This window comes from Cibotium barometz, chromosome 55 (assembly GCF_041138505.1).
Source record: "Cibotium barometz isolate CiBa-2024 chromosome 55, ASM4113850v1, whole genome shotgun sequence".
In the NCBI taxonomy this organism is placed as follows: Eukaryota; Viridiplantae; Streptophyta; class Polypodiopsida; order Cyatheales; family Cibotiaceae; genus Cibotium; species Cibotium barometz.
This window is the reverse complement of record NC_141100.1, coordinates 15,328,088-15,545,690: the sequence shown is the minus strand read 5'-3', so window position 1 is coordinate 15,545,690 and position 217,603 is coordinate 15,328,088. Positions and strand designations below refer to the sequence as shown.

Below are 217,603 nucleotides of genomic sequence, written 5' to 3'. Positions count from 1 at the left end.
CAGTGGATATGCCATTTCTCAAGACTATGTGACCTTGAATTACCCTATGTGATATCATCAGTGGGATATGCCATTTCTCAAGAGTGTGTGACCTTGAATTACCCTATGTGATATCATCAGTGGGATATGCCATTTCTCAAGACTATGTGACCTAGAATTACCCTATTTCTTGAGACTATGTGACCCATAATTACCAAATGTTTAACCATAAATTAGCACTTTTTTGGGTTTAATTTAATTTGGTAAAGCCGATATTGTTGGAAGACCTTTTGCAAATAGATCATTTGTTTCTTCCATAGAGGTGACAATCAAGTCACCCATAAAGATTTCTAAGAATTCCATCAGATAGTCCTTAAAATCTGTGCACATTAACCTTTGAAAGGTAATTAGAGCATTACCAAAAGGCTTAACTCTATAAGCATAAGTACACCACTGGGTTGTGGTCAGTAGAGGATCACTTTGGACTTGATTATAATCAACATGTTTGGGACTTGATTATAATCAACATGTTTGCGAGTTAAATAGGTAGTTGACCTAGACTACCTAGAAAGATTCCCTTCCCAAATATTAAAAATATACATGTTTTTTGAGTATTGGTAAGAAATTTACAATTTGATTATCATAAAAGACTAAAAATTTACTTAAATTTTAAAAGCACTATCATAAAAGATTTAAAGTAAATCAAAGCACTATCTTCAAAATATATCAAAATTTTTGTACTTGAATCATCTTTAAAATAATCATGTTTATACAATGCTTTATTTTTTGTTTATTACATAAATAGCAGCTTCTAAAGAAATAAAATTTTGTAAGATTAAAAATACTTGAACATACAAGGCAAGCTAGAAAAATAATTTATTAGTTTATTTGAAAAAAAATTCAAGTGATCTAATTAGACAATTTTAAGCTAATAAAATTATACGATAAAGCTTAATCTTTTGAGAAATAGCGTCAGAAAATTGTAACGTTTGTGCAATGTTGCAATCATTAGGATTTCTTATTAATGATATATCAAAATCTATAATTGAATACACAAATTACAACGCATTATCATTTGAAGATAATAAATAGTGCTCTAACACTTTTCAACAACAATAATTTCAAATCACAAGTAAACTAGAACTAATTAAATTTAAAAAAAAAGAATGTAATGCTAAAAAGATTACTAAAAAACATATTAAGTAAAGTCTAATTGACATACAAAGTGTCTAGTTCACTAAGGCGAAACCTAGCACGACTAAAAGCTATCAAAATCATAGTACAACATAGCATATGCACCTTGTTCAATTACAAAGTATCAATTCTCAAATATAAAGTCCTACTAATCCTACTAGCTATGTAGAAGCACTTTATTTTAGTACCAAAAACTTAACTAAGGATCAAGTATTTATTTCAGGGTTGGGGATCTTTCTGGCCTATCATTATTATTTTGATCTCCCTCCACTATTGCTTCTTCTGTGTTTGGAAGCATTAAGACATCACCTTCGCTCTCCATCTCAGCTAAGGAAAGAGGATGCATGACATCACCTTACAGATGCCTAATGGATTTTTGACATGATATCAGAGTGGGATGTAGCAGCTCTCGGCTTGGTGTAAGCGACGTAGCTCTCGGCTTGGTGTAGGCAGCGTAGCTCTCTTGGTGTAGGTGGCAACATAGCTCTCGGCTTGGTGTAGGCGACGTAGGCAACGATAACTTTGCTTGGTATAGGTGGTGTAGGCAGTGTAGGCGAGATGTAGCAGTAGATGGCAGCTCCTGCCTTGGTGTAGGTAGCGTAGGCAACGGGAGCACACATCGTAGACCCAAGCAGACAACAATTCACTACGATGATGTAGTTGCCATCAGCGAACTAGGATGGTGTAGGAATATACCCGGGCAACGACAACTACGATGGTGTAGGCATAGACCTGAGCATCGACACAACGGTAACAAAAGAAAACAGTAGTACGACGATGGAGCTAAGGCACAAGACAACAATTTGGATGTTCAACATCCACATTGCCACAAAACTCAACCTAGAAGCTACAAGGAGCTCCCCCTGCTTTGAATTCATCTCCCTAGCCATCTTCGCTTGCTTAATCATCTTAGATTTCCTCTCCCTTGCCCTCATTAATCCATCTTACCTGCTAAGCCATGTCTAACCCGAGCTAATCCCTTCCTTGCCCCTCGACATAGCCTTTGATTTCCTCCAACGTGTTTCCCTCCAACAAGTCTACCACTCAAACCCCACCTTCTATCAAACCAGACAAAGGTTAGGCTACACAGATTGTTATGGTTGTATAATACAATCTATGCCTCGGTCCCTCTGCCGACCCCTGTGTATGGTGCTAGCATCTATGATGAGAAGCAGAGAGCTTGGGATAGATTGGCTGCCTAGGGGCTTGCTTTGTGGATGTGGACCATAGCAACTGCGGTGATGACGAGCATTCTCCTCTCCTTATATGAGAGTTGTACATGTACATGGTGCCAAAAGCTGTTTCCAGACATGCAGTGAAGACATTGCCATCATGGATGCTTCACCTGCAGAGTGTGTGGCCTGGTTGCCATGGCTAACTACACGTGGAAGAAAAGAAGGCCATCGCCCCCACTCCCTTATTTTGCTGATGGACTTCCTCTGTATTGCCAATGTGTTGCTATTGGAAGTAGTGTTGTTTTGCTTGGGGGATGGGATCTTGTTTCGTTGGCAGTTCTCAAGTGTGTCTGTGTGTTTAATATCTCAAGTGGGCAGTGGAAAAGAGGCTCAGACATGCTCACCTTTTGGTCAATTTTTGCCTGTGGGAGCATATATGGAAAAGTCATCATAGCTGGTGGCCATGATGATTGCAACAATGCCCTCTGCAGTGCAGAGATGTATGATGTATGGGAGCCATTACCTGATATGGCCAAGAAAGAGATCAATGCAAAGCGTCTATGATTAGTGGTAAATTTATTGTGATTAGCAAGATATCAGCAGATTTATAAGGCCAGATGCCACAAACTGAAAAGGGAGACTCTTGCAGATAAGCCATTTCCTACCCTGCCTACTTCCAATATTGCAGATGACCACCAATATTATGGGTTGCTGATACTTGATTCCGGAGCTCGGCACCCTCCGATGCCCTCCACTTGTGAGGATGATGCTGAACAGTTTCAACAAAATGATCATCCCAGATCCTTGCATACTCTGATGCCCTCCATGTGCGAGGATGATAATAGGTTGATGAAAAAGATAGATCCTTCTAGAGATATGATTTCTTTAATTCTCGCATGTATGGTGGATGGCAATCGCTTTAATAGCCAAGCCATGATCAGTACATGTAGCCCAATCATAGGTCGAAGACGGAATGCCATCATTTTGCTCGGTCTCTACTTTATGCAGGTTGCTTTATGGATGATTGGTATGGTTCTCCCTCATGCTTATTTGCTCGTTCACATTGCCATGGATCTTCCCTTTCGCTTGAAGGGGGAAAGTATGGACAATCAAGCTCAAGTGAAGATGGCAGATATTATGCAGATTCATAAGGTAGAAATGAACTCAACCTCGATGTATGCATCATCAACTTCCTTAGGGGATGAGATTGCCACTAGTGATAGTGGTGGAGGACTCAGTAGTAGTAGTGAAGAATAAGTAGTGTGGGACCTGCACTGAGCAGAGTATGGCTTTTATTCGAGAAGTTGTCTACTTTTCAAGTAACATTTTGTCAAAAAAACTCAAATTTTTGAGTTTATTTGTCATTTTGTATATGTCAAATTTGTACACAGTGACCAAAATTTTGTCATTTTTTTGGACATACTTTTCTCATGAGTACAATGTTAAATAAAAACCCCTTAAAAAAGGTCTTTTTTTGGAAGGAATCTTTGAAAGATGCCAAATGTTTCTTTTTTGAGAAAATATTTACTCGCAAACATGTTAATCGTAAAACCCATCTACGAAGCTATAAGGTTCTTTTCATGCACCCTTTCCAAGACATGCTTAGTGAATGGCAAAGGCTAATGATCTTTCATAGTTGGAGCACTTATATGCTTGAGATCAATACATACTCTGAGTTTACCATTCCAATAATAGGTGTAAATCATGTGCAATTTTGTTAATAAACTCAGCATCAATCAACTTATCAACTTTGTTTGGCTTGAGTTTTGCATAATTAGGGTTCATGGGTCATGATTGCTATTTTATTGGTCTAGCATCAAATCATGACGAGAATATTATGCTTGCAAACCTCTGGGGACACTCTCTTCATGTTTGCATATTTCCAAGCAAATGTGTCCTTGAACTCCTTTAAGAGATCAATAAGATTATTCTCTTCTTATGCATCTCTTCTTGTGTAGTTAAGCCTATATTACATTTTTAGCTTTTAAGAATCACTTTCATCAGATTTTTCTTTGCCAGGTATGTCTACACAAGAGGCAACATGCAGAGGGAAATTTCTTCACCCTTAGAATTTATATATATCGGTGTTGGAACACATGGAGCCACATTCAATGTAGCCTCCAAAGCTTCTATTGCTCCCCAAGGTCCATTGCAAACTCCATTGATCAAAGAAGAACAAAAAAAAAAAAAGAGAACCAACATCAAACAAACAAACTCTTTTTAAGATCAATGTGTAGGCCTTCAACCTCAGTAATGCCAACAAACCCTTTCCCATAAAGAACAAACATCAAACAAACAAACTCTTTTTAAGATCAATGTCTAGGCCTTCAACCTCAGTAATGCCCTTTCCCAGAGTATGGTACCATGAGGAATTCACTTTCTGGTTCGTCCTCCTCTGCAATGCCAATAAATCATCCTTCCCCAGAGTGTGGCACCATAAAATAAACAAAATTTAATTGCTTCTTTCATAAATACATGTCTTGCTTTAGGAATAGAGAACTAAAGGAATAAACAATATTTAATTGCTTCTTTCATAAATACATGTTTTCCTTTAGGAATAGAGAAATAAAGGAAGATATGGTCCTCATCTTTTCCAATTCCCAAGCACAAAACAAAATAAGGGGGGATCTATTTCTTTTGCCTACCTTGAACTACAAGGAGGCCACATCAATGTTTTTTTGAATTTTAAATTTCCAAGTGGTTGATCCTCTTTTTGAAAGTGTACCTAACCTTAACTTCCTATGACACCCCACCCCTTTCTGCGTAAGTACCTCTTACACACAAAGACCCCATCAATCATTCTCTTAACACTTTTGGGGTCTTAAGGCTTAAATAATTGGCTTACCACTAAGTTAGGGGTTTCCCTCAAACTTGGATATTTCTCTAGATTTAGGAAAAAATCAAGCAACCTTGATCATTCTTCTTGGATCCCACCCTAAGGAAGTAGATAAGTCTCCCTAGTGTGAGCAGAGGGATGAAAAAAGTGATAAATGTGTTCTCCTTCATGAGTTTACAAACAAATTTTGTGCCATAAACTCAGGCAAACAAAACTTTATCATTATACTAAATAGGTTGCCCAATCCCCACATTTGGATCAGTAATTACAGTGAATTGGAAAACTTTCGATTGAGGAATGGTAGGCTGCTTCCCAAGGGCCCCCGTCTTTGGTCATGTGTTGGTTGTACCTCTCATGGATTTGAATGAGGGCTTTGGTTGCCTCGGGCAGCGTCACACTCCTTTGTAAATTGGTTAGCCACATGTACTACTTGGGCTTTGGATTTAGCTTGCTTGAGCTCATCTATTAGTTCATCTCTTTAGGCTTTATGTGCTTGGGCTGCCGCAATCTTGGCGGTCTCTAATGCTTTATGTTAAAGTTAGAGGGCATTCATGTCCTGCTTGTGAGTGTGGGCTAGCACTTCCTAGGTGGCTTCGGCCACGAGCTCATTTTGAAACTGATGGATTTCACGTTTTGCTCTCTTGAGATTGGCTTCACTCTTGGCATTCTTGTCATGTGTGGCATGAAGCAATTGTTAGGAGTGGTCAAGCTTTCAATGCTCTTCATGGATATGTTCATCTTGACACTTGAGCTCTTGTTATTTCTAGATGATGTGGTGCTTGGAAGTCTCGGCCACATGGCCGATAAGCTTGACCCACATGTGAGTTTCAATTTTTGCAGTGCTTGGGGGAGCTGAAAAGTCATGCGTCAGGTTCTTTGGAATGAGATGGTCCGTGAGAGACCAATCTAGGGCATCATTGAGTGTTTTGGGGACGTGGGTATGGGATGGTCCCAAGGAAAAAGGCCAATCAAAGTGGATGTAGTAGAGGTTAGGATGATGTAGGAGTGTGTGATAGATTTGGGGAGGGTAGGGGGGGAGGTTTCTCACAGGTGACTCTCTCGATGGTCACCTTTGGTTTGGACTCCATGCACCTCACCTGGATGTAGGTTGGTTGTGAAGAAGTCCTATTAGGGCTCAAACATATCACTTGTGGAGCCAAGATGAGATTCAAATTGAGTGGATTGAGGTTGGGCATGAATAAGGGTTTCTCGGACTTGTGGTACATACGTCGAGATCTAGGGAGCATGAATCATCCTTGATGGTGAATGAGATTTTGGTGAATGGATCTAGAAGATCAAGGCCGCTATTTAGGCTCCCTATATAGTGATAATGATATGGACATGCCTCCATCAGCCATGGTGTTTTTGTGTGAATGCTCCTTGTGCAATGGATTAAATCCTTAGTTTGAGCAAGTGCATGCTGAGAAGTGTTGAGTTGGTGTAGGGTTGGTGTGAAATGGATTTGGTGAGATGGTTAGGTTCGAAATAGGGTTTGGACTTGCCACATGGAAGGTCTTAGACTTTTTGGATGTGCTATTGGACTTTCTGGGAGGGTTCCTACAAGCAAACTTAGCTATACTATATCGACCTTTTGACCCTTCATGGGGAGCACTCTACCCACTCAGTGTTGGGGAGCCATAATAACCACCAATAAAAGAAGGGTTGAGAAACGTTTTAACCTCACTTACCAGTTGTCATTACCAACTATTGAGAAGAAGGGATGCTGAGTAGCAGCACTTATTGCCAAAATATTGGTGGTTTCTAGATGCTTTGTTTCTTCTTCTCGGTTGCTGTACTTGCCAATGGTGGCAGGTGTGCTTTCTTTGCCAGCTTCCCTGGGTGGCTTACTGTGTTTTCAAGTGTTGCATTGTTTTGTGCTTGCCAGCAAACGGATTGATGATGAGGCGTTTGTCAGCTTCTTGTTGCCTAACTTCATATTGGCATCTTGGGGTGGGTCCGATTTTCAAGGGGCTCAGGTGCAGGGCTAGACAAAAATGGCATTTCAATGTATTTTTACCGGCTAGAATTTGGAAAAACTGGCTAACCTAGAAAACTAGTTAGTTTTTAAGCATGTCCTTATTTTGATCGGTTTAAAGAAATACTCTACTGAGCCCTGATCGCCAATCGGGTGTTCTTGGCCCCAATATTGTGTGGTGGTTTGCCGAGTTCCTAGTCATGGCTTTGCGTAGTCTTGCCTATGTTCTCTTCTTTGTGGGGAAGGGTGAATGGTCCTTTCGTGTTAACGTGCGTCCAGGTGGGTGGGGAGTTTTGGTTTTGAATCTCAGTGTTCCCAACAATTCAAAAAACCTTCTACCTCAAATTTTTGTAGGTTTTTTCCTAAAATTTAAAGGTTTTTTTAGCAAATCACTTAAAATTTGTAGGTTTTTGTTATTTTGAAATTTGAAGGCTATTTTTCAAAATTTTCCATTCACTTGACACTAAAACTCGGCTGGTTTTGATGGCTTTCAATGCTTTTAGCTAGCTTGTCAATTATTATTAGTCAGTGTGCATGTCGCCGGTTTGCTGACTCGTCAGTTTTATCATTCAGTGTGCATGTCGTGGTTTGTTGGCTTAGGGGGTTTATGCGATCTCTCTCTCTCTCTCTCTCTCTCTCTCTCTCTCTCTCTCTCTCTCTGTGCGGATAGAGATCTGACATTGAACCTTGGGAAAACCAAGGTTATGGTGTTTAACACCACACAGGCATGGGTGACGAGATCAGAGCCTCAGTTCACTTTTTGAGGGGAGCCGGTAGAGTACGTCAGGTCATATGTCTACTTGGGAGTTACTTTCATAGGACCGCGTTTCTCCCTGAAGGAGGTGGCAGCCAGCAGCTAGATTAGCTCGAGGTCATGCAGCCTTTGGAGCACTTGAGAGGCAGTGTGCACACATACAGTTTCAGGAGCCATGCACCAAATTGTGGCTATTTGATATGCTTGTCACACCGACCCTCCTGTACGGAGCTCCAATTTGGGGGCCCAGTATACATCGCAGATCTCAGAGAGGGACATATGAGGGATGGAGGCAAATGGATATTATGATGATTGCCCGCATGATTCGGAGCAAATCATCAGTGCCACATGAGATTGTTCGAGCTGAGTTGGGTGCCCCACCAGTAGTAACCGAGGCCCTATTCTAGGCAGTTACCTTTTTATAGCGGCTATGGGATCTCCCTCAGAGGTACTCCCGATTGGCATTGACCTCATCCATACAGTTGGCAGAGGATGGAGATACTCATTGTTAGTACGCTCATATGAGATCATGGTTTGACCTACATGGTTTGCGGATAGAGGCACTACCACCCTTTCAGTATAGTCTGGATTGTCCATTTTTGGATCTCACCCGCAAGTACAAGAGAATTAGGTAGCAATGGTATATCTTCGCAGTCAATATGCACTAATCATTGGTGGTAGCTTAGCACAATGACACCTGGAATAACACCTGATGGGGTTTGGGCTATGGCACAAGAGCTACAGGTCGCCATGAAAGCTCAATCAAGAGGAGCTTCAACAATGAGAATAAAGAAGAAAGTTATGGTAACTATGGCGTCATGAGGAAGACGACTTGAAGAAGAGAGAGACTTTAGAGGAAGAAACGATTATAGCCTCAGCACCTGAGCATGAGCGTAGGTGAAATTGCAAGTCTATGAGTAACCCAAGGTTGCCATGGAAACTCAGTAGGAGAATAAGACGAAGACCTTCACAATCATGGGTCCCATATGGCATACAGGATGCAAGTTTACTCCATGCATTTACTATAGCTCTAACAACTCAAGATGGCAGCCTGGCCTTCTACAAGATTTGGCGCCTAGCAAAACATTTGGTGCATATCTTACAAAATAAGATTAATGGACGTGAATTAAAATGAATTTATGGGTAATGTTTTCTTTAACCCTTAGTGTTGTCAAGGGTTCATTCACACATAACCGAATTTTTAGAATTTTTAAGAAGATGTTCACACACACATGAGGGTCCGCTACCCGACTTTGGCCAAAAGGCTTTGTAATTTTTGTTTTCACCCACAACGTATGAGGGTAACCGTACCCGAGTAGTTAAAAGCTCAAAACAAGAATTTGTGTTCACCCAGTGCATGAGGAATCTCCTACCCAAGAAGGTCTCAAAAAGGAATGTATAGTGCTAAAAATGGAACTAGGTTCCCAGCCTCAGCAAAAAAAGGTGCTCAAAGTGGAGGGTGTAGTTCTACTCGAGTTGAGACTCAAAACTGGATAGTGTGCATGTTCTTGCCATAGCACAATGTGATGTATCACTCCGATAGCATTGAGGGGGAGTGTAGAAAGGTGTAATGCCTATTATCGTGTGGTTGATGGGTGAGTGGGAACACCTCGCTTAAGAGGGGGTGTTGAAATATGTAAGCTTGGTTTATGTATGTGTGGCATCAGGAATTTTTTGAGGTCGTTTTTGGGCCTTGTAAGGAAGTTTGACTGGAATATTCCCTCCAAAAAGGGGCATCGGATAAAATTTTTGCAAACGAACTCCAAATTTGTCGGACCTCACATATTTAGATTTTACTCTTCAAAATCTATCCATTGATATATAACACGATAGGGCTCGGAGAAGGGACAAGATAGATACCTAGAAGATTCCTTTTTGCCTATCTAAATATAGGTCCGACAAATTTGGAGTTTGTTTGCAAAAATTTTATCCGGTGCCCCTTTTTGGAGGGAATATTCTGGTCAAACTTCCTTACAAGGCCCAAAAATGACCTCAAAAAATTCCTAATGGAAAGCACCCCCCTAGAGGTGCAAGATATTGTGGTAAGATAAGAATGCCACATATGATATTGTATGGTGTGTGAATGTTGAGAGCCACATAAAAGAATGTGGAAAAGGGAGTGCCACATGGCATGATGATGTGTAAAGTGGGATAAGGCTAGAAGGCCTATATCATTGTATGGTTTACACATATGCAATAGATCTTGTGTGCAATCTCTCTCTCTCTCTCTCTCTCTCTCTCTCTCTCTCTAGTCATGGCATTTCTTGTGGTTTAACCCACCTTAATTCTTATGCTTAATCTTGTTTCTATCACCATGATCAATCCCATATTAGGATTGTTAACAGGGGTGCTATCTTGTAATCTGTATCCCCACTCTGTTTTCATATCGAAGAGATTCATAACCTTAATTCTTATGCTTAATCTTGTTTCTATCACCATGATCAATCCCATATTAGGATTGTTAACAGGGGTGCTATCTTGTAATCTGTATCCCCACTCTGTTTTCATATCGAAGAGATTCATAACCATGGGTGTAAAGGAAGAGCGTGATCTACCTTGATGGAGGTGAGAATACGGTTTCCTACACTATAGGCCAATCTCGCAAGAGGTGAAATAAGAAGGGAAGCTCATGCAAGATAGATCCTACAACCAACCCTATCCATGCATGCATCCATCAAGCTATGTAAATATTAAAAAGAACACAAGCAAGGGAATAGGGAGAAGAGGGAAGAGAGCTCAAGTAAGAGAGTAGGGAGAAGAGGGATGAGAGCTCACAAGTATTCTATTGTATTGCAAGGGGAAAGATTATGTATTGCTTAATGTCAAAATTGCCTTACATACAAATGGCTAGTGCTCACACTTGGCCGGATATAACTTAAAAATAATCCATGGCCACTACATCTAGCCTTAAGCAAGTATATGCACGAAGGCATAGGCTTTCCCATTTGGTGTTAAGCATGCATTCTTGTACCCTCTTCCGCGTGATGAAAAATTAAGATGGCGAAGCACCTTAGAGTAGGAGTCACGGAGGAGACCATGTTGTTCGGAGTGGTTGAAAATGAAAGAGTAGTAAATGATGCCTTATATACAAAGTAAATTGCTAGTGATCACACTTAGTTGGCCATATCTTAAAACTAATCTATAGCCACTATATCTAGCCTTAAGCAAGTATATAAACGAAGGCATAGACTTGAAACCATTTGGTGTTAAGCACAAAGTAAGGCCGCATCATATATTCTAGCACCGTCTTACAAAATATAAGCTTCCCCTATAAAAAAATTAAGATGACAAAGCACCTTATAGTAGTAAGTGGACATTATGCCATAGAAACCACATCATGTAAGATACCACAAGTAGGCTTATGGTGGGAACAACACTATTTGGAAAAGCCAATTAGTGTTGGTCCCAAGAATATAAACACATATAGTAAGTGGACATTATGCCATAGGATCCACAACATGAAAGACACCGCAAGCAGGCTTATGATGGGGCCAACACTATTTGGCAAAGCCATTAATTAAATTTGTAAAGGGTTGTGATGATAATACCTCAACAAAAAGAAAGGATGCCATTTAGACTTATTATGGTTCAATAGCCATTTCAGAAGTGGGAAATTAATTTTATAGGCCCCCTTTGCCTTGCTACTACAAGAATTTCACAAGCTTACTATATCATTGCAAATCATTTCACTTAATGGGCAAAAGATAAGGTCACATACAAAACTGATGAATAAAACAATTGCTGTTATGTTTTTGTATGAAAAATATCATCTCAACAAGCTTACTATATCATTGCAATGATAAATCATTTCACTAAATGAGCAAAAGCTAAGGTAACACACAAAACTAAATGATAAATCAACTGCTGACTTTTTATTAAAAAATAAAATCTAAACATGTGGTTTTCCAAGTACCAAAGGATCACATTTTAGTACTTGGAAAAGTTATCACCATACTAATGGATAACATGAAAGCACCATTAAAAGAAACCTTGACCACCCACAACATAATGAAAGAAAGTAAATCAAGTTGGGACCACCAATCCATGAATGGCCTTGGGGGGAGAAATGGATGGGTTGCAAGGTGTCTCCCGTTTGTACCTCTTTAGGGCAGCTTGGGGCTTGGGGTTGTCTGGTATGACATTTGAAGTGCAAAGTGCAATTTAAAGTACAAAGGACTGGGACCTTTCTCTTGGAAACCAAGAGTTTCCACACTGCCCATGATGTGTCATGGTGCACACACACCAAGTTTAATTACAACATCATGTCAACATTTGTGCCCAACATGCTTTCTAGAGTCACTAGCAACCATGCAAGCACACACATCCGCATGGGCCTGCGGGGGTACACACATCCGCTAGCACTCATGGAGTCATAGAGTTGACACCACAAGGTTTAGTAAAAATTGGAACCTTGGATGCTCTGGAATTGCAAGGGCATTTCAATGACACCACAAGGTTTAGTAAAAATATAAACCTTGGATGGAGTGGAAATGTAAGAGCATTTCAATGAAAGTAAGCTTAAAAAGTATTATGGACCTTTAACAAGTGACATACTTAATCAGATACATTGTAAGAAATTAGCTAAAGAGCAAGAGGCTAAAAATGTTAACAAGAAGATAAGGCTCATCACACAACAAACCAAAATTAGTACAATGAGTGGTTGTATTCAAGCTAATGTTTTTTTGGTTGCTCTAATAGACATTGATCATGATGAAGCTATTGAATTGCTAGATTTTGGGCAGGATTACCTACTCATAATGAATCAATTCATTGTTGTGATTTGATTGATAAGGGAGGTGGTCACAAAATATACTTGCACATGAAATATAGGAGTTAGCGGAGTGAACCAAAGTTGATTAATTCCAATGCATTAGTTAAAGGCATAAATGGACAAACAATGTATGTTAATGGATGCATAAATCTTGATATTCATGTTGGAAATGATTACTTGGTTAGAAAGTTTTTAGAAGCCCCATCAGGTATACTTGAGGAATGGGTAATACTAGGACACAAATAGATCTCAAGGAGACCCAATGCACCATCAACTAAAATGAACAAAGTGCTAAATTAAAGTTGATTAAGGGATGAACTACAACTTTTGTGTGTGAAGAAAATCATGATTCATTGAATCCAACATCTACTACTAGTCGACCCAAGGATGAGGAGATGTGTGAAGCCATTGCACTAAGGATATGGCTAGACTTCCCAATTGCTTTAAATGGAAGTTTATCACGATGAAAGAGCATTACACCTAATGATGTCCAACATATTACGACATCTATGGGAGATTTCACTACCACTTTTGAGTGCCTCTTTTGAGAAGCCTTTGATCCATTGTCCAAGATCACTGATTTTCTCAAGCATTGCTTGGAACTTTACGTGATGGATTTTAATAAATACAGGGACTCCAACAGAGCCTAGATCTTGGGACACCTCCAACTAATCACCATCATGATGGTAGTACTAACCGATGACCCATCACCCATCACGGTACTTGAACTAGCATATCTACATATAGGACTAGTTGTCCCATCACATTGACTAAAAACCCTCACTTCGACCTCCTAAAGTCACCCTAGACGACACTCACCCTTGATGTCATGAGTCCTAAAGTCATGCGTGTACACGTATATATCTAATAATATATATAAGTCATGGGTGTGTTCACCTTATGTAGTTCAATGTGTGGATCCTTAGTCCACATAATTCAAAAAAAGCTTATATTAACAAGAGGAATTAAAATTTTAATTTAGTGGCTAAAAAGAACATTCTCATTTTAAAAAACATCCATAATAACATCCATTTTAGTTACCATACATGAGATGAAAACATCCATAATATGCAAACTTTTCAAATTTTTCGATCCAAGTTGAGGATCCAATGGTGACAAGAGGATCTCATTCCTAACTTGATGGTTTGGATTCAGAACGAAGTGCTCTTAACTAGCAGTGTCGATGCCCTTATTAGATGTTTGTGATGGAAACCTTTTCTAGCTTAGAATTAGAATTTAAAAATCTTTGAAATGCATCTAAGGTTTTTGCTTATTATCTTTGCATATTCTACTATAAATTAATTAAAGGACAAGTAAAAGTGGATTTCTATGCCCTATTTGGAAATGCTCTAAATGGTAATATGTGAGCTATAATCAGTTTAAAGAAAGAAAGAAGCAAGCCAAAAAGTGCTTAAATTTGTGACCGCTTCCAATGAGGTGATAGCTCAAGTGGTAAAGGTTTATATCCCAACAAGGTGCTTCCTTGGCGGCCGCACCTGCGTGCGGGCGTCTATCTATGCCTATGGGCAGTGAAAAATGATAACTATAGGAGCAAGGCCATTTGGAGAAAAACAATTGTCACTCTCAATCAACAATATCCTATAATCACATAAGAATCTAAAATACTACCACATATAATCAAGGTGCTTCCTCGATAGTAGCACCTACGGGCAATGAAAAACGATAACTACAGGAGCAAGGCCATTAGGAGAAAAAAATAAAAAATAAAAAATTATGACTCTTAATTAACAATACCCTATAATCACATAGGAATCTAATTCCACCCCATGTAATCAAGCTTGCCAAGCTCAAGAAAGAAGGGATAGGCAAACGTAAACAAACCTTGGAAAAAAGGATAGTGGGAGAAAGTAATTTTGTGGTCTTAAACATTAGCCCACTGTGCACACAGAATTGCTCCAAACTAGCCAAAAGTTGTGGAGCATCTAAACAAGTGTGTTATGTGTGAGACCTACATTATCTGCATACAAGAGGATGAGGATAAGTACTACCCCAACAAATGGCTCTACTATAGTCATAGTTCTTAGGAGGTCTTAGCCTTGTGTCGAGTAGTTTCTCTGTAGTAGTGAACTTGTATTGATTCTGGAAGTAATACATTAAACAAGAGAAATGTTGCCATTCACTTTATTTTTGTGTACACTTTGTTATGTGTGGATTAAGAGTGTTGTATCTCTGTTTTAATAAACATGTTGTGCAAGTGAAAGAGAGTGAGTGAGTCACGTAGCAGTGTGAAGACGGAATGAGAGTGCATGTGGTTCTAAAGTTGAGCGGTGTTCTGAGAGTCCCCATGACCACTCTAGAGCTGGTGTTTGAAGCTAGAAGATTTGGAGGAGCCACATGTCTCCCATGGCATTGCATGACTGGTCTGATATCCTAGAATGCTATCTTGCCATTCCGTTGAGAGGAAAATCGGCATCATGAAACACCAAGTATGGTATGACATAATGTAAGCTTATTTCAATGTCATTGGAGCAGAATACAAAGCTTTTCGCAGAAACAAGTGAGTTTTTGGAGGACCCCACTACGTACAGGCACAGAGTGGGTAGCTTAATCTACATGACCATTACTAGGCCAAACTTGAGCTATGTTGTCAGACTTATGAGTCAGTTTATGTGCCGGCCCCTAAGAAGCCACACTTGGATGCGGCTAGACAGATTCTCAAGTACATAAAGTCCACAATTGATTATGGACTTTTCTACGTGGATACAGCTACATGGCTACGCAAATGTTATTTGGGTTGGTAGTGTTGCCAGATAGGAGATCTACTAGTGGTTTTATGTATTCATTTGGTAATGTTGTTTTGTGAGTTGGAGTAGTAAAAAGTAGCTAACAATTACCTTGTACACATAAGAGTATAGGGGTGCTAGTATGGAAGCTTGTGAGGTAACTTGGTTTCAGAAGCTACTTGGTGACATGTGTGAGCTCGTGGATAGGGCAGTTGTCAATTATTGTGACAATATGAGTAGCATACAGTTGGCCAGTAACCTATAGTATACCATGTCTGAACAAAGCACATTGAGGTACATTATCACTTTGTGAGGGAGAAGGTTTTAGCATGTGATATAGATTTGGTATATGTCAGAATAGAGGATAAGGTGGCTAACATCTTCACGAAGGCATTGGGTACAAAGAAGCTCTACATGTTTAGGAGCTTACTTGGAGTGCAGTGTGTGGATTCGAGCTTAAGGGGGAGTGTTGAGATTTTGATCTCAACTAGTACTACGACAGGCATTAATGACCCACCTGGGTGGTAGCTTCTACACTTATGCCATTGGCATGGTTGGTGAGATTATGCTTGATATGCCGCTAGTGGATGACAAGCTGTGTGATAGCCACTTTGGAGTACTAGAGTTATGGCATAGTTATATTGCTAGTTCATATGGTCGGATTGACACTATAGACCGACCATTGTATGATATTGTAGGAGAATACTTTCCCTCTATGTATGCACTCTTATCTTTTACTTATATGGTTGTAGAGAAGAGAAGAAGATAGAAGAAAACTAAGCCATCCATCTCTCTCTTGTTTCTTGCACTTTCTCTCTCCTGTTTCTTGCACTCTCTTTTGTGTGTGTGTTTTCTTGCAAGGAACTCAAGCTCTCCCTCTCCCCCGCATTCTCTTTAAGAACCTTGGCGAGTGTAGGGAGGAAGGGGATGAGTATGAAAAGACATTGGTGGGGCATGAAAAAACCATAGTGGGAGATGTAGTTATGAAAAGAGGGCTTTGAGAATCTAAATGGGGTATGAAGAAACCATGGGGAGGGATACATGTATGAAAAAACCACGGTGGGGGATACGGTTATGAATTGGCTTTGAGTTGGGCAGCATCTACTCGAATGGGCTCTTTATTTTTATTCTTATTGTCTACCTTGGGAACCTCTAAATGAGTAAGGATGACTAGAGACTGGGCTTGTTTTGAGATTGAAGAGATTTAAGGAGAGGCTCCAGGGCTATACACCTTGATCCTTGAGACATTCACTAGTAGAAGGCCTTCTAATGTGTGGAGTTTCACATCACCTTGAAGAGATTTAAGGAGAGGCTCCAAGGCTATACACCTTGATCCTTGAGCCATTCAACAAGTGAAGTAAAAGACCTTCAAATGTGTGGAGTTGCACATCCCCTTGAGGAAGAATTCGGTGGACCAAAAATGGTCCTTCCCAAGCTAAAACCATCTTCTTTGTTCATTTTAGATAACAAGCTTGGTACACCAATACCAGTTGACCTTCCCAGAACCAAGATTTCCAGAGATGGCACAATCATGCCATGCCGTCCGTCCATTTTGTTTGATCTCCACCACTGCTTGGATGGCCAATGCTCAAGTTTCATCTAGGATAGTTATCCGGGGGCATAGTGGCATGGTGTGAAACATCATCATGGCACAGCCACACCCTACCCTATGTAACCCATTGTTAAATTCAACGGGCAAGGCTGCTTCCAGGCCCATGAACCAATTAAAAGGAGCTATGACTTCTAGTAGATTTTAATATGGTGCACCACATGGTACCTAGAAGTGTCTTTGACTAGTGATGGGTGTTGATGGTACATTTTCTGTATAGTAAGTGGCAAAGCACTTGTTAATGCCTTCAGCTTATCCATTTCTGCATGAGGGTAATAGGCACAAGAGTTTTGATGGAAGATCTTGTATCATTGAGTAAGGTGATGATGACTTTCTTTTAATGAAGTGGGAGCCCCTGTCATGGGTGATTTCCAAGGGGTAGCCCCTGTCATTATTGGTGCTTTTCAAGGGGCAAGCCTATGTCACTAGTGATTTCCAAGGGGCAGCCCCCTATTATTGGTGTTTCCAAGGGGGAGCCAAAGCGGATAAATATGTGCTCAAATAAGAACTGGGCCACGGTGTTGGCCATGCAATCTTTGTGATTCGTCCCACTTGGAGGTGTAGTCAGTGGGTGAGTGACAAGGATGTAGTTGCACCTATTGGGGTGGGTCAAGGGGATCAATATGTGAGAATTACTCTATGTTATTCCAACCTTTGTGAGAATTACTCTATTCTTTTCCAACCTTTGTTGTGTAATGCCCTAATGTCACAGTGGTTTTCTTTATATATGAGCCATGTGATAACCTCCAAATCTTTTTGTAAGTTATCAATTATGTGTGTTCAACCCTTTGTGACCAAATCAAGCTCCATTTTAGTCGTCATTTATAAAGGACATTCCTATGTGTATGTGAACACTTTATGTGAGTGATGGCCAACATAGATGATGAGTTAAAGTGTATCCAACCCATGGGTGAGATGGGAAAATGCACTTCCTTTTGTTCATCACCTTCAAAATGATCTTCATTGATATCTTGGTGGGGATGTATGTCATGTGAGTGATAACCAACATGGTGAGTTAAAGTATATCCAACCCATGTAATATCTTGGTGGGGATTTGAGTGATGGCCAACATACATGGTGAGTTGAAGTGTATCCAATCCATGTGTGATATGGGCACTTCCTTGGTGGATATCCTAGTGGGGATGTAAGGGATGTCCAACATACATGGTGAGTTAAAGTGGATTCAACCCATGTGTAATATGGGTGAATGTAGTTCCTTTTTCATCATTATCTTCATCAATATCTTGGTGGGGAGTATGTAATGCTTACTTTCTTCTTGGTGATGTTTATCTTTGTGAGTTTTATGGTGACTGTATGCATTCCATGTGTGAGGATAGAAATAATTTTATCATCAACAACTCTTTGGGAAGACATTTTATGAATCCTTTCATGGTCCCTATGTAACATACATCCTTGGTGAACCTTATTGGCATGAGTAAATACATGACATTTGAAGCTTATGGATTTGTGAGCTGACACACATTTCCATTTCATTTGATGGCACCTTGGTGGGTTCTACTTAAACTCAATTGCATCTTTGGTAGTTCTTCCTCAACATCATATGGGTGGTTTTGTGTGAGTTTCTTCATCAACTTAGTATATATGATCTACTGCAAGAAACCGTGCTTCTAGGAGAAGTGTTGACTTAAATTGTAGCGTGATAGTATCTTTTGGTGAACTTTGTGATAAGCTCATGGTAATGGTTGCATATTTTGTGTTGTACTCCCTACCTTCACAACCCTACTATATGTGAAGGAAGAGTTATGGTGTTGTCCATATACAACATTTTTATAAGGTAAATCATTTATAGCTAGTAGGCAAGCACACATTTCATAGTGGTAAGAATTCTTAATCAAGAGAGAGTGTTGAAAAATATGGCATCCATATATCCTTAGTGTAAGTCTAAGTGAAGGTTTCACATGTCGAATGTTATTAGATCCTAGGTTTACTAGAGTGAGCTCACTAAAACTCTAGGTGGAATCCCTTTGATCCTATGCACCTCCGGTTGATTTAGGAAGGTGGAGTAAATGTAGGAGAATTGGAGAGGATTGTGGATCTAGGTTCCTATCTCCGAGAGGCCTATATTATGATGTCCACACACTCATTTGGGGTGTGTGAGAGCCTATGTTATGTGTAACCTCTTAGTGATTAATATATGCTTTATGTTGCTTTATGAATCTTGCTCTTGCACATGGTTTTCTCTTATTATGTTAGTTCTCATTTAATTATGCTTATCATTTAGCTTAATCTAAGTGTCTTATGATTTCTTTATTAACTCTAAATTTTCTTAGTTAACATACATTGAGTGTACTCCATTCTAAGTGAGGATTATTAATTGAAACACATAGAGTTGGACCAACCTATGTCTTGATTTATGATGATAACCCTATTCCTCTATTTTTTATTAGAGTACACAACTATGGGAAAGGGATATCAGAACATAGTAACATAGCACCTATTGCAATGTTATCACTATCTAGGCTTACACAAAGTGGCTAAGTTCCCCACTAAGTGCATGCTCACTATTCCAAACCCAAATCCCTCAACACTATCATGTAATATTTGGAATACTATAGTTCACCTCTATGAGGGTTCTCCATCAAGAGAAACCACAAGATTATTAGCTAAGATCTCATCATTGATGATAAGCTTAACTTGTTGAGTGTACAACATGGATATATCACTACCATTCTTTTGAATATGATCACAAGACTGTAACAAACAAAGAGCTATAAATAAGAAACATCACTATCAAAGTTTTTCTTCTACCATTAGACTCATGAGATGAAAGGAAATCCACATGATTTGAAGTTTGAGGAGTTTGTTTATGTGCTCTTGCAAGAACAGAAATCCAAGTAAAATAGATATGTCATGCATACAGGAGATCAAGCTTTTACTGCCAGCCATAACAAAGAGGCAAAGCTAAATCCTTTCCTTAGGGTAGTTATAGATATGTCATGCATACAGGAGATCAAGCTTTTACTGCCAGCCATAACAAAGAGGCAAAGCTAAATCCTTTCCTTAGGGTAGTTATAAGCCAAAAATGAGAGTAGTTATAAGCTAAATCCTTTCCTTAGGGTAGTTATAAGCTAAATCCTTTCCTTAGGGTAGTTATAAGCCAAAATGAGAGTCATTGGACATGCCTACAAACAAGGAAGGCGACAAGCCAAAGAAAAAGGAAAAATGCAATTGTTGTTGCAGTAAACCTAGTCACTACATTAATGAGTGCAACAAGAAGCTGGAGAATGAGAAAAAGAAAGACTCGGGTATGGCTTAGCAGATGCATCACGATCTAATGCAGAAAAAAACGAATCTAGAAACTATGCACATGATGATTAGGCTTTCATTGTGCAATGTAGTTTTGACCCTTTACATAAGGATGTATGCATGGTTGTTACAAATGTACATGTCTAGTATTTTGACAGTGGTGCTAGTAAGCACATTATTTCTCATCTCGCAGGTTCGTTCTCATCACTTGAATGTGCTCCATAGAGAAATATTGTTACATGTGAAAAAACTCCTTATGTCATGTAAAAGGAGTTAGTAAATATTTCTCACTGTTTTGTAAATGATGGTGAAACAATCATGCTTTTAGATGTATTATATATACCAGGGATCAAGAAGAACTTGTTATCTATCTCTGCCATTACTAAGGCTACCTTAATGGTTCAGTTTGTGGATAATAGATGTATTGTTCATGATCGCAGTGATGGAAATATAATTGTTACTTTTGGTACTTTGTCTCATGGCCTTTTATAGGCTAGATGCATATGAAAAGCATGCCATATGTATAGTTTCTGCCACCACAAAGGTAATGAGTGATGCAAGTTGTGGCATGTACGCTTTGGTCACTTGAACTTTGGAAGTTTGCTATGTTTGCATAAGCATGACATGGTGTCTGAGTTGCCACACCTTGAAGCCCCTATCAAACATGTTTGCGAGGGCTGTATTCTTGGAAAAATGCAGCAAGCACAAAGATGGTTCAACTAGAGCTATCCAAAAATTGCATCTTATACACAATGATGCATGTGGTCCTATGAGGACACCACCTATTGGGGGCTACCTCTATTTTGGCACATACATTGTTGATGATTATTGTAGACATACTGGGTATATCCATTGAGAGGTCTATGTATCTCAGCCTCATGGTTTTGTTCAAAAAGGTCAGAAATCAAAAATGTCTTTATAGAGGTCTGTGAGCAGCATATCATCAACGTATAGAGGTCTTTTGAAATGTCAGATCTTTCCCGTTGGACCATTATTTGGGCATTGAGTTTCGATAGCATAATGATGGAATTATCATGCTACAAACACAATACATCGAGGCATTGTTGAAGATGTTCGATCTTGGAGACTTTAAACTTGTTGCTACACGTATGGAACCTGGTTTGTAACTTAGTCTTAAAGATGCAGGTGACCCTTTTGATGCTGGTCTGTATATCAAGAAGCTGTTGGATGCCCTAGCTTCTTATGTAACACCACTTCTACATTTAGTTTTGGGTCTCAGTATTAAGAAGATATATGCATATCCCAAGCACAAAGCATTGGCAATCTGTCAAACGGGTGTTCTGTTATCTAAAGGGCACCAAGCACTTTGGGTTGTTTTATCCCAAGGGGGGTAAATCACAGCTACATGCATCAAACTGGGTTGGATGTTATGACACATGAGTGTCCACGAGTGATTTTTGCTTTCACCTTGGTGATTCATGTATATCATGGCTCAATAAGAAGCAACCCACTGTGGCCACTTCTAGCTATGAAACTAAGTACAGGGCAACATTTATAGCTATAGTTGAGTGTGTTTGGCTCAAACACCTGTTGATTTGGGTATTGGTGAGTCCTTAGCCACTACCATCTTTATTGACAGTTAAAGCACTATGGTAGTTGTGAGGAATCTAGTATTCGATGCTTGCACAAAGCACATTGAGGTGCATTATCATCATAATGTTAGGAGGGAGATACTCTGTAGAGGGGAAATCAGTTTGGCTTATGTGCTAACATAGAACAACATGGCAAATTTATTCATGAAGTCTCTATCACGAGAGAAGTTTGAAGCTTTTTGCAAAGCTTTGAACTTACTTCCCTTTGGGGATTAGAATGGGCTCCCTCTCATAGTCCAAAGAGCTTGGCACATCTCTGTACTTTTAGTACCACATCACCCCTTTGTTCACATCATTACTCTTAGGGGAGATTTGTAGCCATATTTAGTAGTGATGTGTGTGAACACACTAGGACCAATCGGGACACTTTTTCCCTCTTTAGGAGGTTTTTTCCTCATGCTAGTATACACCTATCTTGGGGTATATTGATCATCTTTTGTACACCACACATTCATTATCTATCTATCATCTCATTGTGTGCTCCCTTGAGCTTCTCCACTGTGTGTGTGTGTGTGTGTATGTGCACATTCTTGTAACCCCGTTTTTAACATTTGTTATGTACCTTGAGATTATTAGTTTTATTATGTACCTTTAGATTATCTAGTTTTGTTGTGTACCCTTTATATTATCTAGTTTTGTTGTGTACCTTTAGATTATCTAGTTTTGAAAGGATAACTTATAAATATAATGGATTCCTCGTGTTATATGATAGAGTGAGGTTTAATGGAGAAAGAAAGTAAGGTCTAGTGAGAAACCTTGGAAACTAAACCTTGAAGAAAAGGTTTTATGAGAACCTTAGTGGTGTTTCAACCACCTGAGAGATAAAGGTTTTTTTTAAAGACCTAGATGATTACGGTTGAGAGAATCTTTTAAAAAAAAAAATTAAACCTGGATGATTCAGGTTGAGAGAATGCAATCATTGTGTACCTTGGGCTTATAGATATATCCAACTTCTTGTAAAATGAGTGTATGGGTGGATGCATGGTAAGGTGGACTCGAAACCTATGTCGTGGACATGGCTTTTAAACTGGTTTTTACACATTTGAAAAAGTCATTTTCCCTCATTTTCTCCCACATTTTATACATTTGAGAAGCCTAAAAACAAAAAAAATTACAAGTAGCTCGTGGTGCACTCATTTTGCCACCTCTCCCATGTCTCTCTCTCTCTCTCTCTCTCTCTCTCTCTCTCTCTCTCTCTCTCTCTCTCTACCTATTGTAGGCCCCTTACTGTTGTTTCACCGACACACACACATACGCATGGACCTTTCACCCATCATGGATTCCCAAGAATTTAGAGGTAAATGTAGAAGTTTAGCATGTGTAGAGGGTTGCGAGTCATGCGTAAAGTTTTCTGCCAATGCAATCAAGGATTATCATACGCAGAGGAAGCAAGAACAACGTGCAAGGATGAAGTCTAAGATACAAGAAGAACAAGAGCACAATGTAAGTCATGGTGCAAACGAGAAGAAGCATCAAAAAATATGCAATGACGTTGTTCAGTACTTTAATCAGTGGACCAAGGGTCTAGATGAGAAGACCTCGTTTAATATATTAGCTTAGGTTCTCTAACACCTCTCCATGAAGGAGATTTCCAGCAATTTTCCACTATGGAAAAAGACAAGTCTAATAGATGGCATACGAAATACACTTGAAGCAGTCAAAGTACCTAGAAACTCTGAGGAGCTATTTCTAAAAAGATCTATTCCAATGATTCTTTTGAATGGCGCTGGGACAAATACATCCTCTCTTAACATTGCAGATGTTTCAAGGTAGTTGAACATACACATACGTAATTTCTATGCAGCTAGAGAGCGTTTTCAAACCTCTGCTGATGGTATTTTGCCATTATCTTCATGCCATCGGCAAGCCCGTGCAGTAGGCAGTGAGATGAGGTGAAGGAGCTTGTTTTAAAATTTTGGTTAAGCCATACTCGTGTTTTGCCCAACAAAAAGGATGTATGTTCGCAAGCGCCTTGGCATAAAATCTTAGGCTAAGCATCTCACACACCTTCTTGATCAATCTTAGGTAACAGCACAACAACCCATGCTACCAACACCTGTGCTAATTTGGTGTGCTTTTATACATTGCATATTCCGTCAGTATAAATTCAGATACTAGATTAGATGTTTTCAACTGGTATACAAACAAATGCCAAATTCTCTACTCTTCTATGATTCTATGATTCCAACTGGTATACAAACAAATGCCAAATTCTCTACTCTTCTATGATTCTATCATCCTTGTATGTGCATTGTTTCCTTCTTTTATCATGTATCTATGTGTATTATGTTTGACTATCAAATTTCCAGTCAGTCAGCCTATAGATCTTGGACTACTTGGAAAAGTTAAGTACTAGAAAATTTAGAAAATAAAAAGAAACCATCCTCCCTCACAAGGCAGGGCATTGTTCAAAATGGTTTTCAACTTGGAGCAGCAATAAACAAAACCAAGAAAACCAGTAATAAGAGATTGGTGTTAAACTAGTAAGATACCCGATCAAAAACAACCTTTATATAAAAAACAAGCATTCCTGAGGCTTTTCACCAATATCACACCGCTCCCAAACCAATATGATACCAGTTGTGGAATGATAGCTGTATACAACTAACTTTACTGATAGGGAAAGACTAGCTGCCTGCCAGCTAAACACTGCTATCATACTGGCTTAAGAGCATGGTATCCTCTAATGTACTCTGTATATAGCAAATTTTCTAATCGGTATTATACCGGTTGAACACTGGTATGATACCAGGAAAAGACCAGAAGGAGAACTTGGGGTGGCCATATGATACCAGTGTTTTGTACTGGTATGATACCGTTTGGAACATTAGCTCTATGCAACATGCATAAGATATAAGGTAAAGATCAGCTTTGCTTTTTTAGACAACACCAGTTTTGAAACAATATGATACCGGTGTTAAACCAATAAGATACTGGTTGGTGAACCAGCTGCATACACCTAGGAACCTATAACTACAAACTAGTTTCAAAAACCAAATGTTTAGCTTACTACCATGGTTTTGTATTGCAAGTTGAACTATATTTGTTGTGTAAGGAGATGCATCCATAGGCACCAGTTCATCAATGAGCTTTTGAGAAAATAAAGCCATACTTTGTGCGCAAGCTTAACGATCGATACACTTGTTGCTGCATAACACATGTTCACATGTCATTCTTAAAAGATGCATTGAACCAGATTAGAGGATCGACTTTTGGGTTGCATGGCAAAGCATGTCAATGTAATTGTGTCATTTGTAATGTGGGTTCTCAGCCAGGTGGGTGCAAGGTTGCAGAGAAGTCCTACAAGAGTATCACAAGCACATGGGAGCCCATCCTATGTCCCAAAGTTGAAGGTACTATTTTCCATTCTTTGAAGTGTTTGATGGGGAGTTACATTGTCTATGGTCCTCGAAACATAGCAGTTTGTCCACCAGCTGAATCTGCATATGTTGGTCGACTTGTCACCGTGAAGATCTTTCAGGACATAGACTGTGGAACCACTCATGATGGCAAGACAAAGAAGAGGAAAGAGTTAATACACAAGGAAATGTCATGCAAGGCACTGAATCAAATGTTCAAGGACCAGCTCAGAAAGTTTATCAAACATAACCTTGTGTACAGGTGGCAAGCTGAGCAATATAAAGAATGCATGTCCAATTTTCCCAAAGATGTGGTAATATTTGTTGTAGACTTTGTTGAGAATTACTCTTTTAAGGAGAAAAATGAGAGACAATCAATGCACTGGTATTCAAGCCAAGTGTCCATATTTGTGCATATTACATACTTTCGCATTGCACGTGACATCCACAAAACGATTCACTTTTATATCCTTGATGATAAGAAGCATGATACCCATTTTGTGCAACATTGTTTCATGCTACATTATAATTGGGTATTACCCTATGGTATTCCCCTACAACGTCATTAGGTTTGGTCTGATGGTACTTCGTCTCTCAATTCAAAGCAAAAAGGCCTTTCTACTTTGTTTCTAGGTACACTGCCATCACAGGTTTGCAAATGATTTGGAATTTATTTGGCTCTAGTCATGGAAAGGGAGAGCACGATGGTGTAGGGGTTGAGGTGAAGAGAGCACTAACTCATGAACAACTCAAGCCTAATGGTGCTAAGCTCTAATGTGCAGCTGATGTTGTAAAGTTTTTGCAACAAGAAACGATCACCACTGGAGCCGAGTCCACATATGAATCACAAGCTCGGTACATTAGTAGAGTCTTTTGGGTGATAAAGTTGGGTGACAGAGATAGAGATGAGGTATGGAATGTCAAGGCTGTAATAAACACAAGATCCCTACATTCAGTCTCTGCATACTCTCAGCACGATCCAACACCATTGAGAGTGCGTTGGTTATCATGTTATTGTAGTAATTGTATGGAACACTTATGGCATAGGTGCATCAATCAGTCTCATATTCATAGTTGGGACTACATTGCCTTTGACCCATTGGTAGATGGCACTGAAGAAGGCAATGTTGACATTGATGTTAACATCGCAAACACTAAGGAGGCCACCTACAAAGGGCACCATGATACCCTTAGTGATGTCCTACAAAAGAAAACAAAGACGAGAGCTATGAGTTGGGAATATCAAATCTGATCCATATGATACAAAATGGGACCATCATCATCATACAACCTATGGAGCTAACCCCCCGGTAGGAGGAGGGAGCCATCAAGGATATCAAGCATGGGGATACCGTGTAGTAGGCTCTGAAGATCCGTTGGGACATGGAAAGGTGGCTTTGTGCCTCTCCAAGATCTCAAGCTGGGGCTCATGTCTGTGTTGCTGGTGAGGTCCACGGAGTTTGGGACGTCAAGCTCGTTGTAGTGCCATGACCCAATCTAGAGTCACACCAGAGTGGGGTCTGGCAGGAGGTCAGACACTCCAGAATATGTGGCTCCGTGAGGCTATGGGTATGTCATCCATGGCTGGTATGCCACCTTCTCGTGGTTGGAAGAACTCAGTGATGATCGCCTAGGACAGGGGTGGGTGTCTCCCACGGGGTCTCGACTCCCTAATCAGTGGCGATCAAGCTCTAGGCACCGCTGATCTAGGTAATCCATGGTCTTGGATAGGGGTCCAAACCCCTCTCTCAAGAGACAGTGGAACCTCCCTCGAATGTCACAATATACGGTGCACCTACATATGACGTGCTCCTCTCACACTCTCTCTTTCTGGCATATTGTGCATATCGTCTCCTCAGTCACGAGCTATTTGCATGGCTCTCCCTGTCTCTATCCTTATGCGGTGTGATGACACGCAATTTGCCCACTGCAAATCTACATGGCATGTGACATGTATATTGCAAGATATCTGGCCCTCAGCATGAAACCATCCTCTATAAGCCTCATGAAGGTTTCCATGTAGTACTGCCGTTTGTGTGAGAGTGGCTCATGTGTTGTGATCCAGGTATCTTGTATGTATAGTCCCAATAAATAATATCTAATTACCCGGTTCCTGACATCCTGAGATAGCTTGATGGATGGGGAGTCCATGTCTTACTGGAGTAGCAGGAGACGATCCATCCTAAGTCCCTGCCTCTTGAACTAGGTGCATACTTGGCTATACCATGACTCATGCCCATCTGTTGCTAGCTGCTGTATGGCGAGCCGAGAGAGAGAGAGAGAGAGAGAGATATTAAGCGTCTACTAAAGACCCAATGGGCCTATGAGACTAAAGTGATACAATAATGTCTATGGCATCTCTCATCATGGAATGGAAAACAAAATAAAAACAAAACAAAGCTATCTAACTGTGGTGATACAAAACTAAGAGATTATTTTGCCTCCTTGTATGTTTAAGAAGTAATCATATTGCCCCGTTGGGTTTGATGGCAACCTAACCTTGGGCTTGTTCAGCCTTACCTTCTCCATGATGTGAGGCTACCGACACATACTGAAAAACGAGAGAGAAATCCTCCATAAAAAAAGATTGCCAATGAAATCATGAAGAATTTTTGTTTTTTAAAAAACCTTGTCAAAGCTTTACGAAAGATGACAAATTACAAGGGGGCTCTGATTACCAAGGTAAAGACGAGATCACATTGGTCTAGCCAGTCTGTCCCATATGCCAAAGATGATGAAAGGAAAGGTTGAAAGCCTTACATTCTTCTACTCATACAAGATCACATCATATTACAAACGCAATTTGATCAGGTGACTACAATTGCTTGATAGATGCATATGCAGCCAAGTACTCCTCTACGCATTCCCCATCCCATGAGAAATCCTTAGACATGCCATTCCTCATGATGTCCTTCCATCTTTCAGGATCATTGACCTGCATTGCAACACCATGACTCAAAGAAAACAAAGGATAAAACAAACCTGCTTTCCGGTGGGCTATATCCAGGTCAGCCATGGTTGACCCAACAGACTATATCACCAACCCTCACACAAGCAAACCTACTCAAGTTTCACAAGCACTTACTTTGCAGTCGATAGCCCTTCTCAAAGCTACCATCAGTTCATGTGCCGTGGCAGATCGAAAGATGAATGCATTTGCTCTCTTCCGATGAGAATTATCATCCGCATCCATTACACTGATGCCAGACCAAGCATATGTAAAAGTGATCCTTGTGGAGCCAGAGAGCAAAGTCAAGAGCAGTTCGTGAAAAACACTTGCCTTTGATCAGATCCCTCTTGTTGTTTTGTGATAGGAATACTCCCATACTGCATCGCAATCAGCTGAAATAGAGCATCCCAGTTTTGAGCACGTGAGTTGACTACAGGACTTGTTGATATTTAACAATTTACAAGATATTTTACTTTGAAGGCTCTTACAGGCATTTCTGCTGTAGGTTCATTCACCGACACGCAAACCAGAATGTCTGATGCTGCTAGAACTAGATGAGCTGTTGAGTGATCATATTTTGTAAGCACTCTGCCGCCTTTCGCCTTTGTTTTCAATAATCCAGGGTTATTGGACAGAAGGTAGTATCCATCCAAATTTTTTTAATAAAGAACAAGTTTCATTCACTTCTCTTGTAATGTCATAAGACTGCCAAATGCCCTAGTTTCTCTCTCTCTCTCTCTCTCTCTCTCTCTCTCTCTCTCTCTCTCTCACACACACACACACACACACACACACACACACACACACACACAACTATCCGTGTTCTTGTGGAGAAAGCCGTCTTAACGGCGGCAAGGGGCTCCTTTTGTTGTCTGGTAGATTTTAAAAAAGGCATTCTATACTATGCTCGATAAGAGCTTATGAAAGAGGACGGCGAAGAGTTGGGTGCCACATTTATGCATATGGTGGCCCATCTATCTGAAAAAAGGCGATGTAAGCTCAAGACAGAAGAGTGAATGTCACACACCTTTTTAAGTAGTATGGGGCTCAAACAAGACTGCCCTTTCTTAAAAAAAATAAAATAAAAAGGAGATTTATCCATTAGTTACCAAAATGCAGCCGAAACGGCTAAGTACATGACCCAATCTCAATCACGGGAAACAAGAAGGAAAAAAAAAACAGAGGCATAGAGGGGCTCTTCCTCGCTGGCTGGCTGCTCTCAGAAGAAGGCTGGCCGCTCTCCGAGGAAGGCTATCTCATACAATGGGGTGTGGTAGTATCAATTCCCCTACTACTTTGGTACTGACCCCATGATCCGTAGGCTTCATGTTTGCCTCCATGTCTAACCTTTTGTATACAAGGGGTCAGTACCAAGCGGTAGGGAACTCGCAGGCATCGTGTAAGCCCCTAATTGCTTGATATTGACCCTCTTTTGTTTTTTTTCTTTTGGGATCTTCCATTTTGTTATCTGGGTCAGTACGAAGCGGTAAGGGGCTTGCGAACATCGCGCAATCCCCCTATCGCTTTTGGTACTAACCCCATGATCCATATGGCCTCGTGTTTACCCCCATGTCTATCCTTTTATATATAGAAGGGGTCAGTACCAAGTGGTAGGGAACTCGCAGGCATCGTGTAAGGCCCCCATGTCTATCCTTTTATATAGAAGGGATCAGTACCAAGTTCTAGGGAGCTCGCAGGCATCGTAGTAGCCCCTAATCGCTTGATACTAACCCCTTTTGTATCCTTTTGATTTATGGTTAGTACAAGCGACAAGGTGCTCGCATGCATCGCCTAAGCCTCTTATCGCTTGGTATTGACCCCTTGTATATTAAGCATGCTCTTCCTAATTGACTGAAATGTTTCTTTAGGCATGTTGGCTCCTGAGTTGGACATTCTCTTGGAATCTGGTGATGAGGCGGAAGATTCTTGTGCAAAAAGTTGTATATATTCGTATACAATGTACATGCCCACCACCGTGATCGTGAATTGTCTTTAATGTTCAATGCATAATTTCCTTTTTTTGAGAACATTATCAAGATTTTTAGGATTATTCTCAGTGATCGGAGAGCAGGAGTATGAATAGATAGTTTCGGGCAACATTGTGAACGGCTTATGGTGAACGATATGTTCATCCATCTAATTTTGCAACAGATAAAGTCATGAAAAGAAGGCTCAACTGCTGTCTTGAAAAGATCCCCAGCTTGCGCCAGTAGAGTAGAGGAGAAATGCCCCTTACACTCAAAGAAGTGTCACCTTCTCCAATACAGTTATGGATTTCTTTGTTTTCTGCATACTAAAGACTTTGAGCCCCAGACAACAGATTTACCAAGCAGTCAAGTGCCAATCAAGATGATGTAGTTGAAGAAGAGGTGGCTATTGATCCAGTAGAGGAGAGGGCAGAGGCTGAAAAGGAAATGTTTCCCACTAGTACATTCCTTGTCAGTGTCGATGCAGTAGCACCCATGAGCATAATCCCATTGGAAGCCAGTCCGCCTAATGAGAACGAACAGGGGGACTTGTCACTTCCTTCTTTGCCTAGCTTTACTATGGCAGACCAGTGTGATTATGTATTATTCATAGACATTATGCATCATTTTAATATTCGTGAAGACTATTGCTTGGCTGCTTTAGTAAATTATAGTGAAGCAGACATGGGGTGGGTCGAGCAAGGAGTTGACAAACACCTCCTGGTTGATTCTGTAGTTTAGGACTCCAAGTATCTGCCCAGCAAGGATATATTAAGGGACATGTTCAATGAAGCTAGGATATATGAAAGCCAATTGCATTCCGAGGAGGAGGCTACAGTAATTGTTGCGGACCGTCTTGGTTTGGCAGATATGGGCAAATAAATAGCAGCTACCATACATGAAGATAGTAAATCTACGATCCCTTTGTGGACTAGCAAAATGCTTGAAGGTGATGAAAATCAACATGTAACAGCACCGAAACCTTCTTAAGATATTAGTATTCATTTTACGTGTATTTTGTCAATTAAGTGTATTACATTGCTTGCAGGTTTTTGTATATGATGATGATTTGCTGAATGAAGAGAGCAGGAGGCTCAAGATCATCTGATGCTCGTAGTTCAAAATCAACAGGTCATCGAAAGGATGATGGTCTCGTTGAATATATAAGATATTTGAATCATCAAAAGGTACATACATTTTATGACACTTGCTTATAATTGATATAATAAGTTGACTTGAATCATGATGCTTACAACTTTGATGCACAGATCATTACATTTCATAAAGAATTCTCAAAAGACAATGCAAAATTTCCTTTATTCGCATTGAAAGTACTCTCCAGGTTTTGTGGTGGATGTGATGTGCCATTCAATGATGCTAAGAAAGTGGTGCTGGTGGAGAAAAAGTTTGCTTTGCAAGTGTTTAGTTAGAGGCATGGGTGTCAAGCGCTAAGATGCCCCTACTATACCTGTCATACACAGCCCAGGCTCTTGTAGCAGGAATAAATGAACCAGAATCATTGCCTCCTTATGGCAAAAGATATCTAATGAGGACAAGAAAGAGTCGGTGTGTTCCTCCAGAACTATTGCCTCTAGAGGTGCAATTGCAAAGAATAGATCTCCCAGCAGATGACGTTCAAGAAGAAGATGAAGGAGAAGGAAGACCACCGAAGAAGATGAAGCCCGCCTCCTCATCAAGCCCACTTCCTCCCAACACATATCATTTATAAAGTATGGTGTATGATTACACAATATAAGTTGCAATCATAAACAGAATAAAACCGGATGTATGTATAAATTAGACTCGAAGTATTGAGATTATTTTAAGTTTTCTTCTTCTTTGTGCGTCATTTCTACTACTGTTATTAACTACTTGAGTGTCTCCATGTGTCGATGTTGTATTAATTGGAATCCCCAATTTAGGATTAATTTTCTCATTTGCAAAGCAAGTGTTCTCTACATTTTTTTAACAATATCAAGTTGAAAAGAGAATTAGCAATCAGTGAGGATGTTTTTTTTAAACAAATCCCCACGGACGCGAAATTCTTTCTGGCAGATCGATCAGTAAAGCTTCTATACATAACTAACTCAAATCATCAAAATCTTCATTCTGACAAGATTTACGTGCATCCAATCAAATATTCACGAGAATTGAATCATCGAAGTTACATAATACATAGTCCTGGAGCACTAAATTTCATGAGCATAGATAGAAACATGTCAAGTATGCACACAATTGGATGGCATACTGTTTTACACAGCTTTGTATCTAACAAGTATGCTAAAAATTGAATGGCATACTATTGTACACAGCTTCATGTACCTCAAGGGATAAGACAAACAGATTTTTGTTAGTTGGGTGTGGGTCCATTGGAAATTTGATTGCTCGTACAAGATGCATCGCTATCAAGGCCTGTGGACTTGTAATTCTACAACTCGTAGGTTTTCTTGTCTTTAGGTGCATAGAAGAACCCTTTCATAGTAAAACAACCTTATGTAATGGCATTCCCCCATCCTTCTTTTGTAGGTCTCTTACAAAGCTCTTTCTCCTTTGTGCATTTTAGAATGTAGAAGTCCGCATTCTCTGGATTTCCTTTTTCAGTTGTCACCGGCGAAATTGTTCGCGAGCCCCTTACCGCTTCGTATTGACCCAGATAACAAAATGGAAGATCCCAAAAGAAAAAAAACAAAAGAGGGTCAGTATTAAGAGTTAGGGGCTTACGCGATGCCTACTGCGAGTTCCATACCGCTTGGTACTGACCCCTTCTGTACAAAAGGATATACATGAGGGAGAACACGAGGCCATATGGATCATGGGGTCAATACCAAGCGGTACGCGATGTCCACGAGCCCCCGCTTCATAATAATGGCCCCCCAGATAACAAAATTAAAGTAAAGGGGGTCAGTAAGAACAAGCTATAAGGCACTACAAGGATACCTACTCTGGTGATGGCGATGGCGATGAAATGATGGCAGAGCAGGGGAGCTCGACACCACGGCAATGGCAAGGCACATGTTAGATGATGGCGATGGTGATGTAGAGGGACGACACAAAGGGCAAAGAGCTCGACACCAAGGATTTTAGGATGGGCAGAAAGCTCGATGTCCCCAAGGAGATTCAGGCTGTTTTAGAACCACGTGGTTGTCTTAACACCATGTCCTATTCATAAGTGGCATTATAAGGTCTCACGCATTTATAAGCCATTTTACCCAAGGCCACCGAAAAATTTAAGGGTGAATTTTTCAATATCCCCTTGTAATGCCTAGGAAAGAACGGCATAATAGAATTAACCCTTCAAATTAAAGTTTCATCCCATGCCTTCAAAAATGAGCATGCATCACAGTTTAGCAGGCTATGGTTCATTAAAACATCATAACACTTTTTGTTTATGTAAGGTTGTTGGAGATGGAGAAGAGTTTTTTTCTTTCTGTATGTTGTGTGTGTGTGTGTGTGTGTGTGTGTGTGTGTGTGTGTGTGTGTGTGTGTGTGTGTGTTCAGAATGAATATGGTGAGCGTTTAATTAGAGAGAGAGATAGAGAGAAAAGCATGCCTGTAGATTTGATTAAAAGCCTTAGTTTGCTTGTGGAGATAGAAGAAGAAGAAGGGCCGATGGCGATGCAGAGGGGCAATGCAAAGGGCGATTGTTGCAGCAGGGAACTCAATGCGAATGAATGAATCTCACGAGGGAGATACGAGCCGTTAAAGACCAACGTGGTCTCATACCACGTGGTCTTAGCACCACTCCCGTGGTGTGTACTAATGATCATAAGTGGCATTTATAAGGTATGACACATGAATGACACGTCAATATGCTAGGTACTCTCACTCCTCTCCTCTCTTGCATGTGTTTAATTTCTTTTTGTAAACATTATCGTGGTGCCTTATTGCCTTTGCCTCGTGACTGCATCTACCTCCTCATCAACCCCCCCAAAATCAGACAATGCCATTGCCTCTACATCCATCGCTTCTACAGGTATTTTGTGATTTTTTTACTGCTTCAATAAGTGTTCATTTTTAGGTCAGTACCGTGCGATAAGGGGCTCACAGGCACTCCGTGAGCTCTTTATTGCCTGGTAATGACCTTTTCTTAACGAATAATAACTGTTAGGGTAATGTTGCGTTAAGGTTATGCACCAAGCGATAGGAGGCTCATTGGCATCCTACTGGCCCATATCACTTGGTACCGAACCCCCTTAAGGTCATGTTGCTCACGGGGTCAATACCAAGCGGCACGAGTGTCGTTGTTGGCATCCTTAATAATGATCTCTATTGAGATTATTTTCCTCAAGGGGAGTCAGTACAAGTGATAGGAGGCTAGAGGGCATCGTGATGGCCCCATATCGCTTGGTATTGATTCCCCTTGAGATCGTTGCTCACACGGGGTCAATACCAAGCGACACGAGCCTCGTTGGCATCCTGCATGCCCCATATTGCTTGGTACTTTGACGATCAATTTTCTCAAGGGTTAGTACCAAGCGGCTAGAGTCTCGTTTGCACCGTTTGCATGCACCATTTCACTTGGTACTACTCCCCTAGTGGTAACATGGGTTACGAGGTCAATACCAAGCGATAGGTGGCTCATGGGGGTACTGACTTCTCTTGGGACACGTTGCTCTCATGGGGTCAAAACCAAGAGACAAGTCTCATTGGCATCCTTCAGGTCCCATTTTTCTTGGTATAATGCAATCATTTTGCTCACGGGGTTAGTACCAATAGATATGAGGTTTGTTGGCATGCTGTTGGTCCCATGTCGTGAGGCAATGACAACCTTTTTCGGTTTTTTTTCTCATGGGGTTAGTACCAAGCGATATATGGCTTGTGACATCTTGTAGGCCCCATTTTGTTTGGTACTAACCCCTTGTGTCATTTTGCTCACGAGGTCAGTACCAAGTGACATGCGGCTCGTTGGCATCCTGCTGGCCTCATTCAGCTTGGTACTGACTCCCCTTTGGGTCATGTTTCTCACGGACTGTACTATAAGATCTTGTAAGTGTGGGTCAGTACCAAGCGATTAGTTGCAAGAAGCGGGCATCCTGCTTCTCCGTCTTCGCTTGGTACTGACTCCCAACAACTTTTTGGTTGTGATATTATTGAGTTAATTTATCAGATGGTGCGTACCAAGCAAACTACTCGAAGGGTAGATACAAGCGAAAGGCTTATGGAGTCACTTTAGGTGCAAGGTAGGAGGAGAAGATATCAAGCCCACACAGTAGTTCTGTGAGAGCTTCGAAGATTGAACGACATATGCAACCTGCATTAGCCAGGCTACCATTTCAGAGGCTTGTGCATGAAATATGGGAACACTGGAGTATTGGCATGCGATGGCAAGCAGCTGCAATTTTGTCTCCAAGAAATTACTGAAGACTGGCTCATATTTGAAGATTCATATTTCCTCGCTGCCCATGCCCATAGGCTTACAATAATGCCTAGGGATTTTGATACACTCCGTAGATTGAGGAACAAATATGACATACTATTAGCACCTGTCTCTGTTAGCGATCGTTGCATGCTGAAGATCCTAACGGTCTCACCCCTCCATCCTCATGCAAGGCTAGTTAAGGACACCCATGCTATTCACGATAGGGACACCTGCTCTCAGACTTGGAGAAGAGCAGAAGCACAAGACTAGCCACTAGCAAGATGCCGCACAACCAAAACCTCACGCATAACTAGAACCGAAGGCATAACCACAATTGGAGGCACAATCACAAGCACAACCGAATGCTACTGCCGCACAGTCACAACCATCCAGTTTTGCCAGTGATGGGGGTGATATTTTTCCTGATGATCAGCAGATGATGATGCATGGCAAGAAGCCAACAGGATTCGTATAGAAATCAACGTCATTGAAGCAGAAAATACTAGACAATTAAGGGAGTTGAAGAATATTGCTCCCATGAATATGGCAATTACAGTTCGGGGAAGCAGGCTTGTCACAAGCTTAGATGCAGTTGACTTACGTGTTTTGCAATGTGGCGAGATACTGGAAGTCAGACACAATCATGCATGTATCACTATGGTATGTCGTGCATGTATCACTATGGTATGTTGGCATGATTGTGCTGTATTCTATTTTTTGTCGCAAATCCTATTTCTATTTTCTCACAAATCTTAATTATATTTTCTATTCATTGTTGCCTGCAGGTATTGTCTCTCTCTTCTACCAAAAGAGGTACAAAATATTACATATGTTATAGACCCTCTTATATCAGGGCAATTGCAAAATGAGGGGACATCATTTTTGGACCTAATGGCCTGGTTTCAGGGTGCCAACCTTGATCTGGTGCGAATTATTGTCATGGCTTATAAACGAAGAGTGGGTCTCGTGTTAAGTTATAAACTGAAAACATATATTAGGTAATTTATATGTGTGTTTTTATAACACCTATGTCCTGTTTGTTTTTTCAACGCACATTGGAGTTTGCTTCTTTACGACATTGAACAAAATACATCTTACTTCGCAAACTCTGTGTTCAGATATCATGGTTATGTTAGAAAGTCCCTATAGACATTTTCCTCTTCCACAATCATTTAGATAGATTTATTGAAGTAGGATAAACTAATGCTTGTTTTGTCATCCTTTCAAATGTGCTCGAAAGTTCACATCAGTTGTGGAACACTTGTTATTGGAGCCTAATTTTATTCAGACCATGAAATATCGAAGGATAAAGGTGCCAGTCCAACTAGGCGATAATAGCTGTAATGGAGGACATGCCTTAACACATTTCTCTTACTAGAAAAGATTTTTAATATTCATGATATAAGTGATGTTTATAATCAACATCTCCCATCAACTAACATACAGCTCTATGAGGTTTCTAACAAAACATTTTCCTTTGTGTGCAGGAACTTAACCTGCACAAATATACTCAATTGCATGTTAAACAATTCAGGATAAAGGCTGTACAAAGAATTATTTTGGCGGTGCATGACCGTGCAAAAGAAGAGATAAGATGGGCACGAGATTTCGCAAGGGAAGACGAAGAGTGTAGGTGTCACTAAGAAGAACAATACCAAAGGGAAGTGTAAGCCCACCAAGCTCCTATCCCGATGAATTTGCGAGGTGCATAGCTAAGGTGGATGAATGGGTGGAATCCAAGAGACAGGTTGAGCTAGAGGCCCGGAGCCAAGAACAAGAGGCCAGCAAGCAAGCAGAGGAAAGACTGTGGGAAGAAATGTCAAGAGCATAAGAGAGCATTCGTACAAGGCCAACCCAATCACAGACACATTCACGTCCTCGTTCACATTCATCACACACCTCGCCGCCGTCACCCCTGAAATAAGCCCATGTATATGTATATTTTCTAGAATATATGAATATTGTTGTCTCTTTTATAATGTTGTCTCTTCTATAATGTTGTCTCTTAGATAATTTTATCTGTGTGTTGTTTCCTTCTTGTATCCACGTCTATGTTAAAACTTGAAAGAGGACTATAGAGGGATAATAGCAAAATGAAACTTGAAGTATATTAATCGTGGGAGATCATCGGAGTATAAAAGAGGAGTGTTCTGTTATAGATGGCTACAAGCATAACTTGCACCCTTTAGATTTTGAGGTTCAACCAACTAAATTGTTGGCTTCTTTTAGCCCAATAGTAACTTCGTTCTCCTTCTCACATGATGTTTGCTCATCTGTAACTTTGAATTTTGTGTTCTCACCCTCTACAAACCCAGATGCTACAGTTGTTGTGCTGATTTCTTGAGCAGCAAAACATCTTCTTTCGAGTGCACACCCCTTGAGGGCAGCAGAACATCAGCCTTTCTCTTCTTCTTCTTCCTCTTTGCTAGTTGGTGCAAGGTCACATCTGGTGAAGATTCTTCAACTACAAGAACAAGAAAATATAAGTGACCAGCACTAGGAACAGTGGTTAGGTCTTTTCAGATGACTCATAAATAATGCTCACCTTGATCATCAGAACTCTTCCTTTCTGGTGTCCTAGAACGTGTCACACGGTTAGTACAAGCTTGCTCATTTGGAGATCTTCCTTCTTGCCTCACGGGTGACAGTTGATCATTTAGCACACCTTGATCATCAAAACCCTTCTTCTTTGGCATCCTAGAACGAGTCACGCGATTAGTACATGCTTGTCCCAGTTCTGCGCTTGCAATGTGATTATGCCCACTTGAAGAGCTTCTTCCATCATGCCTCACGGGTGACAACTCTCCCGTACTCAACTTAGTTCTTGGAGTGTTGCTCTTTGGTTCCTTGTTGACATCGCCCTCCCCTTCTTCCAAGCCAACAACGATAACACTTATTGAATCAATAGTGTGGTCTCATCATGTAAAAGCATGATGATGGAGATCGAAAAACAATCACCAGGCGTTCTTCCCACACGAGACATTTGCTATGGGGTTTCCTCTACTGCAGGAAGGAGAAGCCTATGCTCCACAACCTCACTCAGATCAACATATTCATGTCTTACTTCTTCCCCTCCTTGCCTACTAAAAGATAGTGCTGAAGTGTAGCCTACACATTTTAAAATTCATTGATAGCAGCACATCTTTCAAATGATTATAAGAAGACATACACAAATTGCTTTAACACATGGTAATGAATTTTGAGGTTGGGAGCAAAGCATGTGATTTGCAACCAGTTTGATGGTTTGTCCAATCAGTGGATTCCGAGTTTATAAGTTGAGTCACCCCTAAAGGGTTTTTTACCCCACAGGTTTCCAACCGGTTGATAACCATATAATAGGTTGTGAGGGTCTACAACCCAATGGTTAAAACCAGTTTATAAGTTGACAACCAATTATATAAACATCGGTAGTTAACTTAAAAACTGGTTTAAAACTAGATTATAAATTAGCCTACAATGGGTTTTAGGCCTTGTTTTCCAACTCCTTTGAAACCAGTTTATGGATTGGAAGGGTTTATAAACACCACTGGTTGACAACCAGTTTATAAATTGAGAGTATGACAAATGGCAACTGGCTACCAACTTGTTGACAAACGGTTTATAGATTGAGAGTATGAAAAATAGCAATTGGTTGAAGACGAGTTTATAAGAGAAGGGGCACTTGAAAGGTTTTTTGACTATTGGTTTGAGTCCACTGAACAACCAATTTATATGTTTGGAGCACAACAATAGGTTTTCAACAATCACTAGATTGACACCCACTATAATAGCTTGGCAGCACTGCAAATGGGTTTCAAACGAGCTAGCATATAGTAAGTGCTTCAAGGTGGTATTAACAAATGCCCAATAGTGCTAATCAAATAAAACTAGTTAAAGAGTATAGGTTGCTACCTTTGTTTTCAAGCATGGCATGACCAAGTGGTATCCTTACCCACCATTTTTTTGGCTTCTTCGAGTATGACCTGGCTACAACTAACTGCAATGCACTTTGACACATACATAAGAGTAGCAAAATGGATGGTACACATGCTTGCAAGGTAATATAAACAAACCAACAACAAACTGATCCGCGCTCCAAACCCGAGGCCACACCCTGGGCAACTTTCCTTCACAATTAGCATACTATCCTCATGTAGAAGAATCTTTGGCGGTTTTGGAATGATCATTGTGCTAGAATTCTCTAACTTCACACCCATCATGAAAGTTGTACTATTACCTGCTTTCTCCACAGCCTCATTCTTGTGGTCTAAATCGGCCTATAAACACAGACAAAGAGGCAATGAACATGGCATAAACTTTCTTCATATACAGAAAACAAATATACATACCTTTGCTTTTTCTAGAGCTTCTCTAGTGACGTAAAGTTTATCTTGAAGCTACCGCTCTGCTTGTTCTTGTGCATGAGGGGGCATGTTATTTGATGGGCGTATCATGGTGTGGTATTCAATTGTACCTTCAATGTGATGCAAACTGCACTTTGCCTCCTCTACCCTCGTTGTCGTTATACGAAGAGCCAGCAATGCAGCTTCTTTGCTGCACTCGGTATTCAGTAAAATATCATCCACCAATGTCTACACCTAACCTGAGACCTCCACCTTTGCCTCATTTAGGCTACCCTATGCCAACAGAGTGCATACGTCCTGAGATAGTGTTACACCATAGCTCATTGTTATGGGCTACCACACCTCCAAGAGGGAACTTAATACATTCGCCTAAAAGATTAGCAATAGATCACAACCATCCTAGGGCACTTACCAATGCTTAGAACTTGAGTTCCTTGAGGCCTCCAAGCTCACTAGTTAAGCTCTAAACCTCCAAGCTCTACCTCCATGCTATCATCGTAGAGTCGCTCACACCGTCACATAAGGCAACGACTCTCTTTCACTCTCCTACACAAGCATAAATCATATAAACATAGAAGAGGCACAATGCTAGAATGCTCTCTCTCTCAATCTCTCAATCTCTCTCAAGACACAAAGAAGAGCTCTCTCTAACACAAAAGGGGATTATGTCTTTTATGAGAAAATGCCTTATATACATTTGGCCCTTATTCACACTTGGGTGCCCAAAACTTACTTAACTAGGCATTGGGTGGCCAATATCTCATAATGTACAACTTTTATAGTGTCGTTTCATGACACTTATTAATGTCCTCAATTGGAGGAGCATGCTTGTTAATCCAAAATGGGATTAACATCCCCCCTTCCTGATGTAGGTTCTGTCCTCAGAACCTACATCCCCCCTTCCTGATGTAGGTTCTGTCCTCAGAACCTGTTAACCGAGGTCTAAAGACCTAGTCATTGAACTCATGTTGGTAGAAATTCCTTCGTGATTGAAGCTTCCTAAGTGTACGTCATCTAAATGCTAAGTGGGAGCGCCAGAACCCTGTGTCCACCATGTCCTCGAACGTGACATGCATGTAAGCTGGAAGACACCTTAGGCAATGGTAATACAGCATCATGCACCGATCAGATGGGCCTTGATTCATGTCAAACTGTAGGTGCTCAGCGTCATGGCCATCATAGGGCTCTTTAGGTTGGTCAATCAGGACCACCAGTAATTTCAAAAATCTAACACTTGCCACGATCGTTGGATCTGAGATACAGCGCCATGCTTGTATCCAAGTAAGCATTTGCTTCCTTGCTCCCGTATGTCTAGAAAGGTTGCTGGCATGAAGATCAAAAAGTTGTAGCAGACATGGGAGTCGTGTCGCTTGGCCTCCTGAAACTCCAATGGAGTCCATCTTCTCTTAAGGGGCATGTACAATGGATCAACCTGTTGTGTTGGTGGCGCGCACATATAAACTTGGTTGTACTCTGGAATTGTTAAGTACTCTTTCCACCAGTGTGGCTGTATTCCAAAATCTTCTAGTTTGGGTTGCGCCTCATCTGTGATAATTGTGGCATAGCCGCCTCTTGTGTGTATGGGGTGAGCCTTTCTCCACCTCTGGAAGCAATAGCTAATCATGAAGGTGACAATCCTAATTTCTAAGCAGGTCAACCAATTGGGGATTGGCCAATTTTTTGTGCCACGCCACATTTACCCATAATGTGCCTTCTCCATCCTTCTCCATCCAAGGGAAGTAATTCTTCTAAATCAGGGTGAGGTTTTCGTAGAGGGTATGGCACATAATGCTGCTTTGTTGGTGTGACCTTAGAGTAGGCTTCTGGCATAATCCGTTGAGTTGGTTCAAATGGAGTTACTAGCATGAGCACCTTGAACATCAACTTGGGCTTTAATAGAGGATTGCCAGTGCAAATGAAACCCTCGTATTTTGCACCAGACAATGATTCCAAAATTGTGTCATCTCAGTAGAGGCTTCAATATTGTCATGGGAAATATGATAGTGTATGTCTTGAGGTTGTCGGGTGAGGTGCCAGTATCTCCTCGAGGACGAGAGGATTAGTGGAAAAATCTATCCGCTTCTGCTGTGAGGAGTGAAAGTAGAGAATATGCAGGTCGACCTGAGATGTGTTAGTAGGTGGGGTATTAGGATAGGGATTAAGGAGTTTACTAGAGCTACATTAGAATAAACAGGGTAAGTGGACATTGAAGATGAAGATGAGGTTTCTTCCTGACCATGACCTGTGCTAGGGGGTGGGTGGGTAGGCTTGTGAGATTTCATAAACTCTTGTAAGTCGGGGATATTTGCAGGATTTATGGTAGGATATTCAATAGGGGTGGCATCAAAATTGTACTTTACATTGGTTAACATGGATTCTAAGTGTTTATAGATATTAGAGTATAGCTTTAGAATTCTAAAAGGATGATACAAGGTAGACTCACATAAGTTAAGATGTTGGTGAGTATTATAAACTTTGAGCCACCCATGGCTTATAATCCACTAATAGCTATGTGCTACCACCTCATAGTTGGCCGGTGTCTTGGGAATGTCATCTGGAACAAACAAGTCTAATTTCTCAACACTATTGTCCAAATTTTTAGAATTTTGGAGTACCCGGCACCAACTACAAAGGTTTAACACAATAGGATGTAATGGGTAAAAGAAGATATCTTGTGGATTAGTTAAGACTATGTCCCCCCGCAAAATTTCCATTATTATTGTAGGGCCAGCATCACGTTCAGTATTCTACTTAATAAGGGTTAGTTCACCTAGGCCTAGGTCTTCAGATAGATTTATATCATATTGAAGTAAAGAGAGGGTTAGTGTAGACAAAAACAGAGTGAGTTTAAGGAGGGGCCCAAGGAGTTACTGGGAAACTGACCCAACTCCGAGGCACGCTCAAGGAGTAAGTGTAGGTCATCTGTAGGCTCTGGCCCGCTGACTTCGGTCCTATATCGCCAACTGGCATTCCAACTCTTGTAGACGAGAGTCATTGTTGTTGAGGAGGTTTGATATGGTAGTTTCACGAACCATCCTTGTAGCATCCAGTTCCTCGAATCTCCGGGTTGCTTCCTCTTGGACATACCTGGCTGTTGCTTCACTTTCTTGAGCTTCTGTGATTCTTTGGAGCCTTTTGGCAGCCAACCCCTCTGACTATCTTATAGAGTTACTGCGTAATTTGTGCCATTGCTTCTTGGTGGGCCAATTCCATCCTTTGCATTTCGACTTGACCGGCACTGATGGTGTCATTAAGTGTTCTTATTTTCTCTACATGTGCCTTGTTCGATTGTTCTCTCTCTTGTTGTAAGTGAGTGGCTTTTTCCTCTTCTGCTTTCAGATTGGAGGATAGCTCCTCTTCTTGGCCTTGGAATTGTGCTGGAGTTCTTGTACTTGTTGGGCATGAAGGGCTATGATCTCATGGGTGTGGGTGACCTCTTTCTAGAGTTTCTCTTTAGCTTGTTCTAACTTTGCCTTGAGGTCTGTATTTTCTTTGATCCTTTGTACAATGGTTTGGCTAAGGACCACATTATTGCCCTCCACTTTGTATCTGGTCTCTTACTCCTCCGTGACCTTCAACCTTTTCATTATGACATCTTGATGTGTGGCCTCTACTGCCGCCAAGTGGTCCTTTAAGGTTCGCACTTCCATGTTTGACTCATTAAAGGGCAGCGTTACGATCATGGAGTATCTGTGTTGTGAGGAGGTGGCAACGCCAGACTTTCTACTCCTGCTCCCATGGTGCACTTGTGCTTGCACTATCTTCTAGTCTCGCATGTGGCAGGTTTAACAATTCATCCAAACCCTCCATTGTTTCTTGTATGAATTGTTGATAGTCGATGTTTTATAGGGAGGCTAGTTGGGGTATTCTTTCCTTATCTTCCAAACGTCTTCTTTTGCTTGGGCTTGATGGCTCTGCACTTCGTGGTCTTTTGCTAGTATTAGTATGGGCTGCTGGTTCATGCTCTTGAGCCATTGCTGCCTCAATGCCTTGTGTTTCCTCAGCCTGTACTGGAATTAATGCTGCTTGTTCGGGCTCCATCTCTGCTCGTGTGTCTATCAAAGGAAGCTGAATCCTTCAGTGGGGACATGTTGGTGAAAATCAGCTGTGTTCGGGCTCATCAGGGGAATAACTTGCTGCTATTGCTCTTTGAGTGGTCTGGGTGATTGTGGCTTCTTGCTCTGTCAATACTTCTTGGTACTTTCTAATTTCCAGTGCCACCTTAGCCTCTAGTCATTGAGATTTTGCAACTATGTCTGGGATGATGCCCCGTATTTTCTTCTCTGTCTTCTTCTTTCTCCCTTTCCTTATTTCCTTCATAACGGCCTGGGTCTCTACTAGGAAAGCTTGGCCCTCTTGCATTTCTTTAGCTATTAGTGGTGGTTGCTTTGGCAGCAGTGCCAGTTGCAGTTGCTTTGCTGGTTCGAGCTCTGGGAGAGGCCTTTTTGCCACATGATTAAGGACTTGGGTTAGCAGGTATGGGTTGCATATTTTGGACTAGTGGGACTTCAAATAGTTCTCCATCTCTCTATGAATATAATCGGCCCAATCCTCCTTCTTCTCTTCATGTACCTTAGCGATCATGTTCAACGGGACCGTGTTGTATCTATCCACTGGCTTGACCTGAATTATTAGTGACATGGCCTAGTAGGCTTCTCTATAGCCTCATCCTGGATATTCTCATTCTCTGTCCCATTGGAGTTATAAGAACGCTTCTTTAACATTGTGTCCAGAGGCATTTTGTTGAATGCGCAGGCGTGGACTTTAACTACTAGTGGAGCTACAGAGCATCACGTATGAGTTCTTCTGTAATCAGGAGCTGCTCTGTAGTGCCATCAGCTTTTGTGATAGTGCCACGTTTGGTGCCTTTGTCATAGGTCTTGATATACTCAGTGGTGCAAAGCTCCATGTCGATGCTCCTTGGAAGTATTTGCACCATTCTCCCCAAGCCCACTTTCTCTAGCTTCTCCTTAACCTTTGCCTCTTCCAGAATTTGGAGGCACTCTGGACTGTGGTAATGCAGTGCGACCTTTCCATGGGCCGTAAGGGCTTCTTTGATGATGGCCTCATGGAAGGCTTGGGCATATGGGCCCAAAAATTTATTTTGGGTACCCGCAGTGGTTTCTTCTTCTGACTTGATAAGGAGCCTGTAGTGCTAGCTTGAGTGGCTGTTGGGGTCTCTACAGCTTTTGTTTCTGAGGCCAACATATGTATATAAAAAGTACATTAGTCTCCAGACTGGTGGGGTAGGTACCATTTTTTATTTTTCTTTTATTTTTCTTTTTTCTTTTTTCTTTTTCTTTTTCTTTATTCTTTATCCTTTTTTCTCTTTCTTTTTTTTCTTTCTTTTTTTTTAAAAATGGTTGATGGTTAACCGATTAGTTGAAATGAGAAGTGTGTTAGTGTAGGAGTAATCACAAGGTGCGTTAATTGACAGGTGAATACTGTGCTATGAAGGTGCAGAGTCTTAGTAGTTTAGTGAACCTGCAGGTTGTGAGAAGTTCTTGAAAAGTGGTTTCGTAAAAATTGGTTACATGAAATGTGGTTTCATGAGATGTGGTTACGTGAAAGGGAGTTCCGTGAATTCCGTGAAACAGAATCCCGTGAGATGTGGTTTTGTGAACTCAGGTTCCGTGAGACTATAGTGGTTTCGTGAAAAGTGGTTACGTGAAATGTGGTTACATGAACTAAGGTTCCGTGAGACTACAGTGGTTTCATGAAAAGTGGTTACGTGAACTGAAGTCCCGTGAAAGGTAGTTTCGTGAACTCAGGTTCCGTGAGTTTACAATGTTTTCATGAAAAGTGGTTACGTGAACTCAAGTCCCGTGAAAGGTGGTTTTGTGAAAAGTGGTTACGTGAACTGAAGTCCCATGAAAGGTGGTTTGGTGAACTCAGGTTCCGTGAGACTACAGTGGTTTCGTGAAAGTGCAGGTATGGTAGTCCCGTGAGACTTCAATGAAGCGTGAGGTGTAGATTTTTGTTATTGTATCGTTTTTCATTTTTTTGTTATTAAAGAATGTGATGCATGCAAGTGATGATACCGCAAGGAATTGGTTACAATAACCAATTCCTTGCGGTATTGTATCGTTTTTCATTTTTTTTGTTATTAAAGAATGTGATGCATGCAAGTGATGATACCACAAGGAATTGGTTAGAATAACCATCAAATCGGGTGATACTTATTTACAAGATTGTTATCGAGAAGATATTGATTGAACATAAACATCAAAATCAAAATAAAAAGGAAAAAGAATACAAAAAGGAAATGAGAAATGGACCAAGCTCCCATCTATTAATATAGCTGGAAAATCTGGGGAGGGACGACGATGCACGATGATTGGAAGCGGGAGCTCAAGAAGCGAGTAGCAATGGACACACAATGCGAAATGACGAGAAAGGAAAGAAATTTTAATTTTATAATGCAGTCGTCGGACAGGGCGACTACCTTAATGAAGAAAGCTAGTGGCGTCTTTCGATTGGCCCGTGTGAGAAATGACCGTTTCACGGCGTGAACCTTTTTGAACTAGTTCATGGCGTGAACTTTTTAGGGTGGTTGGCTCACGGCGTGAATCGGTTCACGACGTGAACATTTTTGGATTAGTTCACAGCGTGAACTTTTTTAGATTATAAATGTGCAAGATTGATACCTTCTATTTTTTCCTTCATGCTCAGTCATTCAAACATGCACAAAATGAGTGAATGATACCCAATTTACCTTGTACCCATTGTGCAACAAATGGATACCTTCATTTTTATTGCCCTGAAAACCAAGGTAACACCTTGGCACTTCTGGGTAAGTGTTGCTACGCAGGTGTTTTAGCTCCGTGTGGGAGTTTTTTATTCTTCCTTCCACCCAACTGAACAATGTTATTACTGGGTCCAGTGGTTGGGGGCTTTTATCCGTGTCCCTTTGCTGAACTTATTTGTTTCTACCTTTAGGGTCCCTGTTCATTTCTATGACTGAAGTGGTTACTGACATTGCTTTGGCAATTCCCAACCCATTTTGTTAAGTTGCCTTCTTCCTCCACACCAATGTTGGCGTAGTTCTAGCATTGGTTGGGAGTTGATGCTATATACTTTTACTACTCTTTCCTTTCTTACCAGAACTGCTTGTGATGGTGGCCACACTAAGTGGGGTTTGGGTACCCATATTGTCATATTGCCTTTGTAGTATCCTTGTGCTCATAGTAAGTCTTTTCGGACCCATTTCTTATGAAAGCCTTGTGGGCTATTGGTATGCCTGGAGTCCTGCCAATCTGTTTGTGTAAGCCAAGTCTGACTTTTGATTCCTTTGTGGATTTTTCTTACTATCCCCATATTATTCTTCTTCTCCTTCTTGTGGGGTTGGTTTTTAAGTTGAACCTTGGGCACCCACTTCTGTGTACCCTACAACTTTGGGTATTGTTTGTGTAGGCTTTGTGGGACTGATGCTTGTTCTGTTTTATGAGTGATGTTACTGTATTCGGTGTTATTTTTTGTCAATCATGATTTTTTCCCCTCTATTTGTCAGGCTCCATAAGGGTATGGACATGACCTTGTCGCCCTCGTTCAACAGCGCTGTCCTCTTCTCCCATTGGATATTGCATTTGCTGGCGTAGATCTAGGATCATCCTAGAATCATTTCCTCTTCCATGGGACCTGCACAGGCGTGACAACACTTTCCCAACCGAGGAATTATTTCTGATGGAAATGTTAACACTTAAAAACCTCTCAGCTTTCGTTAGTTATCAAGTGTACACTGCGTACTTGTGCATTAGTGGGTTCAAGGTGTGGTCTATCTAAGGCTTCCCATGTCTCATATGAGATCAAATTATGACTTGATCTCGTATCTATTAGTGCAATGCTTGTTGCATGGCCATAAAGAGTTCCACCCTTAGTCGTGCTAGCTCAATGTTCAGTTCCTCTTCGTCCGAGAGAGTCAAGGAAGCCATGTTGACGTGTAACATCCTCTTCTGGAGTAATTGTTTAACTCTGGCCTCCCTTGCCTTAGCCTCTTCTTGAGCTTGTTGGATTTTTTCCTTTGCAAAGCTGTTTTTGTTGTTTTAAGAGATGTTCTTGTTGCAAAGAGCATCTCTTGGGTTAGTGGTCCATAATATTTTTTAAGTTTACTTCCATTGACGTAACCTTCCATCTGTACGTCGCGTCAATTGTCTCAATTCTAACCGACCCCTAAGGTGTGATCTTAGACACCCGGAAGGGTCTTAGGCCTCTATATTTGAGTTTCTTTTTCCTAGTGCTTCCTACACCATACATGAGGACAAGGTCCCTCATTTCCAGTTCTTTTTGTGTCGAACCAATGCTTCCTGCATAGTTTCTCAACCATGAGTCCATGCGATGCTATTAGCCTGGTCTCATTAAGCTTCTCCAAGTCAATTAGCCTTTCGGCTAATGCATTCTCTGTTAGTCGCTCTTGCACTATAATCCTTAGGCTCGAAACTAGGTATTCCATAGGCATTACTACCTCAACACCATAAGCTAGACGAAAGGGAGTATATCCCGTTGCTACCTTATAAGATGTTCGATATGCCCATAGGATTGCTGTCAGCTTATGTTCCCAGTCCGTCCGACTTGCTTCCAAGGTTTTTGTCATGATAGTACATAAAATTTTGTTTGTACTCTCTGCTTGACCATTAGCTTGTGGATAATAAGGTGATGATTTCCGATGGACCACTAAGAATCCCGGAAGTAAATGATTGATCACCTCATTACTAAAATGTGAGCCACGATCACTAACTAATTCTAATGGGTAGCTGAACCTTGAAATTATCTAATCATATAAGAATTTTGTTGTTGTTCGTGCGTTAGCTCGCTTCGAGGCTTTGGCTTCTACCCATTTGGTGAAATAGTCCATGGCCACGATCACATATCGGGCTTGTGATGGGTGTGCCGCAGGACTAATAGGTCCAACAAAATCTACTCCCCATTTTTTGAAGGGTTATCTTACTATAATAGGGGTGAGCGGCATCTATATGGAGCTACTTTTATAGTGTATGATGTGTATTTCTATAAAGTACTTTAGTGATTCCTTAAATTTAAAAGGATTAAAACTCATTGGTCATAGCTTATGCAAGAATTTGACTTTGAGATACATTACATGACTTGAGCAAAATTAGACATGTGAATCAATTAATCGAGATGCAGTCTAAGACTTTTAAAGAAAAGGATCTATCAAATGACTTGAGTAGGATTAGACATGTGATTTAAAAAAAATTAAATTGAGATTCAGTCTAAGACTTAGAATTCCCTTAAGGCCAAGGGAATAATTTCTTGGTAGAATTTGTGACACGGATCCATTTCTAAGAAAATAGAGAAAATAGGAACTTGTAAGAAAATAGTTTTTTCAACCCAATTAACTCATCAAAGACCACAAATTCAACATATTCAAGAATTGAATAAATAACAAATAAAATACTTAGCTCAAGATAACGACTTAACAATGGGTGCAATCATCCCCCCTCATGTGTGTGGCCTCTCCCCACACATGAGTATTTACGTAATTCTTTCATTCCAAAATAGGCCATAGCCTCCAAAATTACAAAAAAGGTGCTTTTACTTGTACAACAATCTCTTATACTTAAAATGGAGTGTCCATAAATTGAGGCTAGTGTAAAATCATATCACGCTTTACAAAAGTATTAAAGTTTAAGTCTAAGCTTGATAAATCAAAGCTTTCCAAAATAAATCAAAATGTACACAAGCTAGCACATGTATATACAAAGCTTGCTTACAAAAATGTGTGCCAATAAATAATATTGTGCGTATTCTCCTCAATCTTCTTAATCCTCTTCACCTATAAAATAACCAACAACAAATTGGTAAACAAATATTTCATAAGTATATAAACCATCACCACACACATGTTTCCCAAGCGTAAGTAGCCCAGGAATCACCCTTCTATACAAACTAACTATAACAAACATTGGAGGTCCCAACTATATGTCAATGTATACCAAACGTATTAATATTTATAATGGCATCACCCATGCTATTAACATGATTTAGCATGACACAAAGATAATCCAAGCATCCCCAAATTACCTAAGGGGGTGGAATAATATTTTTAAGAGAGATTAAAATATATTCTTATAACACTCCCTCTTGCTTGAGTTTGTAATTGCTCTCAATTGCAAGTTTATTGAAAATAACAGAGGATCTCAAGGAAAACATGAAAGTATTTCTTAGGCACCCATTTTGTATCTTCACGAGACAACGAGGATGATTTTGGAAAGTTGCCAAATATTTGATATATTGATTTCCAGGACGAGTTGATGTAATCTGATGATCAATGATACTATTTGGAGTCAAAACTTCTTCCTCACCCTCAATAAGAGGTGGTTCCTCATGCACACAATGAGTGGGAAGTGATCCCGTGAAAGGTTTTAACAAACTCATATAAAATGAGTTATGAATCTGAAAAGGTAATTCAAGTCTGTAAGCAATATCATTAATTTTGTGAGTCAATTTAAAAGGTCCATAAAATCTTGGGGCAAGCTTAATAACTAGGATTTTTTCAGCACTCTTAAGTTTGTGATTCTCAATTCTCAAAAGTACATAATCTCCTATTTTAAAATATATAACTATATGTTTACAGTTTGCTTTCTTAACATATTGTTCTTGAGCATGTGCAATAAAATGTTTTACATCATTCAAAATGCTATTAAAATCAATAGTGAATTGATCAACAGCTTCGATTTTGTGGGAAAATCAAATAGTCCAAATAGGCAAAGATTTTCTATACATAATTTCGAAAGGTGATTGACCAGTAGGTAGAATGAGAAGTATTGTTGTAAGCAAACTAAAGAAGATGAATGTACTTATCCCATGAATTAGGTTGCTGGGAAACATAGGCTCTGAGTAGATCCAAGGTATTAGTAACCTCAGTCTTTCCATTCATTTCCGGATGGAAATTGGTGGAAATATCTAGCTTAGTGTCTAGGTTGGAGAAAAGAGTGATCCAAAAGTTACTGAAGAATCTAGAGTCTCTCTCAGAAATAATAACTTTTGGTAATCCACGATATACAAAGATTTGCTTGATAAACATAATCGTGGCTTACTGAGAAGTCAATGTTTTCTTACAAGGTAAGAAATAAGCTTGCTTACTTAAATGGTTAACTATAGTCTAAATCATGTCATTATGATCAAATAAGAATTCCTTGGGTCTTACCTTTGTAGCTTTTAACTTTATGACAAATAGAACATTCAGCCCTAAATTTTGCTACATCTTGTTTAAGATGAGGCTAAAAGAATTCTCCAGAGACTAATTATAACGTAGTTGAAACACCTCAATGACCCATGTATGGTGGTTGATGGATTTCATCCAATATGAATTGTCTGAAAGGTTATGTAATACATAATCTCTTCTCTGGAAGAAAAGGTAATCGTCATGGCATGAGTAATCACCAATAGGGTTCCAATTATTATTTCTAAGCTTAGTCCAAACCTCAAAAAAATTTGGGCCAGTGTCATAGGATTCAAAGGTTCACTTTCAATGGTAAAAATTTGGGCCAGTGTCATAGGATTCAAAGGTTCACTTTCAATGGTAAAAATTGTGAACACTAGGACATCTACTTAAAGCATCTGCCACAACGTTTTCTTTGCCCGGTTGACATTGAATCATGGATTGGAAGCTCTAGATAAATGAAGCCCATTTGATATGTCAATCAAAAATCAATGGCTGGGTCAATAAATGATGAATGCTCTCTAGGTCTGTCTTGATAAAAAATTCAGATCCCATTAAGTAATGTTTCCAAAGTCTTAAAGCAGATACAACAACAACTAATTCCTTGTCATATGTACTTTCTGCTGGTTTGAGCTTAAGACTTTCATAAGCAATGGGATGTCCATCTTGCATGAGAACATCACCAAAACCATGTCCACTTCTATCAGTGTGACTACAACAAAGAATGGTCTCAATGAAAATCTGGTAGTATAAGAATAGTGCATGAGTCAATGCTTTCTTAAGCTCAGAGAAGGAATGGTTTTGTCTACTAGTCCAATCAAAATTTCTAGCTTTCTTTAGGAGTTTGGTTAAAGGATGTGTAATATATGCAAAATTTCTAATGAACTTCCTCTAGTAGCTACAAAAATCCAAGAAAAGATAAGAGTTCATGGATATCATGTAGTCTGGACCAGTTATTAGCAATGCTTTCGATCTTTTTAGGGTCTACTCGAATACCATCAATAGAAACAATATGCCCTAAGTATTCAATTTTCTCTTGAAAGAATTTGCTCTTTTGATAATTGATATAGAGTTTATTCTCTCACTACAACAAATTTTTGATGTTTCAAGAATATTCTATATATCATTTTGTTGAAAGTAGCTAGAGCATTAGTCAAACTAAATGGCATAAATGGCCGGTTAGGGTTCTAAAAGAAGTCTTCAAAATATCTCCTTCATCCATTTGAATTTGATGGTAACCGACGAACTTGAGGTTAATCTTGCTAAAAACTTGTGCTCCCTTGAGCTTATCTAGCAAGTCATCCACTCATGGTATCGGATATCAGTTCTTGATAGTAATCTTGTTTAAAGCACGATAATTGATACACATTCGATATGTCCCATTCTTCTTTTTAACGAGAAGAACTAGAGCACCAAATGGAGAACTGATGGGTCTAATCAATTCTTTCTCTAACAGCTCTTGAACTTGTCTTTGAATCTCTTTTTACTCAAGCATGTTAACTCAAGCATGTTAACTCGATATGGAGCTTTACATGGCGGAGAGCTACTAGGGATTATTTCAATTTTAAGGTCTTCTAGAGGAGATTTGGGTAAGCTAGGAGGTAGGGCATCTATAAATTAGTTAGAGAACTTAGAAATGAAAGAATCACGAGACACATTTGGTTTAGAGTCAACCAGAGCACTAAGCTGGTTGATAAGAATGTCTTCTTCTTTTTCCTTTTTACAGCTCTTTTTTCTTGGGTATGAGTTAAAAGTGGACCTAAGTCTCCCTTGGTCTAACATTGGAGATAAATTTCTTTGTCACCTTTCATTAACCACATTGTATGGGTTTCATAATCAATCTGGGGATTATGTTCATGTCTCCATGGCATTCCTAAGATAACATCAACACCTTGCCAAAAGGAGAAACTAGGAATGTTGTCTTTCCTTTTAGGTGAATCCATTTCCAATTCTAGATTCTTAACCTCTTTAGTGCAATCATACCCGATTCCTTGAAATGTATTTTTCACTTTATAACTAGAGTACCATGCATCTAGGTTAAGTGCTTTCAATGCCTTTTCAGAAATGAAGTCATGTGAGCTACCATCACTATGCAATATAGAAATTGGTTTGTCTTTTATTTTCCCTTGAATTCTTAATAAAGCATGAATTGAAAACTCACCTTCATCCGAATAATCATGACTGGAATCACTCTGTTGCTTAAAAGAATTATCGTCATCCTCTTCAATAATGTTGAGTCGAGCCACAAGTGTAGAATTCTTTTTCTTCTCTGGACAATGTGGTGCAAGGTGTCCTTCCTGGTGATATCTGAAACACTTTACGATACCATTAGAAGGTTTGTTGTTATTTTCTTTCCAAGCATCTCCTTTGGCTACATCTTTACCCTTGTGCATCCTAGATTTATCAAAAGTACTTGAAGAAAAAGATGGTTTCGAAGTGAAGACTTCGTAAAAGACTTTTCATACATTTTGGAATCTCTAAAAATAGATGTTTTGCGTTCAAAATTTAAATCAAGATCCATAGCAAAACTAAGACTATGAGGATGAGACATATTGACATTAACCCTAATAGCAGGCTTGAGACTGGCAATGGATTTTCTTCGTTTCTCTCTTTCTTGGACTTTCTCGATCACTTGCACATGTAATAGAATATCCTAGAATTTGTTGATATAGGCTTGGACATTCTCTTTCTCGACCTGGCATAGGGTATCCCATTGTTGAGACGAGCTTTAGCCTTGTATTGAGAAGGTAGAAAGTGCTTCTTTAAAAGTTTTTGGAACTCTTTCCATGTTGTAGGTCGATGTTTACCCTTCTTGATCACATTTTACCATAAAGTAGCACTTTCAATTAAGTAATTACAAGCACACTTAATTTTGTCCTTTTTCAAGATTTTTTTACCTTAAAAAATAGTCATCCAATTGACTGATCCATGCAATAAGTACTCGTGCATCTTTCTCGCCATCATAGTTCTAGAAAGTGAACATCTTTTTGCTAATCTGTGAATCTTTTTGGGAACTTTGAGCACGTAAAGTAGCTTTTACAGTGCACCTAACATGATCACTTTCCTCCTTGTCAAATTCGGAAGAGTCACGCTTGCACTTAGAATGCTTCACATGTTGCTCTAGCTTGCGTTGGAATTCACACACTTGTAATTTGCTCTTGAAGTGCAAAAATTTGCTCTTGCATAGAGGGTTGTGCAGGTAGATTGGCCATTCCAAATAAATAAATAAAGAAAGTGTAATTTTATGATGTGAATAAGTATATAAAAATGATAAACTTAGCTCTTGAACCATGTTGAATTCGGGTTTGAAGTTTGTCAAAAGGTTGATCTTAGCACCGTCCTTTTACTCTGATTCCAAATGAATCCTGAGCGTGGTCAAGAAGCTTGAGTTTCAGTTGACTTTGGAAATATTTTTAAAGCCACTTCAAATTTGTTGAGTATCCAAAAATCCCGTCGAAGCTTGATGTGTTGAAGAAAACAGAATCAAAGATAACACCTCAAAAACTTTCGATTTTTGATCCCTTTGATGATGTCTAAAATTTTAGTTGAAATAGGCCTTCCAATTTTTTGAAAGAGAGATAAAAGGTTTTCTCTAATTTCTTGCAAATTCAACAAACCTCAAATTTCCTTTTATTAAGCTCCCTTTCTTCTTCTTCTTCTTTTTATATAAGGGGTTTTGAGGCTTTATCTCATAAGCTTTGAAAGATTTTATTTTTGAGAGTTATAAGCTTTTATGAAAGCTTATATTTAAAACTAGGTTAAAATCCTTTAAGTCTTAAAACCTAAGCTTTAATAAACAAGAAATAAAGGTGCCTTCTTCTTGACATCATCGTGCAGTGCAACTGTGAGAGAAATCCAATTCAGCTCGTTTTTCGTCCCGTCGCCGCTTGTGAATGAGAAAAAAGGAAACGGAAATTTAATTGCTTTAATTTCCCAATTAACAAACTTGGATTTCTCCACTTTGATTAAACTTCTTTAATCCAAACATATTTCCATTGTTAACTTCAAGTTAGCCCTTCTTCACAAATTTGATTTGTAGGTGATTCTCCACCATCCATTATGGACTTCCATCCGAAGTAGAGGTTTAGCAAACTAATAATTGGGCTTAAGCCTCCTTCAATTTTTGAATTCATCCATACAGTCGGATCATGAAGAGGCTAAGAGTTAGGAAAAACCACTTTTCAAGAAAAAGGGTGGTTTGGTGGTTTTTATAGAGTGGTTTACCACCTCCTTTATCTTTTGGTCATTGCCATTTGGATAAAAGCCTGCAACTCTTGAAAACCTTTGATTTAAGCTTTCAAGCTTTTAAATCTTTCTTCTATCTTCCTAGACCCATGGCTCTGGTACCATTCACACGGATCCATTTCTAGGAAAATAGAGAAAATAGGAACTTGCAAGAAAATAGATTATTTAACCCAATTAACTCATCAAAGACCATAAACTCAACATATTCAAGAATTGAATGAATAAAATAACAAATAAAATACTTAGCTCAAGATAACGACTCAACAATGAGTGCAATCATCCCCCCTCATGTGTGTGGCCTCTCCCCACACATGAGTATTTATAAAATTTTAATTCCAAAATAGGCCATAGCCTTCAAAAATACAAAAAAGTGCTTTTACTTGCACGGCACTCTCTTATGCTCAAAATAGAGCGTCCATAAATTGAGGCTAGGGTTAAATCATATCATGCTTTACAAAAGTATTAAAGTTTAAGTCTAAGCTTGATAAATAAAAGCTTTCCAAAATAAATCAAAATGTGCACAAGCTAGCACATGTATATACAAAGCTTGTTTACAAAAATGTGTGCCAACAAATAATATTGTGCGTATTCTCCTCAATCTTCTGAATCCTCTTCACCTATAAAAGAACCAACAACAGATTGGTAAACAAATATTTCATAGGTATACAAACCATCACCACACACATGTTTTCTAGGATAAGTAACCCATGAATCACCCTTCTATACAAACCAACTATAACAAACATTGGAGGCCCAAATCATATGTCAATGTATACCAAACGTATTAATATTTATAATGGCATCACCCATGATATTAACATGATTTGGAATGACACAAAGATAATCCAAGCGTTCCCGAATTACCTAAGAGGGTAGAATAATATTTTTAAGAGGGCTTAAAATATATTCTCATAACAATTTTGGATATAGTCAAGGCTAGGATGATCCCTACTAATGTTGGTTTGAGAAATGATTTTATTTTGAATGGATTACTCTTCCAAAAAAATTGTACTTGATGTGGATGGTACTAGGAGTTGTATCTTGTTTGAGTGTCATGTCATGCCCTCTACTCACATGTTGGGGTATTGAGGATTGAGCATTTGGTAAAAAAAGGAGTTATTTTCACAAAGCTAAAAATTGATAAATGTTCAAATTATTAGCAATTTCAAGTTAACACAGTTAAGAACTTAGGATCTTATGGCTTGTTATATCCTTTGGGAATACTTGAAAGAAACTGGTAGAATGGTAGAATACTTGTATCCTTTAGGAGTGGAAATGTAGAATACTTGTATCCTTTAGGAGTGGAATACTTGTATCCTTTAGGAGTGGAAATGTAGAATACTTGTATCCTTTAGGAGTAGAATGGTAGAATACTTGTATCCTTTAGGAGTAGAATGGTAGAATACTATATCCTTTAGAGAAAATGGTAAAATATTTTTATAGATTTTGTGGTTGCATTACCTTGGTTTTTTCAGTAAGTAATAATGCTATTTGTATAACCATTGTGAAACAACTCACTAAGTTGGTGAGATTTTATTCCTACTAAAATAAAATTTTTAGCTCTATAACTTGGTCATTTATTTACTAAGAAGTTGTTTTAGCCCTGATGATTTGTTAGTTAAAATGGTCTCAATGATAGAGATCCCAAGTTTACAAGATATTTTTGGCATGAGATGTTTAAGAAATTGGACACACTAAGTTGAGCATGAGCTTGGTTGATTATCCTAATTCTAATGGATACAAAGAGCATGTGAACTAGGAAATGGAGGGCATGTTACATGCATGTTGTAGTCTAATTAGAAAGAGTATCTTTTATTATAGAGTTTTCTTATAATATTCCTAAGAATTCACCTACTAAGATCAAGACTTTTTATGATGATGTATGGATTTTAGCTAGAGCTTACTGGATGATTCACAAAAGAGAGCTTATGGACTGACTACATGTAAAGCACAATTAGAGTCCTGAAAAAAAGCCGTATGGGTTTTCTTAAATATTCCCAACAAACAAGGATTGAAAAAGTATATGTGTTATCTCCAAGTTATTATGGACCTTATTTGATCTTGAAAAATATTAATTGCATCTCTCAGATGAGTTCACTTGCATTTTGTCTTTTGTGTCAGTGGATTGATAGAGGTGTTTGGTGTAGGAGATAGCTTGGTGTGTAACTTTGAACTTTCCAGACTTAAGTATCTACTCGTTTGTTCTCCCCCCATGAGTTACAATTGTTGAACATAGGGAACAAACACTTAAAAAACAAGATGGTTTTGGAATGGCTAACTTAAATGGAGAGATCATGTATTTTAAAACCCTAAACCCATGATGATTAATATGTAGTCTTGCAATAACCCAAAGGAGTGTTGATGTAAAACCACAAGTCTTCACCAAGGTAATAGAAATAAGCCTTGCTAGAGCACACAAAGATCCAAAAATTAGTATATATTACAAAGGATCTTAAGCTTAAGGAAAAAAGAAATCTAATAAATTTATTGCACAAATTCCAAGGCTATTTCACCTAGAAGTTTAATGCATGATTGTTCCAAAAGTCGTAAAACATGAGGGAACACCTGAGGATTCCAAAAGTGATAAAAGATGCAATTTTTATCATTAATGGATCGTGGAGTAGCAAAGCAATGACCCAACCCAATGAACCCCAACAAATACATGGTTAAAGAAGAGCTTTAAAAATCTCATTGATGCAGGTTAAAGAAGAGCTATAAGCTTATTGATGCAAGATTTATATATAAAATAAAACACACAAAGTGGGTTTCATCCAAAGTGATCGTCCCAAAAAAGAACATAAAAGTTTGAGTTTGTGTGGACCTTACTCGAGAGCTCGAAATTTACATCATCCAAAGTTTATTCTTGTGAGTGAAGAATCAATGGAATGAGATCTTGCATTAGGGTTTATTGTTATATATCGACCTTTTCTTGATTAAGTTTAGTTATTTTGCATTTACAGCCATGGAATTAACATTCTAATTTGGTCCTAGCGACGGTAAGGTGTCAAAGTCCCATGCAGGAGGTGCTCAAAACCTGCTGGCTGTTGACAACGGCATGAAAGCACGTGGCATGAAAACACACACGCACACGAGCACAAAAGATTAAAAAAAAAACATTCTAATTTGATCCTCCTTGGTTCCATTATTGTGATTAGTTACTTAATAACAATCCTTTGAATGTGCATATGACACTTTGGGCGTCATTTATGCATTTCACGTACGTGTGAAGTACTCTTCAGAACCAATTTGCCACGTGCGTGCATGCGAACTAAAAGGCAGTGGCAAGCTTCACGACAAGAAACCCATCATCGCTTTCATGAGCGAGGAAAATTAGGGTTTTCTGAGCAGTTCTGTGAGCTTTCTTTTCATTCAAGGTGACGATGGCTGATTCAAGCTACAAAACACAGAGGAAATAACTCCAGCTTACCGGTAAGAAATTCTGTGCTCATAGTCTCCAGTTTCTTTCTCGAGGTTTTGAAATGGCAGGATCATGAGGAGAGAGTAGGTTTGAGGGGGCTTTTAGTGCTCTCTCTCTCTCTCTCTCTCTCTCACACACACACACACACACACACACGCATTCCCCCCCCCCCTTCCCCGAATTAGAGGTGTAATTTACTGCACACACACACACACACACACACACACACCCGCCCTTCCTGTAAGTTACTGAAAGACCTCATCATAGTCTAGGCATAATGCCCGCATGTGTACGCCATTTCTAGGGTTAAGGGCCAGCCTCCTCGTATAGTTTAGCTATAATGTGCTTCAGATCATATATGCATGTGTTGGCTATGCTTATTTCCAATGCCTCTCTTAATCTATTTTTTATTACTGGACATCCACCTTTAGGTTGTGGCAGGTGCTTCTGTCTTTTCAAGGTAAAGCCTAACTTGTCAGGTGTAAATGTTTGAAAAACTGATATAATTTGTGTATACTGTAATCAATGGAGCACTAGTTGTTTTCCGAGACCCATCTTTTTTAAGTCAAGGAAAGGAGGCTGATACGGTGGTACTCCCAAGTTCCAACAGATAGAATCTTGTCCAATCCTGTGCCTCATTGGCGTCTGTTACAGGGAAAAATGTTGAGGAGGCTGACGCGGCTGTCTTCCTACACATTAATCACCCATTGGGCTCGGCTCGGGACAAAGACACACGTGACCACCAAGGGAATTCGGTGACCCCTTCCTTCCCAAAGGGACCTGTGGCTACAATTGCAAAGGGGGGCCACTTAAAGAGCCTCTGAACTATTGAGCAGCTCCCAACATACATATGGTGTAGCAGCTCACCACCCGAGCACCCCTGTGCTAGAGGCTAGACCAACACCGCAACCATGCTTGTCGCTCAAACCCTTGTGACCCATACCACTAAAGCCCACTATCTAAGTGTATGGCTAGAGCCATGGCCAAGGCCTCTCTTGGAAGTTGATTTCTAGGGAATCCTCATTGTAAGAAATGTGCACTTATGTTATGTACCAGAAGCTAATCATAGGGTTAGTTGATCTAATCTTGGGTTAGAGGGCCAAAAGATTAGAAAAGCAGGCTAATTATAGTGGCCTAAGGTTATAAACAGTTATAAGTTAATAATCCATAAAAAGTGATTTCTTTATGCTTTAATGGGGGAGATTACTATATAAGCAGGATGAGTGGATCTATTATGTATGTTTTTGTCTTGAGAACAAGGATGGTCTGTACCTAGACCAAGGGATTGATCCACTTGTGGATCTGTCCATCCAAGATGTCGATAGCTTGCTGAGCACCTTGGCTAGGCGAACCTTGGTGGTACGGGACACCATGGTTGATAGGCATGGATCTGTAATGGACGGAAGCCTTAGCCCCATGCTCAAGGGTGATCCTATTGGCAAGATCTACGGATGTGAGCATGAGCCTGCAAACCTGAATTTGGACTACTAACTTGTGTGTCGTGTGTTTAAGAGATCTTGGGAGGATTTGTCTCATGAGAAACTCGGTTTCATCATGTGAATCCCGTACAGTTGGTATCAGAGCACCCAGGAGGTACAAAGTTGAAGCATGAAGCAAGATTTATGTAAGGTTTTTCATCGCTTTTATTAGGGTTTGTGTGAAAAGTAGGTATTCCTGTGAATCACCTTTGTTAATGCTCTAGATGAGACTAGAGAGTTGATGTCGTGGTTGCATGAATGTAGGAAAAGTCCCAAGGGAGGAGGAAAAGGGAGATGATTTGTGTGCAAAGCTTTGAGTCTACGTTGCTTGCTTTGTGTGCATGGTTGATGCATTTTGAGTGTGCATGTTCATACACACACGAGTGTGTGTATGGGCATGATTGTACACATGGGACTATAAGGGCTGAGTGTACAGCAGCCATATTAAGGTTTTTGCAGCATGTACAATGCTGTCAGCCCCGTTTCGGGGCTGTAAAACAATTCAAACAGCCAACCAACATGCTGCAGGCGATAAGGGGATTCAGGGGACCTGTCCGTCCAGGTCCATACAAAATCCAGTCTGTACGGACGATGACCTAGCTTTTCAAAAAGCTGCTTTTGAACCTTTCTCTCTATTTATAGAGTCCTAGGCCTTCTGTTTTCCTCATAGAATCTTGGAAGCTTGTGGAGAACACGATTGGAGATGTGTGGGAGAGCTTGGACCAGCTCATTACATTCTTGGCTTGCGACCATTGACCTTGGTTTTCCCGCTTCCGTGCCAGAGCACCCTATTTTGTTCTCTTTCCTCTTCGATGGCCACTCTCTTGTTTGCTCATTACCGCAATTGTTGATGACCAACAGGAGAATTTCCAAGAGTATGTGTAATGGGGCGGAGCGTATCCCGGGATTAATCAACTGTAAACAAGAATAAAATCACTAATGACAATGCAGCACATGCACTCAAACAATAAACAAATATGTGCATAGTACACCACACTAGGGGTCAAAGATGGGCTGACCACCCTCCCTTTAGGTTATATTACCAAAAGGAGAACCTGACTTTGCACTGGGATACAAGATCTCGGGTGCGCGGGGGTTCACCACTGGTATGCACCTGACTATCCCAAGTACCAACAATGAAGAAAATCAAACAAGATGTGGCTTCTGGATCCTTCTGCCCTGCTTAAGGATTTCAAGAACTCTTATGTGCCCTACGTGGGAGTTCCCAAAATTTCGCTATCCATACTGAAGGTGGAGTCTTTACAAGCCTTCTCAAGGAGCTCTTCACTCACACCTGTGCTGGTGAAATTGTAAGCCTAGCGGGGCATACCATGACAGACTCAACCATGTGTCCAAGAGATAGAGATATATAGAGAGAGAGGGGAGAGAGGAGGGAATAGGGATCTTGCATAGTACACCACATTGAGCGGGAAACAGGCCCCGCCCCCTTTCAAGAATTTATTCAGGAAACAATCCACGGGCACGTTGGCCAGGATCAATATAATCAATGAATACAAAACAAACAAATATGCCGATGTAGGATATCCAAGTCGATGTCGATGTTGACGCACAAGATCTCTGATGTTGGGCACACCACGGGGATGACCCACAGGTATCTCTCACCGGGCTAGTACCAGATCCAATATCCAAATCCAATGGATCCCAAGTCCAATGAATCCAAATCCAAGTCCAAGTCCAAGTCCAAATCCCAGTCCAAAATCCAAGCTCCATGTCTAAGCTTTGTGTTCCATGTTCATGTCCAAGCTTCATGCCCAAGCTCTATGTCCAAGTTCTTCATGTCTATGCTCAAGTTCAAGCTTCCATGTCCAAGCTCTATGCCCAAGTTCCATGTCCAAGCTCTAAATCCACTCGCTCATCCCATGAATAATCTCCACAATTCTTATAGCCTTGTCGATGATGAAAACCCTAGAGAAGCTCTTTTTGGCAAGAAAACTGATATAAAACCTATTTTAATAGTTTTTGGGCGATAAAAACTTCTGTGTTCCATGTTCGTGTCCAAGCTTCATGCCTAAGCTCCATGTCCAAGTTCTTCATGTCTATGCTCAAGTCCAAATCCTAGTCCAAAATCCAAGCTCCATGTCTAAGCTCTGTGTTCCATGTTCATGTCCAAGCTTCATGCCCAAGCTCTATGTCCAAGTTCTTCATGTCTATGCTCAAGTTCAAGCTTCCATGTCCAAGCTTCATGTTCCATGTCCAAGCTCTATTCCCAAGTTCTATGTCCAAGCTCTAAATCCACTCGCTCATCCCATGAATAATCTCCACAATTCTTATAGCCTTGTCGATGATGAAAACCCTAGAGAATCTCTTTCTGGCAAGAAAATTGATATAAAACCTGTTTTAATGGTATTCGGGTGATAAAAACCTCCAAAAAGTAGTTTTTAGGGTTTTTTTGAGCAGTTTTAGGGTTTCTGAAATTTTAAGGGTTTTTGAAATTTTCTGTCCGCAGTCGCTTGGAAAGATGGTGACGTGGCACTGTAGGTGCTGGAGGCGCTCTGAAATCAGCGGGTAGCGATGAAAAACTCCATGATTTGGTTCATAGATGATGATGAAGAAGATAATCTCCACGCTTGAACGAAGATGACAACGCGATTAAGAGGTTCTTCTTCAACTTGATGCTCAAGAGAGGCTCATGCTTCTTTTATACTTGGGGAAGCTTTTGCTTTTGCTTTGCTTTTGTCTTTTTATTAAATATTATTAATAATAGCCAAAGTTCTTGATTTGTGCTTTTACAACTTCAGGGCCTTGCTTTTTGGCCCTAGAGCTGCTTTTTGAGAAAGCCGCTTTTAGCTTTTTAGTCCAGTTTAGTCTCCTCTTTCCAATGGTGCCCTTGGCTCGTGGTCAACCTTGTTTGACTTTTTGCTTTTTCTTGCTTTTTGACCAAGAATGGTGCTTTTTCTTAATCAATCCTTATGGATCCTGTCCCCATGTCTTCTTCCACCTGTTTGGTGTCCGGGCATGGATTTCATTATGTGAAATAGAGCTAGGAGGGCCAAATAGTTACATTCCCTCCCTCTTACATCACAGTTGTCCTCAACTGTGGATTGCAAGTGTTCCAAGCACATCCATATGTTCCATGTATATCCGTGTGTTCCAAGTACATGAAGTACTTTCATATGTTTGAAGGTACTAGCCCCATCTGGTGAGTTTGTGCATCTGGTCTTTCCCCATATCTGTGGTGTCATCTGCTCATCTGGCAATATCTCAATGCCTTTTCTTTGACCGATATCCTTGTTCTTGATTGTACATCTTCATGGCCTGTCACATGTGTCAGATAAAATAAATGCATACTTACCTCCTGCAAAAACTAGACACAAGCTAGTCAACAAACAAGTATGCATCATTCGCATATACTGGGTATTCCAGGTATTGGCCAGGTAGTCTAGAGCCCAGTGGACTATCACATGCCATAAATCCAAGCATTGTCCATACATTAAAAAGAGCACACAAAGTCAAAGAAATTCAAACATACATTAGTATGCAATGCACAAGTAATGATCCTCCTGTTCATGGATTGCCCTGTTTGGTTTCATCGAAACCGTGCTGAGCCATCTACTCACTAGAATCGCTTGGACTTTTCCTCAAGGCCATCTTGTCACTGGGACCGCCCGAGAGTTCATTAATAGTCATCTGGGCCGTCTGGTCACATTGACCGCCCGACTGCGAAATCCAATACAGTCATCTGGGCCATTTGGTCGCAATGACCACTCGACTGCGAAATCCAATATAGGCATCTGGGCCATCTGGTCGCAGTGACCGCCCGACTGCAAAATCCAATACAGTAATCCGGGCCATCTGGTCGTAATGACCACCTGACTGTGAAGTGTAATATATCTGGCATCGTTGCCGTCCATATACAAATCTTGCTCCTTGGGCTTTTTGGCATCGTTGCCACCCAAACTAGAGTATGTCCAAATAACCATTATAAGCAGAATAATGATCAATTCTAGTCCAATATATATACAGTGAAGAGGGCTAGAGGTATGATCCCTCCCTCTTGAATCTGTCTTGATTGCAAGACATCCATATTTGGATTTCAAATACATCTCGACCAACCACTTCCTCAATGCTTATCAGCTCGAAGTATATCTGGATAGTCCTAGAAGTACTCCTTTGGCATCCATTGCACGTCCAACAGCGAATAACTCTTGAATTCCAAGAGGAACTTTCTGACCACTGTCTTTCCTCCTTTTCTCACAGAATGAAACACAATCTGTTCTGGCTCTTCCACCCCTGGTGGATTCTTCAAAACAAGTTCCTCTAGGGATAACCTGTACATGGTTTCAATAAACTGTCACGGAAAACATTATATATCTTCCAATGATCTGAAAGGTCCAACTGATGACATACATAATTGATCTTCTTGGTATCTTGAAAGGGCCATATACCATCATTCCCTGACTTTGGCAATCCAAAGATAAATTCCATAGCAATATTCTTCCATAGATCATTCAATGGGTGCAATAATCCTACTGGTGTTTGTCAATCAAACTTGACCTTATGACAAAGCAAACATTCTCGAATCATAAAGCTCAATGTTTCTCATACTAGGCCAATAAAAATAGCTCTCCAAAGCTTGAAGTGTAGTCAAGGTGTCTCTATGCCCCATGTATGGAGAAGCATGGCACTCTTCCATTACTTTGGCCTCAATTCCTTGTGTTACACATGACCTGGGTTTGTATCATAAGAAAACCCTTCTTGATGACATAAAAAGTCACCAAATTTCTATTTTGCAATCTGTTCCAAAACATCTTTGAAATCCTCTTTGGTAGCATAAGGATCCTTCATCAAAGTGAAATCCATATGGTAATCCATAGAAACCGCATGGCTCACGGGTCTCCGAGATAATGCATCTACTTCCTTGTTGGCTTTGACATTCATCGGCCACAACATGGCCTTCTTAGTTCAAGATTGCTCCAATGCAATCTCATCATGTTCAACCACCAAAAAAGGTCTAGAATATCCAACACTAGTCCTTTGCTAGCATAAAGTCTCAATGCTTCAAAAGGATTCTGTTTCAGCTTTGGTCCACAAAGATCCCATGGCTTTATTTGTTGAAACATGCAATAGGCTAAGCACCACTGCAAACCATTTGTCGAACTTCCTGGCATGATGTCAATCTGATGATCTTTCGATCTCTCTGGCTTCTTTGCCTTCCTTTCCCTTACCTATCTTGAAGAAACTGCAGATAAAAGAGTAGGCCTAGGAGTAGCTTTCTTGTCTCCTCCATGATAAATAGAGCGGGTAGCTCTAGATTCTTCTGCATAGTCACAAGGGACAGGGGACGGTGACGGGGACGGGACGGGGGGCGGCCATAAGTAGGAAACGGGGACGGGGGAGGGAACGGCACTCAAAAATACTTTTTTTTTAAAAAATTTCTACTCTACACTTATTCTACTTTGGAAGTACATCAAAATGAGCACAAATTTACAGTAAAATGGTAAGCTTTTGAGTCATATTAACAAAATTAGCCAATCAAAGAGTGAAGGCGTTCACGGCGGTTGATTGTATTAATAATTAAGTACATAAGCTTGTCAAGAAGTTCCCGTCTCTTCTCGGGCGTGACATTCGTGCAAAACCTCACTTCATGCCCACTCTCATGCACGAGGTGGGCTCGCACTTTGTCGGCGCCACCCGTTCGCCGGTATGGGCAAAGCTTGCATACCCATGGCCGAGAACCGCCTCCATGAGCGGATGGGGTGTAGTTAACCTCCTCCCACCATGTCCATCCCGTTGTCCTTCTACGGGAAGCCCCGGCACGTGAGGAGAATGCCGTGGTTGAAGATGGCTTGACTCTGAGCCTTGAGGAATGAGAAAGAAAGAAAGAAAGAAAGCTGTATTAACATCTACTAGAGGCCGAACTCGACCTATGAGACAAATCAATGTACAACTGTCAATGTCTTTTGGATGTCCAGAAAAAAAAAAAGGACAAAATGAACATGAAGTAAACTATGAAAGTACTGAGCTAGTGGGGGGGTGTGATGGATGGAGCACTATTGCTAGAGGCTCAGTATGCAACCTATATGCGCAGGGTATGCAAGAATGCAATGCAGATCTGTCTAGCTCCAACCAGTACCATAATGGGGGTGTAATATGTGATACATAGGCGATGGCGAGGCAAAAATACCTCGGAGCATGATCTCGGGGTGCGAGTGTAAGTGAGCTAGCCGCTCCTGGATATGGTGCTAATGTCGAGCCCGTATCTCTGTGATCTCCCTCTGATGTAGTCTGGGAGTCTGGTAGCCTGGTGCTCTCGGTCTCCGTTTGGCTCGGAGGTCTGCAGCACACTGAAGAGAGAGAGAGAGAGATAGAGAGAGAGAGAGAGAGAGAGGCCTAGAGCCTAGAGGCTTGCAAGTTGGAAGACTCAAGAGGCTTGAGGGAGAGGTGAGAGAGAGAGTCTAGATAGTAGGGCGGCGGCCCGCGGGCCTTGTGTGAGAGGCTTGGAACTTGGAAGTTGGAAGCTAGAAGAAGCTTGAAAGTTGTGCGTGCTTGTAGCCTTGTAGAGACTTGTTCTTATATAGATAGGCAAGAGAGAGAGGCAAGCCTCAAGGGCAAGAGAGAGAGAGAGGGCCAAGCCTCAAGGCTCAAGGGCCAAGGCCAAGCCATAAACGGCCAAGCCAACAGCCATAAACGGCTAGAAACGGCGAACGCAACAGCTAGAAACATGTAGAAAAACGGGCAGAAAATCGCGCAACGGCTCCCTGCCGTTGTGAGGATTATGTTGATAATCCCTCATATTGTGTACTAATTACTACTTAAGTACTTAACTTAGAGAACAAAAGACTTCAGGAGAACACTTGAGAGAAGATTGAATTGAATTGATTAAACTGAGTACAATAGGTCTCTTATATAGGAGATGAAGAGACACATTTGAAGAGGCATGTCCTTTGACGAAAGGACATGACCATAGACGAAAGGATACAACTTTAGGCTAAGGGATGTGTCTATTCGATGTAGAGGCACAACCATTCATCAAGGGATACAACCATTCGTCGAAGGAATGTGGCTATTTGATGAAGAGGTACATCCTTTGGCGAAGAGTCGCAACCAGTCGAGGGTAGGGGTTCCCTTGGCTGGTTACTCTTTGCATCTGCAACAGGAATCAGCAATGAAGAGAGGATCTGATACATACATACGTCACAATCGTGACATTCCCTCCCATTTAAAATAAAACCCATGTGTCAAATGATAGACATCTGTTTGTCAAAGAATTCCTGAAGAAGATTAGGGTACTGCTACATTTCTTCATCTGTTTGCCAAGTGGAATCAGACTCATCCAAATCCATCCACTTCACAAGAAATTCTGTAGTTAACTTTCTTCTTGTTTCCTTTTGTCGCACGTCAAGAATTACTTCTGGAACAAGGATAATATGGTCATCTTCAATTTCTGGTACATATGAAGATAAGTCTGGAAGAGGCGAATCTCCTTGAACATACTGTTTGAGCCAAGAAATGTGAAAAGTTGGATGAACCTTCCCCCATGAAGGTGGAAGTTCCAACTTGTAACTAAGAATCTTGAAAGGCCCATAGAAGCGAGGTCGCAACTTTGGAAAAACTGACTTCACTGTTTTGTAGCGGTGAGGTGCCACATACAACAAGACCAAATCTCCTCCTTGAAAATCTGCATGTCGACGATGCTTGTTGGCTTGTTTTTTATATTTTTGTTGCACATGAACCAATTTATCTCGAACTTGCACAAGCACATCTTGCATCTCCTGAACCAACTGATTTGCCAACGCCACTTTGTGTTGTAAAACAAAGTTTGTAGGCACAAGAGGAGTATGCCCATATGCTGCTTGAAATGGAGTTAATCCAATTGCTGAATGATGGGAATTATTATAAGCAAATTCCACGAGTGGCAAATAATCTTCCCATGATGCCAAACGGGATTGAATGTAATGTCGAATCATTTCTTCCAAAATCTGATTGACTCTTTCAGTCTGTCCATTTGTTTGAGGATGATAGGCTGAACTGAACAACAAATTCGTGCCAAGAGATTTGAACAAAGACGTCCAAAAATGTCCAGTGAACTTTGGATCTCTGTCAGAGATGATGGTCTTCGGCAAACCATTCTTCTCGAGCTCTTGCATCAGCCAGGTACAGAGGCTGATCAGGAACTTTCTTTGGTCTGAGCGGGATGGTCAGCCAGCCCGGGCTAAGGTTGCTTGGGCAGTTATTACTCTTCCGTTGGCCCAGGGGGGCTTGGCATTATAGATCCAGTTGATCAGAGTAGAGCCTTATTGGGGAAGCTTATTGTTCGGGGGCTGCTTCCAAGCGCTGAGCCTTGGAAAGAGCTTCTTTTTCAGCGATTGCATGCTAGGGCTCCCCCAGCAGGGGGCACTTGGGCACCAGAGATACGATGGATCTTCATAGAGATGAGGAGGACAAGCCTCAGTAGAGGATGGGAGGACAGATTTGCCTTGAGCATCCTGCGAGCTTGGGAGTTGCTGAGACCGGGGCTTTCTCGGAGACCTACTTGTGATGAGGAGCGGGCCAGACAACCGCTCATTTGGAGCCGAGCGGTACGCACAGAGCAGGGTCATATGCTGGGTTCTCGGCCTCGTCTAGCCTGGGGACCATTGGCGGCAGGCCCAGCACGTAGTTTTGGAGACTGGCAGGCCTTCTGCAGTCTCCCAAAGGAGATTCAGGTGGAGAGGCTGAGTCACTTCAGAGGGGGGCTAATTATGAGGGATGACATTCAGGAGGCACTCACGAAGGAGTGGTTCACGTCTCTCGAGCCAGCGGCCCCACTGTGGATGGGAGCCTTTACACAGTTGGAGATCTTGATTGCTGTCAGAGCTTGCACTGAGGATGGTAGATGCCTCTACTATGAGATCCAGGATGAGGGCAGACTTCAGAGAGTGGAGACGGAGTCGCCTTTGGTTGCAGAGTGCATCTTTCAGAGGATACGGGTAGTGGCCGCCGCTTCCCGGAAGTGGCATATTGATCCAGACCCTGCAGATGTGGACTCTGATTGGCGCATATGCTGCACGCCCCTTGGCCCGGCTCCAGTGGGACCCTGGCGAGTACGAGTGGCATGATCCTTGTGCATCCCCCGAGGCCACAGAGATCACCTTTTTCCAGTACACTGTTCGGTTGGGGATACATATTTTGACTACGAGGAGGATGGTCTCTCCAACTGCATCAGAGCATTGGCGGCTACAGGGACTCTCACAGGAGTTCCTGGAGGATTTTTGGACCAGGCTCTGGGCTAGTCGACAGGCACGCAGGATCTTGACTTTCCAGTGGCTGGTCGCCCACAGGGGCTCTGCAGTTGGCACCTGGCTTGTCTACAGTGGTCTTCCGGCGGCCTGTGTCCGATGCGGCCACCCTTTGGAGACACAGAGACACTGCCTATGGGACTGTCCTCAGGCGTAGCAGATTTGGCTGCGGATGCTGCGCATTCTGCCCCCCCTCTCTCGAGAGGGCATGTATACGTGGGGCGCCGCTGCTTGGTTGACTTCGTCAGGGCCTGCTCTGGGATATGAGACGGAGCAGGACAGCCAGGCCATCAGATTCATTAGGGGCCAGCCTCGCCTTGTTCCTTCACCGGATTTCTCGTCCGCCGGCTGGACACAGGAGAGGGATCTACGATGGGAGCTCCTCAGCAGCCTCACCATCTGGTTCACCTAGAGAGCCCGATGTTTCAGGGCCTTTGAGGGGAGACTGTCACCATTTGGCCATCCGAATGGTTCACTCTTGCTTTCACACTATGTACATATTGGATTGGTGTCCATGGCTTATGGAATGTGCCTATGCATGTGATTGACACGTGTCATGCTGTATAGTTGGATATGATATTCCGCTGGGACTTGATGTTATCATGCCCGGAATATCTAGAGGACTTGGCTTTCCGCTGGGACTTGTGCCTTTGTGTACATGCCCGGAAACGCCTGGAGGACTTGGCTTTCCGCTGGGACTTGTACCTTTGTGTACATGCCCGGAAACGCCTGGAGGATTGGCTTTCCATTGGGTCTGGTATCGCATATACTTGCCTGGAAACGCTTGGTCTTATATGGTTTCATGAACGGAAATTGCTCATGCCAATGCGGCATTGCATAGCATCTTTATGTGCTTGCTTGCAATTGAAATTGCGTGCTGTTTTCATGCTTGCTTGACCAATGTGTAGTTCCGGGTAAGGGGACGCCCGCCCGTGAACCGTGCGTGTGAAACTGTCTGCTGACATGGTTGTGTGGCATGTGAACAGGTGGTAAGTATTTCCCGATCTAGGCTCAAATAGCCCTTAGGACTTAGCCAATATTTATAAGTGAGTGCGTTCCCATTTCATTAAAGTTTGGGCGCCCAAAAGTCACTTATAAATTATGACCTCTTCCAAGTTCACACTCACTGAAGTCCCGAGGCGGACAAGACTCAATGTCCAGGACCTGATCCTCCCCTTTTACTCATAAATGGGCATCTCCCCATGTCCCTTCACCTGATTGGACCCCAATTCACTTACTTATTAAGAGAAATTCGTGTTTTCTCTTCATGAGGATTTTTGGAGACTGAAAACTCTGTTTTTCCACCATTTCTCTCCATTTCCAAGCTCTCCATAGCCATAAACCAACTTGCTAGGGTGTTTTCCAAGCTTCCAAGAGTGTTTCCAAGTGCTAATCACTCTCCTACTCACTCCCAATGACTGAAATTCGGCAAAACAGCTCTCATTTTTGCTGTAATTTCTGGTCTTTTTGCTGAAAACCCTAATTTCAGCCTTCCTTTCTCAAGTTGAACCATAGGGGAAGCTTTCCCAAGGTTCCCTTCATCCTCTTGAAGACTTTTGTCGCGAAGGATTGCGGCAAATCGAAGATATCAACACTTCTAAAGCTTCCAACGCGAAGGCTTCCGCTTGCAACAACTTCTATGAAGACTGGTAAGCTAATTGGACAATGTGTTGTCATTACTTACTCAGTAGAAGGGCAGGACTCCTTGTTTAGCCGCCCTGTGTAGTATTTCTCTTGTCCTATGTGCTCTTGAAGATGTTGCTACCTTGCTTGGTAGAACATAGAGCCAATGGTAGAGAATATGGGCACTGAAGTCGGGCCGGGCATCAAGGCAGCTCCTTGGTGATCTACATCGACATACCATTGTTTTCTAAATGCTGAATTTCATATGCATTGGCATGGAGGATTTGGTAATGGATGCCCGTGAAGCTATGTATTGAATTTCTCCAATAGTAATACAATTACTCAAGGGAGGGGTCGGCCGTTCCGGCTCATTGTGTGCCTCTTGTCAATTCAGCAATTTACTTCTTGTATTTGAGCAAGTGTCCTTCAAATCTTAGTGTATTTAAGTGTATTGATTAGCATTGTGTTCAACCAAGTTACATGAGATTCATCCTCTTAGACATAACTTCTTGTTCGGGCACTTGTGGGGATTCCAAGACATGTGGGATGGTTGCCTTTTCTGCATAGGCATCCTCGGTACGAGCCAAGTATGCACGTGCTGCATCCCTTGGTTGCATGTGCAACTCTTGAGCAATCATTGCCATTGCATGATCCATATAAGATTCAGCTTTCTTGGTCTTCAAACGGTCATGTACCAATGGATCCTCGCGGTGATAGAGATTCAATTCTTCTTGTTGTGCTTGGAGAAGAGCCTGCATACGAGTAAGTTCAGCCCTCAAGACTATCGACTCTTCTTCTTGCATCTTCTCTTTGCCACGAGACGGCTGTCCCACATATTCATGTTCCCTATTGTGCACCACATGAGTTTGCTCATCCTGTCAAGCATTGGAGGCATGCATTTCATTGTCCCTGCCTCTTGTATTAGCATCTCCAACATTCATTGTATGGCTGTCCATAATGTTCTAAGTGTAGAGATAGCTAGTGTTCACGGTGATCGTCTCTCACGATAGAAGTGAAAGAGAACCGTATGCTCTGATACCAATGTAACTTGGTTGAACACAATGCTAATCAATACACTTAAATACACTAAGATTTGAAGGACACTTGCTCAAATACAAGAAGTAAATTGCTGAATTGACAAGAGGCACACAATGAGCCGGAACGGCCGACCCCTCCCTTGAGTAAATTGTATTACTATTGGAGAAATTCAATACATAGCTTCACGGGCATCCATTGCCAAATCCTCCATGCCAATGCATATGAAATTCAGCATTTAGAAAACAATGGTATGTCGATGTAGATCACCAAGGAGCTGCCTTGATGCCCGGCCCGACTTCAGTGCCCATATTCTCTACCATTGGCTGTATGTTCTACCAAGCAAGGTAGCAACATCTTCAAGAGCACATAGGACAAGAGAAATACTACACAGGGCGGCTAAACAAGGAGTCTTGCCCTTCTACTGAGTAAGTAATGACAACACATTGTCCAATTAGCTTACCAGTCTTCATAGAAGTTGTTGCAAGCGGAAGCCTTCGCGTTGGAAGCTTTAGAAGTGTTGATATCTTCGATTTGCCGCAATCCTTCGCGACAAAAGTCTTCAAGAGGATGAAGGGAACCTTGGGAAAGCTTCCCCTATGGTTCAACTTGAGAAAGGAAGGCTGAAATTAGGGTTTTCAGCAAAAAGACCAGAAATTACAGCAAAAATGAGAGCTGTTTTGCTGAATTTCAGTCATTGGGAGTGAGTAGGAGAGTGATTAGCACTTGGAAACACTCTTGGAAGCTTGGAAAACACCCTAGCAAGTTGGGTATGGCTATGGAGAGCTTGGAAATGGAGAGAAATGGTGGAAAAACAGAGTTTTCAGCCTCCAAAAATCCTCATGAAGAGAAAACACGAATTTCTCTTAATAAGTAAGTAAATTGGGGTCCAATCAGGTGAAGGGACATGGGGAGATGCCCATTTATGAGTAAAAGGGGAGGATGCTTTCACATGGGGTCCCCATGTTGAATATGTCCCTCTAGTGTAGGATTGTTTGGCTGGTTCATAGTTGCCAGGCATTTCAGAAATGGCAGGTATGAAACGGGTTTCATACGTTTTGAAACGTTTCATAAAAGGTAAGAAACGGGTACAAAAAGGTTTCATACAAAATAGAAAAAACATGTATATTTTTAACTTGAAATATAGAAAAGAAAAAACTGTTGACATAACTTATAAGAGACCACATTGAATTCATTTCAATAAAAACAAAATACATGTAAGATATGATGATATCACAAATCACGTGGGTGATCACTGATGACTAAGCAGAAATCAAAAGGATCACCACGTGGGTGATGGATGAGTCATGACTCAAAATCCAAGATCAAAATAAATAGCATGTCCAAAGTTCAAACTAAATAACATGTCCAAATAAAATGATACTGGCAGCAGCTGCTAGCTACTATCTGCATCCTCATCTGCATCCTCATGCTCATCCTCATCTGCATCTTTTGCCTTTGCAGCCTCACTCTCAAGGTCACTGCTGGTAGCCGAGTCCTCAAATGCCTCATCCTCTAGAGGTGCAGGTGCACCACTAGTACTAGCCTCTCGAGAAGATCGTGTAGTGCGAGCCGGAGCCATGATCTCCTCATAGAGCATAGAATAGATGTCTCTCTCCTCCTGAGGAATGTCGGGAATCTCCTTGCACTTCATGATATCAATCTTATCTGGATTCACTTGGCGAGGCTCAATGGGATGACCCTTTTGTTCTAGCAATCAGAGATTGCAATGACAAAAGACAAGCCTCTCCAATTGTGCTGAGGAGAGTCTATTTCTCTTTTTCGTGTGAAAAAGAGCCCATGTACTCCAGTTTCTCTCACAAGGACCTGAACTGCAATCCTGGGAGAGAACTCTCAATGCAATCCGTCTCTACATTGTAAACAAAAAAAAAAATAAAAAATAAAAAAAAATAAAAGAATAAAAAAATAAAAAAAAATAAAAAAATTGGATGATGAAAAAAACGCGTTTCATACAGGACAAAACGTTTCGTACGTTTCGAACCTGTATGAAACGCGTTTCTATGCAACTGTGGGCCGCCGCTGGTTGCCCACTGCTGGAGGGGCATTGGCGGCGGCAAGACCATGCAATTTGTCCCATCTGGCAACAAACGAAACACAGGCCAGGTAGTATAGAGAACTCTAACCTCTGAAGGAAGTGAGAGCCATCTAGGCTGGGAATTGAGAGATGTTGAGGGAGGTCCTGTGGTGAGAGGAGGATGACCAGCCAGATGGATGGGAGGCCTACAGCCTGGCTGCGATCGAACCCAGGGGATTTATTTCCCACTAGCAGGTAACCCAATTTGTTTAAGTGAATGTGATTTGTGCTCAGGTACAAGCTGTTCTAACTCTTATTTTACATTACTCAACTTGTTATATGAGAGCTCTCTTTATTTTTGCCTTTTTGGTGACTAGAGAAGCGGTTCGTACAATATCTCTAAGCCAGGTCCCTCACTTTACTTTTAGAACACATGGTGATGGACTCAGTATTACTGGCTGGCAGATTTGGTAAGTGAGAAACATTAAGGCTATTTTGTCTATCGTTTGCCTTGATATCACTCGTACCTTGCTGCAACAAGATTCGTGGCACACCGAGGACTGGTAAGTTGAGACGAGCTGCTTTCATAAGAGTATGGGGCCACAACCCCTTCATGTTTTAGTCATTAATAGGTTTTATATGTTTGTATATCATAGATATGCTATTGAGTCCCCCCCCACCCCACACACACACACACACACACACACACACACACACAAAGTTCATTCTCACAAGTCAATGCCCTTTGTTATGGGGTTAATGATGGCAGTTAGTATGCCATTTGATTTCCACTCCCGTAATTATAAACTGGTAACCACATATGATGTGAGAGTTGGGGCGCGTTGTTATGGCAACGTGGCTTTCATCGTAACGCTCTCCTCCGCCATCTCATCTGAGTCATGTGTAGCCTCTGATCAGTTCCACAACTGCGTTGTGGTGCATGGTTGGCCCACTAACTTCAGCAGATACCGCTATGAATGATAGGTGGCCCTTAATGTTGCTGAATGTGATGCAGAACAAGACCCTGTACAGTTCCTAGAGGAGACTTTCCTGTCTTTGGTTGGTCACTTAACATTCAAGAGAAGAAGACTTTTTTGGTCACTTCTGTTATACAACCACGTGCATGTTCATACGGGTGTCTACCACTTGGTCCTGTCCCTCGCGCACTTTGCCAGGGGCCAGTGGAGGGAAGAGTGTGGCATTGACGCTGGAGCTTGGACAACGCGGGGCTGGCCTTGGTGGTGGATATGGAGTCTGTATCAACACACACACCCTGTTTGGTACCTATTTTCATTTCATTTGTATTGGAAATCTGGCACAAGGTTCCTGTGAAGCTTGTACACTCAAATACTCCTTAATAATCAAAGATTATTGCGGGTGAGGTCGGCCCATTCCGGCCACAGTGCAGGCGTCATTGATTTTAGTTGTGTTATTTTTTCTTTATGATGTGCCGTATGCTATCTTGTTTAATGGTATTAATGGTTTAAGTGTAACGAGATTGTGTTCAACCCTTCCCAAGGGAATTACATCATTCGTATTCAGGTCGTTCTATTTTTTGTTTGATTTGTGAGTAATATTATTCTTGTCATTCTGAGTGGATCAGGTCTCTTACTCACTGCCCAACGTGGAAGATGCATTTCACTTATGATATTTGCCTGTATATGTCAAGTGATCCTCAGTCTTGTGTGCTGGCTTTTCATTCTGTGTATACTGGGGTCTCGCCTTGTTATGTCCAATAAGGACATTTGTCCAACAAGGACTCCCTTTTCTAGTGTTGACTTTTGTGTTAAGCCCTGCAGTTTTGTAGCATGGGACTCACGCACGGACAACGATTATAGGCAAGTTTTTTATGGATACTATGAACTCCTTAAACTAGGGTTGATGAGATGCCAAAATTATGCATTGATACAATCCATAAAGCGTGGTTTGGCTTTAAGTGTTGAACAGCTAGTTGGGATAAATGCCCATAGTTTTTGGCCTTTGCTGCTTAACTGTCTTGCCTTGTATGTATGGTGTGGATGCTCTCACATTATGTGGAATGGTTGGGATCTCACAAATTGTGTATATGGATCAGCCTGTCCAACCATACTTTCACACCTTGTATGATGCCCAGTAAGAAGTGGAGTACACCTTGGGTATTTGAATGTCTATAAAGTTGTGACCTCAATTACAATGGGGGGAGGATGTTGACACCTGCCTTCCCCTCTAACCAATGTAAGTTCTTTTCTTTTTGTCTCTACAAAGACCATAGCTCTAATGGGAGCTCATTTCAATTAATCAGGTTTCATATTGTGGGGTTGATCAAGCGCTAGAGACAAAAGCTGGAAGGAAGGTGCCAACTTCAGTGGTGGGTCAAATGCATGTGAAAGTGCTCTCGACCACGACTTCAATGGACCCAAGCGCAATTGCTTGAAGTGTGCAAAAGCTACACAGCAGTAGATCAGCTGGAGTGTCAACTGCCTTTGAAAGCCTTTCTTTCCTCTGACATTCTCATGAAAAATGGGGGTGGTGGTGCTGCAGCTTGGCCAAGGGGGTAACCAGTTTGGGTTCACCTTCTTGGAGGCTCTCTCTAGCCTCAGTAGCCCGAGCACCCCTCCACATGACTTCTTTAGAGAACCCTTTCAACCCGGTGATCCTGCAGTTGCACGAGCGTTGCTGATTGACACAGAGCCCAAGGTTTGCCTGCTCTTTAAATCCACATTTCCTTGCACTATGCAGAGACAAAGTTTGGATCAGCTGAACAGCAGATTTCTGGTGCTGCATGAGCAGGTGGTTGCTGCTGTGAAGAGACGTACAAATGATAAGGGCTCATGGAGATATGGGCCACAAAGCTCTTTCACACAAGACAGTGGATCAGGAAACAACTGGGCTAGGGGATTCTGCAAGCATGGTCCCAAATGTCAAGAAGCTGTTATGGACCTGGTACGGCGTGAGGTATAGATTCAAAACAATCCAGCACTCAAATGCATAGATTAATGTTCGTTATGTGTGTGTGTGAGTGTGTGCGTGCACATTTGTGTGTGTGTGTGTGTACGTGATCTTGATGAGATACTGAGCACTCTGGATTATCTGGAAAGCTAGGAACCATATTATGTTTCGACAGCCTTCTCTAGATGCTTATGCTTTCTTTCGTGTCAATCTTTGCCAGTCCCTACATGACTGTTGACAGCTGGAGGCTATTGATACCCTACAGTTTGAAGTCTTTTCCTACTGTTTCTAGCTTTCTTCCTTGGATGACTTCTCTCTAAAGTACATCCTCCCCATGTATATTGCTCCTTGGTAATAGAGCATTGGTTTTTATTTTTATTTTTTTTAAGTGTGTGTGTGTGTGTGTGTGTGTTTGTGTTTGTTTTTAGATGTACTTTAATGAGAGCCTCTCACTTTTGAGGGCTCTCGAATATAAAATAAAATAGTGGTTTCAAAAAAAAAAAGTGTATATGTGTATGTACATGTGTGCGTGTGCGCACGCACATGCGCATGAAAGGAAAATCAGCTTGCACCTTGACATTTTATGTGACTTCTTCCAGGTTGAGATGTGTGATATCTTTGGTGGTTTTGTAAGCCTGCAAAGCATAGCAGGAGGCACTGGTGCTGGCCTCGGTTAGTCGAATGCTTTGAGCTTGTTCTAAAATGTTGGAATACTTGATATTGTGTGAGTCTCCAAAAGACCCATTTTCAGAGATGTATTGAAAAATTCCCATATATGAGCAGGTGCCTACCTTATGGAGGTCCTTAGAGATGAGTATCCATCTTGTTGCACTTTGAGCCATTGTATCTGGCCCTTAGAGGGAGAGGTGAGTGTGCAGTGCTACAATGCACTCCTCTCGATCGCCCACCTGCAAGATTTGGCAGATGGACTGCTCTTGGTGAGGAATGAGGCTTTGATGTCCACTTGCAGAAAGGTGCTGGGCATCCAAAGACCTTCATTTGATGACATGAATGAAGTGGGAGCTCGTGCGCTAGCTTCGGTACTGTTGCCAGCATATCATCATACATGGTCAAGATCAAGAGATCCCAAGCAGGGTTTGGTAAAAGGTAGGTCGGCTCATTTGGCCCAAATCCATCTTTATTGGAAAGCATATGTTGAAAAAAGGCGCAAGAATAGCATAAATATACCATAAAGAGCTTATGGGAGGAGGCTTTTGTATAATCCTGATTTCTGATACCAAACAAACTTTTATCACTCCAGCAGCCAACCGTAGGACCAAAAGCATTGATGACCAGTGCCACCCAGCAGCTGCTCGGTGTTTTCGGCCTCTTTCTAATCTGGTGTCTGTTCTCTGTGCCCATCCCAAATATCGCATGTTGGCTCTACGTGCCACACCACAGGTAAGTCACTTTTCTTTTTCCAATCCTTGAAAGAAAGCTAATTCTTGCATGCCCATAGGCCTGCGTACCTTGATTACTTTACTTATATCCATGGTGATGGTGCATGCATGCACATTGCAGATACCTGCAAGCCTCATGAATTTCACCACATACTCCTGGAAATCACATCTGAAGCAGCTTAAACGGATGGTCTACACAGAACCAAGCAGGGACATTGGAGCAGAGCCCTCAGCATATGATAACAGGAGTAAACCAAATCATGCGGGGCACCGCATGATTGATCGCTGCCTTGCCAATTTACTTGTTTTGAGGGGCAGGGGCAGTACAGAGGCTGATGTAACATTGTTTGATGACATGGCATTGTATCCGATATGGTCTGTAGATCCATTGACTGTTGCTACAAATTCAGCCCCCTTGGGGAAGTATGATATGTTTGCTGGGCTGCTAAGCAACTGCCATTCGGCCATAGCTCCAGCATCACATGCCCTTTCAAGAGCGTATGCTATGTATTCTTCCAAGGCCTACCTGTATCAATATTTTGATCATGGACTAGATCAAGATGTTTTTGATGCATCCTTTGCAACAGTCCAGGATGTCTTAGCTCATTACCTGACCCTTTAAGAAGATAGGACGCCTATTAAGCCCCCATACATTTCCCCTCTCGTAAGGAGAGTAGGGATGTGTTATGCATGCGATTACATGTAGGCATTAATGTAGTGAACTACCATTCCTCAGTGAGTTGGGCCATTTTATTTATGCAAGCCTAACATACTAGATAGCATACATTAAAGTTTACAAATCAGCCCGGGTCAGAGGGGGCTTTGAAGATATAAAGAACATTGACTTTGAAATTGTATTGATTTGAGGGCTTCATCCAGTCTCCTTCTTCACTTTGCCTTGAGCACAAACATCTTGGACAACTCCATGAGCACTAATACTTCTAGTGGATGAGGTTTTGTTTGCACCTTCATACATTCATATGACTTGTCTACACCAATTGGGTGTACTGACCCTTGGCATTTCGGCGGGGCCTTTGGCACCGACTTACCTCATGCAAGCTCATTTCAAGTTGCAGGCTTCATTGGGAGCAACGCTAGTGGTGGTAGCTTCTTCAACATGGGATCATCAATGGGATGGACATTGGCATACAATTCCTCATTACGATCTTCCTTTGCAAAAATGTATGCTGTGACCTTTGTAAGTGGCCAAGATGTGCAAGAAGATATGAACCAATTACGTGTTTGTGTTGATAGTGTGAATGTGCTCTCGGGATCCACCATGCTAGAATGAGTGATGTGAAGTGCCTTTGCCTTGGTTTAACATTGCCTGTAGCCCCCACTACATGTGGTTGAATGGGTAGCCTAATCCAGCAAAGGTTTGGATGGCACTTGCGGTCCCAGTTTACACCATCTTGACCGAGTGTGTCTGAGGTGTAGGGTCTTGGAGATAATGGATTTTAGGAATGCATCCCCAAGGAGAGGTGTTAGAAATTGTGGGTCTGAGGGGAGGCAAGTTGTCCTTCCACATTTGATGATTTAGGAGAAGCAAGGGTTCTCCCAAATATGTGCATTTGTATGGTTGTCTTTATCAAAGGTTAGTTTGGGAATGGTGAATTAAGAGGATAAAGTGCAAATGCGAATCCAAAGATGTAAGCAATGATAAAGGTGCCACATGGGAGTTACAGCGTTTATCTTGAAGATGGAGTTTTTCTTGTAAGTTTTCTCAGAGGAGGAAGTTGAAGGGTCACTTATAGGTGAATGGGCTGGGTTTACAATAATAGATGGTCTTGGAAATGGACCGTTGCATGAGCATGAAAGTTGAGTTCTCCAGTATGCATGTGCATGCATCGTGTAGGTGTAAATACATTACTACATCTCTCTCTCTCTCTCTCTCTCTCTCTCTCTCTTACACACACACACACACACACACACACAATGGCCAAGATCTATGGAGCAGTACTAGAGGACACAATGAGCTATATGGCAGAGAGGATGGGAAACAAAGCATCAGGCCAGGCCGGCTTCAGGAGAAACTTCTCCACGCTGGACCATATCTTTACTTTACGGGCTATCATAGAGGAGGTGAGGTCCTCAAAGAGACATGTGTATTGCTGCTTTGTGGATTCTCGCAAAACCTTTGACTTCGTCCATTGATCCCGTCTGATAGGATGCTTGCAGGAGCTCCAGTTCTCACATGAGATGATATGGAGTGTGATGGCACTATATGAGGCAGTACTCGGCCGAGTATGTGCACCCGGTGGGACCTCGGGAGATATATGTAGCACTATTGGGGTTAAGCAGGGCTGCCCACTCTCACCTACACTCTTTGGCCTATACATTGATGAGATCGCAATATTTGTGGATAGTTTCAGAGGTAGAGGTTCACCATTGGCTCAGACAGTAATGCCCATATTGCTATATGCTGACAACATTGTCTTGATCTCAGATTCAACCGAGGGTTTACAAAAACACTTAAATGCATTGGATAGTTTTGCACAAAACAGAGACCTTACGGTCAATTTGGGCAAAACGAAGGTTATGGTCTTCAACACATCTTATGCAATTGCCTCACGATTTTCTTTCATATATAGAGATGCCCGAGTGGAGATTGTGCAAAAGTATGTGTATCTAGGAGTCGCTTTTACAGGCCCTTTTTTGCATGACCATAGCTGGCACTGATTGACTTGCCCCTAGCCCGTATGGAGAGACAGTGTTTCCAGGCACATTTCCAAGAACCTCGCACTAAGTGGTGGCTCTTTGATACTCTAGTACGACCAGCGGCTATGTGCGGTGCAACCTTTTGGGGGCCAGGCCTAGGGAAGGATCACTAGAGGAGCATAGAGAGGCTATAGGGGATGATGTTTTCACGCATGATCAGGAGTAAGCCATCTGTACCACATTACATTCTACATGCAGAGTTTGGGGTGGCCCCACTGGTTACAGAAGTGGGGTTACAGATGCCCTTTTTCAGACTATCACTTATATTCAGCATGTATACACGCTTGACAGAGATGGCCTCCCACGACTAGCACTAGAGTCATCTATGCAATTATACTACGAGAGGGAGAGGGAGCGATTGAGACGAGCTGGACTGCCCTCCTCCTCAGCGGCACAGCCACCACCATTACCAACACATGCATGGTACTTTGAGGTAGTGGAGTGGAGTGGTTTCATGCACATGGCATAAGGATGAACTGTCTCCCCCGTTTTAGTATAGCTTGGATTCCCCCTACCTTGATCTCTCACGACAGGAGATCAATCGGATTATCCGGTTGGATCTACTCGGGCTACACATACACCAGACATGGGTGTCTCCATCAAAGATTGGTAAGAAGTGTGAGTTCTATAGAGATCTTTTCTTGAGACTCTCGGAGGATGGATTCTTTGAGATCTTGGGATACATATAGATACACATGTCACATGCTATGCGTATCATGATTGGCCAGCTCAAGGTATCCTCCCATCGCCTCAGAGTAGAGATTGGCAGAGCTGAGGATATCCCACATGAGGAGAGAACATGCATAGTATGCACCACAGGAGCAGTAGAGGATGACACCCATTATGTGTCAGTTGCCCGGCTTACTATGAGATACGGGGGGGTGTGCGTAGTACCGCCACAAGAAAATACAGAACACACAAAATATAGGGGAAAGAACACAAAAAATAGAATGATGACTCTCCTCCCCTGATGCGTGACAACAGGAGAAACAAGATGTATGGCAACATAAAGAATCTAATTCAGAGGCTTGATACACACATGTAACATGACTACTGTGCGAAAGCGTGCTAATCACGTACTAGTGACATAGAGAAGTAGAGAGTAGGAGAAGAGAGACTCTTTACCTAACCTACTACTATTTATTACTGAATGAATGAGTAATTACAATGATTGTTATACATCCAATGTAGATCTAGACTATGAATGCTATGAATGAACTTATGCTTACTCTCCTTCACTATGCGTTAATGGAAAATGCTGATTTGGAGATGTACTTGGCTGATCCAAACTGTTAGATTGCATGTCCTTGGTCTTGGCTCTACAATCTCTATCTTTGAATGATTATGAATGACCCATGACTTGCCTTTATATAGTAAAGTGATAGCAAGTTGTAATCAGGTCAGTTTTCACTTTTCAAGCCATAAAAAGGTCATTAAAAAATGTCATAAAATATGTTCATATTGTGTCCATAATATGTCCCAACCATTGGTGCATAGGGCCATCAAATTGGCTCCAAATTGCCCATACACCACTTCTAACTTTGCCCTTAAGGTGGCTGTAAGGAATAATCATGTCTACGTGGCACCGGATTAAGGTGTGCACGTGACATTTCCTCCTGCTAAACTTGGAGTTGGGGTGCACATGATGCGCCTTGCTCCATGCTGTCGATTCAACTACGGATTGGATCTCCCATAGGGTGTCTCCACCACTATCTCCTCGGGAACTGTGGGCAATAGAAGTTGCTCCTTTGCCTTTGGAAGCTCTATTGGCATGGTAGACTCCATGAACACCTCAGAAACTGAAGTACTTATCTTCTCCTCCTCGTCAATGGATTCGGAGATAATTGTGGAAACCTCGCAAAATGTCACCTCCTTGATGGCTATGATAATCTCGGGGACTCGCATGGAATTTGGAATTGTTTGTGGCTCTGCTGCATGCTCGAACGATTGAACCTCTTGGTTGACCTCGACCTGCGGATCCAACACAGTTTCTAGTATGTCATGACGTTAGTGGGAATGTCGTAGTATCTAGTCCATACTATGCATGATGGAGTTGATGGTTTATTGTCTTGTGGATGACTACCATGAGGTTATAGATTGCACTTTCTTATAAGGTGAATTTAGGCATGTTCCTGGATTCATCTAGGTATATCTTTATGCTGTATTAGTGGACAAGCAAATTTCACATTGTGAAGTTTTCGTCCAAGTTACAGCCAGTTGATATTGTGTCAATTCTTTCTATCTTTAGTGGTGCATATGTCCTATCAACTACCTTTTTGTTGTAATAATTCTTTCTATTTGTTATAATCCTTAGTGATAAGCTTCATTATGGTTGAGTCTGCCCTGTATCTCTGGAGCTTTGATAAAAACTTAGTACACAGACCTTTGTATGGATATATGCTCTTGTGTGTGTGTGTGTGTGTGTGTGTGTGTGTGTGTGGTGTGTGTGTGTGTGTGTGGGAGCATATATTGATATACCAAGTTCTACACCCACTATTGGGCACTGATGACGTTAGTGGAGATGTCGTAGTATCTAGTCCATACTATGCATGATGGAGTTGATGGTTTATTGTCTTGTGGATTACTACCATAAGGTTATAAGTTGCACTTTCTTATAAGGTGAATTAGGCATGTTCTTGGATTCATATAGGTATATATATATATATATATACCTCTTTGGTATCCCTTTGTCCTTGGTCTTCTCTGTGGTACTCTTGTCCTTTTCCTTTGTCCTTTTCCTTTGTCTTCACCACACTTGCTTCCATTGAAGTACCTTGACTCATCATGGCGAAAAGCTTCTTTATTTCTTTCCAATACTCTTCTTCACGTCTTTCATTGTCTTTTCTTCTTTGCCTTGATTCTTCTTTATGTTGTTCCCTTCTTTGCCTTGCTTCTTCTTCACGTTGTTTCCTTTGGCAATCTTGGCCTTCACATGCTTGTGGGTAAAGCTTTTCCCTTTCCCGGGATTGCCGTTTGAACATTGCCCAACTAGCTTCACTTTTCCTTTTTATCAAAGTGAAAATATGCTCTATGGTTGCTATGAAGAAACACTTTGCTGTTTTTTTTTGCTATAATCAGCCCCAAAACCCTAAACCTAGGCTTCTACATGCATCCTAGACACCCTAGAACCATGCTAGATTGAAATCTAGACTTTCTAGTACTATACTATGCTGACAATGAGCAAAAAGGTTGATTTGATACAAAAACACAAACCCTAATTTTGCTTCCAAAGTTCAAACCCTAAAATGCAAACCCTAATTTGTTGATTTACATGCAAACCTTAACATTGATGAAAACCGTTTCCTAGTAACAACCTAGACATGCTTTGATACCAATGTAACAAGACTACTGTGCAGAAGCGTGCTTAATGATGATTAACACAAAGCAATAAATCTTAATGCTAAACACATACTCATGACATAGAGAATTAGAGAGAAGGAAAAGAGAGAGACTCTTTACCTAACCTACTCCTACTATATATTACTAAATGAATGAGTAATTACAATAATTATCATAGATTCAATATAGATCTAGACTATGAATGAACTTATGCTTACTATCCTCCACTATGCGCTAATGGAAAACGTTGATTTGGAGATGTACTTGGTTGATCCAAACTGTTAGACTACATGTCCTTGGTCTTGGCTCTGTAATCTCTGTCTTTGAATGATTATGAATGACCCATGACCTGCCTTTATATAGTAAAGTGATAACAAGTCGTAATCAGGTCGGTTTTCACTTTTCAGGCCATAAAAAGCCATAAAAAAATGTCATGAAATGTATTCATATTGTGCCCATAATATGTCCCAACCATTGGTGCATGTCTTGGGCACCTATAGGGCCACCAAATTGGCTCCAGAATACCCATATACAATTGCTAACTTTGCCCTTAAGGCGGCTGTGAGGAATAATCATGTCTACGTGGCACCGGATTGAGTTGTGCACGTGACAACATAGTAGAGAATCTTAGCCTAGTGGTGCATAAGGGATTATAGACGATTAGAGATATCTTCTTGCAACAACAAAAGAAGAAGTAAATGGCCTCAAACAAGAACTTCATAAAAAGGTGGAAGAAAATGCACCATCATCTAAAGCATTTTGGATATTTGAAGTAGGGAAACTCCAGGTTGAGTTTGTGGTTTGTTTTTCAAAAAAGAGACTTCTATTAAGTAAAATAAAAGCATACAAAGGGAGATCTCAACCGATCAGGGGTGCGCCATAGAAGCTTTGTAGGAGTGGAGGAGAAGAAAATACCATGGTTCCAGTCTCTCATAAATCTTCTGCATTTTGTTTGCACAGCTCTAGAAGATCCCTGTATATGCGGCCCCAAGTGGCCAAAAGATTGTGAACGATGTCATTCCATATACTACAAATACATTAGGTGTCATAAACGTAAGGCCTTTGAATATATGGTCTACCAGACATGCCACACTATGATACTAACAATAATCTCACGAGTGGTGTCAATACTCTCAACGGAGGTGGCGTATATCGTAGCTGGGGGATATCCTGAAGAAAATATCTCTGAGCTATGCCCCTATGGACAAATATAATAGGATTTGTTTCCCTGTCTTCTCAGAAAGAAACTATGGGTGAGATTGAGTCAACCATGCAATACCACCCCAAGTAATATAGATAGGATCACTCCTCAATCATCCCAAGAGTTGGCCTATAGATACCTAGATCCTATGTGCTCCTCTGCACTCCCATAAGTAATGATACATTGTCTTAGATGGAGTTGGCTAGGACAAGAGGGGTCCACGCCAAAAATAGATCTCCATTGGTTGGTGGGCAACCCACCATGTAGAAACAACCAAAAGAAGTGTCCTCCTCCTGTATGAGTGCCAGAATCTCCTCTAAATGGGGGGTGTAATGGCATTCGTCTCCTAGTGAGACCTAAGAGTGGGAACTCTTTGGGTCTTTCCAAGCATGAGCAACTTGGCGTTGTGCATAGTGTAGTTGAAGAAGGGTATGCTCCTCATGGGGTTAGTCACATCAATCCATTCCCATTCCATTCCCACTCACAAGGGTCCAATGTATATCTCTGATAAGGCATATAGCCACAAGCACCATGAAGCATGGGTAACCATCACTAGGGAAGGGTGAGTATACCAACGCTTCCCAGAGCGACACACTACTCTCATTGGACGGATCACAGAGCCATGTGTGATCACGTGTACATCACATCTCTCCATCCGCCATCAAGACTGAATGGAATAGAAGGCAAAAACCTCTTCCTCCTCTGGCTTCGAGAATCTCAACACCTAAAGGAGCACACCTGTCCCAGGAAAAACCCGCAGCCACAAGTGGTGTTACTTATCTAAAAATGTACCAATGATCCATTGGTTAGGCATAGTCAATTTGTGCAATTTGTGGTTACTCCCTCTAAGATGCTGGGTAGATGCCCCTCTCTAATCATCAAGAAGACTCTTAAAATTCTTCCGGTCAAGTACTATCGTTTGTGCATCTCTCCCACAACGTGGCCACTGCATTTGCTCTACTGCACCTAGGGGTTTGCCAAGATCATCTCTGATAGGCTATCTGTCAACCTCATCTATTGAGCTTCAGGGCCTATGACGTAAAAATATATGCATACTACTCTAAGCCCGATGATGGAAGAACCAGTGGGGAGGACGAGGGGCGGTAATCTGCCTCAGAGAAAATAAAATGTGTTGTGCCTCCAGTCACCACTGCTCTCAGGAACACATCTAAGAATATGGTACATGAAGAAATCCTTCTAGGACTGAGTACGAGGAAGGAATGCTCTAACCACCAACTTGCAAAGTAGATCTTTTTCATTGGATCTCTCAATCAATGATGTTCAATCTCCTTTCATGCTTGGGAAGGATAATAGTTTCCCAAGCTCTGATCCAATCTTGCAAAAATCCCATGCATGTGACAATACCCTCTAAGAAGTCCCAATCCATCCACTTTGTCATAGGTTTTCTCAACATCAAATAGCAAGATTGCCAAGGACTGATTACTTGCCTTGGCCCACACTACTGCCTCCTAGAAGGAAAAGATACTATCAAAGATGCTTCTATTTGCTGCAATCGCATGCTCACTGCCTAACAAAAATTTTGTATGCAGTCCCAATGTGATAGGCCTTCACTGGGAAATGTTGGTCTTATCACCACCCTTAGGGATGAGGTGGATAAAACCCTTAGTAAGAAAAGGAGGCATAGAGGATGTATTCCGCATATCTTGTAATGCCACAGTGATCTCATCCCAAAAACTCATGAAAACCGTAGGAGAGAGGCCATCATCCCCAGGACATTTACTATGTGGTAATGCTTGGATCGCATGTCTAAGCTCATTTGCTGAAAAAGAGGCATCAAGTAATACACACATGTCATCTGAAATTAGCCTAGGTAGGGATTCCCAAACCTTATGATGTGCCCTATCCCTTTGAGGGAAGTGAACATCTGCAAGTAACAAGCGGCAATAAAAATCAAAGGCAATCCTCTTGACCATGTCAAGCTCTGAGTGGAGCAGTCTTTGCGTGTTGTGTGTAGTTGTCTAGCTATCTAACGCATTCCCTGTCATGGGAGAGGCCATGGGCAACAAAGAAATGCATGTTACATCTACCTCCCATCTAAACCCAAAATGACTCCTGTGTATGATAACGAAACTCAGCACGTTGCTCAAAAGAGTCCTACAACTCAGCCCTAATGCATAATGCATCTGAGATCCACTGGGCATCATGGTGTTTCTCAAGTTCCCTCTGCAAAGCACACAATCTACGCCTGATGGCTTTCTCTTATTTGGGCATCATCTGAGATCCATTGGGCATCATGGTGTTTCTCAAGTTCCCTCTGCAAAGCACACAATCTACGCCTGATGGCTTTCTCTTATTTGGCTAGGGCCACACTGTGATAAAGATCACTAACACTTTCTAAGGCAAGATCAACTCTTTGCCTAGAGTCAGGAGCATCACAAGCTCTCCAAACATCCATCATTTGTCATGATGATAACTATACATTTGAGTAAAGAGACTCTGGTATGCGTACTCGGGGAGGAGAGTTCTGGCTCCCCTGGATCTCTCATGCACAAAACTATAGGACAATGATCTAACTTTGAGGTGCCTGGGGCAATGAAGATAGTGCCACCTATGTCAAGTGCCCAATCATCAACACAATAACAATCCAAGCAGGCATAAATGCAACGTGCACCACTCCTGCAATTACTCCAAGAAAAGAGGAGTGAATCTGGCTTCTTATGGAAGTCATCCTCTAACCAACAGTCCCTGTCATGAAAGGAAAAGATAAATCTCTCCCAGGATGCCCTCTCAAGCGGATGAACGATGCCTTCATGTGCCCCCTTCTTATCTTCGGATTGCTAGCATGTGGGGGTGGAGGATGATTGGCTTGGGTGGAAGCCATAATGCCAATCAAAGGGTGAGCGGGCGGCCGACATGGACACAGTAAAAACTTTTCCATATGTTCACACAGGCAAAGAAGTGGGAGAGGCAAGAAGTTTTATTCAAACCACTTCAAACAAAAACTGCATTAGGGTTTCTCGTGGCATGAACTAGAAGCTCTAACGTCATTTAGGCTTTTCGCTGCCACATCAGGGTTTCGTCAAGCTGCTCACTGTGAATCCAGCTCCTAGCTCCGTTCTGCAGATGTTTAATTGATGCCCATACTCGCTCCTCTGCCAGGGCTTTCCATTCTGTTCTTGCTGAGAGAGGGTATACTAGGGGGTAGTGAAAAGTGGGCAAAGCTGTCAACTCTGAGCACAAGGGATTGACAGTGTGAATTTCCTCATGGGAGAAAATCCAGTAAATGGCTACCTGTAGGGGTTACCGTGTGTTTGTTTATGACTGCCCCGTGTATCCGGTTGAGGGAGAAGTTTCCCCCAAAACAGAGAAACAATCTGTGCATCCATTTGCTTACATTAACCTTCTCCGGCCTCTTTGGGGGATACTCCCTTGAGAAGACCTGTCGCCTGTACATGTAAGCCCTTGTTTGCCTCCTCTTTTTCTCTTCCAAGGTCATAATGGTGTTATAGTCTGGTTTCTGCATTTTAGTGACTCACTTTGAAGTCTCATCAATGTCCTCCTTTTTTCCAACTTCAACGCACTTAGAGCTTGCATCAATGTGTTTGTTTGGAGATCCCATGGATACAGGAATGTAGAGGGTATCATAAGACATACAGGAATGTAGAGGGTATCATAAGACATACAACATGGGAGCTACCCATGGCCTCATCATATATAACAGGATGGCCAGATGGCCTTCCACTAGCAGCCTCACTTGTTTCCCATATGCCCGAGGATCTAGCACAGTGGATTACTTGATGGGATCCTCGGTTTTGGCAAAAATCCATGACTTCACCATCCCACCCGCCCACTTGGTGGTGCTGATCACACTTACTCTCGCCCGAATGGCACTCACATCCCCGGGGACTTGGTACACATAAGGCCTCCACACAATAGCTCTACCTCGGGATTCTTCAACGGCATAGAGAGACCTTCCCAGTAAGTAGCAGTGGACATAGTTAGTCTCTCCACAATCATGGACTCCCCTATGTTGGACATTCTAGATGGCTGAGGATGGCATCACACCCACATGAGCTCTTTTGTATTGTATTGATATGGAGATATACCTTTCACAACCCACAATATGATGATGTATCTATGTCACTTCTCTTTCGTGTTGATGATCATGTCATGTCATGGAACTATTGTAATACTTTTTGGTCTCATAGACCCTTTGGGTGATTTGTAGATGCTCAATATAACTTTCTTTCTCTCTTGTATTTGGTAACTATTCAAGTCAAAAAATGTGGATCAAACATAAAAGGCTTGTATTTGCTTCTTCTTTTCTTTGGACTTTGGTCCTACATATGGTTTGTGGATTAGATGCTGAAATTAGGAGCTTGTTAATTGCAGCTCTACTAGATTATATTGTAAAGTCTTTAGCAAATGCGGATGGATGTGGGAATTCAAAGATCATTAGGAGCAACCTTGTGGTTAAACAGGGGTGTTCTCTATCTGCTATCCTATGCACATCCGATCTTCTATTCAATTTGCAATCTTGAGGCTGTGATGCTTGAATATGCACACCAAAGTGTACAAAGTTTCACATCACTAGTTGTCCACCAGCTGTGAGCTAACTGTAGCATACAACTTCTGCAACCTTTAGCTAGTACTCTCGCTACTTGCCTTGCACCATCCTTTTAAGCTCAGTCTTCTTGATCTTGATTATGACTACTTTGGCTTGCAGGCTACTATTGTTGTTGCTATTGTTGTTATGGTTGCTGCTATGGTTGCTGCTCCTTGTCTGCATCATCATCTTCATCTAGGTCATGAATGACCTTTTGAGCTTTACAAGCCATTTGTTCCCATATTTCAAATAGGGCTTCCAAGGCTTGGTCCCACACCTTGTTGAGTTTGGCCTTTGCTGTTTTTATAATTGTTGTTTTAGCATCAAGCGAAAGGCACAATATCTCTTCTTCCTCCTGGTTCTTCAGGGCTTGGACGTCTGTCCGGGTGACTACCAATGCTGTAGTGCTCTCCAGCACATCTTCTTTCAACCCTTGGATGGTGTCGTCCCCAGACCCTTGTTGGCTTTTGAGCTTTTGCTAATTCCACCCTAAGTCTTTCCACATGAGCTTGGAGCATGTTTTTCTCACTAGTGAGGGTTCTAATCTTTCCTTCACTCAGCTCTTTTTACTGGACCAAGGTCTTTTTCGCCATGGCAAGCTTGTTCTGCATCTCCACATTATGCTGAGCCATAATCTGTACTTTTCTCTCTAAATCCCTAGCTTTGGCTACAACTTTTGTGAGCAGCCCGTGTTGTTGCTGATTCAGGGTGCACATCTAGTGCTCCGGGTTCTGGACTCATATTCCTCCACTGAAGTGAGGGCCTAAGAAAGAATGTTATGGGCCACACTCATCAGCCCTTTGTTCATGCTCAGCTGTTCAGTGGGGAGTTTCCCCCATCCTCGGGGTTCTGCAGATCCTCGCCCACTCTTGGTGTTCCTTCTTCCTCATGTTAGAGACCATCATCGGCATGCAGAGGCTTTTCTTTGGCATTTTGTCTAGCCTTAGATTCTTACTGATCTTTGGCATGGCTCTGTCTTGAGAGAGAGAGAGAGTTATGAATTAGTGAAAAAGCTGTGAGCAAGAAGGCGGGTTGAGAGTGTGCGCATTTTGGCTCCTTGTGCTCTTTTTTAAGATGCTTTTTCCTCTTTCCTTCCTTTCTTGGGACGTTGTCATTTTTCGGCTTTCCACTTTTTGATGTGACTTGACCCTTGATTCGTATCATTCCCGTCGTCTTGGCTTAAAGGCATTAAACTTTGCTAGTTGCCTCCCCATCCGAACCGTTGCATGTGGAGTTTTAATGATGTTGTGACAACTATCCTCCATGCAGTTACTTATGTTGACATCATGGCCATTTGTATTGCTGACATGGATCTGGGCGGCGTACACTTGGTTGCTTGCTTCTTTGCTGACCTAGCCTTATTGGTTATGGAATTGTGATCTTTTGCAGACTGGCCACCCTTGTGGAACTCCTTTGCGACTTTGTTGCTTCTTGGATTTTCTGCATTAATCTCCGCTAGTGAGATCATGCCACAACAGATGCTCCGGACCGGCTCCTTATCCTCCGCTTGTTCTTCTTTTGGTGTGACTACCACTGGTTGACCCATGTACTTTCTCATCGTCGTGAAGCCGTTCACTGTTTTGGAAAAAGGTATACCATCCAAGCTTTCTAATGTAAAGACATTTTGACTAACCGGGTTTTTTAAACCATGAATGGCCCTATCCAGCAGGCGGATCTTGAATTTTCCGGGGTGTGATTCCAACTTGGAGTTGTAGACCAATACTAGGTCTCCTTGCTTGAAAATTTTATGCTTGAGATGCATGTCAATCATCTAGGCTTTCCTTCTCCGCCTATAGAGAGTTGAGTTGTCTTTCTTCCTCTAAAGTTAGGAGCTCCTGTAATCTGTGCTTCTGGGATTCCTCCATTGGTAGCTTCTCTTGGATGGTCACTCTCAGACTGGGCACCACAAATTCCATGGGCATTAGTGCCTCCAGTGCCCATAAACCAGTTTGAATGGTGTTTGTCCTATTGAGACTTTGTAAGGTGTGCGGAATGCCCATAGGGCAACATCTAGCTTCTAGTCCCAATCATTTTTGTTGGCATTTATGTTCTTCTTTAAAATTTTGATCAGAACCTTGTTGGGAGATTCTGCTTGGCCATTGCACTGTGGGTAATAGGTTGAGGACTTCTTGTGATTGATAAAGTGCCTTTCCATTGACCCTTTCATCATCTTGTTCATGAAATGTGTGTCTTGGTCACACTGACTATTTCCACCGGCAATCCATGTCTAGCAATAATATCCTCAAAGAGAAACTTCACCACCTCTTCTACATAATTGCGCTTCACAGCTTTAGCTTCTGGCCATTTAGTGAAATAATTAGTTACCAAAATGATGTATTCACACCTGTTGCCTTTCATGGGCGGCTTGATTGGTCCAACAAAATCCAATCCCCACTTCATGAATGAAAACAACGGCAGTATGGGCAAGATGGGCAATCTATTAGAATCACCAAGTTGACCCATCCGCTGACATATATCACATTGCTTTGCTTCACTGTTGGCATCTCTCATGATCATTGGCCACCATAGGCCTTCTTGCAAAATTTTTCGGGCTGTGATTCCTCTGCCCATGTGTCCTCTAATAATGCCACAATGTGCTTCTCTTAATACCGCTTGTTGCTCATGGTCTGGGACACACCTTCGTAGGATCCGGTCTATGCCTCTTTTGTAGAGTTGCTCGGTAATCATTGTGAAGTTTCTACTCCTTAAGGCAATCCTTTTCTTTCTGTCAGCAGTGTAACCTTCTGGGAATGTTCCATCCTCTAGAAACTGCATCATATCATAATGCCAATTCTCTCCCGCTTCTAGTTGCTACTATGAATAGGTTGGTATCCGAGAGTTGGTCATCCACTCCATCTAGAGCAGGTTCTCAAGTATCTAGTGTGGACAGAAAGTTTGCCACCACATTCTCTTTTCCGGGCGTGTGTTGGATGGTGAACTCAAACTCTTGCAGAAGCATCCACCTTGCCATTTTTCCCACTAGAAAAGCTTTGTTCACCAAATAAATGAGGGCTTGATGGTCTATGTGGAAAATAAATGTGTTTCCCACCAAGAGGTAGTGTCGGAACTTGTTCACAACATAAATCACTGAGAGAGCTTCTCGCTCTATTGCTTTGTAGTTCCTTTCCGCCTTTGTGAGGGCTTTACTAGCATAATGAATGGGTTGCATATACCCCTCTTGCTTCTCTACATCAGTGCACTGCCCATTGCTTTGTCTGAAGCATCCGCATAAACATGGAACATTTCATTCCAGTCTGGGGTGGTTACCACTGGTGTAATTAACACCATTCTCTTTAGCCATTGGAATGCTTTTTGACACTCCATATTCCATTTATACTTTGCATCTTTCTTAGTAAGTGCATACAATGGGTTAGCCACATGTGCTAAATATTTCAAAAATCTAGCATGCCACTTAATCTTACCACAAGGAACATCTCTAGTTGCTTGATGTTCTCTGGAGTAAAAATTTTGGATATGGCCTCTGCTTTAGCAAGATCTATGGCCAATCCTTGGACTGACACTATGTGTCTTAACAGTGTTCTTGATCTTACTGCAAATGCACACTTGGTTGAATTTAGCTTAAGCCTTGTATCTTTGTATCTCTGCAGACACAGCCTCAGATGATAGATGCACTTTGCCTTATCACTAGACACACTGAAGTCATCTACAAATGCTTTCATGAAGTCTGTTTGGTAATCATAGAAAATCTCTTGCACCATTCTTTGAAAAGTAGCCGATACATTTTTTAGGCCGAACATCATGACAGCCACGATACCCCATTTAGTGATAGAGGCTGCTTTCTCCCTGTCTTTTGGCACCATTTTTACCTCGTTGTACCCATTGAATCCATCCAGAAATGAGTACATTTCCTTTCCAGCTACCTCATCTAGCAAAGATTCTGTAAAAACGGAAGTGGAAAGGGGTTTGAGATAGTTGTGGCATTCATCTTACAGTAATCCACACATATTCTGATCTTCATGTTCTTTTTGGGCACTACCACAATTGGGGATATCTAAATAGCTTTCTCTACTAGCACAATGAAACCTACTCTTAGCATTATGTCAATTTCTTCTTTGAATTGTTTGGTGTAGTTAGGGTTCATTCTATACCTCTGCTGTCTGACTAGTATGGCTACTTCTCTTAAATTGATGCTATGCTGGAAGAATTTAGGGTTAATGTCCTCCAAGTCCTCAAACGACCAAGCAAAGACATCTTGGCATTCTTTCAGTAAGGACACCAACTCTTGCTTGAATTCTTCTTCCAATTCCATACTAATCTTCACTGGCTTTTCTTCTTTTTTATTTTTTTCAAGATTCGCCTCTTGTAGTCTGTCTGGGCTTACTTTTGTGCCATTTCCCTTCTGGTTCTCTTTTTGATTCGGCACCCAATCACGGATCTCTTGCTTTAGATTACGGGCCCATTTAACCTCTTCCAAGGCTTTCTCTTGCATGGTTTTGCTCAGTTTTGTTCTCCTTGAGCCCTCTGGTTTTGTGGAATTTGTTTTTTTTTAAATTTCTTTGGCTGCTTTTTTCGCTTTTCCATTTTTTTCTTCCACATAGTGCCCCATCACTTCATCTACATGTAACATGTACAAGGGCACCAGGTTAGGATGTTCGCGAAGTATTATGTCCTCTTCATCATCATCAAAGCCTTCTAGCATATTGAATGTTTCCACATGAGCTCGCCTTTGAGCAGGTGTTACCGATCCCCTTACATCACAGATCTTCTTTCCACTCCTTCCATGTTGTTCACCATGGGAGCTCTATTTTTCATGTTGTACCTGTAGTTCCATGTATTATAATTGTACATGTTACAAATGGTACACGGTGGTGGCACTGTGCATTTCTCCTTAAGGTGGCCTTCAGCTCCCTTCCTGTGTGACTTTTCATACTCATCCCCCTCCTTGATCTCCTTTATACTCGCCCCATCAACCCAGACTCCTCCCACCACTGAAAACCACAATCTTCATGCTTGCCCCCCCATCTAGGTCCTCTTTGATACTCCCCCCACTGGGACACTTTTTGTACTTGCCTCCCATGTCACACTCGATAGCTTCAACTCACCCCTACATCATACATGGTACATTCATACTCACCCCCATATTACTTATCATACTCAGCTTCTTAGATTTTTTTGGGAAACTTCCCCACACTTTCCATCTAGGTGTTGAGTCACCCTCGCCCTCTTCAATTTTAATTTTGCAAACTTTCATGCTGGCCTCTCTTTTTGAGGCCAAACTTTCATGCTGGCCTCTCTTTTTGAGGCCAAATCTTCCTAGATCTCTCCCTCTCCTACTTGTCTCTCTTGCTTTTCCTACTCGTGCCTCCTCCTTCCCTCCTTCATGTGCTTTCCTTTTCATACTTGTTGCCTCCTACCTGACTACCTCTCCTACTCGGCCCACTTCCCCTTCTCCTCCTCGTCCCTCACCTCCACCTCTCCCTCTCTCCTACTTACCTTGCAACTACCATCTCCTTCTCAACCCCCTCTCTTTCTTGTCTCCCACCTAATCCTCCTCCTTGTTATTCGTGTATAGAGACACAGATGGCAAGTAGCACTTTTTTTATAAAAAATCTATCTAGAAAAAAAAAACATTTTTTCCAACTACTTTTCTCCTCATCCATTTTTTCCCCTTTAGGCAACTTCTCTTTTTGTCTAATTGACCACCATCTTGGGCCCTTCTTTCTCCTAATGTTTCATTCCCTTCATTGTCTTTGCCGCCATAATCCAGCCATGGTAGATGACATCCCCACTACTCCGGTCCCATACAAACATTCCGCCACCCCGCCACCCCGCCAACCTCACCATTCATACCGTGGCATCCCACATATGACTTTGGGTGCAAAAGAATCTCCCTGTAGACATTGTGTTCAATGGGCTACCGGTTGGAAGTGGGTTGCCACGTGTATAGGCACCCTAAGATTTAACCAAAATCCCTTCTGTATAGATCAAGGTGATAGCACCAAGTTGATTGAGCTTCTAGACTCTCTATTTTTTTACTATGCTCTAGTGGTGGGTGACCTGTTAGTGGGAAACTCCTAAATTTGGTAGATGCCTGTTGGAGTGAGAGTGTGGTGCCTTCAATGATAGTGTGTGCACCTTAGTGTTTACAACATGTCAAATGATGAGAATCATAATAATATAAGTAAAGATGCTCATTATTACAAAGTGTGTAAATAGTGTCAATGTGAGGAACCGTGTTGACCAAAAGTGGTGTTAGTAGGACGCTATATATTTTTGAATGGTACGCATACATGTTTTAATGGTATGTCAAGAATAACTTAAATGACTCACTATATAAGTATATTGGTATGCATATTTTTGCATTTGTCTACATCTTGTCTATCAAATATGTTGATCGTCAACGGTACATATGAATAAGTTTATTTGCACATGTATGATTACATTCATACATCCAAACAAAACACATGCATTTTTCAACTTATACAACTATATTGATTCATACACTAAACAGCTTTGATCAGATAACTGTCTATCAAATATGTTGATCGTCAACGGTACATATGAATAAGTTTATTTGCACATGTATGATTACATTCATACATCCAAACAAAACACATGCATTTTTCAACTTATACAACTATATTGATTCATACACTAAACAGCTTTGATCAGATAACTTCATCGTATATGCGTATATATATATAACTACAGGATGCTATCATATACTTAATTCTTGACTTTTTGAGCTTTGGTGTTTATGCATACACATATGATTATAGGAAACTATTAGATACTTATTTTTTAAGTTTTTGAGCTTTAGCGTTTATGGATACACATGCTTATAGGAAACTATTAGATACTTAATTTTTTACTTTTTGAGATTTAGAGTGCCTTCTTCCACGTTCCAAAGGTTGATTTTCTTGTGAAAAGAAAAAGTACAATCTTGAACCAAATCATTTCATGCACTTTAGATCAAGAATAATAATTAGGTGTGATGTCCATGTGGACAATAGGGCATCTATAATTTGTGACCCTCATATCAACTTTGTGTCACACGAAAGAGGGTGTTAGAATACTTTGAAAAACTTCTAGTGAGGAATTTTAGTGAAGGGACTTATTGGATCAAAGGGGAAAAAGTGTTGATTTTCATTATGGGTATGCATGATAACTATAAATCCAATAATAACACCCTCCCGACTAAAAAATCTAATAGCCTAATTAGGGAGAGGATTGAGCTACTTCAAGATGAATCCTATTACAAAATATCTAGATGATGAAGAGTTAAGGCAAGATTCAATCTCAAGGGACCTTGAAATTAGCTTAGATCCAAGACCAAGGATCTTTAGGATCTTCAACTTATAACTTTACCAATGACTAGAGACCTAAACAGTTTCATGAAACAAGAGCCTCAGGAGTATAAATAGTAGTTGATGAAGTATATACATCAAAATCCAAGAAGAGCTAGAAGAAGGAGAAACATTGCACCTTAGTCGTTTACATCCTTAGTTGATTACAACAAGAGCTAGAAGAAGGAGCAACATTGCACCTTCGTCGATTACAGCCTAGCCCAAATGTAATACTAGAAAATTATTTAAAGGTACTACAATAGTACCAATGCCTAATCCCTAGAGACCGAGATAATAAAACTATAAACTGAAACCCTTCAAAAAAGCGTTTGGCTATAAGAATATCAATTAAATAAACATCAACACCCATGATAAGGGGAAAAACTCAAAATTGAAGCTTTGGCTACACCAAACTTATTGGAAATATTTGATGATATTGGTGCAATAATGCTTTATAAAATGGGTGAACTACTGCTTAAAGAACCACCTTTGAAACCTATTGTAAAAAGAACTACATAAACTCCAAATGTGAGACAAGTAGTCATAACATGAGTAAAAGAGTGTGAGTGTGTGTGTGTGTGCCCATGTTGAGAGCTTAATGCTTGCGTGATTCTTATCTTCTGATTAGCTAGTTTTCAAGAGAGAGATTGAGAGAGAGAGAGAGAGAGAGAGAGAGAGAGAGAGAGAGAGGGAGGGAGGGAGGGAGGGAGGGAGGGAGGGAGGGAGAGATATTGTAACTGGAGAGAAAGCTTTCTAGTTTCCCTTTATTGTGCGGCGGGAGATTGGATTGCAAAGGGTCTAACCAATTGGATTGGTAGATCTTGAAGGTTTGACACTCTTTAGCCAAGGTGTACATAAAATGCCAGGGAATCCTTGGATGGAACTTGAAGAGGCAAGGTTCACAATTTAACAGTGGGAGATTTCTTTTTTGCTGCTTTCTTTGACATTTACTTGCCATCCCTTTTCTTAGGGAGTCAAGATCATTAGAGTGTTCAACATGTTAGGGGGTTTGCGGATGGTGGTGTCCACAACTTCAAGGGAGGTTGGTGGCCTTTGGGGCTCAATGGACTCAACATTATCCAGTGTGGGTTGGAGGTAGGGTGGCTTGAATGGGTGGGATGGTCACAGATGAGGCACAGAAGGGTCCAGTTGATTGTAGGAAGGTCCTAGCGATGGCTCGTAGCATGGGCTAGGCTTGTGTCTACCATGGTTCCCTCATTTAGAAATGTACCTGGACGATTGTCGCAGATGAGGCTCTAATGCAGGTTCATGATTGAGCAATGCCTTTGTGTTTATTATATGCTGAGCCCGTGGATATTGCAGGTGACGTGTTTGGAGAGTGGGCAAAAGGTGGGCTCTTGTAGAAGCTTAAAACTCTTACACTCTACTTTCTTTTATAATTTTTAATCTACTTTTTTTTATCTCTTATACATGGTTTCAGATAGAAAGTTGGTACTTGATGTATAACGAGGCCAGCTGATAAGGCGGGTGTGTGACTAAGGTTGGGTTGTTCATGAGAATGGAAGAGTTTTAAGACACCTAGGTGGGTGCAAACCTTGATAAGCCGTGAAGTATGCACGTTTTTTTGAACATGGCCAAATGAATTTGGGGCTTTTCCTTGAAGTGTTGGTGGCTATTCGGTCCACTCGCTTGAAGCAGGTGATGTTGACAAGAAAAATGGAAGTATTACAGAGCTATCCGCGTGGCATGGGGTGAAATGTTGGAACGTCGGTGGTGTAGCTTTGTTGATGGATTTTTGGGCATCTCTACCTCGTAGAGCAAATACAGGTAAGGTTTTTGCCTTGGAGGGAGATGCAGAGCACGCTTGATGGAGTCTCTAGTTTGCATGGATATTGTTGTTTGTGTGCATGGATCCGACGGCTCCATAGATTGTGCGATTGGGATGCCCATATGATTGAGCAAGATAGAGGCTACTTCGGTGGCATGTTGACAAAGTCCTAGCATGTCAAGCGTGAATAGAAAGCTAGGAGCACTTGTGAGTATGCACACACTAGAATTGTGAGTCATGGATGAGAAGATGGTTGGACTAAGCAAGAACTTGACTCAATGAATGAAGACAAGACAAGGCAACATGACCAAAGGCAACCATGCAAAGTGTTCGCATGGGGCATGGAAGTTGTGCGCAAGAAAGGGGTTCGGTGTGTCGAAGTGCCTTGATAAGGTGCGATGTAGGATGCAATCAGCAAAAGGCATGAGGTCGAGGTTGCTAAGTGCCGCTGGTGAATGGATACGAGTGAAGAGGGTTGATTGCACACCAAAAACTTGTTAGGGTTTGGTTGTAAGTGGAAATTGATTTGGGTTTGTTGGTAGTGGGATTTTCATTGGGGTTTGTGGGTGGTTTGGCAATCAGGCTATCCAAAGATGTACCTGCAAACAATCTCGACTGTACCATCTCTACCCTCCGTGTGGAGCGCTCTACCCACTCAAAGTAAGGAGTAAAAGGAGGGCTATACTTACTAGGTTGTCGGGAAGATACGAACATCGGAGTAAAAGGAGGGCTATACTTACCGATCTCTTATCTTGAATTCGTCGTTCTCACCGATGTCTTATCTTGAATTCGTCGATCTCTCTGATCTCTTATCTTGAATTTGTCGAACCTTGGATCATTAGTGATCTGACTGTCGGACAATCCCACCTATCAGACGATTCTACTTTTTTGATAGCCAATTCTTGGATCGTGGTGATCCAACTCCCTGATGATCCCACTTTTTGAATCGTTGATCCTAGTTCTTGAATCACAATCCAACTTTATAGATCATCACTCCTTGAATCGACGTAATCCAACCCATGTTGATTGGACTTTAGGAAAATAATTGGGCAATCAAACTTTTGAGATCACCGCTTCGCCTCTATATGTATTTTTAGGTTTTTGGGTTTTCACAATCATTCCTGGTGATGGTAGTGACTTTACACTTGAGCGAGAAGGGTTACATTATGTATATGTGAGTTAGGACTTGATACTTTTATTGTGCATGCACTCAGTAGGAGAGGGGGAAGTGGCGCTCGCCATCCACGACAAAAGGTTAGACACCACTACGGTTGGCTTTTTGAGTTTTCACAATCATTCTTGGTGACAGTATTGACTGTCCACTTGAGCGAGAATGGTTATGTTACTTATGTATATGTGAGTTAGGGTTCGATGCTTTTATTGTGCATGCACTTAGTAGGAGAGGGGGGGGGGAGTGGTGCTCGCCCATCCACGATGAAAGCTTAGACACTATGGTTGGGTTGGTTGGTGCGCTTACCTAAACTTTGGCCTTCGAGCTGGTGAGTTGATGTTGTAGTGTGGCACACATAGCTGTTATGGGGTTGTGGTGATATTTTTGAGCCTTGGGCTTACTCGATAGTGTCACAGAAGCATGTGCATGGTTCTATTTGGGGTATGACACCATGGGTGGCTCTTCTTCAAAGGAAACAAGGATGAGAAGGGCCATTATACAATGTGGACAAGGCTTTGCCTCTTGGTGCTTGGGGTTGATAGGCTTTCTAACTTTGAAAGGTGGTGTCGGCACACGAGTCGAAGTGGAAGCTGCCATTCTCCTTTCTTGCTTAAGCTTCAGAGTTGGCATCAAAGGCATGGCTTTGGTCTTTAACATTTGATGGTGCGTTTGCAAGCAAACCGGGGCATGGGTTTCTTTAATCTCGGCACCCAAATGTGGGGGTTTCCTTCGTAGAATCCTTTTACTTCTAGTAGTTTGGTGGGAATCCAAGGAGACGTCGATCTTTGAGGTGTTACTAGGGATACTAAGGCCACCATCGCTTGTATATTTTTGGTTTTTGGGTTTGTAAGGATGGCAAGGTTTTTGGAATCGAGAGAGGGATGGTTCCCTTATTAGAATTCTTGGGAATCTAGTAGCTTGATGATAAGTTAAGGCTTGTCAAAGTGGTTGTTGATGCTTTGATCTTGAAAGCATGTTTGAATCCACACTTGTCACATGTGCCTCTATATGGAATGACATTAGGGTCTATGAAGGCACTTAGCAACACGGTGCCGACCCTTGTAATGGAAACATTGAAGAGGTGGCCTGCATGCCATATTGTTGAGGTCCCTTGCTCTTTGTTGCACCATGGCTTCGAACAAAGAGGTATAGTTAATGGTTGGGGGTTGCTCCGGATATCCATATGAATCATATGACTCATAGCTCTTGTGTTTTGCGCTCTCGGAGTTTGCTGGTAAAAAGTCATCAAGTACTATTGTACTGGTGCAATTCTGAGAGGAATCGATTGGGGCGGTAATACCAGAGGTGGATGACATCGATGGTGGTCTAGAATATGCATCGATTGAGAAGCATTGGTATGGGCAATAGGGCTAGTGGTTTCTTTGTTGGCAGTGGGAGCATAGGTTGTGGTGCTAGGTTTCTCCTCGTACTAACAATGGGCTATGTCATGGTTCTCGTGGTGCTGTGGCAATGAGTACAATACGTTGCTATCTATGCATTGGACATCTTTACTTGTATGATTTCGATGGTAAATTATGCACCAAACCATATCTTGTCATGGGAATAGATGTGGGTGTCCTACTTGAGGTGGTTTCTTTGGCAGTGGGAGCATAGGTTGTGGTGCCAGGTTTCTCCTCGTACTAACAATGGGCTATGTCATGGTTCTCGTGGTGCTGGCAATGAGTACAATACATTGCTATCTATGCATTGGAAATATTTACTTGTATGATTTCGATGGTAAATTATGCACCAAACCATATCTCTTCATGGGAATAGATGTGGGTGTCCTACTTGAGGTGTTGTCTCGGGTTCTCCTTGAGGTTATCCTTGGGCTTGGCCCTACCACTTTGGCCTAAATGGTTGAGCAGATTTTTTTACCAATTCATCCATGCTTATGTCTATCTCAAGAAAAAAAATTTGTTTTACTTTTTATGCATACCTTTACATGTGTATGTATCTACTCAAAATCGGAGTACCTTTTAACTAAATAAATCTTTGCAACCTTTGGAATAAAATCAAATGTCCATAAGAGAACTTTAATATGTCTAAATAAATAAACCTTTGCAATAAAATCAAATGTCCATAAGAGAACTTTCATATGTCTAAAAAGCATCCACCAATAAGAAATATAATCTTAAGATGGATCTCGCCCAAAAATGGAATAAATGCGACGAGTGTCCAATAAAATGAAATAACGCCCAAAGTCAAGCATATCAAAATATCCTTGGTTATCACTAGCTCACTTGTATTATCCTATCTAAGAATCTGTACTTACATTAACTATGCCAATAAATTAATTAAAATAAAATTTTAATATAAATAATCATATAAAACCCAACTAAGTTTACTTTTTGTCCGTCTTTACTTTACACGTGTGTATCTACTCAAAATTGGAGTGTAACCAAATAACCTTTGCAAATCAGATGTCCATAGGATAACTTTCATATTTCTAAATAAATAAACCTTAAAATCAAATGTTCATAAGAGAACTTTCATATCTCTAAGTAAGTATTCGTTTTGCCAATAAATATGGACCTCGCCTAAAAATGGAAAGCGTTCGATAAAATGACATAACGCCCAAAGTCAAGTATCTCAAAATCTCCTTGACTACCTCCAGTTGGTCCCCAAGAATTTACACTTACATCAACTATGCCAATAAATAAATAAAGAAATAAAATTTTAAAAATTAATAAACATATAAATCTCAACTAATGGAGATGATGCAACTAATAACATCACGTACGGAGTCACCCGCCGCATACTTTCAAAGTAGGTACCATTGCCAATCTAAACTCATCTACAAGAATTCATAATTAATGAGAAACATGGGAATATGAATTCCATGACTTGTCCTCATAAATGCTCCAAAGGAGGTGAGAAACATATGTCCTCAATTTTGTCACAAAAGAATCTAAAATGATCATGGGCAAGTGTGGGTGTAACATATAGGCAACGAGGGCATGGTCGGGGAGCCATTGAGACTCTTCTATGCATTGGCCTTTATACTTCACCAAATATCTATGATAAATATTATCCCTTCTTGTGGTTGTCTACTCATGGTCTAAAAGGAATTTAGGTTCTACGATCTTAGACGCTTCTTCTAGTAAAGAAGGATCATCAGACTAATGTGAAAGGAGTTATGAATATGTCAATACAATGGAATATCAAAGCATTTCCATTAATCTTATCGAGGATCTTAAATGGTCCATAAAATCTCATAGCTAGTTTATTTGTAGGGTTTTTCTCTACATTCCTAAGTCATACATAATCTCCTTTTTTGGAATTTCATAAGATTATATTTCTTATTGGCTTAAGTCATGTATTGGGCTTGAGGCTTAGAGATGGATTTATGTACTTCACAAAGAATTATATGGGTATGGTCTCTAGTGGGATCATCTACTACGAGACTATTATGAGAGTCAAGAAGTAGGTGTTAGTTATCTCTTACCATACATGACTTGAAAGGGAGCTTTTCCATTAGCGGAGTGTGGCATGTTATTATACACCGATTGGAGCACATGAAGGTGTTGGTCTCAAGTGCCTGGTCTAGAAATAGTGTAAGGCCTCAACAAATCTAGAATAGTGCTATTGGTCTCTTATGTTGCCCTGTTACTCTTAGGATGAAAAGAAGAGCTGAAATAAATTCTAGATTCTAGATTAGAAAATAAAGAAATCCAAAAATGATTATAGAATATCGAATTATGATAAAAAAAAGGATAACTTTTGGCAATCCATGGTGTGTAAAAACATGCTTACTAAACATATGTGTAGCTTATATCTTTTTACCTGTATTGAAATATACTTGCGTACTAAATCTATTAATGATAGCCCATAGAACGTCATTGTTTATAGATGTAACATGAAAACTAGTAATGAAATCCATTGATATTTCTTCCTTAGGGGCATTAGGAATAGGTAATAGCATGAGCAAGTCATGCTATTTTCCATGATGCTGCTTTAACTCATTGATAAATTATACATTCAGAGATAAAATCAACAACATCATTATTTACATTAGGCCAATAAAAATAATCTTCTATTGTTTTCAAAGTAGTGAGTATTCCTCTATGACCCATGTAAGGTGGATTATGTGATTCTTCTAAAAGCAATTGTCTAAATGGAACAGTGATGCATAAATGCTTTTCAAATAAAAGAAATCCATCATTGTATATCAACAAGTAATGATTAGATTCTACTTTCAACCATGCATGAGAAATTAGGATCATGCTCATATGTATCATGCATAGCATTAAAATAATGAATATCAAGAACAAAACTACTAGCGATGGAAGGACATCTACTCAATGCATGAGCTATAATATTTTTTTAATGTGGTTGATATTAATGAGACGATAAAAACTTTAAATAAATGATGCCCATCTAATATAACGCTTATGAATCAAAGGTTGACTAAGTAGATGCCTTATACTATGTTGATCAGTTTGAATCATAAAGTCCCACATACAAAGTGTATGACAATAAGAAGTTCTTTGTCATAAGTGCTATACTTGGCCTCAGAAGGTTTCAACTTTTTGCTCTCATATGCAAGAAGATGTCTATCTTGCATAATGACCGCACTGATGCCTAGCCCACTAGCTACAAGAAAGAAGGGTCGGGCAATTATAGCAGCACAAAAGCATGCATCAATATATGCTTAAGCATGTCAAAGTATTTTTGTTGGTGCTCTCACCACATTGAAAAAGATTCTATTTTTTAAGGAGCATAGTCAAAGGTAACACAAATTGTGGATAAATTTTCTATAGTAATGCATAGACCCAAAAAAGAGAAAACCTCATTTACATTCTTAGGAGTCGGTCAAGTTTTTATGGTTTGAACCTTTTTGGGGTCTACTCTAGTACCTTTGACAGAGATAATATGACCTAGATATTCAATTAATTTCTAAAAGAAGAAACTTTTCTCAAGATTGGCATAAGATTGGTTTGATTTAAGAGTCTCCAAACAAACACTGAATGTCACATTTGTGTTGTTCTTCATTTTGGTTGAATACAAGAAAATCATCAAAGAAAATAACGACAAAATGTTGGTATTTCAAGAATATGTGATTCATCATTCTATTAAATGTAGCATGTGCATTTGTGAGACCAAAAGACATTATAAGAAATTGATAATTTCCTATTTGTGAGTGGAAAGAAATTTAATATACATCAACAATATGCACACAAACTTGATGATATCTAGATTTTACTACACACACACATGCATGACAAATCATCCACACGATGAATAGGATACCTATTTTCATAGTAATCTTATTCAACATCCCCTTTGGGCTATACAAAAACCCAATGGAATCGGCACCAATATCTTCAGGGAGTATATTCTTAGTTTCCTCTATAGTTTTATTGATGATTTTTCTAACTTCATCACAGGCTCCTACACAACACCTTACCCAGTTCGCTTTAGTTTTTGCCATCAAGTGTCGCTCTTTGTAGTAACATCTCAATCCCTTTTAAGTGTCACTTCTTGGTGATCATCTCTTCTCAAGGCTTGGCACCCAACCTTGATACAACCATTCACCATCCTTTGGTTACCTTCCCCCATCAGCCCCAAAGGAGTCGCAGTCTTTGTTAGTCACACCGGATATCATCGCCTGCTTTCTACTAGAAATATATGTAGTATATTAATCTAGCTCTTCCTTGGTCAAAACTTTCACCATATTCTAGTGGTACAAACATGACGTCCCATGCCTTTCACCTACCTTAAAAAGCACCTCACCAAAGCACCCATCCTCATCCCATCATACTGGTTGATCATATTTCACGTCCCCATAGATGCAAGTCCACTATTGTTGGTGCAATCCCCTCACCCACCATAACTGAGTCTGGAGTACAAAATGGACCGGCCTATCTCTGAGCCAGCTTCCTCACCACTTCATCTAAACATAACTATAACACCATAGAGTGGGAAGGTTTGGCCATTATCTATGCCTACCACAAAATTTCCATCAATATCTTTTGGGTAGCCACTTCATCGTCATCTTGGATCACCATGCCTTCAAATACCTTCTCAACAAACCTCATGTGGCTACTCATGTGTAGAGGTGGTTGCTTCTATTCCAAGAAGTTGATTCTATTACGGCTTGGCAAATATCATGTAATGGTGGATCATCTCTCCCGCATCGACACTGGCAAAACCACAACATGTATTGATGATGACCTCCCTCATAGTGTCTCAGCCATGTAGATTTGTCTAAATGCACTTTGTCAAAAATTGACACTAGCTTGGATATATGTGAGGCTCTTATCCTTAGATGACCATGATCGTATTTGTCTCTCATTCCTCTCTCAATTACATTAGGGAGCTTAGTCCTTACCTACTCTATTTGAGCTTCAGTAGCTTTTCTTGCAATCTCTTGGGTCTTTCTATCTCAATAGCCATGACTATAGGTCTAACCTTCTTAATGTCTCTTGTTAGGATATACATCATACCGGTCGTCGGCATCCAAATAGAACTCTTGGTTCTCCACTGGCCCGATAATACCACTTGTGGGTTATTTGAGAGGTCTGGCTCAATGCCACACAATGATAGCATTGGCCTGTTTCTCCAAGAATATCCCGTTTATATCAATAAAGATTGGGACTTGGTTAATTATGTGGAAGTCGTAGTGTTGTAAAACATACGCTTCACTCATCCTTGTGTTACTAGTCTAGCCTCTAACATGTTTGCTCACGGCCCTTTTCTCAACCATTGGTCTTTTGTTTTGGGGCCTTTTGGATCCTTCTAATGACGCTCCTATAAATACTCCATGGTCTTGTTCGGCCATTTTTGTGTTTGGATGCTAAATCAGGCTAATGTACATAATCTTGATCAGGTATATTCTTTGTTGTGAAGGATTCTTGGTATGCTTTTTTGAACTAGAATCTAGATCTACTAGAGTGGTTAAATTGACTCTTGGTCCTATTCCATGCCCTAATGTTGACTCTTGGTCCTATTCCATGCCCTAATGTTGGCATGTATAATAACATTTTGTATTCAAATGTTGGGTTTGCACATGAATTCGCAATGATTCAACCGAAACATAAATGCATAAGCACTTGGTCCAATGTTAAAATCACTTATAAAGGTTCTCATTATGATGTTTCTTAGTTTTCTGATGTTTTTTTGTATTCTATAAATTTTCTAATTTTATGGCTTTTTTGGGTAATTTTTGGGTTTTAAGAGTTTTCCTTGATTTTTAATTTTTCCAATAGTATTTAGACCATGGGAAAGGCATCGAGCACTCTTCTCATTTCATCTAAGGAATACGAGCTCATGCTCTCGATTCTATAGGCTTAATTGTTGGTTTTGGGGCCATCGAGGGTAAGTATTTGGGTTCACCTCTAGGAGATACTGGTGCATAGGATGGTCCCAACTACCCATGGGTTGGTACTCCAACTTATGTTTTTTGGAAGTACGTTTACCATATGCATCATTAGGTATCCAACTAGTTGCTGGTGCTAGTTGGCTTATAGCTCTTTATTTGTGACTATACAATCTTTCAATTTTCTATACTCCTTGAGCTTGTACTCTGGGTTCTAAGGGAGTGGCTACCCTTGCCCTTTCAAGAGGTATTGCCCCCTTTCGGACAACATTATTGTCCCTCGTCCTTTCTTCCTTTATTGGGCCCAATGATGAGGAGGGAATCTGAAAGTTGGCATCTTGTCTCTACCGGTGGCCATAGAATGAGAATTCTTGCTCATCTGGTGGACTACATCTTCTTGAAGTGATTTCCTCTTGAAAGGTTCTTCTTTCTATAATCCTTTCTCTAGTAGCTATGGTAGGTGTGACAACATATGCATTGTTTGATCCACAACTTGCTCATAACACTTTCTCACTAGGGGTGCAAGGAATCGAATTAATATGCATGTCCCTAGAAATATCCATGATTGTGTAGAGGTTAACACCAACCCTCTACGTACATCTCTAGATAGAGAGACCATGGCGAGTGCAAGCTTGGCCCATGGTACGACCCATCGCTCGGAGAACTCTCGACCTTGCAAGTACCTCCCTTGAGCTTCCATGCCTATATCCTCTACTTTGACCCAAGTTAACCACCAACAAAACCTCTCTCCAACCAACATATTCATGAAGTAAACCTCAAAGCATGAGATTTGGGCATAATACTCCATCGCACCAAGACGTCTCAAAGCTCCACCTACCTATGCTCATCATTCCATGGGATCGTGGGACTTGTTCTCCCATTTACCTCATGTTACAAGGTCCACACCACTTCCACAACCAACGAAGACTTGGCATGAAGCATCTCTACATCACCTATCACTTCCAATGTTGCCTCCACAAGCTTCCTGCCATCTGGGCTACCCAAAGCTTCACATCACTTTGCCTTGCATTTAGTTGTGGATTGTTTTCAAAGGAATTACATAAGCTCAAGCACACACTCAATGGCATATCCATCTGCTTCCTGACAACAACTTCACCATTGACTCAAGTGATACGAGGACGTGGTTACTACTAAGCAAGAGGATAACTCCAATAGTTAACATTGTTTCGCCCGCCCAACCTATCGTAAGACGCTTTGCCATCTTACTTCCAAAGAAAATGGACAATTACCTTTGTAAAACGATGTTGACATATATAAAGTGACCTTAGCACTTAAAAACAAAATAAGAAAAGTCTACAAACATGGTATATATAGTTGCCTAAGATTATCTTACCTATGTGCACAAAAACTACACCCTTGTAAGATGGTGCTGGAACATATAAAGCAACCTTACCCTACACTCAATGTCAAAAGAGAAACTCTACAGCTTGGTGTATATAGTTACTTAAGACTCGTAATAGAAACCGGACTATTTTTAAATTTGGACGACCAAGTGTGAAAACTAGTCACTTGTGTATAAATCACTTTTGACAATAAGCATTACACAATCATTCCCTTGCAATAGTTTTCTTGTGCGCCCTTCTTCTTCCCTCTTCTTGCTTGTTTGTATGCTTTTGAATTCATGCTTGCTTGATAGATGCTTTACTTGAGTAGTTTGGTTGTAAGCTTGTCTCTTCGATTAGATTCTTCATCGCTTGTTTTTGTGAGACACGACCATTGGGAAGAACCATCTCTTCTCCATGTAGACATTGAGAGCTCTTCCTTCACCATTTTGGCAAGACGCATTCTGGTGTGACGACGGAGTAAGGATGCAAGGATCGAGCCAACACACCCACTTGGGAAGTTCCAATTGTAGCTCAAAGACAAGACCCAACGAGAGATGCTTGAGTAAGGCTAAGACTCATCAAAAACACATGTTGAAAACTAAAATGTCATTTAGCTATTACACTTTGCAATTTTAAATCATACCCTGAATTCTTACTAACATTAACCATCATGGAAAATTGTACCCTTGTGTACCTTCACCTCAATGTTCTTCTCCCCCCACACCACTCAAATGTCATTTAGCTATTGATTCTCTGTAATGCACTTTGCAATTTTAAATCTTACTCTAGATTCTTACTGAGTTTAACCATCATGGAAAATTGTAAGCTTGTATACCTTCCCCTTCAGGTTCTTCTCCCCCTTTGCACATGCTTTTGAAGTAAGCTATAGTACCCTTTGGTTATGGTGCAGCTTCTCTCCCATCTAAACTGTGTGGAAGCTCATAAAGGCCCCTTGACACAAGGACTTATACCTCATAAATGACTTAAAAATAGCGCATAAAAGCACCTAAGCATCCTGGCAAGAGGGTGGAGCATTAATATATATAACGCTTAAAACACATCAATCTCAATAACTTGGTTTATTTTTTAAAATTTTCAGGAGGGAATGGCAAAATCTCCTTCTGCAATTACATTAACCTTATGATGTACATTTGTGACTATATCTACTCCCCAACCCACATACAATCTCATACTACCAATTATCTCTTACTCTTTCCCACCTATGTGCAAAAAGCATCTCTTCACAAAGCCTTCTCAAGACACATGCTTAAAATGTAGTGTTACATGATTTTTACAACCTTACGTGATCATTGCTTGGTTTATGAAACCATGAGAATCTATTGATTAGTAGGGAGCGCTCCTAAGTCATCAAGATACCTGCCTGCCATCACTTAAGACTATATTATTGCTTCAGTTATCCCACTAGGCACTTACCTTTCAAATGCATAAGCTAAGCTGGAGCACCTACAGGTGTTCAGGTTCTTGACTGGAAAAAGGTGCCCCATAAAAATTTTGCAACCTACCAGAAAGCCCCAAAAAAAAAAATCACTCAGAAAGGAGTGAGGATTTCTGTACACCTATTGAAAAGCAAACAGAACAGAGCAGAAAACTCACCTGTAAACTTGATCAACATACCTACCGACTTCGATATCCTAAATTTATCCGCGTGGCATATTTTATGCCTCTATTTGAACCTAAATTTTTTATTTTTTTCAAAGCAGCTTAGTGATCATTCTACTCCTATGCTTTCACACACATGCATTGCCATTTCAACTCTCTAAGCCTGCAGTTGCCTTTGCTGCCCTTCCCATCTCCTGTTCAGAATATCCATCACTTGCTTGAGGCGGGGATCCCCTTCTGGAATTTGCCGCCGCTGGCATCAAACAGAAAACGGAAATTCAAGATGGTATTGGCAAGTGTAGCAGGCTCTTTAAAAGCTTTGTACTTGTATTGAAACTCCAGAAGGAGAAAAGATTCTTTACCCTTAAGCCTCTGAAGTAGATATCAATGATCCTTCTTGGTAGAGACAGTTTGCGCTTCTGCATCAGATCGAATAACAGGTTGGCCATTGAGAAATCTCCTCCCTGTACTCATGAAATCAACAGACGGTATTAGCTAAATCTGTCAATGACCCATATAGCAATCATGCGGATCCTAGGAAGACCCCATGCAGCATTCCCCGCATGCAGCATTCCAAGGGTCTTTACAGGCAGACCATCAGTCGGGTGAGGGTAGGCCGGAGATCCCGTGATGCGGGATAGGTGGGTAAGAGACCTCCCCTTTTCAGACGTGAAGGTTATTTCTGTAAAAACCCTCAGAATCTCATTTCACACTATAAATAGAGCATAATTCCACTTGAAAGCACTTACTGGATCTTGAGCTGCCAGTTCCAGCAGCTCACCGTGCATCTTAGTAATCAGAGGCAACCCTCTATTTAGCATGTCTTGCTGCAAAACAAGTAACGATTGCTGTTTTAGCCACAGTAGTCAAACGTATGCCAACATAACGAAAACAGACACCCCCAAAATTTGGCAACGGATCTTCTAAAGCAAAAATGTGAATGGATTGGGGCCTTGCCAATGCCAAGTGTTGAGAAGAATTCTTACCAGGACCTGCTTTGCGGTCTCCATTCCTTCTCGTGAAAATCCCTTCATGGCTTCCAGAATGAAGACCTTCAAAAATACAGAAGAACGTATCAGAAGAGACAGTGGCATGTTATTAAATGACAAGAAACTCTTGCTTCAATGCTTATTAAGCTAGAGCATTCTCTGCCTTTTGAGCCTTGTATAGACCTCTGTTTTCTGTTTACGACCCACCAACCCTTGGTGGGCATAACATGAAGTGTAAGGCCAAAAGCAATGTGAGAAGCACAGAAGTCTAAACAGACACAAAGAAATGTCTCAAATAAAGGGATACATACAACAAATAACTCGGATCGTGCAGGTCTCCCAGAGTTTAGATAGCCATTGAGAGCTCTTAAAGCAATACCATACTCTCGACAAGCCACGTGGCACCTGCTCCAAATTGCCAGAAACACTGAGCAGAGAGATACCCTCAAAAAGGAATAACAAGACAGTCAGAACCTCTAGCTACTAGTTTGCATGTCAGTGTTGCCAAGTATTTCAAAGCCCCAGACAGGAGAAAGTCAAACCCAGGAATCGGATCTGACAAAAGAAGATTTAAAGTCAAATCGGATGAGATCATCCTCTTAAGAATACCCAGAGATTGTGATGATAATTTACAGGTCTCTTCACACACCATGGATCTAGAACAGCATCTGATGCCACCCACCATCTCAAGCCACCTGGTCAGTAGCTATTCCCACAACGAGCTTGTGGGGGTTCAGATTTGACATTTTGATTATTTGAAAGCATAAGCTGGGTTGCATGGGTCACACTGCCCTCCGACAAAAGGGCCAGTAGAGAGGGAATGCTTGCCCCTCAGAGAGAGCTCCTAGACCCAGCGATTACTGTCATTCAGTAGCAAAGGCAATGTATCAGGAGAGGATTATTACACATAAGTTGGCGCCTTACAAAAAGGAGGATAAACACATCTAGTGACCCTTGGATTTAGTAAGACGCTTACTCAAACAAGAGAGCGTACGAATCACTTGCTTGAGTGTTAGTACAATTAGCCAGGTACTCACATCACAGGAAAGTTCAACACTCACTCTTTCTCTATTCTTGACCCTCCACATGGGAGGGAGATGGTGACATCTTAAAGTTTCTGATGGTGTGACAGAATAAGGTCCCTCTACCATGAGACAGATTGGATAATTATGGTTGGATTAAAAATCCTGGAGGGCACCCTCAGTCATTTTGGATTTTAAAAATCATGTTATGGCTCTCAGGTGTGTCTTTCTTATACACAACCAATCACAGTAGGGTTCTCATCCAGGTGCAAGAGGACAGAGCATTCATTAGTGCATCAGGGTGACCCTCATGACACTCCTTTTCTTTACCTTTTTGTAGCAAAGGCCATGGGCTACTTTACAAGACCAACTTGTTCAGGCATCTCTGTGGCATGGTTTTGCCCAACAAGATGGAACATATTAGAAATTATGCACAGAAAAGGCCTTTCACTTCTCATGCAACCAGAACTAGAGATCCTAGCTAACCCTAGTACCCTACAGCAGCTACCTCTATGACAAGCTACCCACAACACACTTGGTTGGTACCTACATGAAAAGCATTCACTTGCACAAGCCTAGAGCTTGCAATCATTATCCGACTAGTCCTTGCATGGAATACACAGCATAACCTCACCAGATACCCTAGTTATGGGTCAGGGTAGTCTACATCGTGTAGAAAGTGTGCAACCCTCACTTGTATAGCCTCAACCAATAGCTACAAATGCAGTTACTACATAAAGCTGTCCATGTCCCCATGAGTGCAGGGTTGCATCATAGACGTCACTTAGATAGCTCTCAACCCTGATTAGCCTTCTTCTAAGATTAATACCATTTTATGGCATGACTTTCCATATGGTCAAGTACCTAGAGCCATGCATAATGCAAGTCACCAAGCTCCTGTTCCTAAAATATGCACACACCACAATGTATCATACACCATGCACACTTATCGACATGTCATGACCTCGCAGACACAACTAGGCACCTATAAAGACAATTGTTATAGTCAAATAAATATTTTTTGAGTCTTTATAAACACGATGCTTTCCATGCAGCACCACTAACAAAGTCATGAGAGGAGGACCATGTACCTTAGAATTTGTGCCACACAAAACAGATCCGGATGAAAGCCATCTTGTCTCAGCATTTCTACAACATTCCTCAGGGCCTGCATACACATCAATTCAACAACATGGTCAGCTTCAAATTTGTGAATCGAGCTTCCAGTTTCCACGAGTGATGCAGCTTCCGTAGGGCCTTAGTTGTTTTAGCCTTGTAAGTCCCAGTATGGTCCTCCACATGCTTTCTCATGACAGAACAACTTATTTATCCTGTTAGTAGAGCTGATTATGGGTTTCAATGCATATCCAATTGCAGGATTCCACGTAAGTATTGCGGATAACCTGAATTGCAGAAAGCATTTCCTTGTTGCAACACTGAAAAAAGGGACTAAGGGGCCTCTTTTCACAGGTGTTAAAAAGAAGAGGAGTATACAACTACTAAACTTGAATAGCCATGCTAATGAGACCTAGCATAATGGAAGCTTGTCTCAAGCATAGTTGGCTAGACTTTAATGGGCTACTTAATCCCCAAGATTAACACAAGCTTGAGAATCATAAACAACATTCACTATAAGCAATGCAAGCGCCAATCTTCCATAAAGGATCACTAAGCATGTATTAATACAAAGAGGTACAACCAGCCCAATGGCTTTCTAATGCAATGTGTGTTACTCACAAAGAGCTAGATGGTTGTTATATAGGAAGAGGAGAAGCCAGCGACTAGATGATGCTCCAACAAGCTCCACCACAAGTTCTCTTATCACCTCATACATACAAAGAGAGTATTTCCATGGCCTTCATTGTAGGTTTGCCATGGTTCAACAGAGGGCATGATGCTATCTAAGTGAGAGTGAAGACAAGTGAACTAGCACAACAGATTGTTGAGCAGCTTTTCAAGTTGTATGGACTGCCTTTAGATATAGTTAATAATAGAGACTCAAAGTTTTCTACACATTTCTGGCAGCTAGTTTTCCAAAGATTGGAAAACCTGATTCACCTTCTCTATTTGCCCATCAGTCACCCTCTCTATTTGCCCATCAGACTGGGGATGATCAAAGGAACTCATACTCAGCATGGTCTCCGAACTCATACTCAGCATGGTCTCCAATCTTTGGAAAACTAGCTGCCAGAGATGTCTAGAAAACTTTGAGTCTCTATCGGATAATGATTGCAAGCTCTAGGCTTGTGTAAGTGAATGCTTTTCATGTAGGTACCACCCAAGTGTTACATGGGTAGCTTGTCATAGAGGTAGCTGCTGTAGGGTACGAAGTAGCTAGGATCTCTAGTTCTCTAGTTGCATGATAAGTGAAAGGCCTTTTCTAGTCCTTGCATGGAATTCACAGCATAACCTCACCAGATACCCTAGTTATGGGTCAGGGTAGTCTACATCATGTAGAAAGTTTGCAACCCTCGCTTGTATAGCCTCAGCCAATAGCTACAAATGCAGTTACTACATGAAGCTGTCCATGTCCCCATGAGTGCAAGGTTGCATCATAGACGTCACTTAGATAGCTCTCAATCCTGATTAGCTTTCTTCTAAGATAAATACCATTTTATGGCATAACTTTCCATAAAATGATAGAGACTCAAAGTTTTCTAGACTTTCTCGCAGCTAGTTTTCCAAAGATTGGAGACCATGCTGAGTATGAGTTCCTTTGATCATCCCGAGTCTGATGGGCAAATAGAGAGGGTGAATCAAGTTTTGGAGAATATGCTTGTTCATACGTCTCCAGGAGAATCAAACTGGGAGAAGTGCATCCCAATGGTCGAGTTTGCCTATAACAGTGCTAAGCATGCAGCTATTGGTTACAGTTCATTTATGTTGATCTACCATACCAACTTAGATCTCTAGTAACAGTTGGACTAAAGGATAATCATATTGCTGTGGCTAGAGATTTCTTAGCAAATATGCAGGAAGTGCTCGTCAGTGCACGAGAAGATGTTAGAAGTGCACACGATCGTGCCCATTTTTATGTCGATAGGACAGCGCTCACCGAGAGAGTTTACTGACGAGGAAGTGCTAGTTTATTTGAGAGTGCCCAAGAGTTCGGAGATTTTACGTACAGGGAAGGTTAGGAAGTTATCCCCTAGGTAGTGTGGACCTTACAAGACCTTCAAACGATTGGTGAGGTTGCTTATAGACTAGAGTTGTCTCCGAATGTGAAAGCTCATCTAGTCTTTCATGTCAATCTTGAATCGACTGAAAGAGATGTTGGAAGCTGAGAATAACCTTGTTACTTCTCAAGAACTTGTCAAACCCAAGAGGGTGATAGATTTCAAGGAAAGGCAACTTAGCAACAAGTTGATAGATTTCAAGGAAAGACAACTTAGGAACAAGTTTTTTTTTCCCGGAAACAAGATCCTTCTATTAGTTACCAAAAAACAGCCTCAAAAGGCTAGAAACAAACTCTCCTCCATGTACAGAGCGAGGACCAAAGAACAAAAAAGGGGGGAAGGATGCACTTCTCCTCCAACTGGCTGCTCTATGAGGAGAAGGCTATCTCATACAAGGGGTGGGGAAGGGAATAACCATACAAGTGGTTTGTAGTGCCAAGTGGGCTCACCACCACTATCTGTGAGAAAAGGACCAAGTCGGCAACACGAACCAAGAGTCCAATAAATGGGGCTGGGACTATACCGTCGAAATACGAAGTGAGAGACCTGAAGGACTAGCCCCCCACCTTCCACCTTCCTCCTCATAAGCCATGACAACCTCGGCCTCACCGGCCCAAGCGACACTGCCCCATGTAATTGTACGGGAAGAGGCCTTGTCTAGAGTGAAGATGCTGAGAATCCGTTGCCAGACTTGCTAAGCCTTTGGGCGATCCCAAAGACAATATCACTAAGACTCCTGGGGATGGCCACATCTTAGACATGCTGCTCGTCTACCGCCACATGCCAACCGCCAGCAACCACAAAAAGAGGGTGATCTTTCGAGGTCGAAAACTATCCTAGAGCCTCTTCCAAAAATCTAAGAGAAATCTTTCTTAGGCTCAATTGTCACTTTCTCAACTAAATGAGATGAATCCCTTCCTACCTCCTGTTGGTTTAATTGTGAACCTTCTCTAGTACGACAGTTTCACCCAAATTTCAGGTTTCATCACCCCCCCCTCCCCCCTTCCCACCACCGATTTTTCTGTGGTTTTTTGTTTTTGTTTTTCTTCCATATCCTCCGCATCACCTTCCTTCCCTCTTCTTCTCCTACCTCCCTCCTTCCCTTTTCAATCTTCTGCTACTTCTTTCACCTCGACTATATGTTGGCAATCATCTCCTGTCTATACCATATTACACTGTACGGAGTGAGGGCCAATGATGTGGGTGTGCCCTCCCATATGAGGACTCCTTGATCATGTTCCTAATTTTTCCATTTTTTCCAGTAGAGTCGCGGGGGGGGGGGGGGGGGGGCTGTTTTTTTCCTGTCATGCTAGACAGCCACCTTGAAAGCAAGTGCAGCCTCTTCTTCAAATTTTTTTCCCGCCCACCCTCCCTTCACAAGACCACATGCACCCCCCCAAGATGGCAAATTTGCTCAGATGGCAGAGAAACATGTGAAGATCTCCACCCTCCCGACGTTCCTGGTGGACCGACAATGGAAGGGAACAACTATGTCATCTAGAAGATGATGATGGAGTCTATTTTGGAGTCTTATGATTTAGATGATTTCATCATGGTTGGAGTTCCAAGGCCACACTTCGGAGAAGGAGGAACTTTCACTGTCACAACTAAGAAAGAGCAAGAGGCCCAGGCACAGTTGTGGGATCGAGTCAATGCCCGTGTGCATTCTTTCATCTTCCTCAATTGCACACCCCAAGTCATCAATCATTTCAAACACATGATCCTGGCTCCAGGGATTTGGCAGCACTTGGCCTCTTTGTACAATCAGGTATTACCCATGAAGAGAATTTCCTTGGAAGTGCAAATGCAAGTGATGAATCCTGCAAAGTCTTCGACGATGCGAGAGCACATCAACAAACTCTAGGCTCTTCAGCAAGAGGTTCTTCAGGCTGGAAAGGAGATATCAGCAGAGAAAATGACCATCACCCTGCTTTCTCATCTATCCCCTCAGTACTCAGCTTTCTAGAGCGTAGGTCAAGAACCAAATTTTATTTGCAGAATTTGCATCATTCTAATAAAGCAAATACACCATTTGTGGTGGGGACCCCGAGCTCGCCTTTTACACCGTCTACATGAGATCGGAGTCCCATCTGACATGGTTTGGAGCATCATCGCCCTCTATGAGTCCGTCACCGGATGAGTGAGAGCCCCATGAGGTACATCACAAAAGATTTCCAGCACCATTGGGGTGAAACAGGGCTGCCCTCTATCACCCACTCTTTTCGGCCTCTACATTGATGAGATCTCGAGCTTCATTGATGGATTAGGCAGGGCTGGTCCCACACTGGCAGGCATATTGATCCCCATACTACTTTATGCAGATGACATCGTCCTCCTCTCAAACTCAGCCGAAGGGCTTCAAAGACAGTTGGATGCCTTACATGACTTTTGCACTCAGTCAGACCTCTCTATTAACCTTGGTAAAACCAAAGTCATTAATAGTCTTCAATACCTCTCGCCCCGTCACATCCAGATTGAGCTTCACATATAGAGGGGATCCTGTGGAGATTGTCTCATCCTATGTCTACCTTGGTGTCACTTTCAGGGGCCCACGCTTTACCATGCTTCCCGCAGCACATGCCAGAGTGACGCGGAGATATGCAGCCTTGAGCTTACTTGAGCGGCAGTGCTTCACGAGCTGCTCTGGACCTACCCCGCCCAAGAGGAGTTACCTCGAACCGAGCCTCTGCACTCCAACGTGCCCGACGCCCTCGACCCCCCCGTCGGCCACGATCACCTCATCAGCCCCAAATCCAGGACATTCTCCACCGCCATCGACCTACCTTTCCACGTGACATAGCTCAGGGAGACCTCTCGGCCATACTCGTCAACCCCCATGCTTGACATTTTGCAGAGTGGTATACCATCTACTCGGAGCTGATGTTGCTCCCATGTTTTATGTTTTTAGTATTCCATGACGAGTTTCCATGGATAGTTTTGTATCACCCCACTGAGATAGCTATATTTTTGTTTTCATTCTGTATTATTTTCCATTCCATGATGAGATATGCCATGGACATTATTGTACCACTTTGGTCTCATAGGCCCATTGGGTCTTTAGTAGACACTTAATATATCTTTCTTTCTTCCTCATAGTTGTTTCAGTTTCAGTTAGTTGTTTAGTTGTTTTTGGCTTTTCTTACACAGACATTGTATCGGATCCACCAATTGTTGTAATCTTTTTGGTCTCATAGGTCATTTTGGCCTTCTGAAGACGTTAATATATCATTTCATTTTCATTTCTCCTGGAGATCCGCAGGCTCAGAGAGTCCATTATCAGGAGCATACGCCTGACTGGCAGGGAGTCCACACAGAGACAGATTACTGACTTCTTTAGAGGGACTACCCGGGAGGACACACAACCGACAGCTCAGCAAAACAGGCACCCCGTGGGACTCTAGTTGAGAGAGCTATCCAATTGGGCATATCCAGACGACCGAGGGTTCGCGGATCTTCACATCGGAGACAGTGCCTACAGCGGAGGATTCAGAGCATCATTGCGAGACATCAGGCTCGTCCGACCAGGCATCTCACTATGGCAAATATCCAAGCCATCCGGCAGAGACCCATGATAGAGCTCCTAGGATGATTACCATTCCAGCCATATACTGTTGTACTCACTGTCACTTTTGTACTCCCCCATATTCATGTATTCATGTATCCATGCACTCATGTACCCAATTTTGACTAGTAGCATTAGCTTCCCACTCTCCCTAGTTGCTGCTTCCGGATGCTCCCTGCCGATGTATTGTAGGGCTAGATACTTACCTTCAGTTCTTTCTTTTCTTTTCCAGACAGTGTATCAAATGTCACATGGTTGTAACTTTGGTCTCATAGGTCACTTTGGCCTTTTGAAGACGTTAATATAACATTTCATTTCATTTCTCTCTCTCTCTCTCTCCATGATACTCAGGACATGGGACTTGTTGTATACAAATTTGTCTCATAGGCCAACTTGGCCTTCCGTAGACGTTAATATATATTTTCTTTTTTTCTTTTTCTATTTCTCTCATGGTAGGGACAAGCTAGCCCCTTTATTGGTTCACATGTTTAACAAGGCTCTATGTGAGGGCTTCCCCGGACCCCGCCACTTGGTCATTGAATACTATTGTACCTAATACCTATCTTGACAGCAGGTGACCCCAAGGACCCTAGCAACTACAAGACTATCATGCTTTGTGGATTTCTGCAAAGCTTTTGATACCGTCCCATGGGCCAAACTAATGAGGAGATTGCAGGATATGGGAGTGCCAACAGAGATGCTTTGGGGGATCATTACACTCTATGAGTCAGTCACAAGAAGAGTACGGGCTCCAGGAGGTGACTCAGAGATCATACACAGCACTAAAGGGGTGAAGCAGGGCTGCCCCTTGTCTCCTACTCTATTTGGTCTATACATTGACGAGATCTCAGATTACATAGACAGACAGGGAGGACCAGGAGCACATTTAGCAGGAGTCCTGATACCAATCCTCTTGTATTTAGATGATATTGTTCTTATTTCTGATTCACCAGAGGGGTTGCACAGGCATTTGGATGCATTACGGGCCTTTTGCGAGGACTGGGACCTCACTGTGAACCTTGGAAAGACCAAGGTCATGATTTTTAACACCTCCCCACAGCGGATAGGCAGATCTGCAGTACAGTTTACATACAGTGGAGAGCCTGTGGAGTATGTTACCTCATATGTATACCCTGCGATCACTTTTGCTGGACCTCAGTTCTCAATGCGGAAGGCGGCCGAAGCTAGATTGATGAGGGATATGCAGCCCTTGGCTCGCTAGAGAGGCAATGCTCACAGATACAGTTTCAGGAGCTGGGACAAAGCTTTGGCTATTTGATACTCTAGTTACACCTGTATATGGTGCCCCCATCTGGGTCCCAGCTTATACCACAGGAACAGACATAGGAGAGAGCCGGCCGAGACAGATATAGAGGAGGTATATGATGGGTGGAAGCCGATGGAGAGGCCCCTACTAGCGAGGGTCTCCCACATGATTAGGAGTAAGCCATCAGTGCCACATGAGATTGTGCGGGCGGAGCTGCACCGATAGTGACAGAGGCGCTATTCCAGACAGTGACATACTAGCACACGCTATGGGAGCTTCCACTAGATAGATACCCCCAGCTAGCCCTGGAGTCCTCGAGACAACTGACACTCGAGGGAGATACAGAGTGTTGGTATGCACAGGTAGGCACTTGGTTTGGCATGCACGGTATGCAAATGGAGGCACTCCGCCCGTTCCAGTACAGCATAGAGACCCTGTCATTTGCTCTTAGCCGCACAGAGCGGAACAAGGTTATCAGGAAGGACATTGTCAGACTGGATCCTCAAAGGACATGGAGTTCACCTAGTCGTCCACTAGGGACGAAGATGGCCTTCTACAGAGATCACCTCCTATGCTTGACAGAGGATGGTTTCATCATCCGCCCACACTACATGGACACACACCTATCTTTTGCGGTGAGATGTGCAATCGGCCAGATCCGCACCTCGTCCCACCAACTGGGAGTGGAGACTCCCAGATATGGGCCCAGGGTGGCCGCACCAGAGGACAAGATATGCCAACTCTGTCACACCAAGCCCAAGACAGAGGATCATTACATATGCCGATGCCATGTATACTATGAGATTCGGGAAAGGTTCCACTGCCTCTTCCGAGCTGGGTTCGGATCACTTTCCAGGATCATGGACTTCTCGAATCATAGATGCCTGGGACTTTTTCTTCTAGAGCTCCGCAGACACAAGGAGTCCTTAGTGAGATCCAAAATAGCTGTACTTGCTTGAGGACCAGCACAGAGAGCTCTCACCAACTTCTTCCATATCAGCACTCCGAGGGCCAATCCACCCACCATACCCGGACCACAAGCTAGTGCAGGAGCTCGGCTGAGACGTGTGACACTCGACAGAGCCACTGAGTTATGCAGAGCTCGACACCCCAAACCCCATGGCCCTCGGAGTGCTCACAGGTACAATCCAGATTGTATGCATGCCAGAGACAGCCCATCAGCAAGAAAACACAGCAAGCAAGGGTCAAGATAGGCTGTAGTCAGCAGGCATCTTTTGTATGCCCGAGCATGAACCGGATCTAAGTCTTGATCCAAGAACCATTGTAAAATGAGCATGTTTTGGCAATAAACATAAGATTAGCATCTACTCTCTTGTCTTATGTGTGTTTGCTAGAACAGTAAGTTTATCGTTAATCTAATTCGCCTAGCGTTAATCAAGGTAATGCTTCCACATGCATGTAACATCATGAGAGCTTTTTAGCATGGGAAAAATGATTTTTCAGTCCAAGCTACCAAATTTTCAGCTGTTTTCTTTAGAGTTAAACGTTGTAGGCCAAGGACCCCCATGTTTCTTCAGCAAAGAAGCTTTAGCTCCAAATGCTTATGCTTCCGGTTCAAAGCGCAAATTGATCGTGAGTTCATTCCAACATGGATGCAGAAGGTAGATGCACTTCTCTCTTCCCAACCAGAGGATGATTATAGAGGAGGTACACATACATGTATCTTGGCTCTCCCTAATTATGGGCCTGGTTGCCAAATCTGATTTCTGAAGGAAAGAGCCTTCAGCAACACCACCAGTATCTTTTGGCATCATTCCTGGTCTCTTCAGCAGCTGAGATACTTAAGGACCATTCAAAAGCTGAGTCTTCACCAGAGCCAGGAGAGAATTGAATTGTAAAGCTTTTTTTCAATGTGAGAGTGGATATTGAACTTAGGTGCCACCAGGGTAGATTCAAACCTCCTCCTTGAAAAATGGACACTATTGTTGGGCTATTTTCCAGAATGCAAGTTGCAAAGCCTTTTGAGGCAATAGCTGCATTTTTTGCTCACGGGTATGGCAATGGAGTTTATTGTCTAGGGTATGTTTCATAGATGCGGCAACACAGCTTGTCCACCCAAGCACACGCCCCATAGGTGTACGTCCCTAGGGAGGAGCAACCTTCTGAGCCTGACACGGAATTGGTATATGTTGGTGGTTTGAGCATGCAAAAAAAGGTAGTACATATAGATACAATTTTCAATTGGAGATTTCGCGGAGCAGCATCTAGAATCATTATTGCTTTTAGTTTTCCATCACATTGGGTTGCCCCGATGGATGGGTATTACTTCGTCAACTTCTTGATTAAAGCCTAACAGGGGAAATCTCAAGAAGATCATGCCAGTAGAGTTCTCGCAAGAGACTCAAAACTTCAATGGAGATCGCTTAGCATCCAGGGCCCTTGGCCACAGAAGTAGCAGCATGCCTATCCTGAAATGGCAAGATTTGAGTTTGTTAGTTCCTTCTCTTAAGATGTAACACACCTGCCACTCAATTGAAGTCACACCCCCCCGACTCTCCTGGTTCCCAGAGAACCCCTGTTTTGGGAATGCCATCTCCCTTGCAAATCCAGAGACCAAACCAGAATATACAGCAGGTATAGCTAACATTCCAGCATAAATAAAACCACACCAACATCCACACAGAACCTTATGTTTGGAAAGAAATCTTGTAAATCAACAAATATGTGCGTGCATTTCCAATAGACTTACCCCCGTATTTTTTAAGTCCGCACATGCACAAAGGGCAGCGTGGTACACTGTTAACCGACGATCGACCACATTTGCTCGTCCTCGCACAAAACCAACAGTAGGCAGACAGTAGACATACTCATCAATCTCGTCAATCATGTCCCCCCCTTCCCGCCCACCACCAAACACCTCCAGACTTGACCAGCTCCTTGCCTGCCCCAGAATCTCAATAATCTGTATGTCCATCAAGCATTTATGTTGATTAGGTATAACCATGTAAGCATATCCTATAGTCCAACAAAATTTGAAGGGGAAATTTTTACTCGGGTTACTAGCAGAGTCACCTTTTCAAAAACATCGTTTTTCATCACCGGTTGGTTTTTCTCTGCTGCTATGAGTGCAGCATAGCAGTACTTGTTCAGTGCAAGCCCCGATTCAGTTATCCTCTGCACAACCACAGCCCTGCAAGCATGTACAACAACCATTAATGGCAGCAAGCAGCCTAATCACATATTTAGCTTTTGAATACCATCTAATTGACACATTGAAACAGGATGTATTTACGCTTCTTTAGGCGACCCTGCCGCCCCGCATGTTCCCAGAAGTGCTGTCAGCGTCTTCAACTTCGGGCGTAGGCTGAAGTGCATCATCTCCTCCACAACCTTGCTCCAGGATTTTGATAGAAAGGATAATTTACAAAGATCCAAAAAATATCACCAAACATATGCAATCAGGAAATTGGCCAGCTTGCTCCACATACAGATACTAAAGAATTCCAGCCAACATTAATGAGCTCTACTATTGCAGAATTTTCAGAACGGATATCCTCAATAACTTTCTTTGCAAGGGTGCAATTATAGACACCTCCATTTACTTGTCACATATAAAAGTCCAAAATTACTCTCTTTGTACTCCTGTCTCATCTTCTTGCAAGTCCCTTTGCCCTATTTATGGCTTCTTGAAGCTGTGTGGATGGTTGAGAAGTGAAAAACGAGTGGATAAGGGGAGGATCTTGGGCCTAAGGCTAGTTGCCATGCGGAGTCTGACTCTCAGGAGCCTAGCACATGATCGCCTGCCAGTTCCAGGGTTTCTGCGCTAAATCTTTGGCGTAAAATAGGGATGAAAAGCAATTTTATCCACATAAGAGAATTACGATAGGGACGATTGGTTCCATTACTGATTGGGAACAAAGCGGTGGTTGAACCTCGACCTTGACTGTGAGGTCATATTCGCGCTAATCGCTAAAGATTAGAGCGGGTTACTCCAAACCAAATGATCTACACCGTTAAAGATGGTTAAGCCACCACCTGCAACACTAGAACTTGGCAAATGGGGAGGGAGGGGGGCATGCAAACATAGAAACGTCAATTCTACTTGGGCCCTGAGTTAAAGCTACCTCTGACGGATGAAAAAGGTCGTATTGTCTCCACCACTAAAAGAATTATGGGCAAATATTGCATAACAAGACATTTTGTAGAATACTTCATCAAATGGAAAGGACTTCCAAAAAAATAGAATAGATGGGACCCTGAAAGCATCACTCAAGAGCATCCACACCTGCTTTGCAAATTGAGTTATGCATTGCTAATGCTATAACTTTGAGGACAAAATCCTTATTGAGACAAGGATAGATGTAATATTGAGAGGAATGAGTTTAAAGTAGGTGTGAATGCACCTAATACTGTGTGTATCTTGGGGGGTATAAAAGTAGGAGAAATCACTTGGCATTTCTTTGTTACATTTAGGGTTATCAAGGCAATTGGACCTGAGGTGGATAGTAGATACTCATAGAAAAAAAAGAGAGAGAATGCTCAAACACACAAAGTATTTGCACCAATGAATCTGATTTGATTGATGTGATGTTGTTATGTAATCTTCATCAAGTACAATGCATTTATAGCTTGAGAGGCTCTAATTAATGACATCACTGCTTATGTCAAACCCAAATAAAATCTAGATATTTAACCACTCCAAGAGTGGGTTCACAGACACTCAAAGGGAATGTTCACACACATACATAATAGCTCCGAAATACCCAACAAACCCCCCTTCGAAGCGAAGGTGGAGATGCTAGAGAAACCTTCAATAGCCAATGCAATTTCGGCTCTAAACTGCGACACGTGATACAAAACATCACAGTGTGCCAACACCTGAAACTCTCATGTCAGACCTGATATAAGAGCTTAACCACACATGGTTGTGCCTACATCAGTTTCCCAAAGCAATCCCCTCTGAACCTAAGTAGGGATATGTTGTAAACAAGTAGCCTTTTAAGAAAGCCTTACAAAACAAACACACACACACACACACAAGATTATTTATCATATTTCGGACGATATCCCGGGCAGAGAACCGTTTGACTCATACAAGAATACTTTAGAAAGCCCAATCTTAATCTTCCTCATCAAGAGAAAGACTATTCATCACTACCTTGCCTCATGTCGTAGATGTCTCTTATACATCTTCATCTACGTGTCTTCGGCTACCAAAGTTGCATGATCTTCAGCTTGCTCCTTGGCCATTTGCTTCAAGCATCTATCTCCAGAGTCTTAGAGATACAATCCACACTTCTAGAGAGAACCAACTCACGTAGTGAGACTGGGTTTGAATCTTGACAAGTTGAGGTTTCTACAAATTGGATAACCAGAGATCACCTAGCACCTTAAGGTTTTGGGGTCTGGATGGCTAGGCCGATTTGTGGAACACCTCAGTTAAGAGCACTTGCGCAGGAACACAACTGGGATGGGTAACCTCCCAAGAAGTGGGAGGATCCATGTTTTCAACATGGTATCAGAGCCGAGGTTGTGATGTTGGAAGCTAAGACCTCAACCAAAGTGTGGCTTGAGGGGGGTTGTTGGAGATGCAATCCACACTTCTAGAGAGAACCAACTCACATGGTGAGACTGGGTTTGCATCTTGGCAAGTTGAGGTTTCTACAAATTGGATAACCGGAGGTCACCTATCACCTTAAGGTTTTGGGGTCTGGATGGCTAGAACAATTTTTGGAACACCCGGAAGTGGGAGGATCCATGTTTCCAACATGGTATCAGAGCCCAGGTTGTGATGTTGGTGTGTGGGAGAATGAGAATTAGGGTTAGGTCATGTGGGAGACATACACAGAGAAGCAAGGGAGAGAGAGAGAGAGAGAGAGTTGTGGGGATAAGTCAACTCATGAGGCATGAGTGTGTGACTCCCCTATCACACATGTATATTGCACTAGTACACATAGTGCACTTGGTACATTAAAAGTACTAAGTGTACTATGTACTATAACTTATGGGCTTGTACACACTATAAGGGTGGGCATTATGCCTTTACCCCAACAACCTCCCACTTAAAGGCAAAGTGCCCTTAAGTAAAGGAAAAGAAAAATTAGCATGTACATGACAATATACAAGGCCATATCAAGGCTGAAAATGGCCTCATCCAATGCCCATCAAGTGTCTGCAATGAGCAAACCGCTCCGGAGGCAAACTCTTTGTCAACAGATCAGCCGGGTTGTCATCCGTATGAATCTTAACAAGCTGAATTTGCTTGTTCTCTATCACCTCTCTGATGAAGTGATACTTGACATCCACATGCTTCGTCTTTGCATGAAAGACAGGGTTCTTTGCCAACTGGATGGCACTCTGACTGTCACAATGCAACAATGGAATATCCCCTGTATAACCCAAATCAACCACTAACCGAGATAGCCATAATGCCTCCTTGCAAGCCTCTGTGGCTGCAATATACTCGGCCTCTGTAGTAGATAAGGCTGTGCACTTCTACATCCTGGATATCCATGACACAGCACCTCCTGTGAATGTAAACACATAACCGGTAGTAGACTTCCGGTTATCTGGATGACCGGCATAATCCGAATCCGTGTAACCATGCACTAATGCATCCTGTTTGCCAAAGCAAATGCACAAATCCTGTGTGCCCTTCAGGTATCTCATGACACCTTTCACTGCTTCCCAATGCTTCTTGCCAGGGTTGGCCATGTATCTAGAAACCACTCCCACTGCAAATGCAATGTCCGGCCTAGTAGCAACCATGGCATACATGAGACTGCCACAAGCTGAAGCATACGGAATCTTGGCCATATCAGCCCTGTCTCTATCTGACTGTGGGCTGTCCATAGCACTGAGTTTCACATATGGAGGCAAAGGAGTACTAGTCTTCTTCCCCCCGTCCATATTGAACCTCTGCAAGACTTTGCCAATGTATTCCTTCTGAGACAAATACAACACATGCTGATTTCTGTCCCGAAGTATCCGCATACCCAAGATGTGATTAGCATCATCCAAATCCTTCATATCAAAGGTTTGATGCAGCCTCTGCTTCAAGGTATCCATCTCCTTACGAGATTTCCCGGCAATCAACATATCATCAACATACAAGATGAGGATCAATAGACTGCCATCCAAAGCTTTCTTGGTGTACAAGCAGTGATCTATGTCACTTCTCCTGAATTTCTGAGATTTCATGAATGTATCAAATTTATGATACCATTCTCTTGGTGCCTGTTTGAGCCCATAAAGACTCTTTTTCAGCTTGCATACAAGCTTCTCCTTTCCACTTACTGCATAACCCTCTGGCTGTTGCATATATATCTCCTCATGGAGATCACCGTGAAGAAAAGCAGTCTTCACATCCATCTGAATCAAGTCCAGATCATCATGCGCAACCAAAGCCAACACAGCTCTAAGTGTGGTCATTTTGACCACTGGAGAGAAGATCTCATCAAAGTCCACACCATATTCCTGCTTGAAGCCCTTAGCCACTAACCTGGCTTTGTATCTTGGCTTTGCATCTGGTGCAACTTTGAGCCTGTATACCCACTTGCATGGCAAAACCTTCTTGTTGTTGGAGGCTCTTGTGCAGCAGAAGGGCAACAACACGCATACCTGGCTGCCTTCGCCTATTCACAAGCAACTCGAAAAGCGCTGGGCGTCTATTTGTTGGCTACGCGGCCAGTTGACGGGCGCCGGGAGTTGTGCGCGCTGGCCTAGTAGCCTTCGCTTCGCGTGTTTTCGCTCGGTGACCAGCGCGGTCGACTAAAGCCTTCGCTTACTTGTCTAACGCTTCTTCGCTCCACGCTGTTCGCCAACGCCTCTTCGCTCCACGCTCAGCTGCCTACTAGTTGTGTGTCGCCTGTGATTGCTGCGAGCAAGCTTCACTGTTCTATGCTGGCCGAAGGAGGTGTGAAACGAAAGCTATTTGTAAGCACCTGTTCCACAGCCTGAGATGCTATCAAGAGGGAGGGGAGAGAATGAAGAGGCTCTGATACCAGTTGTGTGTCGCCTGTGTATCCACTCGCTGCTCACGCTGAAGGGCCAGCGCTGCCTTCGCCGTGTAGAGCTACCACACTCGCCTATCAATGGCCAGCGTTTTTGCACGCCTTGTCTGCCTGCGATTGCTGCGAGCAAGCTTCACTGTTCTATGCTGGCCGAAGGAGATGTGAAACGAAAGCTATTTGTAAGCACCTGTTCCACAGCCTGAGATGCTATCAAGAGGGAGGGGAGAGAATGAAGAGGCTCTGATACCAGTTGTGTGGGAGAATGAGAATTAGGGTTAGGTCATGTGGGAGACATACACAGAGAAGCAAGGGAGAGAGAGAGAGAGAGAGAGAGAGAGTTGTGGGGATAAGTCAACTCATGAGGCATGAGTGTGTGACTCCCCTATCACACATGTATATTGCACTCGTACACATAGTGCACTTAGTACATTAAAAGTACTAAGTGTACTATGTACTATAACTTATGGGCTTGTACACACTATAAGGGTGGGCATTATGCCTTTACCCCAACAGTTGGAAGCTAAGACCTCAACCAAAGTGTGGCTTTAGGAGGGGTGTTGGAGATGCAATCCACACTTCTAGAGAGAACTAGCTCATGTGGTGAGACTAGGTTTGAATCTTGGCAAGTTGAGGTTTATACAAACTAGATAACCAGAGGTTTTGGGGTCTTGATGGCTAGACCAATTTGTGAAACGCTTCAGTTAAGCGCGCTTGCGCAAGAACACAACTGGGATAGGTGACCTCCCAGGACGTGGGAGGATCCATGTTTCCAACAACACGGAGTATCAACACTGTTTGCACTAAGTGCATTTTCTGGTTCTGCTTGGTTTTTCCTTGCCTTTCATCTCTGACATGAAGACCTTGTCTGCTTCAATTACGGCGTCCACCACAAGCTCTTGAGACAATAATCCTCATCAATGAGGATGCCGACCGTATCCGGATATGACATCTCACAGGCCACCCTGAGAACACTGAGAGTCTCAACATATTTTGGAACCTCTTCTATACTGGATAGAAGGATTGCTTTCATGTCGTCCTCATCCACTTGCACCTTAAGGGCAACAAGTTGCTAAATATCTGAGGATAGGTTGCTCAGATGTTCTTGTAGAGTTTGAACTTTTCATTCTCATGGTAAAAAAACTTCTACTTGAGAAAAACTTTGAAATTATTAATCTGGTTACCAAAGAGGTTCTCAAGTATTTCCCATACCTCTTTTACCGGCTTTCCAAGTCAAGATGATGGATGAGGTTGTCAGCTAGTCCCAAGCCAATGTGTGCGAGCGGCTTGTCATTCTTATCTTGCCAAGCTTGTGTTGCTAGGGATCCCTCTTCTTCTTTTGGCTTATCTTCTGAGCCTTTGACCACATTCCAAACCGCGTCACGCAACAGCAATAGTCTGATCTTGGTTTTCCATGTAGGGAAGCTGGGTCTGGATAACTTCTCAAGAATGGTACTGCTTTTGATCATATCCATGTTGTTTGCAGGCAATGTTTTGGGCTTTTAATTTGATGTTTCTTTCCCAGATTTGGAAAGCTCCCAATTCTTCGGGCTGTTGTAGACTTCAATTTTGTTGTAGAAGACTAAAATTGAAAAAACTTCAAAAAAAAAATTTGTATGTAAAGGCTTCCATTTTAGGGATTTTACCTGTTTTTTTGAAAATCCCCAAATTTGTGTTGAATCTGCATTATTATGGGCTGAGCTCACATGTGGCAAATCTAGACTGCACTAAGTAGAGGCGCACAGAGGCTCACATGTCCTGCTGTCTGCAAGGGTAACAGAGGAGCGGTGCAGGGGCAAGCGACGGTGATCCCATGGCCTCTAGGGCTGTCGGGTGAAGGTGACAACCCAGACACTAGCGCTACGAGTAGGCGACGGTTCTAGTGAATATGCAAATGAGCAGGTGCAGCTGTCGGCGAAAAAAGGCACTTTGACAGGAAGGCCAGCAAAGTGCAAAAAAAGGCACCTTGACAGAATGCCAGCACAGGCGAAATCGTCACCAGCCAGGAAGGGCAGCAGAAACAGGTGGCTCAGCCACGGTCCTTGCCCCCCTGCTCTGCTCAACCAGCTAGCAACCAGGTCAACTCAGCCCGGCCGGCCAGGCTATCATGAGCTCCACCACCCTTGGCAAGGAGACAATGGTGCTATTATGGTGCAGGCGGAACTGAACGAGCAGCGCCACGATGTCACGTTGGTGGATGGCACAAAATGGCTCTGATACATACTGTTACATTTAGGATTAGCACAGCAATGAAACCTAAGATGGATAGTAGATACTCATAGAAAAGAAGAGAGAATGCTTAGACACACAAAGTATTTGCACGACTCAATGAATATGATTTGATTGATGTGATGTCGTTATGTAATCTTCATCAAGTACAATGCATTTATAGCCTTAGAGGCTACACTGAATGACATCACTACTTATGTCAAACCCAAATAAAATCTTGATATTTAACCACTCTAAGAGTCGGTTCACAAACACTCATAGGAAGCGTCACACACATAGATAAGAGCTCCGAAATACCCCACATTCTTTTGGATAGTAAATCATTGGCTTCATGACCCCAAAACCTTATTCCACCACTTCTACCTGGCTCTCCTCTTCCTTCCCTCAACCCCTCTCTAACTTTCTCTCCTAATGAGTTCATGCCTTCTCTTATCCTCTCCAACCTACCCGTGTCTCTCCCCAACTGCCTTTGACTACAATTGTCAGGTGGTAGTGGCAACAAAGAAGCAGTAAGTATTGCAGCAAGAAAGGACCCTTAGATGGAGGTTGACTGCTCTCCAAATTGTTACACCACCAATATCTATAGGATTCTTCCAAGGACAGGTTCCTGATAGTGAGTCTCAAGGACTATAGGTGGCCAATCATAGGAGAAATGTCCTGGGGCGAGTTTTTGGCCTTCACCTTTAGACACACGATTGAATGCATAGGGCCTCCCCCTAGGACATTTCTTGTCTAACTGGCCACCTCACCTACTGGGATAGCCTTCTAGACTCCCAATCACACACCTGACCTTAGGGGAATCCCGTAAATACAAATGACGTAGAACAGTGGGAGGATGATTGTAGCCCGCCAGACTACCCTACAAAGTGTCCAACTAATGGGTGTTCGGCTAACAAGTGTCCAACTAACAGGTGTTCGGCTGACAAGTGTCCATTTGACAGGGGTTCAACTGACAAGGGTCCAGCTCACATGTGTTCGGCTGACAAGTGTCTAGATGACACGTGTTCAACTGACTAGTGTTCAGCTGACAAGGGTCAACTGATAAGTGTTGAGCTAGCAAAGTGACATCCACTTGCCATATCCATCGTTGATTGTCTCTCTCTCATGTCACTGTCTAGTTTTGGGTGCACAATAAGCACAATCTCTTTTCAGAGTTGTGTGAGTGAATGTAGAGCGGGGCAGTGTAGCCCCACCTCTCCCTAGTCAATTAGCAACTCACAGAGACACGCTGCCATAGAGTGAACCCGTGACATAGACTAGTGTCACAAATCCTAGTGTGCCAAGCAACAAGGCCTGCTATAGGTACACTAACATTTTCCATGCTCAAGCATGTGGTGGCTCTTCCAACCTCTACAACGGGTGGCCTCTCCTTTCTCCTCTAACAACTCTTCTCAGTTGCATTCACCGCAATGCTGAATCGTTTAGTGGTGGGCAACCTGTAGCCCACCAAACTGCTCTGACAAATGTCCAGCTCACAGGTGTTCAGCTGACAAGTGTCGAGCTGACATGTGTACCGCTGACAAGTGTCCAGCTGACAGGTGTTGAGCTGACAGGGGTCCAATTGTTGACAAGTGTTGAGCTCACAAAGTGACATCCAGTTGCCATCTCCATCGGCTACCCACTACACTTTTACTAGATCGCCTGCACATTCCAACAACTTGCGTGGATGGTGCCACCAAATCCGCAATTAGCGGCTACCACACAGTAACCACGCCTTGTTCAGTGCCAACGGTGTACCTACCGTGGGATGACCACTTGTATAAACATGTAACTCTCGGATTTCCAAGGGGACATTTGGATGAATCAAAGTGTTAGTGTTTCGCTTTCTATACTATCTATATACTTAGATGAATCCAAGAACATGCCCAAATTCACTTTTTAAGAACGTACATGTTATATACTCATGGTAATCAACCCACAAGACTATATAACTATCAACTCCATTATGCATAGTATCCCCACTAACGTCATCAGTGCCCAATAGCAGGTGTAGAACTCTGTATCAAGATATGCTCTCACACACGCACTCCACACACACACACACACACACATAAGAGCATATATTCACACAAAGCCCTTCGTACTGAGTTTCTGTCAAACCTTCGGAGATGCAGGGCAGACTCAATCATAATGAAGCCTAGCACTAAGGGAAGTAGCAAATAGAAAGAATTAGTACAACAAATAAGTAGTTGATAGTGCAAATGCACCACTAAAGATAGAAAGAATAAGCACAATATCAACTGGCCGCAACTCGGACGAAAACTTCACAGTGTGAAATCTGCATGTCTGCTAATACAGCTAAATTATATACCTAGACGAATCCAAGAACATGCCCAAATTCACCTTTTAAGAACGTGCATGTAGTCAATAAAAAGACTATATAACTATCAACTCCATTATGCATTGTATGGACTAGATACTCCCTAGTCAAGTAGCAACTCTTGGAGGCATATTGCCATAGAGTGAAACCTGTGACACAAACCGGTGTCACAAACCTTAGTGTGTTGGGCAACAAGGTATGCACTACAATGAATAACATCCTAGTGATCCGTGGATTTATAAGTGGCTCAAGCGGGCCATAGAAGAACAGACATAAAGGAGGCTTGCATACATATATATTGGTTACAATTCCATTCAACCATTTTTTTATAAGACCACCTCAAGCAAAATTAATCACTACAAATGAACAATTTTACTTCGCAAATTAGCAATAAATAGGTTTTCTAATGATGATTGGAGCAGAGCCAACAATTTGATTAAAATGTGTCCACAATACAAAAGAATTTGAAAAATCAAAACCTGAAATGCACGGCGTTGCTTGCGGCATCTACCACAAGTTGCAATTAGGCAATTAAAGATCACGTCCTGCCATTCAAAATAAAACCTTGATCATGCCCTAAATCAATTGCATCAACCGACTCCTTTTTTAAAAATGACAAGTGCAAAATAAAAAGAAAAAATTACATGGGAAACAAACTAACACACATGCAACCGCAATAGACCAACCAACCCTACAGCCGACCGCTGGCACATCATATGCCTATTTAAGGGCAAATGGAATCATAGTCAGTATCTTGTGAGTAGAGTCCGTAGTACCACTTCCCTAGGCAGCACACACGGTTTCTATGGTCATTAGTGCATCTTTCATGAGCATTAGTCCTTGCTCAAGTGAAGGACAGCACTTGAACAAATAGGTTATGCATTGTAAAAGGTCTTGCACAGCATACAAACAAGAGTCTGTGTGCCAATTCTTCAAGCAACACACACAGCTTCCAACGTCATCGATGCATCTTCCATGAGCATTAGTCCTTGCTCAAGTGGAGGACAGCAGTTCAGAAGATAGGTTATGCATTGTAGGACGTCTTGCATAGCATATGTAGAAAACTTGTGTTGGACATGTCATCTCCAACATTTAATCTCCATTTTATATCCCCTTTTTGCCTAGATATTTTTAGGGATTTTTCCCATATTTCTTAGGCTATTTTAGGCATTTTTATCAGTCATGGACATTTGTCCTCCAGTGTTGCAGGCCGACTGGCTCTATAGATATGTATATAAGCATGGATATTGTTCATTCATAATTCATTCAATACAATTCAGTTTGTGGATCAAGTGTTGGATCCCTCTTGGCTGTCTACTCTCGCTTGCATGATCTCTATTTGCTTCCGCTTCATATTCACATATTCTCACATTGTATCAAAAATCTTGTGCTTCCACAGATCAGCAAGAAGAGTTTTCAACCTGTATTTTTTCCTCCTCTGTTCCCTTGGTGGCTGCGTTTTGTAGATCTACTTCAAGCACAAATCAGCATTTTTCTGGCACAGATTGTTTTTTGGCCTCCTGGACACTTTTTTGCTGCGTTTCTCCTACAGCAGTACCTTGCTATGTTTTTTCCTAGCCTCCCTCCTTCCCTCTCCTCCCCTAATTTTGTATTATGTTCCCACCCCGGAGTAGTGGCAGCACCACGCACTTGCTTCATTAGCCTCCCCCTCCCTTACTTCATCGCGCATCGGGTCGGCTCCCGTATTCAGTCGTGTGCCTTGATTGCCGGTAGGAGTGTTCTTCTACATCTTTCTTTCACCTCACCTAGCATCTAGGGAGGAGTGACCAACCCCCGAGTACCTAGTTACAGCCTTTCCACTATAAATTCAAGAGGAGGATTCCATGGCTTCTACACCAACTGTCATCTCTTCATCCATTCTTTAACTTGGAGACCTCTTCAGTTGGTAATGCGCGACCTAACTCTTCCATGGGCCATCCTTCTACCATTTGGGATGTGCTTCATGTTCCCAAGCTCTCCAGCAATCTCCTCACAGTTTTTCGAAATGCGGAGAAAGGATATGGTGTCTACTTTGACAATTTCGTCCTTGAGATCATCGACACCAACACCTTGAAAATTGTTTCCACCGGTATCCGGGAAGGCGGCCTTTATCGGTTGAAGGACTTTGGCGGCTCTTTGAATGAGTCCCAATCTGATCTCTTGAACTTCTTCACAGCTATCATGCCTTGGTAGCACATGTGGATACAGATTTGTGGCATGCTTGCTACCGGCATCTGAATTATACTTCTCTTCAGTTGTTGTCTTCTCAACAAATGGTCAAGGGCCTTGCACTAGTGAAACCCTCCCACTCTACTTGTATGGCTTGTCTTCATGGCAAGCAACAACAAGATGCCTTTCCTCACAAGGCTACTCATCGGGCTACTCACAATATTCCTAGCCAACCAATAGTAATGTTGTGGGCCACCTGTAGCCGATTGCCACATCATCAAAGCCACACAACTCTCGCCACATCATCACTACCACCTGGAAGTGCCACATATCACCGCATTGTCCGACTTTGCCTATCAGCTGCTATCTAATTTTCGGCTATGCCTTGCATACTCATAGGTGTGTCACATTCGCCCCTACTTGCATCGCAACTATCTCAGTTGCATGGCCTCTTGATAAGCTCTCAACAATGAGCAAAACTCGTCCATGAATTGATCCTCATCAAACCAAACTGCCTGTTGGACTGGGTAGCCCTTGAACTTCAAGAGATATTGGAGCTGCTTTCGACGAGAACCCCACTTGTACTCGTGCAAAACAACCAGCTCCAGTACTAAGACCTCCTATAATCCTCCGTCATCCACCAACCCGGGTTCATCGCCATCCTTCGAAATGACATGTCCCAAAAAAGAAATTTTGGCCATGAAAAACTCCGTCTTTCGGGATGAAGCCGCAAATAATGGGCTTCAATCAGCTACAAGGCCACCACAAGGCCGTAAAGACCAAGATATCATCCAAGAAGACAATGATTAATATCCCAAGGAAAGGCTAGAAGATCCAAGACATAATCCTGCTGAAGGTAGCTGCCGCGTTCGTTAACCCAAATGGCATCACAAGAAACTCGAACAAACCGAACGATGTCCGAAAACTATCTTCTGAATATCATCGGATGTATGCGAACCTAATGGTGTTCGGATTTCACATCTAGTTTGCTAAACAACTTCGCCCCTGCAAGCTAATCCAACAAATCATCAATGTGGGGCAACGGGAACTTGTTTTTTACAATGAGCTTGTTGGGCGTCCCGTAGTCCACACACAAACGCATAATCCCAGACTGAAGCTCCAAATGGCGAGGAGCTCGGACGGACCAAGCCTTTGGCCAACATTTCCTACAACTGCTAGCTGCTACTTAAGCTCTATCATCTCACGATGACTCATCCAGTATGGGGCGCGAGGAGGAGGCTCTCCCCACCAGGAATGAGATCAATGTGGTGGTCCTTGGGCGAGGTAACTCCTCAGGCCCAGTAGCACTAAACAAGTGTGAACAAAACCACCAAGCTGAGAAACATATACCTCGTGCAAATCATTCAAGAAGGTAGTTTTAATGTCCAACTAATGCACATTCCAACCATGATGTGCTGCCATAGCAATGATGCACCTGATGGTGGTCATACGAGACGTGGATGCAAAGGTTTTATCGTAATCTCTTGTGCATAGCCTTTTGCTACAAGTCTAGCTTTGTAGCGACCATTGCTACCATCAAGCTTTCTCTTGACCTTATAGGCCCACTTCGAAGGAATAGCTTTCTTGCCGAAAGGCAAGTCAACTAAATCCCAAGTGTCATTCATCATGTTCTTGCTGTATGGCATGCATCCAATTCTGATCTTCTTGTGCTTCATCAAAAGAGAATGGATCCTCTTCATCACACACACAAGTTGCTTATAAGAGCATGATCCACATAATGCACAGCATGGTGAGAAATAGCACAAGTTCTACCTGCCAAAAGAGCCGCTACATTGCTGTCCCCGCAAGTTTTGCAATAGCCAACAATGCACCGATTTAGCTTGCTGAATTGTTGTCCTTTCTTCTTCCACAATATCTGCCTGACCAATGGGCTTGACACTTAGCATTTTTGGTTGCTGATTTCCAGCATCTGTGGGCTGCTTTCCAGCGATAGGCTGTGTCCACTTTCCCAACAACTGGTAAGTGTGTCCCATATAAGGGCAGGAGAGTATCAAAGAGATCCTGTGACCTAACAGTTGGCTGTTTTCTGCATTAAGTAAGGGCTGAGATGAATTCTCCACAAAAACGTCATCTTGGCTAACCATAATCTACTGAGAAGCAAGATAGTAGAGACGATACCCTTTACTCTCCGAACTACAACCCACAAAGATACATTTCATTGCCTTGTCATCAAGCTTTGTGCCGTGTTGCTCAAGCACAAAAGCATAAGCCAAGCAACCAAAGACATGCATATGAGCCACTGATGGCGTCATGCCAAGCTTCATAAGGAGTGATAGTCTGCAAGGCTTTTGTTGGACACATGTTAAGCACATATAACAGCTTCCATCCAAAGCCTGCGAGGCAAATTATGGCCTTTGACTATGAATCGTGCCATCTCCATAAGAGACCTATTCTTCCTTTCCGATACACCATTTTGTTGAGGTATGTATGGTACGGCACATTGGTGCTAAATGCCCCTCTCAGACAAGTATGCATTAAATTCTTTGGACATGTACTCCCCTCTTCTATCTATACGGAGAGTCTGCACTTTGTACTTTGACATGTTTTCAACATGTGCTGAAACACATAAATACCTATGACTTTCGCTTAATAGCATAGACCCAGCTGAATCTGGAAACGTCATCAATACTTCCCTTGGGTGCATCTCCCAATGAAGTAAATAAGTTGCGCTGTGATGTAATTGGCTTGCTAGCTCCATGTCAAAATACCACACATGTGTATCTACCATTGACATGCATGCATCATGAAGAAAAGGATCATAGCTACACTTAACCTAGAATGCCCAATCTTCCTAAGCATAGTTAGCACATTCTTCTTTCCAACACTAGGTGCTAATGCATCGGCCACAGACATACTCAAGTCTTTCTGATCTTTCTCTTTTGCAAGCCTCTTCATGCATTCATTGATGTAATGACCTGGTTTGCGACAGTAATTACATTTTCCCTTCTTCTTGGGCTTCTAATTGTCACCTTTACCTACATCTTTGCCAAAAGAGGTGGCTAATCCACCTTTTGGCTTATTGCTAGTGGCACTAGATGCTTTGCCATAGGCAGCAAAAGCTTGATCCCCAATCCTCATGCTAGACCTGTTCACCCTGAATTGCTCCTCTTGCAAGAGTAAGGACACTCATCAAACGAAAATGTGTTGGGATTGCACTTCATCATTAACCGAAGTGTCTTGGCAAAGCCCTCATATGATTCAAGTAATGTAATGAGAATCGAAGTGACAAGAGAGCTGTCCTGAATGATCTCGTCAATGTTGGCAAGCTACTGTAGAAAGTCTTTCACCTTCGTCAATTACTCATCCATAGAGTCGCCCTCATCCATATGCAACATATCCAACTGCTTCTTCAAATACGTAACTCGTGCCTCATTGCACACTTGGTAGAGTGTTGCATCCCAAGCCAACTTAGCAGTGACACAAGAATGGATATGAGGAATGATGCTCCTCTCCACTGAAAGGGCAATCAACGCATGTGCCTATGCATCCCTCACTGCTCATTGATCCGCAGGAGGGGGTGTGGGTGCCTAAGTGAAAGACGATCCCATAGTGCCAGATGTAGCTGTGCTTTGCCACCTCTGGGAGTAGGAGCAACTAGCTGCTGCAAAACTCGCAAGGGAGGTCAAGCCTCCTCATCTGAAACCATAGCCCATAGGCCCTTGGCAACCAACAGGTGCCTCATCAAGTATGCCCACAATAAGTAGTTAGTCCCATCCTTTGTCGTTAGCTGTAACTTGTAAGCATGCCGACGAATACATCATTGCCAGCCATAATAACCTGAACAAAATATCAACCCAAACACTACAAGTGTCCAAACACCCTACAAATGTCCACTGAATGCAACCTCTATGGCTACGGAGTGGTCCACTACTAGCGTATAACTAAAAATGTAGAAATTACTAATCAGTTGTCGATTTCACAACCGTCGATGCCAATTTTGTAAAAAAAAGCCCCAAAAACATTGATAGCAATGGTGGTCCAATTTGTGGATTTTGGACATTTTAAAAAAAAATTAACCCAAATTACAGACACTACGAGAGGTCCAATTTTGCTACAAGATCCCAACCCCAAAATTTCCCTCCTCCGCAAAATTGTTCTGACTACAGCACAAATGACAAGTGTACAGCTACTGACGTGGACCTGTACAGCTACTCACATAGAGCTGTTGCAGAGTTACGCAAGGTGTGCTAGATAGCAAGCGGCGCACAAAGCAACAGGCAGGCAAGTTTGCGCACATGTACGGCTGCTCTGCAGGTGTACGAATGGTACGCACAGTGTGTACACAACAAGTATGGCTTCGCACGTGTAAGATTGAGTACACGCTGACACATGTGGACAAATAGACGAAAACAAAAATTTACAAACAGCATTGGGTAGAGTCATGTAGTTGATCCCCATCTCACTATGTATGGCCCATGCCTTCTTTGCGAGGTGGCAACACAGCTTCGACCCTTTGGCTCACCTCTCACGCCTTCCCATCATAGTCTGCTTTCCTTACCTCCAGAAGGAACGTCCAGTCCTCCCGATGATAGGTGCTATTATCGGGACAATGATGGAATCCCCACTGCTGCCTCGGTTCTAGCTCAAACGAATCCCTCTTCACATCTGCTAGAGACAATTCCAAATGCCATATCGCTTCCACGCCTCCAAGGGGCTCCTACTTTGCAAAGGGTTGAGTACTCAGCCTCCCCGAGCAATGCTTCATTTGCCGTTAGATGGGACACCTTGCTAGAGCTTGTCCCTGCCCTCAATCCCAGGAGAGTGCCACCTATGGTTCCCCCCCCCCCTATTTTCCCAACTCAACTCCTCATCAAGGGGGCGGGGGGGAATCTTGGCCCCCAGGATTCAGCGCACCAAGTCTTGACCCCTAAGGTGTTGGGTTGGAGGAGCAATCCTGCATACGCACACACACTCAGAGAGCTCAAGTGACAGAAACGTGAGGAAGAGTTGTGCTGTTGAAAAGGTACTCATGTCAAAGTACAAAGGATGAGTACTAAAGTACTCTAGGGCAAAATGCCGACACACGAGTATGTTCCCATGGGGAAAAAACCCTTGTCCAGTCAGGGTAAAAAGTGTCCGGGGATAGAGCAGGTTCACACCATAAACAGGCCAGCAGGACATGACCAACAAACCGCCCTCAAGTGAATGGTGTGAACGGAGACAGGGTGAAGCAGACTACCCTGGTAGAGGCTATAAGCTCAAAGCTTTGCAGAAAGCTTCAAACTTTTCCCTCGAAAGTGGCTTTGTAAACCCATCTGCTATATTGGCATGTGTAGGCACATAAGCCAAGTCAATCTCTCCTGCATGGAGCCTTTCTCTGACATAATGACAGTGAACCTCAATATGCTTTGTGCGGGCATGAAAAACTGGGTTTCGTGCAACTGCCAAAGCACTCTAACTGTCAGTGTAAATGGTGGCAGGGGACTAATGTCCAACACCAAAATCGGCTAATAGGCATCGTAGCCATACACATTCCACAGTAACTATAAAGGCTGCCCTGTATTCAGCTTCACAGCTAGAAGTGGCCACTGTAGGATGCTTCTTACTGAGCCATGAGATGCATGAGTCACCAAGAAGAAAACAGTTACCACTGGTTGACACTTGCATGTCATAGCAACCTGCCCAATCACTGTCTGTAAATGCAAGCAAGCATAATGTAGAAGAACTGCCATAGAACAAGGCAAAGTTTGCGGTGCCTTTAAGATAGCGAAAGACACGCTTACACGCTTACCAATGCATAGTGCTCAGACAATGCACAAATCTGCTCAATTGAGAAACAGTGTACTATATGTCCATACGAGTAGAGCATAAATAGATAAGGCATCCCACAGCCTGTTGATAGGTGGCAACATCAAAAGGCTCACCAACATGCTCAAGTGACAGTTTTAGACCTAGTTCCATAGGAGTAGAGACAGGTTTACAATCTGTCATGTGAAAACGCTCAATGAGCTGCTCAACGTATCTGCACTGAGATAACATGATACTCCCCTCAAGAGTTATAAACTGTATACCCAAATAGTAATGCAAATGCCCCATGTCTGTGACACCAAATGCATGCTGCAAATCAGCTTTAAAAGCTCAAATATCACCCTCTTCAGGGCCAATGACGAGCATGTCATCCACATAAAGAATAAGGATGAGAAATTGTTCCCAAAGTGGCAAACATAAAGTGTACTCTCATCTGAACTATTCTGAAACCCTTTGGCAGTCAAGTATGCATGGATCTTGTGGTACCAAGCACGAGGAGCCTGTTTAAGACCATATAGTGCTTTATGTAAACGGCATACTTTTCTTTCTGCACCTTTTTGAACAAAGCCAGGAGACTGAGATACATAACCTTCCTCCTGCAAATCGCCATTCACGAAGGCAGTTTTGACATCCAACTGATGTACATGCCATTGTTTGTGTGCAACCAATGCAATAACAGTACCTATGGTAGTCATACGTGAAGTGGGAGCAAAGGTCTCCTCATAGTCAATGCCCTCACGTTGGGCATACCCTTTGGCGACCAAGTGAGCCTTATGGCGATCAACTAAACCATCGGGCTTACGTTTTAGCTTGAAAACCCATTTTGTGCCAATAGTACGCTTGCCAAGAGGCAAGTCACACAACTCCCAAGTACCATTTTTGTCAATGGATTCCAATTCCGAACGCATGGCTGCTACCCAATTGTCATCCTCCAGTGCATCAATATAAGAAATAGGTTCCTCATTGCATGCAGTCGCAACAAGAGCTGTATCCACATAATGTGAAAATGCATGGCGAGAAGCAGCATGTGTACAACCTAGCATAAATGCAGACTATTTGCTATCACGTAAAGTCTCAACCAGCCATCTAGGAATAGCTTTTGACTTCCTAGTATCTGCATCTTCCATTGCCAATGCATCACCCAAGGAATCCTGATCAATCTGAGGCATTTTAATTTTTAGGATCAATTTGGGGCAAGTTCAGCTACTGATTTTGCTTATTTTCAGCAAGCATAGGTGGCTGTAAATGAACCGAAACTAGCTCTACATTATCCACATTTGAATTGAATAAAGGCAACAAAGTATCAAACACATCTTCCGGCCCAATAGATGGCTGTCTTGTACATGAGAGAAGTGGTTGAGATGCATATTCATCAAAGATAACATCTCTTGACACAATGATCTTGCCTGTATTAGGCACATAGAGTCTGTATCCCTTACTCTCAGTACTATAACCAATGAAAATGCATTTGATTGCCTTTGCATCAAGCTTAACGTCTTTGTTGTGTGGGCACATGCACATATGCCAAACACCCAAAGACTCTCATATGAGTCACCACTTGAATCCTGCCATTCCATGCCTCATAGGCAGTCATAGATTTCAAGGCTTTAATAGGGCAACGGTTAAGCACATGATTAGCACACATAACCACCTCAAGCCAAAACTAACTGGGTAGATCCTTGCTCTTGAGCATGCAACGTGCCATCTCCATAAGTGTAAGATTACGCCTCTCTGCAACTCCATTCTGTTGAGGAGTATAGGAGGTAGTACACTGATGGAAAATACCATGTAACTGCATGTAAGATGTGAACTCATTTGACAAATATTCCCCCCCTTGATGTGTACGCAATGTGACAAGCTTGTGTCCACAAGCATTTTCAGCCATGGGACGGAAGTCTTTGAAAGCTGCAAAAGCACCTAACTTCACTTTCAAACCATACAGCCAACAAAACCGAGTGTAGTCATCAATGAACGTGATGAAGTACAAGTGTCCTCCAAAAGATGAAGCCCTCATGGGACCACAAAGATCACTATGAATGAGCTGTAATGGACGGACAGCCCTCATAGAACCATCTTTAGGAAACGAATTCCTGTGCATCTTTCCAAGAATGCATCCCTCACATACATGCTTGAATGGAACCCGCATAGGAGGAAGCTCATGAAGACCTAAACAGGGTTAGGGTTAGGGTTTACAGAAAGAAAACAAGCATAGAAAACCAGCAGGGAGTGAACACGACTGCTATAGATATCTCAATAATAAAAAATATGAAGTACAAGCCACATGATAGTGACCCCTAAAGGATAAGTGTTCACATGACCGGCCATAAATGTGCCGGGTGGACCAAAACACTTATAAACTGCATATAAGTGAAAATGAACTAAACTGGGGGAAAAAACCTCCATTAACTGAAGTAAAAAGTGCCCCAGTAACCTACTGATGATCACTAGCACTCCTCTGGGTGCATACACAGCATAAAACCCAACAAACCCCCCTGGAGTGATATGTGATCACTGTACATCATCCACCAAAAGGAAACAAATTCAAAGCATTGCGGAATGCTTCAAATTTCGGACGTGGTAATGCCTTGGTGAAGATGTCTGCCACATTCTGATCTGTAGGACAGTAGATCAGACTGATATCTCCTGCCTGGAGTCTCTCCCGAACAAAATGATAGTGAATCTCAATGTGTTTCGTGCGAGCATGAAACACAGGATTCCTGGCCACAGCAATGGCACTCTGACTATCAGTATAGATAGGTGTAGGCTCCTCCACTGAAATATCCATATCAGTCATAAGACGACGCAGCCAAACACACTCAACAGTAGTAGTGTAGGCTGCTCTGTACTCTGCCTCACAAGATGAAGTGGCCACTGTGGTCTGTTTCTTGCTTAGCCAAGAAATGCATGAAGCGCCAAGGAAGAAACAATTCCCACTAGTGGAATGTCTGGTATCAAAATCACCAGCCCAATCTGAATCACTGTAAGCATGTAACTGCATGTCACCCCCCTCAGGATAAAGCAACCCAAGAGACAAGGTACCCTGCAAATAACGGAATACACGCTTCACAGCTTGCCAATGTGACAACCGTGGGCTGTGCATGAATCTGCTCAACTGAGAGACTGCATACTGAATATCTGGCCTTGTATTACACAAGTATATGAGGCACCCAACAGCCTGAGCATATGTAGTGGCATCAAAGGAAACACTGTCATCTTGTAGTGACAGTTTCATCCCAGGCTCCATAGGAGTACTACTAGGCTTGCAATCCTGAAATTTAAACTTCTCCAGAAGTTTAGCAACATAACGTGATTGCAACAACCCAATGCCTCTGTTATCCTGCACAAACTGTATGCCCAAATAGTAATGTACAAGGCCCAAGTCAGACATGTCAAATGTCTGTTGCAGTATCTCTTTAAATGCTGCAATTTTGTCATCATTTGATCCCATGAGCAAGAGATCATCCACATAAAGACTGATGACCAGCAGATCTGTCTCTTCTTTCTTCACATACAAAGTGGTCTCTGATGGACTGTTCACAAATCCCTGAGTGAGTAGAAAAGCATCTATTTTTGCATACCAAGCTCGTGGAGCTTGTTTCAAACCATACAAGGCCTTTTTCAGCCTGCATACTTTCCCCTCATGACCATGTTCTGCAAATCCCATGGACTGAAATACATAAACTTCCTCCTCGAGGTCCCCATGTAGGAATGCAGTCTTTATGTCCAACTGGTGAACAACCCAACCACGATGTGCAGCCAATGCAATGACACACCTAAGTGTCGACATACGGGATGTAGGAGCAAATGTCTCCTCATAATCAATGCCCTTCTTCTGTGCATAGCCCTTTGCAACTAGACGGGCTTTGTACCTGTCAATGGATCCATCTGCATGTCTTTTCAACTTGTAGACCCATTTAGTACCAATGGCTTTCTTGCCTTTGGGCAGATCAACCAAATCCCATGTTTGATTCTTTTTAATAGAATCAATCTCATCCTGCATGGCTTTGTTCCAATGCACATTATCTCGTGCATCCACAAATGAATCAGGCTCATCATCATCCTGTAAACTGGCTGCCATAACCAGATTCAAATCTATGATGTGTGCATGCTCATTGGTCCTTGTCTCCGTACGAGTACGACCAGCAAGAGGACCCTCTAAATGGCTGTCCTGTAGTGTCCTCAAATACCATCTAGGTATATGTCTGACCTGTGGTGCCTGCTGTCCCATATTTGGTTCAGCTTCTGGCTCATTTGGCTGCTGAATTTCTGCACCACCTACATCATTTGCTGGCTGTCCATTACCCTCATGAGTTGGATCACCAACTGTGGAATGAAACTCCATGGGTAGAAGACCTTCAAATACATCATTTTCAGCCTGATTTGCCTCATAACCAGCCATGGATAATTCTGATTTTTCATCAAAAATCACATCCCGGCTGATAAATATCTTCCTGGATAGTGGGTCATATAACCTGTAGCCCTTGCTCTCACGGCTATACCCAACAAAAATGCATTTTGTGGCTTTATCATCAAGCTTCCTCCTCAGTTCTTTGGGTATGTGTGCATATGCAAGGCACCCAAAGATACGAAAATGCGATACAGAAGGCTTGCGGCCATGCCAAGCCTCAAAAGGAGTAATAGAAACCAATGCCTTTGTGGGACATCGATTCAAAATATGACAAGCACACATTACTGCTTCCACCCAAAAGATATGTGGTAGTCTTTTTGCCTTTAGCATACATCTGGCCATCTCCATGAGTGACCGATTTTTCCTTTCTGCAACCCCATTCTGCTGTGGAGTGTAAGGAGTAGTATACTGATGTTTTATACCTCTACTCCCAAGAAAAGAATTCAGTACATGTGACATATATTCCCCCCCTCGGTCAGAACGGAGAGTCTTCACTTTGCATCCAGACTCTGTCTCAGCAAGTGCTACAAAGGCCAAAAATGCATCATATACCTGTGATTTCTGTGTCAAAGGATATACCCAGCATATACGAGAGAAATCATCAATAAATGTTGCAAAATAAAAGCAACCACCTAATGACTTCGTCTGCATGGGACCACAAAGATCACTGTGTATAAGTTGTAACTTTGCAGTTGCTCTTAGAGCCTGATCACGTGGGAAGGAAAACCTGTGCATTTTTCCCAAAATACATCCTTCACAAATGTGATCTGGAGGCTTCTCCATGAGAGGTAGATCTGTAAACATATTATGTCGCTGCATAAGCATAAGACTACCAAAATTTACATGCCCCATGCGAGCATGCCATAACTCCGCATCAACCATAGCTGGAGTAAGAGTGAATGCATGATAAGCAGACTGATCCACTGGCTGAAATGCATCCAACTCATAAAGTCCATGACATAATGTACCAGTAAGCATCAAGGTCAAGGCATTTGCTTTGTCTCTAACCATGCATTTATCATCATCAAAGTGGACTTGCATTCCACAATGTGCTAAAGAAGAAATGGACAACAAATTCTTCTTTATCCCTGGTACATATAAGGCATCTGTAAGGCGGAGAATGGAGCCATCAATGGCTGTAAGCTGAATCTCCCCAATGCCACACACTGGATATGAAGCATTGTTGGCACACTGAACAGTTTTGCCAACAGGGGCAGGGCTAACATGACTAAACAAATCCCTGCGAGATGTGATATGCTTTGAGGCACCACTATCAAAATACCAAGTACATGCATGCTCTGTCATACTGAGTGCCTGTGAAGACCAAGAGGCATCATAGCTGCATGTATAGAAACAGTAATCCCTGTCCTCAACAAAAGAAGCAGTCTCTGGAGGAGCTTTAGGAGCATCATTAACAGACATCCCAGCTTCCTTTGCCTTCTCTTTGGCAATCCTCTTCCTACATTCCGTGATGTAGTGACCTGGCTTCTTACAGTAATGACATTTGCCCTTCTTCTTGGGCTGTCCATCACTTTTCTTGGTATCCTGTGAAGAACCACCATCACCTGAATTTTGATTTGCACTCTTTGGCTGAGATTTCCCTTTCCCCTTTTGACCTGTAGTAAATGCTTGTTCAGCATTTGTGTTCATATTCATATTCTTCCTCATTTGCTCCTCTTGTAGTAAGAGAGCAACAAGTTCCTGATACTTGAGGGGTTCAATAGCATTCCTCATGCTGAGGTTCAAAGAGGTATGGAAAGCCAAGTAAGATCTTGGCAAAGAGTGCAAAATGGTGGACACAAGCTGTGTCTCAGGAATAATCTCATCCACATTGATGAGTTGCTCTCTCAAATCCTGCAGCTTGTTCAAGTGGCTAGACATATCATCTCCTTCATTCATTTTTTGATTTTCCAGCTCTCTTTTCAAAAATGAGATCCTAGCCTCATTACGAGCAGCATACATTTGCTCCAAAGTCACCCATGCATTCTGTGAAGTGCCAGCTGAACGAATATGAGGTATAATGGACCTCTGAACTGACAATGCAATGAGTGACAATGCTTGTGCATCCCTGGCATCCCATGTCTTTTGAGCATTTGTTCTCTGAACAGGCAATGGCTGTCCTGGAGCCTGTACCTGTTGTCCTCGTCCACGAGCACCCCCTTGGGGAGGGGTCTCTGGAGCCAATGGACCTGGACGTGGTTCATCACCACTAACAAAATCCCAAAGACCTTTTGCCACAAGCACATTTTTCAGCATAAAACTCCACAAGGAGTAGTTCGTGCCATCCAATTTGTCTTCCTTAGACAAATATGTGAATACATCACTTTGCTGTTGATTTGCCATTATGCTTTACGCACAATGTTGTACCTGTTTACCAAAAAACCCAAAAGCAAAAACCCTGATAACAACTGTACTCCACTGAATACAGTTCACCCAAATCTGCCTGCACTCTCAATCCTCTGAATGTGCAGCTTAATGCACCAATGACTGAGTAGAGCAGCAAATGGCGTACACAATGCCAAAATGCCCCAAAAATGCCCAAATTGGCTGCACCCAAACTGTGCTAAAAACCTGTATATTTTTCTTGCTAGAAAAACTGCCTGTTGTGCCTGTATATTTTTCACAGAGAAAAATAAAAATGCCCAAAACTCAAAACCTGTAATGCTTACCAGCTGAGATAAGAGATGATGAATGTACTCGTAGACTGTTGTACTGTGCAGGTTCTTTCACGAAACCAGTCCTCTGTAAGCAAGCAGGTACTGTACGGATTCTGAGGCGACCACAGTTCTGCAGGTTCAGTCAGCGCTTCAAGTGTATGGCTGCGCAAGTACTCAAGTGACAGTAGGCACTGTCGTGTCTGCAGGCGGCGACTTGTAGTATTGTTAGCGCTGAAGGCTTAAGCGTACGGTGGCTAGTACACTTGCGCTGTACACGTGCGCTTAAGTTATAGGTGGCGTAGGCTATAACTGACGGCGCAGTACCCGACTGAAGGCAGATTTGACGGCGCACAGGTGTACGGGCTGAAGGCCAACAGGAGGCGACTAGACTCGGGCAAGTGGCGCTCACGTACAGCAGAAGGCGGCGCAGGCTTGGTGTACGGGCAGCATATGCTGAAGCCGGCGCTGACTCAATGTTTGTAGACTGTACGGGCAGAAGCAGCAAATGTACGGGTGTTGAGCAAAGCTTCAAATGCTCTGATACCAATTGAAGACCTAAACAGGGTTAGGGTTAGGGTTTACAGAAAGAAAACAAGCATAGAAAACCAGCAGGGAGTGAACACGACTGCTATAGATATCTCAATAATAAAAAATATGAAGTACAAGCCACATGATAGTGACCCCTAAAGGATAAGTGTTCACATGACCGGCCATAAATGTGCCGGGTGGACCAAAACACTTATAAACTGCATATAAGTGAAAATGAACTAAACTGGGGGAAAAAACCTCCATTAACTGAAGTAAAAAGTGCCCCAGTAACCTACTGATGATCACTAGCACTCCTCTGGGTGCATACACAGCATAAAACCCAACAGCTCATGCACCATACCTTGCTTCTACAAGCGTACAAGAGATGGGAAATTCAAGTGACCAAATCGAGCATGCCATAACTCAGTGTCACTCAACACACGGGAGGTGGATGCAACCATAGCATCATGAGAATGAGTACTCCTGTCATACATATCAAGCTTATACAAACCACTGCATCATGTCCCGGAAGCATAAGAGAAGCTCAATCTCTTCTGTCATACACTGAGCAACAATGGTCAGAAAACTGAACCTTAAACCCAGATAATGCAAGGACTGAAACAAAAATGAGATTCTTCTTAATGCCTGGTACATATAAAGTGTCGCTAAAAGAAAACTATCCCCATTACATGCTGTTAGCCCCACATTGCCAATGCCTTTAATGGAGTAAGAGGCATCATTGGCACACATAACTATGCCACTTGGAGGTGAATCCTACAAAGTGGTAAATAGATCCCTGCAAGAAGTGATGTACTTAGAAGCACCACTATCAAAGTACCAATCTCTAGCTGAGATGGACATACAAGAAGCAGGCAAACTGCATGTAACTACTAATGCATAGCCCTCATGAGCAAAGTTCGCCTCTTCTTTAGTGTCCACTGTAGTAGCCAAACCTTGCTGCTTCTTTTTCTTTTCACTCTCCATGCGCTTCCTGCATTCCTTAATGAGATGGCCAGGTTTTCTGCAATAGTCGCATCTCTTCTTTTTCTTGGTTTCACCCTCTTTAGACAAGGTAGAATCTAAATGGGCAGGTGGTTTGTTGCCCTTAGGCTTACCACCAAATGAAGCCCCAGATTTACCCTTGTTTCGATGAAAGGCACCAAGTGCCTGATCAGCAGAAATCATAATAGTCCTGTTAGAACGAGACTGCTCTTCCTGCAATAAGAGAGTCACCAACTCATCAAAGGTATACAAGTTTGGATTACCCTTCATGGGTAGGATTATGGCAAACCCTAAAGCACTGTAGATACAAGTGAACCATCTGGAATGACGTCATCAATGTTGATAAGCTGCTCTCACAAATACTTGATGCGGGTAAGGAACTTGTCCATTGAATCACCCTCATCTATATGCTCAGACTCAATCTTCTTGCGAAGATAGGCAACACGAGCCTCATTGCGAACCTAATACAAAGAAGCAAGTACATCCCATGCACCCTTAGCAGAAGTGCGTGAACGAATGTGCGGTATAACCGGCCTTTTGCATGAAAGGGCAATCAAAGCATGTGCCTGAGCATCCTTGGCATCCCATCTTAGCTGTTCTAGAGTGGGTGGCAAAGGTGCAGAAGATGTAGCACCACCTGAAGATACATCATCACCTGCATCAATAGTGCCTTAAGTACTTGCTGCTCGTGCAGGAACAATAGGCCTGACATCAATCCCTGATACATAGACCCACAAATTCTTTGCGACTAGTACATGTTTCATCATATATGTCCACATAGGATAGCTGGTGCCATCCAACTTATCATCAATGGAGAGCATACAAAACAAATCACTAGTATTCCCAGACATGGCTGTCACAAATGCGTACAAACAGGTAGTGTAACTGAATCAAGGCATCAACTGCAATATGATTCAAGTGTACCACTGTGTTTGCTCAATACATAGGCATATACCACATCAACAAGAATGCAAATAATAATAATATAATAAATAAATAAATAAAAACATGCACAGTAACCCAATGCTGAGACACCTGAAAAATTGGGAGAAATGCCCCAAATGTGTCTTTATCACCCGTACCAATGCTGTAACACCCAAAAAATTGGGGGAAATGCCCCAATGTCAAGTGAATGTGCCTATATCACCCAAAATGCCTGAAAATGTCTATAATAGACCTGCAAATAGTGTCATTTTTTACAAAATCCCCAAATTTCTAGTGCAATTACGCACCAAATTTGCTGAAATCAATGGCAACGTGTGCCAATGTTGCAATTGCAAACTCAATGGTGAAAAGCCCCAAAATTAATGCAGTTTATTTGCTAATTTTCTAGCAATTTCTAAATTTTTAAAAAATTATAGAAAAAACCAGTAAATTTTTATTGAGCTTGCAATGGGTGGCTTCAACAAGTCGAAAGGCGGGCAGCAGGTACAATCGGCACACAGGTTCAGTCGGCAGCTGCGAGGTCGAAAAGAGCACAGCCGCTTCAGTTGACACACAGCAAGACTTGCCGGCGAACAACAAGGCGTCGCAGGGTAGGGCGACGCAAGACAGGTACAGTCGCAGGGCGGCGCAGGATGGTACAGTCAGCGGCACAGCAAGTACGAACGACGCACAGCAAGTCTAGTCGGGCAGAACAGGTCAGTGGGGTTCAAAGGCAGGCGGCGCTCAGCAATGGTCATGCAATAGGCCAAAATGTAACCCTAACCCTAACCTTGCTCTAATACCAATGTTGGGTTGAGGGAGCAATCCTGCAAACGCACTTAGAGAGCTCGAGTGACAGAAACGTGAGGAAGAGTCGTGCTGCTAGAAAGGTACTCACTTAATGATAATGTCAAAGTACAAAGGATGAGTACTAAAGTACGCTAGGGCAAAGTGCCCACACACAAGAGTGTGTTCCCACGAGGAAAAAACCCCTGTCCAATCAGGGTAAAAAGTGCCTGGGGATAGAGCGGGTTCACACCATAAATGGGCCAAGCAGACATGACCAACATGAGGATCTCAGTGCACGAGAGTGGCAGGCCGTCAGTTCTAAGCGGAAACCACCGTCTAGCTTCCAAAGCAGAGTGGCATCATCTGGCGTGCCAATCTCATAGGCCTCACGAGATTACACTTTTGTCAAAGAACCATTATGAGCATTTATCATCATAGCACCCATTGCCCCCCCACCCTCCAATCCCACTCGGAAACCCGTTGCCCACCCCCCCCTTTTTTTGGAGACCGTTACCTCGCCGTGACCCCCCTCCAGGTTTCCAAGTTTCCACAGACCCATTAAAGTCCCTGGCGGCCCCGGCATTACTGTCTCAACCTCGAAAATGAACCCTTCTTCCTCATAACTCCCTCCTCGACCCTCGTCTCTCCCACCATCCCCCCCTCCCCTCTCTCCACCTCCCCCGATCCCCCCCCACCCCGCGGGTCCTTCGGTCCCTCCCCCCTTGGTTTCATTCCCCTATAACTTTCGAGAGGGAGGGCCCAAGGGTTTCGCAAAACACTTGACCATTAATGCACTGAATTTGGCCACAGCCTTAAACATATGCCACTTAATCCACAAAACTGTAAACGAGAGATGCCTGCAGCAGCTGACACCGCATAGAGGCCGGAATGGGCCAACACCCCCCCCTCCCTCCCTCTTGGAGTATTTTATTTACCCAAGGAGAAAATAGCATGTACAAGCTTTGAAGGCCTTACTCTCCCCACAGGAGATGGCGGATTATCCATATACAAATGCCATAACACAACCCAACACGAGGCAACCATAAAATTCAGCCGGTACAAGAGTGTAGGAACTCTCCCCATAAATAGAGAAACCTTCTGTTGAGGGGAGTGAAGGAGTGTAGGAACTCTCCCCATAAAGTGTTGTAGACAAGGATGCAAGCAACCATCATGGTAGAGACTAGTCTGCATCTACCCAAATGAAGAGAGTGTCAAAATATGCAGCGGAGATGAAGACAAAATCTGAGAACACAAGCAAGTGCACTGCAGAAAAATACAGCAATAGAGAAGGAGAGAGAGAGGCGTGTAACTCTACTATATATACACAAGAAAATCCTAGTGACTGAATACCATGAGTGGGGGGCCAAGGGGCCATTTTATATGGCCCCACATGAGCAGTCGGCCAGAAGAAAAGACAACCGACAGCACAGGACTTGCTCCAGCTCCAGTCGGCCAGGTCCTGTCAATCGGCCAGCATCTGGATCAAGTCGGCCAGCTACAGAGGACAACCTGGGGGCAGCAGACTCAATCGGCCACCATTTGGGTCAGACAGGAGCCACGGAACAGCCTCCCACACCTAGTAAAAATAGGGAAAAAATAGGGAAAAATATGGAGAGTGAGAAAACACCTAAATCGGGCGGGCACACCCACAACAGAGGCCCTGGTGTAAATATATAGACAGGAGATGACTGCTAACACCCCCTCTCAGCTCCTCGATGTGGAACCAACCCCAGGGAGCTGGAGTGCCGCCTGAGCAAAGCTTGAGATAAAGACTTCGTGAAGAGGTCCACCGCACTGTCCTCCGTCAAACAAAACTCTAGCAAGATGTCATCAGCAACAATCTTTTCACGAACAAAATGCCTCTGGATAACCATGGGTTCCACCAGTGAAAACCCAATCCTACCAAGTAACCTCTGAACCTCACCACCTTGCAAGCAGCACCACGAGCAACCCGGTACTCTGCCTCTGTTGACGACAAGGCAATAGATGTTACTGCTCCATAAAACTGCTCCAGAGCCAAGGGAAAAACTGTAGCCTGATGTCACGGTCCTCATGTCTGGCTCTCCTCCCCAAACTGAGTCACTCCAACTATGGAGTCTGACTCCATCCATCAATCCCCTTCCTGCGTAAAAGAGTCCAAGATCCTTCGCATGCTGCAGAAACCACAAGATATGCAATCCTGCCTCCCAAGGAGTCCTCTGCAAACATGAGCTCAATAGCCTCATCAAGAAGCTCCCGTCCAATCTGGTATCCAGCAACCAGATCAATAAACCATTCTGCTTCCCAGTCAAGGAGGCATCATACTGCTCACAAGGATCAACACCTATTACGGTGGGATGCCAAGACCTGGAAACCTGCTGAAGACCACTCAAGGCCTTCTAAAACCTGTAACCAACCCCCTCTGAATCCGGAACCACAAAGCCTGGAGAATGTGCAACATCAACCTCCACCTGCAATTAATCAACTGTCACCTACCTGGCTTTCCAATAGGTCCCCGTGGAAAGAACTTCCTCAACTACAGGAATTTTTTTGGCCCGAATGCTTCGAGACATCAGAGCATAGGTTACCTGTAAAGTTTCCTCTGACTGACAAACACAAGAACTACCAACATTTGTACTGGAAAGTTCCTGCCAACTGCTGCCATCATCTGGCAAGCCATCCACCATCTGGTCCTAGAAAGCCTCCACCTGCAGCGTATCCACACTTAAGTGGCCATTACCAGACTGCCACTCATCACAAAACGGAGGACCTGGGAGAGAGAGTGTTGAAAGTTTGTGAACTCCATTCTCCACTCCGCCTTCCCAAACTACCTGGCCTGTTGCCTTGTCCCGGAGATCAACAAAATGCTCATCAAATTCCACCCGTACGCCAATCTTGCAAACCTGATGCACTGACAACAGATGAAAACCAAGTGTTGGAACAGGGACTGACAGGTGGTCTACATGTGTTTTGCAGGTGGTAAGTGTTCCTCAAAAACAATTTACAGCTTTATGATTTCACATACTAATAATTATGGGTGCAAGTTCGCACTCACTTATAAGTGACCGGACAACTTGTAAGATATTCGCATTGGGCAGGACTATTTTAATACATGTAGCAGCCAAAAGGCGGCCACCAGACCTGTTTTGAGCCAACCTCTTTTAGGCCCCCCTTTTGGACCCAAAAAGCACACGATTAAGCTATTTTCAGCGAAAAGGCTCTATTACCGGAGGGAACTTCAGGTTTGGCTCATGCACATGCGTTCTATGTGCATGTGGGGGCTGGTCAACCAGTTTTACAGCTTCCTACAACTATCTACCGCTACCTACCGTGACGGGATGCAACCAAGTGTGAGGCCAAGTCTAGTCAACTCCGACTCCTTCTGGTGACTGTTTTTGCTGCTGGCCAACTGAATACAGCCCTAATAGGCTGCTGGTCCGGCATCCAGAGACAAGAAATGCTGGCCGATTTGTGTGGGAGGCATCCTCTACTGATCGGAGACCTTCTGGCTTGTGAACTGTTGCTGGTCGACTTCTCTTGTGGCTTCTGAGAGCTGGTCGACTGCTATAAACAGCCCTTCAAGGCTAGTCGACTTGCTCTGCGAGCTAGACAGGAGGAAGATCAAGATGCAGGGCAGTCCTGGGCTGATGTGGGAGTGCTATGGGCTATCCATGGTTCTCCTACATGTGCTTTATGCCGGGAATGCTCTCTTGTGCTGAGGATTGACATCAAATTCAGCATGTGTTTTCTTTTGTTTTCATTCTATACCAGAAGAAATAGGTGCTAGCCAGTGGAGAATCCTTGGGAACCCGCAAAGTTGTATTTGGAAGCAAACTCCTTTTCGGTAATCTAACCATAAGGGGCCGCGCGTGAAAGGGGGGGGGGGGTCACGTTAGATGTCACGGCCAGAAGGTAAGGCCTCAATTCGTGCATCCACACGAGTAGTGATTCGCTCTTCCATGTGGGAAAGTGCTTCCAAAAGCTCTTGCAAACAATATATGAACACCAATTGGCCCCAAAATGCAGTGGCGCCCCTTGCGGTGTTTCTTTAATAGATTATAAGAGCTTTGAATACAATAAAGCTGGAAACTCAGCCGTCACAGTAGAACTCCTGAAGCCTGCAAAGACCCTGCATCATGGCTTCTTGTTCACTCAGTATCCACAAACAATTCCAGCTATTGTTCATATCAAAAGACTCCCACACATTGAGTCCTGCATACAAAAGCTTTCTCCCATGATCAGGGTTGCCACAACCATCCATAGCCTCTCACCCTATGAACAGCATCACACCCTGACACATTCAATGCTCCTGCATCACAACAAAGACTCCAAATTGTTTCCCAAAAGAGAACTCGCATCACAGCACAGCATACCATACAGCCAACACACATGTACTAACCCTCTCTACCTTCCAAGGGTACTATCCATCTCAGTCATGGATCCCCGAACCCCTGTCCAATCAGCGGCAAGGCTGTACCAAACATGTGTCCGTTCCTGTATCCACTGCTTGCATGTGACCTATCTCTTGGAGAAACCATAAACATGTTTCCTCAAGAAACCTACAACCTGTTTCCAAATGAAACCCTTAGGCCTTTTTCCCCTTGAAACCTTTGTCCTGTTTCCACACAACACCATTCAAAGACAGTGCCAACAACAGCATACATCCAGTGACCTGTTTCCTCATGAAACATCTGGAAACATAGATATGCCCACAACTGTAGGTCCCTCTGTTCCTTTCAAGCAAGAAGAATGCAATCTGCTCTATGAACATGCACCCATGCGAGCTTGCATCACTTCCATGCCAGGAAACACATCCAAGTGACCTGTACTTGCAGCCAACCAAAACAGCCCAGTCCCTGGAATCCACTCTCCAAGCTGCCAAACCCCTCCTCCCGAGAGAGAGAGAGAGAGAGAGAGAGAGAGAGGTTTAGAGAGAGAAAAGCGCATGGGCAAGGCTGCTGTCCAACCGACGCTCCCTGCCAGTCCTCAAAGAGCTGCGCTCCCTGCTCAGCTCTCCTTTTCCTGCAGCCCAGCCCGCCAGCCCCCTCATGAGAAAGAAGAAGAAGGCGTGTACGTGCTGTTCTGCCCGCCTGTGCTCCCTGCTGACCAGCCGTCGAGAGAAAGCACACAAGTCTCAGTGTACCACCCTGCCCGCCGGCCAAAAGCACCCGTCTGCTTGCCCGACCAGCCTGCCAGCCTTTTTGCAAGGAGGGAGAAGAAGGCCTGCTGTTCAGCCCTATGCGTGTGCCAAGCGAGAGAGAGAGAAAGTGCGTGAGCCAGCTGAGCTGTGCGCTGCCCTGCAGTCTGCCCGCCTCTGCTCCCTGGTGACCAGCCGTCAAAGAGAAAGTACCCTTACATGGAGCTGCAGTCCCTTTCCAAGAGATAAGCCTGTCTCTGCAGCTGCCAGCCCCCTCCTCCCAAAAGAAGCGTAGGCCCCCAATAATAGCCTAGGGGCCACGATTATCCCCTAAAAGGGGTCCTTTTATTTTGAAGGCTTTTAAAACTTTGTCCCCTCCAACCCCTTTGTCCCCATGGGTTATGAGAAGGGACTTTAATCACTTTTTGGCCCCAAACTGGTGCCATTCACACTGTCCACCATGTCCCCGTGCACACTTGCATTCTGCCAAGAGAAAAACACAAGGTCGTAACAAGTGACATCGACACCTGTCCAGGTGGCTGTGCATGCTGCCCGACTGAGAAAACCTGGTACATTCAGCAATCAGCCAGTGGAGGACATGTGAGCAAAATGGGGAGAGGAGTGCTAAGGCAGCAGGCGCAAAAAGGGGCTAATGGTGCAAAGTGCCCTATATACAATTATTTATTTATGTTTATGTTTATATTTATATTTATTAGGAAAATCAAAAACTCAAAAACACTCCATTATCAATCAACATGAGAGCTAAATGCTAACAGGCCATAACACCAACCTTGGTTTGGTCTCGGAGCATGTTGCATATCAAATCAACTTCAATCATTTTTTAGGGTTCCAAGGTCTGTTGCCATGGTGAGACAAACTTACATCAGGAATATACCCCATACATTTCATCTCCTCGTAGAAGAAGAATGCATCCTGCAAGCGACCACCTTTCATGCATCCCACTAGGAGTGGTAAAAAGGTATCTGAATGTGGTTGGATTCCATCCAAGATCATGTCCTCATAGACATCACGTAGTAAAAATGGCCTGCAAACCCATCCAAGAGGTTATGTCTCACATTCACAAGGATACGTGCAATGTTGCATAAAAGCCTCATGAAACATATAAATGAAAAGAGCAACCACCAGAAAAATTACCTATTGAAATTGTTGAGATTGTAGAGAAAATCCGTGTACTGATTTACATCTCTTGCATAGTTCCTTTTCTCGTAGTCAACTGACACCACAGATGAATAGAAGTGTACCGCTCCGACCCGTTCCTTGACCATATGTTGTCGGTAAGTGAGAGAGAAATGTTTCAATTGCTCCGCTGAATCCAAGCCTCCTGCATTCCCGTAAAAAAAGGCATATTAAATTCCTACACACATCTTTAGCTCTATTCACTCTGATTTCTAGATTAAAATTCATAAAGCAATCCCTCCTGCTGAGTAGACCCAACCTGGCACAATTAAAATGCTCCTTGAATTTGTGAGAAAAAATGGTCACAAATTAGCACCTACGAGGAAAACATCTGAATTTCCAACATGAAAAGTTTAATGCCATCTCCACCACTGACTGCTGAGACATTACTCCAATGCTCTCTTGCAGATTTCAAGAAATGAACAGGCAAATTAAACTCATGAGTGCATGTGCAGGCATGAGGTACCAACCACGTTCTTAAAGAATTAAGTAGAATGTGAGTGATTTAAGGGATATAATGATCATTGTAAGGTATATAAGAATAATCTTGAGTGCATTTGCTCCAAGTCAAAAACTTTTTTTCCTTTCATTTGAAACTTTGACCAATTAGGAACTCATGTGTTGAAAATCATATCACAGCTCCAACAGGGATGAGATGCCCAGAATTTGCATAACAATTGCATGCCCTTGCTTTGCAACTAGATAGACAGCATGATCACGATAAAGTGTCCAAAGTCCGTCTGGTTCTTTGCAATGGGGAGGCAGTCAAGGAGAGTTCTGTTAGAGATTTTGCTGCATGCATGTATGTATGCATGTGTATGTACGTACGTCCAAATGAAAGAGACTAAGTTTGCTGTTAAAGAGATTCATAGCAAGCCCCTCCCAATCAAGTCTCTCAAAGTTACATACCATAGATGGTATGCAATTATATAACATGCGTGCTAACAGCAGAAGACTTAAAACATTAAGAAAAAAATGGATTAACGCTAAGCAAGATGGCAAACACACAGTAGAGAAGACCGTAGACCTAAACTACTATATATTGCAATGAATGAACAATAAAACGATAAATGCAGATCTGAAACATAGATCTAAGTCGTCCATAATCATGAATGACTACTGATGCATATGCAAAAAGGTTATTGGCAGCTCTCCATGTGAAAACACGCATGAAAAGTTGAGAACTGCTATCCAGATGCAGATTATGGGATATTGCCTGGAAGATGCGCCACAAGACAATGCCTCTGAATCAATGCTGAATGCACAAATGATAGAATGCCGTACTACTATGACCTTTGTGTCACCATTTTTGGCATTTACCAGCATTTATCAGTGTTTTACATATTTATGGACTTTTGGACAAGCTTCAAGAATGGGAGATTATCAAGAAATGGATCCTAGGCACCCTAGACATCATGTGGGTGTGGAGGAACATGACTTATGATTAGCAAAACGTCTTTGCCTCTATGGATCACGTGGGACATGTGTCCAACGAATGACAAGATTTACGTGTGTGGAAAACAAGCTCAAAACGTGACATTTATGCTTGGTGGACGTGTTTATTATAAAATTAATTATTTGGGCCCCTCGTGAGAAAGGCTTCACACTTATTATTATTATTTTGGGACGCTCGGGATCTTGGACATTACACACTCATTAAGGTTATTGACCTTAGCCTTGTAAATTAGGGGCAAATAAAAGCGTGAAGAAGGAAAAAACGTGAAAGAAAAAGCACAAAGAATAGAAAAAAAACAAACAAAAGCTGGCCCACGTATATTTATATTTGAAGGTCATTTTGGGCAATGATGCCCACGTATATTTATATTTGAAGGTCATTTTGGGCAATGATGGACAGATCGAATCATCGCCACTTCTTTCATGGAAGCCCATCCTCTATTGCAGTCCATGCACACGCGCACTGATGTACCATAGATGCTACCTATGCATTGTTGCATGTACCTATTGCCTATGTACAATTCCGTATAGATGCCAACATGGATTGTACCTTAGCCGCGTACATGGTTGTACATGCTAGCCATACATGGCTGTCATGTGGATGCACATGGACATACTAATCCCAGGCTAAATCCCTGATCTGCAGCAAATAAACATTAGCGTTACTTAGTGTGGACACAGATGGAGTGACGAGTCAGCCAGATTTACCTCACGGCAGTGGTGGATTAAATGAGATTTATGTCCACTGAAGCTGGCCGACAGTGGTCAGCCAGTTGGACTGGCAGCCAAAGGGCCTATAAAAGGCATTACCCTGTTCTTTGTTTGATATCTCACTCTTGGATGAAGTAGGTCTTAGATAAGGGTTTTGTTACCCCTTTTGGGAAGGCCTAAGGCCAAAGACTTCGTAACCTTTTATACACCTATGAATATACTGAATATACAGCCATCTCTCTCTCTATATTCTATGTCTATGCTGATTGTTCTTGCATCAGGTGTTCCTATGCAGTGCTTAGGGCTGAAAGAAGACTACCCGAGCTTCCGTGTGTGACAGAGGCTGTACATGCTAGACGTACCTCTGTTGTATCTGAAGCCGTACCTCTCCTGTACGCACCTTGCAGCACCGTACGTAACTAGATTGTACTTGTTGCACATGATGATTGTATCGTACTGTACCATGTACCTGCTACTTGTATGTCATCACCGTTGATTGTATCAGTTGTACCAGCTATGCTAGATGCACCTCTTGTACTTGTTGAAACAGTTGTGCCATCTGTACCCCAATTTTCGGTGGAGTATTGGAGATGTTCCTGATTGCCTATTTCTTGGCTCTCAACCACAATAAATATGTCTACGAGCCTGGTCATTGAGGGCTTCAACAGCTCCACCTCACTATGGGTACGATACATGGCAAGGACCTTTGGCCTCTTTGTAACGAACTTGACAATGCTCCAAGATGTATTAAGGATCTCAGAAATCCACCCAATTTCGGCAACATCATCTATCAAGAGATTGACACTATGAGCTGCACAGACAATCTGTGGGAACTCGTGCTCTAGCATCCTTCCCTTATACACACAATTTGACCCATTGTCAATCATCACCTGTACTACATTCTGAGGGCCAATAGCACTACCTAGTACAAATGGTGTCATATGTCTCTAGAAGGGGAGCATCAATGGCACGCACAAACATTGTGCCCTTACAAGCCCTTAGAAGAGGACACTAAAATGTTGTACACATTGCTTTTCCTCATATCTGTCTTGCCATCACATAATATTGTGCAACCGTATTTTTTTAAGGTGCCTTCAAAGGCTCCATCTCAAGCTCCACGTTGTCTTTCTCCCTCTACAAGTGTGTTAAGCATGGGGACTCATAAGATGGACCCTCCCACTCATACCCAATGCAGCTAAAAGCTTTCATAGCCTTCCTCCAATCAGAGGTAAATTCACGGGTGGCCTCCTCTACAGCCTGTTTTTGAAACCTTGCTTTAATGGTTGCCTCTTCAAAGAAGGCATGGTGGGCAAGGAAGACCTGTGGGCTGGAGGGGCGGAGGTAGATCTGGCAGCAGTTGTGTTGAAACGGGGACTCTATCTGGCTCTACATATCTGAATCATCTTTAATGGTAAGGTGTTGAAGTCCCATGCATGAGTGTTGGGTTCAATACCTGCTGGCTGTTGACGGTGCCATGAAAAAGCGCACACGCACATGAGCACAAAGATCCCCAAAAAAAAAAACAACTGCCTCTTTTCGACACGTCCTTTGTGTCCTAAAAAACATCATTGTCGGAATACGCAGCGGATATGAGACAAACTGTTAAGAGCACAACGTAGCAAGACACCAACATGAAGATGAGCAAACGCAAGAGATCCACCGGCCTGGAAAACGCTGAACTGTGTGTGGACGAGAAAACGCAGAAGAGAGAGAGTGAAGCTTGTGAACTCTGCACTGTATACAAGATCTGGTACACAATACCCAATACAATGGAGTGTGGGGGGCAGCCCCACTATATATATGGTCCAAGACTGCTGGTCGGCCACCGTCCTGGAAACCTGCTGAAGACCACTACTCCCGAGTATCCGTTTGCGGAGAGTCCTCCAATCTCCTCCCTGCCTGAAGAAAATGAAACATCGGTGTCCACCACCTCCAGGTGCACAAAAGCCAGAGTCTTCATGATTGCTACTGAGGAATCTTCACCCTTCTCGGTCTTCCGCTTGGGACACTGCCTCCAATAGCGGCCTTTCTCGCCACAATCATTACAGGTCCTCTCTGCCTTTAGTTTCTCGCGGTCAGTAACGGACTTCTTCTCAGAAGACTTCTCCGACGAAGCCTTCCCTTTGCCCGTGTTACGGCCTTTCGACCGTTGGCCAGTTAAGGCCTCCGAACCTCCACCCTGAGGAGGGTTCGTGAATCGCTCCTCCTGGTCCAAGACCATGGGCACAAGCTCCTCCCACGAGATGGTGCTGAGCCTGCCACTGGTAATCAAAGACGAGTAAAATGCTGAGTACTGAGAGGGCAAGTGCGACAGCAACGTTATGGCCATGTCCTCTGACGATATCTCCTTCCCAGCCTGAAGAACTTCCTGCTGAAGAGCCTGCAGCTTGTTAATATGCTCCCGCATCGTCGACGACTTTGCAGGGCTCATAACCCGCATCTGTACTTCCAAGGAAATCCTCTTCATGGGCGATACCCTGTTGTAAAGAGAGGCCAAATGCTGCCATATACCTCTGGCCAGCGTCATATGCTTTACATGATTGATTACCTGCGGTGTGCAATTGAGAAAGATAAACGAACGGACCCTGGCGTTGACACGATCCCACATCTACGTCTGAGCCTCCCGGTCCTTTCCGGATTGACGGTAACTCCCCTTCCTCTACTTCCGGCCGTGGAATCCCAACAACGACGAAATCAACGAGGTCGTAAGACTCCAAAACAAATTCCATCATAACCTTCCATATGCCGTAGTTGTTCCCGTCCAACTGACGGTCCACCGGGAACGTGGGGAGTGTCAGGATCTTCACATGCCTCTCGGCCATCTCAAACAGATCTACCATTGCGGGAATGTACTCTGAAAAGGGTGGGTGGGTGGGAACAAAGAAGAACTAACACCTGCAAGTGGCTGTCCAGCAAATCAGCCCGCCGTCCTCTTGCTTCTCCTCTTCCCGAACAGTCCCGAATAGTCCACCAATCAGCAACACAACAGTCCCCCTCTTGCTCACACAAATCCCAAGAACTATCTAGAGCCTAGGGCTCTGATACCATGTCAGAATACATAGCAGAGATGATGACCAGATTTGGGATCACGAGCAAAACGCAATGCAAAAAATCACAGCACAAGAGAGAGAGAGATAGAAGCGTGTAACTCTGCTCTATATACGCAAGAAGATCCCGGGAATGATACAAAATGGAATGGGGGGCTGGGAGCCATTTTATATGGCCCCATATACCCAGTCGGCCTGTGCTAAAGGCAGCCGACTGACCCTGAACCTCCACGACCAGCAAATATAGCCAGTCGGCCAGCTATCAGCAGTCGGCCAGCTATCAGCAGAGTCGGCCATCACATATATGGAGTCGTGGACCAGTACCATCAGTCGGCCAGCTACTGGGTCCTCCTGCCATCTCAGGGTGCCTCCCAAGCCACAGAAAAATGGCAAAAAATAGGGGAAAAATACGGAGAGTGGAGAAAAATGAGAAAACACCTCATAAGGGCGAGCACACCCACAACAAAGGCCCTGGTGTATAAAAATAGCCAGGAGATGACTTCTAACAACTCCAACCTTGGAGTCTAACTCCATCCCCTCCTGTGTAAAAGAGTCCTAGATCCTTCGTACTCTGCAGATACCGCAAGATCCGCAATCCTGCGTCCCAATGAGACTTCAATGGCGTCTGCATAAAAGAGCTCAACAGCCCTACGGAGAAGCTCAAGTCCAATCTGGTGTTTAGCAACCAGATCAATGAACCAACCAACTTCTGATACTGCGAGGCATCAAGTGGCTCACAAGGATCATTAACATTTAACTTTGTGTTTGGGTCCATCGGCGAAGTAATAGGCTTGCAGTTCTCCATCCCAAAGGCCTCAAGCAACTCATGAACATACCGCTCCTGAGAGACAAAAAAACCCCTGTGGGTCTGCCAGATCTCCAATCCCAAAAAGAAGTGGAGTAAGCCTAGATCGGTCATCTCAAACTCCTTTGACAAGGCAGCCTTCGTCACGCCAATGTGCTCCACATGACCGCCGGTGAGAATAAGATCATCCACATAAAGGATGATAATCGTAACCATGCCGCGTTTCCGAAAGAGATACAAGTTAGGATCTGCAACCGATCTTTGAAAACCAGTCCGAACAAAGAAGAAATCAATCTTTTGATTCCAAGCCCTGGGAGCCTGCTTAAGACCATACACGGCCTTACGTAACCTGTAAACCATCCCTCCTGATCCTGGAACAACAAAGCCTGGAGGCTGCTCAACATACACCTCCTCCAGCAGGTCACCATTAAAGAACGCAGATTTTACATCCATTTGATACACTGGCCACCTCTGAGAAGAAGCAAGGGCAAGAACGGTCCAAATCGTGGTCATCCATGCTGTCGGTGCAAAGGTATCCTCGTAGTCGATGCCTGGCTGTTGAGCATAACCTTTAGCCACAAGTCTAGCTTTGTGTTTGTCCACTGACCCATCTGACGCATATTTGGTCTTAAAGACCCATTTGACACCAATGACTGACCGTTTCGACGGCCTCGATACCAACTCCCATGTTTTGTGCTTCTTGATGGCATCAAGTTCCACCTGCATGGCTTTCCTCCAAGTATCCTGTGAAGCTTCCTTAACGTAAGTGGGCTCCTTGTCCCGCATAATACGAGACATCAAAGCATAGTTTACCTGAAGAAGCTCCGCTGTATTGCTTTTGTCGCGGACTCTGTGTAATCTTCGAGGGCCGTCCTCTGTGGTCCACTCGGAGGGTAACTCCGTGACACCTGACTCCCGAAGGGTATCTAACAACCACCTGGGTACTCAAACAGATCGTAAGGCCTCCTACAGTTGCGGGGGCTCTACTCCAGCTGCGGGCTCAATCTCCTGTACTGACAGAGATGGATCAACTAGAACAATGGTCTGGGAATCATCATAAGACTCTGCTGGATCTCCAAGAAGTGGCGGCTCCTCGACAATGGATACTGGAACATGCTCATCAAAGACCACATCCCGGCTGACAACAATCTCATTCCTATCTGGATCGTACAATCTGTATCCCTTGGAAAGAGAATTATACCCCACAAATATAAGCTTGCGGGATTTGGAGTCAAGCTTCCCCCTTTGCTTCTTCGGAATATGTACATACGCATCACTTTCAAAAACACGGAAGTGCGAGACATCAGGTTTCCTGCCAAAGTATGCCTCAAACGGAGTCATATTAGGTAATGAAGTCGTTGGAGACCGGTTGAGGGTATGGACAGCCATTGCCACAGCCTCTCCCCAAAGTGGACGAGGAAGATCACGATGCTCCAGCATGGTCCTCGCCATCTCCACCACAGTCTTGTTTTTGCGTTCTACAACTCCATTCTCTGAAGGCGATCCTGTATTGGCCAGTTCCCTCTTGATGCCATGATCTGCACAAAATCTGAGAAATACATTCGAGGAGAATTCACCCCCTTTGTCAGCCCTGAGAGTCTTTACCTGGATCCAGACTCTTTTTCCACCATCACGTGCCAATCCTTGAACCGTGCAAAAGCTTGGTCCTTCTGTGAAAGAAAGTAGACCCACGTGAATCTGGTACAGTCATCAACAAGCAGTATAAAATAGAGAGATCCTCCCACTGATGGTGTCTGCTGAGGTCCACACAAGTCAGTGTGAATCAACTCCAATGGTTTTGAAGCCCGCCTGGAAGCCTGCTTCGGAAAGGATTCCCTATGCTGCTTACCACGTATGCAAGAACTGCAACGTCCTTGCCTGCTACCAACATCTGGCAAGCCAACCACCATCTGGTCTCGGAAAGCTCGCCGCAATGCATCCACATTTAAGTGGCCAAAACGAAAGTGCCACGTATCTCCGACCTGAGAACCTGTCAATGAGGAGAGTGCAGAGAGCTTGTAGATACCATTCTCCACACCGCCTTCCCAAACAACCTGGCCAACCTCACGGTCCGGTAGAGCAATTGAATGCTCCTCAAATTCCACTTGAAAGCCAGTCTTGCATACTTCACGCACTGGCAGAAGATGAAAACCAAGAGCAGGGACATAAAGAACACGGGAGGCATGCTTGCCCCCCTTGCCATCGGGAATAACCTCCATCCGGCCCTCATTGTGTATCGGAATGGTGGAGTTGTCGCCCGACGCCAATGAAAATGCGACCTGACTGCCGTTTCAGATCCAGAAAGAAGTCACAGGACGGAGTCATGTGCCTGGAAGCACCACTGTCAAGAATCCATTCCCGGGTATCCTTTGCGGTGAAGCCAACTGCCTCCTCGCTCGAAGACGATGAAACACCAGAGTCCATCATCTCTAAGTGCACAAATCAGGAGTCTTTGCAGCTGAGGCTAAAGAATCAGCACTCTTCCCAATCCGCTTGCTCTAGTACATTCCCATGGTGGTGGACAACCATGTCGACATCCTTACAAAGTCCATCAATCAGCCTATCCTCTAGCGTCTTCACGAGCGGATCGGCATTGGTCCTCCACCATCATCCTCAACATCTTGAGAGGGGGACCAACCTCACCATTTGTATTATTTATCATTCTTGTAAAGAGTTCATGAGTAAGTGAAAACCCCTTAAGGGCATTGCTCATGTGACCATCATAGAGCAATAGGTTCCTTAAGGGTGGTACACTGGCTACCCTAATTGCTTAAGGGTGGTGCATCACCAACCCTTGATCTCATAATCTTTTTTCTCGCTAATACAAGGACCCAAAAACTGGGCTTTTATGCCCTCAATCATATCATATAGTTCCAAAATGAACACATGGAATTGCTAGATTGATGCATATGATACCCTCTTGCTTACCTTTAGCAAGAGTGGGAAGTACATCTCTCGGCCAACAAAGTGGCCTAAAATAAAAAGTTCAGGTTGATTCCCAAACATTAAAAAACCAAAGTGCCACCTTGGCTCCATGAGAGTCTACACGCAAAGCGTCAAATCATCAACTCCATCATGTATAGCATAGACTACAAGTTATGACTTTCTCACTCTTCAAGTGGAGGGACCATTTTGAGGAGGATAACTCCTGGGAGATGGTTGAATCTATAAAGGAGTTACACACTCCAAAGCTCATGACTAAGCTTGCAATGATGATGACTTTAGGGGTCGTCCAGAGCGGTTGAGAGATCACTCTACAGCACTCTTGCTACAGATTCATAACCCTAATCCCTCTTGTGCCTATTTCAGCTTTGGATTTGCTTTTAACCCTCTATGGTGATAATGCTATTTGAACAACCATTGACAAATTTAATATAGAGGCCTATTTCATCTGCCAAGCATTGCCTTTGAAGAAGACAAACGGTATGATAAGACCAAACATGGGGTTTGCGGCCCACTTGGATAGGTAGAACCTACCCTGCAACAAAATGGTGACTGTCCTCAGCACACACCACAAACAAGCGCATCTCTACCTTGCACTGTAGGTGCCCATGCAAAGATGGACAAACAGTCCATCAGCTGTCTAGTTGATTTAACGCTTCGGGCTGTGTGCCCAACATCACAGAATTGAAATAACCAAACCAGGCAGCATGTAGGTGCAATGTGCTCTTCTTGAAAAACAGCCTCCCCCAACACCTTCTAAAAAGATAAAGGTCTGGCCATTCGATGCATTCTGGCCCGCACATACACCAGTAAAGTGGGTTATAATACATGGTTCACTACCCTTCTCTTCTCTATACCCCCAGAATGAGCTTCCACTACAAACGAATGTAAAAATCCTTAGAAGACCTCTGTACATTGAGTCACTACCGTGTTGCAAACAAGCTATTCTAAAGCTGCAAGCTCTCTTAGTTCATCTTCTCTGCATTGGCTGTCTTTGTCCCTGCCTAGAAATGGGTCTTCTAGTATTGAGTTCAAGATAACTCAGATCATGTTATGTGACAAGTAAAAATGTGCATTTGAAAGTACATCTTCCATTTTTTGAGAAAATTTATTTTTTCTTAAATGCCAGGGTTTGAACCTTGTCTGTCTGTGTCGGTGTTACCACTCGGGCTAGAGCTCCTAAGAAACCAAAAAAAGATGCCTTGGTAAAAAAGGGGGGGGGGAAAGGATTACACCCACATAAAACTAGCTTGAGTGTTGGCAGTCACCACATTAACTGCTAGAAATTTCACCCAAAAGGCTTTCCCTGTCTAGGCTAGGAATGTTACAAGATACATCATGGTACATGTAAAAGTGTACTCTGTTTGTATGTTACAGCTAATCAAAAATGGGGAGTAATGTGCATGTAAAAGTGTCCTCTATTGTATGTTACAGCTAATCAAAATGGGGAGTAATGTGCTCTTTTATGCAAGCAAATAACTTTAATTAGTGAATAAATACTTTCACAAAGTGCCCCGAGAAGGAAGGCAGGAGGCCTAGATTCAAAGCGCCCAAATCTAAGCGAAGGGCAAGAGAAGGAAAGCGACCCACAAAAATGCAGAGTGATGGGTTTAGTGTGTTGATTCAAATCACAGGAGAAACAATGAAGGCAGGAGTGTATACCTGGGGTGGAGGAGCCCAGAAGCGGAGAGAAGGCTCGGGAGCCCTGGCGCACAGCCTGCCGGATGGACAACTGAAATGCCATCGCGATCCAAAGTAAGCTCACCTCTCCCTCTGATAAGCACCCTGAAACCTTCTGAATGTTTTCAAATAGGTGTGGCCATTTTTTTTTTTTATGTCAAAACAAATAAAACAAGTTGCAAAATGCCATTTGCACAAATAGGCCACCAAAATCTTTTTGGTGGTGCGTTTAATTAATTTGACAATTGATATGCTTTTTTTAAGGTTTCATAAATTCAAAGAGTATCAAGGCGAAAATTTGCCTTTTTTATAATGTAGAAAAACTGAAGGCAAATGTGCCTTTTTTGGAATGTTGAAAAACGTAGTTGTTGTAAAAATTTCTCACAACTAGGTGATCCGCACTCGCAGTCTATTTATCTCTCTCTCTCTCTGCATGCCTGTGCAGTGCAATCTCTCTCTCGTGAGTGCTGGAAGGACTGAGCTCTCTCTCTCTCTCTCTCTCTCTCTCTCTCTCGGGTAGAAATGGCTAGTGGGATCACCCTTGGGATGACATGGACCCACCTGGGTTCAAGTCTCTTCGTCGATTGGTCTCTCTAGATTAATAAAATCGACGTTAAGCGGCTCTCTCTCTCTCTCTCTCTCTCTCTCTCTCTCTCTCTATTCAGTACCTAGAGAACTCTCTCTCGAAAAAACAGAAACATGTATGAGCTGTAGGAGGAGATGGAGGGGAGGTATGAGGAGAAGGAGGTGGTAGCTTTTGTGAAGCATTATAAGCGAATTAAAATCAAAACATTAGTCAAATATTCGCTTCTTGTATTAACTTGAGAATTAAAAAGTAAAAGTATGCCTATTTAAAAACATAGTAAACATAATGTTATATATATAACAACAATTTTCCTTTCATAGATTTGACTCGTTGAAAAAAATTTCATCAGTTAAACTTTTACAAGTATTGTGTTATTAATGAATAAGCTAAGTTTAGTTCATTAACATGTCAAATTATTAAAAAATCACATTAACAAGTTAATCAAAAGTTGGTTTATTATTTTATTGATTTGAACAAGATTACACCTACAATCAATGCAAAAGTATATTTTTACTTAAATCTTAACTGATAAATGTACAACCATTTTTGAACAAAAAAGTTTCTAAATAGGCTGCCCCATTTGAACAAAAAGTAGCATGCCTAAATTTTATCATTAATTTGTAAGATTGCCCCATTTAATACAAAAATATTGTATGTTTTTAATTAATAGATACACCTTAAAGCTAAGACTAAGTAGGAAATGTGTCATAAATGTTATTGTGAGCATGTAATACAATGTTAAAATACTTATGCGTGAATTGGGCTACATGCATGAGGGAAAAGATTTGACCCAATCTATATCGATGGTGATGTTTCCTCATCCATGAAATTTGTTTATGCTAAGATATATGCTTCACATTTAAATTTGTTGCAAGCCTATGTTTTCAGTTGAAATGTCTTTGCAAAATTAATTGTTTTCCTAATGGTTGCAAAATTCTTGACAATGCTATCAAAGTTTTGGGACTACTTGCAAGAGACATTGGAAGCTCAAGTACGTGCCTCTGCAAGGCTTTATTTAGTGTGTAAAAGCATTAACCAAAGGTCAAAGCCATAAATCGAGTTTAAAGGGAAGCAAGGGTTTACAAAATCAAAATGGTGTGTAAAAGCATTAACCAAAGGTCAAAGCCATAAATCAAGTTTAAAGGGAAGCAAAGGTTTACAAAAACCACTTTAAAAAATCATGCAAAACCATCTTGTCTTCAAAAAAAACCATGCTCTTTCACCCAAAAATGGTTTTCTCCTTTTCTTCACCAAATCCATATCCGACGCGAGGGATGTGATCAATTGTGCTTATGGATTTAGGTGATACATGTGAGGATACCGACGGAGGTGTTACATGCGTGTAAGGTTACCAACTGAGGTGTCATGTAAGTGATGAGTGTTACGAGGGCCCTCGATCGAGGATCACCAACTCATGTATCTTATGGATTTTGTTGAGCATATTGGTGTGAGTATTTTTCCACACTTAGACATTATTTTTGATTACTTTCGTGCCATGTTTGTACATATTATTTTATCCGCCCATGATGTGTACAGGCATCGATCATTTTTGTGCATGTGAACTAGTATTTTAGGTTTACACATTAGTTGTGAATAAGCTTAAGTTGTGCTGAGATATTTTTGCGCATGTGAACTAGTATTTTAGGTTTACACATTATGAATAAGCTTGAGTGCTTATATATTTTTGGCATGTAAAAGACCAATTTTGTAAGTGGCACTATTATTAGCTCCAAGACCAACTTTTGCAATATAACATTAAAATACTCATGCGTGAAGGGGGTTACATATACAAGCAGGAAGATTTGACTCAATCTATGTCAATGGTGATGTTTACTCTTCCATGCAAATTTTTTGGCTTTTTTATGAATAAGCTTAAGTGCTTAGATATTTTTGCGCATGTGAACTAGTATTTTAGGTTTGCACATTAGTTATGAATAAGCTTGAGTGCTTATATATTTTTCGCATGTAAAAGCCCAATTTTGTACGTGGCATTGTTATTAGCTCCAAGACTAATTTTTGCAATATAACATTGAAATACTCATGCGTGGAGGGGGCTACATATACAAGCGAGAAGATTTGACTCAATCTATGTCGATGGTGATGTTTACTCTTCCATGCAAATTTTTTATGCTAAGCTATGCCTCACATTTCAATTTGTTTTGCAAGTCTATATTTTAAGTTGAATTGTCTTTGCAAGATTAATTGTTTTTCCTTGCAATATTCCTAACAAACATAGAGGGGGTGAAGCTTGTGAGTAGTAACTCAAGTGAGAGAAGGTAATAACTAGAGAGAGAGCTATCTTCATGCATTGCACAATGTACATATGCATTAATTTCTTTTCTATTCTAAAATGCTACGCTAAAGCTTGTAAAGAACAATGTGCTCGTGAACTCTAGAATCAAACTTGTCTTGTTGTGGATGTCAAAAGCAACAAAACACCTCGATCTACCCATGCTAATCATTCCACATGGTCCTCGCACTCGTTCTGCCAAATACAGGGTGTCGACTGCTTCAACATGTGGTGTGCAGACCTCATGTTGAAGGGTCCACCCCACTTTTACATCTAGTTGAGGTTTGGTAAGAAGAACCTCTACGTCTATCACTTCCCATGCTAACTCGATAAGTTGCATGCCATCAAGGCTACCCAAAGCTTTTCATCACTTTGTCCTACATCTAGTTATGGATTGATCTCGAATTAACCGCATAACCTTGGCATGGTGTATCCTAGACCATCCACATCTCGTAATAGCTTTCACCATCGACTTGGGTGACTGACCTAGGTGACAAGAGGATGCAGTTAGAAAGCGGTTGGGACGCGGGGTATGTTAAGCTAATTACTATGTTGGTTAACATGGTTTCACATGCCTGACCTATCGTGTAAGGTGCTTTGCCATCTTATCCGCATAAACAGGCTTATCTTTTTTAACATGGTGCTATAAAATATAAAAGCAACCTTACCACCATGAGCTTAATGTGAAATAGGGAAATTTCTACATAGTATACATAGTTACTTAAGATTAGTAATAGAGGCCAGCATACAATTTTTGAGTTTGGCCGATCAATTAGTCACCTGTATATAAGTGATTTTTTATAATAAGTAATACACAACCATTCCCTTACAATGGTTTACTTATGAGCTCTCCTTCTTCCCTCTTCTTACTTTGATTGTGTGCTTTCACTAGATAGGTTTGATTATAGGTTTTCTTCTTGCATTAGCTTCCTCTTCTTCCGCCGCCTATTGTGAGATAGAACCATTGTGAAAGCGGTTCTCTTTGTGCCTCCATTTAGACATTGAGAGCTCTCTCTTAACCCCTTTGGTGGTAAAGAGCATTCCAGTGTGACAATAGAGTGGTGAGGACACGATTGGACGAGCTAGTGCACCCACACGAAAAGTCGTAGATTGTGGCTCTTAAGGCAAGGCCAAATGACACATGCTTCAATAAGACTAAGGTAAGATCTTGACTTGAACTATCAGTTGTATTCAAGTTTGGTCAGCCTATGTTGAAAGCTAGTCACTTAGATATAAGTCATTCTTGACACTAAGCAATACACATTCAATCCCTTGCAATAGAATACTTCTGAGCTCCTCTCTTCTCTATTCTTGCTTGGACGTATGCTATTAGATTCTTGCATGCTATGGTTGCTTTCTCTTGAATTGGGTTAGTTAAAGGTTGCTTTCTCTTGAATTGGGTTAGTTAAAGGTTGCTTCCTCGCATTAGCTTCTTCTTCCCCAACCTTTTTGAGGGAGAACCATCATGAAGGCCAACCTCTATTTGCCTCCATCTAGGCAAAGTGAGCTTCACCGCCTTAGCTAAGGAGCATTTCGATGTGACAATGGAGTGAGGACATGATGGATGATGCACCCGCATTAGGGAGTAGTATTATGGCTCAAAAGTAAGACCCAATAACACATGATTTGACATGGTAAGGTAATAATTTGACTTGAACAGCAGGCATAAAGCTACGGTAGGCATGCATGACTATTATACAAACCATTCATAAAGCATGAACACAATGCCTAATCATAACATGAACACAATGTGATGATTTGAATTGGCCATCTTGCTTCTTTATTCTAACCCATCACACTTCTTTATTCTAACCCATCACACTTCTTATTCACGAACACACTTGTTTATCTTAACCATTGTGCTTGTTTGAACAAGATAGCTAGTCCCGACTCCATACAAACTTTAAGATATAGCGCTTATAAGGCATTTTAACTAGCTAGTCCTGACTCCATCCAAACTTTACGATATAGAACTTATAAGGCAACCTAAGATAGCTATATTCAAAAGCTAGCTAGTTCTAACTTTATATAGACTTGAACATATAGAACTCATAAGGCATGCTAAAAATGCTATGTTCAACTAAAAAGACATTAATAATTTAGGGAAGTTTATACAAACATTTGATTATTAAACATTCATTGTAAGGTTTGTAATATTTGTCATAAGAAAGTGGCTTGTAGTGTTTGAGAATGTCGAGGTAACTTCGTGCTTGAAAATATTTATACAAACCTTTGATTCTTAAACATTCCTTGTAAGGTTTATAATATTCATCAAAAGAAATTGGGTTATAGTGTTTGAGAATGTTAAGGTCACTTTGTGCTTTTTATGGACCCATTCTAGCAGAAACTCTTACAAAGCTTCATCATGGAGTTTATTGATATTTAACCAAGAAAGGACTTCAAGAGAAGCCAAACCCTTGGAGTGAAGCTACATCATTTGGTGAAGCTTCTATGGGTCTTGCACTTTGTTTTGGGAGGCGGCAAGGATGCTAGTACTTCTATTATCCTTCTCATGCATTGCATCATTTTGGCTTGGAGATCATTTAAACATTTCCAAGCATGCATACAGAATAGTGGCATGCATGAGTTATGCGTGAGTATGCATATTTCATTAGGATATTGCACTTAACTCTTTGTGTGGAGTGTGTGTGTGGTACATACAGACCGAGCATTGCATAAGGACTCTTCTTTGAGATTTGGTTGGCCCTTGGAGGCCTTTTGTAGGCCTTTTGTAGGTGGTTACAGGAGCTTACAACAAGCAAAGCGAAATCAAGGAAAGTTGGACGCACAAAGAAGTGACATAGATAACTAGAGAGTAAGTTCCACTAGATCACAAGAAGTTATCTATGATGTGGATATCTAACTAGAATGGCTCTGCTTTCACATAAATAACTAAACACTCTAGGAAAAGCAAGATCTACCATAGATGTGCGCTTTTGCCGCACAGGTCGTAGCTGGGGACTTGCCGGACACCGTATGCGAGCCACGAATGGCTGCAAGCATACAACCAGGGAAGGAAGCTCAAAACAGAATGCAAAAGGTGTGTCACTCACTGCTTAACTACCGCCTTGAAGGATTCCCGCGTCGCAGCCGTGAAGGAGGAGCTGCCGTCTCGCCGCTCTACCGCCTCTCCATCGCCGTGCCGCTACACAGTGCTCGATCGCTCTCTCACTCACTCTCTCTCTCTCTCTCTCACACGCAGGAGAAGGAAACCAAGGAGATAAGGCAAGAGCACTCTTGTATTCACAACACATGAGAATGAGGATTTTAGGGTTACATTTGACTCTTATAGGTGACTTGGCCGTTCACACTTGGGCGCCCATACATGGCCGGCCGATCCTAACCCTTATCCTACTAATATTCAAGGTGCGCCTCTCATCGGCGATCACCCAATCCCTTCATCCTTAACATATGGTGCCGACAAGCCCGGCCCATGACTCAGAATATTTAAATTAATGACGTAAAACATAGTACGTCTCAATGTCCGTCATAGGTTAACATGCCCCCCTTCCTGATGTAGATTCCGTCCTCGGAAGCTATGGTATGGTAAGCTCGAGAGGGTTGTTGTGGTAGACCGTCTGCAAAACAGGGAAGTAGAGTGAAGGTATGCTGGAATTCAAAAGATATAAAGTGTATAAATTCAAGCATGTTAGACCACAATGGATGTTGCTATGAGAACTTAGTTTAAGGGTCACATGAATGAGCTAGTGTAGCAAATTAACAGGAGTTTAAAATTATTGAAAGTAAATCAAGAGTAAGCAAGGTGTCAAAGGTTAATCAAGGTTTATAACTGGCCTAAGTCAAGGAAAATAACCAAGTTTAATAAATAAACACATGACCACACTGTGTCTACTCTAAGAACAAGTTAATACCACAAGCCTAGGGAAACAAGAAACATCAGAGTTACATGAGCTTTTTGCCTCTTTTTTTTTCTTTTTTCTTTTTTTTTTTTGCACGTGACAATTTTTACACACAATGGCGACCTTCCTAAGGCAAAACTAACATCGATCCTGGTACCATGTTTAACACAAGGCATTATCCAGGAATCTATTAGCTCACTTTAGGCAAGGCTACCCCCTACCAACCAAGGCATCGGTCTGGAGTAGAATACTCCTCGCCTACCAAGTATCAATAAGGCGATAGGCCAACACTAAAGCACATCATAGACTTGTATTGCCATTTATTGTAGGCTTTTTTTTTAAATCTATTTCTTTTGATCTTCGCTCCTGAACTATAATTTGTCTTGCATCCTTTCGACAAAGGGGTAATAGCTATGTCCTAGAGGTCAACACACACATGGCCAGGTGTCAAACATTAAGATGGTTTGACCCTAGACCTAAGACAATCGTATTCCAAGGTTAACTAAAGACGTCATGCTGCCTAGGAATATTTCCAATAAAGTTAAGCTCATTAATGATTTACACTAGCATGCAAGCAACTTCAAAAACTAAGTAGTACATTGACAATTTCCATGTGGTCATGCATTATAGTTTATGCAATTAATTGAACAGTAAAAACGAAAGAGAGTGGGTATGGAAGAATTACACCTGTAATTGGAGATCTCCTTGACTTGTGACGAGACAGCTTGCAATTCGATGTAGATATATTTTGATGAACGTTGCGGCAGTCTCAGGACTTGAAAGCGAACCCACCTCAAACTTTTCAACCTGTACAATCAACTAACAAGCACTATACCTCGAGAGGCACATCAGTGTGAAAATTTCAAGACTTGTTTAAGGAATCTAAACTAGAAAAAACTTGAAAACACTAACCTACATACCAGTCACCACACTACTACTGAGGATACGGTAAGAGGATGTTGTAGAGTCATGGCTCTAGCCCTAAGGCTAAGCCTCTATCCGCATCATCCAAACAAATAAAGTCAACCTCAGTAGTGCCATGAGTTTCATCCGTCCATTCATCATTGTCAGATATTTCCTTTTCATTTTTCCATCCATATAAACTCATCAAAAATGTAACCATGCGAGGATAGTCATCTTGTAGAAAAGGAAAGCATTGGGCTATCGGGGATATGTCCTCTACGGAGTAGGGGTCAGTCATGGTCAATAGGCGAATTAGCCATTCTAATTCCTTAACATTTTCTTCTCTGGCTAGTACATCTATATGATCCCATTCAGTTTCAATTACAGGATAGCACATGTGGAATATCTGAGAAAGGTACAGATGATACCTCTCACCAAAGGTAGGAGTGGATGAAGTGTATGATGATCGGGCATCTGCCATATCTGCAACACAGATATAGCATCAGTAGGTTTATGACAGGTCTATCTAGTTCTTGATTGTATACGGATATTTCTCTTGTTTTTGTGCTCTTGCTCTTTTTACTATTTTTTGTTTTTCTTTTCTTTGTTTTTTTTAAAAAAAAATGTATGAAGCTATATATATACATCCCCTTGAATTTGGCAATTACATGGTCAGGGGAGAAGGTTAAGGAGGAAGCATTAGAATGTCGAGCGTGAGTACATGCTCCCCCTTTCCTTGGGTAGATCATATTATTTGCAATGATGTTGCAGCCTCTTGGAACCAATTGTCCAGCGGGTCATAGGTTGTGATGTGGGCAGATAGCTTTTTATGACCCTTGTGGCCACATCCAATTGCAGAGATGGTAGTGTACGCTCCCATTGACGAATGGAGGAAATGGTTTCCGACGATACTATTACAAGGGGAGACGTAGACTCATCGGTTTTTTGTTGGGTGTTGACAAGAGTAGGTGTAGAGCATGTAGAAACTTCTATATTAGCGTGTGCCTGGCATGAGGAGCTAGAAGCTTCATGTGGCTCCCCCCTTCCTGAGCTAGGTGGTAATGAACGATATCGTTTGGGAATCCAAACTAACTCTGGAGGAAGTGGTGCAGAGCACTCTGTTACCTTTCCCTTACCACGATCTTGAATTGTCGTTGGGGTGGCAACAATTGGATTGCAAGGTTTCACAGGTGATGTAGAGGGATTCAGCTTATGTTTAGGGACCCAAATCTAGTCATTCCCCTCGTAGTACCCTTGGGCTACTAATAATTTTTTAGGGATCCATCATGATGTTACATTGCCCTTTCTCGGGTGGTTAGCTGCTTTCCTTTTACGAGGCTTCTTGGTGGCTGAACGAGATTGAGTAGGGGAAGTAGCTGTTAACGAAGCTTTTGGGACCCATTTGTATATACTCTTTGGCATAGTAAGCGGAACCTTAGAGACCACCTTGCCTGTTTCCACTCTTGGCGTTGAAGCGTTAGAGGGATGGCAAACAATCAAAGATGGTTTTGCCACTGGGCTTTGTGATTTTTCATTATCTAATATTTGAGTGGATGACTTAGGTGCGGGATTTTGAGCGGTCAGACCTAGTGTTGGTTCTTGCGTTGTGACTCGTCTAGTTGCCCAATCGATATTGCACTTGGTGGCCATCATCCATTTGCGCCCTAAGTTTACAGTCCCTTCCATGGTACCCGCAGGCATAACCAAAAAGCTTTGAATTATGGTTCCCTTGTCATAAGCAACCGGAGTGTGCAGAATTCCTGAGACAGGGGTTTTCTTCTTGTTGATTCCTTGAACTTGGATAGAACTCTTGGATAAAGGTGGTTTTCTAAGTTGGCACCACACGCCATATGATAGCAAATTGTGTTGAGCTCCTGTATCCAATAATGCATTATACAGCACCTCCCCGTAAGGACTCTGTAACTCAATTGGGAATCTTAGAGGCGGGTCAGATTCCAGTGCATCCTCCTCTGCTTGCTCGAAAAATACTTGCGTAATTCCCAAGTTGGCTTCTCGTTGGCGCCTAGCACGCTGTTGACATTCTTTGGCTTCAACTCTCGCTTGTATTTTCTTAAGCTCAGCTTGTTCTTTAGCTGCCTTCTTTTGATGGATTGCATGTAACTCCTCTTAGCTCAGGGGGTCATAGTATCTTTTGAATTTACTCCCATTAAGGAATCCAATGGTTTCAACTCCGTCGAGAGTCTCCACTCTAATGGTACCTTGCGGGGTAATTTCACATACTCTATATGGTCCCTTACCAGCGTATTTGAGCTTCTTCTTTTCGTTACGCACTCTATACATCAGGACTTTATCCCCAACCTTGATGTCCTTGTCCTTTAGGTGGCGATCAAACCATTTTTTTCCTTCTATCCTTCTCCACAAGTTTACGAAGCTCCTTGGGTGGAAAGCCATTAACCAAAAAGTTAACAATCTTCTCACTCCATTCAGGCATTGTCTCCACCATGAACAGGGAAGTGTCAGGTAAGTCATCATCAACCCCTGTAGGAGCCTCACCATTGGGTATGCGAGACAAATGATCAGCCATAACATGTTTCTTGCCAGGTCTCACAACAACCGTGAAATCAAACTCAAGAAGAATCAATAGCCATCGTGTGATTCTTCCTGTGGAGCATGGTTTGTTTACCAGATACAATAATGCTTGATGATCCACATAGAAAACAAACTTGGTGGTAAGGAGATAATAACGAAATTTCCTTACTGCATATATCATTGCCAATCCTTCTCGCTCCGTAGTGGTGTAGTTCATCTGAGCATCGTTCAACTGGCGACTGGCAAAGCTAATGGGGTAGTCTAGCTTGTGTTCTCCAGGTTGAGCCAACACACACCCAATAGCAAAGTTTGATGCATCAATATGCACATGGAAGAGTAAATCCCAGTTAGGCATTCTCAAGATTGGAGCACTCGCCAAGGCCTTCTTTAATAGCTCATAGGCACGGTCACATTCTTTGGTCCAAATAAACTCGATGAGAAGTTTATACAATGGTCGAGCTATCTCGGCGAAGAAGAGAATAAACCTTCGATAATAACCAACGTGGCCCATAAACCGTTGGACTCCCTTGTAGTTGGTGGGTGGGGGTAATTCCAGAATGATCTTGATTTTACTCTCGTCAGTGGAAATCCCATTTTTGGACACTATATGCCCTAAGATAACTCCGTGTTTAACCCAAAATTGGCATTTGAAAGGATTCAAGGAGATGCGATACAATCTACACCTTTCAAATATTTTTCGTAAACACATCAAGTGCTCGTCCCAAGAGGAATGAACACAAAGATCATCTAAGAAAGCTTCACAGAAGTCCCTTAGATATTCCTTAAAGGTCGTGTTTATCAATCGTTGGAATGTTGCAGGTGCATTGGTCAAGCCAAAAGCCATGACGCGAAAGGCAAACACTCCAAACTCCGTGATAAATGCTGTTTTAGCTTGGTCGTCGACTGCAATTGTGATCTGATTGTAACCCGAGTACCCATCTAAAAAGCTATATGCCTCCTTGCTTGCCACTCTTTCAAGCACATGTTCAGAATATGGCAAGGGGTAATGATCCCTTCTGGTGGCTGCATTAACCTTTTTGAGATCAACGCACACTCTGAGTTTCCCATTCTTCTTTGGCACGATGACTATCGCCCATTCTGAGTGCTCAATTGGGTATATGAATCCACATTTTACTAGCTTTTCAATTTCCTCTTGTACAATCTTTGCGTACTTAGGATTCATTGGGTAGGGACGTTGCTGGACTGGGTTAGCAGTGCTAATCATTGGAATCGTGTGTTGCTTCACCGAGGGTGGAACACCCTTCATATCATGATATGTCCAAGCAAATATGTCCTTGAATTCTTTAAGAAGCTTCGTAAGTGCAGCTTCTTCCGCCTTGGTGAGGTCTTGAGCAATAAAAACTAGTTTAGACTCCTCACCCGGATCTGCTAAGTCTATCTCCTTAACTACCGCAGGGCCATCGTAGACACCGCTACTCTCATTGGTAGGCGTTCGTTGGGCTTTTGTGTAGACCACTTTACGTTTCCATGTGGTGAATGATTTGAAATGCTCGGGTGCGGGGTGTAAGTCTACTGGTTCTTATTGTGCCAGGTTTTTTTCTTTCAATTCCGCTTCCTTTTGTTGTTGAGCCAACTCTTAGTTTTGCCGCCTTCTTGCAGTACGACTTAGTTTCGGCTTCTCTTCGATTTCTAATTGGGCGACATCATGAGGTTGCGGAATACACCACATGACACTTTGGAGGTATTATCCCCAATTATCCGCTATCTTCCATGGCTCCTACATAACTAAGCCATTCTGCAGTGGATCTTTCCTTGTTTATTGCAGTGCGTACATTAGCTCGATAGCGTTGGCGCTTATGTCTCGTTTTCTTCTTACCAAGTTTTTGATTTTTGTTTCTATCAGATTCGGACTCACTTGGTCGATCTTCACTTGTGTCCCCCTCACTTTCGGATGAACTGCAGGAGGTCACTGTCCTAGGCCTTGAGCACCTTGCTTCCACATTTGGGTAAATATTTGATTCATTTTCCCCATCAGGCTCAAGGTCAGTTTCTTCTTGAGATTCATACTCAGAGTTGCATTGGTCAGAGTCTTCTCTACTTTCAGTGTTAGTGGAGTTTGCCACTTCCTCGCCATCAGGAGTCGAGTGCATAACACCTATCATGTTTATTGGCACTAATGGTGGCATATCTTGCCCCTCAGGTGTTACCCAACTTGTGCCTCTATTTCCCGATGTGTCTATGGTTGCCGCTAGGTGTACCCAATCCACGTTATCCGACTCAGTCATACCCGGTAGGACATCCATGTAAGGAGAATCCTTCCCATCATCAGTCTCTTTTTTGCATGTATAGCAATACCTTAATGGGGCGGAGTGAATAGTGGTATCCGATTGATTATCAATGATAACCTTGCTTCCTAAAGGATGTGCACGACCATTCTCAAGATCAACTCGAATGACAGAGTCCTGGAATTGTAGGTAGACATGGTTTTTCGACCAGTCATGCACCATTTGTGCTTCCCTCATGAAAGGACGTCCTAAGATCATTTGATATGACATAGGATGCTTGGAGAAATCCATTACAATGAAGGTATGTTTTACCTTGTATCCCAGGACCTTGATCTTAAGGTCCCTTAACATTCCAATAGGTTTAGCTATGGTTCCGTTTGCCATCTTAACCACTATGTTTGTGACTTCAAGGTGAGGTCTTCCCATGGATTCCCAACAGTTTTTAGTCACAATGCTCACGCCAGCACCACCATCAAGGATTCCCTTTAGAGTTAATCCCTTGGTAGTAATGGGGAGGGTTGCATTAGATTCGTCCCCTTCAAAGTACTGTCCCAGCTTCTTGTTCACAGGTATTTCAACGACCGAGTCTTCATCTAGGTTGGGTTGTAGATCCCAATGTTCCCCTTCATCTTGAAGTGTGTCGGGTCTATCCATATTTGCAAATTGTGGTAGCCCCGCCTTTAATTCTCCATTGAGAAATGCTCGAAGAGCTAAGAATAGCTCAGGATCTCCGTATAATTTGGATATGATCGTGGTTCTGATCTCAGAGGACATGATATCCATTAGCTTGGACACATTCAATGGTACTTTTCGAGACATCGCCCCTTGACTAGGGATTGGTGAAGATGGAATCACTTCCTCTTCGATGGGGTCAGGCATCCCCTCACTAAACATTCTTTCAAGCAAAAAGGGTGGTTGCCCACTTCCTGATGTCCTATCCTCACTTTCTTCCCAAATGATACTAGGTATAGCTAACGGTTTATGGTTCCGGTGAGGCTGAACTTGCGTAGGAAACACTGTGTCTGGAATTTTAATTTTTCTCGGGTTTGGCTCCAGTTCTCTTTGTGTTTCTTCCACCAAACCCCTTAAGTGTTGCACTTGTTCAATCTCCTCAACTGGGTTTGGGTAAGTACCAATCTTTTTCTTGAGGGTTTTTGGCCCACGTGGCTTGTCTTGGGGAGTCTCAGTCAGTTTGGGTGGTCGAGAGGGCATTAACTGACTTGGTTGTGGGGCCGAGGAAGTTTCCTTTTGTTTCCCCTTATTTATGTACTCGCTTGATTCTCCTTCATTGAGCTCCCGAGTGGGTTCCTCCCTTAAGGTAGTGGCTTTGTTCCCCATGGTTTCTATTGAATCAGAATCATCTTCAGGATCATTCATATACACGGGGTCGTCTCCTGTCCCTATGTTAGTCTTTGAACTAGGCTTGGAGCTCGTGGCATTAAGCGATCTCTTTCGTCGTGTTTTCTTTTTCTTTGCCTGAGCGATTGATGCAGTATCCCTCTCTTCAAGAATGTAGTTTTGATTTTGAAGCATTGACCGTGTAACTACATTCGCGGGTACAACGGGTGTGGATCCTCGTGCTTGGTTGTCGACCTCAACCAAATTCAATGGCGTAATCTTGGGTGCATTAGGATTATGTGGACATTGAGCGATCAAATGATCTATGCCACAACGATTACATGTAAGTACCGGCATTCCCGATGTGCTCCCTTGATTTGGTTGCATATGAGTAGTAGCGATCTTCTGTAGCCTATTAGGGCACTTTGCTACACGATGCGGTCCACCACACTCGTAGCATTGAAGAGGTGGTCTCCTCGCCAAGGTATTAAGGTTTTGCCCTCTTGTGGCGAGAGCAGCTGCTTGATATACAGGCTTAACTTGCCCGAAATGATCCTCCATGTAGTGCTGGGGAATCATTTCAAACATATCAATCCCGTATGGAGCAGTGGGATCTATCTCCTCTTCATAATCCCCACATGCACTATGTGACTCACAACCCATCTGGTTTACAGGGGTAATCCTTGTATGTGGAGGTTGTGGTCCTAGCACTGGCGGTGGTAACGGCACAGACTGGACTACATTTGGATTCCGTAGAACTATGTGCTGTGACGGTTGCTCAACAGGTTGTGCAGGCATTAGCGCGGGTACTTGAGGTGTGTTTGACCAGGCTAGTGGTGCCTGATTTGCCAACATTCGCTTAAGTACTAGGCAATCTTTAGATTGATGGCCATACTTACCACATGCATTACAATTCCCATTGAATTTGACTCTGAATGTGGGACATTCACTCGTGCTATGTGGTCCTAAGCACACCGAACACCATTGTTGCTCTCTCCTTGGGTACATATGGCTATTCTGAGGAGCTCGATTACCCCTAAAGTATTCTTGGAGAGCCTTAGTAAGGTCGGTCACAGACATTTCAGATATCTTGGGCTCCTTGGCAATAGGTTTTACCGTCATTGGCTCGTGCCCAGATACTTGTTGCGAACTAACGGATTTTGTTTCTGAAGACACCTTTTTACCTGCAATCATCAAGTTGTCTTCTAACTGGATTTCATTGGCAGTGACTGCTTCCCACGTTGTAAGACCTCTAATGACTAGGCCATTGTAAATGTCCTCGTGGCGCAATCCTCGGATGAATCTATCGAGGAGTTGGTTGTTATTGAAGCGTTCATCGGGAGTGCAATGAGAATTTAGATATTTCAATCGACTTATAAAGTCTCTCACTGACTCCCCTTCCTCACGTTCAGCTTTTTGGAGTTGAGATGCTACTCCCCAAAGCACACCCTCGCGTATGTATTCTTTCAAGAACAATCTCTTGAGAGTGGGGTAGTGAGTGCGCTCTTCAACCCTTAAGGTTCGATACCAATCTCCGGCCTTTCCACTCAAGGTTAAGCCTAAGGCTTTACACTTATGCAGCTCATTGTGCTCTTCCAAGGAATCACACACGTGTTCAAAGACTTCAATGTGCTTCCTAACATCCTCGTTACCACTGAAGTTTTGAGTGAGCTTAGCCACTTGTACTGCCTTGCTTCTAGGTTCTCTCTCAAGCATGCCCCGCATGTTTTCCGCAATGGATCGTCCGATCGTCTGAGCAAACACTGCGAGATCACCTAGGTGAGCAGGCATAGCTGGTGGAGGCACTTCTGGGATAGCCTGGCTGATAGGAGTTGGCGTTGGTCTGAGTATGTTGGCAAATGACGTAGGATATGATATGTGGCTAGGCCTAGCTCCTCTTGGATAAGGGTTGTGATAAGGCGGTCTTGGAGCATACGCCATTGGCATACTAGGAGGCGTATGAGCTACATAAGCATGAGTAGAAATAGGTACATAAGGCTGATAGGCACTGCCACGCACTCTTGTAGGTACTATTCCACTAGGTAGCGGTGTCGTACTAACTACATCGGTAACAGGTGCACTTTCAGCTATGCTCATCATTGGGGTAGGCATTGCGGATTCTTTAATGGAAAGTTGAGCCAAGGTTGGAAAGCTAAAGTTACTACTCGTGGGCTCAACCTGCATTGAGACTCCAGGCGAAACAACATACGAAGGGTCTATGGGACTCATCGAGGGAGTCTCCAATTGTGATAGGGTTGGTTGTTTGGCCTTGCCTGTATCCAAAAACCTCATAGGGCCAGTGGAAACTAGGTCCACTCCCCTATTTTGCCTCTCAATTTGGATAATTCTATGAATAACCTCACATATCATTTGCTGTTGCTCTTCTAGATTAGTGGCGCTAGATGTAGATCGTAGGACTTCTAACCAACCTACATGGTATGTGTAACCCGTGTATAGGTCCGTTAGAGTCTCTGTGTGTAGATCATATTCCCAATTTTCATTGAGAAATATCCCATCTAGACTTGGTGTGCCAAACGGTTCTCTTGAAGTGGACGCAATGTCACTTCTTATGGATTGGCTTCTAGGGACCTCTACTTTAGGAAGAGCATCGGAATGTGGTAGCTCAGTAGGGCCCTCATTAAACGAAGTGGGTAGAATATCCACATGGACACTCTTTGGGAGGGTAGGGTCTACATGAGATGTGAATGGCGAATCCACTACCCCTCCTTCTTCATTCACTTCGCTTGTCGCATGTTCAGAGCGTGTAGCTCTACTAAAGGTCTATATTAGACGACTAAACATGCTAGACACTAGCATGTTTTGGCTTGTCTCCTCAGGGTTCTTGGTAGGGTGCCCTTCCATGGCTTCTGAGTCAGAGGACGAGTCACTATCCACTATTCGTGGATCTTGGGTTGCACTCCCTTGGGTCCCAGCCGAAGGCCAAGATGCCAACGTGGAGGGATGGTGTGAGCCTGCGTAGACTGAAACACTTTCTAGTGGCTCAGACTCTAGCACCCGACCAGAACGTAGATGCATGTGACGTGGGTACCCTATGTGCGTTGGTAACTACCCTTGAAACTCACACAAGTGGTTTCTTAGGTGTTTCGCACCCCGTTTTTACTTGTTTTTAGATTGTTTTTAACTCGTTTTTGGCCCCCTTACTTACGGTCGAACTTGGACTAGGACGTGTGATAGCTCGAAACGAGCGTATCATTCAAAGGGTCCTAGTGTGCTTTACAGCACCGTGTTCGCCTATCCAGAGCTCCTGTGGTCCTCAAAACAGTCCGTTTCCCTATGGGGGAAGGGGCAAAAGCCTATTTGCTTGTGGAGGAAAGGGTGAGGGCTTTATCCCACATGCTCACTTTACTCCTTGGGGAGTGGGCTACATATAGGGCACGACTTCCCATAAGCTCTCACTTGAAAGAAAGCTATGGAGGCTCACTCTCCTATATATATATATCAAAAGACCGAGACCGGGGCCGTGGGTCGTGGGTCGATTGGGGTTCTTTCTTTTCAAAAAAATTTTCTCCAATTAGAAAATCTTTCCTCTCCACACGTTTGGTTCTTTCTTTAAAAAAAAATTAATTTTTTATTTTTTGTTTTTTATTCTTTTTTAATTTTTAATTTTTGTTTTTTTTTAGATAAGTTTTCTAGGGTTTCTTTAGGGTTCCGCCTTGGCCGTGGCGCAGTTCACACACAGCACAGATCTGGGGATTCAGAAATCCCCCCGCACTCAGATAACTAGATAACAGAACGCACGCCCACACGCGGAGCGAAAAAATAACAAAAGAAACAGAAATGCAGAAGACAAATTGCAGAAGACAGATTGCAAAACACAGAAACACCTCAACAACAAACACACAGTCGCTTTCCTACAGTGTAGATTAAACTTCACGCAGCAGCTGAGCTGCAAACTGGAGCTTGGTGCAGGGCAACTCCCCGGCAGCGGCGCCAAAAATGTGCGCTTTTGCCGCACAGGTCGTAGCTGGGGACTTGCCGGACACCGTATGCGAGCCACGAATGGCTGCAAGCATACAACCAGGGAAGGAAGCTCAAAACAGAATGCAAAAGGTGTGTCACTCACCGCTTAACTGCCGCCTTGAAGGATTCCCGCGTCGCAGCCGTGAAGGAGGAGCCGCCGTCTCGCCGCTCTACCGCCTCTCCGCCGCCGTGCCGCTACACAGTGCTCGATCGCTCTCTCACTCACTCTCTCTCTCTCTCACACACGCAGGAGAAGGAAACCAAGGAGATAAGGCAAGAGCACTCTTGTATTCACAACACATGAGAATGAGGATTTTAGGGTTACATTTGACTCTTATAGGTGACTTGGCCGTTCACACTTAGGCGCCCATACATGGCCGGCCGATCCTAACCCTTATCCTACTAATATTCAAGGTGCGCCTCTCATCGGCGATCACCCAATCCCTTCATCCTTAACATATGGTGCCGACAAGCCCGGCTCATGACTCAGAATATTTAAATTAATGACGTAAAACATAGTACGTCTCAATGTCCATCTCATAGGTTAACAATAGATCACACTTGGCTATCTATGACGTGGATATCTAACTTGAAATAGACTTGCATTCAATGCTTGTCTACCAAAAAAGAGGCAAAACCCCATGTAAGGATGACTAAGTATGAGTTCAACAAGCAAGCAAGTAATTATGTTTTTATGAGTGCAAAAAGGTTCCAAGTACACACTCCACACAAAGAGTAAAAGTGCAATATCCCAATGAAATATAGGTACTCACACACACACACACACACACAACTCATGCATGCCACTAATCTATATGCATGCTTGGAGATGTTGGAATTATCTCCAAGCCAAAAGGATGCAATGCACAAGAAGGGATGATAGAAGTACCAGCATTCTTACGGTGGCTTGCCAAGATAAGAAACTAGTAAACTAGTCCTTGGTGTGTGCAAGACCCATAGAAGCCTCACCAAATTATGTAGCTTGACTCTAAGGCTTTAACTTCTCTTGAAGACTCAGTCCTTCATTGGGCTGAAATATCGATAAACTCCGTGATGAAGCTTCGTAAGAGTTTGTGCTAGAATAGGTCCATAAAAAGTAGGAAGTGACCTCAACATTCTCACACTACAAACTAATTTCTTACAATTAATATTATAAACCTTACAAGGAATGTTTAAGAATCGAAGGTTTGTATCAATATTCTCAAACAAAAAGTGACCTCAATATTCTCAAACACTACAAACCAATTTCTTATGATAAATATTCCAAACCTTACAATCAATGTTTAAGAATAAAAGGTTTTTAAACTTTCCTAAATCATTAATGTTTTAGCATGCCTTATCTTAAAGTTTGGATAGTGTTAGGACTAGCTACCTTGGGTACAGTAACCATTCGAAAGGGGAGCTTGAGTGTTGTGGTCCTTCTTTTCTCAAATAGCAGGCTTACAATGCAATCCATGGTGGCTAGCCACCACCATAATGCATTCCCTCCCAAGGATGATGCTCTCTTTCAATATACCAGTGGGGGTCACAGAAAACTTACACTACATAGGTTTAGATCCAATTAAAAACTCCACTTCAAAAAAATGATCGACAATCATAGATTGGTTTATCATGGTAATGGTTGTGGGTAGATGGTGTTAGGGGTGGGTGGCCTAATGAGGTCCATGTCTCCGAAGACAACACGTTATGGCTAGCCCCAATGTCACAACCAAGGTGGGCCATACAACTAGGTGGTCTTTTTAGGGGAACTCTAACTCAAGGTGAGCTAGTTCCACTGCCGATTTTGTCTCGAATATGTTGAGCACAAACAAGGATGTGATTTTGGCACCATCGTCCAATCATGCAAACCTTATCCCAAGCTTCTATGGAAGAGTGTCCATGCTCCATGGTTGTAAGAACGTGAATGCAGTTCTCATCGTTGGCAAGCTCCAGGAGGGAAGCTCCAGGAGGGGCTCATATTCCTAGTCCTCATATTTACCATCCAATATCTTGTTATAAGGTCTACAGATGTCATCGACATGGTGTGAGCTTCTAAATTGTATGCTTTGTAAATATTAACTAAAGGCATTCGAGCGGTTGTATCTGAGTCATTTGTGTCCCATGGGATGAGTCTTCCCTCTTTTCAAGTTTATTTTTAAGAAATGGTTACCTTTGCATATGTACATGTAATTAATTTCCAAATCGTAAACCATCCTTGTGTCTCTCATATAAGACCTTTCAAGGATCATGGTGCAGGACTCTCTTCTCTAAAAATATGTCACCATGAATGTGTGATGAAAGCTAAACCCAAAGGTCTTAATCTTTGCATCCTACAGGATGCCTAAAGGTTTGGCTATGTTGTAGTCAGCAAGCTACACCACGAGGCTTGTGTCAACAAGTGGTGGGCTTCCCTACTCTCCCAACAATCCTTCGTGATTATGCTAGCACCAGCACCACCATCCAAGATTGTGTTCATTTCATTGCTTTTGAAGTAGTTCAATGTAGTGTCTCACCCCTTTCATGTGCACTTTTAGTTGTCCTTTCATCTTGTGGGAAGAGCTCTCACTCTCGCAGGGCTCATCCTCCTCCTAATCTTCAAGTATGTAACATTACTTAATGGATAAAACCATTTAAATCAATTTATCATGTGTAATGGCTCCTTTTCCTTGTGAAAATCATAGTTTTTAATTTGTTCGACAAAATTTTATGATCTCAATCTCTTCATGGTGAGCAAAAAAAGTTTTAAAAAATATTAGAAAGAAGAGAACCCATCAAGCCACCTTGGCCTTTGGAGGACACAAAGTGCATTACTCTTAAAATCTTGAATTTTCAAGCTACATGGTGGGCTTGTTCTCTAATGAACTCATTTACCATTAGTTGAAGATCGTGCCCATGCATCGCATGTGTCGTTTTTCAAGATCAAGAATGTATTATATGCATTAGTGAATAGTTGCTCATCTCCATTAACCATGTTGTCATCTTTGTTTACCTTAAAAGGCCTGCTTTTAATGAATTGTTGCTCATCTCCATTAACCATGTTGTCATCTTTGTTTACCTTAAAAGGCCTGCTTTTAATAAATTGTGCTTGTGTTAAACAAATACACATCATGAATTCTATGTCATAATTATCTTTTGTTTGAAATCAAGTCCCTTCTCACCATCACTCTAATCTTTGAGCAACCTAGGTGGAAATATTGCCTTTTTGCTCTCACCTATTGTAGGATATAGTAGTAGAGAGTGGGCAACTTGGTTGGGTCAAACTCTAGTCAAAATTTTGATGGATCCAGTAGCTCGAATTTTATTTTCTTCATTTTGCTAGAATTTTTTGCTTTTGACATCCCTAACAAGACAAGATTGATTCTAGAGTTCATGAGCACATGGTTCTTTACAGTCTCTCTAGTGTAGGATTTTAGAATAGAAAAAGAAATTAATGCATCTCTACACTATCCAATGCATGAAGATAACTCTCTCTCTAGTTATTACCTTGTGTCACTTGAGTTACTACTCACAAGTTTTACCCCCTCTATCTTTGTCAGGAATCTTGTAACCACTAGGAAAAATAATTAATCTTGCAAAGACAAATTAACTTAAACATAGACTTGTAACACATTTAAATGTGAAGTATAGCTTTGCATAAACAAATTGCAATAAATCTTGCAAACCACTAAGAAAAACAATTAATCTTGCAAAGACAAATTAACTTAAACATAGACTTGCAACACATTTAAATGTGAAGCATAGCTTTGCATAAACAAATTGCAATAAATCTTGCAAACCACTAAGAAAAACAATTAATCTTGCAAAGACAATTTAACTTAAAACATAGACATGTAACTAATTTAAATGTGAAGCATAGCTTATCATAAACAAATTACATAAAGAGTGAACATCACCATTGACACAAATTGGGTCAAATCTTTCCCCTCATATGTGTGGTCCCCTTCATCGCCATTGACACATATTCGGTCAAATCTCTCCCCTCATATATGTGCCCCCCTTTATGCATGAGTATTTTAATATTGTACTACAAAAAATAGCCTTGGAGATAATAATAGTGCTACATACAAAATTGGGCTTTTACATGCCAAAAATATCTAAGCACTTAAGCTTATTCACAACAACCAATGTGTAAACCTAAAATGCTAGATCACATGCAAAAAAAATTTCAATGCCCATACACATTCTGGGCAAAAAACACGGCACAAAAGTAATCAAAAAATAATATCCAAGTGTGGAAAAGTACTCACACCAATATGCTCAACAAAATCCACGACACCTAAGTTAGTGAACCCTCATACGATGTGACACCTCAATCGGTGGCCCTCACAACACTCATCACCCATGTGACACCTGAGTCGATAACCTCGCACGCATGTAACACATCAGTCAATATCCTCGCACATACCACCTAATCCATAATCACAATCAAATCATGTTAGTTGACAAGGCACAAACACATTACACCCACAATACATCATCACTAGCATGGCCCTACTATGTATATATCAATAACACTAACACATTAGTAATTTTTTTAGTGAAATCACTCATGATACCAATAAGTTAGCATCACACAATGGCTTCTCAGATGTCTCCAATCATCCTCATAGAGGGTGTCTGCTACTAACATCCCTCTTACTTGGGTTGGCAAGTATCCTTAGTTGTGTGTTTTCTCATATAAGTGGATAATGTTAGGACAAGTGCAAAAAAAACACTCTAGAATGTTTTAATGGATGGTTTTTGAAATTCAAAAGTTATCGAGTGTATGTGTTTCTTGTGCGTGTAGTGGTGTGTTCGTTAACTATGATTTTGTCTATCCCTAATTATTCTTCATCATCAAGCCTCTTCATAAATAGGATGAGTAGGGATGGGTCCTTTAAATGGCCTTAAACTAATGAATTCTCTAATAGGAAGGTAGTCCTAGTCTATAGGCCGTCATTGATTTTAACTAACACACCTAGAAAGGACCATAGAATCTAGATGCCAAGTTGACAACACGATTCTTCTCTACACTTTTGAGTCTTCTCTTTTCGATCCTCAAGGGAACATAATCTCCCGTTTCAAAGGTCATTGGCTTTCTTTTTTTGTTTACTTGCTTGACATATTTTTGTTGAGATTTTCTAATGGATTCCTTGACTTGATCGTGAATATTCTTAAAGTTTTTTGTTGTGAATACATTAGCAAGTCAAAACATGATTACCTAGGTTGTGATAAAACATAAGCTCTAAGAAGATCTAAGATTGTGGTATTGGTCACTTTGGTTTCGAAGATTCAGGGTGAAAAGCAATAGAGAAATCTACATTAGCAAGTCAAAAACATGATTACCTAGGTTATGATAAAACATAAGCTCTAAAAAGGTCTAAGATTGTGGTATTGGTCACTTTGATTTGGCAGATTCATGTGGTGAAAAGCAGTAGAGAAATCTAAACTTGTACCCAAATTTCCAAATAATGTTGTCCAAAAATCACTACAAAATTTAGAATCTCTATCTGAAACAACTTTTGGTAAACCATGATGAGCAAAGATTTTCTTTCAAAACAAATGTGTAGCTTGATTAGCAATGAATGTCTTTTTACATGCAATGAAATGTGCTTGTTTACTAAATCTATCAACAATGGTCATTAGTGTTACAACAATGTCATTTTACATGCAATGAAATGTGCTTGCTTACTAAATCTATCAAGAATGGTCATTAGTGTTACAACTCCATGATTTTGCTAAACGTTCCTTTATGGTTATTATTGATGCTAGTGGTTCAAGCATAGGAGCTATTTTAATGCAATATGGACATCCCATAGCTTATGAGAGTAGAAAACTTAGACCCTGTGAGACCAAATATAGTACTTATGACAAGGAATACATGCATTAAAATTTTGGAAACATTATTTAATGGGTTCTAAGTTTATCATTAAGCGTAATCAGTAGAGTATTAGACGTCTACTTCCCAACCTCACATCTGACCCCAACACACATTAAATGGGCTAAATTTGGAAAAGAGAATGTAGTAGTTGATGCACTTAGTCATAGGCCCAATATTTGAAATATTATAACTGTGGAAACTTTGTAGACATTTGGACCAAAATGAGAGATAGTGGTTGGACTCCACATTCATAATATTCTTATCATGATGGATATCTATTTTTCTATAAGAGATTATGCATAACCATACCTTTTAGACAATATGTCATGGAAGAATTACACCAACCCCTCCATATGATGTTGGACATAGAGGAGTGTCCTCTACTTTACAGACCATAGCTCAAGACTTTTATTAGCCAATGATGAAAAGAGACATAGCTAGATTTGTAACTAAGTGTATTGTTTGTAAAAAAATTAAAGGCTATAAGGGAAAAACTCAAGGATTGCTTTGCCATTTTCCATTCCAAATGAGCCGTGGGAGTAAATTTCTATGGATTTTATTACAGGTTTTCCTCTTACAGCAGCTAGTCAGAATGATATGATATGGACCATTGATGATAAATTTAGTAAGCACATTTCCTTTTATGTAAAAAGACACTCATTTGCTAATCAAGATGCACATCTATTTTTAAAGCAAATCTTTAGTCATCACCAGTTTACCAAAACTCATTAAGTGCTTCTTTTAAAGCATTAAAATATTTTTCTTGTTTCCAAGTCCATTCATACTTGTTCACTTTTTAAGAAGAAATTTCAAATGATGAGTAAGATATGTAAAATATTTCACAAATCTTAGATCTAGGAGAAATTATTATGATCTCAATCTTTTAAGGGTTCACTCAAATACCATTGGCAAAAACTATGTGGCCTAAGTATTCAATCTATGTCTGGAAGAAAGAACTCTTCTCAGGATTAAGATAAAGTTGATTCTCCTTCAAAAGATCAAATATCATCTCTAGATGTTTCTTATGCTCGGCACAAGAATATTATCAAAGAATACTACTACGAAGGTTTGATATTGAAGAAAGATGCGATTCATCATATGACTAAAGTGAGATCAAAAGGCATCACTAAATGGGATGGCAAGCTTATTACCCAAAATACTAGCTCACATGTGCTTAAAAATAATAAACGCATATCTACATCATGGGTAGATAAAATAATATGTGCAAACATTGCACAAGACCAACCAAAAAATAATGTTCAAGTACGAAGCACCTTAGTCGGTGACCCTCATATAGTGTGACACCTTGATTAGTGGCCCTCGCACCGATAATCACCCGTGCGATACCTTAGTCGTTCGGTAACCTCGCACACATGCAATACCTGAGTTTTTGTTCAAACGGGGCAATCTAGTTAGGCATGCTACTTTTTGTTCAAATAGTTGTACATTTATCACTTAAGATTTAAGTAAAAATATACTTTTGCATCAATTGTAGGTGTAATCTTGTTCAAATCAATAAAATAATAAACTAGCTTTTGATTATCTTATTAATGTGTTTTTTTAAAAAATTGACATGTTAATGAACTAAACTTAACTTATTCATCAATAACACAATACTTGTGAAAGTTTAATTGATGAAATTTATTTCAACAAGTCAAATCTATGAAAGGAAAATTGTTGTTATATATTCAACTAGGCATACTTTTACTTTTTAATTCTCAAGTTAATAAAAGAAGCAAATATATTTGACTAATGTTTTGATTTTAATTAGCTTATAATCATATAATAACATCTATTACATGTTAACCATGGAAAACCAAGGCACAAGGAGAGGAGAGAAAAAAGAAATCTTGGATTTCTAAAAAATAAGAGGAAAAAATCACTTTGATTGACCCTTTGTATTCCGGCTTCAATTCTTGCATTTAGCTTCTTAACTACTGCAACAACGCGCGGGTTGAGTACTAGTTTTTTTAAAACACACTTAAATGGCATTTTCCAACTTGTTTTATTTGTTTTCACAAATTTTTTTTTAAAAATGGCCACACATATTTTACTTCATAAGGTTTCAGGTTGCTTGTAAAGAGAATCAGAGGGGGTTGCGAGAGAGGTGAGCTTATTTTGGATCTTGATGGCATTTCAGTTGTCCATCCGGCAAGCTGTGCGACAGGGCTCCCGAGCCTTCTCTCCTCTTCTGGGATCCTCCACCCCAGGTAAACACTCCCGCCTTCATTGTTTCTCCTGTGATTTGAATCAACACAGTAAACCCATCACTCTGCATTTTTGTGGGTCGCCTTCCTTCTCTTGCCCTTCGCTTAGATTTGGGCGCTTTGAATCTTGGCCTCCTGCCTTCATAAATTTGGCCTGCGGGGCACTCTGTGACAGGGGGCTTAACCCTTCATTAATTCGCTAATTGCTGTTTTTGAAAGTTATTTGTTTGCATAAAAGAGTGTTTCTTTATCACATTATTCCCCATTTTGGTTAGCTGTAACATACAATAGAGTACACTTTTACATGCACATAGTACACTTTTACATGCACATTCCCCATTTTTGATTAGCTGTAACATACAAAAGAGTACACTTTTACATGCACCATGATGCATCTTGTTCCTAGCCTAGACAGGGAAAACCTTTTGTTACTGGTGGTGAAAAATCTAGCAGGTAATGTGGTGGAATCCCGGACACTTGCGTTGACCGCTCATATAAACACCTCATGCCAGACTGTCAGAGGGCTGGGTTTCTGCAACTAAATGTTCAGGTATCTTTGTCCAGGTCATACAAGGAGTCTTATTTCCCAGCAAGAGCAGGTTTCATCTACCTGCAGCCTGCCTGCTGTATGAATAGCTACGTATTGCTGTATGGACATTGTGACCTGCTGCTGAGAATCCTGTTCATGTCATACCTGATTCTAGTCACATGAACAGACTTGATCCCACTATAGCTTGCTGCCTTTTTTAAAGAAGAGACACCCCTACAAAATAACTGGCATGCTGACTTGGACGTAGTTGGCTGCAAGTGGCGCTACTTGCATCCATGTGTGAGCCGATCATGGAAGGCTGCATGCCACTCATACGGGTTTAATTGCTCACAAGTCCTACCATTTGAGATTGGAAATCGATGCTTCACCCTTGTCATTGTGAGATGACCTTGTATGGGCATGGAAGCTGTGTGGAGACATACGGTCTCGTGTTTAGTCTATTATAATTCCTGCTGGATGATGTGGTTGGTTCGGTCTATCTGGACTAGTTGTAGGGTCGGCGTGTTTAGTCTATTATAATTCCAGTTGGGTGATGTGGTTGGTTCGGTCTATCTAGACTAATTGTAGGATGGCCGACCAAGATCTACGATACGGCTAACCTTGGGTACTATTTATAGACAGGTTCGATAGCCTTCTCAGTCACATTGAGAGCATGAAGTTTAGATCTATCTTCACTAGGTTGTGTGTCCTTTCTGGTACATGACATCCTCTGTCGAGGGTCTACCTAGATCACCATCAAAGCTCCTTGTTGGAGCACACGGGCTATCAAATTAGGAAACCAAGGATTAGTCTCGGGAAAGAAGATCATGGAAGTGTTCAGGGACAGGGCATGAAGGTCAAAACGCAGCCGTCTGCTTGTGGAGGTGGAGGTGGAGGTGGCGCAGCCTGAGGAGGAGGAGGCGCACAAACGTCTGAGGGTGAGCAGAAGGGTGGTCGCCTCTTTTGTAGGTGTTGGAGAGGAGATACTTGACCACAGTTGGCCGGCTCTCCACGCTTGCATGGGGGCGGCGAGCTTCAAAGTGTGGTGGGGGTAGGTGGCCATGCACCCACCCCCACACACTTAAAGTGTTAATTGTGGGGTTTTGGCCCACCCGTGGGTGCCCACTTTTAAATGAATGTGAACTTACCACCTTATAAAATGAAAGGTTAGAATTAAAGCTATTAAACCAACAAGTGCAATACACTTACCACCTGTTCACACGCAACAAAACTCGTCAGAAGATAGAGCAAACTTCACGACTCACTGGCAGGCGTCCCCGCTCAGTAAGTGGCACGTCAAACAGGCAAACACAAAAATACAAGTCATGCGAAAACAGTTTCAAACATGCCAAACATGAGTGCATGTGCAAATAGTATCATGGACATATCTCCCGTTCATGGAACAAGTACAAAACATCTGTCGGCACAAAAATGGCACGACAGAAAACATAAATCCCGGTCTTCCTATGGAGTGACAGTCTCATAGGTAAAACACAGTTCCAGGCACGAGCCTCCCTATGGAGTGACAGTCCCATAGGCAAGACACGGCACAAATACTGGCTCTTCTATGGTGTGACAACCCATGGATAGAACACAATCCAGGTCATACACGGGTGGCACCAGTCTGGTTCCCGACCATACGACACCATCCTGCTAACACGGGTGGCACCAGTCTGGCTCCCGTCCATGTTATGCAAAAATATTGGCCCCTTCACATGAGACACTGGTCTGGCCTCAAGTGAACGAGACACAAATCTTCAGATGGCCACCCGCATCTTAGACGCATCCACTGCACTACTTGCAGCACTATAAGCACATGCATATCTAAATGCTTTTATATGCCTTATCTAATGCATCTATGGATTGACTTTGACATGCCCTAACCTCATATGACTTTACATGCTTTGTTCTCCAAGTGGGTTAAGGGACTGACTTGACATATAAGATTGGGAGATTGACATACGTAGCTCTTGCCTGACATGTCTTGGATTGGGGCTCACAATGGGGTCACGGGATACGACAAATGCTCCTGAATGGATACTAATGGTGTACAATGTTACGTTGAATGATGAGCCAGTGTGTCACATAGCATCTTAGTGCAGGGTGCGAGTCACAATAAAAGCATTGTCCAGTAGCCATTGTGGCGTGACGTTCTTAGGAAAAATTTGCAGGCTCCTTACGCTTTGATACTAATTGCAAAACACTTGTGCCTATGTGCTAGGGTTTCCCAAGATAGAAAGAAGAGTGAGGCAAAATCACACATACAACACACAAGAGTTCTAAACTGCTGCTCAGTATTATATACAAGAAAGAAGTAATACAACTGAAATTCAAGTACAAGATGTGGTTGAGAATGAAGATGTCAAATCACAACCCTGTGACCTACTGCACACTCCTAGCTAACACTTGCCTACAGAGAAATGCTTTGTGAAGTCCAACACTTGGGAAAGCAAATGAATATGATGATTTGGCTACCCACGTATATATATGCATCAATGCTCCTAGTCGGCCAATAGTATTGTTGTTGGCCACTTGTAACTGACTGCCATGTCATCAGTGCCATGTCACCGCCATGTAATTACTGCCATGTGTCACCTGCATTGTCCAACTCTGCCTGACGGGTGCTATTTGATGTCTGGTTTTGCTGTGCATACTCGTAGGTGTGTCACAGGGGTTGCCACAATAGCCGGGCTTCATCATGTGGGTAGGAGTGGTTGGGGACTAGGTGCTTGGTCACGGAGTTGTGCACCGCTCTACATTAGGAAGATGATGCTGGCCTTGTGGTGTGTGCTGACCTACCCTGAATTGCAGCAATGGAGGCGTGCCAGGTTCCCCTGACCACCTAGGGTCTGGCCACCGTTGGGAGACAATTAGCAGCCTCGTTGTCTGGAATCTGGGAGCCTTCTTGTTCAGAGGTGCATATGGAATCAAATGGTGTTGAAGGTCTGGAGTGTGGCTTTCCCCTCCCCTTAGCGTGTAATCTCCCTTGCAGAGTGGGCAGCTCTGGGCTTCCCTCTCTTTTCAGTATTTGGCCTCAGCAGAGGGTTATTAGTCTTAGTCTCTTTCACTATTAGATTCTTTTTAGGGGGGAAAGGCATATGCAGCAGTACCACCAGATTACAGTGGATGGTGTAGTTGCGTTTGATGTGCCTAGCACATGCAATCCTGCCTTCTTGCGGTTAACCGTTTGCTTGTTAAAGGGTAAGTCAACATTTAAAAAAAGAAAGAAACAAAACACATCATTATCTGCAGAGAGACCGGCTAACTCTTTCAATCTCTACTTGTACTATTTAAGCAACTACTTTGTCCTCTGTGGCAGCCTTACGTTTGACATGATAATCACAGTTGCCCTTGTTGAGACAAACATGGATAGTCATTAGTTCGGTGATGCTCTGATTCCCTTACATGAGGCAAATGCCTCCACACCTTGTCGCTTGTATTGCCCAGCAGGTGCTCATGCACATGTTTAGCTAGATGCATTCAGGATCCTCTCCCCCAAAATTTGAGTAAGAGATTTAGATGTGTGTAGCATTAGAAATTTGCCAAGTGTTTTGTTACTGTCCATGACATGGCTTGGTTTTTTGCAGCATGCTTTCAGCTGTGCCGGACATTTGTTCAATTGAAGACCAAGCTGAATGTGGCTGATAACTCGGGTGCCAAGATTGTTGAGTGTATCAAGGTGATGAACAAAACTCGTCTGGCTCGCCTTGGAGATACAATCATTGCCTCTGTAAAAGAAGTTTTGGGTCGTGGAAAAGTGAAGAAAGGAGAGGTGGTGTACTGTGTGGTGGTTCGTGCACGAATGCCTCGCTCTCGTTGTGATGGAAGTGAGGTAAGATTTGATGATAATGCGGCGGTCATAATCAACAAGCAAGGGGAACCTGTGGGGACACGCATTATGGGCCCTGTTTGTCACGAGCTTCGGCGAAGAAAGATGGTTAAAGTCTTGTCCTTGGCAGAACATGTTGCCTGAGTGCATCTATTTTGCAATTTTGAGTTTTGGATATAAGATGTCAGTATGATACGTAGTTAACTGTGGTTGTGCTGAAGAACAGTATACCTTGTCTGCAAAGTAGGTTTATAATCCCTTGGGGTAAACGGACATACATTTAAATAGGCCTTGGAAGTCAATTAATCTCTTTAGCTCTGGCACTTGAGTAATGCACATTGTTTTTTTACTTGCTACCTTGTGCCATGCTGTTAAGAAGTGCCCATATAATTGCACAAGAAGAGCTTAGTTTGAACCAGGTTGCAGGGGATAAAGCAAGCCACACGACGGGGTGACGTAGGCTTTCCACGTGGGGTAAATAAGTCCCACATATCTAACAGGGGCAGTCACAATGGGCTATCTAATGTGAACTTCATGGGTTCATTTCTCATCCCACATGGTGTCTTTTAAAGGGTAATTCCTCATGGCTGGGCGGTCCTTATGGGCTTGCAGGGGCGTTGTGAATGGGTGGTGGCCAGAGTAGGGTCGTGGTACATGACCTGGTTTTCCACACAGGTGACAAGGGGCCATTTTCCATGCACTTAGATTTTCTCTGTGGTTAGCATTCAGTTGTAACTCAACAATAAGGAAATCCTATGTGTCCAACTTGCAACCACTCGATTTGTGGGCGATTTTGTCCTGTTATTCATTAGTTATTCTGCAAGCTGCAAGCTGCAACCTGTTCCGAGATTTTAGCATCTTGGAAACAGGCCTATAGTAGAGCTCCTAGTGTTGTATCACGTTAGTGTTATTTGAAGAAGTCAAATCTTGAAACATGATTGATGTTTTCCTTTTTATTGGTTTGAAAAATATCTATTACGATGAAGTTTGTCTCCTCTTAATGAGGCATTGCCTGCTTCCACATAAAGCCTATAGTACACTTTTTTATATGCATTATATTTTAAATAGAAGAACAAATAGGGCAATATCACAAGAGCATCACAACTAAATATACAATGAGTACTTACATATATCACATCCATATAAAGCCCAACCAACATGTTTTTTTTCATTCAAAGAGTCATGGAAATGAGTTTGATGTGTAAACAACTCGAAATCTTAACGCTAAAGATGTGGAATTATTTGGATTGTTAAACAAATGTTACTTGGAGCTTTTGCTCCTTATATGGGTATGGTTGGTAGGATTGATCATGGCATAGTGGGAAGGATAGAACTAGACATGACATATGCCAACTGGCGTGTAGTTCAGTTGGTAGAACAGCTGGATTCGATGATGAGAACCCAAGTTCTATGCCTCGGGACTACATGATGGACGGCATACACGGCATGCACATATCCACCTTCCCAACAAAAAAAGGAAAAAAGAACTAGACATGACACTAGTGGGGCTTTTTGTCATGATGAGCACACCAATGTGTGATGTTGCGCATGCACCGCTCATGGCATTGGTAGGAGTCAACCTAGCTATTCTAGGTGCCCAACCATTGTTACGTGTGCTTGCATGCTGGCATTGGATTTGGGCTGGGTGTGTGCGTGCACACTCCAATGGCATATTGATTTGGGTTGGGTGAAAACAAGAGCTCAAATGGGGTGCCCCATCGGCAACCCTAGGTGCCCCCTAGGCAATATGGAGCCCGTGCAACCCTAGTAGGTAGCTATTTTTGGAGAAGAGGCCATTATATATGTTTCGTTGCTCAATTCTGATATATGGATTGAGGAGCATTTGGAAGTGTGATCATAGGACATGCCAACCTTCTTCATGTCAATTTGAATATACTGAACACTTCATCTTCAAGTTAAATTCATGATGGTGACTTAAGCTAATTGTGGTTGTGTCTTGCTATGTGTATGTATTTGATGCCGAGGAGAACTCTTCGTAGTATCCCTGGTGGCATGTGCATAGGGTGATGTCCCATGGATTGTGTCATACATAAGTAGTTGGATATTAAGCTAGACAATTATCTGTTGTGTATGGATAAAAACAGCACCGAAGTCTTATAGAGGAGGGCTCATAAATCAACGTTGAGTATGCTTGATTTAGACTAGCCTTGAGGTGGGTCTAACACTAGTTTAGTATGAGTATGCTTGGATTTAGACTAGCCTTGAGGTGGGTATAACACTAGTTTGGTAATAGGACAGGAAAGTGTCCATGGAACACATGTATAGTGAAAATCAAAGGTTTCTTTTTTTCATATCATTAGGTACATAGCAGCGAAGGAAAATTAGGATTTTTTTTCGGATCACATTGGTTACCTCTAGGCTTTTCAATTTCATAAGAACTCATAGACTAAATTATAATTGTAATGCAGAGCTATTTGGACTATATTTGGATTAAAGGCTTTAATTAGCTAATTTCTCATTACTTTTCAAAGTTTTTGGATATGCATTGCTTTACAAACATGTATATGGTGTAATACAATCCATTGTAGGCACAAAAATCAATTAGAACTCTATAATTTAGGTCATAAGAAAAATTATACCGTATTTAGTTGTCTCAAAATTTTTTAACTTTGAGGATTTTTATAGCTAATTAAACAATCATTGACTAGGACTAAATTTTGTGCACATGTTCTGTACAATGTTATGCTTTCGAGGTGTATTTTGTGAGCCAATCACATATACACCTATCCTTTTACGCACTTTGTTTTAAACGAAAGTTTACAAATTTTGAATCATATTCATGTAGTTAAGAATAAGAGATTACGTCACACATTTTTTAAAAATCTCATAAGGCTTTGAGTGGAATATCTAGTCATTTTATATAATAATAAACATGATTTTCACAAGTTCCTCACAAGATCATCAAAATATACACAAGGGTTCATATACGTTGTTTTATTATCAATGCAGTTTTGAAAGTTGAGACCATTATCTTATTTTTAAAACTAAATTGAAATGTTTAGATATGTATTCTTGACCAATTACTTTAGTGGAGACATTGATTTATTAGTATAACTAAAGTAAATCACCATATAAAAGCTCACACTATTGTCATATTTTGGGTGTCAAAGACTCAACAACTAAAAAGAGATTCTAAGAAGGAAATTTAATTGAATTACTTATTAATGTTATAATTTTTTCAATCATGAAAAATCTATCTCTCATCCCTCAAATCTAATCTATGTAAGATTTGGGAAAAATTTAGAAGTTGAGATTATTTTTTTCTTTTATGTAAAAACCTACTTTGTAAATTCGTAATCTTTTGGATTATAATGTTGGATACACCTCTACTTATGGTGATTTATCAATTATATTTAAGGTGATTTTTATCATTTTAATAATTTTCTAAGGTTTGCCACATTCATGAAGACATGCCTTAGAAAAGAAATGTTAAAATACCACTCTCATTCACAAGATATGAATGTTTTAGCAAACTCTTGAAAAGACATATTTATGTCCTATCGAGCTACCAAACTAGTGCTAAGGTTGCCAAGTTGTGTAGATTGGTACCATCCGTGGTATGATATGCACATGGTGGTGGTCTGAGTGTGAGGTGGTCTTGTGAATTGAAGGTCTTATGCTATGGTGGTGTAGGTGGATGTCTCTCTCTCCCTAGCTCGGGGGGATGATTCAATGTATTGAGTCTATTGTTTGGAGCTAAGTCCATGTCTACTACTTTCCCTGTGTGCTCTATGGCGATGTGCTCTTGGAAAAGCCTTTGCCACGTGTGAGTTCAAGATTGGTGCTTCACTCATATGCTCTTGGAAAAGCCTTTGCCACGTGTGAGTTCAAGATTGGTGCTTCACTCATATGCTCTATCTTTAATCTTTAATTAAGGTTTTATCAAAATGAGTGTTCTCATGGGAGCCAATGGTTGGTACCATTTAGGTCAGCCACCATTGATAGGTGGAGCCACCCTATGGGCTTGTGTGGCTTACCTCAAGAGGGTTAGGTAGTGTAGATTAGGAGGCCATTCATGGTATGGGACACGCATGGTGGTGGTCTGACTGTGAGGTGTTCTCATGATATAGTGTTCTCATGATATAAAGTTCTCATGACTATAAGGTGTTCTCATGATATGAAGTTCTCGTGCTAAGGTCATGCTAAGGTCATGCTAAGGTGGTTCATGTGTCCATCTCTTCCAAGCTCGTGTTTAGTGTACCAAGTCTATGATTGGGAGGTAAGTTTTTCTACTACTTTTCTTAGGTTTTTGTTAGTGTTCTATACATAGATGATCATTATGGGATACCAGCGCGGGGGTGTTACATTATACACAGTGATCTCTCAATTTAAGTACTGTTATACTATAAAACACTTTTAAATTGAAAAGACTTGTACCTACTATGAAAAGAAAATTGTTCACATTTATACTTTCTTTTTTTTAAATATTAATAAAAAAGACCTATTATTTCTAGGAGCAGTGTGTTACTTTGTGACCCATTGAGGAGTGTTCACCTCAAACTCATTAGTGTTTAATACTATCATAATTGTAGTAATGTACATATACACATAGTGCATACTAGGAATGATGGAAAAATATTTTGAAATCTCATATAATAATTACTTTTACATGTCAAAAAATGCAATCACACTCTCACATTCTTTTTATATGAAGATGCTCAATTATCTTTCCACAAATATCACAAATCAATGATAATGGTGCTTCTATCATATCTAGTATGATAATGGTGTTTCTGTCATATCTAGTTAAAAATCAATGAGAATGGTGCTTCTATCATATCTAGTTGAAAATCAATGATAATGGTGCTTTTTTCATATCTAGTTGAAGCAAATACACATTGCCAACAAGAGCAATGCGTATTGCAAGCTAGAGGGAGGAAGAGAAACCTAAGCCTAACTTAGATGGAATTCTACTCAAAGACAAGTGCTCTCTATTAGAAGCTTTTTGCCAAGTTTAATTAAAAATAGCACACATTTATGTCCACTCGTCCCTTATGCATTAACTTGCATACATAATACAAATATCTAGTGCATTAGCTCTAATGCATAAGAGTATAAGAGCCTACGCATATGCTCTTGTACATAAGAGCAAGTGTATAAGCTCTTATATGTAGCATATAAGAGCCTATGCATAGGATCTTATGAGCTTATAATGCATAGGCAATGTCCTTTCCTAAAACTTAAACCATCATTAGGCATCCTAAGTGTCTAAACACTTGACCTTTATTAATGACTTTGCACCTTGTCAAGCTAATTAGCCTTGACTTAAATATATTACATTTCAAACCTGATGCATCTATAAATCTTTGAACTATTGAGCTCTCCTGACATTGTCATTGGTGGCTCCAAGGAATAGGAGGGAGTCATCCGAATCTCTCTCTTAGTTGCAACCCCTTGATCCTTCTCAATTGCTGATTCCAAGTCCAACATCAAGGATATAACGGCGGCGAGTAACAAGAGGCCAAAAGACATCCTTACATAACAAATATTTCGAGGCCAAAGGAGCCCACTATCAACCCATTAAGCATGAAGTTAGATGTAACCCTATAGCCTAGAACATAAATGAGGTCAGCAGTTGATGTCCTAAAGCCTAACTTAGATGGAACTCTACTCAAAGACAAGTGCACTCTATTATAAGCCTAACTTAGATGGAACTCTACTCAAAGACAAGTGCACTCTACTCAAAGACAAGTGCACTCTACTTAAAGACAAGTGCACTCTATTATAAGCCTTTTTCCTAGTCTAATCGAAAAAGCACACATTTATGTCCACTCATCTCATGCATAAGAAGATATGCATTAGGTTACATACATAATATGCCAAAATGGCTTGTGCAGACATTGAGGGATAGCAAGTTGGTAGCTCCTTTACCTAGCATAACACGTGCAGGTTCTCGTCATGCACATTATTCTCATGTGGATCATGTTCTCATTTCTACTTTATGTAATGAGGAGGAACCTGTTTCCTTTGAGGAAGCACAGGATGATGATCATTGGATGCATGCTATGCAGGATGAGTATAACTCTATACTCAAGAATGACACCTGGTATTTGACAGATCTACCTCATGGCAAGAAGGCCATTGGTACTAAGTGGGTTTACAAGTTAAAATGCAAAGCAGATGGTAGCATTGATCGCTACAAGGCCAGACTTGTTGCAAAGGGGTATGTCTAGCAAAAGGACATTGATTATGATGACACCGACATCTCGTATGACTATCATTAGGTGTCTCATTGCCTTGGTAGCACATCATGGGTGGAATGTACATTAGTTCGACATTAAGACTACATTCTTGAATGGTGATTTACATGAGCAGGTGTATGTATCTCAGCCTCCTGGTTTTGCTGTGTGAAAGGAGAAGAGTCTAAAGTATGCAGGTTGAAAAAGGCTCTTTATGGCCTTAAGCAGGATTCTAAAGCATGGTATGAGAAGATTCATGCATACTTGGTTGCAAATGATTTTTGCAACAGTCCAACAGAGAGAACCCTCTTTGTGAAGAGGAGCAAGGACACATTTTTGGTCATCGTTCTATATGTTGATGACATGTTGCTCATTGGACCTGATATAGATTAGATTTCAGCCTTTAAGGCTAATTTGCAGTCATTGTTTGAGATGTCAGATTTAGGGCCCTTGCATTACTATTTGGGGATTCAGTTTATGCAGTGTAATGATGGCATTGTTATACTACAGTCTAAATATATACAGAAGCTATTGAAGAGGTTTAATCTTGAAGATTGTAAACTTGTGGCTACACCTATGGAGACAGGTACTCGACTTACTCTTCAAGATGTAGGAGACTCTTTTGATGCTAGCTTGTATTAGCATGTTGTTGGATCCCTTCTTTATGTGTGTAACACGAGACCAGATATATAATATGCGGTCTCACAGTTGAGTAGATTTATGCATAGCCCAGGTATGAAGCATTGGCAGGCTATTAAGTGGGTTTTTCACTATTTACAGGGCACTCAATATTTTGGATTATTTTATCCAAAGAGGGGGGTGAGTCACAATTGCATGCTTTCAATGATTCTTCAGATTGGGCTGGATGTTATGACACATAAGTGTCCCCTAGTGGGTTTTGCTTTCACCTTGGTGATTCATGTATATCATGGCTCGGCAAGAAGCAACCTACACTGGCCACTTCCAACTGTGAAGCTGAGTACATGGTGGCTTTATAGCTACAGTTGAGTGTGTGTGGCTCAGACGTCTTATAGGGCTGATTTAGGTGTTGGACAGTCATCTATCGCAGCACTACGATTTTCACCCAGTGTTTCATGCTCACACTAAGCACATTGAGGTGCATTACCAATATATCAGGGAAAGACACTCTACAACAGAGATCAGCTTAGTCTATGTGCCTACACATGACAACATGGCAGATTTATTCACGAAGGCTCTTCCTCATGAAAAGTTCGAAGCTTTTTGTAAAGCTTTGGGCTTACTACCTTTTCAGGATTGATTGGCCACACCCTATACATGTTCACATCATCACTCCAAGGGGGATTTGTAGCAATATATGGTAGTGATGTGTGTGAACACACTTAGGACCGCTGGGGCACTTTTGTCCTCACTACGAGGTTTTTTTCCCCCTGTGTACGTACACCCTCTTACCTACTCATTTCGGGGTGTGTACTTATCTTTTGTATCTGGAACACATTTGTTGATTCTATTCTATTGAGTTTGTGTGCTCTCAAGCTTCTCTATCTTGAGTGTGTGCATTGTTGCAACCCTAATCCTAATTCCAACACTCCCCCTCATGATTAGAGGTTGCCTCTAGAGGGACATGCAACTCTCGGGACCCAATATTTACTATTGCTTGCAATCCATAGAATGAGTGGGGGAGTTACTTATTCTTGTAAAAACTTTGGACTCACGAGAACTCAACCATTGCTGAAACATTGATTCTTCTTAGAAGATGGGAATGTGATTATACAGCTCATTGTAAAAAAAGGAGAAAAAAAAGAGTACACAAGAACAAGAAAGAATGACACAACCGGTACCAACAAGTACACATGAAATGAATGATGATTAACACCATTAAATAAGTTGGCCATTTATAATTTGACCGTTTTAAATTAATTCTTATTTAAAAAAATATTAATTCAAAAAATAAAATTTGAGTTATATACATACATATATACATTCAAAAATCAGCATTCCTACATTTGATGCTCTTAGTGTTCTTACTAAATCTGGTGAGTCAGACCATGTTAGCTTCATGTTAGCTCCACAAATGATGCCATCCACATCATAAAAATAATAGTAGGAAATAAGACACTAAGGATATTTCATCTTCGTTAATGAAGGCTCCCTTGGTGGTGTTGTGGTTTTTCACATGCAATTCTAAAAGACAATCCATATCTAGAAAACAAACAATATGTATATCTCCTCTCTCCCTCTCTCTCCCTCTCTTCCCTCTTCCCTCTTCTTTCTCCCTCTTCCCTCTTCTTTCTCCCTCTCCCTCCCTCCTCTCTCTTAAAAAGGATTAAGAAGCCTTAAGACATAATTCCTTGCTCATAAAGGACTCATTCTTATTTAATAAATTCTGTAGGTGGGCCATCTTCCTAAATAATAATATGCATAAAATGACATCAAGTTAAAGCTTAGTAGACGTGACAATGGAAACTCATTGGATATCTTCCTTATCTAGGGAAACACAAGAAAATAAATATGGAATGCCAATAAGAGGCATGATGGGATGAAATTCCATAAGAGGTATGATGGGTTAGAATGCCATAAAGAAAATAAAGATGGAATACCAAGAAGATACATGATGGTAGAGGAGCTAATTGCTTCACTTCTGCTGCACACATTAATGATAAGTGAATCATGAATGGGATATTAAGAAGATACATGATGATAGAGGAGCTAATTGTTTCACTTCTTTGCATCAGTGACTGTTATGCTTGACCACACCTCCAAGAGGTAACTCTACACATTCACCTAATGGATGAGCAATGAAACACAACCATCGTGGGATACTTGTTGAGAGATGTAATCGTGGTGTTGTGCTATGTGTGAAAGCACCCTAGAGGTGCAAGATATTGTGGTGAGATAGGAATGCCACGTGTAATATTGTATGGTGTGTGAGTGTTGACCAAAAGAGTGGAAAAGGGAGTGCCACATGGATGATGATGTGTAAAGTGGGATAAGGCTAGAAAGCCTATATCATTGTATGGTTCATTGTGATATGAAAGGGAATAGAATTGAGTGTTGAGTGTGCAATCTCTCTCTCTCTCTCTCATGGAGTTTTTAGTGTGGTTTAATCCACCTTAATTATGTTGCTTAATCTATGTCCTTCACCATGATCAATCCCATTTTAGGATTGTTAACATGGTATTGGAGCCAACTTGGGCTCTTGGTCATGGTTTGGTGATTATTATGTATATTAGCTTGTTTATGTGTTCATTTGATTAAGCATTATTTTCAGTTTATTATGAAAAAAAATTATGCACACTCATATTATCATTGAGATTTGCTTTTGTGAGGATTTGAGAGGAGATTTGCAACAAGGAGGTTGCATAGAAGCTGCCCAAGAGTTGCAAATGGCAGTTTTGCAACAAGGAAAGCTTGCTCATCATCAAGGAAGCTGAAAATGGAGATTTCAACATTATGAAGGTTATGGAGTCTTCATCATCGTTAAGGAGAAGCTGCCAAGAGAAGATATGTTACTGATTATGCCTCAAGAAGGTTGGTTTTGTGAAGTTTTGCCTCAAAGTTTTGTGTTTGAGCATGGAAGGATGCTCATTTTTTGATAAGGGTTACTTGATGGGATGGAAGAATCCCAAGGTTCTTTACTTCCAAGCAAAGAGTGGAGGAGGTGCACGCTTGTCAAGTGATGGCAAGCTGTGATGGGCTGATTTGTAGCTCATAATGGAGCATGCTTGAAGGGCATTGCTCATGGAGTTTGCTCATGAAAAAGATGAGCTGGTTGTGGATACTATTGGAGCATTCATTTTCTAGTTATGCACCTATGGTTTCATTTGAGAGACTTGTGAGAGACTTGTGAAGAGGCAACCTTGAAGATGTTGGCATGCATGTGGAAGAGCATGCTATATATATATGGAGTTCATATTGGAGCTCATGAAAGGCCATGTTGATGGCTATGGGAGAAACCTCAATGAGAGAGGTTTAGAAGAGGCAAAGAGACTGAAACAAGAAGGAGATGCATGTTAGAGCTCAAATTGGGGAGCTCTTGAAGGCCATTTGGATGGCTGTGTGTAAACCTCAAGTGGGAGGTTTGTTGAGGCAAATAAAGACATGATTATAGCATGGAGAGCTGCATCTTTCAAAAGCGGAGATGATTCAGCAACAGAACGCCTACAAGGAAATAGTAGATGCTAGGAGCAGAGCAATGGAAGAGTGAATGAAGGACAACTTCCACAGCACAGATGTCTTGAGAGTACAGATGGAAAAAGAAAGGGCAAAGCATGAGTCTGAAGTGAACTCTCTGAAAAGAGGAAGCTGCTCGCATCTCTGCTGAGGCATTAGCTGTAGAAGAGCATTTGCAAAGCAGCAAACAGATAATAGGTAGTAGAGGAGCAAAGCAATGAAGCTTTGAGAAAAGCCAGCGTCGTGTCAGACCGACTGAAGTTGGCTGACTGACGCTAAGGCGGCTGGGTTGCTGTGGCGACCTCCGGTGACAATAGTAGGAGAGAGAAAGACTAGAGGCAACAGATAGGCGGTCCACCATCGCCAGCAGCTAGTTGGAGAGAAAAGCAGCGAACAACAAAATGGAAGCACATAAGTACGCCTAGTGGAACTTATGGCCAGGAGGAAGCTGGCGTAGGTTAAAGCAATCAAGAACCAGCAGCAGCAGGCGCAGCATTGATGCACATGACAGTAGCGCAATATGGAGTAGAGAGCTAAGCATGCAGTCTTTTTTACAGAGATAGCCGAGGAGAGAGCGTGACTCACACAGAGGGGCGGTACCCACCATAGCTGCTGTGTGCAGAAGCAGTGCGAAAGGATGGAGACAAAGACCACGTGCTATGAACAGTGGGCAACCATGGCATAAAGGCTGGGAGGCGGGTCCAGTCGGTGTAGTAGTAGAGATTCGCCAACAATGCAAAGTTGTCTGGTTTGGCAGTCAGGGAAGAGGTTCATCGGCTCTACGGCGGTGATCACTACTCAGCAAAAGAAAGTGACTTGCAGGTGACGCGGGTCCCAAACTACCAAATGCAGGGCGACCCACGTGGGGTCCGCATCTGCAAAAACAAAAGCTAGCAAAGGCCAGCCCTGATAGATGACAACTCAATTGCAGAGAGGAGAAGACTGGCGGGCGTTCAATACAAAAGCTGGTCGCCGTGTGCAGATGTCAGAGTGGCAAGCTGCATGCGTTAATTTGAAGAAATATTATTTTTTAAGAAAAAAAAACCTTAGCCATTATAAGGGCTTATTCACACACACCTTCATTAGTTGAAACCTATGAAGAAGCATTGAAACGTATTCACACACACAAATTAAAGATAAATGGTCCACTGCCCGGTTGTGGGTCAAATTGCATTTTGTTTTATTTTTCACCCAAATAGGATGACACAATCATCCATGAGCATGCGTGCTCAAAATGGAATTTTTTTGTAATCAGCCATGATATGAGGGTCGTCATGCCCGAGCTCACCTAGAAGCTCGAAATGGTTGTTGTTGTGATGTGTGCATGAGCGGTGTGCATGAGCGATGCACGTGTGAGGTACATGCGCATGGGTTGGTTTCCACCCGAACTTCCATGTTCAAATCGGACTCAATGGTTCCGCTGTGAGCGAGTTGGCTCAAAATGGACTAGGTGTCTAAGATGGTAGACACACGCACACATGATTGGTTGATGGACACTCCAATGTATCAGTGAGGGGGAGTGTTGAGAGGTAGCGATTGTGGTTCTGCAATGCTACATTGATATGGGTGATGGGTGAGTTATGGAACACCTCGATTAAGAGGAGGTGTTGAGAGATGTAATCGTGGTGTTGTGTTATGTGGGAAAGCACATAACACAACACCCTAGAGGAGGTGTTGAGAGATGTAATCGTGGTGTTGTGTTATGTGGGAAAGCACCCTAGAGGTGCAAGATATTGTGGTGAGATAGGAATGCCACATGTAATATTGTATAGTGTGTGAGTGTTGACCAAAAGAGTGGAAATGGGAGTGCCACATGGATGATGATGTGTAAAGTGGGATAAGGCTAGAAAGCCTATATCATTGTATGGTTCATTGTGATATGAAAGGGAATAGAATTGAGTGTTGAGTGTGCAATCTCTCTCTCTCTCATGGAGTTTTTAGTGTGGTTTAATCCACCTTAATTATGTTGCTTAATCTATGTCCTTCACCATGATCAATCCCATTTTAGGATTGTTAACAGTACTTACCAATGCTTCGAGCTCGTGTCTCTTGAAGCCTCCAAGCTCGCATGTATACTCCAAACTCCAAGCTCCACCTCCACACTATCACCGTGGAATTGCTCACACCATCACATAGGCATTGCAATCACACACTCTCTCACTCTCTCATACAAGCATTAACACACAAGCATGAAAGAGGCACAATGCTAGAATGCTCTCACTCCTCACTCTCTCACAAGTACAAGGGAAGAGCTCTCAATAGCACAAAGGGGATTGTGTCCTTTCATTATGAGAAAATACCTTATATACAATTGGCTCTTATTCACACTTGGGCGCCCAAAACTTACTAACTAGGCCTTGGGTGGCCAATGTCTCATAATGTATAACCTTTATAGTGCCTTTACATGACACTTATTAATGTCCTCAATTGAGAATCATGGTGTTAATCCAAATGGGATTAACATTCCCCCTTTCCTGAAGTAGGTTCTATCCTCAAAACCTGTTACTAAGGTTTGAAGACCTGGTCACCGAATTCGTGGTGATAGAAGTTGTGGTGAGACTGAAGATTTTTGAGTGTGTGCCCAGAATGGCGAAAGGGACTTCCAGAACCCGATGTCGATCATGTCTTCAAATGTTGTAAGATTCCTTCCCCCAACCTTCAAGGTATGCAGGAGTAAGAATCTCCCTTTCTGATCTTATAATTATTCCCTCTCTAAAATAAAAGAAAGATTCTGTTTAAAAAAGGAAGACCCTTTCCCTAGAATACTTCTCAGGAGTCCCACCTGTTTTAAGGATTCAAAACAATGAGTTCAGAAGTGAAAATCGGTGTTTTGGATATCAAGGTTTTGGTCTTCATTCGAGTATGGCCCAAAAGAAGTTTCTTTATCTCTAGGGGAGTATAAGTAGTTATCCCCCAGATATTGTGGACCAAAGAAAGTAGGTGACTTAGCCTACGAACTTCTTTTATCTCCTCATCTCAAAGTTCTTAATGCTTCCTATAGAAATATGTGCCAAAACCAAATCATGGAAAGATGGTAAAACTTCAGTGGCAAGATACCGTTGGCTTCTAGGTTACGCTAGCTCCTTCCTTTATATAAGTCGTAACTTTTACTTGTCGCTCACAGTAATCTTACTTCCATCGATCTCCTTTCTTTCTTAATCTCCTTCATGGCTTGGCAACAGGAATTAGTTTTATCCATGATGATTTCTCACCTTCAAGACGCAAGCGAGTCTGTGAAGAAGGATTTTATAGAACTGTATGAGCGCTCACTTTTTCCTCACTTGGGAACTTCTGTAGCTCAGACCAAATGGCGGACCTATCAAGACATAACTAGGGTAACACCGTGGGGTCAGCAGCACTTTCGCAACAATGTTCGCTTGGCTATGGTTATTGAAGCTTTGGGTTTGGGTCCCCGATACTATTGCGTGATGAGATCAAGGCATATTGGGTTTTTTGAGCGGGTCTTCTTACTGGCGTGTTTTCTTCCTCATCAGAAGATATGCCTTTACCCCATTTTTGGCTTGCCTCTCAGAGGTCCTTTTGTTAGATCACCTCATACCAGTGAGATAGGTGCGGCAATAACTAGCCGAATTATTCCCATAGATGAGTTACCTTATACGTACGCAGCTTGTGAGTGCTGCTTTTGTGACCATATGATGGACGGGCTTATGGAAGTGTAAAAAGTTCTTCTATCTTACTGTATATGTTCCAAGAATGAATAAAGTTGAAATCTTGTTCTTATCTTGAGTCTTGCTCTCTTTGAGACTTTTCTTGGTGGTTAATTAAAAATTTTTCTCTCAGTCTCATATTCGTGTATCTTGCGAAATTACCCCCAGTTTGCGAGATGAGGGCATCTCGCGTTTTTTCAAGTGGGAGAGAATGTAAGATTCCTCCCCAGCCTCTCAAGATGTCCAGCATCTTCCCCTGTAATCAATCCCGTCTTCAGAAATATAATAGATCTTGTCTCTGCCTATTTTGACATAGAGAGAGAAAATATTCTAGAGAGAGAATATTCAGATTTTGAATATTTTTAGATAGAAAAATTTCTAATATTATTAAAATGAATTCCCTTGAAACAGAAATTCAAAAAGAACTTTCCTATGTCCAATTGGAATTTATTGGAAATGGGTATAAAGGACCTTAGCCTAAGGGTCTAGATTTTCAGAAATTTTTGGATTATGGTCCAATTAAGGTTCCTATGGGCCAATAGCATCAATCCATGTGTAGGGAGGAGATAAATCCAATTTGTAAAAGAAGATACCCAAAAATGAGTAAATGCTCACATAAGATGAAGAGTTGAAAATGTACAAGGTTTATTAGTAAAAAACTATGAGCAATATTAAAAATATGAGATATTTTGGGTATCCAAAAAGGAGTAAATGCTCACATAAGATGAAGAGTTGAAAATGTACAAGATTTATTAGTAAAAAACTATGAGCAATATTAAAAATATGAGATATTTTGGGTATCCAAAAAGGAGTAAATGCTCACATAAGATGAAGAGTTGAAAATGTACAAGGTTTATTAGTAAAAAACTATGAGCAATATTAAAAATATGAGATATTTTGGGTATCCAAAAATGAGTAAATGCTCACACAAGATGAAGAGTTGAAAATGTACAAGGTTTATTAGTAAAAAACTATGAGCAATATTAAAAATATGAGATATTTTGGGTATAATGATTCCATTTTGACACATATGTAAGGAAGGGGAGTTCTTTAAAGGAGGTGCATATTTCACATGCTTGAATGAGTTTTAAACTCAAAAATAATGTGATATTTTTATCTCTCCTCTCTCTTGAACCAAACCAAATCAAAATGGAACCAAACCGAATCAAAAAGTAACCAAACTAGGTCCAAATCTAGTCCAAATTCAACCAAACTAAATTTGGAAAATTCTAGAATTCAGTTAGCTTTGGTTAGAGCTTCCCTCTCCTATAAATAGAACATGAGTCCTTTGAAAAAAAGATAGAAGAATTTTACTATACTAGAGTTATGCTGAAATAAGGCTAATTTCTACTATTCTCTAAAATTCTCTCCAAATTGAAGAAATTGGAGCTTCCCTCTTTCCTCAATCCCCATTGGTGACTCCATCAACATGCTTAACCAATTGATTGGTTGGGGGCCTCTACCGTGAACAAAGAATCAAGCAAATTGTAAGGTAAATGGTGAATTTTGATCTTTTCTATAATTTCTCAATGCTTCTCTCTTCTCAACCCCTCTCAAGCTTGAGAAGCTTAATTGGAATGGTTTTTGAATGCTATTGAAGTTAATTGATGAATGGTAGTGAAGAGTTACATAATTTGATGAATGCTATTGAAGTTAATTGATTAATGATAGTTAAGAATTACATAAATTTCCATTCATGCTTAATTCAAATGGTTTTTATGTAAATTCTCTCTCTCACTCAAGAAATGGTCATACTCATGACCCATTCTCAATCCAAATGAAGCTTTTCCTTAATCCAAGATTAATCTATGCTTGAGGCCAAATTAATGGCTTTTTTCTATGCTTTTAGTTTATGTATATTGATGATTCAATCCATTATGGATTAATGATCCAATTAGGGATCATTCTAATTATTTCTTTAATGATAAGCTTTATCCCTTAGAAAAATTGAGATTTATCAGTCATAGCAGAGCGGAGCTATGGCAAAATTTTTATAAAAATTACGCATAAAATAATTTCATTCAAAGCATAAAAAGAGGACTTCCTACCATATTCTAGGAATTATCATCCTAGATTAATTGAAAGATATTCATTGTAATCCTAGAGAAATTGATTTTTATATTATGCATAATTGATTTTCATGCATAGAGGTATGCATAAAAGATTATTATTTTAACATAAAAGTGTTACTTTTATCATAATTAGATTTCATGCATAGAGGTATGCATAAAAGATTATAATTTTAATATAAAAGTGTTACTTTTATCATAATTGAATTTCATGCATAGAGGTATGCATAAAAGTTGATTATTTTATTGTAAAAGTGTTACTTTTATCATATTGGATTTTGTAAGATTCCTCCCCCAAACCCCTTTTTGATGTCTAGTATCTTCTTCTATAATCAATCCCTCTTCAGAAATATAAAAGACTTGTTTCTAACTGTTTTAACCTAGAGAGAGAAAATATTCTAGAGAGAGAATATTCAGATTTTTAATATTTTTAGATAGAAAATTATCTCATCTTATTAAAATAAGTTCCCCTGAAACAGAAATTCAAAAAGAACTTTCCAATGTGCAATTGGAATTAATTGGAAATGTGTATAAAGGACCTTAGTCTAAGGGTCTAGATTTTCAGAAATTTTTGGATTATGGTCCAATTAAGGTTCCTATGGGCCAATAGCATCAATCCATGTGTAGGGAGGAGATAAATCCAATTTGAAAAAGAAGATACCCAAAAATGAGTAAATGCTCACATAAGATGAAGAGTTGAAAATGTACAAGGTTTATTAGTAAAAAATTATGAGCAATATTAAAAGTATGACATATGTAAGGAAGAGGAGTTCTTTAAAGGAGGTGCATATTTCACATAAGATGAAGAGTTGAAAATGTACAAGGTTTATTAGTAAAAAATTATGAGCAATATTAAAAGTATGACATATGTAAGGAAGAGGAGTTCTTTAAAGGAGGTGCATATTTCACATAAGATGAAGAGTTGAAAATGTACAAGGTTTATTAGTAAAAAATTATGAGCAATATTAAAAGTATGACATATGTAAGGAAGGGGAGTTCTTTAAAGGAGGTGCATATTTCACATAAGATGAAGAGTTGAAAATGTACAAGGTTTATTAGTAAAAAACTATGAGCAATATTAAAAATATGACATATGTAAGGAAGGGGAGTTCTTTAAAGGAGGTGCATATTTCACATGCTTGAATGAGTTTTAAACTCATAAAAATTGAGATATTTCATCTCTCCTCTCTCCTCATTTAAGTCTAGTTCTAAAAAGTTAGCTTAACTGACCTAAAAATGGTCAAATATTGACCAAACTGATTTAGAAAATTCTAGAATCAGTTTGTTTGGTTAGGAGCTCAATTTTTCCTATAAATAGAAGCCTCCCCCTTGTTGAAAAATATATAGTGTTTATGCATCGTTACTCTACTCCACCTAAGCCAAGAACTGTGAATTCATTTAATAATTCACTAGTTTTTGGAGCTTCCCTCTTTCTTCAATCCCCATTAGTGGCTCCATCAACATACTTAACCAATTGATTGGTTGGGGGCCTCTACCGTGAACAAAGAATCAAGCAAGTTGTAAGGTAATTAGTGAATATTGATCTTTCTATAATTTCTCAATGTTTCTCTCTTCTCAACCCCTCTCAAGCTTGAGAAGTTTAATTAGTATGGTTTTTTTTAATGCTATTGAAGTTTGAATAGTAGTGAAGAGTTACATAATGCTATTGAAGTTAATTTTTATTTATGTTTAAATTCTAATGATTTTTATGTAAATTCTCTCTCTCACTCAAGAAATGGTCATACTCATGAACCGTTCTCAATCCAAATCAAGCTTTTCATAAAGCTTTTCCTTAACCCAAGATTAAGCTATGCTTGAGGCCAAATTAATGGTTTTTTTCTATGCTTTTAGTTTATGTATATTAATGATTCAATCCATTATGGATTGATAATCCAATTAGAGATTATTTTAATTATTTTCTTAATTGATAAGCATTATCCCTTAGAAAAATTGAGATTTATCAGTCATAGCAGCGGAGCTATGGTAAAATTTTTATAAAAATTATGTATAAAATAATCTCATTCAAAGCATAAAAAGAGGACTTCCTACCATATTCTAGGAATTATCATCCTAGATTAATTGAAAGAATTTCATTACAATCATGGAGAAATTGAATTTTAATGCTAGGCATAATGGATAAATTTTTATATCAAAAGTGTTATTTTTACCATTTTTATTTCATGCATAGAAGTATGCAAAATGGATAAATTTTTATATCAAAAGTGTTATTTTTACCATTTTTATTTCATGCATAGAAGTATGCATAATGGATAAATTTTTATATCAAAAGTGTTATTTTTACCATTTTTATTTCATGCATAGAAGTATGCATAAAGGAAAAATTTTTATATCAAAAGTGTTACTTTTATTATTTTTAATTTTCATGCATAAAAGTATGCATAAAAGAAAATTTTTATATCAAAAGTGTTACTTTTATCATTTTTAATTTTCATGCATAGAAGTATGCATAAAGGAAAATTTTTATATCAAAAGTGTTACTTTTATCATTTTTAATTTTCATGCATAGAAGTATGCATAAAGGAAAAATTTTTATATCAAAAGTGTTACTTTTATCATATTGGATTTCATGCATATAGGTATGCATAAAAGATATTTTTTTTATACTAAAAGTATGATTTTCCTCATAAATGGATTTTATGCTTAACTTAGATGCATAAGAGAAATTCTTTTATTCTAAAAGTATAATTCCCTACCAAATTGAAATCATGCATAAGAAGATGCATAAAAGATTGATTTTAATTTCGAA

The 217,603-nt window shown here is 41.8% G+C and overlaps 4 protein-coding genes and 1 pseudogene across 7 annotated transcripts; 3 read left to right on the top strand and 2 right to left on the bottom strand.

The window, feature by feature from the left end:
- The first annotated feature begins 23,174 nt into the window (after positions 1-23,174).
- Positions 23,175-26,051, top strand: LOC147607422 (uncharacterized; annotated as a pseudogene).
- Positions 26,052-27,875: 1,824 nt separating this feature from the next.
- Positions 27,876-28,849, bottom strand: LOC147607421 (uncharacterized). Its single transcript, XM_086790536.1, has 4 exons — positions 28,715-28,849; positions 28,557-28,618; positions 28,362-28,473; positions 27,876-28,211 (listed from the first exon to the last, which is right to left on the bottom strand). The coding sequence occupies exons 1-4, from the start codon at positions 28,718-28,720 to the stop codon at positions 28,092-28,094; spliced, it is 300 nt and encodes a 99-aa protein (XP_086646662.1). The 5' UTR covers positions 28,721-28,849; the 3' UTR covers positions 27,876-28,091.
- Positions 28,850-58,536: 29,687 nt separating this feature from the next.
- LOC147607420 (uncharacterized) lies at positions 58,537-79,347 on the top strand. Of its 4 annotated transcripts, none has more exons than XM_086790834.1 (8): positions 58,538-58,748; positions 62,683-62,832; positions 76,429-76,823; positions 76,917-77,081; positions 77,675-77,747; positions 77,859-78,182; positions 78,340-78,476; positions 78,597-79,347. In XM_086790834.1, exons 3-8 carry the CDS (start codon positions 76,647-76,649, stop codon positions 79,095-79,097), a joined length of 1,377 nt encoding a protein of 458 aa, XP_086646960.1. In that variant the 5' UTR covers positions 58,538-58,748; positions 62,683-62,832; positions 76,429-76,646; the 3' UTR covers positions 79,098-79,347. The 4 variants fall into 4 exon arrangements, with proteins under 4 accessions (XP_086646957.1, XP_086646960.1, XP_086646958.1 ...); XM_086790832.1 differs by having other exon boundaries at positions 78,337-78,476; XM_086790831.1 differs by lacking the exon at positions 62,683-62,832 and having other exon boundaries at positions 58,537-58,748; positions 78,337-78,476.
- A 31,130-nt stretch (positions 79,348-110,477) lies between these two features.
- LOC147607419 (pentatricopeptide repeat-containing protein At4g35850, mitochondrial-like) lies at positions 110,478-168,764 on the bottom strand. The gene is made up of 13 exons (XM_086790830.1): positions 168,572-168,764; positions 157,907-158,093; positions 157,634-157,796; positions 133,869-133,934; positions 124,124-124,221; positions 123,904-124,021; positions 123,581-123,793; positions 113,957-114,033; positions 112,155-112,248; positions 111,841-111,906; positions 111,604-111,681; positions 111,217-111,318; positions 110,478-111,107 (listed from the first exon to the last, which is right to left on the bottom strand). The coding sequence occupies exons 1-13, from the start codon at positions 168,651-168,653 to the stop codon at positions 111,012-111,014; spliced, it is 1,440 nt and encodes a 479-aa protein (XP_086646956.1). The 5' UTR covers positions 168,654-168,764; the 3' UTR covers positions 110,478-111,011.
- A 25,459-nt stretch (positions 168,765-194,223) lies between these two features.
- On the top strand, positions 194,224-199,103 carry LOC147607418 (uncharacterized). The gene is made up of 2 exons (XM_086790525.1): positions 194,224-194,392; positions 198,506-199,103. The coding sequence occupies exons 1-2, from the start codon at positions 194,311-194,313 to the stop codon at positions 198,889-198,891; spliced, it is 468 nt and encodes a 155-aa protein (XP_086646651.1). The 5' UTR covers positions 194,224-194,310; the 3' UTR covers positions 198,892-199,103.
- Positions 199,104-217,603: the final 18,500 nt, after the last annotated feature.

What these genes read in the sequence shown, in the direction of transcription:
- LOC147607418 (XM_086790525.1), top strand. Translation starts at nt 194,311, where the DNA reads ATGGCATTTCAGTTGTCCATCCGGCAAGCTGTGCGACAGGGCTCCCGA. An exon ending in TCTGGGATCCTCCACCCCAG is followed by an intron (nt 194,393 to 198,505) that starts GTAAACACTCCC and finishes GGTTTTTTGCAG; the next exon opens with CATGCTTTCAGCTGTGCCGG.
- LOC147607421 (XM_086790536.1), bottom strand. An exon ending in CAAGAGGGATCTGATCAAAG is followed by an intron (nt 28,474 to 28,556) that starts GCAAGTGTTTTT and finishes GTCTGGCATCAG; the next exon opens with TGTAATGGATGCGGATGATA. An exon ending in GAAGGGCTATCGACTGCAAA is followed by an intron (nt 28,212 to 28,361) that starts GTAAGTGCTTGT and finishes GTTGCAATGCAG; the next exon opens with GTCAATGATCCTGAAAGATG.
- LOC147607419 (XM_086790830.1), bottom strand. Translation starts at nt 168,653, where the DNA reads ATGGCATTTCAGTTGTCCATCCGGCAGGCTGTGCGCCAGGGCTCCCGA. An exon ending in AGACCGCAAAGCAGGTCCTG is followed by an intron (nt 111,682 to 111,840) that starts GTAAGAATTCTT and finishes CTTGTTTTGCAG; the next exon opens with CAAGACATGCTAAATAGAGG. An exon ending in TCTACTTCAGAGGCTTAAGG is followed by an intron (nt 111,108 to 111,216) that starts GTAAAGAATCTT and finishes GTTTGATGCCAG; the next exon opens with CGGCGGCAAATTCCAGAAGG.
- LOC147607420 (XM_086790831.1), top strand. Translation starts at nt 76,647, where the DNA reads ATGGGGGTGGTGGTGCTGCAGCTTGGCCAAGGGGGTAACCAGTTTGGG. An exon ending in TGATTGACACAGAGCCCAAG is followed by an intron (nt 76,824 to 76,916) that starts GTTTGCCTGCTC and finishes CTGCATGAGCAG; the next exon opens with GTGGTTGCTGCTGTGAAGAG. An exon ending in CAAGCAGGGTTTGGTAAAAG is followed by an intron (nt 78,183 to 78,336) that starts GTAGGTCGGCTC and finishes TTATCACTCCAG; the next exon opens with CAGCCAACCGTAGGACCAAA.